The sequence below is a fragment of the Hakea prostrata genome, chromosome 10 (assembly GCF_041222555.1).
Source record: "Hakea prostrata isolate BN-2017 chromosome 10, UWA_Hpros_2, whole genome shotgun sequence".
Taxonomy (NCBI): Eukaryota; Viridiplantae; Streptophyta; class Magnoliopsida; order Proteales; family Proteaceae; genus Hakea; species Hakea prostrata.
This window is the reverse complement of record NC_142609.1, coordinates 50,923,358-51,211,715: the sequence shown is the minus strand read 5'-3', so window position 1 is coordinate 51,211,715 and position 288,358 is coordinate 50,923,358. Positions and strand designations below refer to the sequence as shown.

At 41.0% G+C, this 288,358-nt stretch overlaps 2 protein-coding genes and 1 non-coding gene across 13 annotated transcripts; 1 reads left to right on the top strand and 2 right to left on the bottom strand.

Moving 5' to 3' along the window:
- Positions 1-32,798: 32,798 nt before the first annotated feature.
- LOC149003824 (small nucleolar RNA R71) lies at positions 32,799-32,905 on the bottom strand. The gene has a single exon (XR_016170526.1). It is a non-coding gene; the product is annotated as a small nucleolar RNA R71 (small nucleolar RNA).
- Positions 32,906-65,691: 32,786 nt separating this feature from the next.
- Positions 65,692-66,216, top strand: LOC149003823 (uncharacterized). Its single transcript, XM_089138859.1, has one exon. It carries the CDS (start codon positions 65,692-65,694, stop codon positions 66,214-66,216), a length of 525 nt encoding a protein of 174 aa, XP_088994985.1.
- A 62,597-nt stretch (positions 66,217-128,813) lies between these two features.
- SPK1 (guanyl-nucleotide exchange factor) lies at positions 128,814-262,559 on the bottom strand. 11 transcript variants are annotated; one of them, XM_089136410.1, is made up of 34 exons: positions 262,335-262,559; positions 262,176-262,231; positions 260,934-261,028; positions 251,070-251,144; positions 245,358-245,444; positions 236,463-236,625; positions 235,844-235,932; positions 235,518-235,630; positions 220,647-220,702; positions 220,412-220,509; positions 220,123-220,260; positions 217,899-218,213; positions 212,011-212,301; positions 204,778-204,945; positions 204,480-204,671; positions 202,296-202,339; positions 189,154-189,223; positions 182,743-182,904; positions 177,746-177,853; positions 177,538-177,575; positions 175,432-175,579; positions 167,054-167,180; positions 165,799-165,992; positions 158,975-159,105; positions 148,470-148,545; positions 148,246-148,356; positions 141,134-141,316; positions 140,239-140,379; positions 139,779-139,952; positions 139,342-139,689; positions 138,935-139,267; positions 138,656-138,841; positions 131,137-132,111; positions 128,814-130,517 (listed from the first exon to the last, which is right to left on the bottom strand). In XM_089136410.1, the coding sequence occupies exons 5-34, from the start codon at positions 245,439-245,441 to the stop codon at positions 130,263-130,265; spliced, it is 5,511 nt and encodes a 1,836-aa protein (XP_088992536.1). In that variant the 5' UTR covers positions 245,442-245,444; positions 251,070-251,144; positions 260,934-261,028; positions 262,176-262,231; positions 262,335-262,559; the 3' UTR covers positions 128,814-130,262. The 11 variants fall into 11 exon arrangements, with proteins under 11 accessions (XP_088992536.1, XP_088992533.1, XP_088992537.1 ...); XM_089136407.1 differs by lacking the exon at positions 251,070-251,144 and adding an exon at positions 261,224-261,371 and having other exon boundaries at positions 262,335-262,558; XM_089136411.1 differs by lacking the exon at positions 251,070-251,144 and adding an exon at positions 261,224-261,371 and having other exon boundaries at positions 262,176-262,216; positions 262,335-262,558.
- Between the last annotated feature and the right edge of the window lie 25,799 nt (positions 262,560-288,358).

The window sequence follows — 288,358 nt, the reverse complement described above, 5'->3', positions numbered from 1 at the left end:
CTGGAAAAGGATCATCTTCTTCCCGAGCCCAGTCTGGGAGATCCATGCCAACTTTCCCGAAGACCTCTTTATGGCACACCTCACGAAAGGGAGCAGTATCGAAGGAAGGGATTGATGCGAGAATTCGCTCCCAAACGTCATTCTGCCCCAAGCGATAAGCTTGAATGTTGTAGGCACCTAGCAGCTAGGAGAAAGGTACGTTGTTCAGGTATTTCCGAACACACTCCTTCCGAAGCTCTGGCTTTATATGCTCGGGCTTGCTAGGGATCGCCAACTTCAGATATTCTTCGTTCTCCCTACATCGGAATTCAAGCCGGTCACCGAACAACGTGGCAGCTTCCTTTGCTTCCTGGCCTCGCGCTCGGCAGCAGCGGCCCGAGCCTTCGAAGCATCAAGGGTCTCCTTGAGGGGGATCACTTCTTCCTCATGCTTTCTCTGCAGCTCCTCAGCAGCTGCAGTCAGCCGGTCTATCTCAGAATTGGCCTTGGCCAAATTCTCTTCACGGAGTTTGCAAGCAAAGAGCTGTTGCGGCCAACCCAACTCAATGCTTCCATGTGTTGATAGAAGCTCAACACGGCATTCCCTGGGAAGGCGGAAAATATCAGAAGAAGTCATAAGAAATTATGAAAAAATAAGTAAGCAAGAAGACTGGAACCTTGTGGATTGACAAACAAGGGCAACGTCATCCAGGTTTTCAAATTCCTGGCGATCAGAAGGAACAAGACTGAGGGAGCTCCACTCAGCAGCTTTCTCAGGGTCCCGAGTCACCCTGTCGGTCAACTTCAGAGTCCACTCGGGGGTGAAGACCTCCTCACAATCCATTGAAGCTTTGGATTTTTTATGGGAGGAAGCATCAATTGTATCATGCCTCCTTTTGGTTCGGGCGGAGGAGGAGACATTGGACCTCTCCACCATTGGTTTCTTCCCTTTACCCGAAGCATCAGCCACGGGCCTGATATTCCTGATACCCCTATAAGAGGGGTTGGGAGAGGGAGCAGAAGCCTCTTGATCTACGGTCAAGGCTCTGGGTGATCGTTGCTCGGCTGTTGCAACGGCCCTAGTAGCCTTCACTCGCAGGTTCTCGGGGTTCATCCTTGGAGGCACTGCAAAGAAGAACAAGGGTCAGAATTAAAGACATATCACTTCAATAAAATTAAAGGATGATGGTTAGAAGCTCACAATGAGCCAAGCCCAGTACTAAAGAATGGAGTTATACTCCCCCTCAAATCCATGTATCTCTTGATACCATGGAATGGATTTGATCTTCCTGACGGCCGCCTCGTCTTCTTTGGATAAGGGGAGGCCTCGGTTATTCTCGGAAGAAGAAGTACACCGCCTCCAGGCGGTTGGGAAGTTAAGATCCGATGGAGGCGCTCGACAGAAAAAGTATCGTTCGAACCATCTTTTGTGGTTAGAAGGGCAAGTTCCTTTGGCAAGGATGCTGCCCCTCCAATCAAGTTCAGCCTTATTGCGTTTGGACAGAAAAACCCATCCGGGAGGATGGGAGATAGAAAGAACATGAAAATGTACAAAGAGAGAAAGAGATGGCGTAATGCCAAGTTCAAAACACAAACCCAAGAAGCCGACGATGAGACGCCAACTATTGGGAAGGAGCATTCCGGGACAAATGTCCCAATGATTTAGAACTGCAGAGAACAAAGGATTAAAAAAGGGAAAGCGAACCCCGCTTTCCAAGTGCATCTATGTACGAGAGAAAATTCACCCGAAAGGGTTGAATCAACCCTCTCATCAGAAAGGGGAGCCCTAACCTGATAAGAGGAAGGAAAATCAAAATCTTGGATGGCTGAAAGAAGGGTTTCCTCATTGTAAATGGAGGGAACAGAGCCAGGTCCACCATCGGACCTAGAAGTTTGAGGCTGCCTAGAAGACTCGACAATCTTGGAAGATCCAGACTCGAGGAAGGCAGAAGGAGTTTCGGTTTTTCTCTCTAAACCTTTTTGAGAAACTTCAGCAAACTCGGCGCAGAGGACAGCTTAGGGTTTTGTTATCACTATCCGACTGTTCGGAAGGAGGAGAAGCAAAAGCTTCACTACTATTACCAACACTGGATACTAGAGAAGCCCTATTATCCGCCATTACTTGTTTCAGTAAACTACAAAAAGAAAAAGACCAGTAAACTTACTGATTCAGTGAGGCAGAAGCTTGAGAGCAAGAAGGCTCGAAGCAGACAACAAAGGTTCAAATTCCAGATAGGAAGAATGAAACCTACGAAGACAACGAACCGCTTTTAAAACACCCGCACGAGTGTTCGGATCTGAACGATCGAGATTGATTCAAAATCAATGATCAAGATTGAAAGACGTTTTGAAAGTTTGAACTCACGAATCCGAAACAGGCGTTCGGAAACCGTCGCTTGGATTACGTGAGCCACGACAGATCGACTGCAAGGGGACACGTGGCCTTACCCTCACAACGCTCGAGGAAAAGTGACCACCGCATTAAATGTGATATGACATTTAATGGAGCACGCAAAGTCTATCGCCTGACGAAGAACCCAGTTAAAAACCAAGCCCTCGGGATCGACCGAACGCTTGAGTGCCGGGGGCTCGTGATACGGAGAAATTATGATCAAACCGGGTTCATACCTGGTTCGACCCTCGACCCCAGTCGAGGCAGAGGGAACCGACTCGCTCCCGAGCGAACCGGATCCAGAAGATGGCTTGCTGAAGAAGAAAACTGATTCAGCTACAAGCACGCCCTAATCCTACTTATGGATTAGGGTAATTACCCTAATGATGGCAGACTCGAATTGACGGCTGCGGCTAATCATTATCGAAGGGATAATCATCGCATAACCTAAAGAGTTATCTCAAGAGTCCTCTACTAGTCCAAACTAGTAGAAGTCTGTTGCTCAACGGATCTATCTGTTAAGATCCAATGACTACCCGAAGAAGGCTCAAGTGCATCCAATGAGCCGTTTGTGATTAAGTTCATCAACTGACTTAGCCTTCGGAGGTGGACTCCTGACCCCCGCGGTCGGGCCACATCTGACGCTTTCGTTTTGCAGGTCATCACGAGGAGATCTAGGGGCTGAGCAGATTTTGAACGCATCACATAGAAAGGTTTATCATTCCAAATTTGATGATATAATCATGCAAACTATGTTGGACATGATAACTCTAACATTTCAAATAGAAACATGGAATGGTTCTTTGTAAAAGAAAGCATTTAAATATTGTTCTTGTATAGAAACTTGGTGAGAATGCAAATGATTTTTAGTCATCATGTGGGTTGTACTAAGTTCTTTTGATTGAACTAGATACTTATGCAAATGATTGAATTCATATTTTGGTAAATTTGCAATGGATGGTGAAAATGGAGGAGCGAATACAATCCTCTGGCTTGGTGGAAAGATTTACTTGATAAGTAAAATCACTCAAAGTTGTTAGGATGGATCTTGACGGGAATGATTCACTTTATGAGTAAATCGTTCAAGGATGCAAGGAACAGTTGTATTGTTCTTTGTGAAAATAAGTAATTCACTTCCAAGAAAAACTTCTAATTAGATTGGATTTAGATTTGTTCTAAAACTAATGTTTTTTATTCAAAGTGTTCTTTTGGATTTTATTGAATACTATTATCTTTTGGAAAGTTATGAATGATTTTGTATTGAGTTTGAACATTAAATTTCTGGGACTAACGCTAGAGCCATATGTAGAACATAGGAGGAGAATGTTGAGGTATCTGAGTCATACTCAAATATGGTTGAGGTATTTGAGTTATACACAACATATAATCTAATATAGGCCATTGGATCAATTATGATACAACGGTGTAATGAGCCTTTATGGGAGAGTCCAACTAACCGTAGAACCTAATGTTGGTTTATAAATACTGTTGGAGGCAACGGTCTGGGTATTCCAATCTAGACACTCAGGGTGTAATGCTTTAAGCAACCGTGTTCTTAAACCCTAACCCTAACATATACTAAGTGTTGGATATCTTTCAATAATGGTTCTTTGAGTTCCAAATTGGCCAGCTTTGCTGTGATTATGAAAAACTGGAACCGTAATGCATTTGGTCATATTGATCTCTTGAAAGATTTGTTGTTTAATGAATGTCTTATTGAGGAAAATTTTTCGAGGGCAGCTCTTGTGAAATCCCCCGGATTTGTACCCCTTTAACCCGTGGTTTTAAGACCGAGAACCTGGGCCTTGATTCAACGACAATTGTGAACTATTAAAATCAAGCCCGAAGGATTGGAAATTGAACCAATGTTGGTAGATGACTTTTATAATGACTCAAAAACTCTCCTAGAGTTTAAGTCAAGAGAGAAGATCAGTCTCGATAGTGTAAAAAGGGTAATTTTGGAATATCTGATTCACTTTGATTCAATTAACTCATATAATATTGTAACACTGTGTTTAGGTATACTCTGTTTGAAAAGAAAGTCTTGTAATAGTTAACGGATCTCTTTTTACGGAAGTTTACTTATATGCAAGTAAGGACATTCAATCCCATCTTTATGTATAGACTTGAACATGCTAGTCGAGTGTCTGTTAGCAATAGCCTTTCATTATGTATATTGTTGTAGTCATATTTTATATACTAATCTTGTTGTACTACTACTGTTTGTCTTGATTTCATATATACTTTGTGATTATGAATGTTATGTATTGTTAACGATTAGTATATGGTTCGATGGATGAGGTATTCCTTTGGGATATCTTAGCTTGGGATATCGAAGGTGTGGAATGGGACACATGCCTGCTGATGTCTCCAGCACTGTCATGATTGTTTGATGACATTCTTAGGTAGAGTCTATAAGTGCATGGCTAGATACCCCACATGCTACTACCCTTTCGGTAGGGGGATTGAAACCAAGTGACCCATGATGACAGTGATGTGACGTTGGTCCACTGTTAGTCATGTAAATGGTAGGGTTGCATATGTTAGGGTTGGGCTCATGGACGTCCAAGGAATGGATCGGGTGTCGTGAGGAGTCATGAGAGCTTCCGCCCCAATAATATGTGGATGACCATAGGGTTAAGGAGTGGAGTCCAATAGCGGTAGCTAGTCTGTGAGGATTCTCAATCCTAGGTTGTGAAGGATACTGAACAGAGTTGGTTGGTGCCATAGGGGATGTATTTGGACTTCATGTAGACATGTTACAAGTATGACCTTGCATTGGATTAGAAACCTCGACATGCGCCAGTACTCATTACCAATGGTCGTGGTGAGAGAGTGTTGACTTAACCCCAGCCATGGTTTGAGAGCCAGCGTGGACTTTCCCTTTTTGCCCAAGATCCCTACAGAGGTAACCAGTCCTTGCCGGATCAGTGTGACTAGACTTCCCTAGAGGAGAGCTGGTGTATATCTTAAAGCATGTCAGCTGTTAGAGACTTGCATAGTTAGAAATCATAGTATCATTCATACCTTGCACTCAATCATATCATTTATGTATTTATGCTTTGTTTGATAATTGATGGGATTTGTGATTGTTTCTTACTGAGTTCTTTAGAACTCAATCCTTTATTTTGTATATGTTTATTAGCCTACACAGAAGAAGGAATTGTACATGAAGATGGACTGGTTTCCTATGAGGGAACCATCCCGTATGAAGAGGATGTGGCACCGTCAGTGGGAAATGGAGATAGCTTGTGTGGGAGCTCCTGCGGGTGCATGGAGTGCGCTTATCGCACCTATTGATGGTCAGAGACGGAAGGTTGTTAGAAAGTTCGATCAGCAAATGGAGAAGAACTGGAGGACTCCTCACCTTGATAAACTTGAGTCTAAGTTTATAGCCTTAGAGAAAGAAACCGGAAAGAAGATAATATAACTCTTTTGTTTACTTTCGCTGAACTCGTATTCATTTTTATTCACTATTCTTTCCTTTATTATTGTTATTGGAGTATTTGGACTCCTGTAATCCCTTTAATTCATTTATTGAACAATTATTGCTCTTGATTATCTTTATTTGTATTTAATATTGTTGATAGACTAAATCGTGGATCCTGTGACGGATCACTCCCACGGGTTGTCGGGCGGGTAACCAAGACCGGCGGGTGGGGTGTGACAGAGTGGTATCAGAGCGATGGTTTTACGAAGTCAATAATATTTGATACAAGTGTTAGATGAGCAATCTGAGTGATAGATCCAGAAGTGACTCAAAAGAACTAGAGTGAATAATAGAACATCTTTCTTTAGAAACAAACTAAGAAAGTAAGTGAATCTTTCTTTTGCATAATCTACTATAAGTCAAGTGAAACATATTCTCACATTTTAATTATCAAGAAAGTGCATAAGAGACAATAATACAAATGCAACAAGCATAGCTATACTTCATTAATAAGATAAAGCTTTACATAATTTGGAGCGTACTATATGCTTTACAAAATGATAGGAAATGAACATGTGCTTAATAAAAACTACAATAAACATATTTAAACCCTAAAGTCAGTTCTGAATCAAAATGGATCAAAGCCTAAGTCTATCTACTGCTGTGGTGGAGGTGGTGGTGCTAGTCTCATCTGGAGGAGCATATCAAGGCACTCTGCTATCTGGCCCCTCATCTCTACCTGCCCCTGCTTGAACTGGTCCATCCGAGTGAACAAACCTCTAGCCCAAGGTGGTGCGACCACCGAAGTATCCTGAGTCCCGGATGTGCCTCCTGTCTCGAACTGAGAAGGTGGTGGAGAGTCTGCATGATCCTCATCATCAGCCTCTACATCCATGTCCTCCGGCTCGGCTGGCATCTCTGATGAGTTTGGTCCACCCAATAAGTGCATCTGAGTGACCAATCTGTGACCTATTGTGCAGCCATGCCCAACCGGAATAGCCTCCTCTCCCTTTAGGTTGACCCCAAAGTGCTCGAAGATCCGTGTCAGAAGTCGCCCGTATCCAAGGTTCACTCCCCTTGGATATGCCACTCGATAGATCATGGCATTCTGGATTATGTAAGCCAAGTCTATCTGGTAGTGGGTGTACACAGAGAAGGTCATCATAGCCTGCATGAGTGAAATCTCACTCTGATGATCTGCCTTAGGCAGCAGGTTCCGTGCTATGATCGGTGAGATGATCCTGCATGAAGGAAGCAGCTCGGTCACTGACTCTTCCCCTCTGCACTCCTGTATGCAAATGCTCGAGTAGACGAGAGCTCTCTCCTCCCAGTGGATGACATCGTCTGACTTAGCCCCCGGATCTAACCATCTCCTGTCGCTGTGGATGTATGGCATATCTAGGATGTGAGGCAGCTCCTCTGTGGTGAAGCGAATGTCTGTAGTCTTCACCTGACTCTCTATCACCAGCCTAGTGTCATGCTCTCCCACTCTCTCTCTGTGGAGGTCAGGTTGCTGTAGAATAACCTGACTAGCTTTGGATAGGCATCCTCATTCAAGAACAAGGTACCTCTCCAGCCCACTGCCGCGAACCTACTCTCGATCTGGAACTACTCGACCTCTGAAGTCACTACCGGTCGACCATACTCGATCTGGCGCTAACTAAAGTGGCCAAAGTACAGCTCCTGTGCCTTTGGTGACCTGAAGTAGTCTGGATGGACTGGGTCATGTGCGTCACCTCTACCTGGACCACGACCTCGGCCGCGAATCGGTACTCTCCTACCTCCGCATGTAGCCATCTAGTGAGAAAATCTGTTTTTAGGCAAAAAAAGATGCAAAATGAGAAGCCATGAGATGTCTAGTAATTACCTAATAGCGTAAAAATGCATAGTGAATAGTAGATCTATGCCTAGACATGTTATGGGAAGTAAAAGAAACATTTTGCACCAAAGAAAACCTAGAAATAGTTACACATTGTAGTTTCTTACATGCAAACCATGGAAATGAAGGGTTTTGTGAGAAGATTACCTGTGTAGTGTGTGAGCGTCGCGTGGGAAGTAGATCCAAAGCCAACGGAGTCTCCAAAATGCTTTCCTAACCCTTAGCACAAAATCCCCCGAGCCCTAAGTCTCTGTTTTGAGAAGTGTAGAAGTGCAAATGAGGCCCAAAACCGTATTTGAAGCGTTGCTGTTGCGCGTATTTTGGGGTGGTCGCTACTGGCGATCAATTGATTTAAGCGACCGCCCCGAGAATCTGTTGCCTGATTTTTGGATTCAGGCTCTGTTGTGATTCTTTTTGGACTTTGTGCTTGTTGTTGCTTCTGTTTGTGAATGTTGACCATGTTGTGGAGTTACTTTGACTTGATCATTTAGCGTTGCTAATTTCTGGAATTCTTTTCGCAGAATGGTTCAATTAAGGAATCGTGCTGTTAATGTTGAAGAAGGTGGAGAAGATCAGAACCGTGTTGAGATACCTGTCGTAAACACTGGAACTGAGCCTCCCCGAGTTGAAATTCCTTCCACTGGCGAAAATCCTCCGCGTGCACCGCAAGTAGTCTCTATTCAGGATGTGATGAATATTCTGGGAAACATGATGCATCAGCAGCATAATCAGTTTACTACTATGATGCAAGGTTTCGCGACTACTCAGCAGAATGCCCAGGCGGCTCTTAACCCTAATGGAGCTAGTACTTCTACAGCTGGAACTTTTGTGGATGGTTTTGCCCCTGGTCCGCATGCAAGGTTGATGGAGCATTTCTTGAAGCTTCAAATCCATGCTTTTACTGGTATTTCGTCGGATACATTGTTTCCTAACAAGTGGATCCGAGAGATGGAAAAAACTTTTCGCAACCTCCGTTGCAGTGAAGCTCAGAAGATTCTATGTGCAGAACAGAGACTACAGCATGAAGCTGATGCGTGGTGGAATGCTACTAGACCTATTTTGGAAGCTTCGCACCCGATTCTTGGGAAATTTTCAAGGATGCATTTTGTAAGAATTATTTTCCTGAGTCTGTGAGAGATGCTAAAGAAGCTGAGTTTATGGCACTCACGCAAGGACCTAGTGCGTTGCGGAATACCAGAAGAAGTTTGAAGAATTGTTTTACTTTGCCCCTTCTGCTTTCAAAGGTGATCGTGAGAAGGCAAAGAAGTTCTTCAAAGGTTTGAGCCAGTCACTGAAGACTTACCTGGCGATTCATCCGATTGTGGATTATGCTGAGACGGTATAGAATGCGAAGAAGGTAGAAGATAATGAGAGAGAGAATTATCTGCTCCAGCGTTCTGTTGCGAACAAGAATCATTTGGTTGACCGTAACCGGAGATTCTCTAGGCCTGCTCCTTATTCTGCCCCTTCGTTTCAGCCTAGAGGAGCTAGTTCCAGTTTTAGCTCTGCCTCGAGCTATGGTTCTAGTAGTGCACCGGTGCATCCTGTTGCAGGTAGTCAAGGTACTGGACAGATCTATGCTAACCCTCGTCCAGTGGTTAATAACCAGGCGACCGCCCGGTCGGTTTTCAGAGTTTTTGCCCTATTTTGCCCCATGACTTCTATAGAAGGTAACCCTCGTCCAAGTAACGAATATTTTATTCGTGGTTGCTAATTTTGGAGGTTAGACGGCTGCGGGGAAGTTCTGAAAGTGGATTTGAAGTGCTGGCAGTGATCTGAAGATCAGTCCTTCCCTTTTTATGGTGTTCTGAAGTGAGGTAATGAATTCACCCTTCATTCTTTATCTTCTTTGTCTTTTAAATTAGTGTTAACCCATTTCCTCATCATGGTGGTTACCCTTTTTGATCATTGTGACTCTCTTTCCAATCTACTTGAGGTGATTCATCCGAAAACGAAACCCTGCTTTCGTGAAAAGGATAATCCAATCAAGGGGATGTATCTGGACTTCATGTAGACATGTTACAAGTATGACCTTGCATTGGATTAGAAATCCCGACATGCGCCATCACTCATTACCAATGGTCGTGGTGAGAGAATGTTGACTTAACCCCAGCCATGGTTTGAGAGCCAGGTGTGGACTTTCCCTTTTTACCTAGGATCCTTATAGAGGTAACCAGTCCTTGCCGGATCAATGTGACTAGACTTCCCTAGAGGAGAGCTGGTGTATATCTTAAAGCATGTCAGCTGTTAGAGACTTGCATAGTTAGAAATCATAGTATCATTTATACCTTGCACTCATTCATATCATTTATGTATTTATGCTTTGTTTGATAATTGATGGGATTTGTGATTGTTTCTTACTGAGTTCTTTAGAACTCAATCCTTTATTTTGTATATGTTTATTAGCCTGCACAGAAGAAGGAATTGTACAGGAAGTTTGACTGGTTTCCTATGAAGGAACCATCTTGTATGAGTGCACTTATCGCACCTATTGATGGTCAGAGACGGAAGGTGGTTAGAAAGTTCGATCGGCGAATGGAGAAGAACTGGAGGACTCCTCACCTTGATAAGCTTGAGTCTAAGTTTATAGCCTTAGAAAAAGAAACCGGAAAGAAGATAATATAACTCTTTTGTTTACTTCCGCTGAACTCGTATTCATTTTTATTCATTATTCTTTCCTTTATTATTGTTATTGGAGTATTTGGACTCCTGTAATCCCTTTAATTCATTTATTGAACAGTTATTGCTCTTGATTATCTTTATTTGTATTTAATATTGTTGATAGACTAAAACCGTGGATCCTGTGATGGATCACTCCCACGGGTTGTCAGGCGGGTAACTAAGACCGGCGGGTGGGGTGTGACACTAAGAGTGGTATGTTTTTTAGTTCAAATGTTAATTTGGCTTTAAAGTCTCATCTCAAGAGTACTTTCAGAATCTGAGACTTTCATTTCCTAATTGGTAAAGTTTCTTCTAGGGTCTCTTCTTGGAAGGCTAATAGCCTTTCTCATGTTGGGGGAATTGTTGTCATTAAATCTGTTCTGTCTTCTATCCTTTCTTTCCAATTGGGATGTTTCAAACTCCCTCTTGCGGTATGCTCAAAGCTTGACTCCATTGCCCTTAAAATCTAGAATGGTAGCAGGGCATCTTCTTTTAAACCTTCTTTAATTAAGAAAGAATCCGTAACTTGGTCCTTCTTCTCAAGCTCGCTTGGAGACTAATTAATGACGATTCCTCATTTGGGTTAAGGCTTTGAAAAATAAATATTTCCTTCTTCTCTCTTCACCTTTTGACCCTAGTATTTGGGTAGAGAAGGATCAAGGATTTGGAATGGATTGGCCAAAGGATTGCCTATTCTTAAAAAAGTTTGTTCTAGATTAGGAGGGGGGACCCAACTTTCTTTTGGTATGATCCTTGGATCCCTTCTATAGTTCTATACCTCCTAGACAATTCCTTCCTCTTTAAACTCTTGGGATCAAAATCTCAAAGTTATTGATATGACCAGCCATTTCACTTGAAATATTTCTAACCTTCAGTATGTCTTTTCCCTCATTTCATTTATGAAATCCTTAAAGTTAAACTTAATGAGAGGGATGACCCCTGAGAGTCTCCATTTGCTCAATAGGGGTATTGTCCACGAGACTTTTAGCTTCTGTTATCGATTGGAAGTTTTGAACCAGAAAATTGTCACTCAAACCGGAACAGAAGGACCACAATCGAACCAGGACGGTTCAATGGATGCTATTCGGAAAAGGCACTTCTCAGGAAACTTATCCATAGAGAAGTTTAACAAAGAGTAGCGTGGTAATAAAGTGCTTCTACTCTTAGAGAACTTCTTGGCGGAAGGATAAAAGTAAGAGGCCTCTCAGTGTCCCTTCTAGGATTAAATGCGCATGGAGAATCTTGATATCCCACTGCAGATATGGAAGTTTCTAATCAGCTCAGAGCCTCCCTCGAGCCCAGAGTTGGCAACTCATTTGTCCCTTCAGCCGCGGGCCACTGTCACGTCATCATTAAAATAGCATTGACCGTTGATTCATTGACAAGACTGCACGACGGCAAGGTTTCCTGGTCATCAAGCTTGTCTTTCGAGCCACATTGACGTCATCTCCACCTCCCATTGGGCGATATATGCATCTAAGGGTTGTAACACATCTTCCATCGCAATAGGTACAAATCAATTATATATTCCAAAAGAGAGCTGGAACAAGTAAAGAGATTTTTGATCCCTTGACGATACTAGATGAATTCCTTCTTTACATTCTCCTGGAGGATCCATTCTTTGGGTGAGACCTTTGCTTCCATTATCTGGAATGATTTGAACTTTAGAGGAGGCTTCCCGTCCTCAGAGGCGGTCCACTTTCATTTTTGGTTTTGTCTCAGGAAGACGTATTGGATCAAGAACAAGCTAAGTCAAAGAATGAGCTAAGAATACATTTTTCACACCAACATTTGGCGTCGTCTGTGGGAAACACTAACAAAAAGTCTAGTGGTTTTCCCCTTGCTTGGATTCTTACGAGTTGCTGGTAGAAAGCAGGAGATGGCTGAGAAAACAAAATTCCCAAGTCTCGGAAGAAACGTTGGCTTTTGGGACATGAAGGAGATAGGTGGTTATCCTTGACTACTTGATGATTCTCCCTATGGAGTGATTCACATGTTTAACTTGGATCTTACCCTGTATGTTAATATATGCCTTCTGTTAATGATTAAAATAGTCATTCTACCCTGACCGGTCCGACCAACGGGTTCAATACAGTTGTCTCGACCATAGTGTTAATGGACGGTCCGACCATCGTGTCAAGAGTACCCAATCAGGATAAACTTCTATCATCTGCCAACTTCCTACAAATGATAAGTCAGGTAAAAGACTCTTTCTAGAGTTACTTTTGATAAGCATGCATTTACCATTATTTATTTGATTTAATTCCCCATACTTATTTAATTAAAGAGACCTAATTGAGTATTTTTGTGTATTTTTCAGGAATAAGGTGATTTTGGTTATTAGAGATAATATGGAGTAAAGTTGGCAAATATTTTAGATATTGATGGATTTTAAATCATGGCATTCAATCTTGCTGCTCAAGAAATCATGAAAAGTGAGATCTTAGCCAAATTGGAAATAGGTGGGCGGGGGGGGGGGGGGGGGGGCGGCCCGGCCCCCCCCCCCACCCCCGGTGATACGGAGGGATTAGGAGGGGGCCGGGTTCCCCCCCGCCCCCCCCCCCCCCCCCCGGCGGGAGGGGAGAAGCCGCCCCCCCCCCGCGCAACCGGGAGGAGGGGGGGGGCGGGGGAGAAGGAAAAGGGGGGGGGGGGCCCCCCCCCCCCCCAACAAAAACAAAAAAAGGAAAAAAACACCCCCAAAGAAGAGGGGCGGGTAAGGAAAAAAGAAAAAAAAACAAGGGATAAACATCGGATAACCTAAAGGTTATCTCGAGAGTCCTCTACTAGCCCAAACAAGTAGAAGTCTATTGCTCAACGGATCTCACCGATAAGATCCAACGACTACCCGAAGAAGGCTCAAGTGCATCCAACAAAGGAGATTCGAATGTACACTCTATATAAACCTCACTACCATACAAGGTGAGGGGATCGAAAAGAATACTATACGAGACTCGGGTTCGGATACATGCTGATAGACCTAAACTATCGGCGATCTGCTATCTAGATCACCTTTCCCGAGTTCTTCATTCCTTAGCTCTGCGCTTCTAGCGAGCCGTTTGTGATTAAGTTCATCAAGCGACTTAGCCTTCGGAGGTGGACTCCCGACCCCGGCGGTCGGGCCACATCCGACGCTTTTCGTTTTGCAGGACATCACCCGGAGATCCAAGGGCTGAGCAGATTTTGGACGCATCAATTGGCGCCGTCGTGGGAAACGACTTGAGAAGCCATGGTGACTAGATCAGCCAGCTGCGCTGCACAACGCAATTCCGGTATTCGGATCCCGGAGTGAATAATCCGGATATTCCCCGGAAAGCCAAAATCCTATCGAGGTGGATGGAGGCCGGGGAGGACGTAATCCTCCTCCCGATACAATCCAAGATCAATTGGATCGGGTAAAGATTCAACTCTTGGAGGTGAGCCAAGCACTCCGCATGCTCACCGGACGAGTGGTTTTACCACAAGAGCCTAATCGGCGCGATTCGGGGAGACGTGCATTGCCACGTGACCAAAGGCGGCTGAAGACCGGAATATTGATCGGAATTTCCGTGAAGGAGACCGAGGACTTCGGAGGATCGATGATCAACCAAGGCGAGACGATCGGTTCGACGGACCGCAAGAGAGTACAACTGATTCAAGCACAAGGTTGGATACGGGGGTAAGAACTCACTCACCCTTTGTCGGAAGAACCGTTCGTGATGATCGAGCGATTCGCGACGGGAGGAATGCTCGGGAAGGACGGGCTGTTCGTGATGATCAAGTAGCACGGGATGATCGTGTTAATCGAGGTCGTGATCATATTGTAGAAGATCACCCGACCCAGTTGGTCAATAATTGGCCAACATCAATGAGAAATTAGGGCGAGTTGGCTAAGGGAAGAATAGCGAGGATATTTACTCGGTCATTCGGAAGACTCCCTTTCTTTGAGCCAATTGCGGGATATCGGTTTCCCCATAACTTCCGTTTGCCTACCTTCTCAACATTCGATGGCTCCGGAGATCCAACAGCTCACATCGGCTATTACCAATAGACCATGGCGGTTTCGGGTAATTCGATGAAATTTTATGCGGGGTTTTTGGTTCATCTCTAGCTGGAGCAGCACAAAAGTGGTTTTCTAACCTCCCCTACGGAAGGATCGTAAACTTTGATGAATTGGCGCGCCAATTCATAGGGCGATTCCGGAGTGGGATACGAGTCAAGAAAACGGAAGAAACCTTGTTCTTGTCAAACAAGGAAAGAGCGAATCGATCGGAGAGTTTACGAAAAGATTCAACAAAGTGACGATGGAGATAGAAAATTTGGATGAACAAGTAGCAGAAGCTTGCTCTATTCACGGGACTCACTAATCGGAAACTCCTGGAGTTATTACTACGGGATATGCCTGCGACTTATCTTTGAGTTGGTACGAGAGATGCCGAAGCGGCTGAAGTCATGGAGATTCTAGATGCGCGCCAAGGAGATAATAAAGTCTCCAATAAGGAACAAAAGGCTCTGAGCGAAAGCGGAAGCCAAAGAAAAATGTTCGCGATCGGGTTGGAAAATCCCAGCCTTGGCGCCAAAGGTCCCCCGGTAAAAGTGAGTACACTCCATTGAATGCTCCTCGGGCTGATATTTTGAATATCCTCAAAAGAAAAAAATATTTTAAAGTGGCCGCCTAAAATTCTTTTGAAACCGGAGAGCGGCGGGATCGGGAAAAGTATTGCCGATTCCACAAGGACTATGGTCATTATACTAATGACTGTCGTCATACGAAGGCGGATATTGAGAGATTGATATCTCGGGGACATCTGTCCGAGTTTGTTAGCGGGGAGAAGGGAGGGGCCACGTGAGCCACGTGCGGCTGCTCCAAAAAGGGATCGTTCGGTTAGTTCGGAACGATCAAGAGAGGCCCCGAAGTCTAAGAAAGGCAAGGAGGTGATTGAAGCTACTCGGTCACCGATCCTTACCATCTTCGGAGGACCGGAGCCCGAATCACTCCGGAGTCGAAAACAAAATCCAAATTTGTTGGAACCGGAGAGCGACGAAGCGAAAGAAGCTGAATGGTGAAGATTCTATCACCTTTAGCGAGGAAGACGAAAGAGATGTTTGTTTACCTCATGATGATGCTATAGTCATCAAGGTAGAAATTGCACGGCGGGAAGTGCATAGAGTTTTGATTGATACGGGGTCTGCGGCTGACCTAATTTCCTACGAAGTGTATCAAAAATTGAAGGTGGATCGGGACTTGATGAAGCCTTCATCCACACATCTATATGGCTTTGCGGGGTCATCTGCGGTGGCGGAAGGATCGGTTCGGTTGGATTTATCCATTGGAAGTTTTCCTAAGGAAACAACTGTCCGAATCAATTTTTTGGTGGTTCGGGAACTACCAGCCTATAATATGATCCTCGGGCGACCATCTTTATCCAAGATAGGTGCTATTGTTTCAACAAAACACTGAAGATAAAATTCCCGGACTGATATGGGAATTGGTCAAGTCTCCTACGACCGGGAAGATCTCTCGACAATGTTATGTTGCCTATTTAAAAGACAAGGAGGGCCCGAGGAAGGTAATTGCCCTCCCCATAGAAGTTCGAGATGATCGGGAAGAGGCGAGAGATGCAAAGACCCGAACCGGTGGAGAAAGCTGGAACAAATCCAGCTGTGTACCGAGGATGAGAAAAAGATTACTTATATCGGGTGCGAGCAGTGGAAGAGTTTAAAGATGAGTTGAAGTTATTTCTTCAACGAGAATAAAGATGTATTCGCATGGTCTGCTGAGGACATGCCCGGAATCGATCGGGCCATTGCGAGCACAAACTCTGCGGATAGACCCTAAGGCGAAACCGGTGATACGAGAAAAGAAGAAATTTCTCCATTGAAAAGTATGAAGCCGTTCGAAGCGAAGTTGAAAAACTTAAGAATTCTGGTTTCATAGAACCAATTGAGTGCCCAACTTGGTTGGCCAACGTGGTAATGGTAAAAAAGGCGAATGGGAAGTGGAGGATGTGTACGGACTACAGGGATCTAAACAAAGCTTGCCCAAAAGATTGCTACCCGTTGCCTCGGATTGACCTCTTGATAGATGCGATTGCAGGATATGAAACTTTAAGTTTCATGGATGCCTACTCGGGGTATAATCAGATCCTTATGAATAAGGAGGATGAAAAGTATACGGCTTTCATGACTGATCGTGAGAGCTATTATTACAAGGTCATGCCTTTTGGGCCTGAAGAATGCGGGAGCAACATATCGGAGGGCCGTCAACAAGATTTTCAAAGAGCTGATAGGAAAGAATGTTGAAGCTTATGTTGACGACATGTTAGTGAAAAGCTTTACAAAAGCAAATCATATTGCAGATTTGGTGAGGTTTTCTCGATCTTTGCGGAAACATCAAATGAAGCTAAACCCGAGAAAAATGTGCCTTTGGAGTCTCCTCGGGCAAATTTTTGGGTTTCATGGTATCACGAGAGGGGAATTGAGGCTAATCCTGCCAAAATACAAGCTTTGATTGATATGGAGGCTCCCAAAACCGTTCGGGACGTACGGTGTTTAACGGGGGGAGTTCTTTGCTTTGAATCGATTTATCTCCAAGTGCGGAGAAAAATGTTTGCCCTTCTTCAAGGCACTTAAGGATCTGAAGGGCGGTAAGGAAGCAAAGTGGGTGAAGAGTGCCGGAAAGCTTTCGAGGAATTAAAAGAAGCACTTGGACAACCACCGATCTGTCCGGACGGAGAGAAGGGGGAAATATTACAGCTATATCTAGCGACGTCCCTTTCGGCGGTCGGTGCGGTACTTGTTCGGGAAAAGATAAAAAACGGTGGCCGATTTACTATGTAAGCCACGTGTTGCTAGATGCGGAGACGAGATATTCGCAGATTGAGAAGCGAGGCTACGGCTCTCATGATGGCCGCCGGGAAGCTAAGGCCATATTTTCAGGCTCATCCAATTGAGGTATTTACAACTTTTCCTCTTAGTAAAGTTCTTAACAAACCTGATTTGTGCGGAAGGATGGTGTCTGGTCGGTTGAGCTCGGCGAGTTCCAAGTGAGCTTTAAGCCCAGAAGCGCAATCAAGGCGCTCGGGCATTAGCCGACTTTGTAGTAGAAACTATTGCACCAGTGGAACCCACCATTGAGGATCCCATTATACCAACCACTTGGGAGGTATATGTGGATGGTTCGAGTAATAAAGATGGAGCGGGGAGCTGGAATTCTATTGAAAAGTCCAGCGGGATTTATTATTCGATATGCTTTGAGATTCGCATTTGATGCAAGTAATAACGAAGCGAGAATATGAGGCTACGATAGCGGGACTTCGGTTGTCAAAAGCATTATCTATTGTCGATGTTACTATTTATAGTGACTCTCGGCTTATAGTCAACCAAGTCCGGGGGGAGTATGGCATTAAAGAACCACGCTTGCAAAAATATCGGGAGATAGTGCGGGCATTTCAAAACCAATTTCGGAATTTGAAGATATCTCGGATTTCGAGGAATGAAAATTCGGTGGCGGATGAGCTATCCCGACTAGCCAATGCCAAGGAAAAGAATCTAGACCCTTCGGTCTACATTGAAGAGATAACTTTTCCAAGTTATCATGAGAAAGAAATTTCTTACATTGAAGCGGAACGTTCTTTGGATGGATCCAATAATCGAGTATCTAAGGGATGACAAATTACCCGAGGATCCGGTAGAGGCAAGGTTGATCAAGATTAGATCAGCTAGATTTGTCATTCGAGAATGGGAGACTATACAAAAGATCTTATGCTTGGACCCCTTATGAGATGTATAGGCCCCGAAGGAGCAAAATCAGCTTTGGTTGAGGTTCATGAAGGAATTTGTGGAGCTCACATGGGTGGCCGAGCCCTGGCCCACAAAATTCTAAGACTTGGGTTATATTGGCCTAAGGTCCAAGAGGCTGCTATGGAGTACGTTCGTCGATGTGGTAGCTGTCAAATTCATGCTACGATATCGAAGCGCCGGCGGAAACTATGACTTCAATTCTAAATCCCATTCCCTTTGCAATGTGGGGAATTGATATCATGGGCAAATTCACCAAGGCATCGGGCGGACGGGAATATCTCGATAGTAGCAATTGATTACTTCACAAAATGGGTAGAAGCCGGTGCCTTGGCGGCAATTGCTTGAGAAAAAGTGGAGAAATTTGTACTTGAATCAATCATATATCGCTTTGGGATTCCAAAGATTATTGTCACTTGACCATGGTACTCGGTTCGATTGTCCACAATTTGAGCAATTCTGTGGAACATATATGATCGAGCATCGTATGTCCTCGGTGGCATACCCCCAAAGCAATGGACGGGTAGAGGTTACTAACCGAACGCTACTCTTTGGAAGGAATAAAGAGAAGACTCGAAGGCGACAAAGCTTCTTGGGTCGAAGAACTTCATAATGTCTTGTGGGCTTATGGAACTACGGTTCGAACACCCACGGGAGAAACTCCATTCGGGTTGGCATATGGATCCGAAGCATTGGCACCGGTGGAGATAATGGCGGGGACGTTACGGGATCGTGAGTTCGAGGAAAAAGCAAATGAACAAGGACTGCTTGATAGTCTTGATTTGTTGGACGAAGTTCGGGCAAAGGCAATAGCACGAACTCAACATTATCAAAGAAGGATAGCGTCTCATTATAATACTCGAGTGAAGAATCGTCGGTACTTAGCCGGAGATTTGGTGTTGAGAAACACCCTAGCTTCCGACCCGCGTCACCAAAGAAAATTGGACCCTTCCTGGGAAGGACCTTATATGGTTGTGAAACCGGTCGGTTCGAGGAGCTTACGGGCTGAAGAACATCAATACCCGAGAAAGAGTTGGATCGTTACGTGGAATGCTAGGCATCTCAAAAAGTTTTATCCTTGAGGATGATTTCAATTTTGTTCGCGATGTAATCATTTTCAACTCAATCAATGCAATTTTTGGCTTTCAACAAACTATCTTTTGATTGGGGGGCATCATACACCACATTCAAGAACAAGATCCAACTATAAGGCATCGGATGAAAATTCGTGTGGGTCCTTCAACACTTATGGAAATTTTTCGAACTTTCTTAAGTCGAGGCGTCGGATGAAAATCCGAGTGAGTTCCTTTTGCAAGGCGTCGGTTTGAAACCCGAGTGAGTTCCTTCGAGACTTATTGAATTTTTGAATTATCCTTAAGTAAAGGCATCGGTTTAAAACCCGAGTGAGTTCCTTCTCAGACTTATTGTATTTCTCCGGAAATCCTTAAGTAAAGGCATCGGTTTAAAACCCGAGTGAGTTCCTTCTCAGACTTATTGTATTTCTCCGGAAATCCTTAAGTAAAGGCATTGTTTCAAACAACTAAGACCTAATGCAACGGCGATTCAAGTGGCTAGCAAAGTTCAAGAATAAAGTAATTTCTTATTTCTTCAAAAGATCCAAAGAGGCCAGTATCAAAACAATTACAAGAGCTGGATACAATCTTCGATCAAAGAAGAAAGTCATCATAGGTGACTGTTAACAAGTTATACAAGATCGACGCGACTTTGCTAGAACAAACATATGAGTCAACCATTGGTGGGGATTCAAGGAAAAGAAGAGAAGAAATGAGGATTACAAAAATATTTCGGTATGTATAAAATCCTCCGCAATTTCATACTCTTTGTCCAGCTTGTCCGGGAGAAGTATGGTCCTCGACCAAACTCGCATTCAGTACAAGCTCGTCATAATTGACTTCTTCCGGGGGAGAATAAACGGGAGAATCTTCCGGATATTGCATAATATCTGGATCGGAAGGTGGAAGATCAATCTTGTCCTTGGTCCGGTCGGGAGGAGGAATACCCGGGTCGGTAAATACTTCGGGATGGCAAACAGACCTTTGTAGGGAGTCGTATCAAAATGAGGATCCTTCCTTAATATTGATTCCCATACTTCGTTCTCACCATCCCGATGCGCTTTGCAAGTTATAAGCATTCAGCATATCAACAAAAGGCTTCCTTGTGTAAATACTTGAAGACGCAGGCTCTGCGAACATCGGTTGGAAGGGATTCGGGCAAAGGAACGACGGCTTGCCTTTCGGGTAACGTTTCAGATCCTTTGGCTCTGACTTTCCAAGCTGTTCGTTCCGATCGCCGGATCTTCTCCCTGGCATCATCCAAGTCGACCGAAGACGACCAATCATCGAATTTTTTTCTCCTGCCACCTCCCAAGCTAGATTCCGAAGGCGAGCAATCTCAACATCTTTAGCTTGAGAGATTTCCCGAAGCCTAGAAACTTCGTTGCTCAATCTCTTGAGCCTAGAAATTGCTTCCACTTGGTTGTGGAAGTTACCGACAAGACTCCTGCAAACAACTTCCGAGTTAGCAAGGAGCGAGAAAAGTAATTTTTCAGAATCGAGAGGATAATGAAGAAAGACTTACATCACCGGTGACTTCGTAAAGACTTCATCTGGAAGTTTGGAAAGAAGCTGCGCTCTCGGAAGTCATTCGAGCAGCGGTACACCATTCCAACGCTCTATCAAACTCGTTTGACACTAATTCGAGCGAAGGATGAGAAGGATGAGCTACACCAAGAGAAGGATGAGCTTCATCACTTGTCACCCGACGGCGCTTCCTAGTGGCAAAATCCTCCAACTCGGAAGGAGAGGAGGAGGATGCCAAACAAGCACTAGAGTTAGAAATAGGAGCAGCACCTGCTGGGACCACACCTTCATCGAGACGCCAACATAGTTGCCTCGGATGCCCGAAGAGTCTCCTTTGGGGGTGCACCAACAGGCTCACCGGCGGGAGCGCCGGCGGCACCATCGGCAACGGAGTGATCAAGATCTTCCTGGGAAAGATGAGCGATCACTTCGGGCAAAGGAGGCGCGAGGACGGCATCAACGAAGCTGCGGGAATCGACTTGAAGATTCACCGGCAGCGATCGCCTTACGCTTGGAGGATTCACTAGCTGAAACCACCGCACTTTGGCCCCAACCACCACCGAAGGAACGATTTTCTTGCAAGATTTTGCTCCGATAAAGTTCGGGTTGATCTTGGGAGCCACTATGCAAAAAAAAAAAAACAAGCCGTATCAGTACAGAAATAAACGACAACAACAGGGGGAAACCCTAGTTTTCTATAACTTCAGACAAAACAACAAACTAAACCCCAAGTATGACTACGTGCGGTTTACTCGGGGGAAGTGGGGAAAGAGATGAGTAATCAAAAAACTCACTTGTTCGGGAAGTTGATAGAGCTGTTGTTGGAGTACGAGGAATACGGAAGCGGGCCGAAGGACGAAAGGTCGCTTTGGCACTTTAGCAAATCTAACTTGCGAAGTCGGGATAGATGGAGAGTACCCACGAAGGCTTTAAATAGCCTCGGGTATTAAGACGACGGTTGAAGGCTAAGGACAACCGACGACCTAGATCGATATGACGCTTCGAAATCCGTGAGAAAGCAAGATCAACGGTCGGAGGGATGCCACATGGAAACATGTGGAAGCGAGCACCTGATGCGAGAGATACCTCCAATCATCGCACCGCCATTAAAATAATGGATGTATGTCCGATTCATTGGAACGGTGAATGGTATACAAAGGCGGGAAAACGTTTGAACTTCGCGAGAAGGGAAACGTGCGGACTTTGCAATAAATGAAGTAGTGGGGAAGATTAATGCATCTTCCCGAAACGCATCTTCACAATATTTCTACAAGATTATTATTCGGCGAGGAATGAAAAGTTAAGTGATAAGTTTTATCATTAGTACTTTGATATTCAAGGCAAGATTTCGGCGGGAGACGGGGGAAATATAAAGGCCAACATGAGAAAGAAATGTCTATTCATTAAATAGAGGGTAAATCTGTACAAAAAGATAACTCCCTAAGCCTTTTCTTCATTGTTGCCCGAGGGACCCCGGTCGGGAGGACTTTTCTCAGGATCATGAGAAGAGCCTTCCTCAAGAACGGCATCGGCTGAGTCCTCTACAGCAGCAACTTGAGACTCGGCTTGTGATTTCTCCTCTGGAAGTGCCGGCTCGTCGATCGGGTATGCCTCATATTGAGGGTCAGCTGGAAAAGGATCATCTTCTTCCCGAGCCCGGTCCGGGAGATCCATACCAACTTTCCCGAAGACCTCTTTGTGGCACACCTCACGAAAAGGAGGAGCGAGTGTCGAAGGCGGGGATCGATCCAAGGATGCGCTCCCAAACGTCGTTTCGCCCCATGCGATAAGCTTGAAGGTTGTAGAGACCTAGGAGCTCGGAGAAAGGTACGCTGTTCGGGTATTTCCGAATGCACTCCTTCCGAAGCTACGGCTTTATATGCTCGGGCTTGCTGGGGATCGCCAACTTCGGATGTTCTTCGAGCTCCCTACTTTTGATTTCAAGGCTGTCACCAAACAACGTGGCAGCTGCTTTTGCTTCCGGCCTCACGCTCGGCAGCGGCGGCACGAATCTTCGACGCTTCGAGGGCCTCCTTGAGGGAGATCACTTCTTCCTCATGCTTTCTCTGCAGCTCCACGGCAGCTGCAGTCACTGGTCTATTTCAGAATTGGCTTTCGCCAAATTCTCTTCACGGAGTTTGCAGACAAAGAGCTGGTGCGACCAACCCGGCTCAATGCTTCCATGTGTTGATAAAAGCTCAACACAGCATTCCTGAGAAGGCGGAAAATGTAAGAAGAAGTCATAAGGAATTATGAGAAAACAACTAAGCAAGAAGACCGGTACTGGTAGATTGACTAACAAGGGAGGTGTCATCCGGGGCTTCAAACTCCCGGCGATCGAAGGAGCAAGACTAAGGGAGCTCCATTCGCAGCTTTCTCGGGATCCCGAGTAACCCTGTCGGTCATCTTCGGGGTCCAGGGGGGGTGAAGACCTCCTCACCATCCGTTGAAGCTTTGGATTTTTTATTGGAGGGAGCATCAATTGTATCATGCCTCCTCTTGGTCCGGACGGAGGAAGAGACATTAGACCTCTCCACCATCGGTTTCTTCCCTTTACCCGAAGCATCGGCTACGGGCCCGATATTCCCGATACCCCTATAAGAGGGGTCGGGAGAGGGAAGAGAAGCCTCTTGATCTACGGTCAAGACCCCGGGCGATCGTTGCTCGGCTGTCACAACGGCCCTAGCGGCCTTCACCCGCAGGCTTTCGGGGTTCATTCTTGGAGGCACTTGCAAAGAAGAAGGACAAGAGTCGAATTCAAAACATATCATTTCGGTCAAATTAAAGGACGATGGTTAAGAAGCTCACAATGAGCCGGGCCCCAGATCTTGAAGGATGGAGTTATACTCCACTTCAAATCCATGTATCTCTTGATACCACGGAATGGATTTGATCTTCCCGATGGCCGCCTCGTCTTCTCCTGGATAAGGGAAGGCCTCGGTTACTCTCGGAAGAAGAAGTAAACCTCCTCCAGGTGGTTGGGAAGTTAAGATCCGATGGAGGCGCTCGACGAGAAAAAGTATCGTTCGCGCCATCTTTTGTGGTTAGAAGGGCAAGTTCCTTTAACAAGGATGCTGCCCCTCCAATCAAGTTCAGCCTTATTGCGTTTGGACAGAAAAACCCATCCGGGAGGATGGGAGATAGAAAGAACATGAAAATGTACAAAGAGAGAAAGAGATGGCGTAATGCCAAGCTCAAAACACAAACCCAAGAAGCCGACGATGAGACGCCAGCTATTGGGGAGGAGCATTCCGGGACAAATGTTCTAGTGATTCAAAACTGCGGAGAACAAAGGATTAAAAAGGGAAAGCGAACCCCGCTTTCCGGTGCATCTATATACGGGAGAAAATTCACCCGAAAGGGATGAATCAACCCTCTCATCAGGTTGGGGAGTCCTAACCTGATATGAGGGAGGAAGATCAAAATCTTGGACAACTGAAAGAAGGGTTTCCTCATTGTAAATGGAGGGAACAGAGCCAGGTCCACCACTGGACCCGGAGGTTTGAGGCTGCCTAGAAAACTCGACAATCTTGGAAGATCCAGACTCGAGAAGGACAGGAGAAGTTTCGGTTTTTCTTTCGAAACCTTTTTGAGAAACTTCAGCGAACTCGCGCAGAGGACGGTTAGGGTTTTGTTATCACTATCCGACTGTTCGGGAGCGGGGAGAAGCAAAAGCATCACCGCTATTACCAACACCGGGTACGGGAAGAAGCCCTATAGTCCGCCATTACTCGTTTTAAGTAAACTACAAAAAGAAAAAGACCAAGAAACTTACCGATTCAAGGGAGACGGAAGCTTGAGAGCAGGAAGGCGCGAAGCAGACAACAAAGGTTCAAATTCCGGACGGGAAGAATGAAACCTACGAAGACAACGAACCGCTTTTAAAACTCCCGCACGAGTGTTCGGGGAATCGAACGATCGAGATTGATTCAAAATCGGCGATCAAGATTGAAAGACGTTTTGAAAGTTTGAACTCACGAATCCGAAATAGGCGTTCGGAAACCGTCGCTTGGATGACGTGAGCCACGACGGATCAACTGCAAGGAGATATGTGGCCTTATACTCACAACGCTCGAGGAAAAGTGACCACCGCATTAAATGTGATATGACATTTAATGAAGCACGCAGAGATTATCACCCGACGACAAACCCGGTTAAAAACCAAGCCCTCGGGATCGACCGAACGCTTGTGCGGGGGGGCTCGTGATACGGAGGGATTATGATCGGACCGGGTTCATACACCTGGTCCGACCCTCGACCCCGGTCGAGACGGAAAGAACCGATTCGCTCCCGAGCAAACCGGATCAGAAGATGGCTTGCCGATGAAGAAAGCTTAGTCGGTCGCAAGCGTGCCCTAATCCTACTTATGGATTAGGGTAATCACCCTAATGATGGCAGACTCGAATTGACGGCTGCGGATAATCATTATCGAAGGGATAAACATCAGATAACCTAAAGGTTATCTCAGGAGTCCTCTACTAGCCCAAACAAGTAGAAGTCTATTGCTCAACGGATCTCACTGATAAGATCCAACGACTATCCGAAGAAGGCTCAAGTGCATCCAACGAAGGAGATTCGAAGGTACACTCTATATAAACCTCACTACCATCCAAGGTGAGGGGATCGAAAAGAATACTATCTAAGACTCAGGTTCAGATACATACTGATAGACCTAAACTATCGCCGATCTCGCTATCTAGATCACCTTTCCCAGTTCTTCATTCCTTAGCTCTACGCTTCTAGCAGAGCCGTTTGTGATTAAGTTCATCAATTGACTTAGCCTTCGGAGGTGGACTCCCGACCCCAGCGGTCGGGCCACATCTGAAGCTTTTGTTTTGCAGGACATCACCCGGAGATCCAAGGGCTGAGCAGATTTTGGACGCATCAGGTGGAGGTCTAAGGAACCAAATTGGTAATAAATCTGAAAATCGGGTAAACAGACCTACCTTCAGTATTTTGGGAATATCTCTCTCGTATGAGCTTTTATTTCGCTGATTCAAGATGCTATGGAACGATATTGAAAATATCTACAACTTTCCAGTTTTGAGTTTTTCCAAATTCCGAAAGAATAAAGGTCGAATCTACTGGTAAAGAGAGGGGACTCATTTTGTGCGGGAGACATAAAAGAGAAGACAACCACAGAAAGGAAGACGGCGAATGCAGCTCTGATCTCTCTCATTGCTGAAGAAGAAGACCACATCTCTCTCTCTCTCTCTCTCCCCCTATGTTTCATCTTTATTTTTCTTATGAACTTTATGATAATGAGTAGCTAGTTCCTTTTCTTTGGGATGTAGATGAACCATGCTTATTTCATTAATTTGATTGTTCTATATCTTCTAGTTGATTGTGTTTGAGTTTGGCCAAAGATGTTCTATAGCTCAGTGAACTAAGCGTGCCAAGTTTCGGCGAAGGACGATAGTCTTGCGAAGATAGGGCATATCTAGGAAGACCATCCCTAATTTGCTTTGAAGTGTAGAGTTATATCGGTTAGGGAAAAGCATTGGGGATTCGAAATCCCAAAGATCTTCACATATTCATAGTTTAAGTTTTTGCATTAATTAATAGATTTAGTTTAAATTTAGTTTGTTGAATTCAATCTCAGTAACTTAGCCTTTTAGTTCCCCATAGTTCATCTTAGAGTTTTAGTAAATCTGAATGAATCTTGTGTTAAATCAGAATATTTGATTTTACACATATTTATAAAACATATGGGTAATAGGAAATACAACATACGTAGAAGAAATACAAGAATACGAAATACGAAATACAAGAAAGAATATACAATATTATTCCTTAACACCCTCCCGCAAAGTCAACGGCCCGGAGAGAAGCTTGACTTTGGAGCGAAGAAGTTGAAAACGAGTAGAAGACAAGCCCTTAGTGAGAATATCAGCCAATTGATCATCAGTGGAGATATAGCGAACAAGGAGATCCCCTTTAGCAACTTTGTCACGCACAAAATGAAAATCCACCTCAATATGCTTGGTACGAGCATGAAACATAGGGTTTGCCGAAAGATAGGTGGCACCAATATTATCACACCATAACGTAGGTGGAGAGGATGTAGAAACGCCCAACTCAGTCAAAAGGGACTGGATCCAGGTCAACTCAGTAGTGGCAGAAGCAATAGCCCGATATTCACTCTCAGTACTAGAGCGAGCAATAGTGGACTGCTTGCGAGATTGCGAAGATACCAAATTGTCTCCCAGAAAAACAAGGTAGCCACCCTGAGATTTTCGATCATCAACACACCGCCTTGATCGGCATCGAGTAAGCGAGATAGAGTGTAGGAAGAAGAGGGAGTAATATGTAACCCATAGAGAATAGTCCCCTTTAGATAGCGTAAGAGGCGTTTTAAAGCAACCCAATGATCAGTGGTAGGGGAAGAAAGAAATTGACATAGCTTGTTCACAGTATAGGCTATCTCAGGGCGAGTGAGGGTGACATATTGTAAAGCACCAACCAAGCTACGAAATAAAGTGGGATCAGATAATGGAGTCCCTCCTGCGCGAGAGAGGTGATGAGATGGAGGGATAGGAGTGGTAATAGGCTTTGCATCAGCGATCTCAGCCCGTTGAAGGAGAGTCAAGATATACCGTTGTTGAGATAAAAGTAGACCCGTAGGGAGAGGAATAAGCTCAATCCCTAAGAAGAAACGGGCATTACCCAAATCCTTGAGAGCAAACTCAGCATGGAGAGAATGCATAAGACTATTAATAGCTGGGTTGGAGGGGCCCATGATGAGAATATCATCAACATATACCAAAATATAAAGAGGACCATCAGATCCTTGAGAGTAGAACAAGGAGGAGTCAGTTTTGGAACCATGAAAACCCAACTTGTACAAAAAGGAGCTAAGGCGATGAAACCAAGCCCGTGGTGCTTGTTTAAGACCATAAAGAGAGCGTTGAAGCCGACAAACATGAGATGGATAATGAGGGTCTATATAACCAGGCGGTTGTTGCATATAAACCTCCTCATTAAGAAGACCATGAAGAAAAGCATTGTTGACATCAAGTTGACGAATCGACCACTTGGAGGAAACAACCAAAGCCAAAAGAATACGAATAGTAGTGGGCTTCACAACTGGGCTAAACGTCTCATCATAATCAAGACCATATTCTTGAGTATAACCCTTGGCCACAAGTCGGGCTTTGTAACGCTCAATAGTACCATCAGAGCGACTTTTGATACGATAAAGCCACTTACAACCAATGATACGACGATCCGGAGGTGGGGAAGTCAGAGTCCATGTTTGATTCGTGACTAATGCATTAAATTCAGCATCCATAGCGGTACGCCAAATAGGCTTTTTACAAGCTTGAGTGTAACAGGTAGGCTCAAGATCTGAAACACTTTGAGCAGCAAGTGCCAATGGAAGAGGATGACGTGTCGCATAAAAACTCTTGGGAAGTTTTGGAACACGTGTACCATCTTGCGTCCTAGTCACCATGGAATGAGTTCGCAAAACATTAGTTGAACTAGGTAAAGAAGCAGAGACATCCGTAGGAAGATTAGTAATGTGCAATGGTGACAATGAGGGCCCAATAGAGGATTGGCCAGCTTGAGTGACATTAGTTGGGCCAAGCCCATGAGAAGTCACTAATATGCTACTAGAATTAGGGCCAAGAGTACAAGGATCCAATACATTAGAAGATCCAAAAAGAAGCCCAGTAGAAGATCCATTGAGAGAGTTGGGAAAAGGCCCATCCAACACATCAGTAGCTTCAATATGAAAAGGCCCATCTAACATAGTAGTAACCTCATTATGAGAATCCACAGTCCCATTAGTTACAGACCGAATTGGGAGAGTCCCATTTATTACATTTGAATGAGAAACAGGAGCATTAGAAACAACACTAATTGGAGGAAAAATGGGTTGTCTACATGAACTAGGTTCAGCCGAAGTAGAAGGCCCAGTAATTGCAACACCAGCAGACTCCATAGGTGACAAAGTATAAGGAAAGCGTAAAGTAGCTGAAGTAGAAAGCTCACGAGATGGCACAACGATGAGACCTGTGCTTATACGGGAAAAGAGATTCATCAAAAGTAACATGTCGTGAGATAATCATCTTTCCGAAAGCGGTATTATAGCATTTATAACCATGGTGTTGTATGCTATATCCAAGAGAAAAACACAAGGTGCGGATCGAAAAGCCAACTTGTGAGAATTATAAGGCCGCAATAAAGGATAACAACAACATCCAAATATCTTCAAGAACTTGTAGTCGGGCCATTGATTATAAACACGATGAAAAGGAGAATCAAAATGAAGAGCAGACAGACGGCAGCCGATTCATAAGATAAACAGCAGTGTGGAAAGCGTCACACCAAAAACTAAATGGGAGACCCGAATGAGCAAGCATAGCTAAATCCATTTCAACGATCTGCTGGTGACGTCTCTCAACCCTACCATTTTGCTCAGAAGTATGTGGACAAGAGAGACGATGAGCAATTCCACAAGAAGTCAAGTAGGAAGAGAATGAACGAAATTCACCACCCCAATCAGATTGAAAGGACTTGATGGTAGTTGAAAACTGATTTTCAACAAGAGCTTTAAACACTTGAAAAACTCTAAATGCATCGGATTTGTTAACAACTGTGTACAACCAAGTGAAACGTGTGAAATCATCAACAAATGAGATATAATAACGATGACCCTCATTTGAAATCTCATGCGAAGGACCCCACAAATCAGAGAACACAAGTTGTAAAGGAGCAGTTGTATAAGTATCACAGCTAGCAACAGGTAACTTGTGAGCTTTAGCAAGTTGACAAGATGAGCAAACAACATGTTGACGAGCACCAATACAAGGAAAATGAAAATCAGAAATAATTACGCTTGTGATAACATAGTTAGCATGACCCAGTCTATGATGCCAAATATCCTGGAGAACCTTTAAAAGCAGACAAAGCAATACCGTGTATAGGCTCCAAAAGAGGCATAGTGTATATCCCATTTTCACGTTGACCTCTCAGAAGTATATGACCCGTGGACTGATCCTTTATGTAAAAGTAATCATAATGAAATTCAAAATAGACATTATTGTCAGCAGCAAAGCGACTCACAAAAAGTAAATCAGCAGAAGCAGTGGGAACACATAGAACATCATTCATCTTGAAATGAGAATCACCATATGTAAAAGCTGAGCTACCAACATGAGAAATAGACAAACCTGAGCCATCTCCTATCACAACCGAATCAGTACCAGCATATTTAACAGGGGCAGAAAGATGCTGGAGATTAGAGGTAAGAAGATGTGAAGCTCCAGAATCAGGAATCCAGTGAGTACCGATATTACCAGCATGGGAGCAAACAGTGGAGGTAGCAAGATGAGCCTGAGGTGGAGCATCAAAAGAGGATCGCTGATAACAGAAACGTGCCACATGACCATAGCGATCACAAAATGTAAAATAGAGTCGACCACGGCCATTTCTACCAAAACCACAACTAAAGGAACCACGGCCAGGACCACGACCAAGCTGTCTAGGAGCACCAGTATACACACGTTGATTATAGGTGCGACCAGCATTAAAATTTCGCAAGCCAGTATTACTTCGAGAGGTTGAATTAGAGACAGAAGTGTGAGCTAGATGAGCACTGATATTGGAAATATCCTGAAGAGAATTAGAGATGCGAATTTCCTCACAAAGAAGAAGACCCTGTAAATCTGCATATTTGACAGGATTTTCACGAGTAGTAACCGAGGTGATGAAGGACTGATAATCTGATCCCAAACCTCCAAGAACAAATAATACAAGCTCAGATTCAGAGACTTGATTAGAAGTTAATGCAAGAGCATTTGAAATTTGTTTCACCCGTAAGAGATAAGCAGAGACAGAGTCAGAACCCTTTTGAAGACGATGAAGTTGCATTCTAAGTTGCATCACACGAGCTTGAGAGGAAGAAGCATAAGTGGACGCAAGAGAAGACCAGACCTCAGAAGCAGTGGAAATATTAACAACCTGAGAGTGTACATGTTCAGTGAGAGAAGCAAGAATCCAACTGAGCAATAGTTGATCCTGTTTGTGCCAAAGAAAATATGCAGGATTTGGAGTCGGTGGGGCTACAACAGAATCCAGAAAAGGAGAAGGACAGAGAGTGGTGCCATCAACAAAACCAATAAGACCAGTAGTCTTAAGTAAAGGAATGAATTGAGACCTCCAAACAAGATAGTTGGAAGAAGAAAGTTTAATAGGTAAGTAATGATGAGCATGAGAGATGGATATTGTAGGAGCAAGACCAATAGAAGCTGCCTCAGAGGCATAAGTGGTAGAGTCAGAAGCCATCGAAGAAAAAAATCAAGAAATCAGACAAGAACTGACAAGAAACAACCCAAGCACACTTAAAATAGTTGAAGCGAGATGACCAATCGTGAGTCAAGAAACGAAACCGTAGAACGAGAGGAAAGAAAACACGCTCAAAACGAGTTATAGGACACGGATCTGAAAACAACTATGTCACAGCCGCAACAAACAAAAAAGATTTCGAAATCGAAGAGAAATCTTGAACACGATTTCAGACTTCAAAGAGCATAACGATCATCAACAGAACAAATTGCGAGCCCTGTAGCTACAGCAAAGCTTGCAAATCTTGAACACACAGAAATCTTGCAAATCTTGAACACAGAGCGCCAACTACAGCAGAACTCAGAAATCTTCAACCACAAAAAAAACTTCAAAGAAGAACCGATCACTAGATCACAAGAGAAAAAGCAGAGATCCGAGGACAAAGAAGCTCACAGCTGACAAAGAAATGGAGCACACACAGAGAACCGAGCACACACAGAAGCACCAAGAAACAAAACCTTGCAATAGAATCAAAACTTGCAGCGATCAATCCGAGCACACATAGCAGCGATCGAGCAACAGAATCGAACCTTGCAGAAACGAAAAAGGAAAGAAGAGAAAAACCTAGCAGAACCGAACCTTGCGAGTGATACCATCTTAGAGTTTTAGTAAATCTGAATGAATCTTGTGTTAAATCAAAATATCTGATTTTACACATTTATAAAACGTATGGGTAATAGGAAATACAACATACGTAGAAGAAATACAAGAATACGAAATACGAAATACAAGAAAGAATATACAATATTATTCCTTAACAGTTCGACTCCGTACTTTCTGCTTGCTAGATTAGTATAGGATTTTATTTTTGATTGGTTAGCGACACGATCAAATTTTGGCGCCGTTGCCGGGGAACCAAAGCACGGTTGCTAGGATTGATTTTTGTCAGTTAGACATAATTTTTAGAGTAATTTTAGTGTTTTTAATTTTTAATTTTTCTTTGCTTATTTAACTAATCTCTTTTTCTTTTGTTTTGTAGGTAACTGCAAGAGTAGCGATTCGATAATTAGTTTAGGTTGTTATCTTTTCTTTCTTAGATATAATTGTATTTAGGACTTTTCAATTGTAATATTTGCATTAGATTGGGTTGTTTAGGTTAATTTTTAAAAATCCCCATCCCTCAGATCCCACATGTGTAACTTTTGTTCGAAAGATCATGTGGATTGCGCTTTAGGTACGTCCTAAACTCTCCCTTTTGCTATAGTTATTTTCTTTTAATTTTCCTTATTTAGCTTATTCTTTTTTTTATTCTTCTGTGTGTATGCATGGTCGTCGGTCCCTAAACCCTGAGTTGACTCCGCTTGACTTAGAGTTAGAAGAGACTTTGGCCAACCTTAGAATGCAAAGAACTATGGCAAACTATGAGCCTCCAATGAGGCCCTTGAGTGAGCATTTCATTCCTACGATATACACTCCAATTTCTTGTATTAAGTTGCCTAACATAGAGGCGGCTCAATATGAGATCAAATCTAGTGTAATTCAAATGCTACCATCTTTTTATGGACTTGCCAATGAAGAGCCTTATAAGCACTTAGATGAGTTTTTAGAGGTGTCCTCCACGGTTAAAATTCAAAACCTCTCAGTTTATGCTTTAAGGTTACTTCTTTTTCCATTCTCCCTTAAAGATAAAGCTAAACATTGGCTTCATTTTTTGGACAATGTTAAAATTTCCACTTGGGTAGAAACGCAACAGGAGTTCCTTAAAAAGTTCTTCCCCATTGGCCGTACCAATAGCATTAGGAGAGCGATAACGAGTTTCTCCCAACAAGAAGGAGAACAATTTCATGAGGCTTGGGAAAGACTAAAAGAATTACTTAGAAAGTGCCCCCACCATGCTATTCCTAAATGGCAATTGGTTCAATGTTTTTATGATGGCCTTAGAGATCGACAAAGGCAAATGGTTGATTCTTCTTATGGTGGGACTTTCATGCACAAGAATGAGAATGAAGCATGGGAACTTTTTGAGACCCTTAGTGAAAACTCCCAACACCATGCTTCAGCAGCTAGGTTTGAGATTCCATCCATTGGGCAACCAAAGAGGAGCGGTCTCTATGAGATAAATCCTACCATTGAGATGAGCACTAAGGTTGACTTGCTATCAAAGAAATTGGACCATCTCTTGTCATTAGTACAACAAACCCCATCTCCACTTCCTACAAGTTTCTCTCCACCTAATCAGATTGCAGCATATGCTTTATGTTCTAGCCTATCCCATCATGTCACTGATTGCTATTTGGCTACACAATACCCTAAGTTTGTTAAGGAGCATACACATTTGGCCCAAGGAGTTTCTAAATTTGGCAATGATCCATATTCCAATACCTATAACCCAGGATGGCAAAACCACCCCAATTTTTCATGGCGAAACTCAATGCCCAATCCCTCTAATCAAATACCTTATAGGCCACCTCCATTTATTATGCACCAAAATGCCTATAGGAATGAACAACCATCATCTTCACAACCCTCACATAATTCATCATTTGAGGATAAGGTACTAAAAGCACTTAGTGGATTAGAGCAAAACACTCAATTGTTGCATTCCCATTCTCAATCCATTAACAAATTGGAAACTCAACTTGGTCAACTAGCTGATGCCATCAGTAGGAGGGAGGTTGGTCAATTACCTACTCAACCAATAGGTAACCCTAATCATCAAATTGGGTCTAGGAAAGAACAAGTCCAAGCAGTCTCGGTTGTGACACACAGTGGGAAGGAATATTATACACCTTTGCCTACTCCTAAGCCATTGCCCATTGATCTTGAGAGTCGAGAAGAGGTTGATTTGACCCATGAGACTGGCAATGATGCACACAAGCCTAGTAAAGAAACACCACCTGTGAGTATTTCCCATCAATTTCCTTGTAAGGGGTTGCACATTCCGATTGTAGAGGGTACTATTCCTGAATCTTACACTCCCAAAGCCCCCTTCCCTGAAGCTCTTGAGTCCTCAATTCCAGATTCTATAAAGAATGTATCTTTAAGCCCAAATAGGGGTGAAGAGTGTTTTGCAATTAACTTTATTGATGAGGTAGTGGTTGATTATATTCCAAACATGCTTATTGATGATCCCCTACAACATTACTTGCCATTTGGGGAATCTAACCTAAATATTGAGGAAGTCAACACATTGTTGGACTCTTCCACTTCTTTGGAGCAGTCACCATTCACATTTAGATTTGAGCCTCCACCTCCATTGGCTGCTTCTTACTGAGTCTGGCTAAAGACTCTAAACTTAGCGCTTTATGGGAGGCAACCCATATGTTTAGATATTATTTCTTGTTCTTTTTCCTTTATTTTCTTTGTTTGTTGTTAGGTTTTACTGTTGCGTGCTCTATCATGAGTTCAAACATCGGGTACACTCTTTCCTCTATTTGCTTCTATTATTTATCTTGCATGCACTGAGGTCATTGCATAATTTAAGTGTGGGGGGGGGGTGTCAACTTGAGTAAGACTTGTTGATAGTTGGTAGAGCATTGTCACAAAGATAAAAAGTGCCCAATTTTTTTCTGGCTTTGGTAAGATAAATGTTTTAATTCCTTGCTTAGATACAAAATGAGAGTTTAAGTGTTTTAGAAATCCCATCTGATGTAATGAACACCCTCTTGAGAGAATAGTAATGGGTTTTACATTTTGAGACCGAGATTGAATCGGAAAATAGGAATTCCAGGTAGTCCAAAAGGTTTGACAATCTAGTTATCTTGTATTGCCTTGTGCTTATGGTGACAAGTTGAGACCGATTTTAGACTATTTAAATGTGAAGTAAATTGAAGTATAATGTGAAAAAAAAAAATGCTGAAGTTTAAAGGTTAGACCTCCTTCTTAGTAACCGGGTCTCGGTGTCACCAACATTGTGCCTCGCGTCAAATAGTTGGGGTGTCTTTGGTCCAGTCTTGGCCTGTAGCCTAGTTGGCTTGAGTAAGTAAGTTCGAGGGGTATTCTACACCTAGTCCCTTAAGGCCATCTGGCTTGAGAGCGGCTGACCCAACACTCGTTACATAGGCCATCTAGAAAGCTTAAGAGGCAAGACATTGCATGGACTAGAACTATGACCATTAAAGAAAGAAGTGAATTAATGTGCTTATAAAGGTGAAATGTCTAAGAAGGTCAATATTGCTTAGATCTTGAGTTCTTGGTATTATTTGGTACATAGTTTAGTCTTATCTGAGGGTGAACTGGTAGACTGAAGATAAGAAGAGACTTCTCGATTGAATTGTTTGCCTAGAGCTAGATTCAAGAGAGGGTGTAAGAGCTTAAGTGTGGGGGGTGCCTATATTCCCTTTAATCTTTAGTGGAGTGTCTTTGTCTTGGAATCTATCTTTCTACTCTTACTACTGCAGAATAATTAGAAGAGCACTTAAGAATTTTGTGTGTATATTCTCTGCAAACACTCACGAGACACAACTCGTCCACTAGGGTAACTTAGGGGTTTCAAGGCTTGTTGCACATGCTAAGTACAACTGTGATTCCTACGAAAGTGAGTTAGGTTTTTCTTTCTTTATTTTCTGTATTACTTTTATTGTTTTGTTTTGCTTGAGGACTAGCAAACACTCAAGTGTGGGGGTATTTGATAAGCATGCATTTACCATTATTTATTTGATTTAATTCCCCATACTTATTTAATTAAAGAGACCTAATTGAGTATTTTTGTGTATTTTTCAGGAATAAGGTGATTTTGGTTATTAGAGATAATATGGAGTAAAGTTGGCAAATATTTTAGATATTGATGGATTTTAAATCATGGCATTCAATCTTGCTGCTCAAGAAATCATGAAAAGTGAGATCTTAGCCAAATTGGAAATAGGTGGAGGTCTAAGGAACCAAATTGGTAATAAATCTGAAAATCGGGTAAACAGACCTACCTTCAGTATTTTGGGCATATCTCTCTCGTATGAGCTTGGATTTCGATGATTCAAGATGCTATGGAACGATATTGAAAATATCTACAACTTTTCAGTCTTAAGTTTTTCAAAATTCGGAAAGAATAAAGGTCGAATATATGGGTAAAGAGAGGGGATTCATTGTGTGCGGGAGACATAAAAGAGAAGACAACCACAGAAAGGAAGATGGTGAATGCGGCTCTGATCTCTCTCATTGCTGAAGAAGAAGACCACATCTCTTTCTCTCTCTCTCCCCCTATGTTTCATCTTTATTTTTCTTATGACTTTATGATAATGAGTAGCTAGTTCCTTTTCTTTGGGATGTAGATGAACCATGCTTATTTCATTAATTTGATTGTTCTATATCTTCTAGTTGATTGTGTTTGAGTTTGGCCAAAGATATTCTATAGCTCAGCAAACCAAGCGTGCCAAGCTTCTGCGAAGGACGATAGTCTTGCGAAGATAGGGCATATCTAGGAAGACCATCCCTAATTTGCTTTGAAGTGTAGAGTTATATCGATTAGGGAAAAACATTGGGGGTTCGAAATCCCAAAGATATTCACATATTCATAGTTTAAGTTTTTGCATTAATTAATAGATTTAGTTTAAATTTAGTTTGTTGAATTCAATCTCAGTAACTTAGCCTTTTAGTTCTCCATAGTTCGACCCCGTACTTTCTGCTTGCTAGATTAGTATAGGATTTTATTTTTGATTGGTTAGCGACACGATCAACTTTCTTAACACAACTTTTCTTAGAGTTATATTCGGAGTCTAACTCTGATATCTAAAGATATATAAGCACCTTAGGCAGGCTTTATGTAGTAAGTATTCATATTCTATGTGATCAATTACTTAAATTCTCTATTGAGTAGTTGAGATCAGATCATTGGTGTTGACTTGCTCGTTGGAGACGTACCTCGACCCCCCAAGGTCGAGCACGTGTTTTGCAGGTACGTGACAGGGAAGGACAAGCAGAAATTGTATCAACAATTAGCGCCGTCTGTGGGAATCTTGATAAAAAAGCCATTGTGCAATTCAGATCAGGAATGCTATAGCAACCCTCCGAATAATGATTAATATGAGGTGATCGGGCAAATCCCTTTGTGAGGTAATATTGTCTTCAGATTCCCTTTAGGGTAATTTAACCATAAGGTATGTCGTACATCTCATTTCTCATAAATTAAAATAATAATAATTTTTTTATGGAATTTGAGGAGTTATTCCCAAATCGAGGTTGGGAAACCAATTAAACGATTTTTTTGGGAACTCGCTCTGTTTGGAGATACAATCACTGGCATCGGTTGTGTAAAATAATAATACCGAGAAAAGAAGAATCAAGAGATAAAAAAGCTACAGTCACCCTGATCGGAACGCCCAATTAGTGTGCTTATCCAATAGACACATGTGATAGACTCCTGTTCAGATAAGTTTATGTTACTCAAAACAGTCTGAATTTTTGAATTTTTGAATTTTTTTGAATTTTATATTTAAAAAGTAGTCTTTCTTTTGGGGTTGGGTCTTTGACTCGGCTAAGAAGTAATCACATGAAGCTTTCTACTAGGAACGTTCCCTTCTTGAAAATTGTGACTAGTGGTATGCAGTGGTGGGTTACCCAAAAAAAGAAAAAGGAAAAAAAAAAAGGTATGCAGTGGTGCAATATTGAAGCTCATCTTGCCAGATGGAGATCGAGATATCAATCAATATGATTAAAAAAGATGGATCGAGAACACGGTTCTGAGAATAACTGCCCTAAAAAAGGCAAATCTTCAGAGGTCTCCTCATCTAAAACAAGCCACCGTCACTTCCTTCATCTCCCTCAGCTCTTGTTTCTTCTCTTTTAGTCTGGTCGATCCTCCAAGACTAGATCTTGATCTTGGTCGCTAGTGTGCAAGAGTGTAGAAAAACGATTCAACAATGCCATCTGAGAGTAACGATGGTGCTGGATCTGGATCCACCACCACAACCACTGTTGCAAACGAAGGCGATTCTCATTCTCCGGTTCCACTAAAGGCAGCAAAGCCTCGCAAATCACACTGATAACTAGAATAACGGGACAAGATGGATCTTACCTTACGGAGTTCTTGCTACAAAAATATTATGAGGTTCAAGGATTGATCCGAAGATCATCCAACTTCAACACGCAGCGAATCAATCACATCTATATCTGTTATGGATAGCCCAACGGCCCAAGAAGATATTGCTCGCCAGCTGGGACAGGAGACTTCTCGGTCGAACAAAAGGTGACGTTGGAAGCTCACTGATAAGTCCAGACACCTCTTGGCTTTTCAGAGGGACCAACGGCTCTTAAGGGATCCTTGATATCTTCTCGTTTATGATGCCTCATAGCATGAATTTCAGCAATTAATGTCTCAAAGCCTGTGCAATGACAAGGGACAGCTTAGGAGCCCAACATTCGCCCTAAGACTGCTATAAAGACTGCGATACCTCATTTTGTCTCCTCAACCATGAACCATGGTCGTAATCGAGCTGGTGCTTGAGTTGACTCCCCGATTATAAAAGTGTTAGCTGCAGCCCTGGACCTGCAAATCGTCAGAAGGTGACGTCTCCAAACTTCAAAAGCCATCTCCACCGTTGAACCATATGATGAAGAGTCAGTCGACTATCTTGGGTAACAAGGTTACAGGTTCGTGATAAATAGAGGTGAGGTCCTCAGGTATAATGGAGGCAGTTCTCCAGCCATTACTCTCTTCCTTAACTCCTTGAGAAGCATTCCTTTCTTTACTCCTAGCATTCATTCAACTAGTGTTGATTCTCCGCTTCTTCATTAAGACTGACTTAATCATTGGAGGTGGCTTCCCGTCCTCAGAGGCGGCCCACTCTCACCTTTGTTTTGTCATCAGGAAGCTAAGGAGGACCAGAATCGTTGAAGGACCGGGATCGATCTAGAAAATTGACCTTCCCTACAACATTTGGCGCCGTCTGTGGGAAACGTTGACAAAAAGCTTAGTCGCTTTCCATACGAGGTTACGAGAATGGCTGAAGACGAGTCACCAGAGCAAGTGTCTCATTTACAGGACCCTCTGCGTCCTAAAAAGAAGGGTGCTAATCGAAAGACGGGTATGGGAACTTCGAAGGAAGGACAACACACGGTGGGATGTGACCAGCTAGAGACCTCTCCAGTCGATCCTCCTGCTGATCTTCCCCCACCAGGGTTTGCTCCCCCTCCGGTTTCCAACCCAGAAACGCAACCCAACATGCAGCAAATGATGTTCGAGATGCTTAGTTCTCTGCACTCTATGGCTGCTCAGAGAGGACATTTCATGTCCTCTCCGGTTCTCCCAACCTGCCTTCACGGAATCGGTAACCCACTTAGGCTGATGCCGTTGATAGAGCCCTGAGAGACGATGGCAACACATGCTGTCAAAAACCAGTCAAGCAGAAAGAGAAGATGTGAAACCCAGCCCTAACCTTGACCTGGAAACCCTGTTGTTTGTAGGTCCAACAACCCGAAGTAAAGCAAGAAGTCAGCTATGGGCCATCCCAGTGGAAGACTTGGTGACTGGCTTTGAATCCATGAATGTTGATGACAGTGTTCCATTTATGGAAACTGAATCCTGATGAATAACTGATTTGTTGATGGACTTGGAGTGCTCTCTATCATGGTTCAAAGGCATTTCTACCTACTAGGTAAGTCACTTGGTGTGTGTGCAAAACCCCTTGATGTTTGGATTTGATCTGAGCCTTCATTTCCCTGTTTTGGTCTTGCTGTTTTGATTGGTCGACTCATTGGTCGATTGGACCAGTCGACCAATCCAATCGACCAATGGGTTCTGTTTTTGCTAATTAGGTCTTGCTTGCTCTATTTATGTTCAATCTCGAGTCTACTTCGTATTTGGTGCCTCCAAACTCTTTGGAACGTACCAGAGACCTCTGCAAGACATCTCCCTTGCGTCCTTGGTGTTTATCTTGATGGATCTTCGTCAAAACTTGTGTTTTTACACAAAAAGGTATGTCTACACTCTCTTCTTCTTCATCATCTTTGTTTTTCTTTCCTTTATGGGTTGAGACTGTTGGAATTTATTAGTATGATTAATAAATTAAATGCCCAAGGGCAATATTGGAAACTCACTATTAGGGCGGTTACAAAATAGGGTTATATATTTTGGTAACCACCGCATTAGTGAGTAAGTGTGTGATTCATTCGTACGAGATTTATCTCTGAGAAACGGCGGCTCCATCTCTCTCTCCCTCTCTCTTAGAATTGCAGGCTTGGAAATTTTTTTCTTTCCTCGTTTTTTATCTTCATTCCATTAATCCACGGCATTTGGGTTGTGGATATCATTCCCTTTCCTAGTGATTGTGGAATCACCCCGGTAGAGCTTTGGTGGTGGAAAGAGAACGTGGACCCAGATCTAGACTTCCGCTGCGAATACTTCATAAAAGGGAAAGCGAATCCAGGTAAGGAATCTTTTCCCCGTCAATTAAACAATATTGATATATGGAGTATTACCTACATTGGCATCAGAGCCATTGGTTCCCATGGTTCTTTGTTCCTTCCCATTGTTTATTTTAATTGTATGGATCCAATCGGAGGATCAAGGGTTTAATACGAAACCCATGGGAGAATTGATAGGGTTTATGGAAACCCTTATTTTGGTTCGGATCCGAGTGGGAGATCCTTGTGAATTTCCCTAATGAAGATTTGCATGAATTGATAATCCATGATGATAATTTTTTGTTTAAAATATTTTATTGGATTTTTTTCATGTGTTTTTGGATGATTTTTTGAGTGAAAAAACGTGTTTTACCGTTTTTTGGAAAAATTTCGTTCATGAAAAATCCAGAAAAAAACGCCATTTTCTGGTCACAGAATGCCAGACGGTAATCTGTCTGGGCAGACGGTCATCTGTCTGGGCATAAAAGGCAGACGGAATTCCGTCTGGGAGATGAGATTTTTTGGATATTGGTCTGTCCAGTTTAGAATGTGTTTCTAACTTACTGGACACCAATGGCCCGACAATCTGTGTGATGTTTGGGCATTGAGGGCCTATTGGGGCCTAGTGGGAGCTAATGAGGTAGAAGTGTTCTGTGTGAACCACCTCATAGCTTTAACATGATTGCATGTTTTATTTTAATAAAACTATTTTTTATTTTGGGTCTATCAATCATGTTTCTTGCACAGAATGAAACTAGTGTATAAGTCTATGTGGGTTTGCATGAGAATTTGATTGAATGTTTGTTAGCATCTCTTTTGGTTTAAATGCTTATCCCATAGGTTGACTATGCTAGTGTGATTTTCTGTTGCTTGAGTTGTGTTTTATGCTAGAATAGTTGAACTCATCCTAGTATGTAATGTCTCTAGAATAAATGGCTGCTACCAAGAGCATTGTTGCTAACTTCGCGAAAGGAGATAAACCGAATGAGAGGTATTATGACATTTGGCACCGAAAGGTGCAGTATCTCCTAGAAGAATAGAACATGCTGGAAACCGTAAACTAGACCATGTCCCCACCTGAGGAAGGTACCACTGCACAGTATAGCAGGAACCTTGAGCTTTACAATGCCTGGAAGAGGAAAGACCGGGTAGCCAGGATTACAATCCTGAGCTCCATGAGGGATGACCTGATGCTTCGTTATGAGAAGCATAGGACTGCAAAGTCTTTGTGGGAGGCTGTGAAGTTCCAGTATGGAGGGACTTCCACCACAAGAGGCCGCCAGCTCGGACTCACCTTTGACGGTTATAAGATGCGCCAGGGTCACACAATGAGGCAGCATATAACCATCATGTCTAACATGATTAGTGAGTTGAGCGCATGTGGGCACCAGAAGACTGATGAGGAGCAAGTCTCCGAGTCATCAGGTCATTGCCAAAGACTTAGGAGCATATGAAGATCTTTTTGACTCATGTTGATGAGGTCAAGACATTTGATCAAGCTGCCAAGCACCTTAAGCTAGAGGAGGATCGGATGTTGGCCAATGTCCCTCACACTGAAGTAGTTGTTGCTGAAGCAAGCACTAGTAAGGGTGCAGGCTTTAAGCGCAAGAAGGAGAGAGCTCAACCTCAGTGGTCTAGGCAAAGTAACAGAGGTGGGAACAGAAACAAGAGTGGTTTATGAGACATGGTTTTAGAGTTGTATTTGAAAACAATTCTTTGGTTTTGTATCTGGGTGATACAGTTTATGGTTATGATTTTCTTCTGAATGGTTTCATTGTATTGGATACAATTGATTATTCATTTAATTCTAGTAGTGCTTTTGTTTGCCAAGATCCTGTGTGTATTGTTTCTAATTTGTGGCATGCTAGACTAAGACATATTGGCTTAGATAGGATGAACAAGTTGGCAAGAAAAGGTCTCTTAGGCCAAGGTTCACTATCTGATTCGCCAACCTGTAAGTCATGTCTAGTAGAAAAAGCAACTAGAAAACCATTTAAAAAGGCTTTGAGAGCCTCTCTTCCTTTAGAACTTATCCATTCAGATGTGTGTGGACCCATGAATGTGCATACTAGAAAAGGACAGGCTTATTTCATCACATTCATAGATGACTATACACGGTATGGTCACATTTATCTAATTTCTCATAAGTCAAAAGCTCTGGAATGTTTTAAGAAATTCATGAGCTTAGTTGAGAATCAGTTAGATAAAAAAGATTAAAACTCTTAGAACGGATAGAGGTAGAGAGTATCTCTCCAATATGTTCAAAGGGTTATGTGATGAAAAGGGGATATCTAGACAACTTATTATTCTAGGAACTCCACAACAAAATGGGGTTCTTTGAGATGAGGAATAGAACCTTGCTAGACATGGTGAGATCCATGATGGCGGGCGCAGTGCAAATCTACCCATCTCTTATTGGGGAGATGCTTTGCTCGATGCGGCCTATATCCTCAACAGAGTTCCAACCAAATCGGTTCCTTCCACACCATATGAGTTGTGGACCGGAAGGAAGCCAGATTTGAGTTACTTGCGCGCATGGGGATGTGCAGCATATGTTCACTCTACTTCTCACCAATATGGAAAGCTTGGACCCAGAGGAAGAAAGTGTATCTTTGTGAGATATTCTGAACCCTCAAAGGGCCATTTCTTCATTGGACTAGATGAGAATGAGAGGAGAACGGAACTTGAGTCTAGGGATGCAACATTCTTGGAGAATGATTTTCCATCTCTTTCAGGAGTTAACAAAGAATCATCGGAATTCTTTGAGATACAAGATAGTGGTCTTGTCACTCCAGGGATTCAGATTCTGGATAATGAACACGGGGTTCATCCGGAAGATCCTAGTGGGAGTGGGAGTGCAGATGTAATAGCTACCTTAGACGGTGAGCAATCGACATGCACTTGCCCTGTGGTGGGCGCGGGCTAGTTCCTCGTCGACGTTTCGACATAGAGGATGAAGCCTACATGGTAACTCTTGAAGAGATCGACTGTGAGATGACTTTAGTCGATGAGCATGAACCAAAGAGCGTGCAGGAAGCTCTTGCGGGGTCAAGCTCAAAGGAATGGTTGAAAGCAATAAAGGAAGAGTTGGAGTCGATGAAAGTTAATCATGTCTGGGACTTGGTTGACTTGCCGCCGGGCCGAAAGGCAATTGGGAACAAGTGGGTTCTCAAGATCAAGAGAAAGGCGGATGGATCTATTTAGAGATTCAAGGCTCGTTTAGTGGCTAAGGGCTACACCCAATGAGAGGGCGTTAATTATGAGGAAACTTTTTCCCTTGTGGTTAGGTTTGCCTCAGTTTGCTTCATACTAGCTATTGTTGCCCCAGTTGGACTTGGAGCTTTATCAGATGGATGTAAAAACTGCTTTTCTCAATGGAGAACTTGAGGAAGAGATCTATATGGATCAACCTCAAGGCTTTGAAGCTAATGGACTTGAGCGCAAAGTGTGCAAGCTTAAGAAGTCCATATATGGCTTAAAGCAAGCATCTAGACAGTGGAATGTGCGCTTCCACCAAGCTATGATGGAAAATGGTTTTTCCATGCTTGAGGAAGACCACCTGTGTTTACACCAAGAGATCTAATAATAATTATGTCATTCGACACATGTACGTAGATGACATACTTATGGCTAGCAATAGCAAGGAGCTATTGGAAACCATCAAGAAATGGTTGTCCTCCGTATTTGATATGAAGGACATGGGTGAAGCAAGCTATGTGCTTGGTGTCAAGATTGTCAGAAATAGGCAAAAGAGATTCTTTGGGTTTATCTTAAGAGACCTATATTGACAATGTCTTGACGAGATACCAGATGCACAACTGCAAACCATATGATACTCCAGTGGAGAAGGGTTTGCATTTGAGCCTTGATATGGGTCCTAAGACTCCAGAGGAGAAAACCAAGATGGAAAGAGTTCCATTTTTCAGTGATGTGGGTAGCCTTATGTACGCTATGATGTGTACTAGGCCGGATATTTGTTATGCAGTGGGTTTGGTTAGTCGATACCAATCAAACCCAGGCATAGAGCACTGGAAAGAAGTCAAGAGGATATTGAGATATCTCAGAGAAACAAGTAACTACATGTTGTGTTACCAAGGATTGGATTTGCGCTTAGTTGGCTATAGTGATGCCAATTGGGCTGGAGACATCGATGAGCGCAAATCAACCTTTGGATATGCTTTCTTGCTGAATGGCTGGGCCATTTCGTGGTGTAGCAAGAAGCAGGCTTGTATATCCCTCTCGACCATGGAAGCGAGTATGTGGCATGCTCAGCTGCGGTTCAAGAGGCTGTTTGGTTAAGGAGATTCCTTCGACATACTGGGATTGTGATGACATCCAAAGAGGCTGCCCTTGTCTACTGTGATGGTACGGCAGCTCTTAGCTATGGCAAGGACCCCAAGTATCATGGGAAGACCAAACATATACAGTTGAGATATCACTTTGTTAGAGACATTACATCAAGGAAGAAAGTTGTACTTAAGCACATATCTACTAGTCAGATGGTAGCTGACCCTTTTACCAAACCTATAGCCAAGGATGTTTTTATTTCTCAAGTAAAATCCTTGGGCTTGTGTAGATTGTGACTTAATTTTGTACTGAGACTTTCTTATTATTGAGTAATACGAGTTCATTCTAGCATTTATTTTTCACTTTCTGTGTGATTGTGATTGTGTTACTTCTAGCATAAAACAAGATATGTCAATAGGCAAGAGAATGGCTCACTCACACGAGCATTCGCCTCTGGCGCCTTGGAGGCGAGCAGAGATGAAACGGATTGTGAATGACTTTGTGTAGGTCAATTCGTAATCATGATGTCACCTTGATTTAAAATCAAGATGAGTTTCTCTATTGTGAAGAGAATCGACATGAATGTTCCCACTATTCATGTTGCCTATAGGAGCCAGGTGTGAGTACTTTATGTGGCGCTAGGGTGGCGACAATAAAGAAACTTGGGTTAGGCGCAAGGGGTTGTGACTGGACTAAGACCTGTATGGTGTTGAGATGGACATGCGTTCTATTGTATATAGAATGCTCCACCATAGCACGTATATCATACTATGTATGCTTAGCGATCATTGGAAATGAGAGGATGGATCCCTGCTCCTCTCATTGTGTGAGTCCTAGACCTTATGGTCCAATAGTGTTCTTAGTGACTTTCGACGACATCATGAAACGAAGGGTTGATGTGGCTACTTTGGGGTGTTACCTATGGTCATGATTGATTCGACCTAAAGGGGCACTACCGGGAAAGGAGTCAATCCTAAGTGTAGTGATGGTCTGGGACGAAAGGAAAGGTTTGATTCAACTGCACCCTAAAAAGTGTTTCTTTGGCGCCAACTGTATATGTTACAGTAGTGAACATTTTAAGGACAAGAAGGTGATCTCTCAGAGGGATCGAGATACCTTTAGTCTGGTGAGTTTGAATAAACCTAGGACACTGTGTTATACTAATGCTTATTTGATTTGTTTCTATGAGTGATGTGCCATTCTGGCCTTCTGGGAAGGTCTCTAGTTTGGGGCTCACGCGTGCAAGTATATCACCGGTCGCACAACCCATTTTGCCAGTATGACTTGTGGATGTTAGTGTCTGGGACACAGGTGGTCTATGTATCCGGGATACATAGTGAAGAGATCAATATATATGTATATCCGGGATATACATGTGTGTCTCGGGACACAAGAGGTCTATGTATCTCGGGATACATAACAGAGAGATTGAATATGTATATCTAGGATATACATGTGTGTCTGGGACACAAGAGGTCTATGTATCTGGGATACATAGCAGAGAGATTGAATGTGTATATCTGGGATATACAAGTGTGTCTGGGACACATTGAAAGATTAACACTTGCCCTTGTGCAAGTGGGAGCTGTTGGAATTTATTAATATGATTAATAAATTAAATGCCCAAAGGCAATATTGGAAACTCACTATTAGGGCGGTTACAAAATAGGGTTATATATTTTGGTAACCACCGCATTAGTGAGTAAGTGTGTGACTCATTCGCACGAGATTTATCTCTGAGAAACGGCGGATCCATCTCTCTCTCCCTCTCTCTTAGAATCGCAGGCTTGGAAATTTTTTCCTTTCCTCGTTTTTGATCTTCATTCCATTAATCCACGGCATTTGGGTTGTGGATATTATTCCCTTTCCTAGTGATTGTGGAATCACCCCGGTAGAGCTTTGGTGGTGGAAAGAGAACGTGGATCCAGATCTAGACTTCCGCTGCGAATACTTCATAAAAGGGAAAGCGAATCCATGTAAGGAATCTTTTCCCCGTCAATTAAACAATATTGATGTATGGAGTATTACCTACAGAGACAGTAGAGAAGATGATGCATTTGCTGTTGCAAACATCTCTTTACTTATCCCTCATGATTTCCTAAGGATTAATGGCTAAAGCAATGATCTTAATCATGATCATTGCAAGCTTTTGAAGGAATCGTGATCTAAATCATGATCTTGTCTTCGTTCATCTTTGATTTAAATTCTGATCTTCTTAGATCTATTTTATTGATCATATTAGTAGTCAATTGCTATGTTTTCTTTACAAGATCTATAACCTATCAATCTCTAGTTATTTCTCCTTTATCATACCATGCTTTCTTCAAGAATCATGACTGATACATCTATGGTAAGTTTTGTTTCCTTATTTAGATTCATGTTCTTCAGTCTTAGATCTATTTTCTTGAAGATCTATGCATGCCTTTCATGATTTCTTTATCAAAATCAATGATCCATCATCCTATTGTTCTTGTCCATGATTTGTACTTTGAATTCTTCAAGAACCATGATTGATTTAATTATGGTAACTTTTGTTTCCTAATTTGTAACTTGAAAACTTGATTCGAGTAGTGTTTTGAAGTCCTCTATATACTAGGATGCTGCCATTGTAGTTTACCCCTTGTTTAGTACCCTTTTGAACCACCAAATTCGGTTCTTTATTCTCAAAATTCTGATTTTTGAAGGCCACTGTCTCAGTTGGTCAACTCATTGGTCGACTGAGACAGTAGACCAATCCAATCGACCAATGAGTACAGCAACTCCATATTTGGTCTGTTTTGGATGTTTTGATATCTTTCCTTCTAGGTATCTTTCCTAATATGTTGTATACACTTGTTTAGGACCTTCTTCTCAAGTTTGTCAAGATCTTACTTGATTTCTTAAGATTCCTTTGCGAGTTATAAAAGGTAAGGATGGTTACTTCCTTAACTACATAAATTGCATATCTTAGTTTCTATATTTGAATCTTGTTAGTTTATTTCTTTAATTAGATTCTTACAATATTATACTACTGTTGTACTATCTTGATATCAGTAGCATTACTTGTTTATATTAAATTGACTCATGTATTATTTACTTACCAAATGTATACAAGTTGGATGTTATTATTGATTTCTTTCCATATATGAAGTTACCATATATGTGATGTTATGGATTGATGCTTGTGTATGCTTAAGTATGGTTTGGAAAGGAGAGGTGCCCTTTTGACACTTCTGTCCTTGGACTACTACAGGAATATCACGGGATGTTTCCGGAGATGCCCTTTGGACACCTTCCTAAACTGTTGGATGACATATTTAGGACTGTCTAGTAGTGTTTGGCTAAGATGTCCCATTATGTCAGACCCTAATCGGAGGGGTATTGAGACCGAACGACCCGTGGTAGCAATGGGGATTCATGGGCGCTCAAGATCGGTAACCAATCTGTGAGAGGACAGGAATCACATTGTGAATACTCGAAAGAGGCCATTTATCGGTAGAGTTCCATATGGATAGACTTGGGCTCACGGGCGCTCAAGATAGGAAACCAACCCGTGAGGGGATGTGAGAGCTTCCCGTTTACCATATGTGGATGACCTATAGGGTTGATGAGTCCATAGTCAGGGACTATGAGGACTCTAGTGCGAAGGATGCCGGAAAGGATCGCTAAGTGCGAGGAATGGACATATCTGGATCGACTTGATGTAACTGAGTAGGAGACTTGCATTTGGCTAGGCTTTTACCCTGACATGCGCCGGTACTTAGACCAATGGTGATGTGAGAGAGTGGTGACCTATACCCCCAGCCATGGAATGTCCCGAGGGATGCCGGACCCACTACCAAAAGGCGTTGTGTGATGAGACCTTCCTAAAGAAGTACGGTGCTATGACTTAAAGCATGTCTGCCAATAGAGACCAGCATACATAGAGTTGAATCATTTTGCATCATGTGTTTCATATCATATAGCATTTTACTTTGCTTTGAAATACTGCCATTTATGTTGTTATGGATTAACTGCCTTATTGAGTTTCTTTGAAACTCATTCCTTTTGTACAATGTTTTGTTAGACTACTCTGCAGGTACTGATGACTATGAAAGTCAATTCGAGGAAGCGCAAATTGAAGAGGCGTACTACATGCAAGGTGCTGGTGACCATGAAGATTAGGTTGAGGATTCCTCAAGTGGTTTTGCTTGTTACCAGGATTAGCCCTGATGTGGAATGGGAACGTCTGAGCATAGTTGATGAAGTCTACGTTTATGAAGATGTTCTCTATAAAGTAGAATAGACTTAAGTTTAGTATGCTTCAGTTTTCTTTCCTATTTTAGATACAATTGTAATCTTTCTTTTGATTTACGAACTACTTTTCCGCTGGTTGTAGAGTGGGATTCCACCTCACTTTACTTATTGATTTAGACACTCTGATTATCTTTCGTACTCTGATTATATATGGTTTATTTTTTCCTTATCTGGATCTTTGGTTTATCTTTTGCACATTGATTATTATTGTTCATGATTATGTTATTGTCTATGTGGGAGGTTGATTACTTGGTACTTGGTCTTCGGGGTTGTGGATCACACACTCGGGTATGCCAGGTAGGGTCCCGGCTAGGTGGATGTGACAGAAGAAAAAGACCAAAGTTACCAGAAAGGGAGGTAACGGCTCCGTATTCGACAGACTAGGGGCTCTCAATGATACATTCTCTTGCCAGAGGTGCTCACTAAGCGTGCTCAGGCGACAAGAGCTAGATGACCCATGACGGAGCAGGTGGCGGAGTCCAAGAGACCTCGCCAAAGTGGCGAGTCATCTGACCGCTCCAGATCTGTCCGTGACGAAAGTCTATATCGCCAAGTTCAGAATATGAACGAGCGTATTTGTGAAACCCAGCCCTGACCCTAATCCGGACACTTTGTTATTTGTAGGTCCAGTGACCCGAAGTAAGGCAAGAAGTCATCTTTGGGCCATTTCTGTTAAAGACTTGATGGCTGGATTGGAATCCATGAGTGTTGATGCCAGTGTCCCAATGGTGGAAACTGCACCCGGATGAAGATTGGATTAGTTGATGGTCTTGGAGTGGTCTCTGTATTTATTCAAAGGCATTTCTAACTCCTAGGTATGTCACTCTAGGTGTGTGCAAAACCCCTTGATGTTTGGACTTGTCTGAGCCTTCAATTCCCTATTTTGAAGTTGCTGTCTTGATTGGTCGACTCATTGGTCGATTGGACCAATCGACCAATCAATCGACCAATTGATTCTGTTTTTGAAATTTGAATCCTGTCTCTTCTATTTAAGTCTAATCTCGGGAATACTCCGCCTCCTCTACCTCCTAAGCCTCTGGAACGAGTTAGAACCCTAATCTAACCCATTCCCTTGCATTCTTTGGTGATCTCTCGCACAAACTTGAAGAATTCTTCATCCTCCTACAGTAAAGGTATGATTTCACTCACTCTTTCTTCTATCTCTGATTTACTTTCTTTAATTCTGTTCTTTGTTGAGATCAGGAAGAAGATGATGCACTCTTGCAACCATCTATTCCATGGTCTCATCATGTTCTTTAAGATCCATGATCATCATCATGATCTTAACCTCAGCCAGTGGAATCTTCGAAACCCTAACTCTAATCCTTTGAAACCCTAACCTGTGAGATCGTCTGGAGAGCTTTTGGTAACCTCCCTTGTGATGGAAAATCCTCTTGGGTAATATTGTGTTAACCTAAACTTCATCATTGAATGACCCTCCTTGTTATTTTTGGCTAACAATTTATCTCCCTTCATCCAGAGCTCTCAATTAATTTCCGAGGGAACCAAAAAGGGTAAAACCCTAATTTCTTGGGTAAGATCAAGAACCTCTAGTTTGATCATGGTAACCAAATCAATGTGTTTTCTTTACTATATCTGTAATCCTCATATCCTAGTTCTTGAATCTTTGATTATAATATTTTTCTCTCATAATCTATGTTTAACCTAGTAGGTTAACCTTTGTGTTCCTAGGGTATAATTTGGGAACTTAATTTGATTTATGATTTGATATCCTCTATACCCTAGAATACTACCAGGATAATTCCCCTCCGATTTGTAACCTTTTGAACCATCGAATTCGGTTCTTGATTCTCAAAATTCGGATTCTTGCAGGCCACTGTCTGCATTGGTCGACTCATTGGTCGATCTGGTCTAGAGACCAATCAATCGACCAATGAGTACAAGCAACCTCATTCTTGGTCTGTTTCGATTGATTTATGATCTTTTCCTTTATGCATCTTTCCTAACATGTTGTGTGCACTTGTTTAGGACTGTCTTCTCAGGTTTAGTCAATATCATACTTGATTCTTTAAGATCCTATCTGATGCGTCCAAAATCTGCTCAGCCCTTGGATCTCCACGTAGTGTCCTGCAAAACAAAAGCGTCAGATGTGGCCCGACCGCTGGGGTCGGGAGTCCACCCTCCGAAGGCTAAGTCGATTGATGAACTTAATCACAAACGGCTCTGCTAGAAGCACGAGCTAATGAATGAAGAAACGGGAAAGGTGATCTAGATAGCAGGACGCTGATAGTTGAGGTCTATCAGTGTGTATCTGAACCTGAGTCTCAGATAATATTCTCCTTGATCAATTGATCCGTCCCTCACCTTGTATAGTAGTGAGGTTTATATAGAGTGTACCTTCGAATCTCCTTCGTTGGATGCACTCGAGCCTTCTTCGGGTAGTCGTTGGATCTTATCAATAAGATCCGTTGAGCGATAGACTTCTACTAGTTTGGGCTAGTAGAGGACTCCTGAGAAAACCGTTAGGTTATGCGATAGTTATCCCTTTGATGATGATTATCCGCAGCCGTCGGTTTGAGTCTCTTTGTCATCGGGGTGATTACCCTAATCCATAAGTAAGATTAGGGCACGCTTGCGACAGAATAATCTTTCTTCTTCGACAAGCCATCTTCGGATCCGGTTCGCTCGGGAGCGATTTGGTTTTCTCCGTCTCGACCGGGGTCGAGGGTCGGACCAGGTGTGAACCCGGTCTGATCATAAACTCTCCATATCACGAGCCCCCCAGACCAAGCGTTCGGTTGATCCCGAGGGTTTGGTTTTTAACTGGGTTCGTCGTCAAGTGATGATCTCTGCGTGCTTCATTAAATGTCATATCACATTTAATGCGGTGGTCGCTTTTCCTCGAGCGTTGTGAGTGTAAGGCCACATGTCTCCGTTGCGGTTGATCTGTCGTGGCTCACGTCATCCAAGCGATGGTTTCCGAACGCCTATTTCGGATTCGTGAGTTCAAACTTTCAAAACGTCTTTCAATCTTGATCGTCAATTTTGAATCAATCTCGATCGTTCAGATTCCCGAACACTCGTGCGGTAGTTTTAAAAGCGGTTCGTTGTCTTCGTAGGTTTCATTCTTCCTGTCTGGAATTTGAGCCTTTGTCGTCTGCTTCGCGCCTTCCTGCTCTCAAGTTTCCGTCTCACTGAATCAGTAAGTGTACTGATCTTTTCCTTTTGTAGTTTACTGAAACGAGTAATGGCGGACGATAGGGCTTCTTTAGTACCCCATGTTGGTGATAGCAGTGATGCTTTTGCTTCTCCTGCCCCCGAACAGTCGGATAGTGATAACAAAACCCTAACCGTCCTCTGGCAGGAGTTCGCTGAAGTTTCTCAAAAAGGTTTTGAAAGAAAAACCGAAACTTCTCCTATCCTTGTCGAGTCTGGATCTTCCAAGATCGTTGATTCCTCTAGGCAACCTCAAACCTCCGGGTCCAATAGTGGACCTGGCTCTGTTCCCTCCATTTATAATGGAGAAACTCTTCTTTCCGCTGTCCAAGATTTTGACCTTCCTTCCTCATATCAGGTTAGGGCTCCCCACCCTGATGAGAGGGTTGATTCATCCCTTTCGGGTGAATTTTCTCTGTACATAGATACACTGGAAAGCGGGGTTCGCTTTCCCTTTTTTAATCCTTTATTTTCCGTGAGTTTTGAATCATTGGAACATTTGTCCCGGAATGCTCCTCCCCAATAGGTTGGCGTCTCATCGTCGGCTTCTTGGGTTTGTGTTTTGAGCTTGGCATCACGCCATCTCTTTCTCTTTTTGTACATTTTCATGTTCTTTCTATCTCCCATCCTCCCGGATGGGTCTTTCTTTCCAAACGCAATAGGGCTGAACTTGATTGGAGGGGCAGCATCCTCGCCAAAGGAACTTGCCCTTCTAACCACAAAAGATGGCGCGAATGATATTTTTTCTGTCGAGCGCCTCCATCAGATCTTAACTTCCCGACCACCTGGAGGAGGTTTACTTCTTCGTCCGAAAGTAACCGGGGCCTTCCCTTATCCAAAGAAGACGAGGCGGCCATCAGGAAGATCAAATCCATTTCGTGGTATCAAGAGATACATGGATATGAAATGGAGTATAACTCCATCCTTCAGTACTGGGGATTGGCTCATTGTGAGCTTCTAACCATCATCCTTTGATTTGACTAAAGTGATATGTCTTGAATTCTGATTCTTGTCCTTCTTCTTTGCAGTGCCTCCCAGAACGAACCCTGAAAACCTGCGGGTGAAGGCCGCTAGAGCCGTTGTGACAGCCGAACAATGATCGCCCAGGGTCTTGACTGCAGACCAAGAGGCTTCTCTTCCCTCTCCCGACCCCTCTTACAGGGGTATCAGGAATATCAGGCATGTAATTGATGTTTCGGGTAAAGGGAAGAAACCAATGGTGGAGAGGGCCACCATTTCCTCCTCCGTCCGAACCAAGAGGAGGCATGACATTATTGATGCTCCCTCCAACAAAAAATCCAAAACTTCGACAGATGGTGAGGAAGTCTTCCTCCCCGGTGGACCCCGAAGATGACCGACGGGGTCACTCGGGATCCTGAGAAAGCTGAGAATGGAGCTCTCTCAGTCTTGCTCCTTCTGATCGCCAGGAGTTTGAAGCCCTGGATGACACCTCCCTTGTGAGTCAATCTACAAGGTAACGGTCTTCTTGCTTATTTATGTTTTCATAATTTCTTATGACTTCTTCTGATATCTTCTGTCTTCCTAGGAATGCTGTGTTGAGCTTTTATCAACACATGGAAGCTTTGAGCCGTGTTGGTCGCACCAGCTCCTTGCTGCAAACTTGTGAAGAGAAATTGGCCAAGGCCAATTCGAAATAGACCAGTGTTGCTGACCACTCTTGTAGAGCTGCACAAAAAGCATGAGGAAGAAGTGACCTCCCTCAAGGAAGCCCTTGAAGCTTCAAGAATTCGTGTCTTTTCTGCCGAGCGCGAGGCCGGGAAGCAAAAGGCAGCTGCCACTTTGTTTGGTGACAGCCTCGAAAATAAGAGTAGGGATCTCGAAGAACATCTGAAGTTGGCAATCCCTAGCAAGCCTGAGCATATCAAGCCAAACCTTCGGAAGGAGTGCATCCGGAAATACCCGGACAGCATACCTTTCTCCGAATTGCTAGGTTTCTACAACATTCGGGCTTACCGCATGGGGGCGAACGACGTTTGGGAGCAGATCCTTGGAACGATCCACGACTTCGACACTTGCTCCTTTTCGTGAGGTATGCCACCCAGAGGTCTTCGGGAAAGTTGGTATGGATCTCCCGGACTAGGCCCAGGGAGTAGATGATCCTTTTCCAGCTGACCCTCAATATGAGGCATATCTAGATGACGAGCCGGCACTTCCAGAGGAGAAATCACAAGCCGAGTCTCAAGTTGTTGCTGAAGAGGATTCAGCCGATGACATTCTTGAGGAAGGCTCTTCTCAGGATCCTGAGAAAAGTCATCCCGACCCGGGGTCCCTCGGGCAACAATGAAGAAAAGGCTTAGGGTGTTGTTCTTTTGTAAAGATGTACCCTCATTTTAATGAATAGACATTTCTTTACTCATGTTGGTCTCAAAATTTCCCCATCTCTTGCCGAAGTATTGCCTTGAATATCAAAGTATTAATGATAAAACTTATCACTTAACTCTTCATTCCTCGCCGAATAATGATCTTGTAGAAATATTGTGAAGATGCGTTTCGAGAAGATGCGTTAATCTTCCCCACTACTTCATTTATTGCAAAGTCCGCACGTTTCCCTTCTCGCGAAGTTCAAACGTTTTCCTCGCTTTTGTGTACCATTCATTGTTTCCAATGAATCGGAAATACCTCCATTATTTTAATGGCAGTGCGACGATTGGAGGTTTCTCTGCACCAGGTGCTCGCTTCCACATGTTCCCATGTGGCATCCCTTCGACCGTTGATCTTGCTTTTTACGGATTTCGAAGCGTCGTTTCGATCTGGGTCGTCGGTTGTCCTTAGCCTTCAACCGTCGTCTTATACCCGAGGCTATTTAAAGCCTTCGTGGGTACCCTCCATCTATCCCGACTTCGCAAGATAGATTTGCTAAAGTGCCAAAGCAACCTTTCGTCCTTCGGCCTGCCTCCGTATTCCTCGTACTTCGACGACAGCTCTATCCATTTCTGAACAAGTGAGTTTTAGATTTCTCATCTCCTTCCCCTTTTCCCCCCAATAGTAAACTACACAGTAGTTATACTTGGGGTTTAGTTTTTTGGTTTGTCAGATGCTTTAGAAAACTAGGGTTTCCCCATTGTTGCTGTCGTTTTATTTCGTATCGATACGGCTGTTTGTTTTTTGTATAGTGGCTCCCAAGATCAACCCGGACTTTATCGGAGCAAAATCTCGCAAGAATATCGTTCGTCGGTGGTGATTGGGGCCGGTGCGGTGGTTTCAGCTAGTGAATCCTCCAAGCGTAAGGCGATCGCTGGCGGTGAATCTTCAAGTCGATTCCTGAAGCTTCGTTGATGCCGTCCTCGCGCCTCCTTTGCCCGAAGTGACCGCTCATCTTTCCTAGGAAGATCTTGATCACTCCGTTGCCGATGGTCCCGGCGGCAATCCTGCTGGTGAGCCTGTTGGTGAGCCTGTCGGTGCACCCCCGAAGGAGACTCTTCGGGCATCCGAGGCAACTATGTTGGCGTCCGATGAGGGTGTGTCCCCAGCAGTGCTGCTCCTATTTCTAACTCCAATGCTTGTTTGGCATCCTCCTCGTCTCCTTCTGAGTTGGAGGATTTTGCTACCAGGAAGCGTCGTCGGGCGACAAGTGATGAAGCTCATCCTTCTCTTGGTGTAGTTCGTCCTTCTCTTGATGTAGCTCATCCTTCTCATCCTTCGCCTGAATTAGTGTCAAACGAGTTTGACAAAGTGTTGGAATGGTGTACTTGCTGCTCTAATGACTTCGAGAGCGCAGCTTCTTTCCAAACTTCCAGATGAAGTCTTTACAAAGTCACTCGGTGATGTAAGTCTTTCTTCATTTTCCTCTCGATTTTGAAAAATTACTTTTCTCGCTCCTCGCTAACTCGAAAGTTGTTTGCAGGAGTCTTGCCGGTAACTTCCACAACCAAGTGGAAGCCAGTTACTAGACTCGAGAGGTTGAGCAATGAAGTTTCTAGGCTTCGAGGGAATCTCTCGAAGCTAAAGATGTTGAGATTGCTCGCCTTCGGAATCTAGCTTGGGAGGTGGCAGGAGAATAGAATTCGATGATTGGTCGTCTTCGGTCAGATTTGGATGATGCCGGGAGAAGATCCGGCGATCGGAACGGACAGTTGGAAAGTCGGGAGCTAAAGGATCCGAAACATTACCCGAAAGGCAAGCCATCGTTCCTTTGCCCGAATCCCTTCCAACCGATGTTCGCAGAGCCTCGTGTCTTCAAGTATTTACACAAGTAAGCCTTTTGTTGATATGTTGAATGCTTACAACTTGCAAGCGCATCGGGATGGTGAGAACGAAGTATGGGAATCAATACTAAGGAAAGATCCTCATTTTGATACGACTCCCTACAAAGGTCGTTTGCCATCCTGAAGTATTTACCAACCCGGGTATTCCTCCTCCCGACTGGACCAAGGATAAGATTGATCCTCCACCTTCCGATCCAGATATTATGCAATATCCTGGAAGATTCTCCTGTTTATTCTCCGCTGGAAGAAGTCAATTATGACGAGCTTGTGCCGAATGCGAGTTTGGTCGAGGACCATTCTTCTCCTGGACAAGCTGGGCAAAGAGTATGAAATTGCAGAGGATTTTCTGAATATTGGAATATTTTTGTAATCCTCCTTTCTTCTCTTCTTTTCTTTGACTCCTCTCAATGGTTGACTCATATGTTTGTTCTAGCAAAGTCGCATCGATCTTGTATAACTTGTTAACAACACTGTAATGACCTTCTTCTTTGATCAGAGATTGTATCCAGCTCTTGTAATTGTTTTGATACTGGCCTCTTTGGATCTTCTGAAGAAATAAGAAATTACTTTATCTTGAACTTTGCTAGCCACTTGAATCGTCGTTGTATTAGGTCTTAGTTGTCTGAAACAATGCCTACACTTAAGGATTTCCGGAGAAATACAATAAGTCTGAGAAGGAACTCACTCGGGTTTTTAACCGATGCCTTATACTTAAGGATTTCCGGAGAAATACAATAAGTTTGAGAAGGAACTCACTCGGGTTTTAAACCGATGCCTTATACTTAAGGATTTCCGGAGAAATACAATAAGTCTGAGAAGGAACTCACTCGGGTTTTAAATCGATGCCTTATACTTAAGGATAATTCAAAAATTCAATAAGTCTCGAAGGAACTTACTCGGGTATCAAACCGACGCCTTGCAAAAGGAACTCACTCGGATTTTCATCCGATGCCCCGACTTAAGAAAGTTCGAAAGATTTTCCATAAGTGTTGAAGTGTTGAAGGACCCACACGAATTTTCATCCGATGCCTTATAGTTGGATCTTGTTCTTGAATGTGGTGTATGATGCCCCCCAATCAAAAGATAGTTTGTTGAAAACCAAAAATTGCATTGATTGAGTTGAAAATGATTACATCGCGAACAAAATTGAAATCATCTTCAAGGATAAAACTTTTTGAGATGCCTAGCATTCCACGAACGATCCAATTCTTTTCGGGAATCAATGTTCTTCAGCTTGTAAGCTCCTGAACCGACCGGTTTCACAACCATATAAGGTCCTTCCCGGAAGGGTCCAACTTTCTTTGGTGACGCGGGTCGGAAGCTAGGGTGTTTCTCAACACCAAATCTCCGGCTAAGTACCGACGATTCTTCACTCGAGTATTATAATGAGACGCTATCCTTCTTTGATAATGTTGAGTTCGTGCTATTGCCTTTGCCCGAACTTCATCCAACAAATCAAGACTATCAAGCAATCCTTGTTCATTTGCTTTTTCCTCGAACTCACGATCCCTTAACGTCCCTCGCCATTATCTCCACTGGTGCCAATGCTTCGGATCCATATGCCAACCTGAATGGAGTTTCTCCCTGTAGGTGTTCGAACCGTAGTTCTATAAGCCCACAAGTACATTATATAGTTCTTCGACCCAAGAAGCTTTGTCAGCTTCGAGTCTTCTCTTTATTCCTTCCAGTAGCGTTCGGTTAGTAACCTCTACCCGGCCATTGCTTTGGGGGTATGCCACCGAGGACATACGATGCTCGATCATATATGTTCCACAGAATTGCTCAAATTGTGGACAATCGAACCGAGTATCATGGTCAGTGACAATTATCTTTGGAATCCCAAAGCGATATATGATTGATTCAAGCACAAATTTCTCCACTTTTTTCTCAGTAATTGTCGCCATGTAATCGGCTTCTACCCATTTTGTGAAGTAATCAATTGCTACTATCGGATATTCTTGTCCGCCCGATGCCTTGGTGAATTTGCCCATGATATCAATTCCCCACATTGCAAAGGGAATGGGATTTAGAATTGAAGTCATAATCTCCACTGGCGCTTCGACATCTTGTAGCATGAATTTGATGATTTACTACATCGACGAACGTAGTCCATAGCAGCTTCTTGGATCTTAGGCCAATATAACCCCAATCTTAGAATTTTGTGGGCCAGGGCTCTGCCACCCATGTGAGCGCCACAAATTCCTTCATGAACCTCAGCCAAAGCTGAGTTTGCTCCTTCGGGGCCTATACATCTCATAAGGGGTCCAGCATAAGATCTTTTATATAGTCTTCCATTCCGAATGACAAATCTAGCTGATCGAATCTTGATCAACCTTGCTTCTACTGGATCCTCGGGTAACTTGTCATCCCTTAGATATTCAATTATTGGATCCATCCAAGAACGTTCGCTTCAATATAAGAAATTTCGTTCTCATGGTAACTTGGAAAAGTTACTTCTTCAATATAGACCGAAGGGTCTAGATTCTTTTCCTTGGCATTGGCTAGTCGGGATAGCTCATCTCGCCACTGAATTTTCATTCCTCGAAATCCGAGATATCTTCAAATTCCGAATTGGTTCGAAATGCCCGCACTATCTCCCGATATTTTTGCAAGCGTTGTTCTTTAATGCCATACTCCCCCTGGACTTGGTTGACTATAAGCCGAGAGTCACTATAAATAGTAACATCTGCAATAGCTAATGCCTTTGACAACCGAAGTCCCGCTATTAGGGCCTCGTACTCCGCTTCGTTATTACTCGCATCAAATGCGAATCTCAAAGCATATCGAATAATGAATCCTGCCGGACTTTTTAATAGAATTCCAGCCGCTGCTCCATCTTTATTACTCGAACCATCGACATATACCTCCCAAGTGGTTGGTATAATGGGATCTTCAATGGTGGGTTCCACCGGTGCAGTAGTTTCTACTACAAAGTCGGCTAATGCCCGAGCCTTGATTGCAGTCCTGGGCTTAAAGCTCACTTGGAACTCACTTAGCTCAACCGACCAGGATACCATCCTTCCGGACAAATCAGGTTTGTTAAGAACTTTACTAAGAGGAAAAGTTGTAAATACCTCAATTGGATGAGCCCGAAAATATGGCCTTAGCTTCCGGCGGCCATCATGAGAGCCGAGCTCGCTTCTCAATCTGCGAATATCTCGTCTCCACATCCAGCAACACGTGGCTTACATAGTAAATCGGCCACTGTTTCTTATCTTTCTCCCGAACAAGTCTCGCACCGACCGCCAAAAGGGATGTCGCTAGATATAGCTGTAATATTTCCCCCTTTTCCGGTCCGGGACAGGATCGGTGGTTGTCCAAGTGCATCTTTTAATTCTTCAAAAGCTTTTCGGCACTCTTCAGTCCATTTTGCTTCCTTACGCCCTTCAGGTCTTTAAGTGCCTTGAAGAAAGGCAAACATTTTTCTCCGGACTTGGAGATAAATCGATTTAAGGCAACAACTCTCCCCTGTCAAACATTGTACATCCCGAACGGTTTTGGGAGCCTCCATATCAATCGAGCTTGTATTTTGGCAGGATTTGCCTCAATTTCCCTCTGTGATACCATGAAACCCAAGAATTTGCCCGAGGAGACTCCAAAGGCAACATTTTTCGGGGTTCAATTTCATTTGATGTTTCCTTAGCACTGAGAAAACCTCAGTCGAATCTGCAATGTGATTTGCTTTTGTAAAGCTTTTCACCAGCATGTCGTCAACATATGCTTCAACGTTCTTTCCTATCAGCTCTTTGAAAATCTTGTTGACGGCCCTCTCGATATGTTGCTCCTGCATTTTTCAGGCCAAAAGGCATGACCTTGTAATAATAGCTTTCACGATCAGTCATAAAAGCCGTATATTTCTCATCTTCCTTATTCATAAGGATCTGATTATACCCCGAGTAGGCATCCATGAAACTTAAAGTTTCATACCTTGCGATAGCATCTATCAAGAGGTCAATCCGAGGCAACGGGTAACAATCTTTTGGGCAAGCTTTGTTTAGATCCGTGTAGTCTGTACACATCCTCCACTTCCCATTCGCCTTTTTCACCATCACCACGTTGGCCAACCAAGTTGGGCACTCGATTGGTTCTATGAAACCAGAATTCTTAAGTTTTTCAACTTCATTCCGAAAGGCTTCATACTTTTCAATAAAGAAATTTCTTCTTTTTCGTATCACTGGTTTCGCCTTAGGGTCTATCCAGAGTTTGTGCTCTGCAATGGCCCGATCGATCCCGGTGCATGTCCTCAGCAGACCACGCGAATACATCTTTATTCTGTTGAAGAAATAACTTCGATTCATCTTTAAACTCTTCCAGCTGTTTAGACCCGACATAAGTAATCTTTTTCTCATCCTCGGTACATAGCTGGATTTGCTCCTGTTTCTCCATTGGTTCGGGCCTTTGCATCTCTGTCTCTTCCCGATCATCTCGAACTTCTATGGGGAGGGCAGTAACCTTCTTCGGACCCTCCTTGTCTTTTAAATAGGCAACATAACACCGCCGAGAGATCTTCCGGTCGGAGGAGACTTGACCGATTCCCATATCAGTCGGGAATTTTATCTTCAGGTGCTTTGTCGAAACAATAGCACCTATCTTGGATAAAGATGGTCGCCCAAGAATCATATTATAGGTTGGTAGTTCTCGAACCACCAGAAAGTTGATTCGGACAGTTGTTTCTTTGGGAAAACTTCCAATGGAAAGATCCAACTGACCCGATCCTTCCGCCACTGCAGATGACCCTGCAAAGCCATATAGGTATGTTGATGAAGGTTTCATCAAATCTTGATCCACCTTCAATTTTTGATACACTTTGTAAGAAATTAGGTCAGCTGCAGACCCTGTATCAATCAATACTCTATGCACTTCCCGCCGTGCAATCTTTACCTTGATGACTATAGCATCATCGTGAGGTAAACAAACATCTCTCTCGTCTTCTTCGCTAAAGGTGATAGAATCTTCACCATTCAGCTTCTTCCGCTTCGCGCCTCTCCGGCTCCAACAAATTTGGATTTGGTTTTTAAACTCCGGAATGATTCGGGCTCTGGACCCCCGAAGATGGTAAGGATCGGTGACCGAGTAGCAGCTTCAATCACCTCCTTGCCTTTTTTGGACTTCGGGGCCTCCCTTGATCGTTCGAACCGACCGAACGATTCCTTTTAGGGGCAGCCGCACGTGGCCCGCGTGGCTCCTCCCTTCTTCGCTAACAAACCGGACAGATGTCCCCGAGATATCAATCTCTCAATATCTCGCCTTCGATGACGACAGTCATTAGTGTAATGACCATAGTCCTTGTGGAATCGGCAATACTTTTCCCGATCCCGCTGCTCTCCGGGTTTCAAAAGAATTTTAGGCGGCCACTTCAAAATATTTTTTTCTTTTGAGGATATTCGGAATATCGGCCCGAGGAGCATTCAATGGAGTGTACTCACTTCTGCCGGGGATCTTTGGCGCCAAGGTTGGGATCTTCCAACCCGATCACGAACATTCTTCCTTGGCTTCTCGCTGCTCGTCAGGAGCCTTTTGTTCCTTATTGGAGACTTTATTATCTCCTTGGCGCGCATCTAGAATCTCCATGACTTCAGCCCGCTTCGGCATCTCCGTACCAACTCGGCATAAGTCGTGGGTATATCATGTAGTAATAACTCCGGGAGTTTCCGATTTGTGAGTCCTGTGAATAGAGCGGTTTCGGCTACTGTTCATCCAAGTTTTCCATCTCCATTGTCACTTTGTTGAATCTTTTCGGAAACTCTCTCGATCGATTCGTTCTTTCCCCGTCCGACGGTAAACAAGGTTTCTTCCGTTTTCTTGACCTCGTATCCCACTCTGGAATCGCCCTATGAATTGGCGTGCCAATTCGTCAAAGTTTACGATCCTTCTAGAGGGGAGGTTAGAAAACCACTTTTGTGCCGCTCTAGTTAGAGATGATCCGAAAACCCCGCATAAAATTTCATCGAATTACCCGAAACCGCCATGGTCGCGTTGGTAATAGCCAATGTGAGCTATTGGATCTTCGAGCCATCGAATGTTGAGAAGGTAGGCAAACGGAAGTTATGGGGAAACCGATATCCCGCGATTGGCTCAGCAAAAGGAGTCTTCCGAATGACCGAGTATATATCCTCAGTTATTCTTCCCTTAGCCAATTGCCCTAACTTCTCATTGATGTTGGCCAATTCTTGACCAATCTGGGTCGGGTGATCTTCAGCAATACGATCACGACCTCGATTAACACGATCATCACGTGCTACTCGATCATCACGAACAGCCCGTCCTTCACGAACGTTTTCTCTCGTCACGAACCGCTTCGATCATCACGAACGGTTCTTCCGGCGATGGGTGAGTGAGTTCTTACCCCAGAATCCAACCTTGTATTTGAATCGGTTGTACTCTCTTGCGGTCTCTCGAACCGATCGCCTCGCCTTCGTTGATCATCAATCCTCCGAAGTCCTCGATCTCCTTCACGAAAATTCTGATCAACATTCCGGTCTTCAGCCATTCTTTGGTCACGTGGCAATGCACGTCTCCCCGAATTGTGTTGATCAGGTTCTTGTGGTAAAACCACTCGTCTGGTGAGCAAGCGGAGTGCTTGGCTCACCTCCAAGAGTTGAATCTTTACCTGATCCAATTGATCTTGGATTGTATCGGGAGGATTACGTCCTCCCCGGCCTTTATCCACTTCGATAGGATTTTGGCTTTCCTGGGAATATCTGGATTATTCACCCCGGGTATCCGAACACCGGAATTGCGTTGTGCAGCGGCTACTGCGGCTGCTGATCTAGTCACCATGGCTTTTTCAAGTCTTTCCCACAGACGGCGCCAAATGATGCGTCCAAAATCTGCTCAGCCCTTGGATCTCCACGTAGTGTCTCTCAAAACAAAAGCGTCGGATGTGGCCCGACCGGCTGGGGTCGGGAGTCCACCTCCGAAGGCTAAGTCGGTTGATGAACTTAATCACAAACGGCTCTGCTAGAAGCACGAGCTAATGAATGAAGAAACAGGAAAGGTGATCTAGATAGCGGAGACGCCGATAGTTGAGGTCTATCGGTGTGTATCGAACTTGAGTCTCAGATAATATTCTCCTTGATCAATTGATCCGTCCCTCACCTTGTATAGTAGTGAGGTTTATATAGAGTGTACCTTCGAATCTCCTTCGTTGGATGCACTCGAGCCTTCTTCGGGTAGTCGTTGGATCTTATCAATAAGATCCGTTGAGCGATAGACTTCTACTAGTTTGGGCTAGCAGAGGACTCCTGAGATAACCGTTAGGTTATGCGATAGTTATCCCTTTGATGATGATTATCCGCAGCCGTCGGTTTGAGTCTGCTTGTCATCGGGGTGATTACCCTAATCCATAAGTAAGATTAGGGCACGCTTGCAGAATAATCTTTCTTCTTCAGCAAGCCATCTTCGGATCCGGTTCGCTCGGGAGCGATTCGGTTTTCTCCGTCTCGACCGGGGTCGAGGGTCGGACCAGGTGTGAACCCGGTCTGATCATAAACTCTCCATATCACTATCCAAGTTAGAAGGTAAGGACAGTTAATTCCTTAACTACATAGATTTCTTGTTCTCTGGTTTCTACTTTATGAAACTATGAGATTACCTATTGTTATTGTATTTTAATTCTGATCTCCTACTATGGGAACAGTAGCACTTGTTTATATTGTCTTTTTATTATTCATGATATATGAGTTACTGATTATTGCCTAACCTGATTTATGCTTTTACATTCTCTTGTATATGATGAACCGCTGGTTGTGTATGTCATGACTGATTACGAGAATGTGTTTGCTTAAGTTTGGTTTGGGATTGGGGAGTATCCTTTTGATGCTTCTGTCCTTGGACATCGGAGGGAATAGTATGGGATGTTCTCCGAAGATGCCCATCGACGCTTTTCCGAATCAATGGTTGTCATACCTAGGGATGTCTAGCAGTGCTTGGCTAGGATATACCCCTGTTATATCAGACCCGATTCGGAAGGGTATTGAGACCGAACGACCCGTGGTAGCAATGGGGATTCACGGGCTCTCAAGACCGGTGAGTTATATCCGTGAGAGGACGGGAATCACATTGTGGGGACCATTTATTGGAGGGTTGCATATTGCTAGACTTGGGCTCATGGGCGCTCGAGACCGGTGAGTTATATCCGTGAGAGGACATGAGAGCTTCCCGTTTACCATATGTGGATAACCAATAGGGTTGATGAGTCCGGTGAGTAATATCCGCGACTCTAGTGTGAAGGATACCGGAAAGGATCCCGAGTGGGGAGGAATGGAAGTATCTGGAACTGACTTGATGTAACTAACTAGATGACTTGCATTGGGCTAGGCTTTTCCTTGACATGCGCCGGTACTTATGCCAAATGGTTGTGAGAGAGTGTGTTGACTTAACCCCCTACCATGGTTTGTCCGAGAGGGATGCCTGGACCCACTACCAACAGGAGCCATATGCGTGACCTACCCAAAGAAGCACGGTGCTATGACTTAAAGCATGTCTACCATAGAGACTAGCATACATAGAGTTTAGATGCATTCATACTTTATCTGTTTCATACTGCATTGCATCATGTTATGTTTTGCCACATGTTATCTATGATGTTATGGATTAACTACCTTACTGAGTTTCTTCGAAACTCATTTCTTTTTGTATATTCTTTGTTTAGATTATCCTACAGGTACAGATTATTATGACGAGCAGTACAGTGAGGCGCAAGCCAATGAAGCGTATTACACGCAAGGTGCTGGCGACGATCAAGATTACTCTGATGATCCCCCGGCGGATCAAGCTGCGTACTACTTTTGAAAACAGCATAGAGTTAGAATGGATTCATTGGATTGACGAAGTCCATACTTATGAAGACGTTATCTATAAACTAGAAGACGCTTGATCTTAGTTTATTTCTTAGTACATTTGTTTCAGTTGTAATTCCTTTTGACTTTCATACTACATTCCGCTATATTGGTGAAGTGAGCTTCCGCCTCACTTTAATCTTTTTGATATCATTGGATATCTGGTATCTTTTCCACACTCTGATTATACTGATTATCCATTATTGTTTTGAACCTTTGTTTATAATATTAAACCTTGATTATTTCCTGTTTATGATTACGTTATTGTATATGTGGGAGGATGATTTCCTCGATACTTGATCTTCGGGGCTGTGGATCACACTCTCGGGTATGCTAGTTAGGGTACCGGCTGGGAGGATGTGACAGTATTTTTCAGCTGGATAAGAAGGTCCTTGACTAAGTACAACAGGTGCTAAGTCAGGATCCTTTCATCTCAGAGATCATGGTGGCTCCTTTGCCGCCGGTAGGGTTCCTTACTCCCACTTTCACTTCGTACAACAGCACTACGGACCCTATGGCCCACATAAGTCATTTCACCTCAATCATGACTATGTGCGGAGGTGGAGATTCCATCAAGTGCAGGTGCTTCCCAGTGTCTTTGACGGGCCCAGCCACTACTTGGTTCTCTAGACTTCCAAAACACTTCATACACGACTTTACGGAGTTGGGGTATGCCTTCGCGGCAAGGTTTAAGAGTGGCATTAAAAGAGACAAGACTGAGAACAATCTGCTGGCTCTCAAACAAGGCCGACATGAGTCCATTCGAGATTTCATATCTTGCTTCAACGGTATCTCTATACTGATCAAGGACCTTGACGACAAAGTGGCGTTCACGACATTCAAGAGAGCTGTGACCAACGAAAAGCTGATCACCTCCATTGTTGAAAAGAAACCAAAGACCCTGGCTGAGCTGCTGGACTTGGGGTACGAAATGGCAACCGTAGAGGAGGTCCTAGAGACCAATTGGAGCCACTTTAGGGACCAGGAGGGTCCCCCTGCCAGAAAAGCTCCCGAGCCTAGTTCCAAAAGTCGCTATGCGAAGAAGGATGTCAAACCTCAGCAAGACTAGCGTAACAAAGGGTAGTTGATGAAGATGAGGAGGCCTTTACTCCTCTCAACAAATCACGGTCCGTGGTCCTGATGCAAATTCGTGAATCAGGAGATTCCAAGCTCCTGAGGATGCCCGGAAAAATCTTGGCGAGGCCTCAAGACAGACCTAACATGTCAAAGTTCTGTCAGTACCACCAAGAAAAGGGGCACCACACCAACGACTGCCAGATGCTGAAAATAGAAATCAAGAAGTTGATAGCCAGAGGACAACTGGATCAACATGTGAAAGGGTACCATCGCCGAGATCCTTCGCCATCCAGGCGATGCAGTCGCTCTCCACCGGCCGAAGATGCCCGATCTATTGGGAAGGCTCCAATGGCCCCCAAGGACGAGGACCTCCTTGGAATTAACACAATATTTGGGAGGCCCAATCTCGGGTCAGTGAGCCAGATGAGGCAGCAAACACGTGTCGTTAGTACTGTGGAACCGACTGCAATTACTCATTTTGTCCAAAGCGAGCCCATCACCTTCGTCGAGAAGGAACTTGTTGATGTCAGCACGCCGCACGATGACGCCAGAGTCATCAAGGCGCGTTGGCGAATCACATGATTTATCGGGTTTTGGTTGATACGGGGTCCTTAGCGGATATCCTATCTCTTGATGCGTTTAGAATGCTCAAAATAGATCAAGAGGCCCTTCTGCCGACAGCAGCTCTACTCTATGGCTTTGCGGGAAGTTCAACAACGGTCGAAGGCAATATCCAGTTGGATCTGACTGTAGGAACTTTCCCCCAACAAGTAACAGTGCCCACCATGTTCATGGTCGTGCGGAACCTCTCAGCATACAACATCATCCTGGGACGCCCAACACTCACGATATTAGGAGTAGTTATCTCACCCAGGCATATGATGATGAAGTTCCCGACCGCTGAGGGCATAGGTACCTACAAAACGGACCAAAGGCAATCCAGGATATGCTACCTAAACTTCATCCGCAGACAGTTAGTAGCTCTAGTCGTGGGTGCGACTTTGTTGTAAAGGTGCGCGATGATAGGGACGAAAGCCAACTACAGCACAGTGAGCCCTTCGAAAAGTTGCAGAAGGTCCCCCTGAGTCTGGAGCACCCCGAAAGAGAAACCAGAATTAGGTCAGAGCAACCAGAAAACTTCAAAAGGGTATTAACTTCTTTCCTGTCCCAGAATGCTGATGTTTTCGCTTGGTCAGCTGAGGACATGCCTGGAATCGATCGGGGCATAGCAGAACACCGTTTGTGGATCAACAAGGGAGCTACCCCAGTTATCCAGAAAAAAGAAGAAATTTCTCCACTGAAAAACAAATCGCTATCCAGATAGAAACGGAAAAGCTTGCCAGGTCTGGCTTCATCTCACCTATCGAGTGTCCCAAGTGGCTAGCCAATGTAGTAATGGTGAAGAAAGCCAGCGGGAAGTGGAGGATGTGCACAGACTACACTGACCTCAACAAGGCCTGCCCAAAAGATTGCTATCCCTTGCCAAGGATTGATCTGCTAATTGATGCAACCGCGGGGGGTTGGGTGTGAGGCCGGGGGGGGGGGGGCGCTGGGGGGGTGGGTCCGGGGTCCCCCCCGGATGGGGGGGGGGGGGGGGGGGGGGGGGGGCCCGGGGCGCCCCCCCCCCACCAAAAAGGTTATAGGGGGGGGGGGGGGGGGGGGGGGGGGGGGCGGGGGGGGGGCGCGCCCGCCCAACAACCAAAAAAACAGCAGGCGAAAGAGAGGGAGGGGGGGGGGTGATGTGGGGGTCAGGCGCCCACCGCGGGCCCCCCCCCCCCGCGCCCCCGCCCGGGTGGGGGGGGGCCCCCGCCGCCTTCCACCCCAAGCAGGCGAGCGAGGCCCCGCTGCGCGCCGTTGGTGTCACGTCTCGAGATTTTTTTTTCTTCCCCCCCCCCCTATTCCACCAAGGGGATACCCTATCTGGATTACCCGGGGAGTGAATTACTGTCCCGCCGATCAAGTTTAGGAACGATCATAATCACTTAGCACAATAATATAATCAAAAGCAAGAACAATTCCTTATTTCCAAATAATTCAATAATAAAAGTCGAGAAAGTACCTCAGAAGGATTCACAAATAACATCAGAGTGCGGAAAGGATTTCATTAGTATAAACAATCAAGTGTAAAATGGAGGGAGGAAACCCGTCCTATAATATTAGCGGAAGATGAAACGACTAAAAGTAAAGGTTACAACCGATTCACCAAATAACAAGTGAAACAACTAAGCTATAGTCCCGACAATTCAAATAAAAGGTTAAAAAGGGAATGAGGCGACATCCCATCCCTAACACACAAATATAAAACTGAACTGCTACAAACAAGTCCCGATCTCGGTCTACTCGTCTTTATCAACTGGTTCATCGCCACCAGTATGATACAAGTCTTCAATTCGGCCTCCAGAGGGTTGACTGCTACAGCCAACAGTGGTATTACCTGCAGAAAAGTCTAACAAGATATGTTGCGAAAAGGAGTGAGTTCAAAAGAACTCAGCAAGGAAAGTTATTCCATAATAACATAAATCATATGATGCACAGCATAGCATGATGCAATATGATATGAGACATATGATGTAAACATGAATCTAACTCTAAGTATGCTGGTCATCTAGGGTAGACATGCTTTAAGTCATAGCACCGTACTTCTCTGGGTCGTCAGTCACTCTCCCATTTCCATATCTTGGGAATTCCCGGGGAAGATCGGTAAAGTCATCAAAAAAAGCCGTGGTAAGGGGATCGGTCACCGCTCTCTCACATCACCATTTGGTCAAGTAGTGGCGCATGTCACAGTAAAGCCTAGCCCAATGCAAGTCATCTACTCAGTCATATCATCTCAGTTCCAGATACGTCCATTCCTCGCCCCCGGCGATCCTTTCCGGTATCCTTCACACTAGAGTCAGCGTAATCCCGGATTACGGACTCATCAACCCTATTGGTCATCCACATATAGTAAACGGGAAGCTCTCACGTCCTCTCACGGGTTGGTTACCGGTCTTGAGCGCCCGTGAGCCCAAGTCTATCTATATGCAACCCTACCAATAAATGGCCCCCACAATGAGATTTATGACCTCTCACGGATTGTGTACCGGTCTTGAGTGCCCACAAATCCCCATTGCTACCACGGGTCGTTCGGTCTCAATGCCCTTCCGATTCGGGTCTGATACGACAGGGACATCCTAGCCAAACAACTAGACAATCCTATGTATGTCATCCAATAACCCGGGAAAGAGTCGATAGGCACCATCGGAGAACATCCCATACTATTCCCTCCGGTGTCCAAGGACAAAAGCGTCAATAGGACACTCCCCAATCCCAAGTTATACGTAGGCAATCACATATTCAAGTTCATCACTTCTCATGCATCCAATACATCTTCATAATACAAGTTAAATCATGATATTGAAATGAATCATCATAGACATAAGTAAACAAGAATAGTAATGTAACATGACAAGAGTATAAAGATTTCAATACTATTGTTCTAACACATATATCACAGTCTTATAATGATTAAAAGAAATCAAGAGATTCTATTCATAAATAAGAACATAAATCATAAGTTGATGATCTATATGTTTATGGAGATAACCATCCTTACCTTAGGTTGAGTTGATGATGAATTGAGAATACCAAGAATTAGTCCAAAAGAATTGTTAAGACCCTAAACAAACATCAATAATAAGTTAGAGAAGAAGTCGGGAAGATCGGATGTCAAACGGATCAAAATGGAGCAAGGTTGCTATCAGCAACAAGTTTGGTCGATGGTCTTGGTCGATGGTATCGACCAAAAGGATCGACCAAAATTGTCTTCGGGACAGAATAGTGGATTTTGGGGATTTTGGTCCGAAATGGGTCTTCTGGGGTTCGGATCGATCTAAAACTTGGAGGGATGATTAATAACAATGTAAGAACACTACCTAGCAAGTATTATCACAATCCAATGGTCCAAATGAAAACCCCCAAATTGAGGTCCTATGTTCTAAAGACAAGAATCCTAGCATTCATGAGAAATTGATGTAATTGAAAGGGAAGGTAGAGAATTAGTTGGGGAATAGGTTAGGAACATGATTACAATCATTTGCAAGCCAGAGATTAGACTAATCATACTCCACATCTCAGTTTAGTATAAGAAATCAAGTTGTTAAGCAAGGAATCATGGTAATGTATATGTAAGGATCAAGATGCAAGTGAAGCATAGCAAGAATGAAGGAAAAACAAGTATAAATGGGAAGAGACATTCATGGCAAGGTGTTTGCAAGGTTGCAGCACCTTGGCCATGGTCTCATCAGTAAAAGAAGAAGGGAAGTGAATAGAATAGAGAGAAAGAGAGAGAATCATACCTTAGAAGATGGTAGTTGGAGAAGAGAGACAAGGATTCTTGTAGAAGGTCATCACCCAAGCCAAGGAGGAGCCTAAGAGGAGCCTTCCCACGTTCTCAGGTGTTGAAATGAATGAAATATCGTTCTAGGTTCGAGGTTTCACTTAAATAGAAGAAGGAATATCCAAAAAGCATCTTTTTCTCGATTCTGGGCAACTTTGGTCGATGGTCCTTGGTTGATGGTATCGACCAAAACCATCGACCAAAATAGGTAACAGGTTTCAGCAGAAAATCCAGAAATAGTTCAGCAACTTCGAACAGGGATTCGGAGGGCTATACAAGGTCAAATTGAGTGAGGTTTTCTCCTACAAGTCAATCAAGAAGTCTAGTTTCTAGAAATACCTTTTGATCAAGCATGTGAGGTCATTAGGTCCACCAAATAAGCTCACCTTCTTCGATGCGCAAGCAGGATTTGCCAGACATAGTTCAGCAACTTCGGATAGGGATTTGGAGGGCTATATGGGGTCAAATGGAGTGGGGTTTTCTCCTACAAGTCCATAAAGAAGTCTAGTTTCAGGAAATATAATTTTATTTGGCACATGAGTTCATTTGGTATTTCAAATAATTCACCCCTCTTCGGTGCGCAGATTCAAAACTAACACTGACAATGCTCTCAAGTGAGGGGCATCATCGTCAATGCTCACGGGCTTGGGTTCCAACACCAAATCATCAACCAAAAGGGTCCACAAGTCTCATTTCCCCCCACCTTGGGTTTTCGGACCTACAAACATAATAGGTCCCGGGCCGGGCCACTGTAGGATAAGGCCAAACATTACAGATCTACCCTAAGGGAAAGGTCTGACATGGCTTCCTAAGGTTTTCAAAGATAATAATATTGAAATTAAAGTCCAACTTTTAAGGTCTAACATCAAACAAGTCTTTCTTTATCCCAAAATAAAAAGGGTGTCCGGGCTAGGTTTGGGCTGGATGTTACATTCTCCCACCCTTAAAATAATTTCGTCCTCGAAATTGGGAGAGTACTAGGCTTCTAAAGAGATGGAGGACATTGCTTTTATCTTGACCTTTCTTCTCCCAAAATCAAAGGAAAACAAATAACAAAAAGTCTTTTATAAGAAACAAGGAATAAATCTAACATGATTTGAAATCAAATCAAAAGTATGATCATGGCTTCAAGAAGACTTCACAAGGATCATGGCAAAGATCAATATGAAGATCATAAAACCTTAAAATGAAAAGAGATTGTAGAGTGATGGTTGCAAGGATACAGAATCTTCTTCATAGTCTCAATCACAAAGAATAAAACATAATAAGAGTAAATCAATACAATACAAGAGAGATTATTAACCTTTGATTGAGGAACAGGAGGTGAAAAGCTTGAAGTCTTGAAACAATTAGAAGGGATAATTAATCATGAAGATCACACTTGATTTCTCTCAGAAATCATCATGTGGAGAGTTCACAAGGTTATAGGGTGTATGGATGTCTACTCTACAACAGCGGGGTAGAAGAATCATTATAGAGGGCATGGATATCCTCTATACAATAGCATGTATAGAAAATCAATCATGGGAATGACTTAGGACCAGCCTCCTATCAAAGGGAATAGAAGGCACAAGAAGAAATCGTAGGGAAAATAGATCAGCTTCAGGGTAAACTTCTACCAAATGAAACTAGGCAACTCATACGACAGAGAATAAATCGAACAATGTATAAGGTAGGTATGGATTTGGCACAGTAGCAAGGTTAGGATTAGGCGGGATTTCACATTCTCCCCCCCTTAAAATAATTTCGTCCTCGAAATTGAAAGCATACCTGGACTTCCAATACGATGAGGAAACTTTTTCAGGGGTGTGATTGTTCCACCAAATCTTTACCAAGGGAAAGGAAAGTACAACGAGAAATAAGTCTAATAGGTAAAGAAGCATGGACTCTTGGCTGACTTCTCAAATAGTCAAGAGGAATTCAAACATTACTCACAGATATTTCATACGGACTAGGCAAATTCATATAGCAAGAATAAATCAAAATAACGCATATGGCCTTTATGCAATGAATCAGTAAGGATTAAATCAAGCAATACATATGATATGTACGTAATGCATAAGTAAAGAATAAATCGGAACAATGTCTGTGGTATTCATACAAGGCACAAGTAACGATAAATCAAAACAAAGCTTATAGGAACAATGTCCAAATTCAAAGATCACACTTTCAAAATCACAAACATACTTGCCTTCAACTGTACAAGTCATCAAAAAAAAACCAAACAAAGTAATAAAAATCAAATTTTCTCAAAATTGGCCAAAGCAGCAAATTTTCACTTTCTTGGTCGATGCACTTTGGTCGATGGCATCGACCAAAAAAAATCTGCGAAAAAAAATCAGATTTAAAGGGCCCACTTCTCTTTTCTTGAAAACTTCATTTACCATTGATGTGTTTTTCATTAAAACTGAATAAAACTTGTTGCTAATGGTTAGAATCATGCATGTAGGTGATTAGAAACATGCTTCCATTAGTTTTCAAGTAAGACTAAGCTTCAAACACAAGATTGCATCCATTTTAGTTATCAAATCACTATTCATTTCACAAAAATCCAACTTTACAAAAACTTGTCTCATTTTCAAACCAAATTGAATTTTAGCATGAAATAAATTTATACAATACTGATTTACTATAGGGGAGGTGTTCCCACTCTCCATTCGGTCAAATTCCAATTTTTTTAAAAAATCACAAATGCAAGCCAAAAGAGGGATTTTCTCTCTCCTACTTGCTGAATTTTCACCTTGAAGATGTCAAAAAGATGAATTTTCACCAAACAAAGTATTCTAGCATGTTTGTACAGGTCTTATGCACATGTTAGAATAATCAACTCAAAATTTCACCAAAAATCGAATTTTCTGAAAATTTACGAAAATACCCTTCATCTAACAATCATACACTGAGACTAACCCAAATGAGTTTCTTTCCTTGTTTCAACAGATACACCATGCCTAGAGGAGGGAGACGAGTAGACAGGGGTAGAGGACTTGTTCCCCGGGCTGAGGTCATAGACGAGGAGCATTTCACTACTCCTATGGCGGAGTTTCTATACGAGCACTATTTCCATGATATTCCGATCGAACGTGGGCGGTTGGTTGATGTGGATGATTTAGAGGTGTTTCGCATCCGAGAGAGATTAGAGGCTATGGATTGGCTTCACTTATACACTACGGCACAGCCAGTCTACCCAGATCTTGTCAGATACTTCTATAGTAACCTGACTTACCGTATAGAGGATGATCCGCGGGATGGTTCTAGGATTGTCATGGACTCTATGGTCGGAGGTAGGGAAATCAGTTTCACTACCAAAGTACTAGCCCGCATTTTGGACGTTTCGTATGTACGGGATTTCCGCTGGTAGATTCTGGATGGCATAGACATCACAGAGGCTTCGGGATGCAAGCTAGGTCAGAGGATGAGGGTGATATTGTCAAGGATGAATGACATAGAGGATGAGGATGCCGATGACAGTGATGATGGGGATGAGCATGAAGACAATGATGATCATGATGGGGTTCCAGTTCAGGATGAGGATGCTATTGATAATCAGGGAGATGAGGATCGATTCCCTTGCATCCTTGGTTGATATCTCGCAAGAACTCAAGAAATCTTCATCCTCCTGCATCAAAGGTATGTGTATGATCTCTTTCCTCTCTATCTCTGATTTTCTTTTCCTAAATCTGTACTTGATTGAGATCAGGAAGATGATGTTGCATTCTTGCAACCATCTATTCCATGATCTCATCATGTTCCTTGAGATCCATGATCATCATCATGATCTCAACCCTTGCCAATTGAATCCCGGAAACCCTAACCCTTGAAACCCTATCTTTGTGTGGTCATCTGGAGAACCTTTGGTAATTCCCCATGAGAGGGAAACCTCTTGGGTAAAAGTTATATGAACCTAAACTTTATCATTGAATGATTCTTCTTGTTATTTTTGACAAACAATTTACCTCTCTTCATCCGGAACTCTCAACCATTTCATGGGAACCAAAAAGGGTGAAACCCTAATTTCTTGGGTAAGATCAAGAACCCCTATTTTGATCATGTTAGAAGACTCTCACTTTATTTTCTTTACTAGAATTGTAACCTATTAATTTTATTTCCTTACCCTTGATCATATTATATTTTTCCTTCATAATCTATGTTTAACCTAATTAGGTTAACTTTCTGGTTCCTGAGTTGTGACCTGGAAACTTGATTTGATTAATGGTTTGTTGTCCTCTATAGACTTAGATGTTTCCATTAAAGTTTCCCCCTTATTTTGTACCCTTTTGAACCACCAAATTCGGATTCATATTCTAAAAATTCTGATTTTTGGAGGCTACTGTCTCTATTGGTCGACTCATTGGTCGACTGGGACAGTAGAGCAATCAGTCGACCAATGGGTACAGCAACCCCATTCTTGGTCTGTTTTGATTGAATTGTAATCTTTCCTTCTATGTATCTTTCCTAACTCATAGTGTGAAACCCAGCCCTAACCTTGACCCGGAAACTTTGTTATTTGTAGGTCCAGTGACCTGAAGTAAAGTAAGAAGTCAGCTTTGGGCCATCCCAGTGGAGGACTTGGTGTCTGGCTTTGAATCCATGAGTGTTGATGATGAGGTTCTATTTATGGAAACTGAATCTTGTTGAAGATCGGATTAGTTGATGGACTTGGAGTGCTCTCTATCATGGTTTGAAGGCATTTACCTATTAGGTAAGTCACTTGGCATGTGTGCAAAACCCCTTTAGGGTTGGATTTGATTTGGGCCTTCAATTCCCTGTTTAGAAGTTGCTGAACTCATTGGTCGACTCATTGGTCGACTGGACCAGTCGACCAATCCACTCGACCAATGGGTTCTGTCTTTGGTAATTAGGTCTTGCTTGCTCTATTTAAGTCCAATCTCGACTCTACTTCATATTTTCTGCCTCCAAACTCTTTGGAACGAACCAAAGACCTCTGCAAGTCATCTCCCTTGCGTCCTTGGTGTTTATCTTGACGAATCTTCGTCAAAACTCTTGTTCTTACACAAAAAGGTATGTTTACACTCTCTTCTTCTTCTTTATCCTTGTTTTCTTTCCTTTTTGAGTTGAGACAGTAGAGGAGATGCTGCATTCTCTGTTGCAAACATCTCTGAACTTGTCTCTCATGATCTTCCTAAGGATTAATGGCTAATGCGATGATCTTAACCATGATCATTGCAAGCTTTTGAAGGAATCATGATCAAATCATGATCTTGTCTTTGTTCATCTTTTGATTTAAATTTTGATCTTCTTAGATCTACTATATTGATCATGTTAGTAGTCAATCGCTGTGTTTTCTTTACATGATCCATGATCTATCAATCTCTAGTTGTTTCTCTTCTACCATACCGTGCTTTCTTCAAGAATCATGACAGTTACATCTATGGTAGGTTTTGTTTCCTTATTTAGATTTATGTTCTTAGATCTATTTTCTTGAAGATCTAAGTATGCCTTCCATGATATCTTTATCTGAATCACTGATTCATTCTCCTATTGTTCTTGTCTATGATTTCTATCTTGAATTCTTCAAGAACCATGATTGATCTAATTATGGTAACTTTTTGTTTCCTAATTTGTAACTTGAAAACTTGATTCGATTAATGTTTTGAGGTCCTCTATATGTTAGGATACTACCAATGTAGTTTACCCCTTGTTTAGTACCCTTTTGAACCACCAAATTCGGTTCTTTACTCTTAAAACTCTGATTTTGTAGGCCACTGTCTCCATTGGTCGACTGATTGGTCGATCTGGGACAGATAGACCAATCCAATCGACCAATGAGTACAGCAACTCCGGATTTGGTCTGCTTTGGATGTTTTGATATCTTTTCCTCGTTAGGGATCTTTCCTAATATGTTGTATACACTTGTTTAGGACCTTCTCAAGTTTGTCAAGAACTTACTTGATTTCTTAGGATTCCTTTGCAAGTTATAAAAGGTAAGGATGGTTACTTCTTTAACAACATAAATTGCATATCTTAGTTTCTATATTTGAATCTTGTTAATTTATTTCTTTAATTAGATTCTTATAATGTTATACTACTGTGGTACTGTCTTGATATCAGTAGCATTACTTGTTTATATTAAATTGACTCATGTATGATTTACTTACCAGTTATATACAAGTTGATTGTAATTATTGATTTCTTTCCATATATGAAGTTACCATATATGGGATGTTATGAATTGATGCTTGTGTATGCTTAAGTATGGTTTGGAAAGGAGAGGTGTCCTTTTGACACTTCTGTCTTAGGACTACTACGGGAATATTATGGGATGTTTCCGGAGATGCCCTCTAGACACCTTCCTAAACTGTTGGATGACATATTTAGGACTGTCTAGTAGTGTTTGGCTAGGATGTCCCGTTATGTCAGACCCTAATCGGAGGGGTATTGAGAGCGAATGACCTGTGGTAGCAATGGGGATTCATGGGCGCTCAAGACCGGTAACCAACCCGTGAGACGACAGGAATCACATTGTGGGGGCCATTTATTGGTAGGGTTGCATATGGATAGACTTGGGCTCACGGGCGCTCAAGACCGGTAACCAACCCGTGAGAGGACGTGAGAGCTTCCCGTTTACCATATGTGGATGACCAATAGGGTTGATGAGTCCGTAGTCAGGGACTATGAGGACTCTAGTGTGAAGGATACCGGAAAGGATCGCCAGGGGCGAGGAATGGACGTATCTGGATCTAACTTGATATAACTAAGTAGAAGACTTGCATTTGGCTAGGTTTTACCCTGACATGCGCCGGTACTTAGACCAATGGTGATGTGAGAGAGTGGTGACCTATACCCCAGCCATGGAATATCCCGAGGGATGAAGGACCCATTACCAACCGATGATGAGTGAATGAGACTTTCCTAAAGAAGTACAGGTGCTATGACTTAAAGCATGTCTGCCATTAGAGACCAAAGCATACATAGAGTTAGATTCATACATTCATTGTTTGTCTCATACCATATTGCATTTATGTTTGTTTTGTAATCCTGCCATTTATGTTATTATGGATTTAACTGCCTTACTGAGTTTCTTTGAAACTCATTCCTTTTTGTACAATGTTTGTTAGACTATTCTACAGGTTCTGAGTGTCATGACTGCTCGTATGAAGAAGCGCAAGGAGAAGAGGCATATCTCCAGGAAAGTGATTGCGGTTACGACAATTACACTGAAGATTCCGCGAGTGGTTATGCTCCGTACGATGCTTAGTCCGACCATAGAGTGGAAGCGCCCTTGTGCCATTTATCAGATTTATACTTATAGGGATATTGTCTATAAGATTGAGAACAATTTAGTTACCTATTGTACCTGCTATTGGGATTAGATTCTATCCTGTTTCTTCTCTTTTAGAACTACATTTCCGCTGGTTGTAGAGTGGGATTTCGCCTCACTTTACTTATCTGATTTAGACACTCGATTATATTTAGTACTCTGATTTATATATGATTCATTCTTTCCTTATTTGGATCTATGGTTTATCTTTCGCACATCGATTATTATTGTTCATGATTATGTTATTGTTTATGTGGGAGGTTGATTACTCGATACCTGATCTTCGGGCTGTGGATCACACTCTCGGGTATGCCAGGTTGGGTACCGGCTGGGAGGATGTGACACATAGTATACACTTGTTTAAGACTCTTTTCTTAGGTTTAGTCAAGGTCTTACTTGATTCTCTAAGTTCCTTTACGAATTAGAAGGTAAGGACAGTTATTCCCTTAATTACATAGATCGCATGCTCTCTGGTTTCTACCTTATGAAACTATGAGTTTACCTACTGTTGTTATACTTTATATTTCTGATTTTCTACTGTGAGAACAGTAGCATTCGTTTATGTTTCTTTTATTATTTTAACTTATATGAATTGCTTATTACTATATTGTTTAAATGATTTGATCATGACCTTATATTCTCTTTTATATGATGAACTGTTGATTGTGTATGTCATGACTGATCTGAATGTGTTTGATTAAGTTTGGTTTGGGATTGGGAGGTGTCCTTTTGACACTTTTGTCCTTGGACATTATCGGAAATAATATGGGATGTTTCCGGGGTTGCCCATTGACACTTTCCTGAATCATTGGTTGTCATACCTAGGGCTGTCTAGCAGTGTTTGGTTAGGTTATACCCCTGTAATATTAGACCCAATTCGGAAGGGTATTGAGACCGAACGACCCGTGGTAGCAATGGGGATTTGTCGGCACTCAAGACCGATAACCAATCCGTGAGAGGACATGGATCATATTGTGGATACTCGAAAGGGGCCATTTATTGGAGGGTTGCATATGGCTAAACTTGGGCTCATGGGCGCTTAAGACCGGTAACCAACCCGTGAGAGGACATGAGAGCTTCCCGTTTACCATATGTGGATAACCAATAGGGCTGATGAGTTCGTAGTTAGGGACTATTAGGACTCTAGTGGAAAGGATACCGGAAAGGATCGCCAGGGGCGAGGAATGGAAGTATCTGGACCTGAGTTGATGTAACTGAGTAGATGACTTGCATTGGGCTAGGCTATTCCCTGACATGCGCCAGTACTTATGCCAAATGGTTGTGAGAGTGTGTTGACTTAACCCCCTGCCATGGTTTGTCCTGAGGGATGCCGGACCCACTACCAACAGGCGTTGTGTGATTGACCTACCCAAAGAAGTATGGTGCTATGACTTAAAGCATGTCTGCTATAGAGACCAGCATACATAGAGTTTAGATGCATACATACCTTACTTGTTTCATATTGCATTGCATCTTGTTATGGTTTGCTTCCATGTTATTTATGTTGTTATGGATTAACTACCTTACTGAGTTTCTTCGAAACTCATTCCTTTTGTACATTGTTTTTGTTAGACTATTCTACAGGTACTGATTACTATGGCGAACAGTACGATGAAGTGCAAGCTGATGAAGCGTACTACACGCAAGGTGTTGGCAACCATCAAGATTACTCTGATGATCCCTCAGTTGATCAAGCTGCATACTACGATTAAAGACAACGTATACGTGGAACGTCTCAAATGGATTGATGAAGTCCACTATTTTGAAGACGTTATTTATAGAATAGAAAACCCTGATGTTAGATATTTCTCTTAGTTCCATTGTTTTAGATATTATTTCTTTTAGACTTACATTCTGCGTTCCGCTGTATTTTGTGGAGTGAGTTTCCGCCTCACTCTACTTCTTTTGATGTGATTACATTTGGTATCATTTTTGCACTCTGATTATATTGATTATTCATTTCTTGACTTTAATCTTTTGTTTATAATATTTTTAAACCCTGATTATTTCCTGTTTATGATTATGTTATTGTATATGTGGGAGGATGATTTCCTCATTACTTGATCTTCGGGGCTGTGGATCACACTCTCGGGTATGCCAGTTAGGGTACCGGCTGGGAGGATGTGACATTGCCAACCTTTCTTCGCGGCCCTAAAAACTCTCAACACAACTGCAGAGATGGTCTGGACGGATGAATGTCAGAATGCTTTTGAAGAATTGAAGGAAAAGTTAAGTTCCTCACCCATTCTGGTATGTCCGACCCCAAAGAAAAATCTATTCATGTATCTTGCTTCATCACCCAAAGCTGTAAGCTTTGTTTTGATTCAAGAAGATGAAAGCATTCGAAGCCCTGTTTATTATGTCTCTCATGTCCTCTTGGATGCCGAAACCCGGTACCCAGAAATTGAGAAGTTGGCCCTAGCCGTGATAATATCTATTAGAAAGCTAAGGCCCTACTTCCAAGCTCATCCGGTAACTATCCTCACTAACGCTCCTTTGAAAAAGGTACTTCATCGACCAGACTTGGCGGGGAGAATGGTCGCTTGGGCTGTGGAGTTGAGCGAACATCAAGTTGAGTTCCAACCAAGAATAGCAATAAAAGGCCAGGCTTTAGCAGACTTCATTGTGGAGTCTGCGGCCGGAGGGGATGATGGTGAAAACAAAGAAAAACCATTGGAGATATGGACTCTATTTGTAGATGGAGCAAGCAACGTTGGGGAAGTGGAGCCGGCTTGGTCCTAGAAAGTCCCGGTGGATTTATAATCAACTATGCGCTATGCTTCGCATTCCCGGCAACCAACAATGTCACCGAATACAAAGCATTGTTGGCAGGTCTCCGCCTAGCGACTTCACTGCGTTTTCAAAATCTACGAATCCACAGTGATTCTCAATTGATAATCAGTCAAGTCAAAGGCGACTATGAGGTCAGAGGAGAAAAGATGGCAAGTAATCTAAACTTGGCAAACAATTTAAAGCTCCAATTCGATTGATGAGAATTCCTTCAGGTTCCCAGAACTGAGAATTCAAAGGCCGACTTCCTGGCCAAGCTGGCTTCTGCTGGCATTGCAGACATAGAAGCTTCGGTTTACCAAGAAGTCCTTTATGAACCCAGCATCGATGCTTTGGATATGATGGAGATTGAAGAACCAGAGCCATCCTGGATGGACTAGCTGGTGGCTAACATACAATAGGATCGGCTACCTGAAGATGTGACTCAGGCTAACATTGTGAAAAGACACGCTGCGAAGTTCACCCTGGTAGACGGAGTCTTATACAAAAGATCGATCGAGGGACCTCTCCTGAAATGTGTTGGCCCTGCTGGTGCCTAGTACGCTTTGGCGGAAATACATGAAGGCATCTGCGGAGCTCACATGGGGGCTAGGGCTTTGGCTTTCAAAATCTTGAGGCAAGGACTCTACTGGCCAACTATGGTAAAGGACGCACAGGATTATGTTCGTCACTGTGAACCTTGCCAGCTACATTCCTCAATCCAGAAAGTCCCTGCAGTTCCCCTAGTATCAATTCTCAGTCCCGTTCCTTTCGCAAGATGGGGAATGGACATTCTAGGGCCATTCCCTCCAGCGTCTGGAGGGAGAAAATTCATGATTGTGGCAATCGATTACTTCACCAAGTGGGTGGAAGCGGAAGCAGTAGCAACTATCATGGAGAATCAAATGGAAAAGTTCGTCCTCAACAAAATCATATACCGGTTCGGCTTACCGAAGATCTTGTTGACCGACAATGGAACCCAATTTGACAACTCCGTCTTTGAAACCTTCTGTAAGACTTATCATATCGACTTCAGAAGGGTATCAGTAGCGTATCCTCAATGTAACGGACAGGTAGAAGTTACTAATAGGACGCTGTTGGATGGCATCAAAAGGCGATTGGAAGAAAACCAAAAACAATGGGTGGATGAGCTCCCCCATGTCCTTTGGGCTTATCGGACTTCGTCAAGAACTCCAACGGGGGAAACTCCCTTCAAGCTGTCATATGGGTTAGAAGCTTTGATCCCAGTAGAGGTACTGCCAGGATCCTTGAGATCAAAACGCTTTGAAGAAAATCAGAATGAGGAAGGACTTAGAGCAAACTTGGAATTCATCGACAAAATCCGAGAAGTGGCTCTTTACAGAAATATGGCTTACCAGAAAAGGGTAGCGAAGTACTATAACTCTAGGGTGAGAAGCAAGACTTTTCGGTAAGGGGACTTGGTTCTCCGACAAGCCGATGTCTCAGCTCCAAGGCAAAGGAACAAACTATCACCAAAGTGGGAAGGTCCTTACTTGTTCATCCGAGAGTTGCAGCCGGGAAACTACAAACTTAGAGATATGGAAACAAATAGGGACCTCGCTCATGTGTGGAATGCCATGCACTTAAGAAATTTTTACCAGTAAAGTTCATATATTGTATGGAACAAAAAGTACAGCTTCGAAAGAATTTCTTGTACGAAAATACTCGATGGAAGACTGAGTTTACAAAGAACATTCTCTTCACTTCATCTCAACATCCAAAAGGTCAGAAATTACTTACCAATACTTTCCAATTGATAAATCACTTGGGGGAAGGGGAGGTAAAGAGTCTGTTCTAGAATATCTTCAGAAACTGAAGGAAAAGCATCAGAAGGAGAGGCGTTATCTTCTGGGAAAGGCGTCCCTGGAGTCTATTCCTGCAGCCAATTGAAAACTGGAATCTTTAGCCTCTCGCAAGTGTGAGCGTTGAAGGAAGCATCCTTACAGACCAAACGTAAAGATTCCTCCGGCAACCTCTTCACCATAAGATCAAAGGCGGTGTCCAAGCCAAATTCAAAGCCAGGAATGGCCCTATTGGCAAGTGCAGCGTCGAAGTCTTCTGAGGCCTTGTACTCGTTAATGATCTCCTCAGCACCACGAGAGTTACGCGTGATTAACTCTTGAACAGACTTCTCGAAAATTGCCAGATCGGCAGCCAGTTGATCTTTCTCGGCAGCCAATTGGCCTTTCTCGGCAGCCAGTTGATCTTTCTTGGCAGCCAATCAGCCTTTCTCGGCAGCCAGTCGATCTCTCTCGGCAAACAGTTTGAAATGAGAGGTAGAGAGGGATTTAATCTCTTTTCGATGCTCTGTTATGGTATCATCAACAACTTCCTTCGCAATGACAATTCAGAGTTCATCTCGTCCACCAGCATGGCCTAGGCAACAAGGGCATTTTTTCCCTCTTGCTTTGCCGACTCGACCCCCTCTCGAGCTTTGTTCCTACTCCTCCGGTAGTACTCACAATTCGAGCAAACTTTGCTCAGGTCCTCTTTGGCCTTCTCAAGTTCTGATTGGAGGGCTTTGTTCCTCCCCAGCTGAAAGTCCAAATTGCGGGTAACGCTAGAACGATCCAGAACTGATGCTCTGTACTTCTTAGTATACGACTCCAGGAGGCTTAGAGAACCATACAGATGTGAAACTCGGCCCTAACCTTAACCCGGATACTCTTTTGTCTGTAGGTCCGAAGACCCAAAGTAGAAGTGAAAGTCAACTATGGGCCATATTGGTAGAAGATATAGTGTTCAACTCCGAACCTATGGAGATTGAAGATGATGCCCCATACTTGAAGGTAATGTTGGATATAGTGTTCCCTTGTGTCCTCATGATTGAGGAGTTGATCCTTGTTTTTCCTTGGACCAATTGGCAACCCTTTTATTTTCTATTAATTCATTGGATCCTCCCCAAGACTTTCTTTATTATGATTTCTTTATCTTTATTCCCTAGGGTGAATCTTTATTCTCCCTAGTCTTCCCATGGGATATTAGGATTTCTTTCCTTTGAATTTATTTACATTCTTTTCTCTCATTGGTACACCCTTCCTATTTCCATTCTTGATTTTGAAATATTAATGAGATGTTCCTTTATCTATCTTGGGTTGTTTTTTTTGTGAGAGTTTATTATGGGTAACTCTCATGGGAGGTAACCAACTCTTATGAGAGGCAACCATATCTGAGACCCTAATGTTCTTTTATCTGTTGGAAACTTCCCAACACCTTTTCAGATTGTGCATTCTTTGTTTCTCTTTTCCTAGGGTGAATCTTGATTACCCCTAGCCTTTCCATGAGAGCCATCAGTTTTGTTCTGAATCTGCGCACCGAAGAGGGGTGAATTAGTTGAAATACCTAATGAACTCCTTTGCTCAATCCGAATATATTTCCCAAAACTAGACTTTGTAATGGACTTCCAGGAGAAAACCCCACTCAATTTGACCCCATATAACCTTTCAAATCCCTGTCCGAAGTTGCTGAACTATGTCTGTCAAATCCTGCTTACGCATCAAAGAAGATGAACTTATTTGGTGGATCTAATGAACTCCAATTCTTGATCTGAAAGTATTTCTGGAAACTAGACTTCTTGATTGACTCGTAGAAGAAAACCTCACTCAATTTGACCCTGTATAGCCCTCCGAATCCCTGTTTGAAACTTGTTGTTCTGCTTGGTCGACTGATTGGTCTACTGGACCACTCGACCAAGCACTCGACCAAAGGGTTTGCCAAATCCGAGAATTTGTAATTTTTAGGGTTTTTCACTTCTATTTAAACCCTACTTCGAGTTTCTTAGTTATGGCAGCCTCCTAAACACTTTGTGAACGTGAGAACACCTCTCCGAAACTCTCTCTAGTGATTTCGAAGATTCCTCTGCAGATCTGAAGCCTCTCTTCTCTGTTCTTACAATTCAAGGTTAGTATCTCTTCTGAATTATTAATTTTCTTTTCTTGATCTTGTTCTTGATTGAGATCAGGAAGTTGATGCTGCATCCTTGCAACCATCCCTTCGTGATCTCCTTCGTTTCTTTGAGATCTATGATCATCATCATGATCTCAACCCTAGCCGAAGATTTTCTTGAAACGCTAACCCTTGTATCATCCTTCTGGAAAATCTTGGTAACCTCCCATACGAGGGAAACCTCGTGGGCAATGTTTCTATTAACCTAAATTAGGTTTCCTATGATTTTCTTGTTGCTTTTGACCAAACAATTTATTCCCTTTCATTCTATAGTCATAACCTTTTTATGGGAACCATAAGGTTGAAACCCTAATTTCTTGGGTCAAATCAAGAACCCATATTTTGACCATGACTTGATGATTTTATCTTCCCATATGATCCTAATATACCTTAGGAAGTTCCCCTTCGAATTTCGGATCAATCTGACTTCAAACGAGGAAGTTATGGCCAAAGCAGTCTGTACAATTCCGTACTGACTTGCTTGGTCGACTCCTTGGTTGAGTGGGGCACTCGACCAAGCACTCGACCAAAGGAGTCAGTAGCTTCGTTTTTCGCCCGATTTGATTCGTTTGCTCTCTGATCTTTTAGGCATCTTTCCTAATGTTGTATCTATGATTGTTAGGAGTCTATTTGCTAAGTTTGGAGTTGCTCTCTTTGGTTTTGGATCATATTCTTTGATAATCAAGTAAGGACAGTTGATTCCTTAACTACATAGATTGCTTGTTCTCTGGTTTCTACTTTATGAAACTATGGTATTACCTACTGTTATTGTATTTTAATTCTGATCTCCTACTATGAGAACAGTAGCACTTGTTTATGTTATCCTTTTTATTATTCATGTTATATGAGTTAACTATTACTGCTTAATCTGATTTTGCTTTTACATTCTCTTGTATATGATAAACTGATGGTTGTGTATATCATGACTGATCTGAGAATGTGTTTGCCTAGGTATGGTTTGGGATTGGGGAGTGTCCTTTTGACGCTTCTGTCCTTGGACATCGGAGGGAATAGTATGGGATGTTCTCCGAAGATGCCCATCGACGCTTTCCCGAATCATTGGTTGTCATACCTAGGGATGTCTAGTAGTGTTTGGCTAGGATTTACCCCTGTTATATCAGACCCGAATCAGAAGGGTATTGAGACCAAATGACCTGTGGTAGCGAATGTGATTCACGGGCGCTCAAGACCGGTAACCAACCTGTGAGAGGACGGGAATCATATTGTGGGGACCATTTATTGGAGGGTTGCATAGGGGGGGGTGGGGGGGGGGGGGGGGCCGGGGGGGGGGCAAAAGGGGGGGGGGGGGGGGGGGGGGGGGGGCGGGGGGGGAAGAGGGGAAAAGGGGGGGGGGGGGGGGGGGGGGGGGGGGGGGGGGGGGGGGGGGGGGAGAGGGGCAATAATCTGATCTCAACTACTCAATAGAGAATTCAAGTAATTGATCACAAGAAATATGATTACCTCCCCTCTAGTGTTTACCAGAGGTCCTTATATAGTGTATGGTGATAGAGTTATATTCGAAATAACCTGCTATGAGTTGTTGTAGGAGAGTAACTCTTTTAGAAGAGTCCTTTTACCTAACTAACTCTCTTTTCCAGTTGTTTGGTGATAGGAGTCTACCTATACCAGGCCATCTCATATTGCTATAAAGATGGGCTTTTTAGTGTGGTCGGTCCTACCATGAACCGCCTGGCCGGATCCTGCTGGGTTGTAATCCTGGTCGGACCGTTCAACCCCTGGTTCAGACCGGGGATGGCCACTTTAGTTATTAACATAAGCCCCCTAATCCGTTTGTGGTCGAGAAATATATGCTCGGCTCAAGGGATTATTTTTCATTTAGAGGTTATATGGTCGGTTCGACCAACACGCTTTTCCTCGAAAACTGTAACGTCCCACTTCTGCTGAGCCGTCTTTTAAGCACACATATCGACGCACGACCTTCGAAGTTTGTACGTGTGTGACACGTGTCATAGCTGTCATTTCATGATTAATGTTCGTCATTATGATGAAGAGACTCTTCATCTTCAACCGTCCATCTGAATGTTAGCTATAACCATTAGATGAGAATTTAACTTTTTGAAATTCATATCATGGCATATAGACTCATCATGATCGTTAGATTGGAATCCACAAACTTCAATAAGTACTGTCACTTCTTCTTCCTTCCTTCATTTCATTTCTTCTCTGCGTACTAGTTTGTGTCTTTTCTCTGCAACTGTTTGAAGTTTTGAACGAACACTGTGCTTGAAGTTTCTTCCTCTGTTGGAGAGACGAAGGTTGGGTTAAAGCTTCTAGTCTTCCTTCCTCTATCTCCTCGTTCGTTTGCTTCAAACAAGTAAGTGTTTTCAACTTTATTCTTGTTTCTCTGCATTTCGAAAGCCTGGTTCTTTATGGCAGAGTCTTATGTGGTGTTTTTCTGTGTTTTCTGCCTATGTTTCTTCCCCTTTTTTCTTCATATTCCCTTTATTTTAAAGAACCATGGTAATAGTGAAGAGAGGTTCTGCCATTTTGAAACATAGGAGAGATTTAGACGAAGGACCATCCTGTTCTGAAACTCCCGAACACCCTGTATCTCCCGACCTTAGCCATGATGGTAGGTCCGAAGATGTACCCGAGGCCTCTGTTGGTCGAGAGAATCGTAATAGGGAAAGTGAGGAGGCAGTGGATTCCCGTCCAATTATAATTGGTCAAAGTGCTAGAGCTCGTTTCAAGGCTGAGCGGCAGCGGTGGAAAGATAGTTTGACCCTCGAGGAGTATAAGCTCGAACAGATCAAAGAGTTGACTCCCGATCATATTGACTATGACCCCTACTCATCTGGTCCCGACTTCATACCTTCCCAAATGACAGAGGAACGTCTAGAGTACCTTAGAGTAAAATATGAGATTCCTTCAGATCATAGGATACGTGTACCGACCACCTATGAGCGTGCCAATTCTCCTTCCCCGGGTGAATTTGCCCTTTACGAGGATGCTCTGAAGAGTGGTTTTCGTCTTCCCGTACATCCCCTGTTTATAGGCGTAATGGTACATTTTAAAATGTGCCCGGGGATGTTTGTGCCGAACAGCTTGGCGAAATTTTATTTGCTTTTGGGGTTTTTGCCAAAGGGTAGGTGTTCGACCATCCCTGGCTTTGTTCCTCCATTTCTTCATGGCGAAGAGGCAGGAGCAGGATGGTTGGTTCTACCTCTCGAAACGTACCTTCTCCCAATGTGGTTGGGAGGGTAATTTTGTTGGGACGGGGACCCTGCCCTCCAATACCAAAGGTTGGCGTCCCAAATATTTCTTTGTTCGGCCACCGTCCAAACCTTCATTCCCCATTTCCTGGGTTCGTGGACCGACTACAGGTTCCAATGACATCCCTACCTTATCTGGAGCCGAGCAACTTGCTAGGGAGAAGATTCTTCGGCTTCCTTCCGAAGATAAGAACATGTATGCCGTTCACGGCCATTGTCCGGAATATCCCAATATACTGCGTTATTGGGGATTCCTTCCTGGTGAGTATTACTCTTGGTTGTTGGTATCTTTATTTTTGCGACTATCTCTTTGTGTTCGATAGTAATTCTTCTATCCTTTTTTCAGTGATGCTTAATCGGGCAAACGTTTCCCGGGCAGCTGATGAGGACATGGAAGAAGCTGAAGCTCGGATCCCTACCAAACCCGAGCGAGCTCGGTCAGATAAAAGAAAACAAGTTCAATCCGTGCCGAAGAGATCAGCAGATGCGTCCGACCTTCCTCCTAGGCCGACCAAAAAGAAAGCTTCTTCATCCTTTATTGCAGGCTCGGGAGAGGATGTAGATGCCTCCCCTTCTGTACCTCCTCGGGATATTCCGAGTACCCAATCTGTAGATGCTTCATCCAGTGGATCCCTTAAAGCTGGATCCTATGTTTTAAACAACACTACTGATGGTACTGAAGTTGCCAAGGCATGGTTGCCGGGAGCTTTGCTTCCTACCGACCAACAGTTTCTTCGGAAAATTGGACCTACCCGTACTGAAGATATAATGACAAGGTATGCGGTTTCGCATGAGTTTACTTTTCTCGTACAAGTCCTCCTTATTTATCATTTTTGGTTTTTCTTCTTGGTAGGTTGGTTTGTGCTTTAACCCAAGCTTGGGGAGGTAACTTGGAAGCTGCTCGGAAGGATCAAACCACCATTTACCACCTGGACGATAAAGTCAAGGATTTAAGTGGTCGATTAGAGAGTGTAACCAGTGAAAATGCTGCTTTGAAGGATGAGAAGGCGATCATCGATGCTCAGGCTTTATCTGCTGAAGAACGTATCTCGACCCTTGAGCGTGAGGTTGCCAATTTGAAAATTTCCTTGGAGGATAAAGATGTTGCCCATAGTAAGATCGAGCAAGAGAAGGATCAGTTCATCAGAGATTTGACCGATCAACTTGCTCGAGCGTGTCCGACCACATTCGAGAATCTTTCCGAGGAGTTACGTCGGGAAGTTATTCACAAATGGGTACGCACTAAAGGTTGCATAGGATTTGTCTCCAAGGTTGCAGCCCCAGGTTTCAATTATGGTCGGAGAGATGCCTTCACTAGGGTTATTGAAAATTACCCAGAGATCGATCTTGGACTGTTGGAGAAATATGTTGATCCGGCAATCTTTGACGAACTGAAGCTTCCCCGACCATCTTGGGCGGCTGATAAAGAGGCTTTCCGGTTGCCGAAGAGGGTCAGTGTTCAGGATTTTTTAGACTCCGACTGGGAACCGGCCCCTGAGGAGGAGGATGAAGCCGGCCCCTCAACGACCAACGATGCAGCTGATACTTTGGCGACCACTAGTCCAAACAATTCAACCGATTTGATATCTTCTGATAATGTTGTTGCCGACTAGCTTTAATTTTAAAACATCAGGTTTTTGTAATGGATAATTTATCATAGGTTTTTTTTCCTATGTAAATTTTTGTTCATCAATGATATCAGAATTTTGCAAGTATACTTGTTCGGTATATATTTTTTCTGGCATATTCTTCCTTGTACACCAAGTATACTTGGTCGTGAGAAGACCACTGTTCGGTATAGTAGTGTTTGTTCGGTAATATAACCTTGTTTGGCATATCAAGTTTACTTGGTCGGTAAGATAACCTTGTTTGGCATATTCCCCTTCATATCAAGTTTACTTGGTCGGTTTAATACCCTTGTTCGGTAGACAAAGGTTTACTTTTGTATCATCTCAAGCCATGTTTGTTCGGTATAGTAAGGTTTTGTTCGGTCAAGAACTAAGTAGCTGTTCGTCAACAATCGCTCGTCCATAACCCCCTTCCTCCCGGGCATGTTAACTTGGTATGATTCTCGGAGTTTTTATACCTAAGAAATTTTAGGTCTTTATTGCCTATCGAGTGTAGGTCTTTTATGCCCGAGAATTTCCGTGTCTTTCCCCGTCTAGTCTTTTCGCTGCGAGAATTTCTCGGTTAGGTCTTTTCCCGCCCGAGAATTTCAGGTCTTTTCTCGCCTCGAGAATTTCAGTGTCTTTTCCCGCCTCGAGAATTTCAGGGTCTTTTTCGAGAATTTCAGGTCTTTTCCTTCGAGAATTTCAGGTCTTTTCTCTCGAGAGTTTCGGTCTTTTCCCTTCGAGAATTTCGGTCTTTTCGCTCGAGAATTTGGCTTTCGAGAATTTCGGGTCTTTTTCGCTCGAGAATTTTGCGGTCTTTTTCTCGGAATTGAGTTGAGTAGTAATTTGTAGAAATGTCTTTATTTATATATAAAAACCGATCCGACTTCTTGGGATTATGAATCTCCCATGTTGTCTACATACCGAAATAAATGGCAAACCGGAATAAAACGCTCAAAATTTTTCATGTTTACGACTTTCTCGGATGCTATTCTTATTGATAGTATTTCCCGAGATTGTTCGAATTCCATGATCGAGGGATCCTGTCGCTCGCCTCCGGATCTTGTAAATGATATGCTCCGGGGGCGACTTGTCGTATAACTATGTATGGTCCTTCCCAATTTGGGGATAGCTTCCCTTGATTGGTCGGATCTGAAGCAAGCTGTTCGGCGAAGTACCCGTTGGCCTCGGCAAGAATTGTTCATTTCGAACCTTGGCATTATAATATGTCGCTATTCTTCTTTGATATTCTTCAAGACGGAACTGGGCTTTGTCCCTTACTTCATCAATCAGATCCAGATTGGTTCGCATTCCTTCGATGTTTGCTTCTTCTTCGAATTCTATTTCTCGAAGCGATCCAATTTGGATTTCTACTTGGGACTCGCTTCGCTCCATATGCTAGTCGGAATGGAGATTCTCCCGTGGTCGTCCTAGGAGTTGTTCGGCACGACCACAAGACACTAGGTAGTTCATCTACCCATCTCCCTTTTAGCTGGTCAAGCCTTTTCTTGAGCCCGTCGAGCATGGTTCTATTAGTAACCTCGACCTGGCCGTTACTTTGGGGATAAGCTACCGAAGAAAATCTATGCTCGATCCCTTGTTCTTTGCGGAATGTTGAGAATGCCGCATTCTCGAACCGTTTTCCATGGTCGGTTACTAATATTTTTGGAACTCCATATCTCGTACGATATGTTATGCTTGACAAAACGCTTCATCTCGCTCGGCATCGATAGTTGCAAGGGGTTCAGCTTCTACCCACTTTGTAAAGTAGTCTATTGCTACTACCAAGTACTCTCTTCCTCCCGATGCTTTAGGTAATTTCCCTACCAGGTCTATTCCCCATCTTGCAAAAGGTATTGGGGATAGAGTAGATGTTAAAGGGACTGCAGGGATATGGGAGATCTTTGCATGTGCCTGGCACTTGTCACACTTCTTGACGAAGTCTTTGGCATCTTCTTCTAAGGTCGGCCAATAGAATCCTTGGCGTATTATTGTATTAGAGAGTGTTCGGGATCCTACGTGTGATCCGCAGGTTCCTTCATGAACTTCTCTTAACACATTTGTAGCTTCTACTGGTCCCAAACATCTTAGAAGTGGTCGGGTGAAGGATCTTTTGTATAATAGTCCGTCCCTGATCGTGAACCTGGCTGCTCTCTGTCTTATTGCCCGAGCAGCTTTTTGGTCTTCTGGGAGTTGGTCGTTGTCAAGATAATGTATGATCGGCTCCATCCAACCCTGGTCGGTTGTAATTTGCATGTGGTCGACCTTATTTATGCTAGGGCTATTCAGTTCTTCAAGGTAGATCACTGGTGCTTGGACATTCATTCCGTCCGTAGCCAAGCGAGATAATGAATCAGCCTGGTCGTTTTCAACCCTTGGTACTTGAGTTATTTCTAGCTCTTTAAAGTACTGTTTGTAGTTGTTGACCAAGTTCAGATATTTCTCCATTCTCCTTTCTTTAGCTCCATAAACTCCCTTCACCTGATTTACAATCAGCTGTGAATCACTTTTGATCTCCAGATGTTGAATGCTTAAAGCTTTGGCCATCCTGAGTCCTGCTAACATAGCTTCGTATTCAGCCTCATTGTTGGATGCTTTGAACTTGAAACGAAGGGCATATTTTATTTCAAATCCCCCAGGACTCTTCATTAATAGACCTGCTCCACTTCCTTGCGAGTTGCTTGACCCGTCCACGAACGTAGTCCATCTTTTGATTGATTCTACCCTTGCTCGTCCTCCTCTTGACTTGTTTCTTGTTTTTCAACAATGAAGTCTGCCAGGGATTGAGCCTTGATACTTGGTCGGGGTTTGAATTCTATTTGATGTTCGCTCAATTCCACGGCCCATGTCACCATCCTTCCGGCCAAGTCTGGTCGGTGAAGAATTTTTTTGAGTGGTAAATTCGTCATCACTGTAATGGGATGAGATTGGAAATAAGGACGGAGTTTTCTCGGGCCGCTATAACCAAAGGCTGTGGCTTGTTTGTCCACTTCGGGTAGCGAGTCTCGGCATCATTCAGGACATGACTAACATAGTAGACAAGCCGTTGTATGTTACCCTCTTCTTGCACGAGAACCGCACTAACCGCTACCGACGAAGCGGCTAAATATAGCTGTAGCTCCTTCTTTCTGGTCGGCATAACAAGTAAGGGTGGTCTGGATAGTTTGTCTTTTAGATCCTCAAATGCTCCCTGGCATTCATCATTCCAGATGTTTCCTTTCTGACCTGCTACTTGTTTTAAAATTTTGAAAAATGGCAGGCATTTCTCCCCTGATCTAGAAATAAATCTATTCAAAGTCGCCACCCGACCGCTTAGGCATTGGACTTCTCTCGATGGTTTTGGGTGCTTTCATATCCAAAATTGCCCCGATTTTCTCAGATTGGCTTCGATTCCTCTTTGGGATACCATGAACCCGAGGAATTTGCCCGAAGATACCCCAAAAGCGCACTTTTCAGATTGAGCTTCATCTTGTATTTCCGGAGTACTTTAAATACTTCTCGCCAGGTCATTCGGATGATTTTCTTTTGAGATGCTTTTCACCAAAGCATGTCGTCCACATACACTTCCATATTCCGACCAATTTGATGTTTGAAAATTTTATTCACCGCTCTTTGGTATGTTGCTCCCGCATTTTTTAGACCGAAAGGCATTACTTTATAGTAATAGCTGTCCCTATCAGTCATGAATGCCGTATGCTTTTCGTCATCAGGATGCATAAGGATCTGATTGTATCCTGAATATGCATCCATGAAACTGAGCATTTCGTGTCCTGCTGTTGCATCTATAAGAAGGTCGATTCTTGGTAGTGGATAGTGGTCCTTTGGGCAGGCTTTGTTGAGATCTCGTGTAATCGCACACATCCGCCATTTCCCGTTTGCTTTTTTGACCATTACCACATTAGCTAGCCATTGCGGGTGGTCCGTGCGTTTTATAAAGCCGATTGTTTTAGCTTTTGCACTTCAGTTCGAATGGCTTCATGCTTTTCAATGGCGAAGTTTCTTCTTTTCTGAACAACCGGAATTGCCTGTGGATCAATACAGAGTTTATGCTCAGCCACTTCCCCGTCGATCCCTGGCATGTCTTCACCGACCAAGCGAAAACATCGTAATTCTTTTTAGAAACTCAGTGAGTTCTGATTTGAATTCTCGCTTCTTGCTCGGAACCGATCATGGTGCCTTGCTCATTCTGGCCGGGATTGAAGTGGATTTTTTCTAGTTTTTCCACCGGTTCAGCTCTTTGCAAGGTTTCTTCATCGCGGTCGTCTCTAACTTCAATGGTCATGGTCGACTTCGTTCTTTTCTTTTTCCGCATGTAGTCATTGTAACTTTGCCGGCTACTTTTCTGGTCGGCTAAACATTCTCCAATTCCCTTTGTGGTCGGGAATTTCATCTTCATGTGTAGCGAGGAGACCACTGCTTGAAGTGCACAGAGGGTTGGTCGTCCTATGATTGCATTGTATGCTGATAAATCTCGTACGACCATAAAATTAGTCTCAGATGATTCTATCCCGCGGGTGCTCTCCAATCCGTAGCTCTAATCGGATCGTTCCTTCTGCTCGGGTTGATGATCCCGTGAAACCATAAAGCTGGGTTTCGCATGGGACGAGCATGTTTTCATTTAGCTTCATTTTTTTGAACGCATCTAAAGATAATATGTCCGCCGACGATCCAGTTGTCTACCAAAGACTCTATGAATTTCAGTTCCCTTCCAGGAGAATTTTGATTACCAAGGCATCATCATGAGGGATTGTGATATCCCTTAGATCCTCGGAAGAGAAAATTATTGGCTCAGTAGATATATTTTTATGGGTTTCAGTATTCCCAATATATCGTACTTTTCTTTTTGCTTGTCGATTTGATTCTTCTGTCGGACCACCAAATACAAGATAGACTCGGAGATCTTTTTCTTTGTTTTTCATCCGCCTCGTGTCGGCGTTTGGCCGGACTTCTTCTTTCTTCTCTGTGGCTTGACCTTTCTCTCTTCGGGATAGGGTTGTCATGTGGTCGGCCATCTTCTTTAGATTGGATATATTTCTTTAAGTGTCCTCGGGAGATTAAGTTTTCTATCTCCGTCTTTAGATTTTTGCAATCGTCCGTCCAATGGCCGTGATCTTTGTGATAGTCACAATACTTTCGTTTATCACGCTTTCCTGGCGGTGCTCGGATTTTATCCGGCCACTTCATATGTCCTTGATTTTTGATTTGCATCAAGATTTCGGATATTCTTGTATTCAGTGGTGGAAGATTACTAATCTCATGCTTTTTTGGAGATTCTCGCTCGTCCTTTCTTGGTCGAGCTTATCCCTAACATCCCGGTCGGTTGAACCCTTTCTCGATCGCTTCTTCTTTCGACCCTTGGTTCTCTTTTTTCGAGATTCTATGGTTTCCGAAATCTCTCGCTTGTTTGTGACATCTTTCACTTAGTTCCGCATATGTTTTTGGCATATCTTGGAGCAGCCGCTCTAGCAATCCTTCATGAGTAATTCCTTGGTATAACGCATGAAAGGCAATTTTCTCGTCCATGCTTTCAATTTGCATGGTAAGATTATTGAATCTCTCCAAGAAAACTTCGTATAGATTCCGCTCTACCTTGTTTTATAGAAAACAAAGTATCTTCTCTTTTCTTCAATCCGACTCCTCCTTGGAAACGCTGCACAAACACTCGTCCCATTTGATCGAAACTCATAATCGAACCGCTTGGCAATGCCAGGAACCAGCCCAATGCGGAACCAGTTAAAGAGGCTGCAAAACTTTGGCACATGGCTGCCTCATTATGCTTATAAATTGACATGGTCGATCCGTAGCGAGTGATGTGATGTTTTGGACATTGCGATCCATCGAACAATATGAAAGTTGGGCACTTGAAACTCTTTGGTATTTCCGCCTCGTAGATAGCTTGGATGAAAGGATCCTCTTTTAGAAAAGCATATAGCTCTTCTTTCTTTGGATCGTTTAACTTGTTTACCTTCTCGTCTAACTCTTTGATTTGTTTGCTCAAACGATCTTCCCGCTTGTTCGGTACGGACTCAACCCTCTTGTTTTTTGGTTCTTTGAGAGGATCGTTGCTACTTCCACGATCATGATCTTCATTGAACAGAGGATCTTTATTTGGAATTTCTTTCTCGATGCCCGGGATTTTTCGCCTACCTTCTCTTTTGACTTCTGTCCGTCTTCTAGAGATGGTCGAGGCGTTCGATCGGAAGGACCGAGTGGTTATTCTTGCTTCCCTCCAATATTTTTTGAGTATTTTTAGGATCTGCATTAGGGGCAATTATATGACCCACGGCCATCCCGAGTAGTTCATTCATGGAGGATAATTCCTCCCGAAGCTTTATTTGTTCCTTCCGGAGTGTCTCAACTTGATTTGCTAATGCTCCATGATTCGGGTGCTCGGGGTTTTTCTTCCCTTGATCGGTATTTATCTCCACCTGGTCGGAATTAAATTCCACCGGTCGGGAATTACCGATCTTTCAAAGTTGAGGAATTCCCTTCGAAGCATCATCCTCCACCTCCTTTCCGATTTACAGCCTTCACTTTCGATCGCACCATGACTTTTTGATGCAATTCCCACGGACGGCGCCAATTGTTGATACGGAATCTCGCTCGCCCTTCCCCGTCAAGAACCTCGCAAGATACGAGCTCGACCTTGGAGGGTCGAGGTACGTCTCCGACGAACAAGTCAAGACCAATAATCCGATCTCAACTACTCAATAGAGAATTCAAGTAATTGATCACAAGAAATATGATTACCTGCCCTCTAGTGTTTACCAGAGGTCCTTATATAGTGTATGGTGATAGAGTTATATTCGAAATAACCTGCTATGAGTTGTTGTAGGAGAGTAACTCTTTTAGAAGAGTCCTTTTACCTAACTAACTCTCTTTTCCAGCTTGTTTGGTGATAGGAGTCTACCTATACCGGGCCATCTCATATTGCTATAAAGATGGACTTTTTAGTGTGGTCGGTCCTACCATGAACCGGGGGGGGGGGGGGGGGGGGGGGGGGGGGCCGGAGGGGGAGTGACCTGACCTACCCAAAGAAGTACGGTGCTATGACTTAAAGCATGTCTACCATAGAGACCAAAGCATACCTAGAGTTTAGATGCATACATACATTATCATTGCTCCATATTGCATTGCATCTTGTTATGTTTTGCCGCATGTTATTTATGTTGTTATGGATTAACTTGCCTTACTAAGTTTCTTTCGAAACTCATTCCTTTTTGTACAATCTATTGTTAGACTTCTCTACAGGTTCGGATTTCTTTGACGGTCCATATAAGGAAGCGCAAAGTGAAGAAGATGAAGACTGAAAGAGAAGAAGAGCTGACTGAAGATGTGGAATAGTTTTCTCTACATTCTTCTAGACGTATCTTTTACTTTACTTGTATTAGCTTAGAGCTTTACTTAGATTTTGATCTACCTTCCGCATGTGTTTGTAGGGTATATTTCCGCTATACTCTACAGTTGTCTTTTGATTTGGTATCTTGTTATTCCGCACTCTGATATTCTATAGTGATCCTTCTGAGATCCTTTCTTGACTTTTATTATAAATTACTTGAACATTATGATTTGTTCTTGCTTTTGATTATGTCATTGTGCGAAATGGATATGATCGTTCCTAAACTTGATCTTTAGGGCTGTGGATCACACTCTCGGGTATGCCAGTTAGGGTACCGGCTGGGAGGATGTGACAACCGGTCCGACCAACGGGTTCAATACAGTTGTCTCGACCATAGTGTTAATGGACGGTCCGACCATCGTGTCAAGAGTACCCGATCAGGATAAACTTCTATCATCTACCAACTTCCTAGAAAGGATAAGTCAAGTAAAAGACTCTTTCTAGAGTTACTTTCCTAACACAACTCTTCTTAGAGTTATATTCGGAGTCTGACTCTGATATCTAAAGCTATATAAGCACCTCAGGCAGACTTTATGTAGTAAGTATTCATATTCTATGTGATCAATTACTTAAATTCTCTATTGAGTAGTGAGATCAGATCATTGGTACTGACTTGCTTGTCGGAGACGTACCTCGACCCCCAAGGTCGAGCACGTGTTTTGCAAGTACGTGACAGGGAAGGACGAGCAGGAAATTGTATCAACACCTTCAACACTCCGAAGCAAGTGTCTCATGCCAAATGGGGACCAACCTGCATTTTCTCTCCTCCTTAGTTACGATCCCATACCTTACGGGTGAATCTTGCTCTCGCTGTCTCGCATGGCAGAACCAAGGAAGATGGAGAAGCATCCATCGCGTCTGATATTGGGGTAGAGGTGAAACACATCCATCGCGGGTCTCAGGACCTTGAAGAATGATCAAAGGAGTTATTAACTCCCCTCGAATGGTCAAGATCCACAATCCTCACGTGGATCCGGGACCCAAGAAAATCAAGGTTGCCGAAACCCCCCAAGAAAAACGTTTGCGAGCCTTCTCAATAAAAATGGCGCATTTAAGAATAGCTACCACAACCAAAAGCGAGAGACACCATACGCATGGTTGCCAACTGCTAGGGATGCAGATGAGAAGCAGATCCCTGGAGGGCACTCGAACGGACATGTAAAGGTCCCTTATTAGGACAAGACTCCATCTACACCAAGAGGATGTAATAGATCTCCCCCGTATGGCCAAACTGAGTCAAGGGAGAAGGCTCCAGCGGTTGTTAAGGATAAGAACCTTTGTAGGATGACTGCAGCATCCACAAGGTACACTTCCGAACCAATAAGGAAAACTATAACAACCCCCGTATTTCTAACCCAGGATCCGTATTGCAGGTCCGAGAATTCAAAGGTCTAGCCGGGTAAATTTGTGGAGTGTCTGGATAAAAGTCCATGATCCATATCCAGAACCCATGGATCTGAATTCTCTTGATGAAGTACCTGCCTTGCATGGGAGTTGGATCTCTGGAAGAAGGCAAGTGGTGTCTAGAGATGTCCAGAATGAAAGTAAGACCCCCCCCATGTGTTGATTAGGGTTAGGTTGTGTTTGGACTTCAACCCCTTGAGCAAAACACCTTTGTATAGCAATATACTAAGGGCGGTTGCTTGAGGTGATTGATTGAACTAAGCGACCGCCCCAAGTGACCGCCCGGTCCTGGTTGTGGGGTTTTGCCCTAATTTGCCCCCAGACTTCTATAAATAGCAACCCTCGCCCAATTAACGAATATTATATTCGGGATTGCTGTTTTTGGTGGTTAGGAGGTAGTGGAGAAACTCTGGAAGGTGTGTAGAGCGTGGACTGAGATCTGAAGTTGTCCTTTTCTTTAATTGGTGATTCTGGTTAAGGTATTTGGATCTTCTCTCACCCTTTCTCTTCCTCTAGCTTATGATTGGTGTTAACCCATCCCCATGTTAGTGGTTACCCAATTGGTTAGTTGTAGCTCTCTTTCCAATGTTCTTGTTGAAATTTATTAATATAATTAATAAATTAAATGCCCAAGGGCAAATTTGAAAACTCACTAATAGGGTGGTTACAAAATAGTGTTATATATTTTGGTAACCACCGCATAAGTGAGTGTGTTTACATTACGTAAGTTTTTCCAAGAAAAGGAGGCGGCTCCCATCTCTCTCTCCCTCTCTCCTAGAAACGTAGAAGGAGAAACTCATTGGAGGTTTCCTTCCTTTGCTTTAGATCACTCATCCATCCTTTATTTCCACATGGCATTTGGGTTGTGAAAATTATTCCCTTTCCTAGTGATTGTGGAATCTCCCCGGTAGATCTTTGGTGGTGGAACGAGAACGTGGATCTAGATTTACTTCCGCTGCGTATACTTCATTATTTAGGAAAGCGAATCCAGCTAAGGATCTTTCCCTTATCAATTATAGAATTGAAAATTATATGGAGTATTACCAACATTGGCATCAAAGCCTAAGGTTCCCACGGTTCTTTGTTCTTCCCCCATTGTTTATTTTCATTGTATGGATCCAATGGGAGGATCAAGGGTTTATGGAAACCCGCGGAGAATCTAGGGTTTAATATGAAACCCATGGGAAATTGATAGGGTTTTTGAAAACCCTTATGTTTTGGGTTTGGATTCGTGTCGAAGGATCCTTGTAAATTTCCCTTGTGAATTTTTGCATGAATTTATTATCCAAAATAATTATTTTTGTTTAATATTTATTGCTGGATTTTTTTCATGTATTTTTGGATGATTTTTTGGGTGAAAAAAAACATGATTTTCCGTTTTTTGAAAAAAAAATTCGTTCAAGAAAATTGTGAGAAAAAAAAAACGCCGTTTTTTGTCACTGTGGACTAGACGAACGTCTGTCTATTGTTAGATCGGCATCACGAGTGACCCAAACGGAATTTCCGTCTGGGTAGAAGGCAGTCCGTCTGGGAGATGGATTTTTTTTTGGATATTGGTATGTCCAGTTCAGAATGTGTTTCTAACTTACTGGACACCAATGGCCCGACAGTTTGTGTGATGTTTGGGCATTGAGGGCCTAATGGGGCATAGTGGGAGCTAATGAGGTAGAAGTGTTCTGTGTGAACCACCTTATAGCATTAACATGATTGCATGTTTTATTTTATTAAAATTGTTTTTAATTATGGGTCTATCAATCATGTTTTTTGCATAGAATGAGATTAGTATATAAGTCTATGTGGGCTTGCATGAGAATTTGATTGAATGTTTGTTAGCATCTCTTTGGTTTAAATGCTTATCCTGTAGGTTGACTATGCTAGTATGATTTGTTGTTGCATGAGTTGTGTTTTATGCTAGAATAGTTGAACTCATCCTAGTATATAATGTCTCTAGAATAAATGGCTGCTACCAAGAGCATTGTTGTTGACTACATGAAAGGAGATAAACTGAATGAGAGGAATTATGACCTCTGGCACTGAAAGGTGCAATATCTCCTAGAAGAACAGAACATGCTAGGAAGGTACCATTGCACAGTATTGCAGGGACCTTGAGCTTTACAATGCCTGGAAGAGGAAGGACCGAGTTGCTAGGATTAGTATCCTAAGCTCCATAAGGGATGATCTGATGCTTCGGTTTGAGAAGTATAGGACTGCAAAGTCTTTGTGGGAGGTTGTGAAGTTCCAGTATGGAGGGACTTCCACCACAAGAGGCTGCCAGCTCGTATTCACCTCTGACGGTTATAAAATGCACCAGGGTCACACCATGAGGCAGCATATAACCATCATGTCTAACATGTTTAGTGAGTTAAGCACATGTGGGGGCCAAAAGACCGATGAGGAGCAAGTCTCCATGAGTCATCGGGTCATTGCCAAAGACTTGGGAGCATATGAAGGTCTTCTTGACTCATGCTGATGATGTCAAGACTTTTGATCAAGCTGCCAAGCACCTTGAGCTAGATGAGGATCGGATGTTGGCCGATGCCCCTTAAAACTGAAGTATTTGCTGCTGAAGCTAGCACTAGTAAGGGTGCAGGCTTCAAGCGCAAGAGAGAGAAAACTCAACCTCAGCAGTCCAAGCAAAGTAACCAAGGTGGGAACAAAAACAAGAGTGGCCACAAGCATTCAAGGGGGACTAGTGCTGACAAGAAGAAATTAGCTTTTATTTGCTTCAAGTGCCGAAAGCCTGGTCATTTTGCTCGTGATTGCATTGAGCAGGAGGTATGTACTGTGTGTTATACCTCATCTTGTTATGTAACAAGTTCTACTATGCTTGCTGAACTAAATCCTTTGTGGATTGTTGATTTAGGTGCGACAGAACACATAACAAGGGAATGCTCGAGCTTCGTGGAATACCGTCGTATTCCAAGAGGAAGCAGGAGAATAACGATGGGGAACACTTCAAGTGTGGAGGTTCATGGCATAGGCACTTGCAGATTAGTTTTGCAAGGTGGCCGGACAGTTGTTACTCCATGATGTGTTGTATGCTCCAGGACATTCGGCGGAATCTTGTTTTTGTTATTTATCTTTTGAGACATGGTTTTAGAGTTGTATTTGAAAACAATTCTCTAGTTTTGTATCTAGGTGATACAATTTATGGTTATGATTTTCTTAATAATGGTTTTATTGTATTGGATACAATTGATAATTTATCTAATCCTAGTAATGCTTTTGTTTGCCAAAATACTGTGTGTATTGATTCTAATTTGTGGCATGCTAGACTAGAACATATTGGCTTAGATAGGATGAACAAGTTGGCAAGAGAAGGTCTCTTAGGCCAAGGTTCACTATCTGATTTGCCAACCTGTGAGTCATGTCTAGTAGGAAAAGCAACTAGAAAACCATTTAAAAAGGCTTTGAGTGCCTCTCTTCCTTTAGAACTTATCCATTCAGATGTGTGTGGACCCATGAATGTGCATACTAGAAAAGGACAGGCTTATTTCATCACATTCATAGATGACTATACACGGTATGGTCACATTTATCTAATTTCTCATAAGTCAGAAGCTCTAGAATGTTTTAAGAAATTCATAAGCTTAGTTGAGAATCAGTTAGATAAAAGGATTAAAACTCTTAGAACGGATAGAGGTAGAGATTATCTCTCTAATATGTTCAAAGGATTGTCTAATGAAAAGGGGATATCTAGACAACTTACTATTCCAGGGACTCCACAGTAAAATGTGATTGCTGAGAGGAGGAATAGAACCTTGCTAGACATGGTGAGATCCATGATGGCGCGAGCAAATCTACCCATCTCTTATTAGGGAGATGCTTTGTCGATCTGCCTATATCCTCAACAAAGTTCCAACCAAATCGGTTCCTTCCACACCATATGAGTTGTGGACTGGAAGGAAGCCAGATTCGAGTTACTTGAGCGCATGGGGATGTGCAACATTTGTTCACTTTACTTCTCACCAATATGGAAAGCTTGGACCTAGAGGAAGAAAGTGTATCTTTGTGAGATATTATGAACCCTCAAAGGGCCATGTCTTCATTGGACTAGATGAGAGTGAGAGGAGAACGGAACTTGAGTCTAGGGATGTAATATTCTTGGAGAATGATTTTCCATCTCTTTCAGGAGTTAACAAAGAATCATCGGAATTCTTTGAGATACAAGATAGTGATCTTGTCACTCCAGGGATTCAGATTCTGGATAATGAACCTGGGGTTCATCCAGAAGATCCTAGTGGGAGTGGGAGTGTAGATGTGATAGTGATGCGTTCAAAATCTGCCCCCCCGGGGGCCCCCCGCGGGGTGCCCCCACAACGCGGGGGGGGGCGCGGCCCGCGGCGGGGGGGGGGGCCCCCCCCCCGGGGGGGCGGGGGGGGGTGATTAATAAAAAACACCCCCCCCCCTGGCCCGGAGCGGAAAAAAGAAAAGGGGGGGGGGGGGGTGAAGGGGGCGGGGAGCGGGTAGTTTTGGGGTTTTAGTGGTTTTCTTTTACGTGGGGGGGCGGGGATAGTATTCTTTTTGATCGATTGATCCGTCCCTCACCTTGTATGGTAGTGAGGTTTATATAGAGTGTACCTTCGAATCTCCTTCGTTGGATGCACTCGAGCCTTCTTCGGGTAGTCGTTGGATCTTATCAATAAGATCCGTTGAGAGATAGACTTCTACTAGTTTGGGCTAGTAGAGGACTCTGAGATAACCGTTAGGTTATGCGATAGTTATCCCTTTGATGATGATTATCCGCAGCCGTTAGTTTGAGTCTCTTTGTCATCGGGGTGATTACCCTAATCCATAAGTAAGATTAGGCACGCTGCTGCGACGAATAATCTTTCTTCTTGACAAGCCATCTTCGGATCCGGTTCGCTCGGGAGCGATTCGGGTTTTCTCCGTCTCGACCGGGGTCGAGGGTCGGACCAGGTATGAACCCGGTCCGATCATAAACTCTCCATATCACGAGCCCCCGGACCAAGCGTTCGGTCGATCCCGAGGGCTTGGTTTTTAACTGGGTTCGTCGTCGGTGATGATCTCTGCGTGCTTCATTAAATGTCATATCACATTTAATGCGGTGGTCACTTTTCCTCGAGCGTTGTGAGTGTAAGGCCACATGTCTTCGTTGCAGTTGATCTGTCGTGGCTCACGTCATCCAAGCGACGGTTTCCGAACGCCTATTTCGGATTCGTGAGTTCAAACGTTCAAAACGTCTTCGAATCTTGATCGTTGATTTTGAATCAATCTCGATCGTTCGGATTCCCGAACACTAGTGCGGGAGTTTTAAAAGCGGTTCGTTGTCTTCGTAGGTTTCATTCTTCCTGTCTGGAATTTGAACCTTTGTCGTGCGCTTCGCGCCTTCCTGCTCTCAAGCTTCCGTCTCCCTGAATCGGTAAGTTTACTAGGCTTTTCTTTTTGTAGTTTCTTGAAGCGAGTAATGGCGGACGATAGGGCTTCTTTAGTACCCCATGCTAGTGATAGCGAGTGATGCTTTTGCTTCTCTTGCTCCCGAACAGTCGGATAGTGATAACAAAACCCTAACCGTCCTCCTGGCGGGAGTTCGCTGAAGTTTCTCAAAAAGGTTTTGAAAGAAAAACCGAAACTTCCCCCGTCCTTGTCGAGTCCGGATCTTCCAAGATCGTTGATTCTTCTAGGCAACCTCAAACCTCCGGGTCCAATGTTGGGCCCGGCTCTGCTTCCTTCCATTTATAATGGAGAAACCCTTCTTTCAGCTGTCCAAGATTTTGACCTTCCTTCCTCCTATCGGGTTAGGGCTCCCCACCCCGATGAGAGGGTTGATTCATCCCTTTCGGGTGAATTTTCTCTGTACATAGATGCACTTTGGAAAGCGGGGTTCACTTTCCCTTTTTTAATCCTTTATTCTCCAGCAGCTTTTGAATCACTGGAACATTTGTCCCGGAATGCTCCTCCCCAATAGCTGGTGTCTCATCGTCGGCTTCTTGGGTTTGTGTTTTGAGCTTGGCATCACGCCATCTCTTTCTCTTTTTGTACATTTTCATGTTCTTTCTATCTCCCATCCTCCCGGATGGGTCTTTCTTTCCAAACGCAATAAGGCTGAACTTGATTGGAGGGGCAGCATCCTTGTCAAAGGAACTTGCCCTTCTAACCACAAAAGATGGCGCGAACGATACTTTTTCTCGTCGAGCGCCTCCATCGGATCTTAACTTCCCAACCGCCCGGAGGAGGTTTACTTCTTCGTTCGAAAGTAACCGGGGCCTTCCCTTATCCAAAGAAGACGAGGCGGCCATCGGGAAGATCAAATCCATTCCGTGGTATCAAGAGATACATGGATATGAAATGGAGTATAACTCCATCCTTCGATCTTGGGGCTTGGCTCATTGTGAGCTTCTAACCATCATCCTTTGATTTGGTGAAGTGATATGTCTTGAATTCCGATTCTTGTCCTTCTTCTTTGCGGTGCCTCCCGAACGAGCCCCGAAAGCCTGCTGGTGAAGGCCGCTAAGGCCGTTGTGACAGCCGAGCAACGATCGCCCGGGGTCTTGACTGCAGATCAAGAGGCCTCTCTTCCCTCTCCCGACCCCTCTTACGGGGGGTATCGGGAATATCGGGCTGTAGCTGATGCTTCGGGTAAAGGGAAGAAACCAATGGTGGAGAGGGCTACCGTCTCCTCCTCCGTCCGAACCAAGAGGAGGCATGACACAATTGATGCTCCCTCCAACAAAAAATCCAAAGCTTCGACGGATGGTGAGGAAGTCTTCATCCCCGGTGGACCCCGAAGATGACCGACAGGGGTCACTCGGGATCTGAGAAAGCTGCGAGTGGAGCTCCCTCGGTCTTGCTCCTTCGATCGCCGGGAGTTTGAAGCCCCGGATGACACCTCCCTTGTTAGTCAATCTACAAGGTAACGGTCTTCTTGCTTACTTATGTTTTCATAATTTCTTATGACTTCTTCTGATATCTTCCGTCTTCCCGGGAATGCTTGTGTTGAGCTTTTATCAACACATGGAAGCATTGAGCCGGGTTGGTCGCACCCAGCTCCTTCTTGCAAACTTGTGAAGAGAAATTGGCCAAGGCCAATTCGAAATAGACATTGATGACTGCAGCTACGGTGGAGCTGCGAAAAAGCATGAGGAAGAAGTGATCTCCCTCAAGGAAACTCTTGAAGCTTCAAGAATTCGTGTCTCTGCTGCCGAGCGCGAGGCCACGAAGCAAAAGGCAGCTGCCACGTTGTTTGGTGACAGCCTTGAAATCAAAAGTAGGGATCTCGAAGAACATCTGAAGTTGGCAATCCCTAGCAAGCCTCGAGCATATAAAGCCGGACCTTCGGAAGGAGTGCATTCGGAAATACCCGAACAGCGTACCTTTCTCCGAATTGCTAGGTTTCTACAACATTCGGGCTTACCGCATGGGGCGAACGATGTTTGGGAGCGGATCCTTGGAACGATCCCCGACTTCGACACTGCTCCTTTTCGTGAGGTATGCCACCCAGAGGTCTTCGGGAAAGTTGGTATGGATCTCCCAGACTGGGCTCAGGGAGTAGATGATCCTTTTCCAGCTGACCCTCAATATGAGGCATATCTAGATGACGAGCCGGCACTTCCAGAGGAGAAATCACAAGCCTAGTCTCAAGTTGTTGCTGTAGAGGATTCAGCCGATGCCACTCTTGAGGAAGGCTCTTCTCAAGGTCCTGAGAAAAGTCATCCCGACCAGGGTCCCTCGGGCAACAATGAAGAAAAGGCTTAGGGAGTTGTTCTTTTGTAAAGATGTACTCTCAATATAATGAATAGACATTTCTTTATTCATGTTGGCCTCAAAATTTCCCCGTCTCCTGCCGAAGTATTGCCTTGAATATCAAAGTATTAATGATAAAACTTATCACTTATCTTTTCATTCCTCGCCAAATAATGATCTTGTAGAAATATTGTGAAGATGCGTTTCGGGAAGATGAGTTAATCTTCCCCACTACTTCATTTATTGCAAAGTCTGCACGTTTCCCTTCTGCGAAATTCAAACGTTTTCCTGCTTTTGTGTACCATTCACTGTTTCCAATGAATCGGAAATACATCCATTATTTTAATGGCAGTGCGACAATTGGAGGTTTCTCTGCATCAGGTGCTCGCTTCCACATGTTTCCATGTGGCATCCCTTCGACCGTCGATCTTGCTTTTTGCGGATTTCGAAGCGTCATTTCGATCTGGGTCATCGGTTGTCCTTAGCCTTCAACCGTCGTCTTATACCTGAGGCTATTTAAAGCCTTCGTGGGTACTCTCCATCTATTCTGACTTCTGCAAGATAGATTTGCTAAAGTGCCAAAGCAACCTTTCGTCCTTCGGCCTGCCTCCGTATTCCTCGTACTCCAACGACAGCTCTATCCATTTCTGAACAAGTGAGTTTTTTTGATTTCTCATCTCTTTCCCCTCTTCCCCCGGAAGTAAACTGCACGATAGTTATACTTGGGGTTTAGTTTGTGGTCCGTCTCCCATTTCCCCATTGTTGTCGTGTTTATTTACGTACTTGATACGGCTGTTTTTTTTGTTGTTTTGCATAGTGGCTCCCAAGATCAACCCGGACTTTATCAAAGCAAAATCTCGTAAGAATAGCGTTCCGTCGGTGGTGATTGGGGCCAGTGCGGTGGTTTCAGCTAGTGAATCCTCCAAGCGTAAGGCGACTGCTAGCGGTAAATCTTCAAGTCGATTCCTGCAGCTTCGTTGATGCCGTCCCTGCGCCTCCTTTGCCCGAAGTGACCGCTCGTCTTTCCCAGGAAGATCTTGATCACTCCGTTGCCGATGGTGCTGCCGGCAATCCTGCTGGTGAGCCTGTTGGTGCACCCCCGAAGGAGACTCTTCGGGCATCTGAGGCAACTATGTTGGCGTCTGATGAAGGTGTGGTCCTAGCAGGTGCTGCTCCTATTTCTAACTCTAGTGCTTGTTTGGCATCCTCCTCCTCTCCTTCGAGTTGGAGGATTTTGCCACGAGGAAGCGCCGTCGGGTGACAAATGATGAAGCTCAGCCTTTGCTTGGTGTAGTTCATCCTTCTCATCCTTCGCTGAATTAGTGTCAAACGAGTTTGACGAGCGTTGGAATGGTGTATTGCTGCTCGAATGACTTCGAGAGCGCAGTTCTTTCCAAACTTCCGGATGAAGTCTTTACGAAGTCACTGGTGATGTAAGTCTTTCTTCATTATCCTCTCGATTTTGAAAAATTACTTTTCCGCTCCTCGCTAACTCGAAAGTTGTTTGCGGGAGTCTTCTTTGGTAACTTCCACAACCAAGTGGAAGCGGTTACTAGACTCGATAGGTTGAGCAATGAAGTTTCTAGGCTTCGGGAAATCTCTGAAGCTAAAGATGTTGAGATTGCTCGCCTTCGGAATCTAGCTTGGGAGGTGGCAGGGAGAAAAGAATTCGATGATTGGTCGTCTTCGGTCGGACTTGGATGATGCCGGGGAGAAGATCCGGCGACTGGAGCGGACAGTTGGAAAGTCGGAGCTAAAGGATCTGAAACATTACCCGAAAGGCAAGCTGTCGTTCCTTTGCCCGAATCCCTTCCAACTGATTTTCGCGAGCCTGCGTCTTCAAGTATTTACACAGTAAGCCTTTTGTTGATATGCTTGAATGCTTATAACTTGCGGGCGTGCGGGATGGTGAGAACGAAGTATGGGAATCAATATTAAGGAAAGATCCTCATTTTGATACGACTCCCTCCGGTCTTGTTTGCCATCTTGAAGTATTTACCAACACGGGTATTCCTCCTCCCGATTGGACCAAGGATAAGATTGATCCTCCACCTTCCGATCCGGATATTATGCAATATCCGGAAGATTCTCCTGTTTATTCTCCGCTGGAAGAAGTCAATTATGACGAGCTTGTGCCGAATGCGAGTTTGGTCGAGGACCATTCTTCTCCTGGACAAGTTGGACAAAGAGTATGAAATTGCGGAGGATTTTCCGAATATCGAAATATTTTTGTAATCCTCATTTCTTCTCTTCTTTTCCTTGACTCCTCACCAATGGTTGACTCATATGTTTGTTCTAGCAAAGTCGCGTCGATCTTGTATAACTTGTTAACAGTCACCTATAATGACTTTCTTCTTTGATCAAAGATTGTATTCAGCTCTTGTAATTATTTTGATACTGGCCTCTTTGGATCTTCTGGAGAAATAAGAAATTACTTGATCTTTGAACTTTGCTAGCCACTTGAACTCTGAAACAATGCCTATACTTAAGGATTTCCGGAGAAATACAATAAGTCTGAGAAGGAACTCACTCGGGTTTTAAACCGATGCCTTATACTTAAGGATTTCCGGAGAAATACAATAAGTCCGAGAAGGAACTCACTCGGGTTTTAAACCGATGCCTTATACTTAAGGATTTCCGGAGAAATACAATAAGTCTGAGAAGGAACTCACTCGGGTTTTAAACCGATGCCTTATACTTAAGGATAATTCAAAAATTCAATAAGTCTCGAAGGAACTCACTCGGGTATCAAACCGACGCCTTGCAAAAGGAACTCACTCGGATTTTCATCCGATGCCCCGACTTAAGAAAGTTTGAAAAATTTTCCATAAGCGTTGAAGTGTTGAAGGACCCACACGAATTTTCATCCGATGCCTTATAGTTGGATCTTGTTCTTGAATGTGGTGTTTGATGCCGCATTGATTGAGTTGAAAATGATTACATCACGAACAAAATCGAAATCATCCTCAAGGATAAAACTTTTTGAGATGCCTAGCATTCCACGAACCATCCAACTCTTTCTGGGAATCAATGTTCTTCAGCCTGTAAGCTCCTGAACCGACCGGTTTCACAACCATATAAGGTCCTTCCCGGGGAAGGGTCCAACTTTCTTTGGTGACGCGGGTCGGAAGCTAGGGTGTTTCTCAACACCAAATCTCCGGCTAAGTACCGACGATTCTTCACTCGAGTATTATAATGAGACGCTATCCTTCTTTGATAATGTTGAGTTCGTGCTATTGCCTTTGCCCGAACTTCGTCCAACAAATCAAGACTATCAAGCAGTCCTTGTTCATTTGCTTTTTCCTCGAACTCACGATCCCGTAACGTCCCGCCATTATCTCCACAGGTGCCAATGCTTCGGATCCATATGCCAACCTGAATGGAGTTTCTCCTGTAGGTGTTCGAACCGTAGTTCTATAAGCCTACGGTACATTATGTAGTTCTTCGACCCAAGAAGCTTTGTCGGCTTCGAGTCTTCTCTTTATTCCCTCCAGTAGTGTTCGGTTAGTAACCTCTACCCGGCCATTGCTTTGGGGGTATGCCACCGAGGACATACGATGCTCGATCATATATGTTCCACAAAATTGCTCAAATTGTGGACGATCGAACCGAGTTCCATGGTCGGTGACAATTATCTTTGGAATCCCAAAGCGATATATGATTGATTCAAGCACAAATTTCTCCACTTTTTCTCAGTAATTGTCGCGGATTGCATCGGCTTCTACCCATTTTGTGAAGTAATCAATTGCTACTATCGGATATTCCCGTCCGCCTTGATGCCTTGGTGAATTTGCCCATGATATCAATTCCCCACATTGCAAAGGGAATAGGATTTAGAATTGAAGTCATAATTTCCGCCGGGCGTTTCGATCTTGTAGCATGAATTTGAGAGTTACTACACCGACGAACGTAGTCCATAGCAGCCTCTTGGATCTTAGGCCAATATAACCCAAGTCTTAGAATTTTGTGGGTCAAGGCTCGCCACCCATGTGAGCGCCACAAATTCCTTCATGAACCTCGACCAAAGCTGATTTTGCTCCTTCGAGGCCTATACATCTCATAAGGGGTCCCAGCATAAGATCTTTTGTATAGTCTCCCATTCCGAATGACAAATCTAGTTGATCGAATCTTGATCAACCTTGCCTCTACTTGGATCCTCGAGTAACTTGTCATCTCTTAGATATTCAATTATTGGATCCATCCGGCAATGTTACGCTTCAATATAAGAAATTTCTTTCTCATGATAACTTGGAAAAGTTACCTCTTCAATGTAGACCGAAGGGTCTAGATTCTTTTCCTTGGCATTGGCTAGTCGGGATAGCTCATCCGCCACCGAATTTTCATTCCTCGAAATCTGAGATATCTTTAAATTCGGAATTGGTTCTGAAATGCCCGCACTATCTCCCGATATTTTTGCAAGCGTGGTTCCTTAATGCCATACTCCCCCTGGACTTGGTTGACTATAAGCCGAGAGTCACTATAAATAGTAACATCTGCAATAGCTAATGCCTTTGACAACCGAAGTCCTGCTGTCGAGCCTCATATTCCGCTTCATTATTACTTGCATCTGCGAATCTCAAAGCATATCGAATAATAAATCCTGCTGGACTTTTTAATAGAATTCAGCGCTGCTCCATCTTTATTACTCGAACCATCCACATATACCTCCCAAGTGGTTGGTATAATGGGATCTTCAATGGTGGGTTCCCTTGGTGCAGTAGTTTCTACTACAAAGTCGGCTAATGCCCGAGCCTTGATTGCGATCCTGGGCTTAAAACTCACTTGGAACTCACTTAGCTCAACCGACCAGGATACCATCCTTCCGGACAAATCAGGTTTGTTAAGAACTTTACTAAGAGGAAAAGTTGTAAATACCTCAATTGGATGAGCCCGAAAATATGGCCTTAGCTTCTGGCGGCCATCATGAGAGCCAGATCCTACTTCTCAATCTGCGAATATCTCGTCTCCGCATCTAGCAACACGTGGCTTACATAGTAAATCGGCCACTGTTTCTTATCTTTCTCCCGAACAAGTCTTGACCGACCGCGGAAAGGGGATGTCGCTAGATATAACTGTAATATTTCCCCCTTCTCGGCACGGATAGGATCGGTGGTTGTCCAAGTGCTTCTTTTAATTCCTAGAAAGCTTTTCGGCACTCTTGACCCACTTTGCTTCCTTCTTCGCCCTTCGGGTCTTTAAGTGCCTTGAAGAAAGGCAAACATTTTTCTCCGGACTTGGAGATAAATCGATTTAAGGCAAGCAACTCTCCCTGTCAAACATTGTACATCCCGAACGGTTTTGGGAGCCTCCATATCAATCGGAGCTTGTATTTTGGCAGGATTTGCCTCAATTCCCCCCTCGTGATACCATGAAACCCAAAAATTTGCCCGAGGAGACTCCAAAGGCACATTTTTCGGGGTTCAACTTCATTTGATGTTTCCTCGATCGAGAAAACCTCGAGTCAAATCTGCAATGTGATTTGCTTTTGTAAAGCTTTTCACCAGCATGTCGTCAACATATGCTTCAACATTCTTTCCTATCAGCTCTTTGAAAATCTTGTTGACGGCCCTCCGATATGTTGCTCCTGCATTCTTCGGGCCAAAAGGCATGACCTTGTAATAATAGCTTTCATGATCAGTCATGAAAGCCGTATACTTCTCATCCTTCTTATTCATAAGGATCTGATTATACCCGAGTAGGCATCCATGAAACTTAAAGTTTCATATCCTGCGATAGCATCTATCAAGAGGTCAATCCGAGGCAATGGGTAGCAATCTTTTGGGCAAGCCTGGTTTAGATCCGTGTAGTCCGTACACATCCTCCACTTCCCATTCGCCTTTTTCACCATCACCACGTTGGCCAACCAAGTTGGGCACTCGATTGGTTCTATGAAACCAGAATTTTTAAGTTTTTCAACTTCGTTCCGAACGGCTTCATACTTTTCAATAGAGAAAATTTCTTCTTTTCGTATCACTAGTTTCGCCTTAGGGTCTATCCGAGTTTGTGCTCTGCAATGGCCCGATCGATCCTCGGCATGTCCTCATGAGACCATGCGAATACATCCTTATTCCGTTGAAGAAATAACTTCAACTCATCTTTAAACTCTTCCACTGTTCGGACCCGACATAAGTAATCTTTTTCGCATCCTCGGTACACAGCTGGATTTGCTCCAGTTTCTCCTTTGGTTGGGGCTCTCTTTCTCTTTCTCTTCGGGGTTGTGGGGGGGGGGGGGGGGGGGGGGCCCCTCCCTGGGTCGTTTGGTGTTTGTTTAAGAGGGAGGGGCGGGGGGGGGGGGGGGGGGGGGGGGGGGGGGGGGGGGCGGGTTTTTTTGGGGGTGGGTGTGTTGGGGGCTTTGGGGGGTGTGTAGGGGTAAGAGTGGGGGGGGGGGGGGGGGGGGGTGGGGTGGGTGGGTGGGGGGGGGGTGGGGGGGGGTGGGGGGTTTTGGTGGGGGGGTGGTGTGGGGGTGGGGGAGGGGTGAGAGGGGGGGGTATAGCTCGTTATCCGTTTACTAAGGGTATTTTGGTCAATTTTCATAAAATAATCTTTTACTATATCTTTTAATTATATATGTTATTTTGTTTTATAGTAATTATCATTTCTTTAGAAAATAATAAAGTAATGATAAATTAATTAATTAATGAAACCAAATAAGTGAATCTTTTTTTTCAATTTACTTAAATAAACTCAAATATTAAACTAATAAATAATTTATTAGTTAAATATTTATTATGATCGTTAGCTTAATAGATCTTAAACATTTTTATACTTTAAGAAAATTAACTCTTCATTTTTTTGTAAACTTAAGAAAACAAAATACGTTAAGAGTTAAAATATAAAGTAATAAATTAGCTTTTATATATAATCTATACTTAATTCTTTGTTAATAATTATAATATCAGTTAAGTATTTATTATTATTAGTTTAATAATCTTAATTCATTCAATACTTTATAATCAAGTAAAGAAAATAGAATATGTTAAGAATTAAAATATAAAGTAATAGATTAGCTTTTATATAATCAATACTTAATTCTTTAAGAATTTATCAATACGTTTAGTTTTATTAATTTACTTAATTAAAATTATTTAAATCGTTATATCAACTTCTTGCTTATAAATAGAGGGTGAGACTTGGTCTCACGGGAGGGAGATTTCCAAAGAAGAGAGAGAGAGAGAGAGAGAGCTCATTAAATAGAAATTTTAAGTTTATTCAGAATCCATTTCATTGTAATTGTTTGTGTTAATTTGTGTTTCCTTAGACCACTCAAAGCATTGCACTATTGTGATCTTGAACCTATCGTGAAAGCAAGTGATAATCTTGCATTATATCCACTTGTTTGAATAATTTTGTAATTGATATGTATTGCTAGTGAGAATCCTTCGTGTATATTTACTCGTTTGAATCATTGGGTTATTTGATTTTATGTTGCAAATGAAGATCCTATATGTTATCTATAGATTGAAGCATTGGATTTCATCTTAATCTTGATTGCTAGTGATAATCATTATCATCTATGAAAATTGAATCATTGTATTCTATCTCTTTTTGTATATTATGATTTGCCGTGAAGTCTTTTATAAATTTCTATGAATTTCAATATTTGGCATTGCATTGCATATTGCATTATAAGAAGAAGACATAAACTTTTCCATTTATCATGGTCCAATAGAGAATTTGATGGGTTGATAGGGCTGTGTAACGCGCGCAGGCCACGTAACGGCGTGGATCAATCTTCATCATTTCCTATTGGGAAAACCCATGATAACACTGGAGGGACCAACACACATATCAGGGCTGTATAACGCGTGCAGGCCATGTAACGGCATGGGGTATGATGTGTTGAATCCCAAATGGAGCAATACGCATGTCAGGGCTGTATAACGCGTGCAGGCCATGTAACGGCATGGGGCATCGTATTGTTTCCAAATAAGATAAATAATAACTTGTGCATTAGCATTATTGCATTATTTATTTCATTTGATTGTATTTCTTGTATTATTTCGATACATTATTTCAAACATGTCGATATCTTGCTAGATTTGATCTTGCTAAGTCTTTCGAAACTTACCCAATATTTTTCTCCAGATGGTGAATGTGTAGGGCATGACTTTGAAGAATTGTGCCGTGATACAGAAGAAGTCCATATTGCTGATGAACCTCATTCATATATTATTTGTTAAGGACATAAAATATGTTTTTATCTATATTTAAATAATTATGTAATTGGTGTGAAATGTTCTACTTGATAAATGTAATAGTCGAACCCTTTTATTTTGGATATTTTAGAATAATGGAAATGTTTCAGTTTAAGAATAGACTTCCGATGCTTAAATATTCTAAATTCTTTGAGTTTAATTTGGTCTATTTTATCACGATTGGTTCACTACCTAAGGAAAAACCGGTTCTTGGGTTAAGTATCGACCAACTCCCATTTTGGGATGGGGGGGGTACCACCAGGGCGCGGCCCCCTCCGGGGGGGGGGGGGCCCCCGGCAGGGGGGGGGGGGGTGGGGGGGGGGGTTTTCAGCCCGGCCGCCCCCTCTTTTTTTTTTGTTTATGTTAGGGAGTTGGGTGGGGGGGGGGTCTGGTAATAAAAAAAAATTCACTCCCCGCCCGGCGGGCGTTTTCTTGATTGTTGTAGTAAGGTCATGAGGGGGGGGAAGGTAAGTTTCGTTTTTGTTCGCTAAAGGTGATAGAATCTTCACCATTCAGCTTCTTCCGCTCTGCGCCTCTCGGCTCCAACAAATTTGGATTTGGTTTTTAAACTCCGGAATGATTCGGGCTCTGGACCCCCGAAGATGGTAAGGATCGGTGACCGAGTAGCAGCTTCAATCACCTCCTTGCCTTTTTTGGACTTCGGGGCCTCCCTCGATCGTTCGAACTAACCGAACGATCCCTTTTAGGGGCAGCCGCAAGTGGCCCACGTGGCTCCTCCCTTCTCCTGCTAACAAAACTGGATAGATGTCCACCGAGATATCAATCTCTCAATATCCGCCTTCGGATGACGACGAGTCATTAGTATAATGACCATAGTCCTTGTGGAATCGACAATACTTTTCCCGATCCTGCTGCTCTCTCCGGGTTTCAAAAGAATTTTAGGCGGCCACTTCAAAATATTTTTTCTTTTGAGGATATTCAAAATATCGGCCCGAGGAGCATTCAATGGAGTGTACTCACTTCTACCGGGGATCTTTGGCGCCAAGGTTGGAATCTTCCAACCCGATCACGAACATTCTTCTTTGGCTTTCGCTCGCGGGAGCCTTTTGTTCCTTATTGGAGACTTTATTATCTCCTTGGCGCGCATCTAGAATCTCCATGACCTCAGCCTGCTTCGGCATCTCCGTACCAACTCAGCATAAGTCGTGGGTATATCCTGTAGTAATAACTCCAGGAGTTTCCGATTTGTGAGTCCTGTGAATAGAGCGGTTCGGCTACTGTTCATCCAAGTTCTCTATCTCCATCGTCACTTTGTTGAATCTTTTCGTAAACTCTCGATCGATTCGTTCTTTCCTTGTTTGACGATAAACAAGGTTTCTTCCGTTTTCTTAACCTGTATCCCTCTCTCGGAATCGCCCTATGAATTGGCGCGCCAATTCGTCAAAGTTTACGATCCTTCCCGAGGGGAGGTTAGAAAACCACTTTTGTGCCGCTCCAGTTAGAGATGAACCGAAAACCCCGCATAAAATTTCATCGGAATTACGAGCGCGCCATGGTCCGTTGGTAATAGCAGATGTGAGCTGTTGGATCTCCGGAGCCATCGAAAGTTGAGAAGGTAGGCAAACGGAAGTTATGGGGAAACCGATATCCCGCAATTGGCTCAAGACAAAGGAGTCTTCCGAATGACCGAGTAAATATCCTCGATTATTCTTCCCTTAGCCAATTGCCCTAACTTCTCATTGATGTTGGCCAATTCTTGACCAATCTGGGTCGGGTGATCTTCAGCAATACGATCACGACCTCGATTAACACGATCATCACGTGCTACTCGATCATCACGAACAGCCCGTCCTTCACGAACTGCTCGATCATCACGAACGGTTCTTCGACGGTGGGTGAGTGAGTTCTTACCCCAAGTATCCAACCTTGTATTTGAATCGGTTGTACTCTCTTGCGGTCTGTCGAACCGATCGCCTCGCCTTGGTTGATCATCAATCCTCCGAAGTCCTCGGTCTCCTTCACGAAAATTCCGATCAACATTCCGGTCTTGACTATTCTTTGGTCACGTGGCAATGCACGTCTCCCTGAATCGTGTTGATCGGGTTCTTGTGGTAAAACCACTCGTCTGCGGTGAGCATGCGGAGTGCTTGGCTCACCTCCAAGAGTTGAATCTTTACCCGATCCAATTGATCTTGGATTGTATCGGGGAGGAAGATTACGTCCTCCCCGGCCTTTATCCACCTCGATAGGATTTTGGCTTTCTGGGGAATATCTGGATTATTCACCCCGGTGTATCCGAACACCGGAATTGCGTTGTGCAGCGGCTGCTGCGGCTGCTGATCTAGTCACCATGGCTTTTTCAAGTCTTTCCCACAGACGGTGCCAATTGATGCGTCCAAAATCTGCTCGGCCCTTGGATCTCCACGTGATGTCCTGCAAAGCGAAAGCGTCGGATGTGGCCCGACCGCTGGGGTCGGGAGTCCACCTCCGAAGGCTAAGTCGGTTGATGAACTTAATCACAAACGGCTCTGCTAGAAGCACGAGCTAATGAATGAAGAAACGGGAAAGGTGATCTAGATAGCGAACGCCGATAGTTTAGGTCTATCGGTATGTATCGAACTCGAGTCTCGGATAGTATTCTTTTTGATCGATTGATCCGTCCCTCACCTTGTATGGTAGTGAGGTTTATATAGAGTGTACCTTCGAATCTCCTTCGTTGGATGCACTCGAGCCTTCTTCGGGTAGTCGTTGGATCTTATCAATAAGATCCGTTGAGCGATAGACTTCTACTAGTTTGGGCTAGTAGAGGACTCCTGAGATAACCGTTAGGTTATGCGATAGTTATCCCTTTGATGATGATTATCCGCAGCCGTCAGTTTGAGTCTGCTGTCATCAGGGTGATTACCCTAATCCATAAGTAAGATTAGGGCACGCTTGCAGCCGAATAATCTTTCTTCTTCAGCAAGCCATCTTCTGGATCCGGTTCGCTCGGGAGCGAGTCGGTTTTCTCCGTCTCGACCGAGGTCGAGGGTCGGACCAAGTATGAACCCGGTTAGATCATAAACTCTCCATATCAGATAGCTACCTTAGAGGGTGAGCAATCTGACATGCACTTGCGTCGTAGTGGGCGTGGGCTGGTTCCTCGTCAACGTTTCAACATAGAGGATGAAGCCTACATGGTAACTCCTGAAGAGATCGACTGTGAGATGACTTCAGTCGATGAGCATGAACCGAAGAACGTGCAAGAAGCTCTTGCGGGGTCAAGCTCAAAGGAATGGTTGAAAGCAATAGAGGAAGAGTTGGAGTCGATGAAAGTTAATCATATCTGGGACTTGGTTGACTTGCCGCCGGGCCGAAAGGCAATTGGGAACAAGTGGGTTCTCAAGATCAAGAGAAAGGCGGATGGATCTATTGAGAGATTCAAGGCTCGTTTAGTGGCTAAGGGCTACACCCAATGAGAGGGTGTAAAACCCAGCCTTAACCTTAACCCGGAAACCTTGTTATTTGTAGGTCCGATGACCCGAAGTAAAGTAAGAAGTCAGCTGTGGGCCATCCCAGTAGAGGACTTGGTGTCTGGCTTTGAATCCATGAAAGTTGATGATGAGGTTCTATTTATGGAAACTGAATCCTGATGAAGATCTAATTAGTTGATGGACTTGGAGTGCTCTCTATCTTGGTTTGAAGGCATTTCTACCTATTAGGTAAGTCACTTGACTTGTGTGCAAAACCCCTTTAGGATTGGATTTGATCTGGACCTTCAATTCCCTGTTTTGGCCTTCTTTGTCGACATTGGTCGATTGATTGGTCGATGGGCCGATCGACCAATCCACTCGACCAATGAGTCTTGTCTTTGGCAATTAGGTTGTTCTTGCTCTATTTAAGTCCAACCTCGAGTCCACTTCGTATTTGCTGCCTCCAAACCCTCTGGAGCAGACCAAAGACCTCTGCAAGTCATCTCTCTTGCATCCTTGGTGTTTTCTTGACGGATCTTCGTCGAAACTCTTCTTTTTGCATCAAAAGGTATGTTTACTCTCTCTTCTTCTCCTCCATCTTTGTTTTTCTTTCCTTTTTGAGTTGAGACAGTAGAAGAGATGCTGCATCCTCTGTTGCAAACATCTCTGAACATGTTCTCATGATCATCCTAAGGATTTAAGGCTAGAACAATGATCTTAACCATGATCATTGCAAGCTTTTGAAGGATTCATGATCAAACCATGATTTAATCTCTGTTAAACTTCTAATCTGAATTCTGATCTCTTTGGATCTTCTTTTATTGATCATGTTAGTGGTTAATTGTTGTGTTTTCTTTCCATGATCCATAATCCATAGATTTCTAGTTGTTCTCTTCTACCTTACTATGTGTTCTTCATGATGCATGATAGGTACATATATGGTAGGTTTTATTTCCTTATTTAGATTTATGCTTCTAAGCCTTATTCCATGAAGACCTATGTATGTTTTCATGTTTTCATTACCGAAAGCAATGATCCATCCTCCTATTGTTCTTGTCTTTGTTTTCCATTTCAAATTCATCAAGATCCATGTTTGAGTTAATTATGGTAACTTTTTGTTTCCTAATTTGGATCTTGATACCTTGATTTGATTAGTGTTTTGAGGTCCCCTATATGTTAGAATACTACTGATGTAGTCTACCCCTTGATTAGTATCCTTTTGAACCACCAAATTCGGATTTCATATCTTAAAACTCTGATTTTATAGGCTACTGTCTGCATTGGTCGACTGATTGGTCGATTGGACCACTCGACCAATCCACTCGACCAATGAGTACAGCAACTCCAGATTTGGTGCGTTTCGGATGTTTTGATATCTTTGCTGTTAGGGATCTTTCCTAATATGTTGTATATACTTGTTTAGGACCTTCTTCTCAAGTTTGCCAAGATCTTACTTGATTTCTTAGGATTCCTTGCGAGTTATAAAAGGTAAGGATGGTTATTTCCTTAATTACATAGATAGCATGAATCTAGTTTCTATATTTGAATATCATTAATATGTTTCCTAAATTAGATTCTTACAATGATATACTACTGTGCATAGCTTTGATTACGGTAGCATTACTTATTCATATTAAATTGATTCATGTATGATTTACTTACCGATGTTATACAAGTGATTGTAATTCTTGATTTCTTTCCATATATGAAGTTACCATATATGTGATGATATGAATTGATGCATGTGTATGCTTACGTATGGTTTGGAAAGGAGAGGTGTCCTTTCGACACTTCGTCCTTGGACTACTACGGAAATATTATGGGATGTTTCCGGAGATGCCCTCTGGACACCTTCCTAAACTGTTGGATGACATATCTAGGATTGTCTAGTAGTGTTTGGCTAGGATGTCCTATTATGTCGGACCCTAATCGGAGGGGTATTGAGACCGAACGACCCGTGGTAGCAATGGGGATTCATGGGCGCTCAAGACCGGTAACCAACCCGTGAGAGGACAGGAATCACATTGTGGGGGCCATTTATTGGTAGGGTTGCATATGGCTAGACTTGGGCTCACGGGCGCTTAAGACCGGTAACCAACCCGTGAGAGGACGTGAGAGCTTCCCGTTTACCATATGTGGATGATCAATAGGGTTGATGAGTCCGTAGTCCGAGTTGGTCGGTGCCATAGGATACGCCGACTCTAGTGTGAAGGATACCGGAAAGGATCGTCGGGGACGAGGAATGGAAGTATCCGGATCGACTTGATGTAACCAAGTAGAAGACTTGCATTTGGCTAGGTTTTACCCCGACATGCGCAGTACTTATACCAAATGGTTGTGAGAGAGTGTGTTGACTTAACCCCCCGCCATGGTTTGTCTGAGGGATGAAGGACCCATTACCAATCGGCTGCTCAAGACCGGTGAAATGATCCGTGAGAGAATCCAAGATATCTTAAATGGTTGAGGATGTGAGTGGACTTTCCTAAAGAAGTACGGTGCTATGACTTAAAGCATGTCCGCCAATAGAGACCAGCATACATAGAGTTAGATTCATTCATTCATTGTTTGTCTCATATCATATTTCATTTATGAGTGTTATGGAATTTCGCCATTTATGTTATTATGGATTTTAAGCGCCCTTCTTGAGTTTCTTTGAAACTCATTCCTTTATTGTACAATGTTGTTAGACTATCCTGAGTACTTGAGTACTATGACGGTCCCTATGAAGAAGCGCAAGGCGAAGAGACATATCTCCGGGGAAGGTGATTGCGGTTACCACAATTACTCCGAAGATCCCGCGAGTGGTTATGCTCCGTACGATGCTTAGTCCGACCATTGAGTGGAAGCGTCCTTGTGCTATTTATGAGATTTACACTTACAAGGATGTTGTCTATAAAGTGGAGAATAATTTAGTTACCCAATGTACTTGTTACTGGGATTAGCTTTTGTCTAGTTTATTCTTTTAGAGCTACTTTTCCAGTTGGATGTAAAGTGGGATTTTTGCTTCACTTTACTTATCCGTTTGATACTACGATTATATCTATTATTCGATTCAGGTTATGATTCATTCTTTCTTTATTGGATCTATGATTTATCTTCCGCACTCATGTTATGATTGTTCATGATTATGTTATTGTTTATGTGGGAGGTTGATCACTCGATACCTGATCTTCGGGCTGTGGATCACACTCTCGGGTATGCCAGATAGGGTACCGGCTGGGAGGGCGTGACTGAGGGCGTTGATTATGAGGAAATTTTTTCCCCTGTGGTTAGGTTTGCCTCACTTCGCCTCATACTAGCCATTGTTGCTCAGTTGGACTTGGAGCTTTATCAGATGGATGTAAAAACTGCTTTCTCAATGGAGAACTTGAGGAAGAGATCTATATGGATCAACCTTAAGGCTGTGAAGCTAATGGACTTAAGCGCAAAGTGTGTGAGCTTAAGAAGTCCATATATGGCTTAAAGCAAGCATCTAGACAGTGGAATGTGCACTTCCACCAAGCTATGATGGAAAAAGGGTTTTCCATGCTTGAGGAAGACCACTGTGTTTATAGCAAGAGATCCGATAGTAATTATGTCATTCTGACACTGTACGTAGATGACATACTAATGGCTACTAATAGCAAGGAGCTATTAGAAACCATTAAGAAATGGTTGTCCTCCGTATTTGATATGAAAGACATGGGTGAAGCAAGCTATGTGCTTGGTGTCAAGATTGTCAGAACTAGGCAAAAGAGATTCCTGGGTTTATCTCAAGAGACCTATATTGACAATGTCTTGACAAGATACCAAATGCACAACTGCAAACCAATTGATACTTCAGTGGAGAAGGGTTTGCATTTGAGCCTTGATATGGGTCCTAAGACTCCAGAGGAGAAAACCAAGATGGAAAGAGTTCCATATTCCAGTGCGGTGGGTAGCCTTATGTACGCTATGATGTGTACTAGGCCGGATATTTGCTATGCAGTGGGTTTGGTTAGTCGGTACCAATCAAACCCAGGCATAGAGCACTGGAAAGCAGTCAAGAGGATATTGAGATATCTCAGAGGAACGAGTAACTACATGCTGTGTTACCAAGAATCATATTTGCGCTTAGTTGGCTATAGCGATGTCGATTGGGCTGGAGACATTGATGAGCGCAAATCAACCTCTGGATATGCTTTCTTGCTGAATGGCGGGGCCATTTCGTGGTGTAGCAAGAAGCAGGCTTGTATATCCCTCTCGACCATGGAAGCAGAGCATGTGGCATGCTCAGCTGCGGTTCAAGAGGCAGTTTGGTTGAGGAGATTCCTTTGACATACTGGAATTGTGATGACATCCAAAGAGGCTGCCCTTGTCTAATGTGATAGTACGGCAGCTCTTAGCTATGTCAAGGACCCCAAGTATCATGGGAAGATCAAACATATACAGTTGAGATATCACTTTGTTAGAGACATTACATCAAGGAAGAAAGTTGTACTTAAGCACATATCTACTAGTCAGATGGTAGTTGACCCTCTTACCAAACCTATAGCCAAGGATGCTTTTGTTTCTCATGTAAAATCCTTGGGCTTGCGTAGATTGTGACTTACTTTTGTACTGAAACTTTCTTGTTATTGAGTAATATGAGTTCATTCTAGCATTTATTTTTCACTTTCTGTGTGATTGTGATTGTGTTACTTCTAGCATAAAACAAGATATGTCAATAGGCAAGAGAATGGCTCACTCACATGAGCATTCGCCTCTGGCGCCTTGGAGGTGAGCAGAAATGAGACGGATTGTGAATGACTTTGTGTAGGTCAGTTCATAATCATGATGTCACCTTGATTTGGAATCAAGATGAGTTTCTCTATTGTGAAGAGAATCGACATGAATGTTCCCACTATTCATGTTGCCTATAGGAGCCAGGTGCGAGTACTTTATGTGGTGCCAAGGGGGCGACAATAAAGAAACTCGGGTTAGGCGCAAGAGGTTGTGACTAGACTAAGACCTGTATGGTTTTGAGATGGACATACGTTCTATTGTATATAGAATGCTCCACCATAGCATGTATATCATACTATGTGTGCTTAGAGATCATTGGAAATGAGAGGATAGATGTGACACCCAGCCTAAATCTAGCCCGGAGACCCGATCTGTTTTGGGTGTTGTAGGTTTTGTTTAATGTTGACTTTGAAGTTTGACCGTGATTTCAGTTTTACTATCTTTGAAAATCTTAGGAAGATGTCTTTGTGGGCCATCTCAGTAGAAGATATGGTGTTTGACCCAAAACCCATGGATATTGATGATGGTGTTTCCTTATGGAAACCTTATTTGATTTGGTGTTGAACTATTTATTTGTGAAGAAGAACTTGGTTGATGGACCTAAAGCTTAGTTGGACCTGGTTTGAAGACATCCCTCCATACTAGGTAAGTAGTATGATGTGTTGAAAGAAGCCCATCCAAAAATATTGAAGTTTAGCCTATTAAATCCTTTGTTTTGAATAAGCTGTCCAAGCAGTGGCATTTTGGTAAATATCTGTTTTGAAGGTTTTCAAAAGCTTTATTTCTTTTAATTTCGTGGTAAACTATTCCCACCATGTTTCTAAACCTCTAGATAGTGTGGGATCGACCTTTGAACTTCCTCTTTGGCAACCAATCAACCAACGGAGGTCGGTTTGGTCGGTCGGTGAAACCCTAGTAACTCTTGAACTCTTTGTGCTATTTAAAAGGGGGAACTCCATGTGTTTCACTCTCAATCTGTTTCTAAGTCTTTGGAGAACGTGGGAAGATCCCTAGATCCTCTCCTTCGAAGCCAAGAAAGATCCTCAAGCATCTCTTCAGATTTCTTCATCGGTTTCTCTTCTAAAATGTTGGTATTCAATTCGCTTCTTCTTTAATTCATTCTTTCTTCTCTACTTCTGATTTTCTGATCATGAGAAGGGTGTTACACTACTGTAATGACCTCTTCTTTAATTCTTTTAACCCTAGAGTGAATCCCCCAATTCACTCTATGATCTTGAAGCCATATGGCGATGATCCTTGAATTTGATTCCACCAAAGCTCTTGATGATACTTTCCCTGAATTTCCTACCTATCTTTATTATTGTGGGGAAGGTCTCATATTATTACCATGACCTTCCCATGTGTCCTCATGATTGAGGAGTTGATCCTTGTTTTTCCTTGGAACAATTGGCAACCCTTTTATTTTTCTATTAATTCATTGGACCCTCCCCAAAACCTTTCTTGATTGTAAATTCCTTGCCCTAAGGGTGAATCTTTATTCTCCTTAGTCTTTTCATGGGATACACGGATTCTTGTTAGTAAATCCCTAATTGTATGATTTGAATTTGTTTCCCTTCACTTTAATTGAGAACCTTATTTTCTCTCATTAGTAGACCCTTTCTAATTCCATTCTTTATTTTGAAATACTAATGAGATTTTCCTTTATCTATCTTGGGTTGTTTTTATGAGAATTAATTATGGGTAACTCTCATGGGAGGTAACCAACTCTCATGAGAGGTAACCATATATGAAACCCTATTGTTCTTTTATTTGTTGGAAACTTCCCAACACTTTTTCAGATTGTGCATTCTTTGTTTCTCTTTCCCATGGGTGAATCTTGATTCGTTGTTTCTCTTTCCCTTGGATGATATTTGTGTTAACCTAAACTTGATCACTATATTTTCTTCATGATCCATGTTTAACCTAATTAGGATTTCTAATTATTCTTTCTTCGTTCTTGTTCTTGTTTGAGATCAGGAAGAAGATGATGCATTCTTGCAACCATCTATTCCATGATCTCATTCTATTCTTTGAGATCTATGATCATCATCATGATCTTAACCCTAGCCAAATAAATTCCTTGAAACCCTAACCCTTGAATGATCTTTTCCGGAAACCTCTTGTAACCTTCCATGTGGGGAAACCTCATGGGTAATGTTTTGTTAACATAAACTAGATTTCCTATGATTTCTTGTTATTTTCTTGATAACAATCATTCCCTCTCTTTCCGTGATCATAACCTTTTCATGAGCCATATGTTATGATGAAACCCTAACCTCTTTGTTACAAACCTATTATGATTGATTTTTCGGACTATGATCTCCCCCATGTCTTCATTTGGGTTTGGTTGTACTTGGTCTTCAACCCCATGAGCAAAGCACCCTTGTATAGCAATATACTTGGGGGCGGTTACTAGTGGCGGTTGATTAAACCAAGCGACGCCTTAAGCGACCGCCCGGTTCTGCTTGTGGGAAAATGCCCTATTTTGCCCCCTGTTCGTTATAAATAGCATCCCTCGCCCTATTAACGCATTATTATGTTCGGGATTGCTATTTTGGGCGATTAGGCGGCTGTGGAAACGTGCGGGATTCAGGTCCGAAGTGTCGTTAATGATATGAAACCTTTTCTCTTCTATTATTGGTGATTCTTATTAAGGTAATGAATCTCCATCTGCAATTCTCTTCTTTTAACCTCTAATTGATTTGAACCCATCTCCATTTTGTTAGTGGTTACCCAATTGATTTGTTGTATCTCCCTTTTCAATGTTCTTGATGAGATCCTGTCGAAAACGAATCCCGCATTTGTTTAATGGATGGATCCCATCAAGGGGAATGATTTGGGTAATAAATCTTTGTTAATTTTAGGGTTTCTTGTTACCCCCTTGTTCTAGACCTTTTAAGCTTGAAATTCGGACTAAGATCATCCCAAAACGGATTGAAATCGGATGATAAAAAGTCTGATTTTCGGAGTTAAACTGTCGAACAGGCGGTCGCTGTGGAGGTCGCTTAACTTAAGCAACCGCCACAAGCAACCGCGGTTTCAGAATCGTGTAGGTTTGATTTTTGAATTGTTTTGACTCTTGACTCTTATACATTCTTGTAACCCTATGCCTAGGTGTTCTCTGTTTCAAATAGAAGTCTTATAATAATTTTTTGGATTGCAAGTTAGAGGACTTCTACTAAATTAAGGGTAAGGACATGCATTCTTATTTATATGCAATTACATATACATGATGATTCAGTTGTTCTATTTACTATTCTTTGATCATGTAACTTGCTGTAATTGTATAAAGCATGTGAATCTTATTGTACACTTGCTGTTTGTGGTATTTCCTTGATGTACTTCATCTTTTATGATATTGCACAACTGTTCATGGTATGATAAAGAGTGTTGTAGTGTGATTGTGATGGAAGGGGTATTCCATTGGGATATCTTGGCTTGGGATATCAGAAGGCTGTGGAATGGGACACATGCCTGCTAATGTCTCCAGCACTATCATGATTACTTGATGACATACTTAGGGAGTCTAGAATTGCATGGCTAGGTACCCCACATGCTATTACCCTTTCGGCAGGGGAATTGAAGCCGGGTGACCCGTGACAATGGTGACGTGACTATGTTTCATCCAACAGCGGTAACCAGTCCGTGCGGAGACTCAGTGGTCCACTATTGGTCATGTAATGGTAGGGTTGCATATGTTAGGGTTGGGCTCATGGACGTCCAAGGAGCGGACCGGGTGTCGCGAGGAGTCATGAGAGCATCCGCCCCAATAATATGTGGATGACCATAGGGTTAAGGAGTGGAGTCCAACAGAGGTAGCCAGTCCGTGAGGATTCACACTCCTAGGTTGCGAAGGATACTGAACCGAGTTGGTTGGTGCCATAGGGGAAGTATCTGGACTTCATATAGTATGTTACCATTATGACCTTGCATTGGATTAGAAACCCCGACATGCGCCAGACTCATTGCCAATGGTCGTGGTGAGAGAGTGTTGACTTAACCCCCAGCCACGGTTTTGAGAGCCGGTGTGGACTTACCCCTTTGCCCAGGATCCCTACAGAGGTAACCATCCTTGCCGGATCGAGTGATGAGACTTACCCAAAGGAGGGCTGGTGTATATCTTAAAGCATGTCACCATTAGAGACTTGCATAGTTAGATCTTAGTAGCATTCATATTTCGCATATCATCCATATCATTTCATATGTGCATTCGTGGATTGTGTTGACATATATATGAGAATTGCTTGTTCCTTACGAGTTCGTTGGAACTCATTCCTTTCATTGTATGTATTATATAAACTGTACGGATGGTTGCACAACGTCGAAGTTGGAGATGATTCGTATGAAAGAGCCTTCTCGTTTAAGCCGATGTGGCACAGACAGGTGATACATGAACTTGCAGAGCATGAAGCCTCCGAAGATGAAGACTATTTAGTTACTTATTTTGCTTCCGCTGAACTCGATATTACTTTTGATTCTTGATCTTCCTTCTTTCGTTCGTTCTTGGATTTTTATTGGAGTATTTGGACTCCTGTAACCTTTTTATTGATTATTGTACTATTCTTGCTCTTGATTCATGTATTTGTATTTATTATTATTGATAGACTAAAACCATGGATCCTGTGACGGATCGCACCCACGGGTTGTCGGGCGGGTAACCCGGGCCTGGCGGGCGGGGTGTGACAATAGATCCCTGCTCCTCTCATTGTGTGAGTCCTGGACCTTATGGTCCATTAGTGTTCTTAATGACTTTCGACGACATCATGAAACGAAGGGTTGATGTGGCTACTTTGGGGGTGTTACCTATGGTCATGATAGATTCGACCTAAAGGGGCACTACTGGGAAAGGAGTCAATCCTAAGTGTAGTGATGGTCTGGGGCAAAAGGAAATGTTTGATTCAACCGCACCTTAAAAAGTGCTTTCTTTGGCGCCAACTGTATGTGTTATAGTAGTGAACATTTTAAGGACAAGAAGGTGATCTCTCGGAGGGATCGAGATACCTTTAGTCTGATGAGTTTGAATAAACCTAGGACACTGTGGTATACTAATACTTATTTGATATGTTTCTTTGAGTGATGTGCCATTCGGTCTTCTTGGGAAGGTTTCTAGTTTTGGGCTCACACGTGCAGGTATATCATCGGTCGCACAACCCATTTTGGCAGTATGACTTGTGGATATTAGTGTTTGGGACACAGGTGGTCTATGTATCTGGGATACATAGCGAAGAGATCAATATATATGTATATCTGGGATATACATGTGTGTCTATGACACAAGAGGTCTATGTATCTGGGATACATAGCAGAGAGATTGAATGTGCATATCTGGGACATACATGTGTGTCTGGGACACATTGAGAGATTAACACATGCCCTTGTGCAAGTGGGAGATGTTGGAATTTATTAATATAATTAATAAATTAAATGCCCAAGGACAAATTTGGAAACTCACTATTAGGGTGGTTACAAAATAGGGTTATATATTTTGATAACCACTGCATAAGTGAGCGTGTTTACATTACGTAAGTTTTTCCAAGAAAAGGAGGCGGCTCCCATCTCTCTCTCCCTCTCTCCCTCTCTCCTAGAAACGCAGGAAGGAGAAACTCATTGGAGGTTTCTTTCCTTTGCTTTAGATCACTCATCCATCCTTTATTTCCACACGGAATTTGGGTTGTGGAAATTATTCCCTTTCCTAGTGATTGTGGAATCTCTCCGGTAGAACTTTGGTGGTGGAACGAGAACGTGGATCCAGATTTACTTTCACTACGTATACTTCATTATTTAGGAAAGCGAATCCAGGTAAGGATCTTTCCCTTATCAATTATAGAATTAAAAATTATATGGAGTATTACTAACAGTTCTTGATGAGATCCTGTTCGAAAACAAAACACTGCTTTTGTTAAAAGGATGGATCTAATCTAGGGGAGGATTTTGGGTGACTGATTTGCATTAATTGTTAGGTTTTGTGTTACCCCTTGGTTATGGGTGTGTTAGGTTCGAAATTCGGATTGAGATCATCCTAAAATCGGATTGAAATCGGATGATCAAAAGACTGAGTTTCAGATTTAAAATACACAGTTTTTGGGGCGCTCACTAGTGGTGTCGCTTGACCTAAGCGACTGGCCCCAAGCGATCGATTGGTTTCCAATAAGCATGTGACTTTTAGCTTTGATCCGATTTGATTAATTTGATTTATATAATCTTGTAACCCTGTTTAGAGGTGTTATCTGTTTCTACTAAAAGTTTTATAATTATTTCTAGTTTGCATTCTAGAAGACTTCTACTTATTTACAGGTAAGGATATACAATCTTGTCTTTATGCAATGACTTAAACATGCTAGTCTAGTTTCTTTCATTACTGTTATTTAGCTATATATACTGCTATAACTATTTATAGCATGCTGATCTTATCATATACTTGTTGTTTGTATTGTCTTTGCATATACTTGACTAATTATGAATGTGGTATGATGATGATTGATGTATCGTGGTTCTGATAAAAAGGGTATTCCATTGGGATATCTTAGCTTGAGATATTAAAGGGCTGTGGTATGGGACACATGCTCACTGATGCCTTTAGCACTATCATTGTGATACCCGACCCTAACCTTAACCCGGAAACTCTATTGTTTGTAGGTCCGAAGATCCGAAGTAGAAGTGGAAATCAACTATGGGCCATATTAGTGAAGACATGGTGTTCGACTCCGAACCTATGGAGATCGATGATGATGCCCAATACTTGGAGATCTTGATTAATAGTAGAATTTTGCATTCAATTTAAATGGGACAAACCTCTTGTATTTTGGATTCTCCACACACTATCAGTTTCATTTGGAAAGCTAGGAATGAGTGCTACTTGCAGAAGGCAAACCCAGGTATTGTTTTGAATTCCATTAATTTGGGACTCAAAGAACTAAATCTCTCTCCACCAAACGAAGTTAAATCTGGGACGATGGATTCCTCAGAACATCAATTTATCTCAGAATTTCCAAGCCGTTTTTATAGGAAGCTGATCCATTACCCTACTTTAATCATTGCAGGAAATAGAGTTTCGAAAGAAAAAGGATGATAGAAGTACATGGGCATACTGTCTAGAAATGGGAATGCCTCTCCCAAGCAGTGGGAACTGGGGGTTTTAATTCTCAGCTCGAAGCAGGAATTCTAGTACCAGTCAGGGTATTCAATTTATGTGAAATCTGAACTTATTGTATGGAACTTCAAAATCTTATTCCTACTCCTAGTAAGCAAGCGTGACCCACAAAACTTGTTCCAATTTTATTGTTTGTTATTATCCCCTAAAAATGTGACGTACTAAAAGCTGTTCCGGTGAAGTAAGCCACTTGGATAACTTCGATGTTTTCTTTTCAAAATATTTCGTTTTCCATTAAAGAAAAAAATTCATATTCTCTTGTTCAATCGTAAACACTCTCCACATTCCGCGTCTTTATTTTGGGTACGCCTACTCCATTTTGTTTCTTCATATTGACTTTGAATATGTATTTTTTTTTAAAATTAATTTATAAGTACCTTTTTAGGAGAAGGGAGATATTACACACAGCATCGGCAAGAATTGCAACCAAACAACCTTGCCTCGGCAAATTTATAATATTAACATTAAACAATTAAAAGGTGCGACTCCTAACTCCTAAGGTTTTGCAAAGCCACTCGCTCATCAGGAGAAACTTGATCCGGACTCCTCAATCACGGAATAGAAAAATACATAATAAGTTTGAGAAAACACAATAAGAAACGTGAGCAATTTCAAGGAAAACTTAAATTCAGAAAAATAAATAAATAAATCGAAATGGAAAAGCTCATCACATTATCACATTTTACTCACCATCAAAGAAAGCATTTAAAGAAATACAAAAGCATTAACGATGTAGAATAAATTAATTACATGTACATAAACTGCATCAGCCCCAAAAATTGAATTACAAAACCCTCATAGCTCAGAGAGTATAGCAGGGATGTAGTGGGAAAGTTCTGCTGTAAGGGACTGAAAACCATTTACCAGCTGAGTGTGGAAGTCTTGATCTTCCTCCCCGATCAGCCTGAAGTGGACCCGAATTGCACGCTTGCAAACTGCCATGAATTCAAGGAGAGCAGCAATGAGTTGCTGCAGTTCTTGTGAACGCAATCTGGTTGTTGGCTCACCTGATAGGAAGGCCGTGCACACACTCAGGACTCCACTGTTCACCTGTAATTACCCATTTTCCTCAGCTGACCATCTCACGAGATGCCAAAATGGATCCAAATACATTCTCTTGCAGATAAAAACGAGTTCTACACTACTAACTTTATCCCTCTGATTTTCAAATAATGCTCCTCTGAAGGAAAGTGTAAGAAACAACTATAGCTCCCATCTCCAACTAAAGCAATTCTTATTGGTTTGGTTTAACACTGCCACTCCACATTCCATGTCCCAGTCATGAGACTTGTGACATCATAGGTTTTGCACTTCGTAGTGGGCCAACCGACTAAGTTGACAAGTCAGCATTGGTGGCCAAATAAAAAAGGCACTAACCTCTGAGGCTTTAGGATTAATTTGGAAACTCATTAAGTGCCAACAGCAAAATTAGGTCACTAGGTCTATATTGCCTTGATAGATGCTGCTAGTGCAGGAATCCACCTGCTAGAGACAGCAACAGAAAGGGCTTTACACACCCCCAGGAAAATGATGGAATAAGGTCCTCAAAATGAACACCCCCAACTGGCATTCTACCCAACCATTCTGACAACTTAGATCAGCTGATCCTTCAACCATGATCCAGACCAGGGCCTTGACTCATAATGAACTTAAAAGCACAGAAACTCACCTGAACTGCAACACTGCCTTGGAGTATCCTCTGTAAACTTTGGAGACGTGGGAGTTGATCTCCTTCAGAGCTGCGAGGTTCTTCAAGCTCATTCCTCAGTGCAGCTGTCCGAGTTTCGATCATACCAATAGCATTTTCTACTGGTGAGAACTCAAGGGATTCAGATTTCACAACCAAAAGACGGTTCACTAGGGCGGGGAAGGATGCCTTGGTCTGAAGGACAGTACGTCGCTTCCACTGGTCTTCCAAACCGCCTTGTGTTTTTCCATTTTTGGTAAATGGGGTATCGAACAGAAACCGATCAAAGACACGTGCACGCATGCTTCCAACAGAGAGGGAGAATATCCTTTCTCTTCTGCTGCTCAGGTCCTCATCTTCCATGATAGGATCGGCTGCTGTTATCTGCAGATAGCAGACACCTGGTTGCAACTCGTCAGCATTGACTTGTCTAGAATCAGGAATTATATGCAGAGTTTGATCTCCATCGATCCTAGATTCATATATATGACTAAGTTTCTCCATTATATCACCCAAGCGCACATCGCGGGGCTCCCTGTACACGTACTCTTTCCTATCCAGCTTCCCAAATTGCTCACCATAAAATCCCACACGATAGTATGTAGCATCAATGAATGGTATTGGGCTCGATTCCTGCTCCAGGATAGATTCATAGATGTTGGTCAATGATGTGTGGCATTTTGCAAGCTGTCCGAATGCCCTCCGACTTTTATAAACTGGAATTATGAGTTCTATAATGCTCGCACAGAAATGATAGAGCTCTGCTTGAGAGAATAGCTTATTTGCAAGCTGTAGGTATTTTACAGCAGAGTCAACAGTGAGCTTGGATGCACCATATCCCTCAACCTCAGCTGCAGAAGCCTCAGCTGTGACTTCGCTGCTGACCATGGGGCATATCTTACATAAAGCTGTCACATGATCTCTACTCCACACAGCGTCATTTCTTCCCACAAGAGCCTAGAAGAAATCAGATAACACAGTTAGGGAATGAAAGTACTGGGACAATATATGTAAATAATAATTATTTTAAGCCTTACAAGAATAACTTCACATGCTCCCAATCATTCATCATATGGGTTAGAAGTAGCAGTGTTTTTCTTTTTTTTTTGGGGGGGCGGGGGGGGGGAGGTATTGTTGAACTGGATATAGATGAGAAATAATTGAAGGACAGTAGATGAAAATTAACACTAGTAAGAGAGTTAAAGGTTTGGGCCAAAAAAAAAAAAAAAGAGTTATAGGCAAGAAACATATTAAATATTTTACTTAAACTCATAAGCCCTATCCCACCTAAATGGGGTGGACACATTAATAAAAATAAAGCTTTAGGACCAAGAGTCTCACTAAGGAAGGTGAGTGATTACATAGTGCAAGAACTTACAGGGAAAGACAATAAAAAAATAAAAAGAGGAGAGGAGGAGCCACGTGTGGGATCCACTTGTTTAGAATTAAACAAATGATTAGATGAGTCATGGACAAGTCTACAATTTTTCGCGATGAGCTAGTGCTCATCTGGCAATTATACTGGGAGTCAGTGATGTAATTCTAAGAAGGAAGAAGAGAAGAAAGGCCAGACAGCACTTAAGCCCCATTGAGCCAGCCTTTAAATCCCCTCAAGCACAGCCACTTCAGTGCCACTTGCAGTTGATGTCCCAGTCCAAATTGATGGAACCATTACGGCACTCATTAGAGGATTATATTTCATTATTCATTTTTCCTATTTTCATTAATACAAGTCAGTGGTAGATCTATATACAAAGGCACTACATATTTACAGTTTTCAGAGTTGTAATTTGTGAAAAAAGAAAGTCATTAGAAAGAGAAGAGAGGGCAGGAAAAAAAGGGCGGAGGAGTTGGTGTTCTATGACTTTGAGACTGAAGAAAAGATTGGCTTGATGCTTATGTTGTCTATTAAAGTGGTGGGGGTAACAGACTACCAAGTGCATAACTGAGAGGTCCTGGCAATGTACAAAACATTAAGGAAAAGAGGCCAAAACACTGTTAACTTGAACAGTGTCAATAGCCCCTTATTTGCATTGATAAGAATATTATCTGAAGATCCTTCATGGGGACTAAATGAGAATCCAAGGTTTGACTACCAAGAGGACTGGCTGACAGAAGACCTGCAGATTGGATTTTATCTTGTTACAATTTTCTCAGTAGTTCAGGTACTAGCATAGGTTATCAAAGATGGCAAGGCAACCCAGGTGCTTGGGGGTCTTCCTCAGTGCTATGGCAAAGTAGGCAGCTGCAAGGCATCACCTTGGTGAACAAAGCACTTTGGTGCACATATTTTTAATATGACCATTTTATGTGGCACAAATAGCATACTGAAAGTCATATAATTCTACTTACAAGTGCAAATATTAAAGTGGCAATAATGCAAGATTATCATTATAAAAAAAAAAAAAAATAAATAAAAAAAAAAAAAAAAAAAAAAAAAAAAACGAAAGAAAAAAACAATAAGTTCAATCATAATAAATAAAAAGTAGCAACAGAGCATAATAACATATGATTATGATTTATATGAATATGAAAATGAAAGTAGTAATTAAACTTACCATTGTGATGTCAAACAAGTTATGATTTTGATGGTATGCAATGGAGATTTTTTAAAATTTTTTTTTATAATAATCTTCTAATCCAATTTCTAATAAAGTCCCAGTTGATTTGATCACTTCTATGATCATGTTTTATAAGTTTTTTAATTTATTTTTCACCTTTAATTATAAAATGATCCCATGCTTCTCCTACATGGTAATAAAGTCTACAACCAATAATGTGGTGTTATGCAATTATTATTTGTTTATTTATTTATTTATTATTATTTTAAAGAAAATGAAATCTATCCAAGTTAAAAATGTCAAAAAAGTGACTGCCAGCCCATAAGGCGTCAATATGGCATACAAGCCATTGTTTAGTGTTGGACACAGAATAAAAGTGTGGATTTTTGCATGACATTTTGATAATAGAGGTTACTAGATCTATTAGATTCCATATCATTTATTTCCGGCATGTGGTTAGATTATAATTTCTAAAAGTTCCTAACTCTAGTTAGTTTCTGTTAGAACGGAAAAAATGTCCACAAAAGTTTACTGATAGGAGGATGAAGAGATGACTTCAGTCAACCGATGGGAGGATGAGGAGATGATTTCAGTTATGGTGCTCTTATTAGGTACATATTCAGTTTCTGACTTTCTTCTGTAGATAATCAAAGATGTTGGGGAATGCCACATCAGCCCCTAATTAATTTTTATAATAACAAGCACAAGGCACTAATGTCTAGTTTAAAGTGTATTTAACTAGACTAAGCCTAATGAACCAAGTCAATGACTCAATATAATGGAACCAAGGCAAGGATGATAAAGATACAAATGAATGGAATCAAGACAAAAAGGCCAAACCCAATTGAATCATAAATCGAAGCATGTGGGCTCGAAACTTGAAGGCTATGTGAAGACTTAAGAACCAAGAAAAAAGATCAACAAAGCACATCAAGCTCAAGTGGATCAAGTGTACTTAGAAATTAGAACACTAAGTACACATTGCACACTCATGCATCATGATCATAGATTGACCTAAGACATTTCAAGTAAGGTAGAAATGGACTTAGAATTGGTTAGGGAGACCAAAAACCCAAGAGGACTAAGTCCAAGAAAGTGGTGACACTTGCTAAATTAAACGACAAGCCGTTTCTTCCCAAAATGGCTAGATGGCAGAAAATAGTCAGAAGTAGTGAGCTGTTTCAATCACAGAACCATTTATTTGATAAATTTCCCCCATGGGCGAGAGCAAGGTTGTCAAAGCGACGGAGGGCTTAAGGTACTAAAGCAACAAAGCACCAATAAACCGATGACTAAGCGATCAAAGCGTTCTAGTGTTAATCTTTTGATATTTGATCCAAATATCAGAAGTTACATAAAATTCCTAGCATTTAAGTATGAAACATTTTGCAAACTTAATGAAAACTTCATTCATAATTAGTAATAAGATTGGAAAATGTAACATAGTCATTAACTTCAAATATAACAACATCAAAGTCACAAATCAAACTTCATAGTTTAACAACCAAATATCAAAACAACTAAACAACCCTATTGGGAGAACAAAAAAGTAACTCAAACACCTGCTGAATAAATAACTTATGCATTATGCATTCACTTCCAGTTGATAACCAAGAAAAGTAACATATAAAAAACCCAATATCAGAATCTCAAAGAAGAAACACTATTTCAGAATCACAGAAATGTGATATTGGGTTCATTGTTGGTAACCAAAGATGCGATATATTGATATTGGGTTTACCATATTTGTATTATTTCAGAATCTGAAAGAAGACAGAAATTAAAAAAAAGAACCAATAAAGCGGTGGCTGGGAGAGCGTCCAAAGCGCCTGCTCGGATGCTTAAGTGACAAAGTGACAACTTTATTGACTTAAAAAAAAAAGCGACAGTTGCTTTGACTGGGCAGGGACCACCCTTACGCTTAAGTGACACCTCGACAAGTATGGCCGAGAGAATAGTCAGAAGCAGGGAGCCGTTTCAATCACATAACACATGGCCGAGAGAAAAGAGTTGCAATCCGTTTCAGCAAAAGGCCAGCCATTTGGAGATGGCAAGCCATTTGAGCTCCAATGGCTATATCCAACGGTTACATTGCTGAAATGGCTAGCCGTTTGTCCCAAACTGTTAACGGCTAGCCGTTTCTGCTGAAATATGACTTTTATAGACCTATAGAACTCAAACTCAAGGCAAAAAAACCCTATAACACCGACATCCCATAAGAGTAAGACTACTACCAAGTGCTCTCATTACACACTCTTCTAAGTTCTAACTGATCAACGCCTTCATTTTACAAGGTAAAAAATCTAGGTCTTGACTCTTGAGGCTGAACTCAGTCAGCCAGAAAACCCAGTTCTCGCAAGATCTAGGCCATGATAGGGCAAAAGAATTGGGGCCAACTTGAGGTGAACTCAAGGGCTCATCTAGGGGGGGGGGGGGTTTAAGGGTTAGGTTGGGCTGAAACTTGGTACTTAACCTATTTTAGGCATTCTAAAAACACAAGTGGCCTTAGATTTGTGAGAAAACAAGTTTATGTATGAGCTCCAAGTCAACCCGAAGAATGAAACCAAAATGTTGAAGGAACGAACATGCATTCTTATAAAACATGAAATTTAGAATCATCAATCGATATACATGAAAACCAAATGACAACATACATCAAATAATTTAAATTGTTCAGAATTCTATCCATATTAGTAGTTTAGCACTCGATAGAACAATACACCTTGCTCGAAGAACACCTTCAACTACCCTTGATTGATGTTGTGGATGAGCTAAAGACTCCTTAGAAGTGTTGCAAGTGAAAATCAAGCAAGGCTGGTAAAAAATTAGGCCAAAAACGAAGAACAAAATAGCTATTATCAAGATGGAACCGAGAGTAGTCATCTCAATCTCGCTCAAGTTTGGGTAAAAACAAGTCGAGTTGGACCGAGATCCTGCTCGAATCGAGATCTTGACTAAACATAGATCTTAGGTGAGTTTTTGTATTTTCTGGGTCTTACATCTAGTCTCCCCCTTGACCTCTTGGAAAACCAAGATCTGGTCGAGATATCGTGAGATCTTGTACTATGTCATTTTACACTCAATTATATTGTCCTAGCCTCTCATTACCTTGTGCATACCTTAAAGATTCTTTGTAAGGGACCAAGCCCATCCTGTTGATTGTGGTGCAGTAATAGAACGCTTATGGGATCATCACCTGCCAAGTGTTCCGAGGTCATATTCAGGCATTCACTCATCTTGCGTCACACTCACTCAAGGGGTAAGGTGTCACACCCCTTGATAGGTAATATCATCCCTTTGAAATTACATTTTGTTATTGAAATTCTAGTTCTATGTTGAATTAGAATGGTAAAGGATACTCTTACCTTGTTACAAAGATTGTAAAGGGTGCTCTTGCCCTAATAACAAAGATTTGTAAGGGTTTGATTCTCTACCCACAATACTGAAAGAGAATCACTAGTGGAACACTCTCTTGAGGGTGCACATAGACTTGCAAAGTCAAACTAGTATAAAAAATTGTGTTGTGGGTGTTTTGAATTTGCTCAACTTGTCCAATTAATTTTTAATTTGCAATTATTGGAAATGTAATTTTCTAGAATTAACCTATTCACCCCTCCTAGGTTACATTTACAAAAGATAAGACCAAAAATTACCCCACAAAGCTTCCCCAACTGAAAAAAAAAAAGAAATCTCTAACAAAAACAGTCTCCTCCCAACAGAAAAATAATCACCCCACCCTAATGGACAACTTCAACAGACTACCCACTACCCATAGAAAATAGAGACTCCAAGATAACAAACTTTAACTATAGACCACCTACAGAAAATAGAACTCCCAAGACAACAAACTTCAACTACGAAGTACCCATAGAAAATGGAGACTTGATGATAAAAAACTTCTATCTTTTTTTCTTCAAGAAAATAGACATAATCACAAAAAAAATTTCATATCAAGATGTAATCAAACCAACACCAAATCAATTAACTCACAATAAGATTGAAGCAGTCCCACACCTTAAGCAATCAAAAAAAGATGAGATACACTACGAAATCCTCAGAATTATCAGCCAACCCACACTGCCCTGGTCACAAGCTTCTCAAACAACTAAAAAAAAAAAAAAAAAAAAAAAAGAAAAAAGACAGAGGAAGCAGCACAGCAATAACCCTGGCAGAATCTCCTTGCCAATCCAAAAGATTAGGAAAAAAAGGTAATAACCTCTCCATGAAAATACCCAGAAGTTGTGGCCTAAATCCTAAAGTGAAGTAGTACTTATTTAACTTCTTAATTTATCACAGAAACTCCTTCAAAAAGTGCAGCGTAAGGTGCTTGCTCCCCTTTAATCGTGATTGAAAAAAGCTCTTCAAATCAATGTAGATGGATGTCCAGGTGTTGAGGACTTGATGAGAGATGGAATAGGTTGAATACACAAGGAATTATGTGCTCTTCAGCTCTGATGCTGTGTAAATTTCAGAGTAGATGAGAGAAGAAGAGGAGGTGAGCCATGATTGAGATTGAGAGCTTCACTACTGAGTTGTGAAGTCTCAAACCCAAAAATCTTTATTTATAATCACTGTTTAAAAGTAGAAACAAAATAGGAAAAACACATGGATTAAGATTCTGAAAACGCAGCCAACTCCATCGAGAATTAGCGCCATATGCTAATTCTCGATTCATGTTTAATGGACTGTTTTGCCCCTTTAACCCCAAGCTTCAAAACCCTAAAAGCCAGGAAACCCTGATTGTAGCTCTACTTCCCCTTACAAGTAGGATATAGTTCAAGTTTACTGGCAGCATTGCTCCTTAGTTGAACCTCTTCAATCTGAGGCAAAATCACAAACTTAGATGTTGCAGACCATAAACAAATCTGACGACCAAGATGCCTCACATGCAAGTTACATAGGATGTGCAAGAAGAAAGCAACAAATATCAAGAATACCACCTGCATAATCACACCAGCTACAGCAACAGCACACTGTGCAGCTTCAGCCCATGCCTGCATCTCTTGATGTGCATCACATAAATGCAATAACCACATTATATGAAGATCTGGGACAGGGGCATATGCCATTGCAAGTCGATAGTAGCTTTCAGCGGCAGCATAACGGTCCACAGTCATTACAGGGGTCTGCAGGAAGAGGGTGACATAACTCAATATTTTCCCAGATTATGAGGGACTGGACAAGGATTGGAATTTCTGTAGGTTAGTGTCAGCACTTACTAAGAGGGCATGCTCTAGGCCAGCATCAAGGGCCTGAAGAAGGCTGTCAGATAGATATTTCACATCTGCCCAGGACCACCTGTTTGCTGTAAAACCATCAGGAGCTGCAGTCAGAGCATCTTCTGGAAGCCCACACTCTTTTAATATGGAAAGGCTACTTGCTTGATGTGCCATCTCTTGCAATGATTTCCCCAGACGTCGAGCCTCACCGCTCTCTTCAAGTGATCCATCAGACTTCATCTGAGTCACTTGTACATCAGACAGCAACTCCGACAAGGTAATTGTCAACATTACTCGCAACCTAGTTGTCTGCATAAAGTAGGAGAAAGAACTCTGCAAAAGCAAAGATTTAAAGTCAAGAAAATATAATAAAGATATCATACATTTGTGGAAAATAAAGAACTTACCTTCACAAGTATTTGCAGCCCAATGACTGCCCGTCTCCTGATATTATCATTTCGGTAAACCGCAAGCCGGAGAAGATGGAAAGCAATCTGCTTTAGGAAACGGTCATTCTCCCTTGCCATTAAAATTGCACCATGCAGATTAAATATAGTGTTGAAAACAGGAAACAAAGCCTTCCAAAAAGCCAGTGGCTGACTTCTTAGGAAGAAGCTCATCAATATGGAAGTGATGCAATCTAAATTTCCATAATCAGTAGCAATGCTATGAGATGCTGCAGCTGTAGAAAATTTCTCAGTAACCTCCAAAATGAGAAGGCTGACAGTAGCGCTCAAGTTTTCTTCCCAAAGTTCCTGTATATAATGGGTTGCGAATCACCATTTTAGCTTCAGGAACCTGAAAATGGAAATCCTTCTATATGAAAGATGAAGAATAAGCATACCAGTTTTTGTCTCAAAACAGGGTGCAGGGACTCTCTTAATGCTCGAGATGAAGCTCCAATCCTAGAAGACTGTGCCTGAGCAAGAGCTTCTCTCAAGGAATAAGGCTGGCTTGGTGAGCTTAACTCGGGACTGACTCTCTGCCACAAATAACCATTTTCGGGGGTTCCCTGAGGCTGCAGTATAGAAGATCAGACATTTCTTAGGGTGCCAGAAAGTTTTTCTTTACTTATTTTTTGAACGGGACTAGCAGAAAAGGGGGCAGGGGGGAGGGAGAGAAATTATTGAGCCTGGAACCAGGAAGGGCGGAAACCAAAAAATGTTTCCCTAACATTATTCATGAACAAATGTGCAGCTCATTCCTTGGACAAAAACAATGGTAAAGCATTAAATACAACATAGAAATTAACAATTTCCCCATAACACTACTTTCTGATGCAGATGAATAAAAGGCAAACGTACTCTGACTTCTTGCCGAGATGCCTCAGAAAGATAGTTGTTCATAGCAGGGGAGAGCCTATCACTGTACTTTGGGGAAGCAGAGCCTTCTCCATCAGGACTGCGTGAGCTACCCACAAGTGTACCATCAGCTGGTTTTCTGTGCTGTAAGATCAGAAGATACTGCATCAAGATATAGGTCTAATGAAGCCAAAACCCCAGAGATCTAGGCCATAACTTGCTTTTACTAAAGAAACCAGTGCAGCCAAAACATTAAATAAATTAAAGCTGAATACATCTATGTCATCCATTGTAGATTGGACTGTTAATCAGAGCTCAAGAAGTGATGGTTCAATATAAATCTATCCCATGAGTTACTTTAAGAGAATGACTTCAACAAAGTGGAGTTTATAATCTACATGTACTATTAATCATGGTCACTGATTCATTAGAAATTTAGGTAATGTCCATTTAGGTTATAACTAATGGTAATTTCTCAAATCTGTCTGTGCTGTGGTCTGCGGAACTGGACACCAGGGTTTAGACTGCAAATTTGGGATCATAAGCGTTTTACATATTTTATCATATTTCTTTCACTGACTAATGGTCTGAGTACATGCAACAATAGGCTACAAGACATTCAGCATGCATTGTGTATCATACAAAAATATAATATACCGAACCTTGTATAATTGAAAAATGATTGAAAAGTTAAAACAGCAATAAGTTGCATAAAACCAGCAGAATTTACACAAGTAAACCAAGACAATCTAAGGTATGACAATAAAAAATAAAGGCATACCATGGAAGTAGAGCTCTACCACCTTTTCTTTTCTCTTAATTAATATGTAAAACTCTACCATGAATTTCATGTAAGACATACTAAAATGAAAAAAGGCATTTTCAGTAAGATACAAACCTCAAAAAGAATGAGGCACTCCTCCAACAGCTTGAAAAATAATCTGGTTCTAGCAATACTTTGTTGCCAGGCCTTAACAAGAGATGCATCATCCAGATTACGTATGATTTGCATTATAACAACTAAAACTTCACGCTTTTCAACATTACCAAGGTTATAAAAGACAGGCATTTCGTCTAGGATCTGCACAAATGACAAAACCATACAAATTAAGAATAATACATGCCTTAAGGAAACCATCTGAAAGTACATAATTGCAGGAAACATTTTTTTAGGCCACCCAATGCTTTCAGAACATTATTGGCACATCATACTGTTAGGAAAGATGGCTTGCCAGTAGGATACTACTACTAGTAGTGACCTATAAAACAAAAACACAAAAACTAGCCCATATATTATTTACTTTTTTACACAAATAACTAAACGACTAGATGAAAAGGGAGAAGCAAACTAGAGAGCACATCGTACAACAAAAAAGTGCTGCAGAATCCCATCATCACAAACTATTGTAACTGATACTACCATCATCAATGTAATATAATATTAATTAGTATAGATCTAATTATTAGTACTGTTGTTCTTTAATATAAAAATACATGGGAGAAGCCAATATGCGCCAATTGTCCAAATCAAATAATAAATAGAACCAAAACTAGGAAGAGAGAAAAGTGGAAACGGAGAACAGTCCACGATATAGCTTGGAGCTTCACTTGAACTTGTCAAGACTCCAATTGCTCTTAATTTATTTATACGTTAACATTAAGAATACTAAACTGAATATGAAACAAGAAGGACCTGGTCTGCCGGGCTTTATTTATTGCTGCACTGTTTGGCTTATTTGGTGAATAATAACTTGTTTTGCTGGTGTGATTTACTATTCTATTGACTTACATTATTGGGTCCTAAAGTATACCTTAATGGCTACTGATGCTTATGCAGTCCTATTTATCAAATCAACTACAGTTGTTGCCTACTGATGCTAATGACTTACATTATTGGTTGTCATTATTTGTCCACGTGTAATGCTACACGTGAGGGGGAGATTAGAGCCTTTTGTCTACCTACTTGGTCCGTAGTAACCTATACTACCTTTATCTACCTATTTGGTCTGCAATAACGCATACTACTTTTTATCTACCTAATTGGTATGTAGTAGCCTCTACTACCTTTATCTACCTACTTGGTCCGTAGTAACCTATATTAGTTTACCTACCTACTTGGTCCGTAGTAACCTATACTAATTTACCTACATGTAAGTAGTAACCTATGCTGCCTTTTACCTACCTACAAGGAAGAAAATTCGACCGAAACATGAATTTCGACCTTGCAAAAGGCCGAAACATGAATTTCGACCTTGCAAAAGGCCGAAATTTTGATGTTTCAGTCGAAACTAGACACTCTTTTTTGGAAATTGAAAATTCAATTTCGGGCCTCATATGGACTCAAAATGATTTGGATTCTTGCATACTTCCTATTTCAAGCATAATAAACACAATGGAACTAGTATTTTGCCAAAACAAAAAAACCATTGAAAATTTATCAATTAAGTATACTAACAAATGACTGGTTCTAACAAGTGCAAAATGTATTGCATACAAGCATATAATCATCAGCATACATGAATTGTTTGGTAGAATAGTTACATATACAACAAGTCAACAAAATAAAATGACCGACTAGATCAAGTGATGGTGTCTCACATATATTAAGTTGAAGCCTATATATCATATATACATAAAATTAAAATAAATAATTTTAGAAAATAATTATTAAAATCAGAAAATGAAAAAATTGTGGCAAATAAGAAAAATATAAGTAACAAAACACAATCATAGATCATAGTCCTAGGCCAAACATATATTAATTTCAAGGCAATACAAGATCTTATAAGGCATGAACAAAACAAAAATAAAAAAAGGGGAAGTTTGGAACTGTTGGGTAAGGCTTATGCTTCACATTCTATTGTTGCCGGAGATTCCTTTGTAGCTGTTGTGGCTTATGAGGTGTTTGGAGGCAAAAAAAAGAGCAAAAGAGGTGTTTGAAGGTAAAGGAGTTGTGGAAATTAGGTAAAAATGGGATAGAAATCAACAAAAACTAAGGAAAAACAAGTTGGAAGGTTGAAATGTTCGAAATTTTGGTCGAAATGGTCAAAATAGTCAATTTCGTTGAAATGGTCGATCGAAATTTGACACTTTTTCAAAATAATTAGAATTTTGTTTCGTTTTTGAAAAATGCAGACATTTCGACCAAAATTTCGACAATTTCGGTCAAATTTTCTTCTATGCCTACCTACTTGGTCCACGGTAACCAATATCCCCTTTAACCTATCTATACTTTGCCTACTAATTGCCTTATTGCGAAGAGCTTATATGGACATGGAGCTGCACTTACCTACTTGTGTGGACATTGGAGTTGCATCTTACCTAGTTGTGCAGACACTGGAGCTGCACCTACCTCCCTACCTGTGATATGCGACTTTTGGCTTAAAATTTAGCTTCATGTGCGGAGATTCCTCCCTACTACTGGCATTATTTGGATAGTTTCCTTGATGTAATTGTTGTTGCTATACTTATGGACAGGGTTCATCTTCACCACCACCTATTATTCTCATTGTTGGATGGTTCGTTCGACATGAAGATTGTTTACTTAGGTTGCTGTTGATTATATCATAAGCGAAGGACTATCAGTGTTTGCTATTGCTACACAATTCAAGACCGTGTTTGCCTTTTAAGTTTGTTATTATTGTTCAAGTTGGAGTTTTCTTTATGTATACTTCAGCTTGAGGGAGGGTGTTGAGAATTGAAGCAGCCTTAGTGCACAAGTTGCACAAGTTTATATTTTGGAGAAGCAGTCTTGGTGCACAAGTTCTGAAAAATCAGGGTTTCTATTTTGCTTATTTTTTAGCTTGGTTACTTTCTAATTTTCTTATTGCTTGGATGACAAGTAATCTCCCTATGATAGTTTCCTTTGTAGTAGATTTGGGAGATTACTCATACCTTCCACCCCATCTAGTCGTTAATCCATTACTTATATCTTCATCTTTGTTAACAAATAACAATAGTATCCATTCCCTGTTACCTTGTTACATCCCCTTAACCTACTACCTAGTAAAGGTTCCCATCTTGGGTTTTGACAAAACCCAACTTTTCCCCTTTTCTCCAAAAGCCTTCCCATATACCTATATCCATACTTTCCACAGTCCAAAAAATATTTAGTTTCTTTCTAGCAATCCTAGCCATTCCATAAAATTTTTACCTTTTTTCTGGAAGATTCTAGGCAAATCCTAAATACTAGAGAATATTCCTGAGAAACCTAACCCTAGAATTGGATTTACATCACCTGGTGTCAAAATGTTTTCTTTGCCACCTATAGAAGTGCTTTTCTAGAGCAAGGGAATTAACAATCAAGCATACTAATGAAATTATCTAAAGATTAGGTCCTTAGAGAGGGACATGGTAAATGAAGGGCTCATGAAGAGGAAGATGCAGGCTGATCCATCATGCCTCATGAGAAAAGGTGAAATCCACTAACTAAGCGTTAATGTATTTTCTTCTAGCCCAAAATTCATTCTTTGGGTGCCCTCTCTCAGTTCGTATGTGAGGGTACCAAATTTTCCATTCTTGGTAAGCTAGATAGAAAAGAGCTGATCCATATAAAGGGATAGAAAACTTCACGTGGTGGTATCTTGGGAGGCTAGAAATGACAAGTTGTTCAATAGAACCATCTGAGATCATACAAGCTGCCCAAAAGGCAACATCCAATTTCTTGGAGTGCATGTTTTCGAGAAGTCCACAGATCCATAACCACTCACCACCAACACAACAAAATCCTCCCTCCTAGGCCCTCTCTTCTACACCTTCTGTTTAGTAGTCAATCGTACTCTATTTTAGTATTATATGATTTATAAGCATTAAAATCATGACCTTTTTACTCAAAGAACTCATGATTTTCTAACTTTTAATTTAATTTTTAATTTTTTGATTTGAAAGAGTAGGAGAATGGAAGAGATAATAATGGACGGAGAGCTACTCGGGAGATAAAGTAACTTCCATAAGAAAAGGGAATGAGGTGGAGAGGTTCATAAATTCATACCATACGGTGAATGGACACATTTACCCTCTTAAGAAATTTATATTATTTCTTTGTAATAATAATATTAATTTGGAAGAATGGGGCCAATGTTAGCACACGGGATTAGTAGTTAGATTGAATGTTCTGAGGTACATTATGATACATTGTAGCTAGATACAGCACTGTCTTAAGTTAACTTTATTGAGTCTTTTGAAGTGATTAATTCAATGAGTCAAATTAGGAATTTGGAAGGTCTAAAGGTATATTAAATTACCCATCAATTAGAAATTTTTGAATAAATAAACATCAGTTGCCTCTCTAAGAGTTTTGGTGCTGTTAAGCAATTGACAAGAAATTGATATCTAAAACTTGATTTTTTTCTCTTGGTTCTTATCTTCTCTATTCTTTGTTTGAAGAACATCTTCGATCATTCAAGCCAGTTTAAGAACTTCGACAAACGTTGGTTGAATTATCCCCAACTGCAATTCTTGTTCTAACCTCTAAACCATAAAACCTGGTGTTACTTACACAGAACAATTTAACCATCCAATACCATATTTAGAACCTATCACCCTCAAAGCCCTAGGAGAACTCAGCCTAAGGACACCCGTTTTTTATTATTAGAAACCCTAGATTCCTTCATTTTCTGTGTTTCTAAACCCATAACTAAACCCTAATCTGTTGTTACTTCAATTTCAGCATATTCCACCATCAAAATATCAGCAAACCTAGACTGTCCACTTGCAACAACCCTGCCATCAAACCCTAGGCTCTACAAAACCATAACTCAAGTTTCGATCTAACCAACTTATTAATTCAGAGCAGATCATTGCATAGAAAAATAATTTGAGGGAAACTCAAGTTTCGATCATGTGAAAATGGGAAACTTTAGGTTGAAACTTGGGAAATTTTGTAGAAACTTGGGACTTTTCCTACAAGTTCCGACAGGTTTTAGAGTGTATTTTGGGGTAGGACTTTGCATATAAACTAATAACAGTATGAAAAACATATTGGCACGTGCATTTAACACTCTTGACTTCTTTTGGTCATCCGTTAGAGGTCTACATGCTGCCAAGCTATGTTCGACATAGTAATTACCAACTCAAAAGTGGGTGCCTGATACATACATACATAATAGTCATTGTCAAAACACAAAACTACCACTCTAATTTTAACCTAAACACACATTACTTATAAAGTAAGGTATTCCCAAGCATTGGGAATTTTTTTCCTAACTAAAATATTATGTATAATTAAAATATTATTAGTAATTATTAAACATGTGAAAAATCATAAAAAAATAGTAGAACACTTCAAAAACCAAATCCAACAACATGCATTTGTAAATCTAGCTACTAGAGACAACATTGTGTCACACTTCAAAAATAACAAAAAAAAAATGTAAATTTTTAGGTTCTTTTAAAATAAAAAAATAATAAATTTGTGGCACACTTCGAAAAATAAAATCCAACAACATAAATTTGTAGATCCAGCCACTCGGGAAAAAAATTCAAAAGAATCCGACATCAATTGACCATGAAACAAAGAAAAAAATAAAAAAATTGGGGAAACACAGGTTACCTTGCAATAAAACTTGAAAACCCTTGAAATATCCACCAAGAAAGCCAAAATCACCAAAGGAGTAAAATAAAGTGCTTGAAATGAGTTAAAATGATCTGAGAAGGGGTCGAAAATGGGAAAATGAGGTTTCCCAATTCGGCTTCCGCCTCTAGTTGGCACACGAAACATTGCGAAGTGCAGGGTTTCATGTGAATAAAAGAATTTTAAGTTATTAACCTATCTCGTCCAGCCTGGTCGAACCAGGTATCGACTTTGGTTCTTGAATTTTCCCAAGTTTCGCATGGTTTGGTCGAATTTTCCCGGGTTTTGATCAAAACCTGGGACTTTTTTTTCGGTCCACCATAGTTCTGTTTCAAGCTTTTAAAAATGGGAAATCTCAAAGAAATTACCCATGTTTTGAGCGAATTTTGCTCCATGGATCATGGTTACTGGTCTCTAGTTAGACTTGGATCCCTTCCAATGTAGAACTCCAAGTAGTGGAATCAGACTGAAGTGCTTAAATCTGAATGATGTTTGAACCTGGACTCATTTGTGCTTGTGGAGAATGTCAGGAAGCCATCTGATAATGGCCCATTGGAACCCCAGTCGGGATCTTGAGAACCTTGGTCGGACTTTCAACAGCCTTTAGATAATATCATACACGATTATAATAAAGTGTACAACATGCCAGACACCTCAGACAGATCCCTTGTAGCAGCATTCTTACAACAAAAGTAATTAAGAGAGAGAGAGAGAGAGAGAGAGAGAGAGAGACTGGAACTCCTATTAAAGATTTTTATTGCTGTATTTCTGTTACATATGAAGGCAAGCATTAAGGATAGAGAAATGGAGAACAAGGGGGATACAGAAGCTCTGTTAGCTGGCCCATCATCCTCCTCTCCAAGGCTTCTCTCACCATTGTTGCTTCTCACAGCTTCAACCATGACTCAATTCTCTTCAGGCTCAGTCCTCCCCTCAGCCTTATACTCTTATTTGTAATAACTCAACTACAACACAACTCAATCCAATCTAATAAAGAAACTAAATATATCTAGAAAAGGAAACTAAAATCACAAAACACATAAAATAGAGAACTTCCAATAAAATCTGGCTGCTGTACATCAAAATAGAAACTTTAAAAAGAAAAGTAAATATAGCAACAAACTGAAATTAGAAGATGCCCAAATCAAATAAAATATACCTTTCAAAACTAAAACTAGAAATTAAACTAGGGCAGCCTTAGGATAGAATCTTTCTCCACTTGATGGATCCACAAGATTTCCAGAAAGGAACCACAAACAAGACAAATATTGGCTGTGACTGACTCTGTCCACATGAACAGTGACGTCAACAGTGCTTTTGCCCCCCCCCCCCCCTCTTTCCCTCTCTTCTTCATATTTTCATCATCACATATATTATATCTATAGCAAGAGGTTGTAGAACCAAAGAATAATAGCTCGTGATATATGGAAAGTAGGAACCTGTCCAATGAGTGGAAAATATAGTTGAGCAATATAAAGTTTATCTTCGTCTTTCTGGTATCTAGCATCAAACTCAAGCTTTGACATAAGGACCACCAACATTCGAGCTGCCTATACTCAAAAAGCCAGAATTTCAAGTTACAACAAAGTTAAATCCATCAAACAAACAAAAGAATCACAACACTTAAAAGGAACAGGACGATGTAAGTCTGTAATGGACTTACTTTGGCTCGCAGAACAAAATCATCATGATCCCAAGTAACAAAAAGTTCCTGGATTAAAACAGATGAAAGATAGTTTCTGCGACAAGAATCAACAGTCATTAGTCTTCACACCCACTTATAATTAACTAATGACATCAATTTTCAAAGAAAAACAGAAACTAATTAGATAATAGCTATACATGACAAACATATGTACAGCCACTGACAAACAAAAAATAATAACCAAAAGCAATGAAGCAGCCGAGAAGCAGGCTTTTGAGAAGTCTTTCTCATACATCTGGATGGAGAAGGATCTAAGGAGATGGCTCTCCAATCCTAGGACTGTGGACTTGATTTGGGAAGCCACCCAATTTGATATTAGTTCCCATGTTCAGTTGATACCTCACTGCCATATTCAGAATTTCAGATACCCCATGGAACCAGCGCATTGTTGAGTGTGTGTTTTTCTTTCTTTTTAATTTTTAATTTTTTGGGCCGTGAAGGCAAATTGTTTTTACGTGGGTTCTCAATCTGCCTATTTGTCTCCCTTCTGGTTAGCCTTGCCAAATAAGCCACTGAGAAGAAATTATGACAATGATATGGCAACTAGGCAACAATATGACTATATGCTGTCAGGCCATCCTCCATGGCATATAGGACCTATCCTTGAGAATTTCTTCAATACATTCATTCCTAGTCACCTCATGAGCATTGTTCAGGCCATCCCTTCTGAAGAAGAAATCTTAGTAGCAGCTCACTCTCACAATGCTAACAGAGACCACGTCCTTGATGGTTCTAGCAATGGGATTCTTCTCTTGCGCTTGAGACATTATTAAAGATGACATCAGCAAGGCCCTTTAGAGTTTCTTCTTCAATTTCAGCCAGATCAAGGGGATCAATAATATATTATTTTTCCTCATCCCCAAGAAGGAAAGTGCTTCTGCTATGTCAGAGCCCATCCTGAGTTCTCAAAGTCCAACTCCTTGAGGTAGGATTTTATTTCTACGGTTCTTCATGACATGATTTTCCTCTTGCTGTTGTGTTAATTGGTATCATCGTTGTATTTTCTTTGTATGAATGTCAATGGTATATGTCGTAAGGCAATAACAGTAGTAGATTTACTTTATTATTGGGGGTAGATATGTTAGGATCTTTTATTGTCTCTTGTAATATTCCCAATCCCAAACTGGAAAGATTTGATTTGTTCTATTTTTGGAAGGTTATTAGTATAAATAAAACTCCTACTATGTCCTTCAGACACGAGTTATGATTTCCACAATTTGTTGAGCATGGTATCAGAGCCAACTCTGACCCAGGAACCACCAATGCTGCTATCTCCTTCTTCTTCTTCCTCCTCCCATCGCAGTTCTCTTCCAATACTTCCATAGCTATATGACCCTTCTGCCTTCCTCTTCTTTTTCCTTGGACCATCGGAAAGCACCATAACCACCCTTATAGCCCAACGTCACCTTCACCAACTCTTTCCCATAATTGCCAATGAGCCTGGAGTATTGCACCATCCTTGCGAGTCCACAAAGTCTATCGTCTCCCTCCACAAATCACACCTAAGCTTTGCGATAGCCCTAGAGGAGTCGCATCACCTCAACAACCCATCTAGGGCAATCACCCACCACTAATAACAAGTCCACACTCGAGCGGTAGCCTTTGGGGCCATCATTGCTGCTTGCATAGCCACTAAAGGTGTTGCCCACCTTGTTTGAGGCCTCTAGAGCCATCACCTCATGCATCTTGTGATCTAAATTTCTTTTTTGGTTCCAAAGACCATTTCATGCCTTTTTTTTTGTTAGTGAGCACTTTTCTCCTACCAACCCCATTTTTCCCTAGTACATAATCCTTTTTTTGACCTACAATGGCTGACTCAATTACCTCTACTTCTTTTGGTACATGTAGAATGGAGGATCCTCTTGTTTCTTCTATTTCTCGGGATCTTGATTTTCCTCCTTTTCAGATGACCACTATTAAGCTTATGGGACCAATTACCTTCGCTGGTCTTGTTTTATCTCTCTTGAGGTTGCTGCTCGTGGTCTCACTAGTCATCTACACGAGACTCTTGTTAAACCATCCTCCCCTAGTACAACACAAGATAAGTGAGACTAATGAATGCTTGGTTTATAGGATTCCTTTTCAATTCCATTGAACCAAGTATTGCAGTACGCCATCTCCTTTTTCCTAATGCGATTGCAATATAGAAGGTTGCCAAGGAAACATACTAAAAGGTTGGTAATGATACATGGTGCTTTGAGATCAGAAGGAAAATTCATTAATTAGAATAGAATGAGCTTACCCGGTCTTAATAATACAACACTCTTTAATGCAATTATTAGACTCTTGACTTCTATAGCTATTTTAATCCATTTTGTGTTGTGGATGTTCCTGCTTATCAGAAGTGGAAAGACAAGCTCCCAGTGTATGACTTTTTCTATTCTAAATATCGAGAATCATTAGATTCATGCACAAATTCTTTCATGGGAACCTTTTCCTTTCCTTGGAGAAAACCTATGCTACGGTAAACATGGAGGATAGTCGTAGGACAACTATGGTTCATACTCAGACATCTTAAAGGTTTGAATGGTGGCTGGCTATGGCACCAATAAGCCTATCACGGGTGATTCTCGAGCCCCAGGGCAGTGTAAGTATTGTGGTAAAGAGCACCACACAAAGGACAAGTGTTTGAAGTTGTATGGATGTCCAGTAAATTCTCGTGGAGAAAGTAACAACGCAAATAGGGAAGGAAATAAAAAAATATGCACATCGAGTAAATTTTGACGCCATGAGTACTCCAGCACCTTCGCTAGTTAATGTTCAGACCAAGCTTCTCAAGGCGGCAAGGCAATCAAACCGACTAAGTGACAAAGTGGAGCCTAGGTGGCAATTAGGCAACCAAAGCAGTTGGGTCAAAAATTTTCGATACTTCTAAACTACTTTTTAATATAACTACTTTCTATAATAAGCTAAACAAACATTCAATAGTCACATTCATCCATAAAAAAAGCATTCAAGAATCATGATTATGAAACATTATCCAAAAAAATAACACAAACATAAGTTCATCTCATCAAGCATCATAACAATGACTATGTACTAACAGGGCCAGCACAATAAATTCATAGATCTCATTATTTTGATTTCCAAGTCATTGTCCATTTAGTGATTTATTGATTCTCAATGTTCACTATGGCTTATGCTTCACATTTTGTTGCCAACGGGCACGAGGGTGTGGGGGCAGCACCCCCGGAGCTTGTAGAGGTCCTATGTCACTTTAGGCCTCGATTCCGAAATGACCAAGCTATTAAGCTATTAAATTTACATACGGCTTTGTAGAATAAATTTTGATTTAAAAAAAAAAAGGTTAAGAAAAAAAAATACTATGTACAAAATGTCAAACAATCGGCTACTTTAGCATCTAGGCGGCAGTAAAGCGCACAAGGCGACAAAGCGGTAGTACTAAGGCGGAAAAGCCGCAAAAAAAATTCACATCAATTAAGCGGTTCAAAAATCGCCTTGCTACATAGGCGGCAGCCTAAGCACGCTTGGGTGGACGCTTTGACAACACTGGTTTAGACTTGATGTGACTCCCAATGCGAGTGTAGCCTTTGTCGTAGTTTCCCTAATGATTCACAATCTTCCCTAAGTATTTTCTGTTGTCACAATGTCAATTTGACTGATCCCTTTTGGATAATAGATTATGGAGCAACAGACCATATAAATGGTTCATCGTCTTGTTTCATACTAATTCTTTTGTCCACCTTGACTTAGGTTGTTCAAATTGCTAATGGGTCTCTTTCTCCCATCTCTAGAAAGAGATCTATTATCTGTTCACCTTCTCTTACCTTGTCTTTTGTTTTGCACTTTCCTAAGTTTTTGACTAACCTCCTATCCACTAGTAGCCTTACTCGTAACATGGACTGCAAAATAACATTTTTTTCTTCTCATTATGTGCTTCGACACCTGAAAATGGGGCATACAATTGGCAATGGCAGACAAAAAGGGGAGCTCTAATAAAAAAAATACTAGGAAGAACCAAAAATTATTTTTGCCACCACAAATTCATAGATCAACACTCTAGACTAAACATACATTAATTTGAAAGCAATATAAGTTGATTTGAGCCCCCCCCCCCCCCCAAAAAAAAAAAAAAAAAAAAAAAAAAATAGAGAAGTTTGTTAATTCACCTTCTTTAATTCTCAAAAACTCAACAATGGAGGAGCAAGATTGAAGAAGGAATGCAAAGGAGTTGCTAAAATAAGGTGAAAAGCGGGTTGAATGAAAAAGAAATGAGAAAAAAGGGGTTTAGGGTTGAAACTTAACTTTGCGGTTTCAGTCGAAATTTAGCCTTGTGGTTTCGATTTAAACTGGCGAAACCTGTGTTATTTCACAGTTTCCGCTCGAAACAGGTTAATTTATAACTTTTGAGTGTGTCGTTTCGGTCGAAATCTGTAACTTTTCCGAAATAATTGAAATTTCGTTTCATTTTTCAAAAATGAAGGCATTTCGGTCAATTTCGACCAAAATTTCTTCTATGGGCTAGCCTACTGTTTTAAAATTGATCTGAATGGAAAATAATTTTTAGACATCAAGACAGATGAATATTTTCCTGCACCTCTGGTTTCTAGTAATTGGATTGTCATATTAAGATTTTTGACGTTTATACACTTTGTTGAAGGGCTGAAGGGCAAAAGATAAAAATCCACTGAGAAGGTGCTAATTCTTGATAGAGCTGGCCATGGACCTTTTAAACGAATAGGATTCTTTAAGTCCCAAGAAGTTTGATTAGAACTACAAAGTCCTAATTTTGTTTGGTCTCTGATTTTATTGTATTTTAAAGGCCATATATAGAAGAGTGGTGGTTCAGAGTCTTCATAAATTGAGAATCCTCTCTTCCTTCTACTTTCTTCTCTGATGACATGATATCAGAGCTGATTCATTAGAAGGCATACAAAAAGGTCTCCATTGTGGTTCTCTTCCTTCAATGTCTTCCTCCTTTGCGTGGTAAGCCACTGCCGCAGCGTTGCTGGTGGTTCTCCCTTTATTCGATTTGGGTGCAATACTATTACTTAGGGTGGAAGTTTGTGTATGGACTGCATAAGAAGAGTCAGGTTTATGGCAGCCACATATCTCTAATTTCAAGTATTTTTCAGAAATACTTTTGATTTAGTTGTGAATCAGATTGTTCATTGTTGGATAAATTTCTATTTTCTATGGGATCTTACTTTTGATTTCTCTCTATTACAGTGGTGGTGTTTTTTGGGGGATATATAACTCTGTATACTTTTATTTTTTGGAATTTGTTGTTGACTGTTGTAGTGAAAATGTGCTTGAGACTCCTTGGTTCGCTCCCTGATCCGGGTTTGGTTCTTGAGACCAAAACAAAGATGAGAGTGAGCCACCTCTGAGGACGGGAAACCACCTCCAATGATTAAGTAAGTTCAGGTAAGAGGATCAGAGACTCTCCCTTGAGGAGTAAATGCTCAAGGAGGTGAAGAAGAGAATGTTCTTCAAGAGTAAATGCAGGAGAATAATGGCTGGAGTATTTAAGTCTTACCATTACTCATGCGTAATGATGGTATATATAGCTGGTCCATACCTAAACTGATAGGGGAAGCTTCATAACCCTACGATGATCATGGCTTCTTTGGAGAGTCTCGCATAGCAAGCCAGCAGCATGATTTGGTGACAGCTGGAGATCTCACCGTGAAATCAAGGACACAGTGTCAAGGTTAATCTTGATGTGACATCAATCCCTAGCAGGGGTACGATACGTGGGTGAGTAGTGCTCGAGACCAGCATTGGTCGAATGGGAAGCTTCCACGCCAATGAAGTGCATTTAATGGTTCTCAAGGCATTCAATGTTGAATTAAATGTTGGGGTTTGATGTCTGGATAAGGATACGCCAAATCTGTTGTCAACGCTGCTTCTGCCGAGAAGTCACATGATGACAGTTGTGTGTCACTGTGGTGCATGATTCTTGGCTTCTCAACTGACATCTACTCCAAGAAGCGCCATGACTGGGAAGCGTCAATTGAACCATCCTGGACCAAGCTTGAACCCTTGGTTTGGTTCAAGTGGTCTGCTCCGGGCTCAGGGTTTTGGACCGTAATGACCATAACACTAACCAGTCTGGTTTTTATTTGGTAGAAGGTCCATTGGTTGAAGTTTGCTGATGTCCTCTCTAGTTTTTATTTGGTAAAAGGTCCTTTGGAGTCTCTTCAAGTTTCAGTGGATTTTAAGGAACAGTAGCTGTGCAATTGATTGCTGATCTAAATCTTTTGAAAAGTTATGTGGATTACTCTCAATTGCTTATGGTTTTTTAATGGGAGAATCTTCATCTAATGATCCTAAGACTGCTATGAATGGGATGATTTCTTCAACTTCCCATCGTTTGACTGAAAAGAAGTTAGATGGCATAGACCACCTCCCATCACCACTTTTGTTCAGACAGATAATGCCACTGCCTGTCTCATCCACTTCTTGCCCTAGGACATTGATTCATGCACTTTTGATCATATGACAAGGCTTGAAGATCTGCATATCAAAAGGATTGATGGATGTTTTTATCCAACCTACGATGTTGGCAATAGAAATTATTAATGGGAGAATCCGAGGGAAGTAGACAATCGAACCTTTCAAAGGAGAAATAAGACAGCTGATAGTTGTCCTTCATGTAAGGGAATCCGTGCATGTGTGGAGGGAGCAAAACCAGATAGCTGATTTCATGACTAGTGATGAGCACATTTATGTGTGAAATCTTAGGGCATAAAGTATGCATTTTACACACTTAGAGTGGAGCTACCTTGGGTTTTATGTTGTTTTTGCAGATTTTAGGACTTTTCAATATTTAAGCAAATATTTGGAGTTTTGGGTATGAATCATGCAAATTTTACACGTCAAGAGGTCCATTCAAATTCTCAAATGCAAAAATGGGCCTGATCTGGAGCATGATGGGCTCGAGTTGTGATTATGGGCCAACTCCGAAATATTTAAGAGATAAAGAAGGCAAATTTGATCTATGGCTGAGATTATAAATTATCAGTTAAATCTACAGAGATATTATTGAGAGAGTCCAAATGGAGAAAGAGTCCTTGCATACCTCAATATCTTATTTCCTATTTTTGATTTGATTAAAGAAAGAAAAAGAGGAAAAAGAATTATATTCAGATAAGGAAGAAGGGAAAATCCCGTTTTTTGAATGTCTCTGTTCAATTTCGATCAAGCCCTTCATCGAACTGTCATCCGGTGTCCGATCGAGCTGGATTTTGGAGGAGAGCTTCACAACTTCTTGATCCTCAAATCCAACGGTGGAATTGTGCATTTGATTTCTCTAAGTCAGTCCAATTAGTACGTCAAAACCCTAATTAGTTGAGTCAGATAGAAACCCTGAGTTTGATTCAAATTCTGTGAAGATTCATATCCCATGTAAACTCTATAAAAGGAGAGCATACTCCATCAAGGGAGAACATGTTTTAGAGCTTAGTAGAAGCACTCTTTCTTCTCTCTTCAGTTTATTTACGCTTTCTCTAGTTTTCTTTGCTTGCATTTGTGAGATTTAAATTTCTCGATTGAATGTTTAGGTTTAATTTTTCTATGTAATGCAATTCAAGTTCAAGTTTCAAGTTTTAAGATTCGTTTTTCTCTGGGTCTAGCAATTGCAGATCTAGATCATTCTAGATCTAGATCTGGTTGTTAGGGTTGGTTGAGATTCGAATCGTTTGTTCAATTTGCAAGTAAGTAACCTTCTTCAATAATCTTCTCTCCTCCCTCCATTCCTACTTCTATCTACCCCTCCATATTCTTAATTTAGGATTTACTTTCAGCATTTATTTATTGTTCACCCTTCCCTTGGGTCCTTGATCAGAGATGCCTACAGTCGTGCCTCTCTTTGGTTAAGGTTTCCCTTTCCTTTAATTACTCTGTTATTTACTTTTTGCAATTTACTTTCTGCAATTTATTTTCAGCATTTATTTATTGTTCTCCCTTCCCCTGGGTCCTTGATCAGAGATGCCTACAATTGTGCCTCTCTTTGGTTAAGGTTTCCCTTTCCTTTTATTACTTTGATTATTTCTTTTCTGCAATTTCTTTTTTTTCTAATATTCGTTCCCCCGATTGGTGGACTGTAAGCTACGGCAAAGGGTCCACGGTCAAAGTCATTATTATTATACTCCCCTTACCTATATCCAGAGCTGACACTCGGATTACTTCCCTTTTATTTTTATTTATTATTCGCATTTTTTTCTGCCTTTATTAATTATGCATTGATTATGTTTGCTTTAATTTTCGTTTCAATTCGATCGCATTAGATGTATGGATTAGGACCGTTTATTTAGTTTAATTAAGTAATTAACAAATTTTAATCATTGCATTCTTGCATTATCATTAAGAAGTTAATTCTAAAGTGGCATATCTCCTTGAGATCGACCCGTTAGCTACACGATACTGTGCACTTGCAGTTACTTTTAATTTCACAAACAACTGGCATCCTACAGACACAGAGCTAGGCAGCGTGAGCACCTACTGATTTTCTAGGGGACCTAGTGGACCTCATTAGAAGGATGCAGAACCTAGAGTTTACTTTAGAATGTAATTGGTTCTGGATTTTTGTTTCCTGTGTGGGCTTGTAGGTCAGAGGGAATGCTACCTTTGATGGAATCTCCTTCTCCATTGGGTTTCTAGGAGATTGCCTTTTCTGAATTCCCCCCCCCCCCTCCACTTTCTCTATTCCTAATACAAAAACAACCATTTATCAAAAAAGAAGAAATTCAATTCTAAGCAACATCAAGTCACCAGAAATCAACACAAAACTAGAACACAGAAGAACGAAAAAAGCAAAAAATTGAATGTTCAAAACAGACAAACACATATTTATCTATATTGTTCTTGGAATTGGTCACCATCTTTTTTTTTTTTTTCTTTTCTGGATGAATGGATTATTATCTTGGTATGCCTAATCTTGCATTTGGTTTATATATTTCACAAAAAATATGATCTAATATATAAAAAATTAAATTGCTCTTGATTAAGAGAAACAAATTTGTTATCTAAGAAGTTTAACTGGGCAAATGATTTTATTTTCAACCAAGATAGTTTGTATGCAAAGCCAGCTTTCCAGTAAAATAAATAATTTATCTTACTCCACTTTTGGTTTTAGCAATATTTTACCATATTCTTTTTGAATTTGACTTCTCAACTATTTTGTTACATTCAAATATCATGGTAGTTCCATAGTTGTTTTTAACTTAAATAAAATTGGCATAAAGGAGGAACGTTCAATACCACAAAGGCAACAACTGCTTAAAGGAGGTCCCTAGTTGATACTTTTACCACTATGGTAAGCCAACATTGGGACCAGCATAGGACCTATAGGAAGTCAAAGCATGGTATTTGCAATTATAATTAGTCATATCAGGGATCAGCCTTAAGCCCTTGCTTTGTGGACATCATGGAAAACCAAACCAAGAACAAACAAGATTAGGCCCATAGTGAATGCCTCAAAAAGGGAGTACTGAGTAACTGACATGTTCCTTCAAAGTTTAAACAAGAGAAATTTATGACTGTTATACATCCCACTATATAGTACAGGGGAGAACAATGGGCAACTAAGAAGTTTAACATGGAAGGATAAAGTATAGAAAAAACATATAAAGGAGACTCGGGACCATGGTACAAATTTGGTCAAAACCACCAAATTTCAGATTTTGCAAAAAATAAGATGAAACCTGGCTGGAATTAAGAAAGTAGGTTTTGGACCAAAATGGTCAAAACAGATTTGTAGGTTTCGACAGTTTCCACTAGTTTATCCCTTTTAGTTTCAACCTCCAAACCATTTTTTGCCTCAATTTTGTGATTTCAACCTCTATTTCACCCTAAACCCTAAACACTTACAGTGCTTCATGGCGCAAGTCATGCGACTCGCAGCCCAAACATCACACCTAGGAATACAGATGCACCGCTAAAGACATTATGACTTGCCAGTAAGTCATGTTATATGTATTTTACCTTCTTGAGCATAATTTATTCAGTCTTAATTATTGATAGTACATACTGACAACAGATGTCTGTTGATTAAAAAGCAGCAACAAGCATTTAAAAAAACCCAGTACATCTTAATTTTCTTAGGTTACTTAAAATCTTATCTTTTGAGCATACAACATCAGGATGGTATGTATCTTCACCAACAATAATACCCATTCCAGCACCAATAAAGAATTCTATACACTTAATTCATTGGATGAATAAAGCAAATAGCAAGAAAATAATTGCCAGCTTCAGAATTCCAAGATATTTGCATGAAAATAAATTGGAAGTGAATTTTCATCTGTCAACAATTTTGGAATGGATTAAAATAGAAAGATGTATTCACATTCTTCCAAAAATAACAGTATTTTTTCCTTTGCCACAGGATTGCTTTACTTGATAAAACATCAAAGGAAATAACTTGTATACATCAAAGAATTGAAAACCATCAAAATCTTGAAGCCAATAAATTATTATGGAAACCATTTCTTAGGTACCTATCAGAAGGATCTCTCCCAGGCATCTCCACAAAGAGATCATGGTCACATATTATCTGCAAAAACGTAAGCTTGCAATCATGTAAAACAGATTGGCAAACCCCAGAGAATTTATCCATGTATAAGGACACCTGCAGTGAATGGAAGGTATCAGATTTTTGGAATGAAGGGAAACTCAATAACAAAATAGAGACATTTCCCTAAGATATCCACATTGGATTTCAATCTCAACAGCCCTTGCGATTAATTGTAATGTTGTCATAGTTTGGATGACAGACCATGATATTGACGATATTGACAAATATAAGAAACTATCATACCCCTGCCCCCCCCAAAAAAAAAAATAAAAAAAAATCAATTCCTGGACCACTAAATCCCAATTCTGAATACAACAAAAAACGGTTCCCATGTCATGGCATCTTTCATAGAATTTTTTAACAGCGGGGAAAAATTAACATACTTTATGTCTAGATTCTCTTGCATTGGACCAGCATAATTGATGCTTTGTGGGGGTTGCCAATGAATCAGGCCTTGCCAAGTTTTTCTCATGTCAAGAGAAGAGAGAGGAACCCATAGCCTAAAGGACCTAAACACATTAGCAAGGTCCTTATATTTGGGATATTCCACGTCAAAGCATTTGATTTTTGAGGATGTTTAATTTTCTGGACATCTTCAAACTCTAATATTCAGAAGAGCACAGCCACAGAAGTGGAGTGGGCATAATAGGCATAAATCATGCTAGACCTAGTCATAAAGGACAATAAGGGAAAATAAAAGAAGTCTTGGGATTACTGCCAGAGCTAATCCCCAGGCTATTGTATATTTTGTTTCCTATTGGGTTGTACTTCTTGTTGGTTTTTTCTTTTAGGTGACAAGATCTATTTTGGAGTGCCTCACATGCTAAACTGAGGCTTCCTAGGTTATTAGCAGGGCTGCCCCTCTTATCTTTCTTCCTTGCTCCGTTTTTCCTTCTATTTACATGGTATCAAAGCTCCTACAAATCCTTCACCATGTTTAATTCATCATTTGGAGGTTAATCTACCCCTGAAGCTGTTCCAAGGTTTTATTCTATTTACAATAAGGGGAGACAGCACCTTACACTATACTTTGGTTTTGGAGTATGTAACGGTTTAAGTAGTTAGATTGAAACTTCTTTTTTTGCGGTTGAAAAATTATATCTGCAGCCTCTAGGTCCATCCAATTGAAGGTTATTGATCCCTTTTTATTCTTTTTGAAACCACAGATTGGTGAAAATCAAGATCTCTCTCTGATTCTGCAATTCACTTCCAATTTTAAGCAGTTAGCATCTTGTTACAACTATTTTAGAGATTTTTCTTAAGGAACCGAAGCTGTGTGATGTGGATTAGTTTCTCCTGATATTGGAGCTGCGGCTATCAGTTTCTTCTTGGGATAAATTTTCTTGATTTTAGATATTCTTCTATGGCCCAAGTGAATGATGGCCAGTTCCAAGGATTTTTGGATTATCAGCAGTGAATAAACTAGGGTTGACTGAATCAAGCTGTTGTTTAGGGCTAAAACAAAACTCTGACTTGAAAATTGAACTGTCAAACTGAATAGATTTCCCAACTACATTCCCTGTTGTGACTTGCTGGTATGACAATTGCTGACCTGAACTTCTCAAATCTGGAATTTAGGATTAGGGTTTAAAGGGGACTCGAATGGGTCTCTGTTTTAGGGGTTTCAATGCTTTTTGGCCAGAACTAGTTCAGGCCTCTATGAAGGTCAAAAAGAAATAAAATTCTGGTCTGAATTACTGGATTAGGGCCCCTTTTCTGGATACTTGCAGGTGCCCGAATGCTGGACTTATCCCCCCATCGATTGCTGTAATTAGAGTTAGGCAATAAGGCCTCCAGTTAGGTATTCTAGGGGTTTCTAGAGTTCTCGAGTGGGTTGTAAAGGGGACTGGCTAGGGTTATAGGGTTAGGTTAAGATATTAGGCTTCTGGTTAGGGCTCTTTAGATGAATAGTAACAAGAAGGGGTTGAGAATTTAAGGCAGTGCAAGAACTAGGATTTTTTCGTCAATGGTGGGTTAGTAAAGCGGTTAAAAAGCCCAGACTCTCAAGGGGAGGTCTTGGGTTCACACCTATCCAGCGACATTTCATTTCCAGTATTAAAAAAGCACCAGTACCAAAAAAATAATTAGGATAGGAATTGGGAATTTAGGGCAGCTAAGATATTAGGGTTTAGGATAGGGTCTGGGAATTTTGGTAGTGTAGGGTTATGGAGAAAAGAAGAAGAGCTAACTGGTGTTGGGTTTGCAAATAGCAACCAAAATATGGAAGGTGAATAGAATTAAGTTCTGACTTGTTACTTAGAAATATGGAGATGGTATATTGGAGGCAGGCTGCAAGCACTGCCCTAGGTTACTTACTTGATCACATGGAGGCACCTTACCACTAACACGAAGCTTTACTAAGTCCTTGATCTTAGGAAGGAATGCTCTAATTGTATTTGAATTCTGCAATCTCAGTTCAATTACAAGCAAGCCTTCTATTTATTAAAACTGACTCCTCGAGTTGTACTCAACATACTAATCCAAATTGAAAAGACTCCTTGATGTATACAAGTTGACCCTCCCTTGGCCAAACCCTAAGGTGGGCCCCTCTAGGTCTAGCAAAACCCTCTAGAAGGGGTATTTTGGTCACTTAGTCCTAATTTTGTGGCTGGTTTTTATTTTCAGAATTTTATCTTTTATTTTCTGAAGAGTTTCAGTCAGTCAGGAAGTCTAATTTGAGTTGTATTTGAGTTGGTCAAGTGTGGATAAGATAAGACTCTCCCACAAGAAAGGTTCCTATCTTTAAGGAGTTTGTTTTTAATTAGAATATGCTTTTACTAGTAGTTAGTAGCTGAGTATCCTAAGGAGTTCTTTTTTAAGTGAACTTCCCTAGATAGAGTTTTAAGTTATTTAGTCTTATATTTTCAGCATGTCTTTAGATGTTCAGATTCTATTTCAAGGATTGAGATTATGTGTTGGGATCCTAATCTATAAAGGAATCCCACTTAGTATTAGAGTCTTTTAGTAGGCTATAAATAAGAGCCTATTCTTTCTTTGTAACTTAAGTTTGATTGAATAAAGATCGGAATAAAATAGGGTCGTGATTCTCTTTGGGAGGGCTACGGCTGTTTTCTGAACCTTTCATCAGTTACAATCAGCAATTAATCTCAATTTTGAGCAGCCATTAGCCCTCTACAGCAACTCTTACCAAGTAAGTAAACATCCCGGCCCCATCCCTCCTTCCCTACCCACGCAAGCATCCCCTAGCCCTGCCCATTCATCTCCAGCCTCTCCCCTACCTCTCCCCTCTGCTGCGTACCTCTGACATCCACTCCCCCTTGCTGCTGCAATACAGAAGCAGCCCCCAATCCCCCTGCAGCCCCCTTTAGCCCCTACCCCTCAACCCCACGACCCTCCCCAGCCCTTCCCCCACTTTCCCTAGCACCCGCAGGCCTCCCCTCCCCTTCTTTCCAATGGCAGCCCTAGAACCCCAATCCCTGCAACTCTCTATCCCCAGCCCCCTAACATCCTTTTCTTCTTCCCTTATGATTGCACCACCCCTTACGTATCAATCCTACTGTTATTCCCCCCAGATAAGCGTTGTTTCCCAAGGTCTAAAATTTTCCTGCACTTTATCTTCTTCCTCTAAATTTTCTGCAACTCATCTTCAAACTTCTGAAACCTAAGTCAACTTCAAATCCCCTACATTCCAAATCATTAAAACAATGCCTGAAACTACAAGGCAGCCAGTACAGCCGCAACTCCCACCCTACCCGAAACACCCCAAACCCTAGTTTTTCAGGTTTTTGTTAAATTTCAGATCTGAATTGAGCATTACAGAAGTCTTTTCAGATCTATAAAACACCCAACACATTCTAAAATAACCTTTCTCTTTGCCAGAAAATCCTGGGGCAGCCCATAGTTTTAGGGAAAATTCCCACAAACCCTAACCCTAATACTGGGTTTACATCACTCCTCATCATTTCTTAAACTAACTCAAACTCTTAAAAATAGAATAAAATAAAACATAAGAAAAAGACTATTCAGCCGTTATAACTTAAGTTGGGCTAAATCTACATAATTAGACCAATTAAACTAAAAAAGAAAAACCATGTTTTCGTACTTGGCCTAAACAATAAACTTATGGACCCATAGTATAAGCCCACAATCACATAAACCTGCTGAACAGAGACCCAACTCCCATATCTATCAACCCTATATTGATTTCAAAGGGAAATTGGCCAATCTGGTACTTATATTAAAGGAATAAATAAAATGGAAGTATTGCATATTTTCTCTCTCAAGAACCATCATTTTGACTTTGTTAAGAATCCTACTGGATTGGATTGTAACAAGTCCTTCAGAATTCATAAGAAGCTCTTTCTTTATTCTTTACTAGAAGACAAGGACAGAAAACAAGGACAGGATATTTCATGCAAAAGGGTGGATAGATACCTTTATTTAGTTCTACATTCCTTCCATGGTTCCACCTATATACTGAGAATTTTGAATTATAGATTTCAGTTTATAAGTTACAAGATATCCTTACAACTTTCATAATAATAACTAGGGTTCCAAGGATTCACTGGGTTGAATGGCAAAACGAATCAGGAAACAATTCATTTATTCTAAGAGGTCGAGGACTGCCCTACGAATGAAACAGATGTTGAAAGAGTAAATATTCAACTGCAATGGCTGAAATCAAATATGAAACCTAAAGTACTGTGACAGAGGTTATGCCCTCCTCTCCACATCACTGCACGCAAACTTCAAGGGACTGCCTGCTTTCACCATTAGAAGAATCAAAAAAATTTCAAGGATGGTAATTATTTGAAGAGGGAAACAAGATGACTTCATCATGACCTCTGTTGATGATGATACTACATGGGATAACGTTATGAAGCCTATATTTTAGGACACATGTTGATTTCCATGGATAGAGATATTGTGGATCTTGTTACACAGTGATAAAGTGAATGAATTGTGGAACTATTTGAATGTTTTGTATTCTGAATAAAATAATAGCTACCGCATTTATGAGTCATCGCAGCAATTATATAGAACTGATTAGAAGGGTCATCCTTTGATCAAATACTCTGCTACTTCAAACAGGTGCACGAGGAACTCAATTCCATACATCCCATCCCTTTTGATGTCACCCATGTGCAAAAATAGTGTGAGCAACATGCTATTATCAAATTTTTAGAATGGCGTAATAGAGAGTTTTAACTCAACTCAATTCGATTTCCAAAATATCTCATGGATATAAAGTGGCTACATTGTTTGCAACCTTTTAATGAGGCTCCATGTCTCTAGAGAAAATTCACATGATGCTACTCATTTGACACTTCAGTCCCTGCTTCCACTCCCAAGTCAGGAATAAGGAAAAACTACCAGACTGCAATACAAATTACAAAATCCCTATAGTTCTCGGATCATTATTCTTTTGCAGACTCCTAGTTACAGTAGCATGCTGAATTTTTGTGCTAAGCACAATTTCTGTTATGTGGGCCTGCTTAGCTCAGAAGTTGGAGCATTATATCTGTAATGCATTAATAATTAGTTCGATTCCTACGTTTTTCTTAAATCTAATTGGTTCATTTTGTATATGATTTGACTTGAAGGACGTACCTGGAGCACAAGGCTCCCACCACTGCAGGATCAGGGGACAGTCATAAAGTACGCAACCTTAGCCCTACTTTTGCAGAGAGGCTGTTTACATCTTAAACTTTTGACCACTTGATCACAATGGTGTAACCTTAACCATTGCACTAGGGCCCACCCATTTCTATATGACTGACTATGACTCCTTCCTGGTTTTTTCAAAAAATGATCTTCCACTTTCTTGACAGGAACAACTAATTATTTGCTAGAAGATAAGAAAATGTTCCAGAGAAAAATCATAAAGTGATCAACAGTTAAAAAAATAAAAAAATAATAACAAATAATAACAAAAAAGATAACAAAAATAACCCAGGACTAAACTTTAAGTGAAGATTACTGGCCAGTCCATAGAAGATGGGAACCCATATTCAACATCCAAAGCAGTTATGGATATCAGACCTTAAGAGACATCCAAAATGGTGTCAAAAGCCTTGGTGCAGGTTCAGGTCATTTGACTTTGCATATACAGATAACAATTTCCTATTAAAAATGATGATAATTCTCTTTTTCTTTTCAATAGAAACCATAGTATGAGGACTCACCAAAATCTAAGTAATGTCTTGTTTTTCCAAGATTCCAGGATGAGAAGCCCAGTCGTGCTTCTAGAATAGTGTTGGCAGCCTCTTATGTAGAGGTAGTAAGACCAAGAAGGTCTCAAACTCGTAGGTTTGAGCCTCCATTTTTACACTTCTTCCCCCACCCCACCACCCCACCCCACACAAAAACCAAAAAATGGATAAATTAAAAAAAAAAAAAAAAAAAAAAAGAAGCCTATGGGGCCCCGTCTCTGCGATCAGGTTGATGATGACCAAAGAAAAAGAAAGGAAAAAAGGGGGCGAGAGTCGTATTAATATCTCGGAAAAACCAGTAATATCTTAGTATCTCGACAAGATCTCGATACATCTTGAAAATTTAGTCTCATTATATGTTCCCACCCATAACTGGCATTAATTTCTTTGTTTTTTTTGGTCGAAATCTGGCATTAATTTAAACCCAAAAGAGAAATGTGGACCAACTCAAGTGAGATCTCAGTCCAACTGAGTTTTCTGGACCACCATGATGGCCTCCGAAACCCGAGTACTTGAATCGTGATTGTAAGAAATTCCACATGATCGAAAAATTTTGCATGTAGAAGAAGCATACCAGTTCAAAGACTTGGCGAGGCTCGATAATGGACAAGAGGTCATAACAAAAGAAGGCCAAACTGCTATTCAAACGTTTTGCCAAGCTTAACCCTTTTTTGCACCGTTCATGAACTTCTGTAAGTAGGCAATCATACAGCTGCATGATACATCTAAATACACCTTCTTTCAACTGCAATGGTGGAACATCTTCTCCTGAAGCACATAAAAAGAAGTGACAAACTTCGAAACAAATTTAAAAGAAAAACAGAATATACTAAAAGGCAAGATTCAACAGTCCTTTATGATGAGTACAAGAAGCAAAAACCTCAACTATAAAAAAATAAAAAATTATGACAGAATTCTAATTAGAAATATCGAAAGACAAGATCAGAGCTGCAATTCCTATAGAGGTGTTAAACTCATGAATCATACGGTGAAATTAAGGCGGGTTATTGAAAACCAAAAAGGATAAAATACTACTACTTTAAACAAAATTTTTATTTTATGCCATCAAGACCCATGACGGAAGCTATTTACCCTATTAGAAGAGTGATGGGAAGATTTAGAGATTGCAAAAATCAGTTCCAAATCAACGTTGCTGACCTAAAAATAGCTTATGAATGATTCCTTAGAGAGTCAATCTGGAAAGTACTAGAAAAAGTAAGTGTTTCAAGTGAATAGCTGGAATTTGCTAGAGATACGTACAATGGTCTGGTGATACGTGTATGCATTTTTGGTTTCCCTTTGTTTTTTTATTTTTTTTATTTTGGGGGAGGGGGGAGGGTGTGTGTGATGTTGCACGCATTGAATTCCCAACCATATTTGGATATTTGGGTTACATCAAGGATAAGCTTTCAGCCATTGTATATTTGTGCTAATCATGAAAAATTCAACAAGATAGATTGAAGCCGACATTGGTGCCTGCTTTTTGCTGATAATATCATTTTGGTGAATGAGACAAAAGTAGAGCTTATTGTCATATACATATATATATATAATGATAATAGGGTAACATCAAAGATAAGCTTTGAATCCTTATTCATTTGTGTTAATCAAGGATAATTTAAACTAGATAGAGACTATGACACTGGTGCATGCTTTCTGATGATAATATTGTTTTAGGTGGACCAGTCGAAAGGAAAGATAAGTGTCAAGCTATGGAAAAATAAGTATGATTCATATATACATATATATATATACACACACACAAATTCAGGTATATGCATTTAAGAACCAGAAATCATACAGAGTTCTTGAAAACAGTTTGCAACAACCTAAAGGAAGAGTATGATAGAAAAGCCTGTTCTGCTCTAGAGCCATGGACTTTACAATTAGCTCCAAGAAAAACCAAGCCATTGACAAGACATCATCATATACTGGACCAACACGATAGCCTTTAGCCTGCACATACGAATGCAAAGCAAATCGGTGAAGAGGAAAGAGAAAAGAGAAAAGAAAGCTAACATTTAGAAAAGTGAATTTACTATTAATTTCAACATGAAGAAGCACAGTCACCATATTTGAATTTAGAAAAGTGATCTGACTATTAAGTTACATTAACATTGACTAACAAAATTAATCACCCTAGTTAAGAGTATGCATTCAAAGTACCATTTGAAGTTCATGTGGAGAGAGGCCTATATGTTGTGCATGTAGAGACCAAGGTTATCAAGGCGGCAAGGGACACAAGGCGACCAAAGCGATTGGGACACCGCCTAAGCGATTAGGCGACCAAAGCGGTTGGGTCAAAAATTTTCAATACAACTACTTTCTATAATAAGTTAAAAAATAAAATAAAATAAAATCAATAGTCACAATCATCCAAAAAAGAAAGCATTGAAGAATCATAATTATGAAAAATTATCCAAAAAATGAACACAAACATAAGTTCATCATAACAATGACCATGTACTAACAGGGCGAACATGATAAATTAATGGGATAATTACTGTTGCCCCCCTGTAGTTTGATTTTATTACTAATAAAACCCTGTTCTTTACAAAATTACTATTGCCCCCCTTCCTTTAACGGTGTTAAGTAGCCGTTAAGTGTGAATATGTAATGTCTAATTTGCCCTTCATTAAAATTAAGAAATCAAAAGACGATGCTACCCCATTTATAAAAACCAGATTAAATGTCAAATTTACCCTAAACTTCATTTATTTTGAATTAATGAAATGGGCAAAATCCAAATCCGATTTGATTTCCCACTTTCACTAAACTTCATTTATTTTGAATTAAATAAATGGGCAAAATCCAAATCCGATTTGGTGTCCCGCTTTCACTATGCTTCATTTATTTTGATTAAAGAAATGGGAAAAATCCAAATCCAATTTGGTTTCCCACCTTCACTAAACTTCATTTATTTTGAAAATATTTTAGGTGATATTCAGTTTCCAATTTGAGTTGAATTCGATTTTCCTTCCTCTTCGATTTCTATTTGAATTTTATTCAATCATTCTTTCTTTATTTGGTGGTTTTTTTTTAGAATAAAATGGATTATAGCTATTTTTTTGTCCACAGTTAATTAAGGGTACTACTGTAACTTAACAAAAGGATAAATGAATAAAGAGATAAGTATAAGGGTATTTTGGAATTTTTGAGAAAATATAAAGATGTCACATCATTAGTAAACTAACGGAACTTAACGGTAGGCGGGCAATAGTAATTACAAACAAAGTTGAAGGTTGGATCAGTAATTTTGAAAAGTACAGGGGATACAGTAGCAATAAAATCAAAGTACAGAGGGCCAATAATAATTATCCCTAAATTAATAGATCTTATTATTCCGATTTCCAAGTCATTGTCCATTAAATGATTCATTGATTTTCGATTTTGAGTATAGCTCATGCTTCACATTCTGTTGCCAACGGGAACAGGGAGGCCGCCCCAGTAGGGGTGTGGGGGCAGTGCCCCCGGAGCTTGTAGAAGTCCTATGTCACTTTGGGCCTCGATTCCAAAATGACTAAGCTACTAAATTTATATATGGTTTTGTAGAATAAATTTTGATTTTAAAAAAAAATTACGAAAAAAATATTATGCAAAAATGTCAAAAAAGCCGCTTTTTGCGTCTAGGTGGCAATAAGGTGCACAAGGCAACAAAGCGGCAAAAAAAAGTGCGTCAATTAAGCGGTTCAAAACAAAGCGGTCGGACACTTTGACAACACTGGTAGAGAGAGAGAGAGAGAGAGAGAGAGTATTAATAATTACCATGAAATGAATAACCAATTTAATTGTCTAAAAACTAAATTGAAATTAAACATAAAGTACTGAAAATATTGGAGAATCAACTAAACTTATTGTAGGGAATTATTCTCTATTTAGCTAACTTGGTAAATAGTCTTTATAGGTGGCAAGCAATATAATTTTTTTTTTGTTGAATACATAATTCATTAACCAAAAGGAGGGAGGGAGAAGAGTACAACACGAAAGCAAAGAGCAAAGCCTTATCGAAGCTAACAAGACCCTAAACAAAAAGTAAAGCAAAGGAAAAATAAGTAAACATTAAAAGCTAAGAACAATGAACAAAGACAAGCTCAAGGATCAAAGTTAGTTTTTTCAATTTTATTTTCTCCCTTCTTCCTCAAGAGGGCTGGACCTCGACAATGAAATCTTCATCAAGGTGCTGGTATCGATTAGTAGACTGGATGCTTCTCTTGTAACCTTGAACTGGAGAAGGGGTATTAGAGTCGTAGGATCCCTTGGGCTCGATATAGCAAGAGACAACCTACCCGCAATCAATGCCATCAACAATCGAATAAAGGGCCTGGGGAGATGGATGAGGATGGGTCGGACCAAGGTTGGAGGGCTGACAACGGGCAGCGAGTGATGGGGTGGAGGGATGTGGTAGGACAAGGAGGGCCACCGGGAAGACGGATTGGGCCTAGTGGGGTGAGAGGGAAAGGAACAGCTTGGGTCATAGCTGATGGGCTGGAAGGATTGGGCCAAGGGCATTGGCCAAGAGAGAAGCGCTAGCAGCTGGGAAGAAGGGGGATGGGTTAGATCAAACTAAAAGGACAATTTTGTCCAAAATAAAAGATTTGCAACTCTACCAGTGTTTGTTGTCAGTCCCAAGCCTGGGTAAAGAGGAAGGTTGGTGCGTCATGTTGGAAACTAGCATCAGAAAAAACTAAGCCAAACCCTTTTACATGGATTTGACCTTATATGATAAACGCTAAGCTAGGGCATTCCCTGACAAAAGAAGTGACGCACTATGCTATGCCATCGGTGCAGTGACAAGTGGACAAGGGTTAACTAGGGCGTCCCCCGTAAGCAACGCCTGCATCGGTGCCTGGATACAAGAACGGGTTAGGCAAGGGTTCCCGTGTCGTGGACGAGTAGAGAAGCTACTCCAAAAATGTAAGATTAAATTGGCATCTTGGAACATAGGAGCTTAGAATTCATAGACTTTATGAGGAAAAGAAGGATTAATATACCTTGAAAATGTAAGTTCGACCCCGTACTTTCTGTTAGCTAGATTAGTATAGGATTTTATTTTTGATTGGTTAGCGACACGATCAAGTATGAGATGAGACACAAGGGTAGTTTAGTAAATTGATGTTAAGAGGGTATTTTGGTCATGTCATTTTGGGACTTAACTGAGACTAGCTAAGATTTTTAGTTGTGAGCTACATGTAATATTACCCACCCAAGGGAGACAACAAGAGTTTCACCCCAACTTAAGTGAGTTACACGTAAAGAACTCTAATATATAGTAGGGAAACTTGCTTTCATGGCAAATCCATAAAGTCCTTTTTGAGTAACATTCATTTGAATCTTCATGTACCCATGTTCGCACCAACCAGTTCCCCAAGAATTCTTCACCAACCAATACTTAGTTCCATCTTCGTTAGTTCCATAACCAATCATTGTAATTGCATGGTCCATATTGTGCCACACTCCCAATGAATAAACCAGTTGAGCAGAACTAAAAGGTAAACCCACTTCCTTCTATGGCAATAGAGATTAGAGACAGGTTCATTTGCCACTGTATTGAGTAGTGCCTTCTCATTGTTAACAGGGACATCATGATATTCTGTGATCTTTGTTAACAGGGACATGGTAATCAATGTTCTTCTACTAGCAAGTACAATTAATTCCCCTATATGGACAGTTAGATTCACCAGTTAAGCTTTCGATTTTGTTTGAAGAATTGGAACACAATGTCAATAAGACCACCCTTGTAGTCAGAATTGATGCCATTTGTGTCACAATCTACCCACTAAAGTGGCATGTGAAAATGCACGTGTTTGATATTCTTCATATATAAATTTTAAATTTACATTACTTTAAAAGTTTAGTTGATTTTATAAATACGTTCCACTAACAAATGTAGACGTACAAACCAAAATATACATGAAAGCAGAAATCAAGCCTATAACATTAAAAAAGTGAAGAACAAAAGATCACTCTTCATATTTGATAATATTTAAACCTGCGAATTTATCATTCAAGACCTTTGAGGCTCTATCTCAGCCCTAGGTTGAGCCAAATTGCTACCTACTATCGGCGTCTTTGCAAAGAGCCTAAATGTGGACATTGGAGCTGCACATTATCTTTCTTTGTAGAAATCATTACCTACAACTTTTCTTCCTTGCGAAGATCTTGTATGGACATTGGAGTTCCACTTTTATCTTCGTGGAGATTACTACCTACTACCTGCCTCTCGTGATGTAGCCGTTGGAGATACTATTTTATTGAGACAATGGCTACCCACTTCTAGCGGCATTATTTGGATGGTGCCTTTGACATGTAGCTGCTGCTATGCTTGTGGGTGGGGTTCTTGTTCACTATTGCCAATTTTTCTCATTGTTGCATGATTCATTTTCTCTTGTAACCAATTTAGGAAAACCGTTTTCCAAACAGGAGTATACATTTGGTAGGGGGAGAAGAGGCTACACTTTTGTGGAGATTACTACCTACTACTTGCATCTCACGATGTAGCTGTTGAAGATACTATCTTATTGAGACAATGGCTTCCTACTTCTACTGGCATTATTTGGATAGTGCCTTTGACATTGTTGCTGCTGCTATGCTTGTGGATGTGGTTCTTGTTCACTATCGCAAATTTTTCTCATTGTTGCATGATTCATTCTATTTCCCTTGTAACCAGTTTGGGCAAACTGTTTTCTAAACGGGAGTTTACATTTGGTAGGGGGAGAAGAGGCTACACTTTTCAAGGCATCTCTCAACCTCTTATTCTAGTCTTCTACTTATTTTTCTCTTATTTCTATACAGTTACTAGTTATAGATCCAAGGTTTCTTACACTGTATATTTGAGCAAATAAATACCTTAATAAGTAGTGGAGTTGGCTCCTACCATTTTTTAAATAATGGGGATTCTTAGTTTTTGGAGACACTGGTGGATAAATTTTTGGTCTCCCATCATAGAAAGCATTCTCCAAGTCCAAAAGATAAACCCAAATCAACTAAATCTAGGTTATTATTTGAAAAGGAAGAAACATCACTTGATATACAATCCAGGGCTGTTAAAACATCAGGCTTAATTTGATCATAGGCCTTACTAAGCCATTGGATTAATATAAGTGTTTCAATCTTTCCTTCACAAGAAACTGGGTTATTCCCATCAACTTCATAAAGCTTGTTTCTGGATTGTCAAACCTTCTCTATTTCTGTAAAATCGGTGTAATTTGAAAGTATTATTTGTGGTGTCAAGTTAACGAAAATTGACCTTTAAGACGGAAGGCAGCTATTCTTCATGGAAGGGAACTTGTGCATGTGTAGCGAACAAAACCAGCTCACTGACCAAATGACTACTGCACAGCTGAGGTAGGCACAGGTGGAGTAGGAGCCTATGGATTTTCCAAAGGAGTTAATGAAGCTTATCTGAAGGCTGCAGAAGCTCATGTTTATTTCAGATTACAATTACAATTGGGTTTTTTCCCAGCTTGTCTAGCACCCTAATTAGGGAATACCCCTTTTTCTTATGGAATCTCCTTCCCCAATCTGGGTTCTAGGAGATTGCCTCAGTTTCTACCATCTTTCTAATACAAAAATCACTTAGGAAAAAAAAAGAAAAAAAGTTGACCTTTAAGGTAAGACCGTCGGGTGATATTCCTGGTTTAGAATCTTAGCATTCTCATTTGCTTCAATAAAATCTCTTTACTCTCACATTGCTCTTTTAACTATTCAGTTATTTCATCAGTTAATCTACAGGTAGTTGAAGATCTATGTAATCTTCCTTGAATTCTATAAGGCCCATTCCTGCAAGCAAAATAGGGGTTTCAAATCCCTTGCCTGTATCACCTTGACGTAAATCTTCATGATCCAAGAATAATAATACAGAATATTGATCTGAATCACATCAAGAGGCATAGTATGTTGTATGACTAGAAGGGAAAAACTGTGAAATGACAATATTTAAAAGAAACCTAATGAATCTTCATCTCTTTGATTGAAGCTGACAACTTAGAAGTAGTTCACCAAATACTCAATAAGATTAGAAAGCTACAGATCAGGAACAGCATAATGGAGGATTGGTGCCAATTCCATCATTTCCATTCTTGTGCTTCTTCAAAAAATATCTTTGGAATCCTTGATTTCTCAGACTTTCAGTTATAACTTTTCAATCTAAAGCCAAAATGAGCCAGTAGGGCTAAGAATTTTATCCAGATTGAAGTGAACAAGAAGAGCAAGGGTAATCCTAAGATAACCATAGGACTTAGGAGAAGTGGCAAGAACGGATATGCATTTTTTAAGCCTTGTACCTAGCATGGCCTCAAATGGAGCTCATTGGAATGCAAAGATCCATGTAGCTAACCCCATTATGTTGTTGTAATCAAAATCCAAAACATTACCGTTTCCTTAATCAAAATCCAAAACATTACTGTTTCCTTGTTCTCCTATACTATTGCCGAAACAGGGATCTGCTTAAGGTTGTGTACTCTCTGATGTTTCTAAGCTTTAGCATGTTAAAATCAATCATAAGCTTGGGGATGGAAAGTTAGTGATGTGAACAAGGGCTCACCCTTTAGCCAAAAGCATGGAGTGGGACCGAAGGCCACTCCAAAGTGGCGCAACTAGGGCTGGCCAAACCCTCCTGGAGGAGTATTTTGGTCAATTTCAGCCCTAATTATCTGTGGAAATAATTTTTCAGAATTTGATTTTTAATTTTCAGAGTTTTGTTTAGTTTAGAAGTCTTGGTTTGATTTGTCAGTTGAGTTCTAGAGAAATTAGGTGTCTTTAAAAATAAAATAAAATAAAAAAAAGAGACTCGTAAATCTCTTTTATTACAAGAAGAGTTCCTTTCCGTGTGTTTGAATCTTAGTGTCTTGGGGAATATTTTCAAGAAGATTACATTAGTTGTTAAGTTTAAGTTTAAGTCTTTTAATTGTGTGGCTGAGATTAAATGTAAGGGATCTCCTAAATTATAAAATTCACAATTAGATCAAAGTCTTTTGGCATATGCTGTAAGTAGCCTAGCCTTTCATTGTGATCCTTAATTCTGGAGTACTAAAATTATTGAAGAATTGCAGCCAAGAAGGTGCAGCAGGGTCCTTTTGAGGCACATCTTGCAGTTGTCAAGCTCTCTCAATTTTAGTCAAGTTCTGTCCTGCAATTTCAACAAGAAGTCCAGCAACTTTTGTTTTCCAGATTCTACAAACAAGTTAGTTGAACCCCTCCCCAACCCCAGCCCTAATCTCTCTTCTTTCTCCTCTTCTTCCCATACCCCGGGGCTCCTATTACTTGCTGTTTCAGACAAAGAAACATCAAGAGAACACCAAGAATCTCTCTTCTCTCTTCACTGACTTGCGGCAGTCCAGAAAAGAAAGAAAACAGAACGAAGAAAAGAAAAGAAAAGAATTGGAAACAAAGAAAGGAAAGAGACTGCCCAAGATATTTTCCTTCCCTCTGAGATCAAGCCCATAATTACCCAAAATCTTCCCTAAACCTTAACCAAAACAAATCATATAGTCCCCTTCTTTTACCCTTTATCAACCCATCTAGTTTTGTCTAACCAAATCTTGCTTAATCCCAAGCCATAAGGATTTGCCAAAACCCTAATTCTTCCTTTTTCCCAAAAAAAATCCCAACCATTTGATTTGTGATAATGGAGTTTCCAACATAACTAGATTGATCCTTTTCATCCCATATTAATTTTAAGTATTTCAAATCATCCCTTAGGAGCTTATCTTCTCTGCATATTAATTCCTTTAATTTTAGGATTAATCATTGGTACCTTGGATCAACCCTTTTGACTTTTGGAGATTAATTGCTGGAAGACTCTGGGAAAACCCTCAATTTTAGGAAAAACGTCTCAGGAACCCTAAGCCTAAATTGGGTTCCATAATTTAGACTTATAACTTCAACTTTAGCCAAGTAGGAAGACCCAAAGAAAAACGTCACTCCCATTTATTTGCCCAAATTCATTAAATATTAGATTAAAATTTTGATAGGATGTCTAAAGTAGGGGCATTTTAATATATATCCATCCCATTGATAGACATAATTCCATAACCAAGAACCTGAGTACTTCTCGAAAGTCAGACAACACAACAGTACAACACGGAGGATACCATTGGATGACAACATAATATCAAGAAGGAACAAAATGACAACATGGACAAGCCACAAAAATGCAACAACTATAACAGAGACACATGCCAACGAAGTCAAAAGCAATGTAAATCACCTTACTACGGGCCAAACTTCCCCACACAGTGGACAGTCCAGGATAAACTGGAAGTTGTCTACCCCCAAAGTCATCAAAAGCATAATCCACATAGTTTACAAGGAAACGATTTCTTTCAGCTCCATCAGAAGACTCCTGCTGCACTCTGCTAAACATTTTCACATCAAAACTTTGTTAATAGTTTGAAACCATTGACAACAATAACACTCAAAAGGATTTGACATTACATCATCAAGTTAAACAAACAAGTAGGATATAAAGAAGAAAGCTGACCTAGGATGGACACAGATCACCAAGAAATGCAAAATGTGCAAATGAAAAAGAGGACAGTTACATGGAAACCATTTGCATATCAACATGTGAAGTGCATTTTTCAAGAACTATAACGAGGCAAAGTTAGGTCACAAAAACCAAATATTACAAATCAATGCCACAGATGAATAGCTAAAGACTAGCATGTTATACCTACTCTTTTAACATCCACCACATCATTTTTAAAATCTTTATCCATTATTATACATAATCCATTTTTACTAATTTTATCCCCAGTATACCAGAGTTTAAAGTCATCCAACTCTTTAGTTGTTTTACCCTTCCATCTAGTCTCTTGAATGCAAGCTATATTAATCCTTCTTTTCTTCATAACATCTATCAATTCTAAGCTCTTACCAGTTGTAGATCCTATGTTCCAAGATGCCAATATAATCCTACGTTTTTTTACTAGCTTCTTTACCCGCACTCGTCCACGGTGCGAGAACCCTTGCCTATTTATCACCTCATCCGGACGCTGATGCGACGAGTCGCATAAAGGGGACGCCCTAGCTAACCCTTGCCCACTTATCACTACACCCGGGCCATAGTGTAGCGCGTCACTTCTTTTGTTGAGGGACGCCTTAGCATAGCGTTTATCATATAAGGTCGAATCCATGAAAAGGGTTTGGCTAAATTTTTTCCGGTGCCGGCTGCCGACCTGATGCACTAAGCCTCCTCCTTTACCCGGGCTTGGGACCGGCAGCAAAACACTGGCGGAGTTCCCCCCCCCCCCTCTCCCCCACCCCCTTTCAACACAGTAGGTCCAAAATAGCTAATGAAAAATCCGGGGAAAAGCACCTTGTTTAGGCAAAATTTCAGCCATTTCGGTGCCTTTCAGTTTCACTAAACTGGTAGTCTTAGAAACATCCCAGTGACCAATGCTGCACTTTTATCTGTCTTTGTTGTAAGGACTACACTTGTCTACCTTAAGAAAAAGCCTTACGATGTTGTTGATACTGCTATGTTATTTTTCATTTCAGTTGGTGTTCTCTAATGCATCTGTGTCTTTTATTTGGCTGTTGTCTTAATTTGCTTGACACGAAAACCTTGCTCCTAGCACTGCCGATGATGTTTGCATTTCATAATCATATACTGGAAGGAGGTAGGCATCGGTGCCAGTAGGTTGCCTCATTGCAACTGGAGGTCATCGGCTTGAAAACAGAGAGAGCCTCTACGTAAAAGAAGCTGTAAGTCTGCATACATCTGCCCATCACAGAGTATATTTGCAGGACATTGGGCAATAGATACACATCTTTATTGGTAAATGGTAATACACTATATTTGTTAAATCTTCTGAGAAGATGTGAACTGAGGCTCTGAACCATGGATTGAAACCACTTCCATGATTCTCAATTCCATTGTTAATCTAATTAATCCTAAACATACATTTAAAATACCACACAAAAATATGCAGATTTCCATCACAGTTTCCATCATTTCAACAACTTCTACTGGACTTTTCAATGATTTTCCTGATTTCATGGAAATATTGTGTATCCAAGGGTTGAAATCACCCTCCAAACGGAAACTTGAAACCTTGGGAAAATGTGATCACCTCATTATGCCCTATAAGGAGTCTGCCACAAGATGTAAAATTAGGATCAGGCACTTCCATCAGGACCACCAACTGAAAGTTTAAGATGCATATTCACTAGTAAACTAGTTAACGGAGCAATCAGCCCAAAAGTTCACTCATCTTCAAAGATTATGTAAAGTATATTTAAATGCAGGGCAATCCTTTATAAAGATGAAATTGCAAAACATCTGATTCCCGAAAATGATCAAGAAGCATACCTCGTTAATATATTGACCATGGCACGGAAGGCTGCAACCTGAAAATGCCAAGGAAACAGCAAACTAATAAAATGAAACTGCACAAAGAAATGTCTAAACATCAACATTACAATGGTCCATGAAGCCAACTCATAACCAACAGCCGCCAACACCTAAAGGCACACACGCAACAAATATGACAATCATAGAGAGACAGGTTTAGAAGAACCTGAAGGGTTTCACCACCATCGCCTATGAGATGGAGAAGCATATTCAGAGTTGGATGCAGAAACTGAATCAAAGCAGTTGAATCAACATTCTTTAAACTGTTGATGGCCTGAATACAAAAGAGAAACATTAACAAAGACATCCAGCTAACAGACACATCTAACAACTTCAACACACCCTGAAAAGTGAAAAGCAAAATGATAGGTACTCACACACACATACACCCGTGAGGACAAAACATTTGTGAGGATGCCAATCATCCCCTTCCACACCCCCCCCCCCAACCCCTAGAAAAAGAAAAGAAAAAAGGGCTGCATATAAACAATCAATCACAAATCCACACTGCACACATGAAGGTAGACGCAGAAGAGTGCAACTCTAAGCCTGCCTCATGGAAAATGGGCTTGGCAACACATATCCTATTTCACAACTTGTACATAGAATTTAGGATTAAGAGATGAAAAGAGAGAAGAGAGAAAGGAGAGGAAGAGTCCATCATATGCCTTTGGAACTTCACTTGAACTTCTGAAATCACCATCACACTGTAGCTTTATTTATAGGAGCATTACCACACTCTCCTGGCCCTAATGAACCATTCCTTTTCATGAAACTCTCTTTCCCGTCCTTATGAGGGTGACAGACAAAGGACAAGGCAGCAGAGGAAGATTAGTGCGAGGTAGAGCATATGAGAGTGAAGCAACGAAGGAGTCTAATCAATCTAGGAAATGAAAAAAGATTACAACTTGAACTAGAAAACTAATCCTACACAAAGTCTAACATCAGCACCTTCCATCCATCAATAATTAGTGCCTAAAGCTAATTCTTGATGGGGCTACTTGATTCCTAAAATGCCCCTGTAGCACAAGTCAACTTTATTTATGGCCAAATTGTTGCCATCCCTAACCCATGTGTATCAATGGTTTGAGCTTTCATGAGATCTCGGCAAGGTCTCACAAGATCTTGGTGATAATTTGAAACCTCTTGAGTCAAGATGCCTACAAAATGACAATATCTTGGCTGAGAACCCAGTCGAGTAAGCTCTTTAAATACAAGACCCTAACATATTCAAACATTTTGTGATGCAGCTACCTATGGATGTTGTATGGAACAATCCGAGAAGGATCGTCATTTGGGTGCTATCATAGACATGTCCAATCCTTTGATTGCAAGAGGAATTGCAGCACCTTCTCTCACAAACCATAATAAGATGCAAAAAAAATTAGGGAGTAATAGAATTGAGCAATTGGTGTATGTGTGCTACAACATGAGATAAAGATTAAAGTACATACATGAGGATAGGGGGCATGTCTCTTCACGAGAACGGACTGAGTAGGTGTATATTTTCCATGCGGCAAATGAGGACGAGGATGATGTGATATACTAGTGGATTAAGAATCAAGGTGCACCAAAGGTGGATCAGCTAACCCACAATTGCCGCAGCAATGGACCAAGTTGAGGTGGAGGTCCACACATCTTTAGATGAGGGTATAGTCAATGTCCGATATTTTGCCCGCCTACATGTTGGGGTTTCGGTGGTTCGTGAAATTTTGCCGACATTTGGGGGTTGTTTAGGTCAAATTTAGGATTAGAGGGCTAACTCTTACCATATGCCTTTCCATCATGTCTTGTGATTCAAATTACAAGAGTCAATCAATCTTCTCTTACCATATGCATTTCCGACACATCTTGTGATTCTAATAATAAGAGTCAATCAATCTTCCCATGTGCATTTCAATCACATCTTTGGATTCAATTGCAAGAGTCAATCAACCTTACCTTATGCATTTCAATCACATCTTTGGTTTCCAAATATCTTGCCAAGTATGCTCCCATCCACGATTGATTGGCTCCTATAATTGGAAACCAAAGATGGAAAACACTGAAAAATCAAATCGAAGTTCGCCCAAAAAGGGGAAATTTTTCACTGGAAAGTCAATTATAAAGGGCGAGAAATCGCCAAATTTATCGCAATAATTTGAGAAATCGAAGATATTTCAACTGTTCGGCGATATATCGCCGATTTTTTGCAAAACTTGTTTCATCACTTAGCGAAACTTGGCGATATTTCGCCGAATCTTGTACCATGAGGTATAATGCATATAAAAGCAGCTAGACAACCAGATGCACCATTGAGGAGCCTCCTAGCAAACTTGCTTCAGCAGAGAGTTCAAGTGGGTCCTCTACAAAGAGAGATGATGATGCCATAACTCAATCTTAGAGTAATACATGCAATGGTGGTGATGTAGCAGGCAATGTAGTACTTCAGCCTTTACTTCTTCCCAAGGCCATGTTCGTGGTCGTGGTTCAGGGGGAGGCCATACATCTAATGGCCATAGGAGCTACAATAAGCATCGTGGCATTGTGCTTCCAATCAATGTACTTTCTCTCGCAAGTCTGAACATTTGGTAGATCGTGTTGCGCTAAAAATGTTAAACTGAATCAAATCAACAATTAACCAATCATCCAGTTTCTGATGGTGCTACTGATACAATTCTTCCTATTGATACTGCAGTCACCTACTCTTTAGAGGACCAATTCAAAAGTCTACCCGATGATGTGAGCTCGCTTATGCATTGCTTGGCACTAAGTGAATAATTGTTTGTTCTCATACTTCCCTTTTATTATTAGTTACAAGTTTCCACGAAGTATATCAATTTTCGCCCTAAGAACCCCATTTTCACAGGGTCGAAACTTGAGTTTCCCTTGAATTTTGTACCATACTAGCGACCCTGATGGATATCCAAAGATAGACTCCACAAATAATCTGCCTAATCCATCCCTAAATCCATATGCAGACATACCCATGGAAAATATTTCGGTCGAAATTAAAAAAAAATTTCACAAAATTTGAAAACGAAATGAAACTCCAAGAATTTCCCTAAAGTTCAAAGTTTTGACCAAAACTTCGGAAATTTCGACCATTTCGCAAGTTTCAATTGAACTTTTGCGAGTTTTTAACGAAATTTCGTAGGTTTTGACGCTAAAACTTGTTTTCCCTTAGTTTTTGTTAATTTCTACTCAATTTCCACGAACTACTTTGCCTTTAAACACCTCTTTTGCTCCTTTTTTGCCTTCAAAGTTCAAACACCTTTTAAGCCACAACAACTTTCATGGGCCTAAGCTCAAATTACAAAGGAAACTCGTTGGCAACATAATGTGAAGCATGAGCCATACCCAACAATTCCAAACTTACATTTTCATTTTAGTGTTCTTCAAGCCTTAAATGATCTTGAATTGCTTTTGAAATTAATTTAGGCTTAGTCTAGGACTATTGATCTATGATTGTGTGTTGTTAAACTAATATTTTGATGGTTGCAACTATTTTTTAGATTTTTTTATTTTAAAAACTATTTTTTAAATTTCAAATACATATGTATATATGATATATGGGCTTGAACTCAATACATGTGAGACACCATCACTTGATCTAGTTGGTCATTGTATTTTGTTGACTTGTTGTATACATAATTATTCTATCAAACAATTTATGTATGCTGATAATTATATGCATGTATGCAATACAGTTTGTACTTGTCAGAACCAATCATTTGTTAGTATATTTGAATGATAACTTTTGAGTGGTTTTTTTGGGGCAAAATACTAGTTCCACTGTGTTTTTTATGCTTCAAATAGGTCGAAGACAAGAAATCAAATGAAATGGAGGTCATATAAGGCCCGAGACCTAGTGTCAAAATTTCAAAAAAAAGTACTAGGTTTCCACCAAAATTTCAGTTGAAACCTGAAAATTTCAGTTTTTTGTTGGGCTGAAACTTAGGTTTCGACCGAAATTTTCTCCATGGACATGCCACTTGAATTAGCAAATAAGCCACCATATGCTCAACCATACGCACTCGAACTAGTAGATAGCCAGCATATACCCCACCATATGCTCCCTTTTAACCTTATTTCCTTTTATGCTCCTCCACTTTCTGAATCATGTTAAGGCATATCTTAATGGGTGAGCCAGCTTACTGATTCCACGACATTTTTCCTTATATCCCTTTTGGTCTTCTGTTACCTACTCCTTTGACCTCTGTCTCTTGAGTCTTGACACATCTTACTTTCGTCCCTTCATCTAGGTTGCCCCTCTATGCCCCATCTCTCTTTGCTAAGTCCTTTTCAGCCTTCTACTGCCCCTCATCCCACACTAAGTAACAGCCTTGCAAAGAATTTGCATAGCCATGCATTGAGAAACTTTTCCCCCTTAGTTTGGACATCATCAGAGGTCATCCATTTGTCATGCCAGTTTGGATTCTACCAAACAATGTGGGGTTCCCTATGGTCCAAGGCAAAACTACTACTTTGTGTATGTCTTTTACAATGTAAGGGTTCCACCATGTTTAAAGGCCCCAAAATACTGTCCTACAAGTTTGATGACTTAGTTTAGCCATTTAGTCTGCAAAAACCAAACATCAAGATATCTATTAAAAAATGTACATGAGGTTATCGCCAAAATTCCAGTTATGACTGACAAAGTAAAGTTTTGGGCCTGAGCAAGACTTGGCCCAAAACTGAAACCCTAAACATGATTGCAGGATTTGATCATTGTTTTCAGCAGGAGAAGTTAAGTTTACAGGTCAAACAACTTCATGTACCACATCGTTCACCAGAATCACTGAATAATCAACAAATCATCCAACAAAAATTATTTCCAGAAACAAAAAGCCAGAGCTTCAACCAATCCATTAATATAATTTCTATCTTCACTATAAAATGTTGCAAAGGCACAATTACAAAATAAACCACCAAACAGGTCCTTTGACATTGAGCTGCACACATAGCTCTTCATCAATAAAAGCAATATTGCAAATAACCGCAAAGCTCAATTTTTTATTGACCTAGAATGTTGAAGCATTGGAAAAAAAAACAGTTGCAACATCAGTCAAGTTTCAAAATTCCTGATGTAACATTGAATATTAAAAAAGACCAAAACAAATTCACATCCCAAAGTCAACACAAATGGACAAAAAAAGCACAATACTGAAGAAACAAAAGTACCTCAAGAAGTTCAGAACCCCAAGGTGGACTTGTTCGAAGTGTGTGCCTATCATATTCAAGGAAAAAATCTCGAATACGTTCATTAATTGGGTATAAAGCAGAGCACAGCCTGAAACGCAATCGAAAGACAGCTTTTCCATCTTCCAAGTAATCCAGCCTCTCCTATTTTAAATAAAAAATAAATAAATAAATAAAATAAAAACATCAACAGTAATAAAGAGAAGGAAACAATGCAAAGCTGTCATCACATCCCATGTCTGTTAGCCAAGGAGAAATCCCGAAGAACCATAGCAGAGACATTTGTGAGCGAAAGTATGTCCCTTTTAAACCATAGGGTGACAAAAGAGAAAAATGCAGAAGCATGAGATCCAACAAAGCCCACCATTAAGAGATAGATTTAATAACCAAAGGAAAATATTAGAAACATACAGAAAAAGAAAAGTAAAAACCAACTCAACAAACCCTAAATCACAATAGACTAACTCATCTTCTAAGAGTATATTTACCACCATGCCTCCGAAACCCAAGTTGTTGTAGGGGGCTACATGCAAGGCAAACCAGGCACCTGCCTAGGCAACACCTTGACAACTATAGCATGGAATGTTGCAGCATAAGTATCAATCCTCAAGCTCATAGTTAAGGCATGACAAACAGAAAGATCAACTGCATTTTTCATAGCTCTCCCCATGTTTTGGGATGGGCACATACAACTCTGCAGTGCAAAGAAATAAAAAAGCACTTACGACTAATAACAGACAGATACCTTTTTCTTATTGGGCTAAAAAGTATTTATTACAAAAGAAGAGAAAATGCAAGCAGATCCCCAACAGGAGGCGAGAGAAACAAGCCAAAAGACAATACAAGGCCCAAACCAAAAGTCTGAAATTCCATCTCATCTTGGTGTCTCGACAAGGTTGAGACAGCCAAAATATTGAGATATCACCAAAATTTAGGCGAAACATGGTCAATAATGTAACATGTCCCAGTTGATTGCTTCGGTGGATTTTAGGAGGCTTTTGAGTCCAATTTTTATAGTACAGCATAATTCAAGGCAAATAAACACAAGGGCGATATTATATTTTACTAAAACCTAACACAATGTGGTGATCTTCGTTTGCACATGCCTAACTATATGTGGACGAAACTGGCTCTAGTGTTCGCAAATGTAAGGATAGATATACAAGACCACATTGAAACTTTCATTAAAATGCAAGAACAAATATTGAGAAGTAGTCAAATCTATAAATTTTTATAAATTATAAATTATAAACCACAACAAAACCATTTGAAATTTCACTGAAATATCGAGATTTTGTTAAAATTTCAACAAAGTCTTGTTTTGGACCCTATTTCGAATCGCCAAAGTAGTGACAGGCAGAACTTGGAGAAATTTCACCAAAATATTATGAAATTGTGTACATTGGCCAAACCACACCATTCAAGGGGAAGACTAAAGGAGAAGCAAAAATGAGTGAAGGTCCCAACAGAAAAATACTATGCATGTTATTTGGGAGCTAACCAAATGAACACAAACCCCAAAAGACTTTGCTTTTGACATCAAAGAAGATAAGAGTCCAAAATCTGACAAAAAAAGATCGAAAGTTTGAAGTCTTCATCTGGAATTCTGTTACATAAGCCATGGGAATCCACTTCAAAGGCAACTTTCCCAACCATATACAAGATAGACTTTCCTGAAAAGGTCATATCCACCCAAATCCACTCTTTCTAGAAGGATAGCTTTCATCTCCCTCAGCGCCAACAATTATCCAATATCCCATACCATATAGAAGGGAAGAGACAACAAAAGCAACAAGTAAGGGTGACTAAGATCTACCATTGGATGAGAGGGTCTCTGTTTCCTCCACCTTGATGAGGCCAATGTGAAATCTTAGGGCATAAAGGACCAAGCCAAGAAGTGGCTTTATAGCTACCTTAAGAGAGCCTTATCACTTGGTAAAAATTCATTGTCCTATTCATAAAGAGAGTTTTCCCTTTTCAAAGACAAACAAAATAAGAAATGACAACCCTTCACTTTTGTCAAGAGAGTCCTTTGCTAAGGTGAATGCCCTCACCAAGGATTACAATTCTAGCATTTATGCCGAATAATCTATCAAAGTAAAGATTATCAAACCAAGCAACTTTTATAGTCTATGTGCCCCCACAAGGTTCACATCATTCATTGATAACTCCAAAGCTTGAGAATTTCTTTTAGACTTAGCAAACAAAACCAAAGGATGAGATGCAACCCAAGAATGTGAGAGGACTAGTAAGGGATATTTTGTTGATAGCCACATTCACAAGGATACACAAATAAATGATCTTTTGAAAAAATCTAAGAGAATTTGGAATCAAAAGCTAAAGCAACACAACCAAGTCAAGCACATCTTGTTGACAAGTTTGCTATGTGTATATGGTGTCAGTCTCCTTCATAGGTTACTGAGGAGTGTCTTATCTATTCTAAAGGCCAACATGAAAATGTCAATGTGATCTTTCAAAATTTCTACAGTAATATGTACAATCCTGGGTGGAAGAATCATCCTAAGTTTTTATTGTCTCAAGGGAAAAATCAAAATGGATTTCACAATTATTCCACACAAAATCAATTTGGTGCTCCTCAAAAACAAAATGCTCAGTTTTCTCAGGAACCAAAATATCCAATTCCCTCATGACCCTAATTTTCCGAATGTCAATTTGGCTAGGACTATATATCCACCTGTAATAATTGCCTTTAATCACACTATAAACCAAGAGGATGAGCTTTTTTGTTTGCTTAGAGACAACAAAGATGCAATAGGGTGGCAGATGGCTGAGATCTAAGGAATTAATCCCTCCAGTGTTAAGCATACCCCAGAGGAGGGCTAATCCTGTGATGAAGGAAACTATTCATAAAAAAGTATTGAAATATGTGAACAATATGATTATCCATCTTATATAAGACAACCAATGGATTGTCCATTCCAAGGTGTTCCCAAGAAGTTCAGAGTCATTGTGGTTAAGGCCTTGATGAAAAAAACTGGAATCACACATAAACTTGCTACTACATACCACCCCCAAACGAGTGGTCAACTAAAGGTTTCCAACAGGCAGATTAAGCAAATTTTAGAATAGACGGTTAACCCAACCCGTAAGGATTTGTCAACCCAGTTTATTGATGCTCTATGGGGCCAAAGAATTACAGAATTGCATATAAAGCAAATTTGGGTCAATCACCGCACCGTTTGGTGAAAGTTAAGGCTTGTCACATGCCAATCAAATTAGAGAATTGGGCTTTCTCGCAAATCAAGAAGTTGAACTTTGATGTTGCCGATGCAGATGTCCATCATCGTCTCCAACTTTCTAAGTCAGAGGAACTTAGAAATGAAGCCTATAAAATCTCAACAATGTACAAGGCTGAATCTAAAACCTTTCATGAAAAGAATATTGTCAAAAAGTACTTTTTTATTGATGATAAAGTTTAATTGCACAACACTTGGCCACAATTGTTTCCAAGAAAATTGTGTACTAGATTCAAAGGTCCTTTTATTGTTCACCAAGTTTTTAATCATGGTGCTATCAAACTAATTGATCCCCACTCTAACAATATTTTTCTTAAAGTAAATGGTCAATTATTAAAGCCATTCCTTAATATACGAAGTGTTGACAGTGTAGAGACCATAAGTCTCCATGAGCCTTTTTACACTAATGACTGGGATACCCAAAGGCATGACCTCCTTTGCCTTGTACTTGTCCATCTTTTCATGCATACATTGCGGACATTGTACTAATCTAGTGTGTTGGGGGGGGGGGGGGAATTTAGGCTTCTTTATAGATTCTGATTTTGGCTATTGATGAGTATACATACCCTTTCTATTGCTATGATATACGACATAAAAAAAATGAGAATGATTTTGTTACCCATCAAGAACACATAAAAAACCCTGTTAAGAATAAGGTAACTTGTATGTATATTAAAGAGTTCCCTTCGAAAAATAAAAGGCCCTTATAGATGGAGTCTTGTGGGTTCTTGTTCCTTTGGTTAGGAGTTTTGAGACCAATTTTATGGATGGCATGATAGAAAGAGAAAAAAGAGAAGAGAGAGAGAAGTGGGCCTTAGTGAAAAAAAGTTTAGTCTGACACTCCAATGCCTTGGTCCTTAGACCCCTTTATAATTGGCATTTCCTAAAGGAAGGTTGTACTTAAAGTTAGAAGTTGAGTCTCTTATTGAGATATGTGCTTGGTCTCAAGAATCAATACGGGTAGTAAAATTCAACTGTGGGGCGTTCTTAAATCAATTGCGAGGAGAATTGTCATGTATGATTACCCATTGTCAGAATTAAAATTTATTTTTTAAGTTTGAGCTAAACTAGACCTTTGGGACTTTGGGTGTATACTCTTTGTAAACACCCATGAGATCAAGGTTGTTAAGGTGATAGTGTGAGGCAAGGCAATAAAGGGCAACAAAACCAAGGCGACACCAAGCAAGGCAACAAGGCAATCCTCTTGACCCACAATAGGCCTAGGAGGACGCTTTGACAACCAAGCACGTGACTATAACTCGTCCTCTAGGCGAAACCAGTGGTTTAAAGGCTTATTATACATGCTAAGTACAACCGTGATTCCTAAGAAAGTGAGGATTTTATTTTCTAGCACAAGTTTTCTACATTTGTCTCGTTCTTTATTTTGGCATGACGAAAAGCTTAGTTCTAGTGTGGGGGAATTTGATGAGCGCATTTATGTTGAAATATTCGGACCTTTGTACACATTTTAGACAAGCTACCTTGAGGTTATTTTCTTGTTTACCTATTTGCAGAGTACTTCTAACAAGAGGGCATATGCGAAGCTAAAATGAATGAAAACTGATATTTTGGAGGATATCTAAAGGCCATGAGCAATTTTCTATTTCGGGAAACTATTTTGGTCAAATGAAGAATAAAGGGATATTATTTTTGTTTTATTATTTATTTTTTTCCCTCCTTCCTCAGGTCCCCCACTTTCTACTCAAGAATATTCTCCCCTTCTGTTTAATTCGACATGGAAAAGGTGGAGTTATTTCCCAAATCTTCACCTTGTATAAAGCCCTAGACCCACTTCCCTCTGGACACTCAAAAACCGCTCAAAGCCGTTCTTTCCTACTAAAAATCTCCTCAATTGGCTCTCTAAAAGATTTGGCTAACTTTTAGTACATTTTTCTTCAAGAAAGCATCTTTTTCCCTTTTAATTTCATGTTTACCTTTAGGGTTTTACATTTCATAAAGTAAAAAAAGGGGCGTACCCAGTGCCGAAGCTCCCACACTGTGGGGTCTGGGGAAGGGACTTTCTAGGCTATTTACTTTACATTTCATAAAGTAAATAGCCTCTTTTTTTTATTTCAGCAAATTGTAATTTTACTTTCCTTCGTAAAGTTGTTCTTTTCAATTCTAGCCTTCTTTTCCCTTTTGCAAAGCTTCCTACTCTAATTATTTCAATTCTAGTGACAAGGTTGGAGCAGTTAGATTGGGCTAAAAAAAGCAATTCCCTTTCTATTTTTTTTAACTCAAATTACTTCAAGACAAGATTTAGCACATCTTGCATCGATTGAACGAACAAGATCAACGACTTTGCACCTAGTGATTGACCCATTTGCTACAAATATTGTGTGCTTGTGGTTATTTTTACTTCACAACACGCCTCATTTTGTTCAGCAAAGTTCCATCGACTGGACAGTTGGCCTTGACGAGAAGAGGGGTGACAAAGTCACTGTGAGATATGAGAAACAAGAGAGAGTGCAACATGCAAAGTTTTTAGGCATGAAAATAGGTTAGAACGTCATTTTACAAATCTAGCCTCAATTGTAGCACGTGATTATTAAAGTTGGCACAAAAAGAATTGAAAATGTTTTTCGGTAAATAATATGATGATGATAATAATACATGCCAAAGAGAGCCTCACGACATTATGTCACAACTCACAACAGGGTTCTATTACTCTAACAATAGTGTGACTCTTGCTCCTTATTCACATAGAGAATAACATATTTGGACTACGGATACAGAACCAACATATACATTACTAACCTGGCATTCAATACGATAAAAACATTTTAGCTTTTATTGTTTTGATCAATACAAGATGGGCATTTATGCATAAATAAGCATCACATACATTATCATCGCAATATTTTTAGGAGTTTCCAGTATTCTCTATGTTTGCCAAATTCTAAAACCATTTCAGCAGAATTTGGCTTATGTCAAAAAAAAAAAAAAAAAATTCAGTTTCGACAGTGGTAAATGACCCATGCTGTCAAGACTTAGAAATTTAGTTTGCAGCCAGGATTCAAGAGTATATATACCACTATACCAGTAGCTTTTTGCAGGCTTAATGCTCCAATAAATAATAATATACTTGCTGACAGAACGATGAGGTCAAAAAATAAACAACTTCCTGCAAAATCACCTTTCCACTATCTTGGAGATAGTTTGGAGCCAGCTCTCTGATAACAGGTAGAGAAATTTCAGATTGCAACCTGAAGAGCCACAAGGAAATGCATCATTCAGAAACCAACAAAATTAAACAATTCGAAAACAAATAGACTGCTAAAGAGTTATAGCAAGAAGTCTGTGATGATGTCAGAAATTTTACATCTGGAGACCTGAAATAGAAACCTCCCCCAAACCAAATAAACTCTACGATTATAAAAGAGAGCAAAATACTAAACCACACAATACAATCACAAAGTTTTCCCGAGACACACCCCCCCCCCAAAAAAAAAAAGTTCTGAATTATCTCGTCTATGCTCTGCCGGCATAGGTTGGTTTCAGGTTTTTTGGTCCTCTGCCCTTTGTACTTCACAAAATTCAGCATATGCAGGAGGGGCCACCATGAGGTTGAAAGTATTACCTTCAGCATTTCATGGTCTTTCAAATCATTTTTGGGGATGTGAGAACGATAAGGCTTGGATTTATGACTTTCGTCGTCATCCACCAGAGGTAAAAATCCAGCATCTAAAGAACCTGAGATTACATCCTCAAAAGGGGAGTAACCCTCCCCTACCCCTCCCCCGGGTGTGCATATTTTCCATGTCAGGTGGTTTTAGGATGCTTTGATTCTCTGCAAACTTTTTACTTCATAAGAATTCAGTGTTTATAGGACTACCACCACTATTGGTGAAGGTAAATATTACTACCTTCAGCATTTGGTAAAAAGGGTCTTCTAAATAATTTTTACATAATTGAGGATGATAGGACTTGGGTGCAGTAGGAGCCTTCAAAAGAGAGATGCCAATGCCAATCCATGTCCTATTGACGTCATTGCTCAAGGTTGAAAATTTCATCATCTACAACACATGCCTAGGTTCGATAGATGTTATAACTATTTTTAGTGTACTCTAGTAAGGTCAAAATAGTACATTAAAACGCCCATAAAAATATTGGAAGCCTTAATAAATTACTTTTTTACTCCTGGTTTAAGTTATAACAAAGTAGAAGATTAATACATTAAAATCAGACATACAAATATCTTAACAAAAGAGGGAGGATTGAGGACACACTCAATGGATTCTCCCACAAATACTAATTAAACAAGTGTAGGTTGAAGAAATTAATACATAAACTAGTGTCATATTAATAACAAAGCAAAAACCACTTGTCCTTCCAAAAAAGTTGTTCTAAGCACAATGTCAAAACTCAAAAGTCAAAACAATCATAAGGCAGCAAAGCTAGAACACAAACAGGTATGATCCCTCCTACTTTTTCCTTTCTAGTGGCAATGTTGGTGCAGTAGAGACTGCAGCAACCTTGGCTCACTGGCAGTAGCCATTGTAGATGTGCTACTGCTTATTTAGTCTTCTTATTATTCCTCCTACCCCTCCTTCCATCTTACTTCTTCTACTTAATAGATTGCTATTACTTCTGCTATGCAGCTGGCAGTAAAAGTGGCATGCTGCATAGTAAAAGTGGCATGTTTTGTTATTCTTTCCTTCCTAAGGGGAGCAGAGGAGTCAAATTGTAGGGATGCATGTGCTGCCAACACCAAAGCACCTTCCAAAGTAAGGCAACAGTTTGCTTTGGCCAGGTTTCAGCAGAATTCTGAAGTGGTACCCACACAATGCTTTAATGGATATGCTTCAAAGCCTCCAATCTGGCACTTGAAGAATTAGTGGCCGAAAGAAGGTGCCAAACCACTCGGCAATCTCACATCTAACTACAACCCTATTCCCAAAGTTCCAAGGTTTTCTCCAGAAGCGCAACCATCAACATTACTTTTAACCCAAACCTTCATGGAATTTACCAGTTTATTAATGCACTTTCCTTCAATCCACACATAATATAAAAAGATCCCGAGTCACTAAAAAGCTGACCCCCTTGAATGCCTTCAAAGAGGTCATTATATAGTACCAAGATCAATCTTGCATGTAATTTTTTTAAATTACTTTCATAATATCAGAATAAGGCATACATAAAAGCCATTACTCTCATCCCATATGTGATGACCTTAATATGGTACCTGGCAGTCATGGCAGACTAACAGCTCTTAGCATTAGAAATATTGTGAGAACATCACTTTACAAAGAACTATGCATCTAGCCATATTAGTGAATGATTCATGATTGCATCAAGCAGTAAAATCAAGTTCAACAGCTCGGTAAGCAACAACTCAATCCAAGCCACAAAGTTGACCTATCTGACCAGCTAATTACAAGAAAGAATCCAGCAAAATCGCCAATTTCACAAAAGGAATTGGCCACTGGACCACCAAAATGACTCGAACATATGAAACATATTTTACCTTTTTGTACTTTAGGTCAAGCTTGTAACTTGGTAAACTAATTTTTACGGAGCTTTTGAAAAAGAAATGAAACTCTTAGACTGTTAACCTTAAACAAAACATGGAAAAATATCCTCCAAAGCCCAGTGATGTTCTTAAGCAGAAATACAAGAGGATCTATGCATAGAAAGCAATATTTCAGCAAGGCAAAAGCCAAAGGTCTAAAAGGACAAAAGTGTAATCCTTCAGAGTCTTTGGAAAACCTGAACAGTGTTAGAAATAACTAACTAATAGTATCTTTGTAGTTTTACACCTTCAGTGTTTCTGTCAAAAATAAAACTCATCAAATCAATAAGTATTTACTCTGAATACCATTTTTTGTGGAATCCGAACTTATGCAAAACCCAGTAGTGAAGGGTATTATAGCAGATAAAAAATTTATAAGTTAAAGAGAACTTTAGACCTTTTACTTAAATGTGATTTATTACTCGGTAAACAAATCAGCATCTAGCCTAGAGGTTGAGCCACTAATTTATTAAGAGGTCATAGGTTCAAGACTCATAAGGATTAAAAGGGGGAGTATTTTATCTTACTTTTTTTACAGTTGAATCATAAGTAAATGGTGGGTTACACCCTAACAAAAAAAAAATCATAGAAAACAAACCCAGAGAGGTGAGAGAAGGGGGGAAGACCAGAAGAGATTGTGAGAGAAACAGAGAAAAAGAAACCTAGAGAAGGAAAAGAGAGAGAAAGGAGAATAAGGAGGGATGGCAGAATTCAAAATAAGAAAAAAGAGGTTGAAGAGGGAGGGGGAGAAAGAATTCAAAATAAGAAAAAAGAGGTTGAAGAGGGAGGTAGGGCAATGTATGGAAAACATGAGAGAGGAAAAGAGATGTCAAGGGAAGCAAGAAAAACTGACAAGTGAAAAGAGGAGAAAATGAACTAACCTAGATAGTAACATCCAGGACTCAAAATATTTCTTCTTGATTCTTTATCATTGTTATCTTGATTCTAGCCCATAACACTCTTGAATTCCTTAGCATGACAATTATCTTGACTAAATCCCATGGTTCTCTGGAATTTCAAGTATGGGAATAGAATTTTTCCTCTTTCTCCTGGATCAAAACAAGATGCTTATTTGATGCTTATCTTTCCATGTAATAAGAAAGAGATGTCACCCTTTTTACATGGGATGCTAAAAGAGATTGTCTACACATGCTTTTATAACACTCGAGCAAATCTATGCGTAAACCAATGCAACCAACCATCATAGAGATGGAATAAACCTTAACCAGAGAACGCTTTTATTTCATTACCATTATTCCCTAGAATTACCTCTACAAATCATTGCTTATTTTTTCCATTAGTTTAAAATGATAAATTACCTGATTTTCTTTACCCGCTATTCTCTTGGTTTATTCGTATTAGATTTTATCCACTGTTCTCCTGAATATCTTTGTTAGAAAACAAGCTTTAAACAATCAAAATAGCAGTTGAACTTGAACAAAGAAAAGAGAGAAGAAGAAGAAGAGAAGAGAGATGAAGAACTAGTAGAAAAGACCTGTGATACTCTTAGAAGAGTCTAGAATCACAGAGCACTTTTATTTATAGCTTCTAATGAATCTAATACAACTTGAGAGACAAGTAATTGTCCTCTAGAAGAAGGAAACAAAATATTACAGCTTTAGTAACTTCCTAACTCCTAAAATAGAAAGTTCTGAAAATAGAAACTACCACCAAAATAGAAACTATGCTTTCTAAAAAACTCCCAAAACTTATGTAGCAAGATTCCTACATTAGAAATAGAAAATATAATCAAAACAACAGCAAAATATTGTTCATGTGAACAGTAAAAACACTGTTCACGTGAACAGTAACGTGAACAGTAAAACTCCAATTTACATATACTTCAACACTCCCCCTCAAGCTGTAGCATATAAATCTCCCATGCCCAACTTGCAACAGATAGACTGAAAACTTGGTCTGAACAGAGCTTTGGTGAACAAATCAACTAGTTGGTCAGGAGAGCTCACAAAAGGAGTTGCTATAAGCTTCTTCTTCACTGCATCACGCACAAAGTGACAATCTACCTCTATATGCTTCGCTCTCTCATGGAACACTGGATTACTAGCAATGTAAGTGGCACTGATTATCACAAAACATTTTCATAGGGGCAGAAACCGGAAATCCAATTTCCTCTAACAACGAACGAAGCCACATCAATTCAGCAGCGGTGTGGGCCATAACCCTATACTCAGCTTCAGCACTAGATCGAGCAATGGTGGAAACATTTTTACTCTTCCAAGTCACAAGATTTCCACCAAGAAAAGTACAATAACTTGTGGTTGACCGGCGATCAAGACGGATCCAGCCAATCTTCATCGGAAAAGGCAACCAAGTCCATACTCCGATTTGGTCGATAGATGAGCCCTTTTCCGGCGAAGTACTCTCATTGCCGCATCCCAATGAGCCTAGGAGACCGCATAAACCGACTCAACACACCAGAGAATAAGAAATATCAGGACGAGTAAATAAGATAAATAAGTTTCCCAATAAGACTCCGTAACGATGGACATCATCTAACAAGTCACCATCATCACGTCCTAACTTCAACCGAGGATCCATGGGAATGTCGCTAGGTTTAGAAGCAAGCATGCCAGTCTCGAGTCAAAAGATCTAACACATACTTTCTTTGTGACAAACTTACTCCTTTTTCACTACGGATCACTTCAATCCCCAAGAAATATTGTAGATCACCTAAATCTTTGGTTTGGAAAGATTTTTGTAAGTGTGCTTAACGTATGGATTGCATCAACATCATTGCCGAAAGGACAATATCATCAACATAAACGCATAATGACAACACAATCACCCGCGTCTAACAAACATAGAGTGATCAGAATATCGACAAAACCAAAAGACTCCACGGCTGCTAAACTCAAACCAAGCCCGTGGAGACTGCGAGTCCATAAATTGTTTATGAAGCGCAAACACGAACAATGCCCCCGAGCAACATACCCGGAGGTGCTCCATGTAAACTCTCATGAAGATCACCATATAAGAATGCATATGAACGAAAAAGAGTCCAATCATAATCAGACCAAAGATATCAAGACACGGAATAAGTCGCACGAGAAAAAGTCTCAAAATAATCACACCATATGTGTGTATAGCCAGCCACCAAGCGGCCAAGCCTCAACCGATCATCGGAATGGACTAATTGATACACCCACCGACGGACCACATCCCCGAGGTAAGTTGACTAAAGACCATGTAAGAGTAAGATAATAGGTAGAGAAGATCAGTCACATGAATATCCGATCTAACAGTCCATAATATAATAGCATTAGGTGGCACACACCAAGGAAACAAAAAAAAAATTTAGAAGAGAATATTGAGAACAACACTATTTTAATTCAAAAAGCTCGATACCATGTTAGAAAACAAGCTTAAACAATCAAAATAGAAGTTGAACTTAAACAAAGAATAGAGAGAAGAAGAAGAAGAGAAGAGAGATGAAGAACTAGTAGAAAAGACGATTCTAGCTGAAAAGTCAGAATCACAGAGCACATAAGCCAATGAATCTAATACAACGAGAGACAAGAACCAGAAGAAGAAACAAAATATTACACTTAGTAACTCCTAACTCCTAAAATAGAAAGTTAAAATAAAACTACCACCAAAATAGAAACTATCTTCTAAAAACTCCCAAAACTTATGTAGCAAGATCCTACATTAGAAATACAAAATACAATCAAAACAACAGCAAAATACTGTTCACGTGAACAGTAAAAGCTGTTTTTACTGTTCACGTGAACAGTAAAAGCTGTTTTACTGTTCACGTGAACAGTAAAACTCCAATTTACATATACTTCAACAATCTTGCCCATTATTCCCTACGCAGTTTCATTGCCAATTGATGTCTGGATTTCCTCATATTGGTTTTTACAAGTTAGATTTCTTCTCCCAGTTTTCTGTATAAAGTTTTCCTGCCAGTATTTATCTAGATTTACTAGTTTCTGGAAATCCTCTAATGAAACAGATTGTTCAATCTATTTTAAGACTACTCAACCATTTTTTTAATTATTTGACGGTTGTTAATAATGGTCTGGGAGGACTGATTCTACAGTTTGACCTACACTAGTGAATGCTGTTTTCTAGATCAAATGATTGACTTTTTTCTGAATTCGGGGAACAAGGGTACTAGAACAGTGTTTGCAATAGTGGGTTAACAAGAAAAGTATGCTGCAGGTTGTGAGTCGATTTTGGAGTTTGCATCAGCTAATATTTTGCTTATAACTTAGTGGTATAGCATGTGTACATCAAGTTTTTGGGTACATTTAGTGGAAGTGTTGCTCAGTATACTGATTGTTGTTAAATCATGTTAATATAAAGTTATTTGAAATTTGTGATGTGAGTAACATGTCATAATGTGAGTGATGCTTTAGTACAAACCCGATATTGTTTTGTGGTGGATAATGGTGGAAGTAATGCCTCAGCACCATAGTTCTCAAGGCATCTGGGAGGGTGAAGAAAACCAAAGGTGCCTAGGCAAGGTGACACCTAGGCATCCCTTAGGCGTGACAGTTCTGCTCAGCACTGGTAATTATTGATTGGATACATTGGCAAAAGTTGATATGTTGTACCTAAAACATGTCTTGTTCAAAAAGAAAAAATTGAGAGTATTTCTTTTAGGAGTAACAGACTGCAACTCGCTAATGGAGACTCATAGCCACCAAATTATTCTACAGGACCATAGAAACATCCACCATCACAAAGTACGTGACACTGCCACATACACAGTCGCAAAATGAGTACAATCATCTAAATACATAGTCACAAACTTAGTAGTAACAAAGAGTACATATATTAACATAGTAGCCCAAAACAGAATGGATTTGTCTTTGACTCGTGCTACAGACTATATCAGCTTGTTTCCCTTAGTGCCCATTTTGAGTGTTATAGAATAATTATGATTGAAAGCGTTCAGTAACCATGTGGTTTTTGAGAAAGCAGAAAAATAATTCATTGATCTGCTGGTGATTTTTTGCCAATGCTAGGGTGTGCTCTTATCGAAGGTTGTGAAGAAAATTCTGATGATGGAGGGAAAAGAGAGGGTAAGAATCAAGAAAGTGCAGACCTATGGATTGGCAGAGTTTTGAGGCTGCAATGGGGATCAAAGGTGAAGGGTATGCTGGGAATTGTGGCTGGAGTTTGCATGGATTGTGATAGTGGATTGCTGAGTTATGAAGGTTCTTGATTTGTAGATGGAAGAAGGTATAGAACCTGGGGATGGGGAAAGAAAATAAAAGGGAAATGAGACAATAGATAGGGAAGGCTGCCAGATACTTGATGAGAGACCTTATAGAAGCTTTATTCAAGTGGAGGTGGAGTTGTAGAAGAATGTCTTTTCAGCCACCCCCAAGAATCCAGGCTTCACTTCTCCTCAGGTCCTAGTGGTTCTACAACCCTGAAGCTTCCAATTTGCAAAAAACAGTTGCAGCAGCAACACTAAAAAGGAGGGTCTAAAGTAAGAATAATCCAAATGGTAGCCTCGTTGGTCAAGCTGGAGTTCCGTGGTGAATAGAACTCCTAACTTATGACTAAGAAAATAGGAACCACCTTAGAATATGAAAATAGAGTTGTAAGTTTCAGCGACTATTGCTCAGAAAAGTATGCGTCATTTGTAAGCCCCAATGGGGTAGTTTTAGTTACAGCCTATGTCCTACTCTGAGTAGGAAAAGAAATGCAAAAACCAGTACGAATAGAAAAACTAACCATATATGATAAGGAAACTAGTCTAGCAGGGAATAGGAAACCAACATAGAAAGGGAAAAAGAAAGAAAAGAAAAAACATAATTAATATAGAAGTTCTAAAGAGCAGTCTTATTCCAATTAGGAAACCTCAGTCCTACTCCGATTAGGAAACCTTTCTCGTACTCCAATTAGGAAACCTCAGTCCCTCTCACAACACTCCCCCTCAAGTTGGTCAAAAATAGGATGAAACATCCGTCCAAGTAATCCTCTGGTGAAGACACCTGCTACTTGAACTTCAGACTTCACGAATGGTATACGGATATGTTGCTTTCCAATTCTCTTTTACAAAGTGCATATGAATTTCCACATGCTTTATCTTGTCATGTTGCACTGAATTATGGGCGTTGCTTTTGGCATCTTGGTTGTCACAATAGAGCATCATGGGAAGAGACACAGGCACATCCAAATCTTCTAGTAAACCACATAACGATAATAATTCACAAACCCCTTGAGCCATGACTCGATATTCTACTTTAGTACTAGATCTTGCAACAACAATTTGCTTCGCCGACTAATCAGATTCCCACCAACAAAAGTACAGTACCCTGAGATGGGTTCCGGTCATGTGAACCTCCCCAACCTGCACCAGTGTAAGCTTCAACTCAAAGATGATCTTGAAGGGATAGGAGTACACCTTTGCCTGGAACTGATTTCAGATAATGAATGATTTGAAAGACGGTCAGCATATGATTGGAATGCAGATCGTGCATGAACTAACTCATAATACAAACAGCAGCAACAATGTCAAGTCATGTATGAGATTAGTTGATTAGCTTTTATCAACGGGTTCTCCTTTATCCTTGAGTAGGGCAACAACTTCTAGGGGAGTATCACTCAAATGACAACCTAGCAAGCCTGTTTCAGATAATAATAAGTCCAGGACATACTTTCTTTGGGATAGAAATTGCCTTAGATGAATAAGCAACTTCAATCCCTAGAAAGTACCTTAGTTTTCCTAGATCATTTATTTCAAACTTGTGACATGGGAATCTTTTTAGCTTTAGTATTTCTCCACCATCGTTAACTGACAACTAAATCATCAACAAAGACAACTAAAATGGTAACTTGGAGACCTGTTCTTTTTATGAAGAGGGTGTGATTAGCATTATTCTGTTTATACCCAACTGACACCATGCCTCGTGGAATCCTAGCAAACCATGCCCAAGGAGACTGCTTTTGCCTATACAATGCACAGTGGTGTCTACAAACTTTTCCTTGGATTTTGTCATTAGAGAAACCAAGACGAATTTCCATGTAGACTTCTTCCAACTCCTGATGTAAAGAAGTATTCTACATATCGAACTGCTAAAGATCCCATCCCAAGTTAACAGCACATGCAAGTAATACTATAACTGTGTTTAGTTTTGCAACGGGTGCAAAAGTCTCCCGATAAACAATTCCAAAGGTCTGGGTGAGGCCTTCTACAACCAATTTGGCTTTATATCGATCAACAGATCCATGATTATTCTGCTTTAAAATAAACACCCACTTACAACCAACAAGTCTCTTGCCCAAAGGAAGAACCACAAGCTACCACATCCCATTTTGTCCAATGCCATTCATTTCTTCCAATATTACTGCCTTCAACGTAGGATCTGCATAAGCCTACTTCCATTCTATGGGATAGGTATATAAACAGGTAAGACACAAAACTACGATAGGAAGATGAAAGAGAATCAAGAGACACAACATGGGATATGGGATAGGTGCATTTATAACACCGTTTTGTAAGGCTACAGGTTATCCAAGATTAGGATACCTACCAGGAGGTGAAGCAGGTGAAGATCCAGGCTCTATTTCTGAAGAAGATTAATGTAATGGTAAAGGTGCATTAGTAGTGGTCTCTTGTCAATGTTCGCAAATGACTTCAAAATACTGTTACCAGTAGTCTGTTGTTCATTTGAATGTAAGGTACTTCTACTAGGAGTCAACGGCTTCCCCTCATTATGTATATCTAGTTGATCTACTGATGGCTGATCTTGTGACACTCTTAAGGCTGTTCTAGCTTCTGCTCCATCTCATTTTCAATCATATGGAACACATCTAGGTAGGTCGACGCATCTTCAAAAAAAATATTCCCCCTTGAAGATGTGCTAAGGTATGATAGAATGACGCTTAACGAAAGGCAACATTTATAGAAACAAAGTATTTTAAGGGATGAAGGATGATAACAACAGTAGCTCTTCTTCGAATGAGAATATCCCAAAAAGATATATCTAATACTTCATGGATCAAGCATGCCAGGACATGATGATTGCGGACATAGCAGACACAACCTAATATAATTGGAAAGTACTAAAAAAGGGTTCTTTCAAAGAAGTACAGCTCTGGGGGATTGACAATCAAAGATGCGACAAGCCATCCATTTAATCAGATAGGCGGCATTGAGAACAGCATCACTCCGATATTGTTATGGAAAATTCATGCAAGCATCGAAGAACGAGCAAATTCTAACAAGTGTTGATTTTCCTTCTACCACGCCATTCCTAATAGGGATATCAAGTCAGTTGGTTTGACAGAGAATACCATGATCTACTAAGTATACCTAAAAAGTTGGCTCCATCTATTCTCTTCGATTATCAGTATGAAGTACTTCGATCTTTCTATCTAACTAAGTTTGTATTAGCTTGTGGAATATATGGGAGCACTAGAAGTCTTAAGTATCATAGGACATTAGATATACCCAAGTGACACAAGTGAGATGCCCATCAAAGATCACAAACCTCCATAGACCAAGATAAAATCACGAGGAGCAGAACCACAAATATCAGAGTGAGAAAGAAAAAAATAAGTGACAACCAATCTTTTATCACATGAGGCATAACTAGAGTGTTTTTGTCTAGCAAAAATACCTGCTTCACAAATAAGTCATCTTTATTACAACGTTTATCTAATCTGGAAAAAGAGAAAATAGGGTTTCAACTAGAGGATGACCAGTTCTTTGATGGAGAAAGTGAATATCAGAGGAGACTGAGAGAATCTATGGTATTGGTGAAGAAGTTGCAGCAGTGGGAGGAGCCATACAGTCAAGCAGGTCGGGACCATTAGCACCTTACCATGTCCAATTGTCCAATCTATCACCAGATCATGTACGACACAATAAGCAGGAAAAAGGTATCTTTACAATTTAAATCCCTAGTAAGGCTACCAACAGATAAAAGGTTAATAGAAAAGAAAGGATATTTAGGGTGGAAGAGCAGCGAATGGTTCCTTTCCCAGAAATTGAGAGAGATCCAATTGCAACACAGACTGTCTCTTTTCTCTGAAAAGGGGTGTATTGATGGAATTGAATGGAAGAAACAACCATGTGTCTTTCGCCCCAGAGTCGATAGTTTACGATAATTTAGAAGTTAGATGCAGCTGAAGCACAAAAGGGTAGGTCAGAAATAGCTAAGTGGGCTAGACAACTACCAGAAGTAGCTGAGGCAGTTGTCGATGCAGTAGTGGTAGTAAGGGCAGCGTAGTTCCACCGGAAAGCTTGCACTTCCTCATTGAAGAGCTTGGATGGCATGTTAGTAGATGTAGAGTCAGTTCCAGTAAAGTTGGCTTCAGTCTTTCCCCTATTCTTTCCATGACTAGCCTGGATTTTGCTTCAATGTGTACACCATCCCCATGCAGTTTCCAACATTTGTCTTTAGTATGCTATGGTTTACCATAGTGTTGACACTTGACAATTTCTTTTGGTGTCTCTGTACTGTTTTCAGTTTGAGTGGAGGGCTGACCTGTTAGGAGCAAAGGAAGGAAGCATTACAACATGGCTGGATTAATTCCAAACTCCAGAATAAGGAATTTGTGCAAGCATGGAGAGAACAAACCCAACTGGCAGGTTACATGACTGGAATGCAAGCAGTTGAGAGATACTGAGTTACATTGGAACCCCATGGAGTTTTTGGAGCTGGTGGATCTAAGAAATCGGAATACAGAGTTACATGTATCTCTACTTCAATACAACATTACCTGTATTTATAATTAAAAATTTTAAATTAAAAAAAATAAAAAATAAAAAGAGAGGAGGATAAAGAAAACCTAGAAACTAAGAAATAACCCCCCCCCCCCCCCCCACCAAAAAAAAAAGGACAAGAGAAAAAAGGGAGGGTGGGGGTTGGAGAATCCACCAAAAGTAAGGGATTTAAGGAAGTTCAGAATAGAAACCAACTGATATGGAAGCAGAATATAAGTTAGAAGGAAAGATTTCAAGTTTCCAAAAATTCCTAGTTGGGAAAAAAAGAAGAAAAGATAGAACTTTTATACAGAGAACAAAATCAAAACTAGAAATATTGGGTGGGGAGAAGAAAATGGCCGCGGCGGGGGGGGGGGGGAACTAGTAAGAAACATAGAAGAGAAGGTATCGGATACCAATACTGTATGCCAAGCTCAATAGCCATAGAAGTCTGAATGATAAAACCTCTCTTTTTTTCACTCAATTTTTTCTAACACATGAATAAAGACCTGAATTTAATTTTACCGACAAAAAACATGCTAATCACACATACACAAGAGTCAATGAAGGAAATAACTCAAAACAGAACTATCTAGATATTAAGTGTTCTAATCTAACTCAAAACACTTAACCACTAAACCTGCGTATTAACTTTATCCCCACTTTATGGGGTAACACAGTAGACCCATTACAACAAAACCAATGAAAATAAAAGCCAAACCTAATAACTACTCGAAGCATAATTGCAGCCCATTGGACAGCCAACTGGTCCATAAGGGCCTCAGCACTTTCAAATAGCCATACATGTAGGATTAATGTCAAATGCAGAATCATCTTAGGTGTATAACATGTAAATCTCGAACTTTTTCCCCAAACATATGTCAACAATTAGGCTGGCCTCCAAAGACATGCTAGCTTTAATCATAACCAACAATAACTAGGTGTTGCCATTCTGTATCACAAAGTGTTGTCTTAAAATAGGATAGCACGAGGACAAAGCATCATTTTATTTTCCTTATTAGATATCTCTTAAGAAAAAATAGTAAAAATTTTTCATAGATGGAATTCCACGTACTGGATGTGAGTGGATAAAGGGAGTGCAGCATAACCAATCACTGCCTGCAAACATTAATAGCCAACTGTGTCAGTTTATACATTCATAGTACAGAAGTAGAGTACCTTTTACCACATAAACCATATTTTTCTACATAGACAAAAAGGCTCTCCATCTAATTGTCATCAAATTTGAAAAGGATAAATCTAAAGTGAAGAAAACAGACAAAAATATGAACATCCAAGTGCCCCTTCTTTCTTTGGGAAGGGTTAGGGCTTTGGCTAGAATTTTCAACACATGGGCTGGCCAAATAGCAGGGCCCAAGGTTGACCCAGGAAAAGTTAATATGGATGGCAAAAGGGCTGAGCGCAAACCAGCCAATGGGTAAAATACATGCAAATGTATAGTCCCAAACTTATATATTTAAAACAATTGTGTTATGCTAGTCGTCATTCGTCAGGATGTTCTGGAGATAAATCATGTATTATCATCTTGGATGGCAGTGCTTACAGGCATCCCTTATCCCTTGACAGCCAAGTTCTGTGATCAAATCTCAGGCCACAAGCCAAGCTGAACCTATGTTTTCAAATATACAGCCCAGCCAGCCCAAGTGCCACACACAGGGGCTAAAACAGATTTAAGTGGGTCTATTATGTATGCAACCCATAACAGGGTCAAGTAATAAAAAGGAAAGCACAGATTTTCAAGCAAGAGTTTTTTACATGTGGGTCCTCTTAGTAGAGCATAAACTAATGTTGGGTCCCCTTAGTGTAATAAATTACGTCTGGGTCCAAACGCAACTAGCACCGTCTACAACAATAAAGTTTATTCAAATTTTAAATCTGGAGGGACTAAAATACCCCTCAGGTTTTTAATACATATGATATGATTAAAATACCCCTAATACCCAATTGTTATCAACCATATAGTTGGGTGACCCATCTTCCATCACCCTGCAGGAACCATCACTGGAAGCTTCCCCAGAGAAGACATGTTTGATAACGAAACAGGTGCTGGGAGGGAGAGAAGCTGAGAAAGAAAGAGTGGAAAGAGTACTGCTCAAGTGATGTGGATTGAAGAACAGCACAAAGAGAGGAGGTCTCTTCTGGTGGCGGCACAGCAAAACCAGAAACCCATCTTTTAGGCTTTCAGGAATGATCCTAATCCAAATCCAGTTATGAATCGTCAAACAAATTAAGAAAGTCTTAGGTTTCGATTTAGCCCATTCAATTACTCACCCTATAAATGTTAACGTCAGCACCAAGATTTTCAAATCAAAGATAAAACATAGTGGTAGATAAGAGAGGAAACATTGGTGAGCTGCTCCTCGTCACAGCTGATCAGCATCTGTGTGTTTCTTCTCGCCAACGTTCTTGTCCCATGGGCGCCTGATTATTTATATTCTGTAGTTCAAATCCATATGACGTTTTCCTGGGAGCTACCTCTATCCTTGCACATTCTCATGCATGCAATTGGTTGTAACCATCTTTTCTAGCTACCCCACATTATCAATCCATCTTCATGGCTTTTTCTTTTTCTTTTCCAAATAATCCTGACCTAAGAATGAAGTGATCAGCAACTGAAAATATAATCTGCAATTTTAGGTGGTATCATTCAGTTGGTCGAATCGATTTTGGTGAGAATGTGAAATTTGATGATTGTATTGAGAGTAAATTCATGGTAGTAGAGGAGGAAGGGGAAAAGGTGGGGTGGCGATGGGATGGGGAGAAGGTGGGGCGGCAGTGGTGGTGGTGGTGGTGGTGGTTTTTTTTCTTTTTTCTTCTCTTCTTTTTTTTTCCCCTTTTCTTTTGTGGGGTGGTTTCTGGCAATGGTTCCAGCAGTGATTCTGTAAAGATGAAGAAGACGGGTGAAGGGGGAATCCCTTTGCCCATCTATATGGTTGACAACCATTGGGTATTGGGGGTATTTTAGTCAAATCATACGTATTAAACAACCTTAGGGGTATTTTGGTCCCTCCAAGTTTGAAATTTGAAAAAACTAAACGGTAGAAGATGGTGTTAGCTATTTTGGGACCCAAACATAATTTATTGCACTAAGGGGACCCAACATTATTTTATGCTCTACTAAGGGCCCCACGCGTAAAAAGCTCTTCAAACAAAAAAAAACATCAATATGGCATGCGAATCGTTTAAAAGAAATTAAACAGATAGAGGCAAAGGGAACACCCACAACACTAAAACTTACAGGCTTTGGAGCTTCAGATTTGGTTTGGAGATCTATGTGCAAGAAAGTAAACAGAAGATGATGTTGAGGTGTCAAAATAGCAGGAAGGGAAAGTTTAATCTCATCATGAAAACAGGCACCCCTGGCACCAACAGCAACTTGGGTGTGAGCCCATCTCTGAAGCGATATTCCGGCACCCCTTGGATACATTGCCTAGCAGGTGGAGCACAGACAGTGGAGTTAATGTGATTTAAAAATAAAAAATAAAAAATAAAAAATAAAAAAAAAACCATTAGCATATATTAGAACAAATTTTTACCTCTAGCGGTTGCCTACGAATATCAGCGTCATCCTTCCTCAGCTCCACCCGTATGAATAAATTCCTCTTCCGACTCAAACTGACTGTCAATGGGTATATATAAAGAAAATGTAGGAGTCGCGAGAATGGCTCACTTCTCGTCATAGTACGAAAGTCAAAAGCTTGAAACTGCCAATGCAATAATACATAAAATATTTGTCAGAGATATCGGGAAAAAAGGGTAAAATAACCAGCAACCAAAACAAATAACTCATATCTTACCTTATTCCCTTCCAGAATTTATGTTCAAAGGGCCCCTTTCCCTTTTTATTTTTCAATTGGGCAACAATAAATATATGTAAAACCCTCCATGCATGTCATGATTATTTTATGATATAACATAGATAGAAGTTAATTTTTTATACTTCTACGAATATCTTATTGGTATTTTTTATTATGGTAGGAATACCCAACCCTTTTTTTTCCTCGTCAAATCCCAACCATCTTAGTATTATTTGTAGGATGATGTTACAATATTTTAGTGAGTGAAAGGAAATAAAGAAGAAACAGAAGTTGAGTCAAAGGCGAGGGATCCATAATATGTACAGTAATACAGTATATATATATATATATATATATATTGTGAGGGAACCATGGGTATAAACTGTATAATGTGATATGTTTATTGAATTTATATATTGTTCTATGATTGAACACCATTCAAATGCTCAAAGTATTTTCCTAATAATTCTGGATGCTGTATGAAGTACAACATGAGATGTCTATAACAAATGGCATGCACATGGCTTAAAAATGTGATATGAGATCGGATATATGTCATGCAATGAACATGTACGAGAGTGAGTTCACATGTTATGATAGGAGAAAGTAATGAAGGGTTGTCAAATAAAAAGGCTAATGAAGAGATGGAAGTATGAATGAAAGAGAAGCAATTAGACCTCAACAGCATATGGTTACATTGCATTGCAATGGGGCTTTAGCCAATTTGGCAGCAGCATATCAAGGATTGATAAGAAGGGATGTGGGAGCACCTATACAGGCTTTCAAAAGAGAAGAAGAAGAAGAATTGCTGCAAGCAATGTGGATGAAAGAGATTCATAAATGCCTGGTTATGCTTGGAGAAAGGACTTTTGGATGTTACCGAAGGATCAGACTCAAAAGGTTGGCAATCAACAGGATCAATTGGAGAACTCAGGGGCCTCGGAAAGTACAGTCTCTCAAGAGAAAATTCAGCAGCTGGCAGCCTTCCTTTATGATAAGGAATTTGTGCATGTGTGGAGAGAACAAAATCAGTCACTGAACAATATGACAATTATACAGGTGGGACACACCACCTAATCCTGCAATTATAATTGGGTGTTTTCCCTGAATCAGAACCCCAGTTAGGACGGGTGCCCTCTTCTATGGAAGTCTCCTTCCTCCAATTGGGCTTTATCAAGACTGCCTCTCTCTCTCTCTCTCTCTCTTTCTACTACAAGACATCATTTATCCAAACATAAGGAGGGGGAGGGAAGTAGTATGCAGGTATCTATGGCTAATGATAACTTCACAAAAGTCCCTATGGCAACCGTTTGCTTTCTAGTAAGAGGTTATGTAATGGATGAGCACCTCAGAATCACTAGACCAAAGAGTCAAAGTCAACTCAACCCCAATAAGGCAGGTAAGCCATTCAAGAAGCTTGCTTAGGCTACCAAGGCACACAAGTTGGCCAAGGCACCTTGCCAACCACGCTCAGGGCTAGGATCACCTAGAACCAGAGCTCAAAACTCAACAAAATTTCAGATGCTATGTCCCAGGTTTGGGAATTCACGCAATTATGAGTCCCACTCAAAGTGAAATCCAAGATCATTTTCTTTTGGAAGGTATTTTCTCCTGCCAAGCCTTCTGTTATATAAATTCAGGGTCAGTCCCGAGTCTGCAGCTGAACTGACCGAACCAAGCCAAGACGACCGGATAAAACGAGGGTTCGACCTTGAGCGGAAAAATAGCTTGAGAGTTCAACCCATAATGGGAAAAGGCCCACCAAATCAACCTTGGAATCTCCAACAAGAGATCCACCATGAATAGAAACCGTGATCCACTAAGGGAACTGACAAGAGTCGTATCGACCATGGGAAGAGTGAACACAAATCGAGAAACAGGATATCAAGCTAAGATCAACTCAAAAATGGACTCTTATATGCCTTGATCGAGAGAACACCTGGAAGATCTAATGTTTGAGATTGAGTAAAGATAATCTATATAAACTATCAACCTACCTTAATGAAGGTAAATGATTTCACTCCAATACTAGCCGATTCATATTCTTCACTCAGATCAACTCAAAAGTGGACTCTTACATGCCTTGATTGAGAGAACACCTGGAAGATCTAATGTTTGAGATTGAGTAAAGATAATCTATATAAACTATCAACCTACCTTAATGAAGGTAACTGATTTCACTCCAATACTAGTCGATTCATATTCTTCACTCTGTAACTTCTCAGTTCAAAGCCTATAATCCCCATCAGCTGAGGAAGGGATTTGCTTCTACTTGTTGACTTGATCGTCAAAGGCAGCTTCATGGTTCCTTGAGGCCAGGCCACACTCTATTGTTTTTGTGGACAGGTCTAAGCCAGGTTTGCAAAGACTCACTCATGGTTCACCAGGAGTGCCAATTTTGGACGTAACATTTTTTGGCACAGTCTGTGGGCAAGAAACATCAAAGAAAGCCGTTCAAGCTCAAGAACACACAGCGTTCATGATGAATCATGAAAGTAATTATGACAAAGTAATGCCATTCAAGCTCAAGAACACGGGGACTACATACCAGAGAGCAGCGAATAAAATCCTCAAAGGAAGATTGGCCACAATATGGAGTCTACATGGATGACATGCTCATGAAAAGGGCTGCCTGACAAGATCACCTGGCTGACCATGCCAAGGTCTTTGATGTTCTCCAGAAATACCGTATGATGCTTAATCTAGAAAGATACACGTCTGAAGTCTCGTCAAGGAAATTCTTGGGGTTGTCTCTCAACAGGACACTGAAGCAAATCCAGAAAATCAAGGCACTCATAAACATCCAACCCGGAGACTATTTGAGATATACAATGTCACATTGGGCAAGCAGCAACTTTGAATAGATTCATTTGCTCGCTCAAGCGATAGATGCTTACCCTTCTTTAAAACACACAAAAATGTCAATGCAATAAAGGAGTTCTTTTGGACAGAGGAGTGTCAAAAGACTCTTGAAGATCTGAAGAACAAACTTGGGTAACCACCTCTCCTTGGCTAACCAATACCTGCAGAAAATTTGTAAATATACATGGCTACATCTCCCTCAGCAATCATTACGGTTATGGTGAAGGAAGGAGGCTCGATTTAGTAGCCTATTTATTATATGAGTTGTGCTACTAGACATCAAGACCCAGTACCCCCAAAGTGCGAAAACAGGCTCTAGCATTGATGATCACGGCCAGGAAATTGAGACTACATTTTCAATCTGATGTCATATTGTCCTGGCCAAATTCTCTTTGATGAAGATTATGCACCGCCCCAACCTAGAAGGAAGGATGCTGACATACGCGATTAAGTTAAGCGAATACCAAGTAGAGTTTTGACCTCAAGTAGCGACTAAAGGACAACCCCTAGCTAAATTCGTGGTTGAATCCACCTTGCCATCAGAAGAGGCAGTTAGAAGAAGAAAAGTGGATCCTATATGTGGACAAATCCAGTAATCCATCTGTGAGCAGAGTGGGGTTGATGCTCACCATCTATGCCCTCCACTTTGAGTTCAACACTTCCAATAATGAAGCTGAATATGAAGCACTGCCGTCAGGACTAGGGTTAGCAGAGTCATTGTGTGCATGAGTGCTGAAAGCACGAAGTGACATGCAACTGGACATAAACCAAGTCTTGGGGACATACAAGGCCAAAGAGGAATGCATGCCAAAATATCGAGCAAAGATCAATCAGTATCAGCCATATTTCGACTAGCTGAATGTGGTCTTGATTCCACCAAAAGAGAATAAGACAACAAATGTGCTCTTGCAATTTGCATCAGCGGGGTATTCCAAATTAGAACCGACGGTCTATGTGGAAGAACTGACCAACCAAAGCACCAAGGAGCTAAAAGAGATGGAGGTCAACAAAAACACAATGCTGGATGGACCAATAATTGCCTACCTCAAAGACGATTAACTCCAAGAAGATGACGATTAACTCAAAAAACATAAGACCGAGGCTTGGAATGTGAAGAGAAACGAGCAAGGACGGAATCCTCTACAAGAGATCGGTGACAGGCCCACTCCTTCGTTGCCTGTGCCCAGCCAACGCACAATCTACAATGCAAGAAGTTCATGAGGGGATCTACGGAGGTCACAAGGGTAGCCAGGTGCTACCCTAAAAATCCTTCGATAAGGATCTATAGGCCGAGGATGAAACACGATGCGATCTAGTATGTCAACGTATGCAGGAATTGTCAATTACATGCCAGCACACCATAAAGACCAGCTGACCCCCTTACATCTGTGTTGTGCCTGATCCCATTCGCGATGTGGGGCACAAATATACTTGGAAAATTTACCACTTATCACGAGGACAAAAATTCTTGGTAGTGAGGATTGATTATATTACCAAATGGGTCAAAGCAGAACCTTTAACGACAGTAACCAAAGAACTAATGGTATGAATATTAGTTTGGGCTACCCAAGGTCTTGGTAAGTGACAATGGGAAACAGTTTGACAACCCCGCATTTAAGGAATTCTGCAAAACATAACACATTGAGCACCAAACCAATTCAATGGTGTACCCACAAAACAAAGCACAAGTGAAAGGTCATTAATCCTAGACGAGATCAAAAAGCAGCTTGAGGATAGTAAAGCATTGTGAGTAGAGGATTTACCAATGTCCTTTGGTCGTATAGGACCCTGTGCGAACACCCACCGAAGACTCCATTCAAATTGACTTATGAATCAAAGGCACTCATACACATAGAAGTCCTAGCTGGATCACTGTGGATCGAGGATTTCAATTAGAAGTCCTATAAGGAAGGACTACGAACCAACTTGGTATTCTTGGACCAGCTATAAGAAGCCACGATATACAGAGATATCGAATACTCAAGGAGAATTCTACCTACTTCAATTTGCACATAAGATTGGGACCCTTCCTGCCTAATGACTAGGTGCTACGAGGCGTACAAGCATCAGACTCAAGGAACATAGCAAAGTTATCACCTAACTAGGAAGGACCCTATGCGGTAAGGAGTAGGGACTACAAATTGAAGGATCCAACAGCAAGGAAAAGGCTCCCAAGGACTTGGAACTCAACAAATTTGAAAAAATTCTACCAGTAAATAGACAAATAGCCCCAAAGGCATTTTTGTTGAATAAAGAATTCATTAAGTCCAGCTAACCAAGCTTATGTGTGCTTGACCTCCCTTGTCAGATTTTGTCATTCTTACGGACTTTGTGCCTCTTATGAGGACCCTTAAGTGCCTCACCTACTTGTCAGGTTTGTGCCATTCTTACGGAGTTTGCACCTCTTATGAGGACCCGCATGTGTCCGACGTCCTTGTTGGGTTTGCGCTGTTCTTACAAATTATGCGGCCTCAGATCACCCTGTGATGTAACCCCAGATTAGAGGCCATCCTCTTTTAAAGAACCAATAGTAATAAGGGCTTAGCCTTAGCCCAGCTGTCCTAGCTCAATTCTCAGTCAACTCTTAATGGAAAGCAGTTGTCTGCAGCAAGGGGTTTATTCACATAGTCATTGTCTCATACGTACAATGGTTTCTCACAAATCTGAGCTCACCAATGTGTTAGAAGATCTAAAATAGGCTAAATACAAGTTTCAGCCCAACCTGGCCTCTAAAACCCCCAAGATGGATCTTCGAGTTCACCTACTTTTTTTTACCTAGTATTGGCCGTGATTTTCTGACTGACCGAGATCACCTTCAAGACCGAGATTTTGAACCACGCATCTATCTATATATCTACACACACACACACACCAAAACAAAAACACTAAGGGCCAATAAAGCATTTTAACTTTGCAATATCAACCAACACACAGCTTAATATAATAGATGAAGTCGAATTCAGGTGAAAAAAATCATAAAATATAGGCTCACAAAAAACAATTGACAAAAATATCAGAACCACCGGCATGGTCAGTATAGCTAACCATGGGGTAGGTATTAGTGAATAAAAATTATCATATCATCCAACTAACAGCTGTTATGCTTTCTTGATTGATGAATGCATTGATCTTGTCAACATACATGCACTCATCACCTGACACCCACCTACCCCACCCGACCCCCAAAGATGTAACAATTAGCATGCATATGAGTAAGTGACTTCATTCTGAAGGAGTTCTTTCTTATGTCTGATACAGAAAACCAGACAGGTTTGGAAAGAGGGAAGCCAATAGCTACTAAAGGAAGAAAAAAATCACTCTTACTGCCAGTCAAATAAATGCATGTTGACGGTACATATTCGCAATGCATTGTTACTCACAATGCTGATACATCATGATAACAGAGAAACTATCAGGACCACCAGCATGATCAGTATAGCTAACCATGTGTAGGTATTAACGAATAAAAATTATCATGCATTTTTTAAACCTTTGGTGATTTCCATAAGGTATAGAAAGATCAATAGCCACTACAAATCCTAGATGTGTCTCTACATTACCCCAAACCCCCCTTCAACATCCGCAGAAAGAAGTACGAAGAAAACACACTGCTCCAACCTTCTTTGCCAGCATTTTTTTTGAACAGATGGGAGTACCATGGCGATCCAGGCAAAAAAGGGTCCGTAGAGCATGGTAGATATCCAATTACTTGTGTAATTCATTTGACTCACAATCCAGAACAATTTCAACAGGTACATGAGAAGCTGAGTACTTACAATCAAGGTTTAAAGCATCGGTATCGAGTATCGTATCGGTCAGGGATTTTAAGAGACGTATCGTCCTGTATCATGTATTGTATCGCTCTGGCTAATGCATTTTAGTGTAATTCAATGGAGAGACATATCGAGATGTATCGTATCGGTTGGGTCAAATATGGATACATATCGACTAGTATCGTATGTTATCGTGGGATACTTTAAACCTTGCTTACAATGGCTAAAAGATAAACCAAATATAAATTAAAGCCATGAACCACCCAGAATTCTATTAGCAGCATCATAGAAATAAGATAATCAAACATACGCAAGAATTCAGTGCGCCTATACTTACGACATCAGCAGTGAAGTTTGAATTATTCCCTGGAACAGTTGAACCATTTCTGCCCGCTTGTTGTCTGTCAGGGAAGTTCCCCTTACAGTTGCCACTATGAGAACCATCCGAACCATTGCTAGGGCATTTTGTCAACATTGGATCAGCAAATTGATCCCTAACATCAATGACTTCATTGGTCATACTGCCACTATCAGAGAAACTGTCCAGGTCTATCTGGGAAACCTGAAGCTTTTCAATTTCGAGTCTCAAAGTTCCTTTCACAGGTTTATGGATCTTCCGCTTAGGATCCTAAAACAAGGGATGAAAATGTATGCATTATGAGATGCTGGGTACAATTAATTAAGAATCAACTAAAAAGAAATATGATATCAGTACATCAAGCAATAGAAATTAGCTTAAGCACAATGACACTGGAAGTCAAGAAGTAAATAATATGCAGAAAGTAGAGATAAATTAAGCAGGAGCAGTTCAAATTGTAATTACATGGAGGCTTCCCCACAAGCAGAGTTCGACAGGGGCAATTACTTGGACAAGGCAATTATCTGTTCATTTAATTTTGGATTAACAAGTCAAACTAAAAGACGCCAAAGATACAATAGCTGTCACGGTGCCAAGGTGAACCATGGTGGTTAACGGCTAAAAATCCATGGCAACACAAACAGAGCAAGAAGACCTGATATTGGTGACCTAGACAGAACCAGTAAACAAGGTAAGAGAGACGGGCTTGGACGTACACATTGCCTTGACAACTAAGTTAGGACACTCGTGAAAATGATAAATTAAAGGATTCATCCAAGAAGACATCACTAAAAAAATTTAAAAAGATAGCAGCCAACCAAACACGCTAACTTTCCTCCTTTACCTGGGTTCAAACTGCCTGCACAAAAGACAAACACCAGTCCTGTCAATGCATTGACCCTAATTATAAACCTTTGTTTTGAATTTTCACATTTTTAACAAATACTTGCTGTTTTGGAATAGGGAAAAGCTAGCAAAACACCAGTTCTTTGGAAAATTTGCATGTCCACACTCCTCCCAAGACCCAGATTACTGTAGCACCACCTCCTATAAAATGTCTAACATGATCTCCACAAACCAAGGGGGTAAAAAAATAATTGCATATCAACTAATAGCCCTCCAACAAGGCAAAAGACCGTACATGTACAGAGCAGCAGAATGTCTCCCTTTGGAACATTTTGGTTCAGCATGGAGAATTGACAATGTAATATGACATTTTAAGTTAATTCATTTCCAATTTAAATTTGATAAGTTTAGTCACAACAAAACATCAACTTTATAATAAATATATACATAACATGCTCTAAAGAAGAAAAAAAATTAAATGGTACCACTCAAGTGTCGAAACCCTTTTTCTTTCATTTTAGGGTTCACTAATTAACTCGATGTGTATGTTTCAGATTCCAACCACCCAAATACCACAATCCAGATAACACAACCTGATTCAATCAGAACAACAACCTATGACAGACTCATGCCACCAGGCACCATTGTGACTTGACTTTTATTTCTGCATTTCTAATCTACTTTCTGTTTCCTCTCTTGCGTCTGCTCTTTTAACCTCTTGCAATCCCATAAAAAAATAGTAGCATAGAACCCTTTTTTACGCAAGTTTTCTAATAAATGAAAAATCACAAAAACTTCTTCTGTAAAGTAAACAAAAAAACTGTTGAATGCTGTCTAAATCAACCTAAATGAGCATATTGCGAAAATGATGAGGGAAATTATTTTCAAAACTAAAACCTCATTAGGAAAAGAGGGAACAAGAAAGATACAAATACCAGTTTAGAAACTAAAATTCAAATCAAATAGAGTAACAGATTAGTTGCAAATAATAAGCTATCAAGAGTGTTGGACATGGGTGTGCAGAAAATTGGCAAGGACATCATCGCATTTGATCAAGGATTCCATGTTTACCAAGGAGACATCTTAGAGATAATTATCCACTGTGTCTCTGTGGATTGTTGATGAGTTCCGTGGCTATCGTATTGCTAGAGCACACCCTGAGGACCCACAGTTGTAACCTGAGGTCAAGGCATCGAAACAGGCTCTGAACAAAATTGCTGGGGCAGACTGCATAGAAAACTCCCCCCCCCCCCCAAAGAAAAAAAAGGGACTCTGCTTGTGCGGAAGCCTCTCAACAAAATTGCTGGGGTAAGGCTGCATGGGCAGGGTGACTCTTTTTTTCCCCCCTACGAGATGTCTTGTAATCAGCCCATTCCCTCCTTCCCCATGATTTACTTAATAGGCTTTAGATACCTCTTGTGACCATTCCCCTCCCCCATGGTTTGCCCTGTTCCCTCTTTTAATGCTTATTAGTAGAAACATAAAGCTAATGAAGAATGAACAGTTGAAACTGGAATTTATCTCCCTCTCAAGCTTGAGTTCCTCTCACACTTGATTACGCTTCTTTCTACTTTTTCTTCTTCTTGCCACCATTATTTGTTCTATCTTCTTCTTGTTTTCTCCTAAACCCTGCTTTCCTATTTCTTCTAATGCAGCTCTCTTTGTTTTCTTTTCTGTCCAGAATTTCTGTATCCCCACCCCCTCGTACTTCTCCTTTGTCCTTGTAAACTCCAATAATTTTGCATTGTTCAATGAAGTTAACGAACTGAACTACAATGTCAAGGCTATTTCACTAAGAGCATCCCCAAAATCTGAACAGTATTCATTTTTCTAACCTCTCAAGTGTCACCTTGTTTCAAATCCCCATAGCATCCAAATGAACATTACTAAGTTGAATGTCATTGCTAAGTTGAATGTATATAGCCTATGATTTTTGTCATTCACCACCCAATGTTATTGCTGTTCGCTTCATGTATGTGTATCATGTACATAGACACAGTAAATGAAATTAAAATAATCAAAAAACCTATAACTAAATTAGACCCAGCTCATCATGATCTATGTACAAAAACAGATTCAGAGTCAGTCCAGGACCATGCCGCATAATTATCGCATCATGCGAACCCAATCTGAAACCCAAATCCCATCTGGACAGCAGGTTAAGTTGCTTCAACAAAATGAAGATACCTTGAAGGATGTCCTTGCTAACCAAGAATTGCTTAGTGCTTCCCATGCAGAGCTGGCCACCAGTTCGAAAAACTGGGTAGCAGAAGCTGCTAGCCTTCTGGCCATTAACCAAATATAACCAAGAACTACAAGACTTGCACCTGTGCAGTCATCTAACCTAAACTCAAATGGACAGCAAGGTCAAAACAATAATTACACCAGACATAGGGCAGAAACTCCTAATATAGAAATCAAGCCATTCAGAAGCAAAAAAACACTTTTTTTTTTTTTTTTTGAGTAGATGAATTACCTCAAAAATTTTTTATTTAATAAGATTCATATTAAAGAGAAAATTTACAAAGAAGGCAATCCTCCTAGAACACTTTTAGAAAGAGGGATAACGATAATCCAGACAAGAAGGCCATTCCCTCCCAATCAATATCCCAAATAGAAAAGTAAAACCAATTACAGTCTGTAATAATCATGCACTGCCACATCCCTTTGAATCAGATCAACTATGAAGAGAATAGGATCCCATCACACTTGTTGCTGCCTTAGCTGAATCCTGGTCTTGTAATCTGCTGGCTGGTTTTGTTCCCTCCACACATGCCTAAACTCCAAAATGCTCCCTTTTATAGCTTGGTACTTCCAAGGCCCTTGGATTGCCCCATTCAGAATTCCCACTGCCACTTCAGAGGTTATGATAGCACAGATGTTTCCAAGGCAATGAGAATGGTAGAAGTAGAGATAGAGGTCAAGGACCATGACGCCCATGACAAAACTTTACTTGTTGAGATGAGGATGATTTTGACCAGTTGGAGGTTCGGATGTTAGGAAAATGGTTAGGGTAAAAAGCTCCCTCATATGATGGCCAAACAGATGCTATGATGAAGCAGATAAACAGGTACCTGCTTATACACGTCATGAGCTATGCTCTGGGCTTTTGCTAAAATGAAGCTCAGTGGAGCTACCCAAAACTTTTGGACTGGGTTATCAAGAGATAAGTCTAGGTAACCTGTTCCAACTTGGGTTGAGATCAAGGATCAAAATCTTGGTTTCAAGGCAGGTTTCAACCTGCCTCATAACCAAGATGGGATTGAAATTTCAATCATCTCAATCAAGACCTGGAAATTTCCCAGGCAATCTCGACCCTTGGTTTGGCCCTGTTTTCATGGTGCTTTATCTGATTTTTTGCGTACAACCTATTTAAAGCATAAAAAACACAATTGCATAAGTATTTTGCTATAAAAAACCAATGAAGAGTTATCATTCAAGTGGTAGTATACTTGAGAGGTTCCGATAAATACAAAGAATTGTAAAATTGAACAAATTACACAAGTACTTTAAATGTTTTACATGAAATTACAAATACAATGTGGACCAATGTGAAAGAGCTGAAACATTCATGGACTGTCGGGTTGTAAAAATTGAGTATAGAAATTTCTACTAGCCGATGTTTGTTCAATGCACAGTCCACCTGCTGGAAAAAGCAAGTGCCACTTTCTCCTTCATAATGGTCCATGACAAATACAAAGACTTGTAGAATTAAACAAATTGTATTACAAAATTTAAATGGTTCATACAAAAATTACAAATACAATAACCAAAAAGAAATTCCCACTTAACATCATCACTCAATTCCAAGTTGAGTTCCTGTATTGGATCCATAATGCTGGTAAGATCTGATCCACTGCTCTAAATACAGGATAAAAGCAGCCCATGTCATGGTCTTGGGATACTTGTTTAGGTAGTCTGACACTGTCCTTCTATAGGTGGCAACGTCAGTATAAGCTAGAAATCCCATCCTAGGGGATGTGTCATGAATGAATGGACTGTGACCCAGTGATGACAGTTGAACTAGCCCAACTAAGTGTGATGGATAACCATAGATGGAGTCCAGAAATGATACACTTGATCCATCCCCATACCCATGCGCAGACATATTACTGGAAGTAGCAGATGACCCCCCACACCCACATCCAGCAACTCCACCATATGCTCCACTATATCCATATTCATAATCGTCATATGGTGCAGATCCTACGCTCTCCCTGCCACCGTCCTGGGAATGGGAATCAGCAAATGATGATGGTCTCTATATTTGAATCCTCTACCTCTAGGCTCATCCAAGCTCATAGATCCCATTAAGCCTGCCAAGCTGGTCATATCCATCTCACACTAAGACCCATATGACCTCTTATCCTCATGTCCATGGTTGTGTCTGTAACCGTTGTAGCTACATGCACCATGATCTCTATCCTATGTCGCATGCGTGAACTGAGACTCCCCTATAAACACCTCATCCCGGTTAGTACTTCCTCATGTTGAGAACTCAATCCATGCCTAGGCTCAGCTAATGTTCGACAGCCACCACCACCACCATCATCACTCTGGGCCTGGGTAGGTGGCTTGAGTGGCAACCACTGTAAGTCATCCTCAAGATTCGATGCACTGGTGTGTGGCAAGATTGGATAAGCGGGCTATGTATGCATTCTCCTATCTTTGTCCAAGAAGTCATCCACATCAACACCCATCTCCTCTGCAATATACCTACTGGGCTGACCTCCCTCATCCAACAATGACTCACCACTATCCCTTACCCACTCAAATAGGGGGTCCTCTTTATCATCTTCCACCTCACAAATCTAACTCAATCGAGGCATTATAAGTTCCATCCCTTGTTTAATGTGATCCTCTCTGAGTCTCATATTGTAATGCACATAAACAAGATCTTCAGTTCAATGTGCTGACCCTCATGATCACAAAAGTTCTTAAAAATAAAGATAAAAATTACTTTAGGGAAAAATCAAAAAGCAGCACCTACAGGGACATTTAAAGGAAAAATAAAATCATACCTGAAGTGAGTCTTCAGTGTAACTTTCTTTAACCTTGTTTAAGTTCGATACTTCAATTATCACAGAGCTTCCCCTCGAAAATTGAGTCAGCTTCCCATCTAACGGGATTTTTGCAGCTGCATCAGCAACACATTCTATGGAACTTGACCCAGAAATACCAGCAGCAAGAGGACTGCTGGGGGAGGTAGCTCCACCAGATGCTGCAGCAATGCTATTATCAAACAGTGGAACTATAGCCCAAGCAAACGCCTCTCTGTAAGGCATGATTTGAGACCACACTTGAAGTTTCTGTTTCTCTCTCTCGGTCAGCTGCACCTAAAATAGTAATGAAAAGACTGAATCAGAGATCATACAGAATCTTATTCGGACAGGAGAAAACAGTCCAGCATCAGAAGGAAACTAATTTAGTAAAAACAATATTAACTTAACAGGGATCAAATCTGAGCATGTTGACGGGCCAAATTGTTTCTTGAATTATGATGGCAAGTTCAGGCCCCTAGGAAAGAAATTAATTATGTTGATGGAGAAGAAGCCATGTGAGTAGACCATCTTTCACCTTTGTTTGCTTGTGTAGTATTACATCAATTTCTAGACCCACTTAGGAATGTTATATGGAGCAGTTTGAGTTATTTGCATTTTTTTCATGCCTCTTCTCTATGTTTGCAGGAAGGAAAAGCATCACTTACAGACTTGTCCTACAAACTGTGATGCAACCAGGGTCAGCAGGCCCAATAAGGCCCGAGACTTGGGCCCAAAACAGACCCCTGGGCTTGCAACAACCAAGCCTGGCCGAATGCCCTAGGAGGGTATTTTGGTCACTTTTCATGCCCCCCCCCTTTGGAGTGTCCTAGCTCCAGTCAGATTCCCTGCCTCTTAGGGAGTCCAGATTTAATTTATTTAACTGGTTAAACCTTAGTCAAGATAATTGAGAGTCCTACTTAGAGCTGAAGTCCCATTTAGAATAAAATTTAAAGTTAGTCTTTTTGGATTATTACTTGTTATTTTGCAAATTGTTTTTTTTTTACTGGTTCTCATTTATTGAGTTGTATAGGGGATCCTTGTCTACAAAGGATTCCCTAGCTGAGTCAAGTTAAATTTTCAATATTGAGTCAAAGTCTAAGTTCTTTAATGTAAGGCTATATATAGCCCCAACACCTCCTTGTAAAATCAATTGAAGGCTTGGAGTAGTGGGAAGATACCACACGACATGGGCTGAGCATTTTCTGAATTCCAGCATTGTTCTTGGTGATCTCCTCCTTCAACTCAAGTGCAACAGCAGCCTCTTAACCTCAAAGTGCATCCCAGACCCTTCCATTCCAGCCCTCTCCCCCTTCCCTAGGCCAGGCAAGCACCCCCACACCCTTCCTCCTCCATCGCAAGACCTCCCCTCCCCTGCCCCCTTCATTGCAGCCCCCTCCAGCCCCTTCCCTAACCTACCCTGCAGCATCCCTAAGAAACCACCCCAACCCTCCCAAACCCAGCAGCACCCCCTCCCCTACCCTTCTTCCACCCTTCTTGTCTGTCTTGATCTTGCGGCAGCAAAGAAGATAGAGAAAACAGAAAAGAAAAGAAACAAACAAACAAACAAGAAACAAGAAAGGTCAATAAAGAATGATTAAAGCCCAAGATCCTTTCAAGAATTCAAGAAACCTTCCTTAGACCCAACCACAAGCTTCCCTAATCATTCTTGAGTAAGTCTAGGTATCTCCAAAGAACCCATTAACAAAATCCTCATTGCACACTTCCTCTCATAGGATTTTTGGATCTTCCAAAACCCAAGCCCTCCATCCCAACTAGATTTGTTAACACCTTAACTGATCCCAAAACCACCAGCCCCATCTTAATTTTGTAAAACCCTAACTTATCTCAACCCACCAGCCCATCTTATGATTTGTTAAAACCCTAATTACCAATTTAAACCTTGAGCATCCCAAAACCATACCAGACCAACCCATAAATAAAATCCTAACTCTTTGAGAACCCATTTATTTGCTAGTTTCAATTAAAAAAAAGTCTCAGAGGTTAACCCAGTCCCTGGCTTACATCACACCGCCACTGCATTATGATTTGACAAGTTACGTGTGTACTCACATACTTGCTTCAACCAGCCTTTGCCCTGGCTTACATGAAATTTGCACTTGCATTCTACTCTTATCAATTTTATCTCTAATAATTTTCTTATTTGCTGAGCCAATCCCCACCTCCTGAAAAGGTTTCAACTTACTGGTTCTCTGCGTGAATAAATGGAAGGAGTAACACCGCCTTCTTCTGTTGCTGGCTTCTCTAATTGAATCATCAAGCAAACTGATGCAGATGGAGCATCTAATGAGAAAATACAGCATTGCTCAGAAGAAGTTCTACCCTGAAAAGGATAGCAGAGAAATTAAAGTAATCCTCAATATAGTTGAGGGGATGGTCAAATAAAACAATCAGAGATCCATATGAAGAATAGATGTAGAAGCAACATTGTTGCTTAAACAGTAAAAATAATGTTAAGTTTAATGAAGTCTTACATCCTGCATATCAGCTGGTAGCACATGGAAGTAGAAATCCTCAGACAATTTCTCCCGTCTCTCTCTGTTATATAAGCAAATTGTACCATAGAATGGCTCTACAAATAGATGGTCTCAATTTAGCTCCTAAAACAGTCAATTTAACCATTGACTCGTGTATACAAGTATATACTCCACCAAAACAGGAAGATCCAATAGGTGCAACAAACAAATGATTTTACTGAACAAAACTCACCAACCAGTCCTGCTTGAAATGACAACGATATAACCCTCACAGAGATCTTCAAAACACTGACCAAGAAAAGATCATTTAGACACAAAACTAACCAAAAGAAAAGAAAAAATAAATAAAAAGAAAGCACATGAAGAGAGAAATAAAAAGAGAGGCATCAAAGGAACACCTAGCAGAAAAAATCTGAAACTACAGTAAGCACAAAAGGGGTAAAGCTGCAGTTATTTTTTAATTCATCACCAGAGTAGGTGAAAATGACACCTTGAATAAAGCCAACATATACTGAGTTAATTGCATTTTAAGGTATTTTACGCCTCAAAACTGTATTTTATATGTATCACAACATAACAAACACATCCATGCATGTGTATTTTTAGTATGTCATGCTTCTCTCTAATACAATGACTCTTAAAATTATCCCTCGGACATGATATTGTTGTCACGTGAGCTTTATGCATTTCAGGTATACTTTCTCTTACCATAAAAAGAACATGATTGCACTCTCTAGAAACACAGTAGCTATTTCCCAACTCTCTCTCCTTTTTATCAAAGTAGAATGGTAGCCATGTGATGCGAACCGGATCCAAGACAACAACAAGAATAAGCCTTGTCCCAACTAAATGGGGTCGGCTACATGGATTCTTGCCCTCCAATCAGTTATGTTCGAGGTCATGCTAGATACAAGGCCTAAACTATACATATCCTTTCTCACCACTTCTCCTAAGGTTATTTTAGGTCTACCCCTAGCTCTTCTAGCTCCTTCAATATGGATTATATCACTTCTCCGTACAGGGGCATTTATAGGTCTCCGTTGAACGTGACTGTGCCACCTCAAACGACTTTCTCGAAGCTTATCACTTATGGGAGCAACTCCCAAACCAACTCTAATATGATCATTTCTCATCTTATCCATCCTAGTTTTGCCACTCATCCATCTTAGCATTCTCATTTCTGCTACACTGAGTTTATCTATATGATTCTTTTTAATAGCCCAACACTCTGCACCGTACATCATAGCTGGTCGAACAACAGTCCTATAAAATTTTCCTTTAGGCTTTAATGGAATACGCCGATCACATAAGACCCTGGACGCACCTCTCCACTTCATCCACCCTAGTTTAATTCTTTGGGAAACTTCATCTTCTAAATCACCTCGTTTACTTATGATTGAACCTAGGTACCTAAAACAATCATTCTGAGGAATCTCTTTATCGTCAAGTATCACCACCTCATCATCTGCCCGATTATGACTAAAGTTACAAACTAGATATTTTGTCTTCGATCTACTAAGTTTAAAGCCTTTTAATTCCAAAGCTACTCTCCATGATTCTAATTTGGTATTAATCCCCATTTGGATCTCATCAATCAACACAATATCATCTGCAAAAAGCATACACCAGGGGACCACATCTTGAATGTCTTTGGTTAATTCATCCATTACCAATGCAAATAGATATGGGCTTAAAGTTGAACCTTGATGTAGCCCAACTGTTATCGGGAATTCATTACTTTGTCCGCCCACTATTCTAACACTAGTCACCGAACCATCATACATATCCTTAACTATATCTACATATTTACTTGCAACACTTCTTTTCTCTAGTACTTGCCAAATTAATGCTCTAGGGACTCTATCATAAGCTTTTTATAGGTCAATAAATACCATATTAAGGTCTTTCCTACATTCTCTATACCTTTCCATAAGTCTCCTAATTAGGTAAATAGCCTCCGTTGTAGATCTTCCTGGCATAAACCCAAATTGGTTTTCCGTAACTGTAGTTAAGTGTCTCAAACGGGTTTCAATTATTCTCTCCCATAATTTCATCGTATGGCTCATCAATTTAATGCCCCTATAGTTATTACAATTTTGAATATCTCCTTTATTTTTGTAAATTGGAACCACAACGCTTCTCCTCCATTCATCTGGCATTTTCCCTGTAATCTTATTAAACAACTTAGTCAACCAAACTAGTCCATGGGTTCCTAAGCTCTTCCATACTTCAATTGGGATTTCATCAAGACCTTGTGTCTTGCCGAGTTTCATCCTCCTTAAAGCTTCTTTTACTTCGGACATCGAAATTCTACGTATATAAGTTTGAACATTGGTGCCTTGGTGAAAGGAGTAATCGTCCGAATCATAAGTGCTTGAAGAATGCTCATTTAGTAAACTAGAGAAATAAGTTTCCCATCTTTTCTTAATGTCCTCCTCACAAACTAAAACTTTACCATCCCCCTTTTTAATACATCTAACATGGTAAAGATCTCTACTCTTCCTATCCCTCATCTTAGCTATCTTATAATAGATTTTTCCCCTTCCTTCGTGCCCAACTTATTGTATAACTCTTCATACTTCTTTTCCCTTGCTTTTCCCGCAATTTTCTTAGCTTCATTTCTATCCAACCTATACCTTTGAAGATCCTCAACATCATTAGTTCTTTGCCATGTCCGGATCCAAGACCACCCAAAGAAGGCCTAGAGAGGTTAGCAGCATCCTGCAGTCCTGCCACAGGGGCATTTTGGGTACCCCTAACCCCACCCAACTCAATCAAGCCTAAATCAGAATTTTGTTAACAATCGAACTCTATTTTTATTTTTTTATTTGAGTTAGTCCTTGTTATGAAAGAGTGCTACTCTAGTTAGAAGTCCTAATTAGAGAAGGATTCCTTTTATTGGATCCAGTATGTTACTAGAATCCTAAATCTACTTTTGTTTTTGAATTTGGTCGAGTTCAAGACAAGTTATTGAAGAGTTCCTGTCATGTTAGGAGTACCAATTAGTAAAGGATTCTCCTGGTTACAGTCTGCTTCTTACAAGGAGTCTGTATCTACATTTATTTTGCAATTAAGAAAATCTGAGGGTAAGTTATGATAGAGAACTTGTTTGAATGTGAGTCTTTAGTCCAAGTAGAGTCCTAATTACAATCACCTCATAAGTTTGAGTCCTAGTGTGAGCTCTTTCATGTAAGGCTATAAATAAAGCCTCTCTAATTTGTCAAGGCACTTTTGATTGATGAATAAAATTTGACATTTCAAAGGTGCCAAGAGAGGAGTTGTGGGTTTCCCTAGATCAAAGACACCTCCCCTCCCCCCTAACCCTCTTGGCCCCTCTCTCTCTCTCCTCCCCCCCCCCTTTCCTTTTACTTGCAGCAACCAGAAAACAGAAATACAGAAGAAAAGAAAGAAAGCAAGAAGAAAGGAAAGAAAAGAAGAAGAAAAAAGGAAAGCAAGCAAGAGATAGAAAAGAACCTTTTTGCCTTTCCAATATCCAACCCATATTGATCCAAATTAATTATCCTTTTTTTCTACAAATCCTAGAATAATCTTAGACATCCAAGATCATCCCATCTCTTTGTGGAGCCTCAAATTTAATCCCCATCCATCCCATATTAATTTTGGGTATCTCAAACCATCCCTTCGGTGACTTTGTCAACAATCCATATCAATCCAAACCTGTCTCTAGGGCCTTCCATAAATTTTTGAGAGATCCACAAACATCCCATAATATTTTTACACATTTACTGGAAGATTCTGGGCAACCCTCAATTAGGGAATCAATTCAAGAAACCCTATCCCTAAAATTGGGCTTTACATCATTGCAGCAACCCCTCCCCATCCCCAAACCCTAATACTCCCATTCCAATCCCATCATGAAACCTCTTTCCCCTCCCCTCCCCTAACTTTCGATCATAACCATAGTCCTACCAAAACACACCCCCCACCCCCGAAAAAAAAAAAAAACACACACACACACACAACTAGGAAGACTGAATCCCTTCCGCTTCCCCTGAACCCTAAGCCCCATATCCTTTTTCTTATTTTTGGACTTTTTCTAAGACCTAAAATTCAACGTCAGATATATGGGAATCTAACCACTAGATCTGTCCCAAACTTTAGGAGTGCCACACCCCCAACCCTAGTGACCTTCCCTCGCAAATTCAGCCAATTGGACCAACCAAACCCTAGTTTAATCCCTAATTCCTTTGCTGCCCTAAATTCCTAAAAACCCTAGAAACCCTAACCATATTTTCAACCCTAGCTTTCAAACTCTTCATCCAAAACCCTAGTTCCTATCAAACCCTAAATTCCAACCCTAACTTTAGAACTCAAATCTGAAATTAATTTACAGCAAGGTTTTGAGACTGAATTTCAGCCAACCCTAATCTCTAGCCTTATCCGAACCTAGCCTTCCTCTCTTCCCAACCCTAGATCCCAAATTCCAGCCCTAACCCTACAACCACAGGTTATTAAACTCTAGTTTATTACCAGCTCACCTAATTAAGATCCAGCGGGCTTGCATCAATTACCAAACCCTAGACCTTTGATTCACATCACCATCATTAGGGTTATTGCCCTACACCTAAAGCCTAGCCACCGCCACCCCTCTCCTTAGTCTCCGCATTACCTTTCAAGCTTTCACCTACTTTTTCTTCCCCCCTAGACCTTTCTCTCTCCATTTTTCTTCTATAGACGCCCTATCTAGACTACTAGGGGCCTTCCTTTACTGAGCTCTCAGATCTCCTAAAATAACAATCTTGAGAGACTCAGCAATGAAAACTCGACTTTCTCTCGAAGTTTGAGATCAATTTTTCAGAGTTTTGGGGCAGAAAAACCCTTTTCATGGTTTTAAGGCTTGGGTCGAAACTTTCAGGGCTTTGTTTCCCCCATTCAACCTTTAAATTGGTAAGTTTTGTTGTTTCTTTGATCTCTTCAAGCCTCTTTTAGAGATCTACACTCTTCTTCAACCTAAAACCATGAATAATGAAAGGAAAATATTTGCATCTACCGCAAGAAGAAGTCACAATCACTATACTATGTTTTCTATATTTCTCGCTAGCTCCACCCGATTGGATGGAAGCAATTGATGTGAGCCAAACTCAGGGCTACGCTAAGGGCCGAAACAAGGCAATGGTAGCCCAGCACCCTAGGGCTCTATAGGAGATTGTACAAGAATCATAATTGTCACGGCAACAAGTCGGTTTAGGCTAGTTAAGGCAATGAGTCGACGAGGCGCCCTCTGAGGTGCTTTTGAGGTGGTTGAGGCGTTTTAAGTGAATTTTAGTGTACATCTCATTCACTGATGGAACTCTAATTCATTATAAATCTATCATATCTTATATAATAAAAATAAAAAAAAAAATTAATATTAGCCTACCTCAAGTCACCCAACATACTACAAACCACACATAGTAGGTCATAACCAAAAAGTCGCGGGAAGAAAGGAAGAGAAGAAGTCGCATGTCACTCGCCGCTGCTTGCCGGAGTGTTGTCGCAGGAATGGAAGAGAAGAAGAGAAGAAGAGAGGAAGAGAGAGTGTGAGACTCGAGTCAAGAATTTATTCTCTTTCGATTTTTTTTTTTTTTAACATTTGATCACGTAGCATCATTATAAATATGCATATAGGTTCAAACAATAGATACTTTACAATTAGAATCTAATAAGTAATTCAATATATGCCTTCGATTTGGCATTTTTCATGTGATCTAAAAAAGAAAAAAAAAAAGTGGGCACCTTAGGCAATGCCTAGGCGATGCCTCATACCCCAAGGAGGTCACCTTATTGCTTGAAAATAAGGCAATGCCGATTTGAGGGGCTCGAAGGCACCCTGGAAGCCTAGGCGACGCCTTAACAACTATGACAAGAATAGGGGCAATTTAGTAATTTTGCTTGTTTCAGTTGAAGTCAAACTAGGGTTTGTTGGATCTACTATGTTAGCAGAATCCCAAAACTACTTCTGTTTTTTAATTTGGTTTAGTTTGGACATGCTATTGACGAATCCCAGTTAGGTTAGGCATCCCAATTAGAAAGGAATTCACTTTGTTACAGTTCAGTTTTTACAAGGAGTCTAGATCTACTCTTAATTTGTAATTTGGGCCATCCTAGGAGAAGTCATGACAGAGTCCTTTACTCCTTGCTTTATGAGAGTCCCAAGTCTAGTCAGAGTCCAACTTTGAGTCACCTTCTAATATTGAGTCCTAATGTGATTACACTCATGTGAGGCTATGAATAAAGCCTCTTTAGCTCGTAAAGCACTGACTTGATGATTAATAAAAAGAGTCGAAGGTGCAACAAACGGAACCCTAAGGAGGGGAACTTGCAGCTGCTGTTGTGTTCATAAATTCTGCAATTTGAAGTTCTTCAAGTCCCCATTCCCTTCTTCAAGTAAGTACAAACAGAACCCCACCCCAGCCCCTACACTTTTCCCTTCTTCTCTCTAACAGGCTCTCTAGTTCCCTTCCCCTTTGCCTGTGGCAATCCATGCCCCATCCCCAAACTCTAATTCTTCAAATCCAACCCCTTTCCCTATCGCAAGCCTCCCTACCCACTTCCCAAAACCCTGTGGCAGCTCCATCTCACCTCCCCTACCACTATTCCCTCACCCCCTTCATTCCCAGCACCTCCTTTCTAGTTCTCCTCTTTTTTTCCTTCTGTTCTCCCTTGCAGCAGCATGGGATTTCCACAAATTCAAAACCTAATTTTTCCGTCTTCTTTTCAACTCCTAACCTTAGTCCTCCCTACACATCACCTAATTCTGACCCTCTTTAGGAATCCAACTCCCCTCCCCTTTCCCTAGCTTCAATCCCAAGTACAGCCCTTTCCCTTCACTCTAAACCCTAGGAAAACCTAAACTTCATCTTCTTCACCAAACCATAGAAACCCTAACCCTCTTTTGATCTTATTTTTCAAACCCCTCTTACAAAACCTAAACCCCTTAAGAATCATCTTCCCCTTCCCCTACTCTACCTTTGACCCTAGTCTTAACCCAAGCTACTTTGCAGAAACCCTAGGACAATATAAACCCTAATTTCTAATAACCCTTAATACCTTAAAACCCTAAAACCAGAAATTCAGTTATGAACTCTAAATTACAGCAACGTTTTGAATTGAAATTCTTCAAACCCTAAAGCCCTAGCCCTATGCAAATCCTTGCCAACTCTTCTAAACACCCTAGAATCTTCAATTCATCCCTATTCCCATAACCGCAGGGTATTCAAACCCTAGTTTTACTGCTGGTTGAATTGAATAAGATCCTCAGGGTAAACCCTGGATTTGGGGCTTGCATCAATTACTAAACCCTAGATCCTTGGTTCACATCAGCAACAATCTATTATAACCCTAGATTGAATAGGATCAACTAGGAGCCAGTTCTTCCAATATCTCAATCAGAACCAACAAGAACTCAGAAATTAGATGATTACTTCTAGGAATAGGACTGAAGGGTACCATGGTAACTTCAGTAAATTGGCTGGTCAGATAGCAACCAGGTTCGAATGGTTTTGTTAGGAGGATAGGAGGATGATATGGTCCAAAAGGGATGAAGATCCAACACTTCCCCGGTTGCATTTTCTGACATCGCCGCAGTTTGCTTGTCCATCTAATGTAGTACTGTATTTGAATGATCAAAACAGTAGCCAAATAGGACCTTTTACAGGGAATCAAGTTCAAATTTGATGGACTTCAGGTGAAATAAAGTTTAGATGGGAACGAGGGCTGAAACTAGAATGGTATTATAACGAGCTGAATAGATCTTCAAATAGGGACAGAACTATAATGAAGAAAGTGACAATAACAATGTAACATGTAACATCTGGGCTTCACACCGCAAGGTGGATCGATTGGATCGAACACCAACCTACCTTGATCAAACACAAGGGTTCTCCAAAAAGGAAGAATGTTAGCAAATAATTTGATTTCAATTCATAAGTTGTCTCTTCACCTCTTACATAAGTCTCTTTATATAGCATTCTAAAGAGACATAAACACTAATGGTAACATCCAACCACTAGCTAACCCCACCTACCTATTAATAACTCAACTACTACCTACCTCTTTAACAAAGGAAAACTCCTTTGACAATGAGTTCTTTTATTTCCAAACCACAGCCCCTTTTATTGACTTTTTAAAATATAGACTTGGGCTTAGTTCAAAATAGTGGGCTGATATTCTCCCACTAAAGTAATCCAAGCCCATGAAACCATGGGCTCATTTTATCCCACTACAATAGTCCTAGCCCATGCAAGCCATTGGCTATTTTGGATCATATCCTTAGGCTTTGATGGGCTTGACCATTGGGCTTTTCTCTTCCTTGTATATGCTGCCAATTCTGCAAAACCATCTAGTTAAACTTGCATTAAGTTAAGTCATTGTTAGAGGGTGATTTTTTTTTTTTTTGGGGGGTGCAATAAGATAAGGAAATCTAGCACCAACTCGAGAGAGGTGGTTTTCTTATTTGAATAGGATTAGTTTCCTATTTAGTTTTGTAACAAAAGTCTGTTTTATAAATAAAGGATTAAGGATATAGGAGGCTTACACAATTGAGTAAGGCCTCCTAGGATCTTCCCTGATTTTTTTCTTCCTATTCTTCTCGCCTTTTCTGTATCTTCTCATTTACTACCTGATATTCATGGTATCAGAGCTTTAGGTCCTTCTATTCCTTTCGATTTCAAAGCCTTTTATTTGTTCAAACAAGTCCGTGAGATACTTGGAGAGCCATCATAGCTAATTTGTGGGAGCCATCATAGCTAGTTTGAAGAATCAATGAGGTAATAAGTTTTCAAACTTCTATTTTTGGAGTTTATGATTGAAGGACTTGTTGCTCAACCCCTGGTCCTGGATTCTCGAAAGCATAGTGTCCTGATTTTGCTCGTTACAAAGGTGTTTTTCTTGGGAGAGTTTTGCAAGAATTCTGCCCAGATTTATTCTCTACTGTTTTGAGGGTTTTTTGTTGACCAAGAAATTGTGATAGTACTCCGTGGGTTGATTGGTTCAAAAGTTGCATTGTTTTTGGAGATTATTATGATTCTAAGTAGTTTAGGAGCAAACCTAAGATAACCTTCTATGCATAATTTAAACCTTGTATCTAGTATGGTCTCAAATAGAGCTGATTGGAAGGGAAGAACTCATATACCCAACCCATTTAGTTGGGATGGGACAAGGCTTGTCAGTGTTGTTATTGTTGAATTCTGATTCTAAGTAGTTTAGGGGCAAACCTAAGATAGTAAGAGAACTAGTGAGAAAGGATATGCATAGCTTAAGCCTTGCATCTAGTATAGCCTCAAATAGAGCTGATTGGAAGGCATGACTTCATGTAGCCGACCCCATTTAGTTGGGACTTGGGACAACACTTCTTGTTGTTGTTATTAATGTATTCTGATTCTAAGTAGTTACTGTGACTGAAATTTAGCTGGTTAAATCCAGCTTTGTGTGGCAGAATCTATATTTCGCTCCTTAACGTTATTTCAGGTTCTGCAATCATAGTATGAATGATTTACTGCTCTTATGTACTGCTGAAGGAATATAGTCACATCTGTTATAAGTTCAATGATCGTTTATGTTAGAATTGCAAGGGCAGATTTTCTTTGAGTGGCATTGATATGTCTTGGGTCAGTGGTTGGAGAGCAGTAATACACACACAATGGCAGAAGCTAAGACTGAAACTAAAAGAACAATGACTGAGGTTTTGTCCTCCTCTCAGTCTTACTGAACATTAACTTGAAGGGGCTACTAATTTCCACCCGTGGAGGAAAATTATTAGGGTAGTAATTATAGGAAGGGCAACAAGAAGCCTGATGCCACAGACCCTAATTGGGAAAAGAGTGATGCCCATATCTTAGGACAAATGCTGAATTATATGGGAAACGTATGTGGATCTTGGCGAAACTTGAATAATGGTTTAATGATATTGAAATCATAGAAGAAATTTCGTCCGAAATTTCGACCAAAATACCTGCATTTTTAAAAACCAAAACAAAATTCCAATTATTTTGGAAAAGTTATAGGTTTCAACCGAAATTTCAGAGATTTCGACCATTTCAACATTCCAACTTGTTTTTCCTTAGTTTTTGTTGATTTCTATCTCATTTTCACCTAATTTTCACAGTTCATTTGCCTTCAAGCACCTCTTTTGCTCATCTTTTGCCTCCAGACACATCTTAAGCCACAACAGCTACAAAGGAAACTTTGGCAGCAATAGAATGTGAAGCATGAGCCATACCCAACAATTCCAAACTTCCATTTTTTTATTTTGGTTTTGTTCATGCCTAAAAGGATCTTGTATTGCCTTGAAACTAATATATGTTTAGCCTAGGACTATGATCTATGATTGTGTTTTGTTAAACTTTTTTTTATTATTTGCTACCATTTTTTTCATTTTCTGATTTTAATAATTATTTTCTAAATTATGTATTTTGAAAAATACAAATGCATATATGATATATGGGCTTCAACTTAATATATGTGAGACAACATCACTTGATCTAGTTGGTCATTTTATTTTGTTGACTTGTTGTATACATAACCATTCTATCAAACAGTTCATGTATGCTGATGATTCTATGCCTGTATGGCACAAGTTTGTACTTGTCGGAATCAGTCATTTGTTAGTATACTTGAATGAAAAATTTTCAGTGGGTTTTTTTTGGCAAAATATTAATTCCATTATGTTTATTATGCTTTAAATAGTAGGAGGCAAGAAATCAAATGAAATGGACGTATAAGGCCCAAACCTAGGGTAAAAATTTCAAAAAAAATCATATGTTTCGACCAAAATTTTCGATCGAAACCCAAAAAATTCGCCCTTTTCTTGGGTCAAAATCCTAGTTTCGACAGAAATTTGTTCCTTGGTTGAAATTAATATATGTTGAACATCGTGAGCCAAATCTACAAAGTCAAGGCATTGAAATTATACTTTCAGTGTCTTCTATTTTTTTATTTTTTTTATTTAGAAAGAAATCTATCTTCTAACATATACCTGGTAGACCCATATGAAGAAGACCTTATTCTGGATTGGGTGACGGTTAAGCCACTTTCAGATCAACCTAGAGGTAGGCCTAGCCCCATTATAGCTAACGAGGTTCGTATTGATGTCGATGAGTTCACGGCTGATGACAGTCAAATCCATGCGTATAATGCATCAGTTGTACCATCCCAAGCTACAAGTGGAGCTGCTTTTGATGATGATGAGTGGCCCATTTCCTCATGTGGTGCTTGTGGTGATGGGACAGGGGTATGGAGTTAAAGCTCTACCTTCAAGTCAGACAAATGGTCTGGAAGAGACTTAGACTCATGGTGGTATTAGTGGGGATGATACTACCAATGGAGATGATGATGGTGGAAGTGGTGGGGAGTCTAGGGACTATGATGGACTTCAAAAAGTGGTTCCACTACAAGATACACAATACTCCATCAGATTCACTGAGGAAACACATTATACACATGTCGCATAAGATGAAGACCATGGCGGACTTTCCCCCAGGCTATGGCCCCCTCATCCACAAGGACTAGGGGTTACTTAAGAGGGCTTGTGGCCAATTCAAACCGGGTAGACATACTCATAGAATGGATATTGATACCTTACATGGCTCTGTCAATGGATTGAGTATTTGCAAGAGCATACCAAATCGAGAGGCATTGGTGTTGCCCCATCTTCAGGCGATGATGGTAGTTCATCAATAGCAACCTCAGAGCAGAGTGCATCATACTCCAATACATATGCCAGTTAATTGGGACAGGGAAGCATATATGCCTGCTCATCTTATCCTAGTCTTGAATATGGCTCCCACTCACAAACAAATATATGGCAATACTGGATTGTCGTTTGTTGATGAGATATTCTCCTACCCTACACCAACCAGCAAGATTGTCAAAGCAACGAAGCGTCCAAGGCGATAGAGGGCTTCTAAGGCACTAAAGTGACAAAGCACCAATAAAGCAATAACTAAGCGGTCAAAGCATTCTAGTGTTAATTTTTTTATATTTGACAGCCACCTTATTTATACATGCTCCTAGCGGCTACCATGTGTTTCATACAGTGTGGATCGACAACTAACAATCTTAGTGCATCACAATTTGGTGACTGATATCCTAGGATGTGTTAGCTTCAGTATGTTCACAATGCAACATACAGGTCAATTGTGTGAAATTATAATCATTTTTTCTCAAAGTTTATGAGTTATGACGTGGGATTCGTATCACATAATCAAAGCTCAATGCATGTCAACTACGATGGACTTACAATCGGGTTGACCAAGGCTGACATAGTATTTTATACTAGTCTAAAGGAACTTTTTTGGTTTTTTATTTTCTATGATCCTACAAAGTTGTCATGTAGACTCTTACTTGCCAATTGCACTTAGAAGGGCCAATTTGATACAGTAGTATTTGGTACAAAATCAGTACCATACCAAATACATTTACCTCACACTATTACCCATGGTAGAAGATCTCATGAGCTAGATCTCGCCACCTTGAAAAACCAAAATCTCAACCATCTCAGCAAGATTTCGGTCGAGATATGTCATTTTTTATGCGTCAACTCGGTAGCCCATCTTGGTGGGTTTTAGGGTCCCAATTGGGCTAAACTTCGTACTTAGCCTATTTAAGGCCTTTTGAACACGCTAGTGCCCTTGGATTTGTGAGAAAACAACCCCGAGTATGATTTCTAAGTCTACCCATAGTGTGAAACCGAAATGTTGTAGGATTAGGGAATGCAAGGTTATATAACATGTAATATAGAACCTTTAATGCATATAAATGAAAAGCAAGTGTATCAAATACATCAAATAACTTAAATGTCATCAAGATTCCATCCATATGAATATTACAATCTTGACTTTCGAGAATAGAATGATAAAATTATACAACCATTAAAAGTTCTATATAAGGCATTAACACATAAATTCATAAAACAAGCAGAGAATGATTAATCTTCCTTTGATGTTGTAGATGTGCTAAGAGTAGTTGCAAGTGAAAATCCAACTGAAATCCGCAAAAAAATGGGGCAAAAATTAAGAGTTCCAGTGAGATATGGCGAGATCTGGGGCAAGATCTTAAGCGAGATATCACATTTTGCATAACTCGATCTCTATCTCGTCTTGGTTTATGAAAAACCAAGATATCTCACGAAATCTCCCACCATGCTACTACCGTACCAAGTAATAAATGGTACATGTTTTCCATACCATTACCATTCGATATTTATTTAGTATAAAACAACCACATGATTTGGTATAGTATCGGTATGTGGTTCATTGTATGATTATGTCCATACCATTACCATATATCAAAAGTACAAATATATCATCGTACCATATTTACTCGGTAAGGTAAAAGTGGCATGATTTCGGTTTCAATGTTGGTTAAGGTTAACGGTAGATGGTGTAAATAGACACCATCTTGAGTTGCATTTGAGATTTGACACTTTGACGTAAGTGCTTGTGTTTATGCATTATGTATATCTCAACAAAAATTCCTTATCATTTATGTGGATTCATATTCAATAATATTTGAATGTCTGAAAATACATTAGTTCCGACTGCATACAAGCGAAAACAGTGTGAAGCCAAAAGACCATCGTTAGTTGTTCTTCAATCAAACTAAACATCGATATGTGTTTATAGGCCTTAGATTAAACTGTTCAAAAAGAATCAAACCTAAAAACAAGAACCACTGAAATCTGACAGACTTTATACCAGATTTAAGCGAGATTTCAACACAGACCTCAATAGTGGCAAAATACCGAGATGAGACAAGATCTTGAATCATGGTGACAACCACCTAGACCATACACAAACTGAGCCCCCCCCCCCCTTCCCCGAAAAGAAAAACACTTGGACTACCAATAAGACCCAAAACCTGCCTGGAAACATAGTGAACAACGTCTTTACAACTATGAAACCAAAAAAATACAAAATTCGGAAGATGCACGAAGAGTCTATGTATAACTTACCCTCAAGGTGCAAATTCGCCAAAATCAGGGGTTTTGCCACCCAGGGAACTACCAAAACCCAAAATTTTGGAATTTTTTCATTCAGATTTAGACCTTTTTATAGCAAGAGTAAAGACTGCTGCGAGATTTCGGTGAAATTTCACGAGACTAACAACTTTTCGATTTTGTCTGTGATTTCGTCGAAACACCAAAATTTCAGCAAGTTTCGGAAAAATTTCTTACCATGCTTACCCTTAACAAGAATGCCTAAAATCCACACATGCAACAGAATTTTGAATGGATCCTGCCATCCTGGTTAAGGTCAGACAACATGCCATGACTAAAGCTATTCTCCAAATAGGATCTAGTTCAATCACAAATCTTGGACTATGCAAAGTGCTCATGTATAACCCAGCTTAAATCCGGGTTGTCTATATGCAACCTGGTCGGTTCAAACCGTTATATGTAAAGTATATTGGTGACAAAAAGTGTACATAAGTTTAAAAAGTATAATATACAAAATATGCTATTGTCAAAATTTGAACTCAAAACTTAAATAAAGGAAGCTGCAATAACCTAATACCTTAAATATTCACAAATAACTAAGCTGATACTTCAAACTCACACAAATTGGGTTGACCTATGGCTATGAACCTATCAAATGTGCCCAACCTACCCAAGAATTTCAGACACCATAACTCTTTCCAGAGCCTGTTATAAAAGAACCGGAAGAAACGGGTCAATCAGAATTCGCCGAACTAGAGGTTTAGGGAAAGAAAGATCTATGATCAATCATAGTTCATCTTATTGGCTTTATCATGCACTGATTTCTGGCCTTTAAAATGATCATCGCCAACAATCAGTTGGATGTCTCAAAATTTGGGGTGTATTATAAGGAAGAAAATGCAAAAGAATCCTAAATAAAGTCAATCCCTTGATAAAGCCCCTGGTTTAAACTCAAACAAGGAGAAAACATATGTTGGACTTTGGTGAGCATCTAAACTTAATCTCTGCATTCACATGATCATTCTCACAACCTTCAGGTTAAATAAAAAAATAAAAAAAGAAGAAGAAGATAAATTAATAAAAATAATACATACGAACTTCCTCAAAAAAACTCATTAGCAAGCAGAACTGTCTGGTATAAAAATAACCGAGCATGATTTATCAAACCTGCTATGCTGTTGCGGATGTGTTTCGGGAGTCCTTTGACCAAATATCAATGACCTCTCATTTTCCCATTCAAAAGCTGGTTCATATGCATATAACGGAGATTCACCAAAGTGCTGCAAAAACATTTCCACATTGAAAAATAAGGAAAGTTTCAAGTAAATTGATGCAAATTGGAGACGGAAAACATTAAAATACAAAATTAAGAATAGAAAGAGGATATAGTATTATGGCACAAGAGACTTAAAAAATAAATAAATACAAATACAAGTGTTTTTATTCATACAACATTCAACAATATCTGAGAAGAGTATGCCAAATGTGCCAACCTCCGATGATTGCCTTCCTGAGGTACTAGGTATGTCATCATCAACAGCATCATCAACCTTGGAATGCCTTATGCTGGCAAGACGCATTTCTACAGCCAGAATAAGCAAATAAAAGAAAATCTTACGTATATGTGACAAGAGGATTACATAGTTTTCATTTTCTGATAGAGGATATCAGTGATAGGTATACGTGACAAGAAGATTACATAGTTTTCATTTTCTGACAGAGGCTCTCAGTGATTGCAACTCCCAGTACATTCAGAGAAAGGTCTACATTCAACCACAACTAATGCAGAAAAACGAGATTTAATTTGAAATTTCAGATTTTCACCTCAATTTAATTTCTGTCAAAAATTAAATATTTTAGTGAAACTCCGGTCCGCTTTGATAATGCGAGTTTGATAGTCTTTGTTCAGATTTCCGTCTAAATCAAAATACTTCACAAAATCTCCGTCATTTCAAATGAAATTTTGAAAAATTTTCAGAAAACCTCCAATAATACTCATGTGAAAAAATGGCCATAAGCCCCAAGACAAGAGCCTTTTCCAAAATCAGGTTAAGCCTTTTTCTTTAGATGAATGTTTACAAGTAAAGTACTCCAATTCAGTGGCTTCCTCACCTGTTTCTATGTCAGTATCAGGGCCTTCAAATATCTGACTTTGAAAAGAGATGGGTGCAATACTTTCATAGTGCCCATACTTGTTTTCATCCTTCACCCAATCAGCTTTATAGCATTGAACCAGTTCATTCAAATGAGGCCACTGCTCCAAATTTTCATTTAGCTGAACAGAAAAACAAATAAAGAAGTCAGCAATTTAAAAAATATCGTTGTCATCATGCAAAATGGTAACTTTCGATAAGAATGACACCATCACAAAGGTGAAACACGGACTGCCGACACATACATGATAGGAGGGTTGTAAGCTTTGGAAACTTATCCCCAACAAAAAGAGATGCTGGCACCTCCATGAAGTTCAGCAGAACTTTTAGCTTATAGTGATATAGGATATAGAAATATGTTCACTCAGGCTTTGATCCCCTTCTTAGGAGAAAGACATTCTCCAGTTGATGATTTGTTAATGCCCTTAGAAAGCATAATTGTCAAGGCATTGCCTAGACGTCCTGAGTGGTTTCCCATGATGTTGGACGGTCACCACTTAATTAACGGCACAAAAGAGGCACCTTGGCTGGTAAGATATTGCCTGCGCATAACCTTGGGTGCATTGGATGCTTAACCTGCCCAGTCCACCATTTTATTACCATTTTGCCTCTCTTTTTTCAATTAGTTATCTAAATATTATAAATGTAATGTTATTATTGGTTGATTTACAGAATACTAATGTGGGAGGGTAGGGAAATTTGATATTTTGGCTTTTAAACTTTAAACTTTGGACTTGTGAGATGCTTTATGACTTTGATGTTGATGATTTTATTCACATTATGATGATAGGATACACTTAATTATTGACCCATTTTTTTATAAAGATTGCAAACGTTTAATACTTACATGCTAGGAATAAATTATACAAGTTTTAGTATGATATTTGGACCAAATATAATAATTACATTTGGAAAAATCAACACTAGGACACCTTAACCCCCTACGCAGCGCCTTGTGGCCACCTAATTGCCAAGCGCTTAGGAAGACCCTCAAACGCTTTGGTCGCAATTTGTCGCCTTGGCGTCATCACAGCTAAGTTTAAAAGGCAAGGAAAAAGCATATCAGTCGTTAAGCTGTAAATATATGAAAATGTAGCCCATTTTTAATATTGTTATGTGCCCAATAAGGCCCAATAGTTATGGGTGCTAGTGCGAAATAGCCTAGTATGGGATAGGTTAAAAGGCTTGAGTCAACTCATTCCATTAGCTTCGGAGCTTTTGGTGCATCAGTCACCTGCCTATAGTTGCTATCAAAGCTAATACCACGTCAAGGGTTCGAATCCCGGTAAGGGTTACCCAAGAGAAGGCCTACTAGAGTACAGTGAAAGTTGCCAAGAAAGGGCTACCTACCACCCGGGGAAAAAAAGAGGGAGCAAAGCCAGCTTCTTGGAGAATGCTACCTACGCCGAAGTGTGACCTGCCTAGAGGGGAGCCATCAACGACAACAACTGCAGAAGCATGGAGGTATGTTCTATGCCTAATGGGGCACAATCTGGTATATGGACAATAGATTGGCAGGAAATAGGTTAAAGTGCTTAACTCAACTCATTCCATCAGCTTTGTACATTGGTCAACTACCCATATAACTCAGTGCTAGACGATCATTAGTGGCACAGATAGAAGCTCTCTTTTGTATCTTCCAAAACAAATAAAATGGTTGGCCAACTTCAGATCTCAGCATCTGTTAGACAAGGTAGTTGAGCAATGAATGCCATTACTTTTAGAGAGATGATGTCAAAAGAAGTAGACATGAGATAGTATTTAAATTTCCAAGATAGATATGGTGAAGGAAGTCTTCCTTCACCACGCGTGGAGGGAAATTCAGTACTATAGAAATTGTCACAATAGGTAATGGCAATACAATTTAGAATGGATGTATATGTTGAAGCAGTGCTTGTTGGTTCTTGGTGATAGCTATGTGTTCCAGGGACCAAGCCTAACCTCGCTTTACTAATTTGTAGAGTGCAGGATGGTGTGCCTTAGCTTTCTTGGTTGGTCATCTTGACCTTCCATTAGTGACTGCAACCATAGAAAAAAATTCGAGGGAAACTCAAGTTTCAACTAGGTGAAAATGGGAAACCTAGGTGGGAAACTGGAAAATTTCGAGGAAACTTAAGACTTTTTTGGGCAAGTTTCGACAGGTTTTAGGGAGTATTTTAAGGTGGAAGTCTGCATTAAATTAGAGTATAAAGAACACATTGGCTGTAGTTTACTAAAAGAGTCAATGTACTGTCATTCAATGTACATAACATCAATGTAGAGTTGTCCGAAAAGTACACTATAAATTTTACTACTTAAGTACGTAACATTCAATATATAATTTCTAACTTCAAAACATCAAATACAAAGTAACTAACAATAAAAGGAAAGTACAACTTAGTGCCAAGAGGAGTGCCAACAGTGGATCCATCCTATGAGCTAAGTAGTACTATGCCTGTAACATCCTCTCCTCCAACCAACGAACATAGACATCCCATGACCTTTTATGCCTATAGTTGTCAAGGTAATCGACAACTCTAACTTTATAAGTCTGGTCATCAACATGCTTAAGATAACTAGTCTGAGGGAATACACAATTTGGATAGAGAAGTCTTGATGGAGGGGGTATTTGGGAAAAATGAAAGAAACAAAAAACTGAAAATTTGGGAAAGCTACAAAACTTGCAGGAAAAAGTCCCAAGTTTCCACAAAATTTCCCATGTTTCCACGAAATTTCCCAAGTTTTCACGTAATTTCCCATGTTTCCCACGAAATTTGGGAATTTTTTTCTCTCATGAATCAGCTGGTCCAGCTAGGTTGAAAGAGGTTTCGACAAAATTTCGACTGTTTCGATTGAAACTTGGGATTTTTTTTTGGTCCCCAAGTTTTTCGTTTTGAGGTTCCCAAAATGGGAATTTCAGTGTAAATTTCGCAAGTTTCGACAGAATTTTGTTATATGACTGCAACTGACATGTTCACACATCACCCAACCCAGTCAAAGATAACATCTTTAGAGTTAGGGTTCTATGTTTTGCAAATTTAATCATGCAAACCCTAAGTACTCATCATTTAACTGAAATTCTATTGGTGTTGCGACTGCGACTCTGACTTCCCTGTCCTCTGTAAACCTTGCTTCTCAGGGGACGTGATGCTGAGGTACCTTACACTGCTTTGCAAGAAGATTCCGCCATTCACTTCGAAGATGCCGCTGACAAAGCTCTTGCCACAAGGCCATCGCAAAGCAAGGTCTCCCTCAATCCTGCCATTCTCGACAACCTAGGTGTAGCTCTAAACCAACTTTCACCCTTACCTGCTTCGGAAAAGTACCCTGAACCCTTACCACCTTTAGTTGCTACTACTGTGACGCCTCACCGCCATCCCTCTGCTTTGAATAAGAAACCGAACAAGGGTTTGGCTCTCTCTCTCTCTCACCCCACCCCTACTTCCCTAAGCCTTTCTACTGCCCTCAGTGACAGTGGGGTGGGCCCACACCTGCCTCCACCTTCACCCTCTTCTCCCAAAACCCACGTTAGGCCTCCGCTTATTGGGCCTGCCCACCCAAGCCCACTAACCCATTTAAATCCTTCAGACCTTTTAAATCTCTCAAAACCTCTTAAACCTTCCTGGCCCATCCCTTCAACCAGCTTCTAAGCCCAGAAAAAAGTCCAACCCTCTCCCACCTCACTATCACTATGAACCTTCTCACCATTCCCCCCCCCCTTAGCCCATGGAAGCTTCGCCATCTTTAGCCCAGAATCCCCTAAACCATCCTCTCCCTACCCCTTCGTCTGATGCCATATCCTCTGAATCCCCCTTGATGACCTCATTGTTGACCCACTTTATCCTAACTCTCCCAATTCTAAATCCTCCATTGACCTAAACTTGTTTGAAACCCCTTCCTCCCTTCACTCCCCTCTGTGTGAGGTGTCCCTGCTATCCCCAGCCTAATTTGCCCTCTCCTCTTCCTCTCCCCGCGACCCATAATGCCCCTTGCAAACCTCAACTCTAGCCATGTCCATGTCCAATATTCTCATTTGGAATGTGAGGGGGTTAAATGCCCTTTATAAGCATGCTGATGTGAAGTCCACCATTCATGAATCCAAAGCTTCTTTTTGTGCCCTCATTGAAACCCATATTCACAATGAAAATGCTCAACGGATTGCCAAATCTCTTGCCCCTTCTTGGTCTTTTATCTCCAATTCTAATCTTGCCCCTAACAGCCGCATATGGATCCTTTGGGACCCTTTCAAGTTTCAAGTTTCTCTCCTTGCTTCTTCCCCCCCCAATTCATGCACCTTAGGCTCGTCCCTACCTCCTTGTCCTCCCATTTCTTCTTCACCATTGTATACAGCTTTAACCGGCCCTCCGAGCGCTCTCCCCTTTGGGAGGACCTTCACTCCTTAGCTCTTACCACCGTGGGATCGCCTTGGGGCATTGGGGGCGATTTCAACATTGTTCGTTTTTCGCATGAGAGGGTTGGTGACCTTCCAGACTAGGCGGCTGTAGAAGACTTCAATTCTTGCCTCGAAGATACGGGACTCTTTGATCTTCGCTGGTCTGGTCATTTACTCACTTGGCAGAACCGGAGGATTGGAGAAGCGCGTATCGCATCCAAGCTAGATCGTCTTCTTGCCAATGAGGATTGACTCACTAATTTTCCTGCTTCTCATTTCTCTCCTCCCTGTCTCTCCGACCATTCCCCCTGCATTCTCCATGTCCTCGACCTTCCCTCCTCTAGTCCCAAGCCTTTCAAATTCTTTGATATGTGGACCTCTAGTCCTTCTTTCCTCCCCATGGTTATGGAGGCTTGGAATCAACCGACCCACTGTAACTCTCTCCCTCTCATTGCCCTGGCCTGCAAGCTTAGAAATACCAAGCTCACCCTTCGATCCTAGAACTCCTCCACTTTCGGTACTATCACCTCCTAAGTCTCCTCCTTCCGTTCCGACCTTTCTAGAATCCAGGTCCTTCTCAATAGGGATCCCACGAACCCCTCCCTCGCGAGGATGAGCATGTTTTATCCCATGCCCTAGCTACTCTCTCTTCCCAGGAGGAAAGTTTCCTTCGGCAAAAAGCTAGAATCAAATGGCTCGAGCTTGGGGACGCTAACACTGCCTACTTCCACCGCTCCCTCAAAGGTCGGTTGAACTTCAACTCCATCCCTTGACTGCTATCTAGGAATGGGACTTGGATCACTGATCTTCCCAGTATCAAGAATGAAGTTGTCTCCTTCTTTTCCAGCCTTCTCTCCCCAGCCTCTCTCCCTCCTAGGCCCCCGCTTCCCCCCTCTCTCATTAGTAAGTTTGTCTCACCCTCGGATCTAGATTCCCTCCGCTTCATCCCCTTCTCTGAGGAGATTCTCCTTACCATCCGTTCCCACAAGCCTAATCGTGCCCTTGGCCCTGATGGTTTTAGCATGGGTTTCTTCCTTTCAATCTGGGACTTCATAATTCATGATCTAGTCCATGCTATTAGGAGCTTCTTCCTTAATCCCTCCCAACTTTCCTCCATCAACCAAACCTTTCTATGTCTCATCCCCAAGAAGCCTGGTGCCTCCTCTCTCTCTGATTTCCGCCCTATCTCCCTCTGCAATGTCATCTACAAATCCATCTCAAAAATCCTAGCCAACCGAATCAAGAAGGTTATTCCATCTCCTGTGAGCTCTAACCAATTTGCTTTCATCTCGGGCAGCAGTGTCTCGGATAATATTCTCCTTTGCGCGAAAATTGTCCAAGGCTTCGACAAAGTTTCCCACTCCCCTACTACTCTTTTGAAAGTGGATCTTCATAAGGCTTTTGACTCTATCCGTTGGGATTTCATTAGTGAGGTCCTCTCTGCTATGAGATTCCCTCCGGCCTTTATTCACTGGATTGATTTGCATTTCCACCCCCTTCTTCTCGATCATCACCAATGGCTCCCCAACGGGTTACTTCCCTTCTAGGGTTGGGATCCGCCAAGGTTGCCCCCCTCTCCCCCGCCTTTTCTCCCTAGGTCTGGAGGCCTCTCCCATATCCTCCCAATCAAATACTGACCAGCTCCTCATCTCCCACATTCCCAAATGCAAATCCATTAACCTCACCCATCTTGCATTCGCGGATGATCTCATGATCTTTTCCAAAGCTGACCATCAATCTATATCCCCCATCCTTTCCTCTCTCTCCTCCTTTGAATCTCTCTCTAGTCTCCGTGTCAACCTCAATAAATCCACTCTCTTTCTCTCTGGAGTCTCGGATGTCATCAGAGCCTCTCTTTTGCAAGCTGCAGCTCTCAAGCTTTAGCCCTAGATCCTTCCCTGTTACATACCTCGGCCTCCCTCTCATCCCTGGTAGACTCACCAGGCACCATTGCTCCCCCATGCTTGATCACATAAGGAAAAAGCTGCAACTTTGGAAAGGAAAGCTTTTGTCCTTTGCTGGCGAGTTGTGCTTATTCAATCTGTCCTCTAATCTTCTTACCTTTACTGGAGTGGCATCTTTTCTATTCTCAAATCCATTATTCATTCCATGGAGTCTCTTTTCTGTGCTTTCCTTTGGAAAGATCAAGAAGCCTCTAGATTCCTTCATCCCATTTCTTGGGCTGCGATTTGCCATCCCAAATCTGAGGGTGGTCTGGGTTTTCGTCCCATTCTCGACGTTAATTTGGCCTTCCTTAAGCTCATTTGGAAGATTGCCTCCAAGCATGACTCCATTTGGGTTTCCTGGGTCTACTCCTACCTTCTCAAACATGACTCCATTTGGACAGTTTCTTGCCCCTCTAATCCCTCCTGGATTTGGAGGAAGATCCTTCTCCTTCGCCCTTGTGCTCTATCTGCCATCTCTGTCCAAATCTCGAATGGATCCTCTACCCTTTTCTGGCTTGATCCCTAGCATCCGTTGGGCATTCTCTTCACCCTGTTTGGCCCCCGCACTGTCTATGAGACCCACATCCCCAAATCTACCACCCTTGACAGCTTCATCTCCAATGGAACTTGGGCCCCTCTCCCCCACCCCAACTTCACACATGTTTGGAATGCTCTCCCGCCCCCCCATCCACAACTTTCCTCAAGATACCACCATTTGGACGCCATTGCCCTCAAAATCTTTCACCATCTCCTCCGCCTGGAACCTCTTCCGCTCCCCTCATCCCCATATCCCCTGGTCCCACTTGGTTCGGTTCAAAGGTCTCATCCCCCATCATTCCCTTACCCTTTAGAGAGCCCTCAACCTTGCTCTCCCCACCCAATCATTCCTCATTAGCCGCCATATTTCCGCTAACCCTAGTTGCTCTAGTTCAGAGAACATCGACCACCTATTTTTCACCTGCCCTTTGGGACAGAGCCCTTGCCTCCATTTGACGTCGCTCGAGACGCTCTCATGGGTTTGATCGTGATTGGACATGGATCTTGAGGAATTTTGCCAGCAACTCTATTTGCGATCGCCTTGGCAAGCTTGTCTTTGGTGCCTCCATTCATCACATCTGGTGGGAGCGTAACCATAGGAGATGGACTTCCAAATCTCGATCATTAGACCTGATTTGGAAAGCCATCTATTCAGATGTATCTTCTAGATTGCTATCTCTCCCCCACCCCTTGTTGCCGACAACCCCAAAAATAGGTTAATTGTTAGTTTCTGGGGCCTTAGCTGTTCCTTCATCCCCTCTTGAACTTGTGCTCCCTCTCCCCTCCCCTCCTTCTCGGCTCTTTATTTTCTGGATTGTTCTCTTGTTGTTTGTTTGCTAGCTTTTAATATATTATTTATTCATCCAAAAAAAAAAAAGGTGATTCTCACACCAAACACCACAACCATATCTTGATAGTAGAGTCTCAGGCTTCCCCTTAACATACCGTAAGCGAAGCTGAGTCCTTTGGGGTCATTTGAAGGAGGATTGAGACATTTTATCTTACCTTTTGCACAAATGAAAGCAACGACTGCTTGAGACCATGAATGTTTGGTTGTTTGTCATTTTTGTGCCACAGGGAGAAGTTAGTTTGTTTTGGTTGTTTATGTAGATGATATGAGTCTCTGTGTTAATGATGAGGATGGTATAGCTAACGTGACAAGGCATTTAAAACACCATACTTAAAGAGTGAAAATTTAGGTCAATCCCATTCCTTTCTCAGGATCAAAACTACTACAAGTGAAAAGGGAATCAGCCTGCCTGGACATTTTGGACCTGTTGTATCACACTGGCATGCTTGCATCTATTTCTATAGGAAATAATAATTAACTTCTCCAAGTTTTGCACTCTTACAGAAGCTTGATTGGGAAGTTGATCTATCTGACTACCACCACTGACCAAACCCAATACTTTGCAGTTGGTGTTTCTAGTCTATTCATGCAGTCTATGTATCGATCAGTTGGTACTGATACGATATAAACCAATACATTTTTTCAAAAAATCATATATCTCAATCAGTATGATATTGTATCTGCCAATACAGATTGATAAGATATGATATGGACCAATACATACCAACACATATGATACATAGATTAGTTCAGTTAAGAGTACCAATGTATATTGGTACCAATACGGTACATCGCTCCATACATAGCAAGTTATCAATGCAATCAACATCAACCAATAAACCTCAATACGGTCTTTAAAACCCATGTAACTAACGGATATGATTCTGTTTTTTGGATCAACATTGACGAAGACTTCACAGAAAAATGCAAGTTTCAGAAATTTCAAAAAATAACAAAATTATTATTTAGATATACCTTGGAAAGTTCCCAAATCAGAATCTTAAAAATCTCAGTTGTTTTCTTGTATTCAAAAAGAACCAAGATCAATGGTGGCAACATGTGGGATAACTTGGACTCGTGAAAATCTAGACACTTCTATAGTAGATCCAGAAAAAGCATTTGCAATTGATTATGAACACGTTAAATTACCAGTGGATCCAATTCTGTATTCGCATCAAAGGATTCACGCGGTACTCTTCTAAAACGATGCCCATTAGCTGACAATTCTTCCATCACCTGAAGCCAGAGTTCAATGGCAAGAGTCACTTACAGCACATGGTTCTCAGAAATCATGTTATAGCTTCGAATACTACTATCAAATTGAACTAAAACTAAATGCAACAGAAATGAAAGTGAAAGCAAAATCTGTAATCGCAAATTACAACAAACCATGTGAAGTGTATTGACTGGCTAATCACCTACTCCATGGAACATAAGGAGTCAAACTCTCCCTCCCAACCATAGGATAGCTAGGTCAACCAAAGGATTGTCCAAATAAGAAGTTCCAAGGGAACCCTGAGCTCTATGGCCCATCAAATATTGTAATTTCAATACTACAACAATCAGACCAATTAAAAAGAAGTTGACTTTGCAACTAATTTACAAAATTGCAAATCCCACATGACAAACAGTTTCAAAGAAGCTTACCTGATGAAAATAAAATGTGACATTGACAAGAAGTCCATGAACTCTAGGTTCCAACTAATCCTCTTTCCCGTAACAGGACTCATGAAGATTATAATTTTTACTCTCAAACTCTTAGTCAATAATTTTTGTGCAGCTAATCTTCAGATTACTGTCTAATAATTGATGTCAAAAAGGACCATTTGAAGTTATGTAGACAACTGTACCTTTTTAGGGCTGAATAACATTGTAAACAGCAGGATGTTTGATCCAATGCACCAACACACATAAAATTTGCAACCCTGAGGAGCATGGTGTTCCATTTCAGGTTGGCACCTCTCCTATTTTCTATCATGGTAGAAGAGTGAGATCTCACCACCTTGAAAAACAGAAATCTCGACCATCTCGGTGAGATCTCAGTCGAGATATACAATTTTTTTGCGTCAACTCGGCGGCTCATCTCAGTGGGTTTTAGGGTCCTAATTGGGTTTGAAACTTGGTATTTAGCCTATTTAAGTCATTTTGAACACAGTGGTGGCCTTGGATTTGTCAAAAACAACCTTATGTATGATTTCTAAGTCTACCCATAGTGTGAAACCGAAATGTTGTAGGATTAGGGAATGCAATGTTATACAACATGTAATATAGAACTTTTAAGGCATATAAATGAAAAGCAAGTATATCAAATGCATCAACTAACCTAAATGTTAACAAAATTCCATCCATATGAGTATCATAATCTCAATTTTCAAGAATAGAATAATAAAATTATACAACCATTAGAAGTCCTATATAAGTCATTAAATCATAAATTCATAAGACAAGTAGAGAATGATTGGTCTTCCTTTCATGTTGTAAATGTGCTAAGAATGGTTGCAAGTGAAAATCCAGCCGAAATCCACACAAAAAGGCAAAAATTGAGAGTTCCAGCAAGATCCAAGGCAAGATATGGCGAGATCCCAAGCGAAATATCACAACTCTCTACTCTCAACCTCCATCTTGTCTCGCCTATGTGAAAAAACGAGATCTCGCAAGATCTCACCGAGATCTCCCACCATGTTTTCCGTATCAAGTTTTGTTGCATATACATTTTGAACAAGATAAATGGAAATCATATTGGGTGTCATAAAAAAAAACAACAACCACAACAACACCCCCCGGGGGGCGGGGGGGGGGGGGGGGGCGCGCGCGCCCCGGCGCCCGCGACCCCTTTTTCTCCAACCGAAGGGGGGGCCCCCCCCCCCCCCCCCCCCCCCCCCCCCCCCCCCCCCCCCCCCCCCCCCCCCCCCCCCCCCCCCCCCCCCCCCCCCCCCCCCCCCCCCCCCCCCCCCCCCCCCCCCCCCCCCCCCCCCCCCCCCCCCCCCCCCCCCCTCCCCCCCCCCCCCCCCCCCCCTCAAAGAAAACTCAACACGCGACGAAGACAATAAAACCACGGTGCCAACAACACCCAAGGAGTTACGAGCAGAGAAAACACCAAGGACAGAAACCGCCCACCACAGCATTAATGGTTTTATATTATATGTTATGTAACCTTGGGTTCTCTGACCACGCACGGCAAAAAAGGGGGGATAAAAAAAAAAATAAAGGGGGGTCCACCAAACCAAGGCCCGTGTGGGTGGGGAAAGGAAGCAAAAAGGGAAAAAACAAGTTGGGGCGCGGGGGGCGCAAAACCCAGGGGGTGGGGGGGGGGGGGGGGGGGGGGGGGGGGGGGGGGGGGGGGGGGGGGGGGGGGGGGGTGGGGGGGGGGGGGGGGGGGGGGGGGGGGGGGGGGGGGGGGGGGGGGGGACATTCTAGATCTCGGCTTCAAGGCTGGTTTGGACAAACAAGGAATACAAGATTTCCCAACTTCTGACCAAATCCAGGTCAAAAGCCAGTTCTGTCGTGGGCAAAACTCGGAATGTCATGTGCTGTCCAAACTTGTGAAAACTATCCAAACTGCTCAAAACTAGCCTGGTCGAAATTGGTCAAAACTTCATATTTTATAGTCAAAACTACCAAGAATTGCCAAAGATGGCCAACTTTCATCTTGATCTCCAGGGAAAGTGAGACATAGAGCCATGCACCATGTAAAGGGATTCAAAAGTAATCAGCTTGTTTAGAAAAGATTATCACCTTTGAGCCTTTTGAGGTGCAAGAGCCAACCATATTAAATTCTGAAGGCATCTCATGTTGAGGGAATATCCCCTTGATGAGGGAAACTAGATGACCAGCAGGCAATGAGAACAAACAGATCACCTGAAGGCAACGGGTTTATGTACATTTTATGAAGCTAGGATAAATTAATGATTAGGCCCCAGTAAACCTACTGCTGCAAATTTATTTCTTCATGCAATAGAAAAATCTCCTGTGAGTGACAGCTAAACTCACTTCTTTTACCCTTCCAGCGGAAAAAAAAAAAGCATTCCTCGCATCTGCTAAACATTAGATTACAGAACAAATATTCTTAATGTAGATGGTGAATTGACTTACTTGAGGGCCTTCCTATCTCATCAGACATTAGGTATATCATTTTAGTATAGCCTAGGCCAATAAACGATTGCCTGAGGAATTAGCAAACAATGAGAAGTTCAGCACTGAATTATTGGCACTATGGGGTGCAGTCTTACTCTTCAGAGACAAGCTCAAATCCTTTTTGCTATTTCTCCTTTTTCCAGTCAGTGAGGTACTCGTACTCTTTCGAATTATTCCATTTAGTCGAGAAAAGATGTTCTAGAATCAATTGAGCTACCATCGAGGCATCTCATCTAAATTTTTACTGCATCGTAACACTACCCACTGCCCTTACCACCATTGACTAGACATTACACTTGTCACTGTCATATCATCGCATGTAAATTTTAGATGCGAACCAGTGTCCATGTTAAAGAAGAACCGTAAACATCCCATCAGTCAAATTTCCTCCTAAGACAACCACCTGAAGTGGATAAAAAATGTTTGCAAGAAGATGAAGTCAGCAGAGAATGGACAGCTAGATACTTATTTGTACCAAAGGTGATGCAATATCAGATCAGTTCAATTGGTTCCGCTTCAACCCAGAAGAACCAGTCCAATGGGGTTTGGTCCAACAATAGTCAGATGTAAATAAATATTTTATTTCAGTATTTAATTTTAGTCTTCAACTTGTTCTAGGATTCCTGCATGAGGTTTTAGACTTTATTTTGAATTGTATCTTTGATTTCAACTAGGATTTGTGTTTTGTTTTGTTTTCTTTAATAGATTGTGTTAGGATACAATTTTCAGGATGATAGAATAAATTGAGCTATGTATGTGAGAGCCTATGTGGCTGGTGTGTGAGTGTGCTCCTCTTCATCCTCTTTTAATCCTCTAATTCTGCATGCATTATAGCACTTTATTGCAGCGCCATATATTAGGACTGGATCATCTGGTATCAAGCCAAAGATCCCATCCGTGCAACCTTCTTCTACCTCTATTTCCCATCTTTCAATGATTTTCTTCATGTGTTACAGCAGTCACCAAAAACAAATCCCTGCATTCATTCCCACTCAACAAATTCCCCATCCCTTTTATCTTCTTTCTGCAATTCGCGACTCTTGCTTATTTCAGCAGCTAGAAAAAAAAAAAGGCAAAGAAAGGGGGAAAAAAGGAGTTTCAGCAGCAACCAGAAGAAGAGAAAAGATAAGGGGAAGAAAAGTAAATCAGAAAAAGAAAAGAGAAGTCGTCATCAAGAAACATCCATATAAAAGAAATGAAGAGAGAATGAAGAGAAGACAGAGATATCAGAGAAAACCAGAGAGGAAAAAAGGATCAAAAAATAACGGGGCATTGTTTCAGAATCCATCTTGAGTCCACCAAAGGCAGAGGGGAAGAAAAAGCAAGAGACAAAGTCCAGACAAGAAGAAAGCTGCCGACTGCAGAAGAAGAAAAAGGGAAAAGAGCAGAGAATAACCAGAGATCAAACGAGAATCTGCCCTCCCCTTCTAAACATCCACTTTTTACCAATATCCCATTATAATTATGATAAAACCACTACATGGATCCAGACGATTTATCCCATCTGCCCAATGAGGGGCTCTCAAAAATGCAAGAAGAGTTTTCTAACTTGACAAGAAGTCAGCCAGAGCTTGCTGATATTAAGAATAATTTCTATGATACGATGTCATGCATGTTACAATCCTTAGTAGATGAATCAGATCTAGCAGAAATTGAAGCCCATGAAAAGCAATCAAATTGACTTGCATGATTCGATCAAACTGATGTTGAAGAATAGTTCAATGGTCAGAATTTGATTGTTAAAGCCCATGAGAAGATTCCCAGTGAAGAGACATCATTCTACAAAAATTATAAGCCAACTGACCTAGAGATGTGTTCGATCATCACCTCGTCAAAGTCAATATCTGTAGATGCCAATATTATGGTGCTGATACTTCCATTTAACAAAACTCATGGGCGAGTTTTCTCAACACTGGGAGAGCTGACATATCAGACCAGTTCAATAGGTTCCAAACCAACCCAAAAGAACTGGACAAACGGGGTTTAGTCCAACAATAATTGGATTAAATAAGTATGTCATTTCAATTTTGATTTTAATCTTCAATTTGTTCTAGTATTCATACGTGAAGTCCTAGACTTTGTTTTGGATTTTGATTTCAAGTTTTCAATTACGATATGTTCTAGCATGTTATTTTCTTTTGTTTCCTTTAAATAGAATGTATTAGGATACAGTTCTCAATTTGAATAGAATGAACTGAGTTATTTTCATGAGAGCTTATGTGACATGTATGACTGTATGAGCATGAGCACTGCCTCCCCTCTTCCTCATTTTCATCCTCTTCTAATTCCGCTGATTCTTCCTTCCTTACAGCACTCCACTGCAACCCTATATATTAGTACTACATCAAAAGTAACAAGGACAAAGACAACAACAGCAATAACTACATGACAAACTTAACTCTTTCTTCCTACTTCAATACTGTAAAGTGACAGACAAAAAAATACAACTGTTGTGACATGATATTCAAGACAAAAAATTAATATCATGGAAACCCCCCCCCCCCCCCATACATTAAAAGTGATAGGGCACTCAAAATAAAATAAGTAGAAAAGCACAGCATGGTGATACACATCAAGAAGTAAGGTCAAGGATCACATCTTAACATTTCTTCTCGTGTTACTTCAATGTTAACGAGAGTTAAGTACACATTATACTTCAAGAGAAAGGAGGTAGAAGTGGAGTTAGGAAACAAGGAGGTTGTATTCAAGACTATCTGTCTGTCTCACCCCAGTGGTCAAACTGTAATTCTTTCAGACTGCAGCAGGATAAACAACCTCTCCCTCTATCTCATCAAATCAAAACTAAAATAAAAAGAAAAAATAGTATAAGTACCCCAAAACTATGCACCAAAAAAAAAAAGAAGAAGAGAAGATTTGAGGGACACCCCAAAATTGTGAAAACCATAAGTACCCCAAAACTACGCAAATTGGCAATGACTCCCCCAAATGTCTCTTAAAATTTGCACTATAATCCACTCGATTAGCAAATTGTTTAAGTCATGTTTAGATAATTCCATAATTCCTAATTGGCCCTATCTCTTGTGACTTTACAGTGTTACCCTTAGCAAAATAAAATCCCAAATAGCATCTTCTTTCTTCCTTCATAAGTTCCTTCTTCTTCCTTTGTTGTCATTTTATACTATAAGATTTGAACAATACAACTAAGGGTTATTTTTCATTTCATCAAACCAGCTAATAGTTCTAACAGAAAAGGGGCAACTTCCAATTTAGCATAGTTTTGAGGTGTCTATCTTTTCGCCAAATATTTTGGGTTGTCTTTGAATTTTTACCTATATATATAAATGATATGACTTAGCTTTCATTTAGATTTCCTTTTTTATTTTAGTTTTTACGAGCAAGAGAGAGAGAGAGGGTTGTTAATCTTGCTATGGTTGAAAGTATTTAAAACTCGGCCACTAAGGCAAGCATATAGACGGTACTAAAGGCAATCTCCTCATCTCCTAACTCCACTTCCACTTTCTTTCTCTTAAGTATGTGGACTCGAATTTCATTGTCATCGAAGTAACATAGGAAGAAAAGTTTAGATGTGATCCATGACCTTATTATGCTTCACTTGTCTCAAAAACATAGTTGTCAAGGCGTCACCTAAGTGTCGCCTAGGCATCCGGGCACCTTCGGAGCGCCTCAAATCAGGGTCGCCTCATTTTCAGACAATAAGGCGACCGCCTTGGGGTATGAGGCATTGCCTAGGCGTTGCCTCAAGAGCCTCGGACGCCTTATACCCGAAGACATCCGCTTTTTTTTCTTTTTAAATCACATGAATGATGCCAAATCGAAGGCATATATTGAATTACTTATTAGATTCCAATTGTAAAGTATCTATTGTTTGAACCTATATGCATATTTATAATGACGCTACATGTGATCTGTTATAATCCCAGATATACCTAGCCCAACTGGATTGGGTCGGGACCGGTCTTGGGCCACTTACGGCACCAGGTCCATTTTATCCTCATCAGGAGTCCTACGTAGCAGATGGCCCACGTGCTCGGCGGGGATATCCAAACGAGATCTATGCCTGTCACGACCTTGGATCTCCTCGAGCCCAGGGACGGCAGGATGTCTGACGGACCTTGCTCGCCGAAGCTCAGGGGCGGCTAAAGGGACCTTTGTCCTGCTCTACAACCAGGAAGTCGCCGTAAGAGGTATGGATCCGGTTTATAAGGAGGGGAGGAGGCCAGAAGCAAGGTAAGCTCTACACACTCCAGCCTTCATTATCTTCAGCTTTCTAACCCTTCAAGAGGATGATCTTCATCATCTCTTGGGGTCTTCTCTCCTCAATGGAGATTGCTATTTGCTAGCCTGGACTAACTCGATCGTCGGAGGTGGCTTCCCGTCCTCAGAGGCGGCCCACTTTCACATTGCTTTGGTCTCAGGAGCTGGAGCTGGATCAGGAGCGAACCATGTTGTTAAGATAACATTTATTGCACCTACATTTGACGCCGTCTGTGGGAAGCGTCAACAAAAAGTTCGATTGTTTTCCCTTTGCTTTGATGCAAACTGTGAGGATGAAGATAGCTTGAAGGTCATTGATTCCCAGGTCTAGGGCTAATCCGATGGCTGACGAGCCAGATGGGTTTCCCAGTTTTGAAGTTCAATGTACACCATCCATGGCTTTTCTCTTCATAAGATATCATCCTTGAATTTTACTCCATTTAAGAGGTTGCGGAGGCGCGTACGGTGTATGTTGGTCACCCAAAATGATCTCCCTATGACGAGCCTCTTAAAGGACCGAAGAAAAGAAATCATGGAGAAATTCTGGGTTGCAGTCCTTTTTTAAGGTCTGAGCCGTCAGTTCACCGTTCATGGTTTTTCTTCTCACAACATTGACTCACAATCTACCCCCTTCCTAATAAGATTGGAGCGGCGAAATAGGTCTAGCGTTGCCACAATTACGAGCGGTGTACGTCAAGACACCAACTTTCTCGGCGATAAGTGGATAACAGTCTTATCGTCATTGAACGCCAGATGATCTGCAATCCTGGGGTACTGAAGTCTCCCTAGGGGGCTACCAATCTAATATTATCAAAAGATTATATGTTGGCATCGAAAGTCTCGAGTCCCGGATGCCACACAGCATCGGAAGGGAACGAGGCAGCTTTCCGGGGTTTTTCAGATGGGTTTTCAGCCGACGAATCATAAGAGAAGATTCAGAAATATTAGTGCACTCCTTACCGAGCCCTGGGGTAGAAATGTCTTTGTACCTACTGTGCGACTTTCAAATACTGAAAGCACTGTCACTTCACCATACCGGAAAGCATGCCCTTTGTCAAAATCCTGCAAACCGGCTTATGAGGGTTTTTTGCCAGAAAGACAAGAGTTTGTGCTGCTTCATTCCTGCCTCATTCGGCGGATGATATTCCTACTTCTCAACAGAGGGACCTTGCTTCTCAGCAAGTGTTTTTCCCTGCAAGCTTCTCAGCTTCGCAGATGTTCCCGCTTCTCAGCAAACAATGTTCCTGCTTCTCAGGAGAGGGACCTTGCTCCTTAACTAGTGATTTTCCCTGCAAGCTTCTCAACTTCGCAGATGTTCCCGCTTCTCAGCGGAAGATGTTCCTCCTTCTCAGCAGAGGGACCTTGCTCCTTAGCAAGCGTTTTTTCCTGCAAGCTTCTCAGCTTTGCAGCAAATGTTCTTCTTACAAGTTTCCCAGCAAGTTTCTTGTAAGTTTCCCAACTCTGCAAACGAGTTTCTACTTCTCAGTAGATGTTCCCGCCTTTTTGGCAAATCGGCGCTAGAAGCAAGGCAATTTTACTCCTCAACAGACAAGAGCCTCTACAGGTTTTCACTCCATGGTGAAGTTTCCTTTGAAGGAGCATCATCCTGAAAAATGTTATGTCACTTCACCAAAGAGTGTGGGGGGCTAAGATATAATAGAAGAAAGGAATAATTCTTATAGAAAAAAGTTAAACTCCAAAGCAATAGCATGCTTGAGAAAAGGCCCTCGGAAGAGGCACTACAAAAAGCTAGTTGTCAAGTTCTCCAAAAAGAGGAGCACCGTCACATAAAAAATAAAAATAAAAAGTTCTTTAAAAGAAGAGGACTATCGTTCAGATGTCCTCGAGAATGGTCACAATCAAAGAGTCGTCCGGATTCAGATGCTGGAGTGGAGTGGGCATTGTGGCTTCACGGGGAGGAGTCGACAAACTGGCCTTCGAAGGCGTAGCATCTTTCGTTGGTCTGTTCATCCAATCGAATACTGAAATCCCCAAGCGTTCACATGTTCCTGCATTAAAGAGAGGGCCTTGGCAGACTTCTTTCAGCAGGCTTTCCGGCAGCTTATCCACCATGAGCTTAAAGGCCTCGTTGAGACCAAGTCCAAAGCCAAGAACCGCAGCGTTAGCCAATTCTTGTTTGTATGCTTTCGAGCTTCTAAAGGCTGCTGCTGCTTCCTCGGCCCCGGCTAGTACTCTAGCGGTCAACCTCCTGATCTCAACCTGAAAAACTTGGTTCTGCTCTTGAGATTTAGCAAGCCTGGCCTCGGCGGACTTTTTGCCTTTTTGGGCTGAGGATAATTGATTCTCTAGCTCTTGAGCTCACAGCTGAAGATTAAATCTTGCCGACTCCAGAGAAAGGTTTTTACCCACCATTTCTTGGTTCAGTTTCTCCACTAACTCTGTCCCTCATCGCCATCTCTCTGGCGTAAGTATTGGGCACTGCTCTCAGTCAACTGACGAATTTGCTCTTTAGCGGCGCTCAACTGCTTTTCTAAAGCATCCCTCCCATCCACGATGGTCTTGCTTTCGGACTCCAGGGCTGCCTTCTAGCTTTGCAATTCCGCGAGTTGGCCTGTCCGACCTGACAATTCAGATGACAGGTGTTTGCTTCGGCGCAAAAGTCCCTCAGTCAAAAAAGCACTTTCATAGACACTCCTGAAAAAGGAAGGTGAAAGCACATGAGAAAAAGCAAAAGAGTCAAAACAACAAGAAATTGCTCAATGGACTCACTCGGCTAGACGAGCGGACAAAAGGTGCAGAGGAAGTTAGTCGGCAGGCGCCACACCATGTTTCAACCACTCCTTGGTTTTCAATATTTGACCAGAGAGGCCCCCTTTTGCGGAGATGTTCCAGCTGGGAGCCCAGGCGGACTCTTCTTGCTTGGGGGGATCTTCAGGAGCTTTATCTCTTCTTGAGGAGGGAAAACTGGTGGCGCCTCGAGAATTTGCGGATGATTTTGGAACTTGCCGAGGAACGCCGGCTTCAGGGACATCTGGATGAGTATCACTGGAGGATTCTGGGACATTCACCTTCTCCACTCTGGGAGAAGCGGAAGGACGAGACATCGGAAAATTCTATCTCAATAAAGCTTTGTGGGTCCTGGTGGAAGGACCCTGGGAGACTTTCTTCTAACTTATCTTTTCGGAGGCAGGGTTCTAAGTGGCACTTGTCGGTTCAGCAGCGGGATCCTTCCCAAAAAGGCTGACTTTCACCTTTTTCTCTTTGCCTCTCATCTGAGGAGAAAATGATGGAGTGAATGGAGGTCTTGGGAAGGCGCGCCTACCGTTGAAGAAGTACGAATCATCTCAGTGGCTGGCGGTTTTGGGAAAACATTAAGTGTGATGTTCGACAGCACCTGGGAACTTGGTGAAGACATAAAAGCTACTTAATCGGGAGTTATCTTTTCTTTCCAAGAAGACTTTTGGGGGTTTCAAATACCTGCCGGGCGCGAGAAGCTTGATCTTTATGCCAAAAAGCTCGCCATAAAGACCAGGGGGCTAGTGTTATAATCCCAAATATACCTAGCCCAGCTGGATTGGGTCGGGACCGGTCTTGGGCCACTTACGGCACCAGGTCCATTTTATCCTCATCAAGAGTCCAACGTAGCAGATGGCCACGTGCTCAGCAGGGATATCCAAACGAGATCTATGCTTGTCACGACCTTGGATCTCCTCAAGCCCAAGGGACGGCAGGATGTCTGACGGACCTTGCTCGCCGAAGCTCAGGGGCGGCTGAAGGGACCTTTGTTCTGCTCTACAGCCAGGAAGTCGCCGTAAGAGGTATGGATCCGGTTTATAAGGAGGGGAGGAGGCCGAAGCGGTGGTAAGCTCTACACACTCCAGCCTTCATTATCTTCGACTTTCTAACCCTTCAAGAGGATGATCTTTATCATCTCTTGGGTCTTCTCTCCTCAATGGAGATTGCTATTTGCTGGCTCGGACTAACTCGATCGTCGGAGGTGGCTTCCCGTCCTCAGAGGCGACCCACTTTCACCTTGCTTTGGTCTCAGGAGCTGGAGTTGGAGCTAGAGCTGGAGCTGGAGCTGGAGCTAGATCAAGAGCGACCCATGTTGTTAAGATAACATTTCTTGCACCAACATGATCAAATGTTAAAATAAATAAAAAAACAAAATCAAAAGAGTAAGTTCTTGACTCGAGTCTCACACTCTCACTCTAATCCCTAATCTCTTTCTCTCTTCCTCTCTTCTTCTCTTCCATTCCCGTGACGACACTCTGCAGCAAGCCGCGCGACAGATGACTTCTTCTCTTCCTTTCTTCCCGCGGCTTTTTATTTAGGACCTACTATGTGTGGTTTGTAGTATGTTGGATGACTAAAGGTAGGTAATATTAGTTTTTTTTTTTTTATTATTATCATATAAGATATGATAGATTTATAATGAATTGGAGTGAATGAGATGTACACTAAAAATTTCACTTAAAACGACCTAACCGCCTCAAAAGCACCTCGGAGGGCGCCTCATCGACTCATTGCCTCAACTAGCCTAAACCACCATGCATCGCCTCATCACCGTGAAAACTATGCTCAAAAAAAAATTCAAGACATTTTTTATATTTACCGGCTCCTCAACTACTTTCACCTCTGGCCTTAGTCTACACAATCTTGTTTTATCTCTCCAATATCCCCGCCAAAAAGAAAGAAAGAATAATAGAAATTCCAAAATTTGAGAAGGGGAGGAAGGTATTGGTTAATCTATAATGTAGCCTTTAGGGTTCGTCTTTCTTTGAGGTAGCAATATATCTAACTGACTTGATGAACAAACCCCAGGACAAGATGTTGCAATGGTTTACTCTTTAGCTATAGTCTCAACTAGCAAAAGGTGTGATGTCCCATTTTCCCCCAGGTCCCAAGTGGATACTCTCTTTATACATTTGTCATTTACTGCAGTTTTTGTTTAAGTTGATAATTGCTTTAAGTTAATGATTGTTTTATTATAAAGAAAGAGGAAAAACAAATAAGATGTTTTGACTACAACATGTATCGCAATGTTGCGCTTGTGTAATTATTTTCTTTTGAATGCTTGATCACTTTAATTCACCAAAGGAGTTTCTAATATTAATTTTTTTCCTCAAATATCATGTCACAACAATTATACTTACTCGTTTGTCACTTTACAGTACTAAAGTTGGAAGGAAGTAGGTCACCCAAAAAAAATATTCAAAAAAGTTAATTTTTTTAGGGTGTCTATGTTTCTCGCCAATTTTCATGTGTTGTCCTTAACCCCAAAACCTAAAACCCTAAACCCTAAACCAAAAGAAAATCTAATCAAATTCTAGTATATAAATTCTCATATGGATCAAAAAGACTACCAACAAAGAAATGAAAATAAAATGATCATAGTAACAAAGAAAGTGATCATAAGAGCTAAAGAAGATTGCTATTATGAAATGTCCACTGCCAATTAAACCACTAATCCCAGCTAGAACCTACGGGGGTTCACCCCAGGGGGACCGAGACACGACTTGGACTCCATGTGAGGCAGCAATGGGGAATCTTGGACAATGAGCGAAAGCCCAATCCAGCAATATTGCAATGCCACTTGTAAAGCTCTTTCGTCAAGTGCGCAATCAAGATAGGACTCGAGGAAGAAGCCCCCAGGTCGTCTAGCAGAAAAGGAAAGGGATGCAGTTTACCCATAAATGGCAAAGTACTCATATAACATTAAATTTTTATTTTTTTTCAAGTGTTGGAAGGTTTGGAACCCGAGTGTAAAAGCACTCGGGAGAAGGGAATCAACAACGGGATATGTACTCCCTTTCTTTGGTTTGGTAAGAAGCTTCCTCAAGGATTGGAGGTTTGTGGTACAATCAGTTGGACTCGAATCCACAAACTTCATGCACGAGGACTTGCCCATCCATCCTTTCTTCTTGTGATGAGCATGATTGAAGCTACATGCATGCCATACCATTTAGTTGATTTGTGTGGCCCAACCACATTGCTTTTGAGCTCCAAGGTTTTTAAACACAACCACTAATCGATCAATAGATTTGTTACATGCCGAGGTGGGGTTGACCCACGTTAGAAGGGCCTTCCTTGCCCTTGGTGTCTGACTTTCTCCTTTCGGGATTCTTTTCACTCTTATTACTTATGCTTCCTTGCCAATTCATTGATGAAATCCGAAAAAAGCCTTGTTCTTTAGAAGATCTATCTCATGTTTGGTACTACATGGTTCCACTCTGCAAGAACTCTAAATTCTTCTCTTGAAGTGATAAATGATCCGCTTGGTGATGTTAAACTAACCATTGCAATCTCATCAAAGCTTTCTTAAGAAACAAAATCTCTTAATTTTTTAACCTCAAGTAAATGTTGGATGTGTTCTCATCAAACCCACTTCAATTAATAAAATGTTCATTAATTTTTTATTACGCATTGCATAATTTAATTGGGCTTGAAGTGGTTCCTTAGGTTTTCACCCAAAATAATTCTCAACAAGGGATAGGACCATAAATCCTGGTTCATATGGCTGTTGCATTTCATATAATTAGAAATGAGTTTTTGGTATAAAAAATATGAATGCATGTAGCATGTGTATATTCGCATGGGGTATTATCGGTTGTTAGAGTACGAGATTCGAACCTATCATTTGACCTTTGAACTAAGAAGTGCTATTTACTTACGGTGTCATCCCGCCTATTTTGGCAACCCAATGGTTGAAGTCTCGTGGACCATATGAGATCCTGCACTGTAGTGAAAGAGATGCTCGACATGGAAACTATAGCCATTGGTTCAAGAATATCAAAAGATCAGAAGTATGTGATTGATCAGACATGTATCTAGTACCAATGTAATTTTTTTAAATTGTTTACAAATAATTTTATGAAATGAAAATTAATTATCTATTAATTTTTAATATTATTCTAAATATTCTTTTAGTGGTATTTAAATACATGCTCAAAGCTCATCATGTGGTCTTAGAATTGTAGAAGGTCTTATATGTAAATTAGAAGTTCAATTTACATGAAGAAAAAAAAACTAGGAAAATGTATAGGCTAATTATCTCATTTTATATAGTAAGGAGTCACATTCTTGTTTTATAGTTGTAGCCTTATAGATTCTACCCTTTCACATTATGGTCGCAAAGGTGTTTCTGTAATCGTAGAAAGTAGATATTCAAACCAGAATTACTTAGCATAGTTTAAGAAAATTGTGTTAACAAATCCAAAAAGGGAAGATGCAATTTCATATAAATGGAAATTATGTTTGAGCAGATTCAAAAAAGAGAAGATGCAATTTTATATGATTGAAAATTTGCTTGAACAAAGATATCCCAGCTGGGACTATAATTACAAGGAAAGAGGAAGTAAGAGACCACACAAATTTGGCTCTTGCTTGATTTAAACCCAATTCTAGGGTTAGGGTTCCAATTCCCTAAAATTGAGGGTTTGCCCAGAATCTTCCAATCAAATTATGATGGAATGGATAGTATGGTTAAATTTGGATTCTAGGTTAAGATGGGAATTAACAAAACCTAAATGGGTTACAGAGGTTGAGATGGTAATAGGTTCAGGACTTATGGGGAACCTTAGAAGTAATTTTAGGGACAAGTAAATTTTCCATGGGTAGTTATAGAATAAGATTTGGTTTGCAAAACTAAATGGGGTGATGAGTGAAATTATGGGGTTTGTTCAAATCCAAGATGACATCCTTTATTGGGTAGCAGGATATCCAAAATTACACTAGGAAGGATGAGAAGGGAAAGAGGAAGCATGCGGTTTGGATTGGAGGGGCGTAGGAATGACTCTTAGAGGACTATGGGTTGGATCTTGAAAGATATTGGGCAATCTTGAATTCTCGTTCGTGCCTTTTCTTTTTCTTTCTTATTTTCTATATTCTTCTTCCGTTTCTTTCTTTTTCTCTCTTTCTTTCTTTTCATCTTTCTTTTACTTTACTATTTTTAAGACTTAACACAAATCAGTAGGGGGTGGGAGAGAGAGCTCAAATGCCTGGTGCTTGAAGGGAAGGGCTACTTCTGCAAGTTTACAATTACTCAAAACTTCGAGGAGTTGAAAAGATCTAACCTCCTATTGCTCAAGTGTGGAAAAGCTATTGTCTTTGAGGAGGTGCTACATTTATGGCACTAAGGTAAACCAAATGATTCATAAAATTTCATTTATTTTATCTTGATCGAAATTGGGATGCAAAAGCGATGTCCTCTGATCCACTTCCATTGTGCCATTGGTTTGAAACCAACAATTAAGGAGCCATAAAAAACACTATGATGTCTAAAAAATACTCATACCCACTTTGCACCACTACAAAAGCATGCATACAAGTATACAACATATAACTCAAATAGCAAAATGGTTATCATGTAACATTTACTGGGCATTCTCTTACCAAAAGTAAAACAGGTTCACTCAATTATGATGTAAGCAATTCCCATGTAGTTTAAGTGTGGCAGACAAAGGCAACAAGTCCCTGCTTTATTCCACCTGGTTCAAAAAAGCAAAGATAAAATATTCACATGAGGGAATTTTCCACAGGATATTTTTTACAAATAATTATATTAAAAAAATGTTTCATTAGCATGTATTGCCAGCAAAAATTCATTGATAACTCAACAAATCCTTGGGCAAAGGTCTCCATGAATTATAGCTGTAGGTAGTTTGTCATAATTCTAAACCTACAAGTGAATTTGTTTTCTGGTCCAAGTTCCTCTCCCCATGTCCATGTAATTCACTTTCAGCACTTCTGTCAATTCTAGACATTTGCTTGCCGCCTGTTACATAATGGAAATGATGCAGCAAATCCAACACTGCAGCTGCAGAGACCAATCTACAACAAAGAAGAACAGGCTTCTCATCAGCAAAACACAGATGCTCCCCCGAACAGAAGATGTCACCCTCGACAATACAGATTAACCAGTTGAACCAACGTAACTCTTTACGCAAACCTCCTTTCTCAACCACACCTTTTACCAAACCACCTACTTCTCTTACTGTGGAATCCTTGACCAGCGCATCACGGCATTCATTGTTGGGGTACTGGGGTCAGCTACATCCAATTTTTTCTTCCCGTTTGATTTGATAAAATATCAATTACAAATCATTGTCATATATGCATCTAACACTTGGGACCAAAAAACATCCTATCTCATCAGCCTGATAGTTACATGAATTCAAGAATTAGGTTACGTGGTCAATCTCAAAGATCCAACTAAAATATTTCTAGTACCAAGGATCTCGAGTTGTCAACTAAAATAATAACCTTTGACATGTCAAGACAGCTAGACAGCTAGTTCATCAGCTCCTTATAAAATAGATGCTGGGAGATCAACTAATGGAAGAATCTTCAGGCAAATCAGACACAATAGTTTATTCAAAAAGATAACTCGTCATACACCAACTAGAAGACAAAGTAATTCCCTTCTCGCACAGAAGAAGTTACGAATGCATAGAGGTGAAGATTCAATTACGCATACATACTGGCAGAGTTAGATCCAAGAATAACGGTAAAAACATCCTACCATGAGAAACAATAGTCTTTCTTCTTCATACAAACATGAAAGGTAACAAAACGCAGTGGACCCCCTCCCCCCAGAAAAGTAAATAAAACTTCTGAGTTCGGATCGCAACGAACCTTAAAGTGAACCCTCAGATTAGATCCCCTGGCTCTACAGGCTGCAAAAATTATCACTATATGAAACAGATCAAACCATGAAAAGATTAAGAATTGATGGCAACATATAGCAAGGGTTTCAACAGAAATGTAAAGGAGCATCGAGCTCGAAATGCTCACGCTTTGGGGAATTTTCAGGCTCCCATGAATACTTCACCTGAAGGATGGACAGAAGAGAACAGGAACCGACATTATTAGCAATATAAAGATATAATCAAACGAAGAGCTCGATTAGCTAGCCTGGCTGCCTGCAAGTTGCAACTGCTGCCCTGCCGCTAACTCTGCGCTTCTCTCTCACACGGTGGCGAGCCGATAATCTCTTCGAGGGTTGTCGCTCCAGTTTCCAAACTTTTGGTGATTAAGTGGACCGACGGTTTTAAGGCCCACCAGATTGTGGGCTTCGTGAGCCCATTAAGTGTTTTTAAACGGTAAAACCCATTTTCCTTTTCTCTCTCTCATTTTTCTTTTCTTCTTTTTTTTTTTTTTTTTTTTTTTGTCAATAAATAAAAGGCATATCATTAAGTGAAATAGTGTAAGCCAAGAAACCTGGACGACAAAGAGACATCAACCATGAATAAAGATGGGATATTCTAGAGAAAGGAAAAGACAAGGCGCTCCCTAGCAAGAAAATCAGCAAAAACATTTCTAATCCTAAGAACAAAATTAAATAGAATCACATTGATATGGAGAAAATATAACCGAACCCGATTCAACCTTGGTTTGACCCTCGACCCCGGTCAGAACGAAAGGAATGGACTCGCTTCCGAGCGGGCCGGGTCCAAAAGGTAGCGTGCTGAGGAAGTAAACTAACTCAGTAACAAGTTCGCCCTAATCCGCTATGTTCGGGATGGATTAATCGTCAAAGAGACGAGTAGCAGCACTTTGCGCAGATGCTTATCGCTATTATACGGATAACTACCACATAACAGTCGTATTATCAAAGGAGTCATCTACTAGTCCAACCTAGTATGGATCTATCACTCAACGAATCTATCCGTTAAGATCAGACAGCTATCCGAAGAAGGCTCAAATACATCCAATGAAGGAGATTCAAAGGTACACTCTATATAAGACATCACCTACCCACAAGGTAGAAGGGACAGATACAATTTGAATCGTATTCTCATTATTCATTCCTTAGCTCTGTACTCAAGCAGAGCCGTTTGTGATTAAGTTCATCAACTGACTTAGCCTTCGGAGGTGGACTCCCGATCCCAGCGGTCGGGCCACATCTAACGTTTGTTTTGCAGATCATACGCAGGAGATCTAAGGACTGAGCAGATTTTGGACGCATCACTTGGCGCCGTCTGTGGGAAACACTTCAGAAAGCCATGGTTACCAGATCATCAACAGCAACAGCAGCGGCTGCGGCGGCCCAGCAAGAGGCTAGCATTCAAATTCCCGGAGCAAATAATTCAGATTCCTTAAGGGAAGTCGACCTTTTGAAGTACGGGAAGATGGTGGACAGGGAGGTAATAATCCTCCATATCCACTCTAGTATCAACTGGATCAACTGAAACTCCAGTTATTGGAGGTGAGTCAGACGCTCCGTACGCTGACCAGGCAAGTGGTGGCCCCACAAGCACCTAATCAACGTGATGCTAGAAGGCGCGCATTACAAAGGGAGCAAAGATTGATCGATGACTAGAATGTTGGTCAGAATTTTCAGGAAGGTGACAGGAGGGGAGAAAGAGAACCTAGGAGAACTGGAGAACTCCCTAGGAGAGATGATCTGTTTGAAGGACTGCAGGGAAGCACAACCGATTCAAATACGAGGTCGGGTGCAGGAGTACGAACTCACTCACCAACCGATTCAAATACGAGGTTCGGGAGAATGATTGTGTCGTCGGAGATCGATCAACGCATATTGGTCAAGAATTGGCCAATATTAATCAAAAACTTTGACAATTGGCGAGAGGGAGAATAACTGATGATATCTATTCGGTTATTCGAAAAACTTCGTTTACCGAGGCCATAGCCGGATATCAATTTCCTTACAATTTCCGTTTGCCAACCTTTTCCACGTTCGATGGTTCGGGAGATCCCACCGCTCACATCAGTTACTATCAGCAGACTATGGCTGTTGCGGGTAATTCCAATGAAATCCTTTGCAGGGTTTTCGGTTCATCCTTGACTAGAGCAACACATAAATGGTTTTCGAATCTCCCGTCGGGAAGGATCGTGGATTTTGAAGAATTGGCACGCGAATTCATAGGATGATTCTAGAGTGGAGTCCATATAAAAAAAAAAACCGAGGAGACCTTGTTCACTATCAAACAAGGGAAAAGTGAATCGATTCGGGAATATCTAAAAAGATTAACATGGTCACAATGGAGATAGAGAATCTAGATGAACAGGTAACTAAAACTGCTTTGTTCACTGGACTCACTAACTGACGACTCTTGAGTTACTACTTCAAGACATGCCTACCACTTATGCTGAATTGGTGCAAAGGTGTCGAAGCCAGGCAAAGGTGACGGAGATCCTGGATGCATGCCATGGGGATAATAAAGCCTCTACAAAAGAACAGAAGGCCCCTGAGAACAAGCAAAGGTCGAAGCAGAATGTTCGTGATCAAGTTGGAAAGCCTCACCAAGCATGGCGACAAAGATCTCCCGGTAAAAGTGAGTATACTCCATTAAATACTCCTCGGGCTGATATCTTAAACATTATCAAAAGACAAAATATCTTGAAATGGCCACCAAAGCTTCCCACAAAGCCTGGGGAGCAAGATAGAGAAAGGTATTGCCGTTTCCACAAGGATTACTATCATTATACCAATGATTGCAGACATTTAAAGGCAGATATTGAAAGATTGGTATCTCAGGGACATTTGTCCAATTTCGTCAAAGGAAGACGAACAGAACCGCGAGACACAGTAATAAAAGGGAACGTTTGGTTAGTCCAAAACAACCGACAGAGGCTCCTAAATCTAAGAAAGGTAAGGACGTGATCGATGCCACTCGGTCGCCCATACTAACAATATTTGTGAAACCCAAGCCTAACCTTGACCCGGAAACTGATCGTGTCGCTAACCAATCAAAAATAAAATCCTATACTAATCTAGCAAGCAGAAAGTACGGGGTCGAACTATGGAGAACTGAAAGGCTAAGTCACTAAGATTGAATTCAACAAAACTAAATTTAAACTAAATCTACTAACTAATGTAAAGTGTTAACTTTGAATATGTGAAGATCTTTGGGATTTCAAATCCCCAATGCTTTTCCCTAATCGATATAACTCTACACTTCAAAGTAAATTAGGGATGGTCTTCCTAGATATGCCTTATCTTCGCAAGACTATCGTCCTTCGCGGAAGCTTGGCACGCTTAGTTCGCTGAGCTATAGAACATCTTTGGCCAAACTCAAACGCAATCAACTAGAAGAGATAGAACAATCAAATTAATAAAATAAGCATGGTTCATCTACATCCCAAAGAAAAGGAACTAGCTACTCATTATCACAAAGTTCATAAGAAAAATAAAGATGAAACATAGGGAGAGAGAGAGAGAGAGAGAGAGAGAGAGAGAGAGAGAGAGAGAGAGAGAGAGAGAGAGAGAGAGAGAGATGTGGTCTTCTTCTTCAGCAATGAGAGATGAGAGCCGCATTCGCCGTCTTCCCCTTCTCTGTGACTGGCTTCTCTTTTATGTCTCCCGCACACAATGAATCCCTTCTCTTTACCCGTAGATTCGACCTTTATTCTTTCGGAATTTGGAAAAACTCAAAACTGGAAAGTTGTAGATATTTTCAATATCGTTCCATAGTATCTTGAATCATCGAAATCCAAGCTCATACGAGAGAGATATGACCAAAATACTGAAGGTAGGTCTGTTTACCCGATTTTCAGATTTATTACCAATTTTGTTCCTTAGACCTCCACCTATTTCCAATTTGGCTAAGATCTCACTTTTCATGATTTCTTGAGCAGCAAGATTGAATGCCATGATTTAAAATCCACCAATATCTAATATATTTGCCAACTTTACTCCATATTATCTCTAATATCCAAAATCTCCTTATTCCTGAAAAATACACAAAATTAATACTCAATTAGATCTCTTTAATTAAATAAGTATGGAGGAATTAAATCAAATAAATAATGATAAATGCATGATTATCAGAAACCCTGTTGTTTGTAGGTCCGACAACCCAAAGTAAAGCAAGAAGTCAGCTATGGGCCATCCCAGTGGAAGACTTGGTGACTGGCTTTGAATCCATGAGTGTTGATGTCAGTGTTCCATTTATGGAAACTGTATCCTGATGAAGATCGAATTAGTTGATGGACTTGGAGTGCTCTCTGTCATGGTTCAAAGGCATTTCTACCTATTAGGTAAGTCACTTGGTGTGTATGCAAAACCCCTTGATGTTTGGATTTAATCTGAGCCTTCATTTCCCTGTTTTGGTTTTGTTGTTCTGATTGGTCGACTCATTGGTCGACTGGACCAGTCGACCAATCCAATCGACCAATGGGTTCTGTTTTTGCTAATTAGGTCTTGCTTGCTCTATTTAAGTTCAATCTCGATTCTACTTCGTATTTGCTGCCTCCAAACTCTTTGGAACGTACCAGAGACCTCTGCAAGACATCTTCCTTGCATCCTTGGTTGATCCCTCGCAAGAACTCAAGTAATCTTCTTCCTCTTGCATCAATAGGTATGTCTACATTCTCTTATTCTTCTTCATCTTTGATTTTCTTTCCTTTTTGGGTTGAGACAGTAGAGAAGATGCTACATTCTTTGTTGCAAACATCTCTTTACTTATCTCTCATGATTTCATAAGGATTAATGGTTAAAGCAATGATCTTAATTGTTGTGGGGAACTAAGGTCCCGAGTCCCCCCCTCGGGAGAGATGCACCTCCCTCGGGCTGGTGCATCTCTTCCCTCATAAAGGGTCCCGAGTGCCTCACTCGGGACAGATGCACCCCTCTTTGTTGTCTGATTTCTTCTTTGAAGAAGGTCCCGAGGGCCTCATTCGGGAGAGACACCTCCCATGTGGGACGGCTCACCTCATCCCTAAAGAAGGTCCCGAGGGCCTCATTCGGGAGAGACACCTCCCTCTTGGGCAGGTTCAATTATTCGTTGGAGAAGTGCCACACTTGGGAAAAACATATATCTATATCCAATTCTAGCATTTCTCAGAAGACTCTCTTGACTAAGTCAAGAAGAGTTAGTTACGCATAAACACTCAGCATTTCTATTCCGAGAATTGGGGAGGTGAGTCAGCATAACGGCGTTATCAGGTGCGACAAAGAAGGAGCCGTTATTCCACTACTCCACTCACTCCTCAACTATCGATCCGGAATTTAAGGAATCGCCGCCTCCAGTGTAACTTCTATATAAACCTACCTCCTACATGGAGAAAGGTAACGAGAACTTTCATCTGAGTACTTACTCATTACGTTCTTGAGAACTCTCTCAAGAACCATTATTGTTGCCTAGGCTGACTTGAGCGTCGGAGGCGGTTCCCCGGCCGAAACTAGGCCGGACCGTTCTTGCTTTCTTTGTGTGTGCAGGCATCCCAGTTATTCCAACTTGGTTGGAGAACTCTTAAGGTGGTCATCTCAATATCCGGCTCTCGAAGAAGTTCTAGACACAACATTAATCATGATGATTGCAAGCTTTTGAAGGAATCATGATCTAAATCATAATCTTGTCTTCGTTCATCTTTTGATTTAAATCCTGATCTTCTTAGATCTATTTTATTGATCATATTAGTAGTCAATCTCTGTGTTTTCTTTACAAGATTTATAACCTATCAATCTCTAGTTCTTTCTCCTTGATCATACCATGTTCTTTCTTCTAGAACCATGATTGATCTAATTATGGTAACTTTTGTTTCCTAGTTTGTAACTTGAAAACTTGATTCGATTAGTGTTTTGAAGTTCTCTATATACGAGGATGCTGCCATTGTAGTTTACCCCTTGTTTAGTACCCTTTTGAACCACCAAATTCGGTTCTTTATTCTCAAAATTCTGATTTTTGAAGGCCACTGTCTCGGTTGGTTGACTCATTGGTCGACTGAGGCAGTAGACCAAGTCAATCGACCAATGAGTACAGCAACCCCATATTTGGTCTGTTTTGGATGTTTTGATATCTTTCCTTCTAGGTATCTTTCCTAATATGTTGCATACACTTGTTTAGGACCTTCTTCTCAAGTTTTGTCAATATCTTACTTGATTCCTTAAGATTCCTTTGCGAGTTATAAAAGGTAAGGATGGTTACTTCCTTAACTACATAGATTGCATATCTTAGTTTCTATATTTGAATATCGTTAGTTTATTTCTTTAATTAGATTCTTACAATGTTATACTACTGTTGTACTATCTTGATTTCATTAGCATTACTTGTTTATGATTCATGTATGATTTACTTATATATTATACGCAAGATATATATTATTATTGATTTCTTTCCATATATGAAGTTACTATATATGTGATGTTATGGATTCATGTTTGTGTATGATTAAGTATGGTTTGGAAAGGGGAGGTGTCTTTTGACACTTCTGTCCTTGGACTACTACGGGAATATTATGGGATGTTTCCAGAGATGCCCTTTGGACACCTTCCTAAACTGTTGGATGACATATTTAGGACTGTCTAGTAGTGTTTGGCTAGGATGTCCCGTTATGTCAGACCCTAATCGGAGGGATATTGAGACCGAACGACCCGTGGTAGCAATGGGGATTCATGGGCGCTCAAGACCGGTAACCAATCCTTGAGAGGACAGGAATCACATTGTCGGGACCATTTATCGGTAGGGTTGCATATGGTTAGACTTGGGCTCACGGGCGCTCAAGACCGGTAACCAACCCGTGAGGGGACGTGAGAGCTTCCGTTTACCATATGTGGATGACCTATAGGGTTGATGAGTCCGTAGTCAGGGACTATGAGGACTCTAGTGTGAAGGATACCGGAAAGGATCGCCTGGGGCGATGAATGGATGTATCTGGATCTGACTTGATGTAACTGAGTAGGAGACTTGCATTTGGCTAGGCTTTGACCCTGACATGTGCCGGTACTTAGACCAATGGTGATGTGAGAGAGTGGTGACCTAACCCCCAACCATGGATTGTCCCGAGGGATGCAGGACCCACTACCAAAAGGCGTTGTGTGATGAGACCTTCCTAAAGAAGTACGGTGTTATGACTTAAAGCTTGTCTGCCAATAGAGACCAGCATACATAGAGTTAGAATCATATTGCATCATGTGTTTCATATCATATAGCATTTTACTTTGCTTTGAAATCCTGCCATTTATGTTGTTATGGATTAACTGCCTTTCTGAGTTTCTTTGAGACTCATTCCTTTTGTACAATGTTTTGTTAGACTACTTTACTGTGTTCCGAGTATCATGACTGCTCGTATGAAGAAGCGCAAGGAGAAGAGGCATATCTCCGGGAAGGTGATTGCGGTTACGACAATTACACTGAAGATTCTGCGGGTGGTTATGCTGCGTACGATGCTTAGTCCGACCATAGAGTGGAAGCTCCCTTGCGCCATTTTTGAGATTTATACTTATAGAGATGTCGTCTATAAGATTGAGAACAATTTAGTTACTTATTGTACCTATTATTGGGAATAGTTTTCATTCCTTTTCCTTTTCTTTTAGTACTACTTTTCCGCTGGTTGTAGAGTGGGATTCCGCCTCACTTTACTTTATTGATTTGACATTCTGATTATCTTTCGTACTCTGATTATATATGATTTACTCTTTCCTTATTTGGATCTTTGGTTTATCTTTTGCACATTGATTATTATTGTTCATGATTATGTTATTGTCTATGTGGGAGGCTGATTACCTTGATACTTGGTCTTCGGGGCTGTGGATCACACACTCTGGTATGCCAGGTAGGGTACCTGCTGGGTGGATGTGACAATATTTGGAGGTCTCGAACCTGAGTCGCTCTGGAAGCTGAAAGCCAAATCCAAGTTTGTTGGAATCGGAGAAACACAGAAGCGAAAAAGGCCGAATGGTGAGGGTTCGATCACCTTCGGCGAGGAAGATGAAAGAGGAGTCTGTTTACCTCATGATGATGCCATAGTCATCAAGGTAGAAATCGCATGCCCGAGAAGTGCATAGGGTGTTAGTTGACACCGGTTTTGCTGTAGACCTTTTATCTTATGCAGCTTATCAAAAGCTTAAAGTGGATGAAGACTTCATGGAGCCGTCATCTACACACTTATATGGCTTTGCAGGATCATCCACAATAGCAGAAGGATTGGTACAACTAGATCTGTCGATTAGAAGCTTCCCCAAAGAAGCTACTGTTCGGGTAAATTTCTTGGTGGTTCGAGAACTTCCGGCTTACAACGTCATTCTCGGAAGGCCATCATTATCAAAGTTAGGTGCTATAGTTTCAACAAAGCACCTGAAGATAAAATTCCCGACAGAAATGGGAATTGGTCAGGTTTCTTCTGACCAGAGAATTTCTCGACAATGCTATGTAGCATACTTGAAGGATAAGGAGGGCCCGAGGAAGGTAACTGCGTTACCAATAGAAGTATGAGACGATCGGGATGAGGTAGAGATGCAAAGGCTCGAGCCAGTTGAGAAGTTGGAACAAATACAACTGTATCTTGATAACGAAAAAAGAATTACTTATATCGGGTTTGAGCAGCTGGAAGAATTCAAGAAGGAGTTGAAGTCTTTTCTTCAGCAAAATAGCGATGTGTTCGCGTGGTCTGTAGAGGATATGCTAGGAATTGATCGGCAGGTTGCAGAACATAAACTTTGGATAGATCCGAAGGTGAAACCGGTAATTCAAAAGAGGAGAAATTTCTCCATAGAAAAGTATGAAGCCATTCGAAGTGAGATTGAAAAATTGAAGAACTCTGGTTTCATTGAACCTATAGAATGCCCAGTCTGGTTGGCCAACGTGGTGATGGTCAAGAAGGCAAATGGAAAGTGGAGAATGTGTACAGATTACACAGATCCCAACAAGGCTTGCCCAAAAGATTGTTATCCGTTGCCCAGCATAGATTTGTTGATAGATGCCACGGCAAGATATGAAACATTGAGTTTCATGGATGCATACTCAGGATACAACTAGATCCTCATGAACAAAGATGATGAAAAGTTTACGGCTTTCATGACTGATCGTGAGAGTTTCTATTACAAGTCATGCCGTTTGGCCTGAAAAATGCAGGGGCTACTTATCAAAGGGCTGTCCACAAAAATTTTAAAGACTTGATCGGGAAGAACATGGAAGCATATGTTGACGATATGTTGGTGAAGAGCACTGCGAGGACGAAACACATTGAGGATTTAGTGGAGGTATTTTCAGTACTACGGAAATACCAAATGAAGCTAAATCCGGAAAAGTGCGCCTTCGGAGTCTCGTCAGGCAAGTTCTTGGGTTTTATGGTATCATAAAGAGGTATTGAGGCTAATCCAGCCAAAATACAGGCTTTGATCAATATGAAAGCGCCCAAGACTGTTCGAGATGTGCAATGCTTAACGGGAAGAGTAGCTGCGTTAAACCGGTTCATCTCACAGTCGGGAGAAAAGTGCCTACCTTTTTTCAAAGCACTCAAAGATTTGAGGGGCAGTAAGGAGGCGAAATGGACTGAAGAGTGTCGGAAGGCTTTCGAAGATCTGAAGGAAACACTAGGAAGACCACCGCTACTGTCCCAACCAGAAAAGGGAGAAATTTTGCAACTATATTTAGCAACATCCCCCTCGGCAGTAAGCACAGTACTCGTTCGGGAAAAAGACAAAAAGCAGTGGCCAATCTATTATGTTAGCCACGTATTACTCGACGCAGAAACACGGTACTCTCAAATCGAAAAGCAGGCCTTGGCTCTTATGATAGCAGCCAGAAAACTACGGCCGTACTTTCAAGCTCATCCAATCGAGGAATTTACTACTTTTCCCCTTTGTAAAGTTCTTCGTAAACCTGATTTGTTTGGAAGAATGATAGCTTGGTCGGTCGAGCTCAGCGAATTCCAAGTAAGCTTTAAGCCTCGAACGGCAATTAAAGCCCAGGCATTGGCCAACTTCGTAGTAGAAACTACTGCACCAGCGGAAGAGATTGTCAAGCCCACTATTCTGACAAAAATATTATTCCATCCTTCTTTTGACGTTTATTAGTAGTCATGGGATATTATTCCATCCTTCTTTTGACGTTTATTAGCTTCGCTGAGACTTTAGTTGTCCATTTTCCCTTTCATTTTTGGGAATTGGTTGTAGTCTTCATTTGCTTTTGATCTACCTTCCACTTGTCTGTGGAGTGAATTTTTCGCCTCACTCTACATTTGATTGGTATCATTTTCCGCACTCTGATTGTATTCTTGAACCCTATCTTGATATTTTGATTAATAAAGTTAAACATTCGATTTATTCTTGCTTTTGATTATATTATTGTGCTAAGTGGATATGATCGTTCCTAAACTTGATCTTTGGGCCTGTGGATCACTCCTCCAGGTATTCCAGATAGGGTACCGGCTGGCTGGATGTGACAGGCAAAGTCCTCATCAGGCATTCATGGCTAGGGATTAAGTCAACACTCTCTTACCACGACCATTGGCAATGAGTACTGGCGCATGTCGGGGTTTCTAATCCAATGCAAGTCATACTAGTAACTGTAACAACCCCCGTATTTCTAATCCAATGCAAGTCATCCCATGAAGATTAAAAATCCTAATTTCTTCTTTCTTCCATGTTGGGATAATCTGTAAGAACCGGGTTCGGTTCGGGTTGAGTTATGTTGTGAACCAGATCTGGTTCAGGATGTTTGTAGAATTAAGTTTTATGGTTCAGCTGGGTTTGAAGAGTCAGATTCACGAAATTTAGATTTGGGGTTTCTTGTCTCGCGTGAGAGCCTCTGGCGAATCCCTTCAGAGCTTCGGTTTCAGTCTTGTTCTTGGAGAAGATGATTGTTGCTGCAACTTGATGTTATGTCCGGCGACAATGGAGAGCTCTCGACAGTAGATGAAAGAGAAATTGTTTAGGGTTTGATTACTCTTGTATTTCTCTATTTCGTTCTTCTCTGTTTTGGTTATTCTTGGCCGGCGATCGTTCTCAGAGTAAAGATTGCCGCTGCAAGTCAAAGACCTAAGGCATATGAAGGCTGCGACGAAGGCATCATATTTGGTTCTCTTCGATTACCTCTTTGTGCTTTGATTTCTCTGTATCTGTAAGTATTTCATACGATTTCACATAGTTGATTGGACTCACACCTGAGTCCCGGAGAGTAGGTCCTTAGACCGAACTCCGTAATCATTCTTTGTGTCTCTTATTTGCTTGCTTTGGTATAATCTCGATCGAATCAACCACCCCTACAATCACATATGAAAAAGAAGTGTCTATTCATTAGCAAGGAGGTCAATCTTTAAAAAAAAAAAAAAAAGATAACTCCCTAAGCCTCTTCTTCATTGTTGCCCGAGGGACCTTGGTCGGGAGGACTTTTCTCAGGATCCTGAGAAGAGCCTTCCTCAAGAATTACATTGTCAGAGTCCTCTTTAGCAGCAGCTTGTGACTCGGCTTGTGACTTCTCCTCTGGAAGCGCCGGCTCGTCAGCCAGATATGCCTCATATTGTGGGTCAGCTGGAAAAGGATCATTTTCTTCCTGAGCCCAGTCTGGAAGATCCATGCCTAACTTCCCGAAGACCTCTTTATGGCACACCTCACGAAAGGGAGCAGTATTGAAGGAAGGGATTGATCCGAGAATTCGCTCCCAAACGTCATTCTGCCCTAAGCGATAAGCTTGAATGTTGTAGGCACCTAGCAGCTCAGAGAAAGGTACGCTGTTCAGGTATTTCTGAACACACTCCTTCCGAAGCTCTGGCTTGATATGCTCGGGCTTGCTAGGGACCGCCCACTTCAGATATTCTTCGTTCTCCCTAATTGAAATTCAAGCCTGTCACCAAACAACGTGGCAACTTCTTTTTGCTTCCTGGCCTCGTGCTCGGCAGCAGCGACACGAGCCTTCGAAGCATCAAGGGCCTCCTTGAGGGAGATTACTTCTTCCTCATGCTTTCTTTGCAGCTCCTCGACAGCTGCAGTCAGCCGATCTATCTCAGAATTGGCCTTGGCCAAATTCTCTTCACAGGTTTGCAGCAAGGAGCTGTTGCGGCCAACCCGGCTCAATGCTTCCATGTGTTGATAGAAGCTCAACACAGCATTCCTGGGAAGGTGGAAATTATCAGAAGAAGTCATAAGAAATTATGAAAAAATAAATAAGCAAGAAGACCAGTACCTTGTGGATTGACTAACAAGGGCAACGTCATCCAGGTTTTCAAATTCCTGGCGATCGGAAGGAACAAGACTAAGGGAGCTCCACTCTGCAGCTTTCTCAGGGTCCCGAGTCACCCTGTCGGTCAACTTTAGGGTCCACTGGGGGTGAAGACCTCCTCACAATCCGTTGAAGTTTTGGATTTTTTATGGGAGGAAGCATCAATTGTATCATGCCTCCTTTTGGTTCGGGCGAAGGAGGACACATTTGACCTCTCCACCATTGGCTTCTTCCCTTTACCCGAAGCATCAGCCACGGGCCTGATATTCCTGATACCCCTGTAAGAGGGGTCGGGAGAGGGAACAGAAGCCTCTTGATCAGCGGTCAAGGCTCTGGGTGATCGTTGCTCGGCTGTCACAACGACCCTAGCGGCTTTCACTCGCAGGTTCTCGGGGTTCATTCTTGGAGGCACTGCAAAGAAGAGAAAAAGTTAGAATTAAAGACATATCACTTCAGTAAAATTAAAGGATGATGGTCAGAAGCTCACAATGAGCCAAGCCCCAGTACTGAAGAATGGAGTTATACTCCACCTCAAGTCCATGTATCTCTTGATACCATGAAATGGATTTGATCTTTCTGACGGCCGCCTCGTCTTCTTCGTATAAGGGAAGGCCTCGGTTATTCTCGGAAGAAGAAGTACACCGCCTCCAGGCGGTCGGGAAGTTAAGATCCGATGGAGGTGCTCGACAGAAAAAGTATCGTTCGCGCCATCTTTTGTGGTTAGAAGGGCAAGTTCCTTTGGCAAGGATGCTGCCCCTCTAATCAAGTTCAGCCTTATTGCGTTTGGACAGAAAAACCCATCCGGGAGGATGGGAGATAGAAAGAACATGAAAATGTACAAAGAGGGAAAGAGATGGTGTAATGCCAAGTTCAGAACACAAACCCAAGAAGTCGACGATGAGACGCCAGCTATTGGGAAGGAGCATTCCGGGACAAATGTCCCAATGATTCAGAACTGTGGAGAACAAAGGATTAAAAAAGGGAAAGCGACCCCGCTTTCCAGTGCATCTATGTACAGAGAAAATTCACCCGAAAGGGTTGAATCAACCCTCTCATCAGGATGGGGAGCCCTAACCTGATAGGAGGAAGGAAAATCAAAATCTTGGATGGCTGAAAGAAGGGTTTCCTCCTTGTAAATGGAGGGAACAGAACCAGGTCCGCTATTGGACCTGGAAGTTTGAAGCTGCCTAGAAGACTCAGCAGTTACCCTAGAAGTCTTGGAAGGTCCAGACTCGAGGAGAACAGAAGAAGTTTCGGTTTTTCTCTCTAAACCTTTTTGAGAAACTTCAGCAAACTCGCGCCAGAGGACGGTTAGGGTTTTGTTATCACTATCCAAATGTTCGGAAGGAGGAGAAGCAAAAGCTTCATTACCACTACTATTACTAGAACTGGGTACCAGAGAAGCCCTATTATCCGCCATTACTTGTTTCAGTAAAACTACAAAAAGAAAAAGACCAGTAAACTTACTGATTCAGTGAGGCAAAAGCTTGAGAGCAGGAAGGCGCGAAGCGGACAACAAATGTTCAAATTCCGAACAGGAAGAATGAAACCTACGAAGACAACGAACCGCTTTTAAAACACCCGCATGAGTGTTCGAGAATCAGAACGATCGAGATTGATTCAAAATCAACGATCGAGAATAGAAGACGTTTTGAAAGTTTGAACTCACGAATCTGAAACAGGCGTTCGGAAACCGTCGTTTGGATTATGTGAGCCACGACAGATCGACTGCAAGGAGACACGTGGCCTCACACTCACAACGCTCGAGGAAAAGTGACCACCGCATTAAATGTGATATGACATTTAATGGAACACGCAGAGACTATCGCCTGACGAAGAACCCAGTTAAAAACCAAGCCCTCGGGATCGACCGAACGCTTGGTCTGGGGGGCTTGTGATATGGAGAAATTATGATCGGACCGGGTTCATACCTGGTTTGACCCTCGACCCCGGTCGAGTCAGAGGGAACCGACTCGCTCCCGAGCGAACCGGATCCAGAAGATGGCTTGCTGAGGAAGAAAACTTATTCAGCTACAAGCACGCCCTAATCCAACTTATGGATTAGGTTAATTACCCTAATGATGGCAGACTCGAATTGACGGCTGCGAATAATCATTATCGAAGGGATAATCATCGCATAACCTAAAGGTTATCTCAGGAGTCCTCTACTAGTCCAAACTAGTAGAAGTCTATTGCTCAACGGATCTAACTGTTAAGATCCAACGACTACCCGAAGAAGGCTCAAGTGCATCCAACGAAGGAGATTCGAAGGTACACTCTATATAAACCTCACTGCCATACAAGGTGGAGGACACACACAATCTGAGACTCAGACTCAGATTCAGATACAGACTGATAGATGTAAACTATCAGAGGCTTACGATCTAGATCACCTTTCCCCGCTTCTTTATTCCTTAGCTCGTGCTTCTAGCAGAGCCATTTGTGATTAAGTTCATCAACTGACTTAGCCTTCGGAGGTGGACTCCCGACCCCCGCGGTCGGGCCACATCTGACGCTTTCATTTTGCAGGTCATCGAGAGGAGATCTAAGGGCTGAGTAGATTTTGGACGCATCACCCTGTTCAAACTGAACTGCAATTACAAAATCCAATTTAACCCTGACTGTAAATACAAAGTGTCTTATGAACACCTCTATTAGTAAATTACAAGCTGGCGGTGCTGAAAGGTTCCTGTGAAACCCAGCCCTGACCCTAATCCGGAAACTTTGTTATTTGTAGGTCCAAAGTGACCCGAAGTAAGGCAAGAAGTCATCTTTGGGCCATTTCTGTTGAAGACTTGATGGCTGGATTGGAATCCATGAGTGTTGATGCTAGTGTCCCAATGGTGGAAACTGCACCCGGATGAAGATTGGATTAGTTGATGGTCTTGGAGTGGTCTCTGTATTGATTCGAAGGCATTTCTAACTCCTAGGTATGTCACTCTAGGTGTGTGCAAAACCCCTTGATGTTTGGACTTGATCTGAGCCTTCAATTCCCTGTTTTGAAGTTGCTGTCTTGATTGGTCGACTCATTGGTCGATTGGACCAATCGACCAATCAATCGACCAATTGATTCTGTTTTTGAAATTTGAATCCTGTCTCTTCTATTTAAGTCTAATCTCGGGAATACTCCGCCTCCTCTCGCCTCCTAAGCCTCGGAACGAGTTAAAACCCTAATCTTACTCATTCCCTTGCATTCTTTGGTGATTTCTCGCAAAGACTTGAAGAATTTTTCATCTTCCTACGGCAAAGGTATGATTTCACTCACTCTTTCTTCTACCTCTGAGTTTCTTTCTTTAATTCTGTTCTTCGTTGAGATCAGGAAGATGATGAAGCACTCTTGTAATCATCAATTCTCTGATCTCACCATATTCTTTAAGACTCATGATCATCATCATGATCTTAAACCCTGCCTGTTGAATTCTTGAAAACCTAACCCTAATCCTTTGAAACCCTAACCTGTGTGATTGTTTGGAGAACTTTTGGTAACCTACCTTGTGAAAGGGAAATCCTTTTTGGGTGACATTGTGTTAACCTAAAACTTAATCATCTATATTTTTCCTGTTTTGATTTGTCTTTGTTCATCCAGATCTCACAATTATTTGTCCAGGGAGCCAAAAGGGTGAAACCCTAATTTTCTTGGATCAAACCCAGGAACCCCCTTGTTGATCATGTTAACCCAATTATTATGTTTTCTTTACTAGATCTGAATTCTTTCATATCCTAGTTCATTATCTTTAATTTTTCTATTTTTCCCTCCTAACCTATGTTCAACCTAATTAGGTTAACCTCATGATTTCTAGGTTGTAACTTGAGAACTTGTTTTGATCTATGATTGATGTCCTCTATACCCTAGGATACTACCATGATAATTCCCCTCTGATTTGTACCCTTTTGAACCATCGAATTCGGCTCTGGATTCTCAAAATTCGGATTCTTGCAGGCCACTTGTCGCATTGGTCGACTCATTGGTCGACTGGTCCAGCAGACCAATCAATCGACCAATGAGTACAGCAACCTCAATCTTGGTCTGTTTCGATTGATTTATGATCTTTTCCTTTATGCATCTTTCCTAACATGTTGTGTGCACTTGTTTAGGACTGTCTTCTCAGGTTTAGTCAAGATCATACTTGATTCTTTAAGATCCCATCCAAGTTAGAAGGTAAGGACAGTTAATTCCTTAACTGCATAGATTACTTGTTCTCTGGTTTCTACTTTATGAAACTATGAGATTACCTACTGTTATTGAATTTTAATTCTGATCTCCTACTGTGGGAACAGTAGCACTTGTTTATATTGTCTTTTTATTATTCATGATATATGAGTTACTGATTATTGCCTAATCTGATTTCTGCTTTTACATTCTCTTATATATGATGAAGTGTTGACTGTGTATGTCATGATTGATCTGAATGTGTTTGTTTAAGTTTGGTTTGGGATTGGGAAGTGTCCTTTTGACGCTTTTGTCCTTGGACATTATCGGAAATAGTATGGGATGTTTCTGGGGTTGCCCATCGACACTTTCCCGAATCAATGGTTGTCATACCTAGGGATGTCTAGCAGGGTTTGGCTAGGATACACCCCTGTTATATCAGACCCGATTCGGAAGGGTATTGAGACCGAACGACCCATGGTAGCAATGGGGATTCACGGGCGCTCAAGACCTGTGAGTTATATCCGTGAGAGGACGGGAATCACATTGTGGGGACCATTTATTGGAGGGTTGCATATGGTTAGACTTGGGCTCATGGGCGCTCGAGACCGGTGAGTTATATCTGTGAGGGGACATGAGAGCTTCCCGTTTACTATATGTGGATAACCAATAGAGTTGATGAGTCCGGTGAGTAATATCCGTGACTCTAGTGTGAAGGATACCGGAAAGGATCCCGAGAGGGGAGGAATGGAAGTATCTGGAACTGACTTGATGTAACTAAGTAGATGACTTGCATTGGGCTAGGCTTTTCCCTGACATGCGCCAGTACTTATGCCAAATGGTTGTGAGAGATTGTGTTGACTTAACCCCTACCATGGTTTGTCCGAGAGGGATGCAGGACCTATTACCAACCGGCTGCCCAAGATACCTTAAATGGTTGAGGGAACCCAAGATATCTTATATGGTTGAGGGTGTGAGCGGACTTTCCTTAAGAAATACGGTGCTATGACTTAAAACATGTCTGCCATAGAGACCAACATACATAGAGTTAGATGCATTCATACTTTATCTGTTTCATCTCGCATTGCATCATGTTATGTTTTGCCACATGTTATCTATGATGTTATGGATTAACTACCTTACTAAGTTTCTTCGAAACTCATTCCTTTTTGTATATTCTTTGTTTAGATTATCCTGCAGGTACAGATTATTATGATGAGCAAGACAGGTGAAGCGCAAGCCAATGAAGCGTATTACACGCAAGGTCTTGGCGACGATCAAGATTACTCGATGATCCCCGGCGGATTAAGCTGCGTACTACTTTTGAAAACAAGCATAGAGTTAGAACGGATTCATTGGATTGACGAAGTCCATACTTATGAAGACGTTATCTATAAACTAGAAGACGCTTGATCTTAGTTTATTTCTTAGTACATTTGTTTCAGTTGTAATTCCTTTTGATTTTCATACTACGTTCCACTATTTTTGGTAAAGTGAGTTTCCGCCTCACTTTACTCCTTTTTGATATCATTGGATATCTGGTATCTTTCCGCACTCTGATTATACTGATTATTCATTTTTGTTTTGAACCTTGTTTATAATATTAAAACTTGAATTATTTCCTGTTTATGATTATGTTATTGTATATGTGGGAGGATGATTTCCTTGATACTTGATCTTCGGGGCTGTGGATCACACTCTCGGGTATGCCAGTTAGGGTACCGGCTGGGAGGATGTGACAGTTCCAGTCCGGAAAAAAATGACAATTCATAATATGTTCTATTTGTGGCCACTAGGACTATACATGACTGAAAATTTAAATGGTAAACTCTTGATTTAAATTATTGTACATCAGCTGGATTGGTCACAGCTCAGAACATTGGCTGTTTGAAAGGTTGACTTATAGGACATAGGTACAAAACTTGGTAAAACAATTGCATATCCATCCTCCAATAGTACTCCCCTCCAGCCCTATTACACAACCAACACCACCAGTTGCACCCGTGGCTGCGGCCATTACCCCAACCATCATCTGCATCACCAATCAATTACTCAACCAGACTTTCCAGTTAGTAGTGAGATGTGATCTAAATTTATGACTTAGCTAGAACACAAACCCATCTTGGGTGAATAAGATAAATCTGTGTATTGTTTGTGTGATGAGTAAGAAATTACCTGGTCATTCCAAATCATCGCCTAACAGAAATTGAGGAGTCCCTTGGACGAACAAATATCGCCGTAACAAATGGATAAAAGTATAATCATGTAACATTAATATAACCAATTTAAGAGCAGAGCGCAAGCAACCCCCACCAGAGGCAAAAAGGATGCAACATAGAAAAGAAAAAAGAATACAATACCTCAATAGAATCAGGATGAAATATTATCCATTTCTAAAAGTAAGCAACATCCAAGGTTTACACACCCTATGGTAAGAAACAAGAACCAGATGTCCATATATTTAACCACTGTTTTTAGAGTTAAACTACAAAAATAGTTACCCCAACCACTCTCATAGATTTGGATACCCCCAAAGAAGAAAATATCATAGCATAGTTCAATCCAATACCCCTTGCACTCTCAAGTGTATTTATATACATTCTCATGTATGGCCATGTATGTGTAGAGGTTAGTCGCTCCAATCCAGAATCAAGAACCTAGCAAGACAAGGCCCAAGAGTTATGTACACTTATATTTAGTAGGGTGCTTGATAGCTGATTTCCACCAATTTTGGACCGATTCATAGTAACAGGGATTCAAAACATGTGTTTGGGCTTTGGATTTGTCCCAGTTGATTCAAATCTGAATGAATAGTCAATCATAAAAATTGTCTAGATAACCACCAAGTTTCTTCCTTCCTCTTTTGGATAGACCTCTTTGGTATAATCCTAATCTAGAAGTCCTATGGAATGCGTTCACCAAGAACAAAGACCAAACTAAAGCAAACCAAAGCCATAAGAGGGTTAAAGGCTCAACCTCCCACGGGGAGGTCTTGGGTTCGCAATCATTCGGCGGCATTAATTATATAAAAGCTCCCTTGAGGATGTAATCGTGGTGCGCGCAAGCTGGCCCGGATGAACCTCATATCCAAAAAAAGCCATAAGAGGGGGGGGGGGGGGGGGGGGGTACAAAAAAAGGGAACAGAATTGAGCAACACTGCCACAGAATGTAAACAATAATTTACTTAATAAATTATTTGAAAAACTGAAAACGTATATTTTTGGATAAATTGGAAACGATAGTTAACACTCTTGGATCTTAGATTTGGAACTAATAAAGTTATTGATTCAGTTCTGGTCTTGATATCATCTTTATGAACCGCTAGAGAACCGGACCAACACCCCTAGATAGGTGCTTATGGTAATTGTGGAGGGGACTCATTCTTGCAGAAATGCTTCCTCATTAAGCTATGCAACTTATATTTTCTGCATCTTTTGACAGTATTAGTGGTTGAGACCTGTCGAGAATTGATGGACAAATTAAGAAACTGAATTAAAACCAAATGTATAAATATGGATTTCGAATCCAATGATAAATTATTTTTTTGGCCAAAACAAAAAAGTAGCGATTATATTAAATGAAAGAGTTTAGGTCAAAAGACCTATAAAAATGAGAGGAATCCGTAAATAACAAAGGTGGTATACCCCACCAGGATCTGTCTAGAGATAATCTGCCGGCACCCTTAGCCAGAAAATCCGCAAAGTCATTGCTAGTTCTAGGAATATAACTAAAAGAAACCCCAGGAAAGAAAGAACAGAGCTTCAAAATATCACTACTAAACTGAGACACATTCAATCTAAAGATGAGTGGAGACCCTGGAGAGAACTAACTATAGGTAAGTAGTCCGAATGAATATGCAAATCAACCGCTCCTAAAGAAGCACCCAAAATAATATCATCTTTAATTGCTTCAAGCTCAACTAAGGTTGTTGAAGCACTATGATCACATCTGCTTTGAGCCGCTACAAAACCACCATTATAATCCCACATGATGCACCCTCTACCTCCTTTGTGAGAAGTACTATCCCATGATCTATTAACAAAAATCTGAAAAAGAGCAAGTTCTTCAGAAAAGATATGACTAGGCCTTGGATAAGGATCCCCATGAGCCCTTTGAAAATCCATAATATGAGATTGTATATCTACACATAGATAAGAAAAAGTAGTCATTGTATGAATTATGGAGGCATCAATCCCTCTAAAGAGTGTAGCATTTCTAGTATTCCATATACACCAAGCTAAGACACTCCACATCTAATTCACTAGGGTTAGATTGTCACAACCATTGAACTTTATTTTGATAAAATCCATCCAATCAAATAAATTTGTCCCTAAAAAGTCTGATGTATTAATACGGAGGGGGGATAGTCTCCAACACTCTTTTGCATGATGATAAAAAAACAAGGCATGACATACATTCTCCGAACCATGACCACAAATTAGACAAAGAGGGGTAAGTGAAATATTCCTCGAGAAAAGGGAGCTCTCAATTGAAATAGCCTCATATGAGGATCGCCACAAAAATTGTTTAATCTTTGGAAGAGTAGGAATCTGCCAAATAGTTTTCCAATATATTGAAGAGGAGGAAGAAGAAGCAACATTACCTTGATCATCAGCCATAGCTAAACATTGATAATAAGCAGACTTCACAGTGAACTTACCATCCTTTGTTTTGTCCCATATCCAAGAGTCTAAAGTATCAGGAGACAATAACGGGATTGTTAAAATAGCTTGAACCTAACTTGGAGAAAATAGAGACTGAAGTAAAGGTAATTTCCAATGGCAAGTGTCCCAATCAATAAGCTCTTGCACCCAAGATGGACTATATCCCAAAGGGGCACTGTTAATGCCATGGAACGACAAAGAGGGAAGCCATGGGTCCTTAAAAATATGCACATTAGCACCATTTCCCATTTGCCTAATAATGCCTTGTCTGAGAATATCTCTCCCAGATAGCATACTTCTCCAACCCCATGAACAATTATTTGGGACACGACATTCAAAAAATGGAGTGTCTTTAATGTATTTGCATGCATCACCTGGGTCCATAATGAGTTTGGGTTGGTTAAAAGTCTCCAACTTCGTTTGGCAAGGAGAGTTTTGTTGAAACAGTGTACATCCCTGAACCCCAGGCCTCCATCTCTTTTTCCCTTGCATAAGGTTTCCCATTTTACCCAATGAATACCCCTTCCTTGATCATTTTTCCACCAAAATTGTCAGATCCTTTGATTCATTTGTTTGCAAATTTCATTGGGTATGAGAAAACACGACATAGCATAGACAGGAAGTGCAAAAGCTACTGCTTCAATTAAAATCTCCTTCCCTGCATGAGAAAGCAATTTCCCCTTCCACCCAGATAATTTAGAATCTAGATGCTTCAAAATAAAAGAGAAAGTCTGCACTTTAGATTTTCCAATAGAGGAAGGAAGACCCAGATAGGTTCCATGAGAATTAACCTCTTTAATATCAATAGTAGAGACTATATCAGTCCGGAGGTCATGAGGGGTTCTGGTACTAAACATAACAGCAGACTTTTTAGGATTGATGTGAAGGCCAGAGACTTGTTCATAATCTCGCAACAAAACATTTATTTGTGATGCATTAGAAATAGATGCAGGGGAAAAGATCATGCTATCATCAAGAAAAAGAGATGGTTAATTTCTGGAGCAAAACGGGAGAGCCTCAAACCCGAGAGTCGAGGGATACCTAAATTGGAACTAAGCCTTTGTGAAAAAGTCTCTTGGCAGAGGATAAAGATGTAAGGGCTTAAAGGACAGCCTTGTCTAATACCTCTTTGTGGCACAATAGTTATGGACAGGGCACCATTGATTTTGATTTGATATTCAACAGTAGTGATGCACTGCATAACTCATTGAACCCATTTAGAATCAAACCCTAGATGTTTCAAAGTATGTTCAATGTATGACCACTCTAATTTGTCATAGGCCTTGCAAAGATTCAGCTTAAGAGCCATATATCCAGATTTGGATATGAATTTGCGCATAAAGTGTAAGTACTCATGAGCAAGATTTATATTATCGGAAATGGCACGACACGGAACAAAGGCACTTTGAGTCTCGACTAATAATGGACCTCAAAATGGGTTTTAATCTATTAGCCAAACATTTTGCTATGACTTTATATGGAGTAGTGCATAGACTTACGGGTCTAAAATGAGAGACATTCTAAGGGTGGGTTTTTTTTTGAGAATTAGGGAAATAATGGTTTTATTAAGACTGCGTAACATATATCCCCCATTAAAGAAGTGTTGCACAGCAAAGGTGAAATCATTGCCAATGATATCCCAGTGCCTTTGAAAGAACCTAGCAGGGAGCCCATCATATCCAAGAGCCTTGGTGCCCTTCATTTGAAACAAAGTTCTTTTAATCTCATAAGAAGAAAAATGTGAGCAAAGAAGAGAGTTATATGACGCTGTAATACATGTAGGAGTGCTACTGAGAAACTCCTGGGGAGGGATAGGGTGAGAAGTGGTGAAAAGGGAATTGAAATGAGACCATATTGCTGAATTGATTTGAGAGTCTTCAGATAACCAGTTACCTAGATGGTCTTTAATTTTTGTGATAGAATTTCCTACCTCCTTTGTGCAGTGGAAGCATGGAAGAACTTTGTATTTCTATCACCTTCTTGTAACCATTGGACTCTAGATCTCTGGCACCAAAAATTTTCTTCTGCTAATAGTTTTTTCTCAATTTCTCTCTTCAGCTCAAATTCTTCCTTAGTAGAACTCTTAGAAATAGATTTGGTCTGACACTCTTCCAACAGTTGTGATAACCTAGAAATTTCCTTTGAGGCATTATGGAAAGTATTTTTACTCCATAACCTTACGGATCTTGTGCAATTCTTGATCTTTTGATGCAAATTGTATGCAGGGGAGCCAAAATTAGGTGAGTTCCAACCAATGGAAATTTGAGAAATAAGGTCAAGGTGATCTTCTCATTTGGTCTCATAATGAAATCTCAAAGGGCGTTTGTTTGCAGGGTGTAGGGAGATTTCCAAGGAGGTATGGTTAGAACCCACCATGGCGTGTCTATGGCCTTGAACACTCCCATAAAGATCAAGAAACTCAATATTTACGAAAGCCCTATCGAGACATTCCTTTATCAAATCCCTCCCCTGTCGCTTGTTTGACCAAGAAAACTTAGGCCAATGCACTTAACCTCAAATAGGTGACAACTATCAATGGTCATTCAAAATGCATCTAATTGTGATTGGGGTCTAGGGACCCCTCCCAATTTATCATCATTTGACAATAATTCATTAAAATCACCAAGAACAAGCAAAGAGAAACTTACAGAGGGACCCAATTATGACAATTCATACCAGATCCACTTTCGATGCTCAACCTGAGGGTGGCCATATACCAAAGTGATTCGGAACACTACACCAGATGAGGAAATGGTAATTTGCAAATCTACAATATTTGAAGAAGATGAAAGAATATTGATTGAAATATTATCATTCCATAAGATACCAATACCACCTGACAAATCAATGGAGTTAACAGAGAAAAAATCATTAAACCTTAAAGTCCTTGCCACACGATGCATCATAGCATTGTCTTGTTTTGTCTCCATAAGAAAAACAATGCTGGGCCTCCCTTACTTGCATACTTTTTGCAGGTACTGCTGAGTCAGGCGTGGGCCAAGCCTCTGGCAGTTCCAGGATAGAATCTTCATGACCCCCTTGGGGGCTGAATAAGGGCAGCTGCCTCACCCTAAGGAGTTGTTTTTCAATCAATGTCACATCCAACTTGAAAAGCCTTGTCACTTGGGTATTTCCAAAGATGGGTCCAAATAAATGGGCTTTGATTTTGAACCCAAAATGGGTATTAGATACCGCAAACTAGATGACCCAGCAATCTCTAACCGGTTCAGAATCGGTTCAAGTTCATCCCGACTCCTTAGGGCAACCAAGGAATTTATGGAATACCAATTATGTCCTTCATCTCTTTGAGTTGCAGAGACTCCGACGCTGACATGCACGGAAGAGTATACCATCTCTAAAATTGAGAGTTGGATTGCAGGTTTGTAGGCACTTCAATCGGTTGATCACCCATTTGATTAGAAGAAAAAAACCGTTCAATTAGTGTGCCTTGTGCAAGAAGGAGGAAAGAACTCCATTGAAACCCGTACGCTGAACTTGTGATATCAGTTGCAGAAGAAAATAGAGAAGAAAGAAAAAATAAATGAATAAAAAAGCACAAGAGAAACAAGATAGATGTTAGAATTTCAATGAGACACTTATTAAATTCTATAGATACTTAGAGACACGACATAAGCAAAAGCATTGAAACTCTGAGATTAAAATACTCAATAATGCTAAGATTAAAAACTCTGTAAGGCTGAGTGGCAGAAGTATTTGGTGCTATTCTCAGAGTCACCTAATTCACGGAATAAACAAAGGTAAAGGAAACAAAAATGCACTGGGAAAACTAGATAAACCAGTGTACTCAAGAACTTTCCGGTGAAAGTTAACAAATGTCCCCGGCAGAGACGCTAAAAAACCTCCACAGCAAGGTACAAAGCCCACAAACTGGATAAACCAGTATACTCAAAACTTTCCGGTGAAAGTTGATAGAAGTCTCTGGCAGACCTCAAGAACTGGGTAACCGTGCCCCTCTCTGCAGGAAGAGAGTTGAAACAGATGAACCCGGCTATCGCACCCAGTCATAGTCATGCTGCAATGATAAATTATTGTGATAAAAAAATTCAACTTATTGCATCTAGAAGAAACAGTCCTGAGCTTTGGCATTTATTACACAAAGTTGCCACTCTTGAGACTGAACTTGCATCTTCTTGCCTACTGTTGACGGTCTGGCTTTTTACCATGATGAAAGCAATGGACCTTAAAATCTGAATGAATAGTTGAGCATAAAAATTGTCTAGATAACCACCAAGTTTCTTCCTTCCTCTTTTGGATAGAACCTCTTTGGTATATATCTGTTGGTGCAAGAAATGTAATCTTAGCTCCAGGATATGCTCCTGATCCAGCTCCAGCTCCAGTTCCTGAGACCAAAACAGTGAAAGTGGGCCGCTTCTAAGGACGGGAAGCCACCTCCGATGATTGAGTTAGATTTGGTCAGCAAATAAAGGACTCCATAGAGGAATGCAGACCCAAAGAGATGATGAAGATCAAGCACTTCGAAGGGTTAGAAAGCTGAAAGATGAGTGGACTTGAGTTTGTGTGGAGCTTACCCCTTTCTTTTGCCCTTACCCCTTGTATATATCGGACTCTTTGGGGATGACGCACTGGCCGCCCTGTGAGACAACGGTCTTTTCAGCCGTCCCTGTTTTTACGGCGTATAAGAACCTTCAGATATCCTGTCGTCTCAAGGCTCGAGGAAATCTCCGACCAAGCTATTCCCTAAACAGAGTTACCTCCTCTTGCGGGTATCCGGTCCAATACGTGGGCCTTATGTTACGTAGATCAGTTATAAAATGATGAGCCGGCCTAAGGCCCCTTGGTCGTTCCAGAACTAGCCCCAATACTATTCTCCTGGTCCAGAGATGGTCATGACAATAACAATATCCTAATCTAGGAGTCCTATGGAATGCGTTCACTAAGAACAAAGACCACACTAAAGCAAACCAAAGCCAAAAAAGGGGTGGGGGGGTGGGGTCAAAAAAAGGGAACAGAAGCAACACTTCCACATAATGGAAACAATAATTTACTTAAATCTTCTCTTTTAAGATCCCTCGAGAAAATTAGACAAGAAAAAAAACAGAAAATGGAAACAGAATAGAG

Excerpts from the sequence above, each read along its gene's own strand:
- LOC149003823 (XM_089138859.1), top strand. The coding sequence starts at position 65,692 with ATGACTATGTGCGGAGGTGGAGATTCCATCAAGTGCAGGTGCTTCCCA.
- SPK1 (XM_089136404.1), bottom strand. The coding sequence starts at position 250,617 with ATGAAAATGAGGAAGAGGGGAGGCAGTGCTCATGCTCATACAGTCATA. Across the intron at positions 204,946-212,010 it reads CAAACTTCACTGCTGATGTC|TTTCAAGCTTTTGACTTTCG; the intron begins GTAAGTATAGGC and ends TTGCATTGGCAG. Across the intron at positions 175,580-177,537 it reads ATGGTCAATATATTAACGAG|CAGAGTGCAGCAGGAGTCTT; the intron begins GTATGCTTCTTG and ends GAAAATGTTTAG.